Raw genomic sequence first — 250,727 nt, forward strand, 5'->3', positions numbered from 1 at the left:
ATTGGGTAGGCCAAAGCCCCACGTTGGGTTTGTGAGGTGTTTCAGGTCCCGACGGCAGGTGCTCGTGTGAGGGGTGATGGAAGAAAGTCCCCGTGGGGGGAAACGAACGCAAGGCTGTTGGCTCGAGTGACCCTTAGCGCCAGTACGCGCGCCGACAGTGCTTGCGTCATTGCTTTAAAAAGTCTGTCAGGTTTAGAAACTGTGGCGGAGGAGAGGAGATGGCGGCTTCTTTCCGCGGCCAGTCGCGCGCGGGGAAAGGCGACGCTGAGAAAGGATTTCTGAAAGCAGTGGTGATGGTGGAAACCGCGATGGAGCCCGTCAGGTGAAATACTGCTGAGAGAAAAGAGAGGCACGCGAAGGTCCGTTAAGTCACGTGACAAGAGTGAGGTACAGAGCGGGCATCTGGGCAGTTAGCACTGCAAAAAGGCAAAATTAGTCCAATGAATTTTTAACAACAAATATCGCTTCAATAAAAACTATGAAAACATTTATCTCGTGAAATACATAAATCCACACTTGGGGACTTAAAACAGCTGTAAATACACAAATCAGAAAGCCATTTAAAATGAAGTGTATTTTTTTTTCTTATAGCAATCCTTTCAACTGTTTGTTAGCATTAGTCTTTACAAATGAATTCATTATGTGTCTGTGCCTGATTTTCCACCGTTTTCAGCGCTTTTGGAAGGGTAAGGCCCCTGTGGGTTCAGTGGGGCTCCTCAAAACGGTGATGTGCAACAGCAAAGGGAGCCTTCAGAGTGTTGGCCCTTATGCTGTGGTGCTTTGGCCGTTTTAATTCACAATGTTCAGTTTGCTACACGAGCATTTGGTGTTCCTATATGAAAATCCACTTAAAAACTGTCACTACGTTACAACAGTAAATTACTGCAGAACAGAGACAAAAGGGAAGGCACTCCAGTGTGCATTGGCAACTGGAATAACAGCAACTGAGGGGATGAGGAGTGAGCAAACCTGTTTTACGGGGAGGTTCCTGGGCCCGCGGGTGGGCCCAGTTCAGCAGGGCCATGGCCAGGCCGGGCAGGGCCGTGGGGAGCTGGAGACCGGCCTTGCTGTGGGGTCGCTGGGGCAGGGGCCAACGGCCCCGGGGGCTGACGTGGGGTCCTGGGCTGTGGGGAGCACCAGGGGAGGCCAGGCAGCAACAGTCAGGCTGGTGGTGCCCTGAGGACGCTGATGGTGGTTCTGCAAGCACAGCGTTACTGCTGGCAGGTTCTCTGGCAACTGTCTGAAGAAATTGTTCTGGAGGTGGCAAAAGAGCTAGTTTTGCTCAAAGGAGAAGGAAAGTCGTATTAGTTCAAAAAGCTTAAGGCCAGACCTGGATCACCTTGGGGGCAGCTCCCCACACGTCCCCACTCTAATGGTCTCTGGCTGGGAGGACAGCACCCTGCCCCCCAGCGTCAGTGCCTCTGGGTCTGCTGCCTCCGGGCACCCCGGGTCCCTGCGTTACAGCACGCACTGCCAAGCTGGTGGCTTGGAGTTGCCTTGGGAGGCTTTCTGTCTCCTCCTAATGAAAAGATCTTGTTAGACGATCCTCCTTCTTTTTTTTTTTTTTTTTTTTTTTCTCTAATGGAGGTCTTTTATTTCTGGATATGTCTTTTGGGATTTAGCTTGGTAAGATAGTGAGCAGTTCAAGTTACGTGCTTCTCTAGGAATTTATGAAGCTACCACTTTTCACTCCCACCTCCTGGCATGCAGCCATATGCTTGGGTAGACAGCTCCCTTTAAAGGGATGACACCCAGGTTCATGTTGTAAGATGTGAACATCAGATTTTCCCATCCTGAACTGGGTCTCTTGATGATCGGAGTCAGGGCAGCCAGAGGACAACAACTCCCATCATGGGTACTGAGGTGAAGGGGTCGTAAAAGTGGTATGCTGGCAGTCTGGGGCAACGTGGGTTCCCCCTACGCAGGACCCCAAATGTGGGATTCTTCATACAAGTATCCTGCACCTGCTGTTGATGACCTGATGCTGCGAGAAAGACGGAGTCCCACCAGTGACTGCTGCGCAATCATCTCCTTTGCTTGATGGAGTCTGGGCTCTATCAGCAATGAGAAATGGGAAAGAACAGGGAAGCCTGCCAGGTGGAATGATCCCCCTTGCCTGCAGTCTGTAACCAAAGGTACTTGGGAATATAGACTTCACCTAGGCCATTGGGGATCACTGCCTTTTTATTTCAGGTTTGGATGACTCTGCAGACAGGCCTCTGGTGGTAAGCTTCCCCGGAATACTAGCACCGGTGGCAATGCATTGCATGACTGTCCACTTATTGAGACTAGAGACTGAAGAGGTATGTCAGGCCTGTGCCCATACAAAGGGTATGAAGGGCTTGCCACAGACATGAGTGAGACAGAGAGAAATACAAAAGGTTACCGGATTCTTCTCATGCTGAAGGTGAGCCCTGTTTAAATGCAGAGTGGGCACAGCTCCTTCCAAAAGGCCTTAAATACAACACAGGTGGTGCCGCTGGCCCAGGAACTAGCCTGTATCCACTGACACACCTGATACACACAGGTGTAGCCTAAAGGGCTGCCTATAAGGATCCATAATTGCTGTCAAATCTGATCCTAAGATTAGTATTAGAAAACAACTTTATTAATGTCCTGAGATCTACAACTAGCAATAAAGCTAGCAAGCAACATTGTGGTATCCTACTTCATTAGAAATCTGTAAAGCCTGCTTAAACGTGATGGATCTACCCAGACAACAACTTGCAGTTTCCCAGTTCAGAATTGTGAGCCTCCCAAAAGCTCCTTGTGAGTGTCGTGGTTTAACCCCAGCCAGCAACTAAGGATCACACAGCTGCTCACTCACTCCTCCCCGGTGGGATGGGGGAGAGAATCAGAAGAGTAAAAGTGAGAAAACTCCTGGGTTGAAATAAAGACATTATAATAGGTAAAGCAAAAGCCATGCACACAAACAAAGCAAAAAAAGAAATTCATTCCCTACTTCCCATCGGCAGGCAGGTGCTCAGCCATCTCCAGGAAAGCAGGGCTCCATCACGCGTAACGGTTACTTGGGAAGACAAACGCCATCACTCCGAATGTCCCCCTCTTCCTTCTTCTTCCCCCAGCTTTATATGCTGAGCGTGATGTCCTATGGGATGGAATATCCCTTTGGTCAGTTGGGGTCAGCTGTCCCAGCTGTGTCCCCTCCCAGCTTCTTGTGCACCCCCAGCCTCCTCGCTGGTGGGGTGGGGTGCGAAGCAGAAGAGGCCTTGACTCTGTGTCAACACTGCTCAGCAATAACAAGAACATCTCTGTATTATCAACACTGTTTTCAGCACAAATCCAAAACATAGCCCCATACTAGCTCCTGTGAAGAAAATTAACTCTATCCCAGCCAAAACCAGCACAGTGAGAGTGAATATTCTGAATTTCTGAAGGAGCGCTAAACTTTTGGCACAGGCTCCCTCCACTTCTGAATCCAGCAGCTGATGAATCATCCAGAGAAATTTTCCTCATCTCCTTCAAACTGAAAAACACATTGCAGATGTAACGTTCTAGCAGTGACTATCTTACCTAGCCCTTACCCTAGCCTCCCCAGGAACTGGTGACCCTCAGAGCTTTACCCCATTCCCACTAAAAGCCCAAAGAGCACTTCTTTGACTCAGACTTCTCCAACAGCAATGTACGACAGCACAAAAAAGGACAAAAGTGACTGAACCAAAACATTACATCGCATATTGTCCTGCGGGAAAAGAATGAAAGAAAGAACACATGACAGATGGTAGTCAAATCACTCACCCATTATTAGAAACCGCTCCAACAGCATACACTTCAAGAATCCATATAGAAATAGCAGGCAACAATCCATGCTTCAGCAAGCTCTGTTCACAGGCTAAGGGCTGTGAATCTCTTAATAAGTCCTTGTCTTTTAGTTAACTTTTGTATTTCTATATTGTGCATGTCTTCTATTTAATGATTTCCTCTCCAGGGTTGGGATTTGTGCTGTCTTTGGTAGTGATGGTAGTGATTACTTTTAATGTAATGCACTTGTGAAAGTGAACTTTATTTTCTCATCTGGATGTCATAAAAATTAGTAAGCAAGAAAGGAACCTTTCTGCTTTCAGAAGAGGGGAAAATACAGTGGCACCGAGAGGGTGCCTGCTCTGCATAATGATTTCTGTCTGAGCCTCTCTTTTTCTCTCACCCCCATTCTGTAGGAAATATCTTCCTTAGTTCTCAGGATAAATGAGCTGTATTTTGAAATAAGGGTCAAGAGCAGGTGGAAGAATGCCCGTTTCTATTCAGCAGCTAATGACTAAGGATCCTAGTGATTAGTACCTAGTAATTTCCCTCCTGTTCTAAAGAACTTGAATGCATGAAAAAAGAGAATTGCCATTTAATTTAACAAAATAGAAAGGAACAGTATAATAAGAAGAGAATATGACATAAAATGAGACCATGTGGGTTTTTTGACCACACTTGAGAACATAGCCTCCCTTGCCTATGGATACAAATCCCCCTTTGCTCTCAGTAGCAACTCTTAAATCGCAGAAAGAGTAAGCAAATAAAAGCAGGAGGCATGCTACTTTGCAAAGGGTTTATTTTTTGAGAGAGGATGGAGAAGAGAAAACAGCGTGTTAGTCGACGTGATATTTTAGAGTCCTTTCCACCAGTATTTTAGTTGCAAAGGCAAGCAGAAGTTTTCTAAAGAAAATCAAATTTGTATTTGTCTCGAGATTGGTTCTGGTGGCAGGAAATGTGAATGGTTGCAGCAAAATAATAAAACTAAGGGCAGATAGACTATATTTTCTGCCCTACGATGATTGTACGTTATGCTGAAGAGCTGAGTATCTGTGTGCCTCAGCAAACTAGGTAGAAAACCACTCACTGTGTTAATTGATTAGTTAACTAGTAAGAAAAATCTTTTGAGTTCTATAGATAAAAATCACCATATGATACAAATGAAAAGATGGACCCCGATGGAGGTATAATATGGTTTCAGTCTATTCCAGATTAATTAACTCATAGTCAGTATTCTGTGCCCTGGTAGAAAATTATGTTTGTAGGTTCAGCTCTATCCAACTTCCTTACTGTTTTTGTGTTTTAAAGTAATTTAGCTATCATAGTGGGACTTTTGAAGTTTTATCATATAATTGCTACCATCCACGGTGCATAATGCTGCTTCAGGCAAAAGAGTAGAAGATTTAAGGATTTTTCAGAGAGCTGCAAAGAGCAGAGTATTCTTGTGTGCCAAAAGCAATCATGTAAGCCAGTAGGCTAACTCCCCAGCATGCGGGGAACAACACCACAGAGCCACGGGATGGCAAGCCTCTCTTTTTTCACTTCTTCTTCAGGGCTTCACTTCTGTTTCTTCAAAATAGCGAAGTTCAGTATATCAGTCATGCCCTTCTACCTCTTAACACAGCATCTCCTGGAGGAATCTATCTGCACCCCACGGAATAACACTCTTCAGGCCATCTGTCTCGGCTCACGTGTATGCACAATTCTTATACACCCTTGTCCATCTGCCGCTCAGCTGAGCTACGTGCTGGTTTTGTGAAAACCAGGTGATACACCTGACCTCAGGACTGACGGTAGCAGCTGATCAGTCACTGGTGGGAGTTAAGCCCATCTCCCTTTTTCCAAGACAAAAGGACAGCTAAAAAGACTATCTAAATATAGAGCAGAAAAAAAAAATAACCATGTCATTGCATCTAGGACATCGTCTAGAATTACTATGTAGGATTTGGAATCCAGTTCTTGGAGTTATTTAAATATATACCTAAATAAGGTGTTTTCATTGCTTTAATATTGTTTTTATGAGGCTTTTTTTAACATAACAAAAATGCGTAACAGAAAAGTTTGCAGCTCCTGAGAAAAAGCAAACCCTCTAATAAAACTGAAATTAAGTAAATAAAATGTTTATTATAAAATCAGTAAAAACATTTGGAAATTTAGGCTCAAAATATAGGTGTTTATAATATAATATGTAGCACAGTGGTTTGGAGGAGAGCTGAAGGACACGACAGAGATATTTTGGACATTATCTATTAGAGATGCCTTTCTTGGTGGTGAAAAATCTTTATTTTCACACTCTGGCAAGAGAAGACTTGAATTCATAGCTGACTCTCTAATATAAAAATTAAGCCAATCAAAACTTCTTCGTGCAAAATTCTTATCTGTGGTCTGCACTATGGATAAAAAGGCAATTCGAAGTGAAATTGAAACAAAAATGTGCAGTCTTCTGGGATAATTTTCTTTTGGCCATTTTCCTCATAAAGAAGTGAGAAGCAGTCTTTGTATTTTCTGTCAAGGAAAATATGAACTTCATCAGGGGATATTATTTCTTTGATCTAAAAAATTAGAAGTACAGAAAGATCTGCAGTACTCAAGCCACAAACCAATGTATTTATTTAACACAGATGAAAATCTGCCTCCAAAGATGTTTTCTTCAAGTTTAACAAGGTTTGATGTTAAAATTAGTTCATAAAAATTGATGTAGCTTCATGGCAGAAGATTGATAATCATTCTCTTTAGAGGAGTGCTATATGTAATTATCTGCCCAGAATTCACCTTCGAGCCCACCTGGATTATTACACTGACTCAGAAGAAGCGCCTGGTTTTACATGGGGGTAGGATGTGCGCTCCGCCTCGCCCAGCATCTGTTCTGATTCTGAGCTGAGGGAGCAGGCAGCGCTGAATCGCGGACTGCACAGGGCACGGAACAGCCGAGGAGATATCGCAAAGCTGTCAGCTAACTACCCGGTGCTTCGGGGTAGTTACACCATATCTGGATGTTGTTAGTGCCAAACAGCATTTCTGGTAGAAGACGTAGGGACATTTCTATCTGCAGTGTATGAAGTAGCCTATGCGGCAGTACACCACGAGGGAATTACAGCGCGGCAGTTCTCGGCTGGGCAGCAGAACTGGCTGCTGTGTGCTGCTAATGCAATGGGATCTGGTCCCTTATAACATTTCTCTGAAAGGCACAGTAATTCTGGAACAGGAGAGTCCGAGTGTGGCAGCACAAGGCTGAAGCTGCTGTTAAGAGACGAGAAGCCTCTAGACCCCCAGCTGTCTTGGGCACTGTGGATCCCTGGAGCACAACTGTAGTGGAGAGGAGCCTGAAGCATCCCTGAGCTGACCTTTCACTTTGGCCTGGGGCGTTAACTCACTAAGGCAGCAACCTTAATTAATGAGAAAGTATATTTTCTCTGGATATAAATGTCATTGTACTTCCAATAATACATACACCTACATTTCTATTATTCAAACTATGTTTTTGCATGTCTCTGGCCTAAAACTTAGAAATGCAATGAGCAATGAGCAATGAGAAGTTGGTTTGGGGCTCCAAATGCGTGTTTTCTTTTGTTTTTCTACATGGTACCACAGGGAGCCCAACCGAGTGGGGACTGATGGAACGGCCCAAGTAAATGAGTAGCTCTAGTTCGTGGTTTATAAACAACACAAGTGGTGCAAGCAATTTAAGTACTTTATTTTGGTACTTCTATACATAGCCATCTTTTCCAATTACAGACATTTGTAATTGAATTTTAATATTTTTCTTTAATTTCCAATATCTATGAATATTCTCTTTTCATTAGTCTCTACTTTGCCTTTCCCCATCCAACCGAACCCAGCTGTGTGGATTGTGTTCTAGCTGTAAAACAATAACAAAAAATAATTCCATGGCTACTGTGCTTTCACCAGGGTAGATGCATGATCTGTTATGTAGCACTACAGTTACAAAGTTTGTACACAAATTTCAATAATAAGCCATGCGTCAACCCAATCTCCTTCCTGCTTTCAGTGCTCTGAGGGATTTTCTTTTTGACTTGTTTTGTTCTAAGGCATTTTCCTACATGGTGTCCCGTCTGTGTACCACAGGACTGTTCATGCTTCTTAGCTGGGGTTGTTAGCATCCACCTTCTCTGGCTGGGGAAACGAGTCAGCAGAAATGACTGTGCATCTCAGGGAAAAAAAACACCTTGTCACGCAATAAAACAATGAAATATTACATCTCACAACCCTGCTTGGGCAAAAATAAACCTTTTTAATTGAGGAGGCAGTTGGGAGGTGCAAAGACGTGGGAGAACAGGCTTTTATTTGAAGAATGATTGTGAGAGAAAGTAACAGGGTCAGAGCAAAATAAATCTTTTCCTTTTTTTCCAACAAATTATTACTTTTCATTAACTTGTTTGTTTCTGTAGGCAATAGGAACAGAATACAAAAACATTGCAAAAAATATTCTCCTAGGATGCTTATGGACCTGCAGATGTTCCTAATAGATGAAGTCCTGGGTCTGCAGCACAGATGGAAAGTGATAAATGATTAAGATGTTATAGGATATAAATAACAATACTACGATGTTGTGTATAGAGATATCAGCAAAACAAGGAATGTTTATCTTCTGGCTTGATAAGCATCTTGTTTATGGCTTATCACAAATTGCAAGAGTTCTGGCTCCTGCCCAAAGCATAAGTCGGTGTATTTCTGTCGGGGCCCCAGGGGCACCACCAGCCCTGACTGTCCCTGCCTGGCCACCCGCTCGGGGCTCTGCCCGCAGCTGCCCCGCTCCCAGCTGGGGCAGTGGAATGGGCCCTGGCTGCCAGGCCCTGCCCCGTCGGACTCCCGTGGGGAGCCCTGTGACGTCTGCTCCCCAGGGAGCGCAGCAAGTGTGCTTCTACCACAGGCCAAGGATGGTTTTTCCATTTTCCTGCAGCTGGAAACAGCATTTGTCAGGAAGTCTTCCAGAAAAGGTTAACCCAGTGGGAAATACCCACGATATCCAGTTTTAGTCCAAATGCTTAGACATGTGGCACTGCTGTGCACAGCTGCTGGTGGGGTCCTATAAGGAGAGAAGCGTCGGGCGAGCTTCCTGCTCTTGCTGCTGCCCCAGGGCCGGTCCAGCTCCCGGCACAGGTCAGCGCGTTGCTAGTGTGCGTGGTGTCAGAAGACCTGATGACAGGCATCGCTGGTAACACGAGAAAGGCAAGGTTATTTTCAGAGAACCAGCTGCTTACTTGTAAGTTATCCACCAAAAGTGACATAACCCGGGATGCTCAGTTTTGTTTTGCTTTGCTACCCTCGTAACTCCAGAAGAATTATCTGCAGCGGCTGGTGTTGTTTCAAAATTTTGCTCCTTGTTTAAGCTAGTTAAACACCATCGTTTGAGAAGGTAAAAAAGGGGTAGCGTCCGCACCAAGCAAACCCTCACAGACTTCTTGTCCCAGCTTCTTGCAACTTGAGAGCTTTCCTGGGAGGGTCCTGCCCAGGTAGCTGCATTTTCCAATGCTGCCTGATTGGGCCCAGCTGAAATTGTTCAGGCTCGGTTTTGGTTTGCCCGATGAGAGTTTGGTGTGGTTTGACTTTTTGGTGCCACCTTTCCCAGGCAATGCGCGCCTTCCACATCTGCTTCTGCACAAGCAAGGTGGTTCCCTGAGGAGCTGAGCTGATTCTTCCCCGTTCATGCCTTGCATTTCTGAGAGATTCTGGTGAAGTTAATGTTGTTTGGAGCAAGATAACTTCAATCTGAGTGATCATTAACATATGTGTAATGTAAAGTAACATAAAAGATAATCTGCTCTAAAGCGGTCTTTAGTGTTTATTCTTCAAATGCAGGCACTTCCCTATCTCATAGCCCTAAAGTATTATATGCTAAACAAATAGCTTTCTCCTGAATAGCCAACTTCTGATATACAATTACCATAATTATTGTTGGTATTATACGCTTCTGTCCACAGAATAAGAACTGCATCTAATCAAAATTATCCCGTAAACTATATAAAGTTGTGATACTCTTTAACAGCATCGAATGCAGATTGCCTTCAAAGAAAAGGTTTCTGAATACATTATCTACACTATAAAATCAAAAATAGCATCAAACTGAATAACAGCTTCCTCTCACTCACGTTTCATCTCTCCAACCAAGGCAGTTAAAATGGGCAAAAAGATAAGACAGTTTAATCTCAGCATCCTAAAAAGTACAATTTACAACCGTAAAATGTTAAGAGACTCTTTTCTAACACCCCTTAGAGCTCTTCCACACTCTCGTATGTACCCTGCAACCTCAAGGAGACAATGTTAATTCTGGCCTTGCAGCATCAGGTCTTCCTTGCAGCAACAAATAGGCCAGGATGTCTCTCTCTTCAGCTGTGGGGGTCTTGAACTAGAAAGTACACAAATGGGTGGAAAGCAGAGCTGTGATGCATGGAAAACATGCGTGGTGCTCCCTTCATAGAACAGTAGTTCCTCTGAATGTTTACTGGGCAGACCTTTTTTTTTATTTATTTATTCATGAGGCTTTTACTGCATTAGAAATGAATAAACAAAATTAAAAATGAACTGGACAACTGAAGCTGAAGGCGGTCTTCTCACTACATATCCCTGAATTCCTCTCCTTACCCTCCTCCTCAATTTCTAACAAGAAAACTGAGGGCACAAACTTAAAAGCTGTGTTAAATGAGAGTGGAGTTAAGCATATGTCCAAATACTCTTTGGGATTCAGTTCTATACGTGTGTCATCAGTCTATTTACATGTAGCCACAAAATGAAGGCAAACAGGGAAGACTTTTCATGCAGATTTAGGCAGGACATTCAAATTTCAGGATGATTTAGAAAATAGGTTGAAAATGTTTTGAATGGCGCATACTACATCGTCTGGTAGAGGAGAGTAAGAAGAAAGAACGATGTGTAGATTTGCTTCCTCTGTTGACAGTGGTTGGAATTTAGAGAAAAATAAAAGCCAGCTAGGACATAAGATGTTCAGTTAGGCTGAGAGATCTAATACTAGATTTGAAAAAGACAGTTTCCTGATATTTGAACACAAGGCAAAGAAGACAAACTAACCGCAGGTACCATTTAGAAATCAGAAACACAACAGGAATTAAGATGTTTATATGCAGCACTAGCAAGTGTCTGTTGAATTTAAATAAAGACATGGAAATCAATAGCTGCCTATTACTGTAGTGACAGTTAGCAGCTGTCAAATCAATTGAGCTGGTTTGGGGTAATTTATTGGGGACTTATGGTTTGCAGCTAAAGAAAAAGTGCAATGATGAGAAAAAAGAGTCTTTTTAGAAGCTGTTGCCAAGAAAAAGGAAAGCAAAAACAAGCATATGCTATAAAAACAAGAACATGCTATAGTTATCAAGAAAACGTCCTCTAGAATAAAAATAAAAGGCTATGCCATGAAATGAATATGTGCTTACACAACAGGCTTGTACAGATAATTTGAAAACCATGAGGACACTTTGTTTTAAACTCATCATCATGAATATGCAGATATTCTCTAAACAATACAACTAACTGCTACTTAGAAATTTTCTCTTAAGTGAGTTATCTTAATTTAGTGAAGAAAGCGTTGATTGCCTGTGATGTGCTTTATTTACAGTATGACATCACAGCACCTCAGTCATGTATTCTTCCTGTCCCTTCATCCATTCATTGCTAATCAGGTTTCAAGAATCACCTTGTGAGTTGCAATTAATAATCTATACCCGCGATTTGCACACATGAGGGGATTAGTGGTTCCATGAGGACCCCACTTTCCTACCCAACCCTAGTAATCAATCGGGCACGTATGATCAGGCTGCCTAATGATCGCTCCATCCTCCACCTCTGAAAATCACCTCTCTTGAGCACCCGGTTGTCCCTCCCCAGGGCAGAGACACCCTGTTCTGCAGCTGGCCCAGAGCTGTGCTGACTGGACACCTGGTTGCTGCTGCTGGTTATTTCACCTGCCTCTCTCCCAGTGTGGGTATTTATGTAGGTCTACTTCTTCTAGTCAACCACTGACCTTCAAAAACTTGAACAAATGTATTTATTTTTGAGACTTTTTCAAATTTCAGTATTTTTTTCCCCAGTTGCAGACTGAATAGTTTTTGGTATTTTGTCAGGGGGGGCTGTGGAGGCAGCAGGCACAGTAAACACACTGGCTTTATTTCCTTAGACAACCAAGATAAAAACGTTCTTTAATTAAGACTGTGTGAGGTTCTTCTCTTTGGGTTTTGTTCACTGCTTCTGGCCTTCCTTTTTGATCATTTTCAGTTCAGCACCATGGCTACAGATAGTAAGTAAGATTTTTTTAAAGAAACCAATGGTTTTAGGCACATCCTTTTTCTTAATATCCAGTTCGAAGCATATGAGAGGGTCTGGTATTTCAGAACATTGTTACTCCAATGTTCATAGAAAATCAGGATCTGTTAGTGTCTTATAACTATGTTTTGCTCAACAAGAGCCAAAAAATTTATAACAGCATATAAGGAAGATATGCAGGAGAACAAATATCCAAGTATGATGTTTGAAGCTCTGTGACCTAATGCATGAAGCAAACATGAGCCATTAATCACAAGTGGACTGGAGATATAAATGAAGCATTGCCTAGTTAGAGAATTGGTGGCAAAAGGCAAATAGCTGATGGAAATGCAAGATAGAGAGCATTTGAATATACTTAGTGAGGACCAGCATTCACAGTCAATGAATTCAAGCTGCTGGATCAGCTGGACCTCAGCCATTTCATCACCAATGGTGGTATTATGCTTGATGTTTGTTCTCCTGCCTTAATAAAGGCAATTCTTGTGATAAATACAGTGTTAAGTCAAGTAGAGTTGCATAGCTGGACGAGAGTAAGAAAGTCTGATCCTGGAGGAGCTGGGATTTGAAACACCCTGAGGACCAGCCAGTTCCAGCTAGTGGCTGAGGAGCCAGGCGCCCCAGGTGAGGATCAAGGTCTTGGCATCCCTGAAATGGCAGTGGGCCAGTGAGAGAGTGCAGCCATTTCATCAAAAGGAAATCACAGAGAAAAGGCGATTAATGTGTTACCAAAACTACAGCAGCATACTGTCAGGGAAGTGAGGGGAAAGAGAGTCATAACAATGATTCTAATAGATCTTGAAGTAATGAAATGCTTCCAGAAATGCTTTGCCTGGAGAGAAAGTCAAAATGATAAAGCCTGTGTGCAAACTCTGTTATCAAGGCAATTCCTCATGAGGACTATAAATAAAAGAAGTACTTAAAAGAAATGTGTGTACTCTGATATTGTTCTTCGTTTTATTACAGAAAAGAAGATATCGGAACATGTGTAAACAGTGAGAACTATTTTTTTAAATGCTCTGAACTAGCCTCTCATTTTGTAGGTGTGGTAGTTTTGTGTATCAAGTTTTTGAACAAATTCATCAAGCCATTTGCAAATAGTTGGAGGAGCGAAGTTTGTACGCTATACCCTCACGCCACTTCTGAGTATCGGATTCTTACTCTGCGTGTCTTGCTTTAAGTAACAGCTGTGTATTAAAAATAAATGAAGTATTACCTAGTATTTTATGTCGTATTTCCTTGACTGAACCATTGGGTTCAGACCAAGGCATGAGAAGTGTGTGAACTGCACAGATATAAATATGTAGGCAGTATTATAAAAATAAATATATGCTCCCTTTTCCTTTTTCAGTGTGGAGTATTTTTCTACGGCTGTTTACAGGATGCAAAGCATTGCCGATACCTCTTTATGTCTCATTCAGCATAATATGAATCCAGACGAGGTTTCCTTCAGTTTATGCACTCGTTCGCTCACTTTGCTCAGTCCATAGTGTTTGTTTATACACTGTATAATCCAGGCAAGACCAATACAATCTGAAAGAGGGCAAAGCCATGGCACCTCAGTCCCTTTGAATTCACTCATGCCCATCTCTGCAGCTCACTGTATTTCAAATCACAGATCCACTTTGAGATGTATCTTTTCTTCTGAACCCCTTTAAAACATGCATCTTCTGTTATTTTATTAACTGCAGTGATGTGCTATTCTGTCACATAACCTACATTTAGAAAAACAATCAAAATAACAATTGTGAAACTAGAACAATAGTCCTTCCTTAAGTTCCCCTAGCTGACACCTCTGTGTTCATTTACACCCATGCATAGTGAGAGCAAAGTGAATAAAAGCCAACCAGACTGGTGGCAGCGATTTTAAGGCATCCTTTCCATCCATCCTGAGCAAATGTAAATGCATAAAAAAGGTGCAGGGTAGAAAATGAGATCATTTCAGTTAAAGGTCACTGCAAAATCCTACTAATCTTTAAGGTATTCCATTCTCCCATTCTTTATTTGCAATTGCAGACTTCAAAAATAGGTATTTATGGAAGCTGATAAAGTATCTTGTATACAGTGTTACATAAACAGGAATAGACTGCAAATGGGAAAAGTAATGTTCTGGGGTATTCAGCATAAATTACACTTTTGATCCATTAATTTGGGCTTTTTTTTGAGCACTGGAAAGGTTCTTTAAAATGTGTCAGGTATTTGTTACATGTGGTTTGATTACTAAACTGATCTTTGTAAAACCTCTACTGATTCTTTTGTCACGTGTAAAATATTCCCATTTTGGAAAGACTGCTAGCATTTTCTGTCTCTGACATTTGTGATTTTTAATATGCCTTTTTTTTTTCTTCTTTTTGTTTTACAAAACATCTAGAAGGGGAATATGTGGAGAAATTAAGGATACAAATAACAGCCAGTTAATACAGAGCTGTTTTTTTCCATGCTAACTGTAGTCATTGGGGAAATTTCAGAAATGACACAGAGATGTGTTGTTCATAGTACAGTCTGAGAGTAAACTTGCAGCCTTCCTGAGGTACTTGTTCCTTTTGTAACTGAAATTTGTAGCGTAAGGGCTTACTGACCCACAGCTCCAGCCTGAAAGCCGAGATGGCAGGAGGGAGCAGGAACACCTTTCCCTCAGCTACACGGCAAGGGCTTCCTTCCCGTATGTAGCTGTTACCAATTTTCTGTGGTACCAGACTGGATTCCTGCAGATGACTTTACACAGAGCTATCCTTGAAAATCACTAGAAAATTCTGGCTAGCGGATGCTTTAGCTGCCATATTTCCCACAAACTGAGTACCAAATCTTTCTCCATAGGGTACAGTGACTTCCAGTTAAATTCCTTGTCCTGTTTGTTAGTTACAATCTAATTAAGTAGACCTATCTAGTTAATCTGTATTAAATCCCATCTATCCAAGATACCACCTCTCTCTTCACACTTCCATAAGTCCCTGTCTGGTGAGTTCAGCCGGAGTGATTCAGACTGACATTTCCGAATTAAATTAGAAGTCTGTGGATTTTAAATGGAGAGTCTGAAGCGCAGAAATTGCAGACCTTTGACTTTGAAATGCACTTTTCTCTTTGGCCTGATGTAGCGTAAGCTTGTTGGTATGCAAGTCCCAGCACAGATTTATCTGTTTACTCAGGTTGTTTCTTAGGGGATGATTTCAGAGAAATCAGGGGATTTCGGGGCAAGAGAGTTTTATCAAGTTAATTGAGCTGGATAGAATCAGTGTGCATAAGAGCGTGTTGTAAATATTGTGTAGCATTTTGGCCTAGAGGGCACCCTAAGTACATTTTTGCAGTTAAGAAATAAATAAATACAGGAATGCTTTGAAACATTATCCAGGACGGAATAGTCATGTTGTTTAGCAAAGGAGACATTCAGCTGACTCCTCGTTCACTCTTTGGGAGCGTCTCCATAGCCATCAGAGCACCAAAATTCATCCTTGGATTTCACAAGAGCGAGTGCCCGGGAAATCTCAATGCTTTGAGACATGTGCCCTTTCTGTAATGAAGGGAAACCTTGTGCTTTTGGCTATTGCATGCCACTGCTTGGACGGCACATGTTTGTGGCAAAGAAACCATTTGTGAGATGAGTTTCCTTTGAGGAGAGGCCAGGCCCTTTCTCTTCTGGAGCACGCTCTTCCAGTCTCTCTCCTTAACAGTCGGCACGAAGCACCTCTGCTGAGTTTTTTAATATGGTGTTATAAAAGCAATCAGTTACTTATTTTAAACTGTAGAAAGCATTAATCTTAGCTTATTAACAGCTCTGCTAGCCAGAGATGGAAACTGCTGAACGTCTGAATAAATCTAGTCTCGTCATCACTTCATGGAGTCTATGATCCTTAGAGAGTGTCAAAAATTTACAAGACATCCCCGAATGCTGAATTTTGCATTGATTTGTATCTCATACTTATTTGAAAGGCATTTGAAATCATAACCAGGCAGACGGTTCCCTCCTGAGTAAATCACTGAGGAGGCATTTTGGATATTTTAAAAGGATGTGAAATCTCCTAAGCCTGTAAAAAATGCTGAAGATACTGTGACTTGAAGCAGGGGACAAGAGGGTGTTTGATGACTAGCAATGGAAGCTTTGAAATTTCTGGGGATCCTTGGAGTCAAGGGATGTATATGCCTGTCAAAAAAAGAGCAGAATAGCCCCATGTAAAGTTTGTGTAGAAGCTAGTGCTACTTCCTAAGTATCACAGAACTGAGGCCTAAATTTCATGGGTTAATCCTATTTCATTTTAATGGATCTACTACTACAAGGAACAGCTGAGCAATCAGACCTTTACGAAGCACCATATGTACTGACATCGATCCATTAATGTCCATTTCCTAGCAGCTGCAGCAAGTGTAAGTAATCAAAACTGTTAAAAATGCTGTTGCTTTCTTTCTTAACAGATAGGATGACTTAAGAGCTTAAATATAAGAAGGAGAGTGGAAACGATGTTGTAGCTCGCACGTGTTTTAAATGAAAACCTATGAGAAATGTTTACTTTGCTAAGAGAAAAGGAGAAAATATATTGAATATATTAGGAAGACCAAAATCCCTCTGTCGACTGAACGAGCCTGCTAGATGATGAGATGACTCTAAATCCTTGTTCACGAGCAAACAATTCAGTATCTACTACAGAGGGATACCTATGCGTGTTTTGCATGCATACTGTTTATATGCAGTAGGTGGCTTTTGTGAATCATGAAAGGAAAGCATCTGAGTGAGCGAAATCAAAAGGACTATAGATGATTTATCAGATAGCTGGTATATATTTTAACTGGCTTCAGACAGGAACACATGAGCTTTCTACTTGTTTCCAAGGCAGAATATAATTGTATAATTTTAGCAGCATTGATCCTTGCAGAATAGCTTTAAATCTCCCCAGTAATTTAGCTGGAGAGTCTGCACAACTAGACAGTCAATCTGACTTTTCTTTCTTGGTGGGAAATAGAGGAGGGAGGAGCTGTGTTTGGGAAACCAAAAGTGGGGTCTCAGCAAACCAGGTTTCCAAGCTTTGGTCTTTGCTACTCCAAACCACCTCCCTTTCAAACCGTTTCCTACAATACACTTTCTCATTACAGCTGACCGGAAGTTTTCTAGTAGAAAATTTTCTGTTGAAAGAGGTCATTTCAATGAAATAGAAACATTTAATAGTAGTATGCGTGTTGTAGGAAAAAAAATAATCTTTTGAAGACATATTGGTACAGAACTTCCATTTTAAGGTGATGATTGATTTCATCTGAAGTAAAAATAATGATACACTGTGCTATACTGTATAAAATGTTTAAAAGGAAAACAGAACAAAACACTTTTTTTTGCCATCAAAATAGAATATTTCAATCAACCTCCAAGTGATTTTTCAATTGTGTTTCATGGCAGGATGAAAATTCTTCACTTTTCCTCCATTTCAGGAAGGAAAAATATTTAACATCAGGTAATTTCCCATGGAAAGCAAACGTTGCTTACAAGGCAGCTCCAGCCCCTGCTCTGTTCTTGCCTCTGCCCCTCTGCTTGTCTGATATCTGAGCTCATATCTCTGCCAAAAACGCAGTCCCGTGCAGTGCCCCGAGGATGGTTACCAGATGGTAAAGGTACCATGTGTTAAGAAATTTGGGAAGGCAGTAGGACTGGGGGCATGGGCTGTTTCTGAGGGGAGAAGCGTTAGATCTGTGGGCTGGGGCAGGATCAGGGTATGCAGGAGACAAGGGCAGAAGGCAGTGGGATGGCTCTGGCCTCTTTGGGGGGACAAGGACAGCAGGGCCATGTGTCGCTACTTCACCGAGGGGGAACCTTTGTTCCTCCTGTCACCAACGGGGAAGATGGAAGCCCCTGCAGTCCCAGTGCCCTCTTTCCCTAGACCTTCCAAAAGCCTCCTGACATCCCAGGGGTCTTCTCATGAGTCCCAGTCCTCTGCCAGCTCTCACCTGCTCCCACCTGCTACTGCAGGGATTGGAGAGGCAGCAGTTGAGGCCGTGGCTGGGCATCAGGGCCTGATGGACCTGCTCTCCAGTCTCAGCAAAACTCAGACCATCACAGGAGGGAGAGCAGTTCTCTCTGTGTGACAGCCATGCATGAGCCTCAGCAGAAAGACCTGCCATCTTTGTGAGTGCCAGGTTGGAGGGGATGAAGGCTACAGGGTGTTAAATGTTGGGAGGAACCAATGGGAGCATTTGCAAATGCTTCCCCTGCCAGAGCCAACGGAGCAAACCTTTCTCTTAAGCAACCATTGGAATCATTTGCTGGCATGTGGCAGGTTCATTGTGTCAAGGACAGAGACTAAAGTTTAATTATTAAAGTGTGGACAAAGGGGAATGTGTTTCCCCTTTATGTGCACATGTGGATGCCCCTCCAGGCCTGGTCCTGGCAGAGCTGCCCTGAGCTGGGTCTGTAGGGCTCTGGGGGAGCTTCATGCCCAGAGGCAGAGGACAGGCAGCCCCTCTGCCCGGGCTCCCTCTTTGGGAAACATGACCTGCAGGGAACGTGGGCACCGGCAAACCCCCTCGGCTGGGTCTCCCGTAATGAACGTGCCTCATGGATAAACACATGGATAAACAGCAAATAACTAGCCGCGTGACAGTAAGAAAAGCGCAAATCTTGACAGAGGGAGAAGGCACCCCTGAGGCAGCATTCGCTGCAAACCCTTCTCTGAATGAGCAATAGTTAAATGTTTGTCCTTGCCTCTTTCTTTCAAAAGTAGGGCAAATATCTATAGAGTTCCCAGCGGGGAGGTAATCTAACTTTAACTTTCATACAGTCAAGTAAAACACCCGAGACCTGTGTTAGGGATGCAAGCAGGTCGTCTGAATTATGATTATTCAATCTGGTATTATTTTAATCTGACATGCCTCTCACGTGCTTCATTTAGATTCATCTTGACCTGAAAACTGTAATCTCAATGCCTTTATCCTTACAGGTGATTTATCTTGTTCAAGTACCTTTTAAAAAAAAAATATATATTTATTTTAAAAGCGAAACCCTGCCCGTGAGGCAGACCGGCACATTTCACTGTCTCGGGTCTCCGGAGCGTGGTCTGAGCCCCCTTCGAGCAGCAGTCTCTTGCTCTTGCTCTGGCTCTTGCTAATTGTGGCAAGAAGATAAGGAATGAAGAGCCGCGGGAGGTGAGAGCAAACACCTTCCCTGCAGCCGCAGCGTGCTCCGGGTGATGCTTCCTTGCTCGCTTACAAGACAATAGCCGAAGAAATTAAGGAGGGGGAGAAAATGACTGATCCTTCCGTGTGAAATAATGGATGAGCCCGGGATGACCTGTTTTTTTCCTTGCGGTGGAGCGGTGCTGAAGACAGAGGGCACCAGCGCCCAGCCCACAGCCGTCGCCCCGCCGCCAGCGCGCCAGCTCGGGGCGGCCGGAGAGCCGCCAATGCCTGCTCCGAGCAGGCTGGGAGCCGCTGCCTCGCCCGGCCAGGTACGTCTCGGGGGTAACCCCCAAACAGACGGCGGGGCTCAGCCCTGGGGGTGCCCGTGGGGCGGGCGGCGCAGCCAAAAGGCACTCCGGAGAGGGGCTCCGGGGCCGCCCGGGGAGCCTGCTCCCGGCGGCTGTGCCCGCCTGCATGTGGGGACGCGCGGCCAGGACGGCGGCTCTGCTCCGAGCGCCGCCTCTCCCGTGGCCGCCTCCAGCCCTCGGCGCCGCCGGGCGGGCAGCCCCGCGGCGGCCCCGGCCCCGGCCCCCCTGCCCGCCGCCGGGGAGGGACGGGGGAGCGGCGGCCGGTCCGGGGCGGCCGGTCTCCCTGCCTCGGGCGGTGCGTGGGCGAGCGTGCCTGCGTGCCTGCGGGCGTGCGGGCGGACCGCGGCAGCAGCGCCGGGCGGAGGGCAGAAGTTTGGGGGAAGCGCCCCGCGGTGCTGGCGGGCGGCCGAGCCGGCGGTGGCGGAGCCGGAGCAGCGGGACACGGGGGCACCGGGACAGCCCCGGGACAGACAGACAGACGGACAGCGGGACAGACAGACAGACGGACAGCGGGACAGGGGCCGGCGGGGCAGGGCAGCGGGCGGGCGCTGTCCCGGGTGCTGACGGCGGCGCCGTGCAACAGGGAGCCGGCCCGGCCCGGCCGCGCTCCCGCCTCCCCGGGAGGCGGCGGCGGCGGCGGCGGCGGCGGTGGCAGCCGCGCCGCCCGCCCCCTTTCCACCAGGGCGTTTCACGGCTCCAAGCCCAGCCGCCGGGCTGGCCGCCTCTCCCCGCCCGAAGGCTGTATGCGAGCAGGCGTGCCGGCACGGCACATCGGGGCTTTGCCCGCGGTTGCCTTAGTAACCAACATGTATTTTTCCCCCGCTCGCGTATGTGTGTCCCTGGCTGAATTACAGTTTTGCCCCCCACACAGGGAAAAGTTAATCTGCACGGTAAAGCGGTTCCTTTCTTCCTCCCTTGGCTGACCTTTAAATGACATTTCCCGTCGCTGGCGGGGCAGACCGCTCGCTCTCTCTTTGCACCCCTTTCTGTACTGGGAAGGGCAATTCCCGAGCTGGGAAAGATGCCTCCAGGTAGCCAGAACGCGAGAAGAGAAGCACTCGCCACCCCTCTTTCAGGGCCGGGCCGCTGGGGCCAGGCTAGGAGGCTGCTCCGAGGAGCTGCCTGCCTCCCGAAACTTTCCAAACTGGCCGGGGGCGGAGGGGAGGGTGCGTGCCGGCTGGAGCTGCGGGGAACGGCCGCCTCGGTTTGAAAAGCGGACACGAAGAGGATCACGCAAACGTAACACATGTGAGTATGCACGAGCGTACGTCAAGGCAAATAAATACACATTTATAAATCCCTCGTGAAACTTCCTTTCGAAGCAAATTGACCCGGGCGTTTGCGAAAGCAGCCATCTCCGACTGTGCAGGGTCGCTTTATCGAGCTCTGGTTTGCCACCGATTTCCCGATGAGCGTGTTTTATCCCCTATTTCTATGCCACCAGGTGAAAAGGCGCTAGGATGACGGCTGCCTTGGCACCTTCGAGAGCGATGCTGTAAGACTTCGCTGTGATGGTATTTGGAGCAACTCGGGCGCTGGCGGGGGGAAGCGGCTGCCATTTCCTACATGTCCTTAAGCCATGTGCAGGCAAGAGGAGCCCGTGAAACTGGTAACCTGGGTCTGGATGACATCGTGCAACAAAATGATTGGCGTGCTGCTGGTCTTTTTCCCCGCTCTGCTCCTGGAGATGGACGTGCTGCCCAGGAGCGGCGGGCGCAAGGTGCTTCTCTCCGCAGCCTCCTCGCAGCGGTCGGTGGCTCGGATGGACGGGGATGTCATCATCGGGGCCCTCTTCTCCGTCCATCACCAGCCGCCGGCCGAGAAAGTGCCCGAGAGGAAGTGCGGGGAAATCCGGGAGCAGTACGGCATCCAGAGAGTCGAAGCCATGTTTCACACTTTGGATAAAATCAACGCCGACCCGGTCCTGCTGCCGAACATCACCCTGGGCAGCGAGATCCGAGACTCCTGCTGGCACTCCTCGGTGGCCCTGGAGCAGAGCATCGAGTTCATACGGGACTCCCTCATCTCCATCAGGGACGACAGGGACGGAGGCACCCGCTGCCTTTCCGACTCGCAGCCCCAGCCCCAGACCCGAGTGAAAAAGCCCATCGCGGGGGTCATCGGCCCCGGCTCCAGCTCGGTTGCTATCCAAGTCCAAAATCTGCTCCAGCTCTTCGACATCCCCCAGATCGCTTACTCCGCCACCAGCATCGACCTGAGCGACAAAACGCTGTACAAATACTTCCTCAGGGTGGTCCCCTCCGACACGCTGCAAGCCAGGGCCATGCTCGACATCGTCAAGCGCTACAACTGGACCTACGTCTCCGCCGTCCACACGGAAGGTAGGTACGGGGCAGCCCGCAGCCGCCCCCGGCCGCCCCCGGGCCCCGCAAGGACGCGCCGGTGCTGGCTGACCCGCCCCGGGACCCCGGGGGGGCCGGCTTCTCCCCGAGACAGCACCGGCCGCTGCCACCGGGGAGACCGTCAGGTGAAGGGGGAAGGGGGAAGGGCGAAGGGGAAGGGTGCTGGGGGGGGATACAGTTTCCCCCGGCGCGGAGGAGCCCCCCGGCCCCGGGCGCCGCGGCTGCGGGGGACGGGCGGGGGCTCAGCAGCGCAGGGAAGCCCGCAAGAACTCCGGCGCCGGCCGGCGGTCCCGTCCCCTCCGTCCTCATCCGCACACGGAGTGGTTCGTGGGCTTCTGCACAAAAGGTGAAGGCGGCTGGAGCTGGCAGCGGCTCTGGCCGCGCCGTGGCGGGGCGGGGAGTTTTTCCGTGGGGCTGGCGAGCGGGTCTGGCTCGCACGGTAGCTCGGTCGCTACCGTCTCGGGCGGTATTTCTGCCGGAGCAAAAGGGAGTCACGGCTCGGCAGGGACTCCGGGATTAGCTGCTGGCTTTGCCGCCTGTGAACTCGTTTTCGGGGACTGCGAACACCGAGGAACGAAACCTGAAAACCCCTCTGCCGTCCGGGGAGCCCCTGCGAAGCCGTGTCCCGTGGGAAGGAAAGGGCAGGGGGTGGTTTGTCAGCAGGTCCGGGCACGTCTTCATGCAGCTTGAGCAACAGTAAAAAATACTGCTCTGCACAGTCTGTTCGTAGTCAACAGGTTTTACCGATTTTAAATATCAAAAGAAAAATATCAAAAGTAAGGGTATTTTAAAAAGGAGACGTTGGTTTATAGCCAGCCTAGGTGGACCGACATAAATTACAGAAGTAATTGCGTTCAATAGAAAGCAAACTCTTCTGATAGATTATTGTGACATTCCTGTAGTTCGGTTACGGTCCTCAAAAGGGGATTTTTTAAGTCCGAAATTGCAAACCTGACCACATTATTGCTATAGTTTTGCAGCTATTCTGTTTTATCTGACTGTCTCTCTCATACGGATTTGATTTATGATTCCCTCTGGTTACTGAGCTGACTCCACACCTTTTATTCTCACAGAGATGACTAAGTAAAAAGAGTTAAGAAGATACATTATGAGGAGTAAATAAAAGAATCTCCAGGAGGAGTTGCATATGCAACATTCAAAGGTGAATTGGATTAAACTGGACACCTCAACCATGGGAGCGCTGCGAGTTGGGGGCGGGGAGTAAGAGTGGGAAGCAAGGACCTGACATTTGCAGTTCGTTTTCTGCCCTGTTCAGATGAGAAAACGAACTGCTAGCAAGAGCTGGGCATGAGCTATTAAGATTCTCTATTGCTGACAGATAAGATCAGATCTTGTGGCAGGCCAAGGTGAAACATAAACGTGAAAGGGGTAAACTCTTTGTTGGTGTAAGTGGCCATCTCTCCCTTCAGTGCACTTCGGGGGGCTGTGCAGAGCAGGCTGCCCAGAGCCTGGGGAGCTGCCTCCGGGGAGCTGCCTCCAGGGAACTGCTCCCTTGCTCTCTCTGTAGGTGTAGCTCTCTTAACGTTAGTGGGACTTAGCTCTTTTGGAAAAGACAACAGGTTATGAGTGTTATTTGTTCATTCGATTTATTTGAAAGATCAGTATAAGTAGTAATTTCAGTCATTGCTTGTGAGAAATTTTAATTAAATATCTATTTTTATGAATGTTACTAACTGATGAAAAATGCTTGTTGCAAGATATTTTTATAGACTTTAAAGGGATACTTTTGAAAATGGTGCATCAGTTCTACCTCCACAAGGCAACAGTCTCCTCTTAGGAAATGTCACAAGGATTTTGCAGATTATGCAGCTCGAGATACATATTTGCTTTTTAAAATTATTATTCATCTGTATCTGCCATACCTTTATTGTTAGATTCAAGTTACAAATTCCACTGGAAATATGTAACAAGCTTCTGTGTTCCCTTCCAGAAAGACAAGTTATTAACCCCATCCCAATTGCTGTTGGGTGGATTCCAAAGACCTTTTTTTTTTTTTATTTAAAGTGAAATTAGTACTCATGAAAATTGGTGTAAAGTGTTATATTTCTGTTGTGTCGAATCCCATGCGTTCACTGTAAGAGATCTGCTTGCTGGTGTGTTAAAGGTAGGATCACTCTTCGCAGACAACACAAAGCCGCCCTGAATTATAGTCTGTGTGAACAGGAGCTGCTCCATCCGTGCTATGTTTGGAAATATGGGCATAAAGTGTAGTAAGAAACATTCCTCCTCCACACTTACTCATAGGCCTCTACGCTGTCTTCATGGTGGGCTGCAAAATGTGCTGGGAGGAATTCTAGGGTATCATGGGTTGGAGAATCACTTCAGCAGGGACTGTGAGAAATGGGCATGTTTCTAGGAAATGCGGAGGTTGACACTGTGAAGAAGTTAATTGTTTCACCTTCCGAGTACTCCAGATCCAGTCTGGTCACCTCCTGAGAGCAGAAAAGCTTCCTACTTTTTACCCGACCCCCCCGTTCTCATGGGGATGGACAATCCTCAGCTCTTGTAGCCACAAGGGGATGCAACGAGACCACTGAGCTGACTGGCTACCTGTGTCAGCTAGCCGTGCTCCTCAGTCTACCCGCCCAGGGTCACAGAAGGAGCCCAGAGGCGATGTGCCCTTCCTCGGGCAGTCCGAAACATCCAACTCCTCTGTTTACCCTTCCTCTACTCCTGTACTCTAGCTGGAGTGATTTGACTGCCCAACCGAACACCAGTCTACACAATTATACCTTTAATGAAAATCAGGAATAAATACCACACAATTCGGTACCCATGTTTCTTAACATGAAGCCTGCACATGCCATGAGAATGAAGATAATAAAGTCACGCAATATGTAGCATGATGTCTGTAAGTAGTCCCTAATATCCTACTTTGCTTTTGACGTGAAAGTCTATTCTTCATGTGTTAATAGGATAATTAGTGTTAACTAGTTGTGATGACACTTAACTATATACAATCTCTACACACTAGTACGTGAAGTTGCATGGAGGTATGCCATACTTGTTTTGGGGTGTGGGTTTTTTGCACAGTTGTTTATTAAGATATATAAACACTGGACTTGGGCAGAAACTTCTCAGTGAATAAAATCTGTTTTCAAAGTCCCACAGAGCACACAGCTCCTTTTAGAGTAAAATTGACACATAAAGATCCACATTCAAGAGCAAAGAAAGGCAAGTTACTATGTTTGGTTTTTTTATTATGTATCTCAGTTGAGCGTAGTTCCACATCATGAGAGTGCATTTTTTCCAGAGTGGGCAGCAGTCATTAAATGATGTGAGAAATCTGTGCATCTGCTGGTGGAAGGCTGTGTGACTGTATAGTAGCTGCAAGGCATTTTCAAGGCTATTATTTTTTTAAGGATTCTTCAAAGGTAATTCAGTGTTGGAGTTCTTGGCGTGTGTGTATCTCGGCTCTTAGGCTTCGAAGTCATTCTTATCTGGAAATGCACATAAGGGGATGTCTAACTCCGAGCCAAGGCTTCCTATGGAAATCAAAGGCATCAAAAGCACATGTGTTAAGATGGGCACAACCCCAAGTGTGATAAGGGCAGAAGGAACTACGCTTGCTAAGGGTTACTTTCCAAGTGAGATATTCTGGTCTTCGGTGAGATAACCTCAGAGTCTTATATTATTCTCAACTTCCCAGGCAGCCACTGGTCATTTGGTAAAACTGGGAGGAATTACAGGGGATGCTTTCTTCCTTCCCTGGAGAAGAGCACCTGGGCTGCCGCCAGGATGAGGCAAGAAATCCTGAGCGGAGATGGCGGGCACCAGCTCTGCGCTGTTTTGATGCTGAAGGCACAGAAGTTAATATGGCTGTCTCCAGAAAATGCAGAGCGGTTGTGAGATTGCTGTAGGTTACACCAACTTCCAAACCCCACAAGACGCCTGCACCCTAGCTAGTCATCAGCACGGCGTCTCCACCAGATCCCTCACCTTCAGCTCTTCCTCTTGTACATGAAGCAAGAGCAATGATGGTGTAAGAAGCCTTTTTATCACCTCATCTTCCAAATATGTCACTTCTGAATAAGCAAATAGAAATACTTAATGCCTGTGCCTGGCTTTTCATTTAAATTGTTGCAAACGTGTTAGCCTTATAAAATGTATGTCAGATTTTTGATTCTGTGAAAACAAAATCCGAATGTGCAGAATAGATCCATTTGAGTGTCATTTGCGATTTATGGACCATTCTTACACTTCAGTGTACAAATACCCCTTTATAAACAAAATTTCCATTCCAACAGATGAACATGCAGACTTTGCAGAAACAACTTTGGAAATGGAATGATTAAGTTCATTGCACCAAATTTTGACTGTTTATAGATTAATTTTACTGAGAGCACTGAGAGGTTTCCGGTTTTGATCAATTTTGTCAGATTTGTATTGCCAGGCTGTTCCTTTTGCTTGAGTATAAGGCTTAAAATGAACTATGATGAAGCAGATGGCACAACTGTAAAGACTTTCAGATCAAAGTAGATGGTGGAGGGATTATCTTCACAATGATTTTTGATAACCTGACTGCCGCACACTCTCTGTTGTAGTAACGTACAGGACACTTATAGGCATGGTTATATATGTTGAAAGAGGATGGAAGGGAGTGACTCTTGTACAAATTTCACAGGAAGTAAGTTCTTTCAGTAGAACTCACTAAAGTAGCTTTAGAGGTGCTAGTAAATAATACTTCTGTTTAAAGATAAGTGGAGCAATATCCATCAAATAGCTCAAAGGAATAATTTCCATACAGTTGTGTTTAATTTCTCACAAGGTGTTCCTACAGCTGTTTCTAACAATGTTATATTATTAATTCCATGGTGTCACTCAATGATTGATACTTTCTGATAAAATTATGACCAGGCAATAGAGAAAAGCAACTCCAATTCAAATGTGTGAAATTTCAGAGTTTACAAATATTTCTATAGGTACCAACAGTTACAAAAATGCTCTTAAGGGTTAACCTCATGAAGTGCTGTGAATTGTGCCCGAGATGTGTGTTCATAAATGCATATTCCAATCTATTTTTTTTCCTCCATTTAACTAACTTCACTAGCCATCTTCAGAGGCTTTGTGATAAGGAAAAAAGGAGAGACATATGTCCCAAGGAGGACAGAAATGAATTTGAAAACAAGTAGGGACTAGAATATTCCCTGCATTGGACGCATTAATTGTATTTATTAGAAGGTGCTGGGAGAATCGTTTACATTGACTGAAGCTGACAAAATTATTGTGGGTGACAAACACGGTAGAGATTGAGCGAAATTCCTTCTTGAAAATATATTGCTTTGCTGTGCTCCTAAATTCACAAATAATCTAGGTTTTCAACTACACGACTGTCAGCTGCATGAGTTAAATCAACTCAAAAGACTCATCTAACTTCTGTGCCTGCCTTCTCAGCAATATTGCTAGAGTTCATATTTATCAGTCAGCACCATGGGTTCATTTGTGCTTTACTTCTATTTTTCCTGCATTATGCCCTTGCTTTCAGATTTGTATGCCCCACATTTGTATGTCCTTGTAAACTCCTCCAGGATTTTTTTCCCATTGAAGACTGTTTTAGAAAAGGTAAATGATCTTGGCTTTCTCAAAAAGCTCTGTGAAAATGCCTCTAAAATATTCCTTTGAACATATGGTTCATAGGAGCTTGTGCTTAGGTTTCTCAGACAGAAACCCAAAAGCTATGTGAAGTGAAACCATATAACTAGAAGTACTGTCACCCATTGAGAAAGGTTCTTCAGGGGTCTAATGCGTCAGTGAGCTGGTAACTCTAGCGGGAGACCAGAAGCATTGCACCTGCCACACACAACCCAGAAAAATACTGATCAAAGTCATTACTAACTGGTGCTCACTGACCCATGTGAAACAAAGCAGGGATTTCAGTACATTTTCTGGGTGGCAGGTGTTCGCAGCATAAGCCACCGTCACAGATGGCAGTCATTAACACCTGTGCTGGCAGTCTGGACAGGAGGGCCAGAAAATGACTGGACATGAACTACAATAGCGTTTCACCTAAAGAAACCATCCCTTCATCTACGGGTATCCAAGGGCGGCTAAGGTGTATCACCAGAGATGGGTGGAGAGAGGTGTGTAACCAGCTTGGTTTTGCTGGCTAATTTTTCAGACTGGATCTTTTCCCAGACACTAATATTGTTATTATTATTACTGTTAATGTACGGCTTAAAGAACAATTTCTAGACCTGGTTTGCCTATCAATGCAGCACAAAGTTGGCTATTGAGAGAGGTGGCAGGAGTCTTGTGACCTTTGAAGCCATTGTAGCCATTGCTGCCTGCTGGACTGCGGCCCCTGTTCGTGTCTAGTCCAAAGGAGTGCCCACAGGCGGCTGTTCGTGGACCCTAGAGCAGCACAAAGTCACTGAAGCCCACTGAGTTTACGGCAATCTTAGTTCTTTACCAGTGAAGAAGCACTTGGATGAGGGCCATTTTTTAAAACCCTGTCCCAAGTAGAATGCCTCACACGGTAGACAAACGGTGTGTAAGAAGTACGCCTAAGGATGGAGTATATATAAAGGCTCTTCACAGTAATTGTTTTATGGGAAAAATAAACTGTCTTTGGCTGAGGAAAGGAAATCAAAATTAAAAACATATTAAACCTGCTGTACTGGTCCTTCAACAGTGGGCTGAATATTAAAAGAAGCAAGAGCAGGGCATGTACAGAGCATACCTTCACAACTCCAGTATGTAGCAACTTCCCAAATACTAGGGCTGCCGTCCGCAATGGACCTTTCCTTTACGAATTTGTCTAATCCCTTTTTGTATCTGTTTATACTTCAGTCTCCATAGTATCATAACAATGAATTCTGTACCTTAATTGTATGTTGTGTGAACAAGTGTTTCCTGTTATTTACTCAAAACTATTCCTTGAAGACTGCATTACCTTTGTACATTCATACAAAACTTCTCATCATTTGTTAATCCTGATCATTATTCTGTACTTCTAATTCCAATATGAAATGTGGGGAAACAGAGCTATATTCAGTATTCAGGGTGGGGGTACACCACGGTTAAACTCGCTCATGAAGTAACAACTCTGCTCTCAGACCTTTCCTAATAAACTTCTAATAGTCCATTACCTTTTTAACTACCACCATGCACTGAATGGATGTTGTCAGAAAATACTTTAAAATCACCACAAAACCTTTTTCTTAAATGGTAAAGCCTACTTCAGAGGCCATTATACACTGGGTTTTCCTCAGGTGCATTACACTTCATTTATTAACACAAAATTTATTTCCTACACTTTGGTTCCTATCTGTTAGCCAATTATTAATCCAGGACCTTCTGTCTTATCCCATATTACCTCTACTTCTGTCACAGCCTTTAATAAGGGACCTCATCAAAAGCTTTCTTAAATTCCAACTACTCTATAGTGATTGTAGCATTCATATGATTACCTGCTCCAACAAAGTTTATTAAACTTCTGAGGTATGTATTTTCTCTGCAAAAGTTATGTTGGTTCTTCCCTAATATGGCGTATTTATTTACTTGTGCATTAATACCGTTTTTGTTATGGTTCCTACCAATTAGCTTTGTGCAGAAGTATCTTAAGTCTGCAGAAATATCATGTCTGTTGTTCATTGGATTACCCTCTATGCCTCTATACTCTCTATAAATTCTGTTTAAAAATGAAAACTGATATCTGAAAATATAAAATTACTTTTTCTACTTTGCCACTTCCATCTGTTTTGGCACTAAGGCCAGTTTAACTGGTGGTAACATACCACAACAGAAAATTAGCTGGTATCAGCAATTTGTTAAAGTCCATCTTATGGGTTTGTTCTAAAATACATTCTATTGACACTCGGAGATAACGGTTCAGTCTTATCCTACATAAGGAATGACCTTTGTATGAGAACCATCCTAACCGCCTTCACAGGCAGTGCAGACTCAGAGAATTAATTTAACTTTTCTGTTATGGTTTTATCTTCCCTGAGTGCTCTTTTTATATAACGGGTTATCACCGAGTATCAGGCAAGTTTCCCATTTCTGGAATATTTGAAGAATGGTGGGTTATTAGATTCTATGCCTTTATGTCTCAAAATTGTTTCATCTTGTTTTATTGTGGTTTTGTATTTCATTTGGCAAGGTATACTCTCTTCTCTCTCCCTCATTAGGACACAACTTAGACTTTTTTAATTCTTTGTTTTATTTGTATTATTTTATTTATTTTGTTTTGTTTTGTTGTATTTTTATAGCTTTAGGAAATTTACTTTTCTGCTTTATCATGCTGGCTTTTTTGATCCTTTTGGACTTCAGCTTTCAGCCTCTCATATATTTCTGCATAGTCTCCGTGTAATTTGTTAGTATTTCACTCTTTTAGCTGCTCCTTTTAATTTCCTTGAAATTAGCTTTCTCATTTTTATATAATTTATTTTGTTTTAAATTAAATATTACTATTATTGATTTTTTATTTCACATGCAACTTCTTCTGTCTAAATATGACTAAAGTACAGCCCAATTACAGACTATTTTTGGACAGTTTGGTCTTAATAAGGCCTTGTATACTGCTCAAGACTAAATCAAGAGTTGCGTCTTCTTTTGAGAATTCAATGAGCAGATGAGTAACACACATGAAAAAGAAACCGATACACAGTATGTAAGATTTGCCTTCATTTTCCATTATCTAACCTACAGTCTGGCAGTACTACGTACAGAGCCAGGGTGTGTTAATAGCGTTTTGTGACACGTGGGGTGCTTTTTAATGAAAAGTACTGTGCATCACAAGCTGTCCTTTCCTCTTGTGACATGCTGCTACCTAGATGGCTTGTGTCTATCAAAAACCAGTGTGACACATATTTTATTTTACTGAAAAGTCATATTGTTTGTTATACAATGCCATGGTCCTCCATTTGAACAATTTCCATTTGTATTCTCTCTTGAATGTTTTTAAACAAATGAATTTCTTAAAGTATATTTGAATTATATTAATAACTAGCAATGATTTATAAGTCCCTTTGAAATTTGATAGAAATGTTGTAAGAATAGGCATTTGGCAGTTCTGGTAGACAAAGCAAAGAAGATCATGTCCCATGCTGGTGCAGAGAGGAAGTGTAGCTGTAAGGCTCTTGATCCAATGCTCATTGAAGTTAGTTGGTGGTCCTCTGTTGAATCCAATGGATCCTGAATGGGACTCAGCATGGCTATTAGATGTTATTTTTTCAGGTTATGGAGCTGACATTCCTCAGAAAGCACTAAAAATCCACAGGGCTTGTGAATCCCACAGCTAGAAGGATCTCATGGTTAATTGGAAGTAGTGTAAAACTGTGTTTGTTGGATTTGCATAGATATTAGAGGATATTCATATACATAATTTTTTCCTTCCAACTAGAAGAAGGCTGAATCTAGTTCACTTCTCCCCATACAAATTCCCCAGTGAATTTCACTCTTCTTTCTCTTCACAAATTGTTTGAGGGGCAAACTTTCATTTTCTTAAATGCAGTCACAATTTGGAGTTGTTTGACCAGCAACTTTCATCCTTATTCATCTGTGGATACAGATGGATTTGTACAAGCTACTAATTCCCGAAACATTTATTCAAACAAAACTCATCCTGGCAAACAGTAATAAGAACCAGGCATGAATATTGCTGAAGTGACAGCTATTTGAAATCTGAATAAGTGTTCATAAATACTTTCTTAAAATGTCTGGCCAGGCTCCATTGAACATTGAATGTCTCCTCCTCTGTGGAGGAGAATATAAAAGATAAATTTGTAATTAATTGTCAGGAAGTGAGAAAACCTTTCATGCTTATTTATATAAGCCTTTCTTGCCTGCATGGTGCTATGGAGAGGCTTTAGCAAATGGAAATCTGTCATGTAGAGCCTCGTGCTGGGTATGGAAAAATGGTGATCCTCCTAGCGAGAATGTATTTTTCTGACTGTAAGCTCCACATGCATAAATCTCAGTCTCTTGCCTGAGCAGAAAATACGTGAAACTGAATATTGACAGTGCTGTAAAGGAATGCTATATTATCAGCATTGCAAAAAACTGTTAGGATGATTTGAGAGACTGGAAAGTTAAAATCCACTCCTACTGAACTGGTCGGAATGGGTTACAGCAGTGACCTGATGGCATTCTCTCGGACGATGCCCTTATTTGCCAGGCCATAATACCCTAGAGGGATAAACTCACATTCAGGATCAGATTAAAAACTCTACAGCCACATGAAGCAAAGTGCTGAGCTGGGACAGTCGCTCTGCTGAAACAAAGGTGTTCAAGATTTTGAGAAGGGGGAATGAGCCAGGCAGCAGCCCTGGCAGCCTGAGTATCGCTTAGCCACAGCACACCGTGCTGTAACTTCTTCAGCTGAGCCACCTGCCTTTTCATTAGTCCTTTCTTGTTCCCTTCCCCCTCAAGGCACTGCAGTTGTGGTCCTCAGGTGTCACTGCCTTCCCTTTAAATAGGCTTAGCCTTCCTCTTTCATGTGGATACCTGCCCGACTCAAACCAGTCTTTGTTCACTGTCAAGTTTGACCGGGACTCCAACATCTGACAGCTCAGTCTGGGCATACTAAGTGACACGGTGCCAGTGCCAGTCACCCAGAGCCAGAACTCCTCCTCCTTCCCACGCAGTGCCAACCTGCAGGTGAAACTACAAGAATGACGAGAAGGTTTGCCAGGAGCTCCTTCTGGATTTGTCACTGACCTCAGAAAGAGATGGCTGGTATTCTGTTAAACACATGCCCCTAAGCATCCCTGCAATGGTGTCCTCCAATGTTGGTATCCCGCAAAAGGGTAGGATAAGGATGTAGTAAAAATATGAGTCTGCAGCATGAGGACAGTAATGTGCAAAACTGATGTTATGTAGTTGAGTGAGGCAATGAATATTCATTTCAATATATTATGGAACAGCCAAAAATGGACAGTGTTGAGTTGTGCCAAAAATCCAAACACAAAAAGACAAATAGCTATGCCAGACAGCTCTGCCTACCAAGACAGCAATCCCCAGAAAAACAGTAAGATGGTGATTCAGGATTCAGCTGACAAAAAATTGTAATTAAATTAAAACCAATCAGTGTGACTCTATGGAAAATAGGTCTCAAACAAACCTGATTTTATTCCCTGATGAAAGTGCAGACTTGGTAGCTACAGATAACAATGCGGATGAAATATCTTGGATTTCTTAAGGCACTGAATTAGTATTACAGGATATTTTTATTAAAAAAGCACTATGCAATGACAGGAAAACAGATGTCACATAAATTAAAACTCAGCACACTGACCTCAGCAAGTAAAGAGTGACCATCAAATGAGATTATGTCTACTGTGTTGCACAGAGCTTGACAAGGGGTCTAATGCCTCACTGTCTTCATCAATGATATACAAAGCATAATGGCTGACAAGATATGCAGATTTGTGAAATGGCAATTATGAGGAGAAAAGGGAAGATTCAGATCTCTTGGTAAGCTAGGCCCAGTCTAAGAAAATGCATGCTAATACAGTCAAATGTCAACCCTAAATACAAGAATAAAGCACATGTGCAACTTACACAGGAGAACAGTGTCCCTGAAAGAAGTCCTAAAAATACTATATGGTTATAGAGGAGCTGCATCAAAAAAAACCCAACCCAAAATACAAAAAGCGATTGTCATCCTTGAGAGAGTGGGAACTTCACCTCAATCTAAGGATTACTAGTATGAATTTTGCTATTCTTTGTTCAGTTCTGTTGTCAACATTTTAAAAAGTTAAAATATTGAAAAAAGATAGGGATAAGAGTCTAAATGATTTAAGGGCTGAAAAAAATGCCCTATAGCAGGATCTAAACCAACTTAGTCCCTCTGGTTTCTCAAAAGAGATACAGCTTGATTTATCAAAAAAACATGTTTAATTTCCTCCAAGTAAACAAAACTGGTAGGAACCACAGGGCTCTGTATCCTAATGGTTAAATGCATAACAAGCACCAATTACCAGTAAGCCAACAAATTCCAGTTAGAAAAAAAGACAAACATTTTTACTTGTGACGGTGATTAACCACTGGGACAAATGACTGAGGAAAGTGTTACGTTTTCAGACTTTTGATGTTGTCTAATCAAAATTTGGTGCAGATGTTCCCGAACAGTTTTATTCGAAATGCAAGTCACTGGACATAGCACAGTGGGATCTGGAGCGAATGTATGGGCTGGCATTGTACAGGTGGTCAGGTATGAACAGCTGATGGTTCTTTCTGGCATTAAATCCTATTCATTTATGGATAGTTTTGATTATGTAAGCAGACAGGAAAACCCTTTAATTTAAAGAGTAGCTTAACATTCACGTGTTTGCTCATCTGCTCAGCTGTCTCAGAAAATTCAAAGTATCTTGTGCTGTTGATACTATTGTAGAGGAAGAGAAACTCAGGATGAAATAATCCCCTCAGTCAAATTAAGTCCACTGTTGCAATTTACGTGCATTATTTTAAGTCAGTATTTGTTCCCTTACCAGCAGTTGGTGCTTGTTATGCATTTTACTGTTAGATTACAGAGCCCTTTCGTTCCTACTGTTTTTGTTTGCTTGGGGGAAATTTTTGGTTTCACATGGATTTTATAGTGCACTTCCCTTACTTGTGACATAAATGTTGGCCCCAGTGACTGAAGAAAACAGCAAGTTTTTTAAAAGGATGCAGTGACATTTTTCTATGGTCTCGTTAATTAGAATACTCCTTTGCACCTAAAATGATGTAATTCATCTGACAGCTCATGCAAAATAAATTTAAAAAACCCACTATGGAAGAAAACAAGAGGTTGGTAGCTAGGGTAATTAACGTTTTTACCCAGCAGTTTTTCTAGACAGGAATTCAGTGGTGAATTTTGTGAATATTTGTTTTAATTTTGACAGAGAAAATATGGGCATTGATATTTTCTGGTTGTTTCAGAACACAACCAGCATGATATAAATGCTATCCCTTCATGCAATGAACATTTTAATGTGCTCTTACAAGGCAATTTAGAGTATAGTCATGTCTGAAAACTCGTTGTCCTTGTCACACCTACTTGTGCCTTTTCTACTGAGTCCAAATATATGTGAAATAATGTATTCCACTTTTGTCATAGCTGTGCTGTTGCCTGTGAAGTGTGAAGCAGAAATGTGCTGGTACCACAAATACCCAAAGTCACATCACTGCTTTTTATAGTTCATATCCTGAGGACACATGAATAATAAAATGCTCTTTGAAATTCTGGCAATACATCTGTATTTACATTCAGAACTATGATTTGGCTTTAATGAAGTCAATGGGAGATTAGCTATTGACTGGAATTTAGCCATACATCTGACTGTATGGAAAGACCCTTTAAGGTGCAGAATACTCTTGCTTGATCCCAAAAGGCATATGAACACTAGCTTAACTTTAAGCACTTGAATTACGGAGGACAAGAATTAACCATATACTTACAGGGCACAGTTTCCAGAGATTGCTCACATCACAGCAGTGTCCAGTGCCTTACAAGATGAGGCATGATGTGTTTATTTCACATTAAAGACAGGCTTTCTACTGATAAAGCTAACATTTAAAAGCCTTGTAAAGGTCTGTGTAGTAGGTAAGGCTAGGGGGAAACCAAGCAGCCTCAGAACTCTGCATATCAGAGGATTATGAAAACTGATGGGTGGGTTGACTAAAGGCTGAAGCCCACTGAAGAAAAAGGGCAAGATTTTGGATGTGCTGCTTTGAAGAGACAGGTAAAAGTTAGTTGCCGCTGTCTTTCTTAATTTCAAGTGGAGTGCTGAAATAACTGATTAGCTTGGCTATCTTTTCTAATTCTGCAAATAGAAGATCAAGGTAAGTAGGCAGCAAACGGAATGCTGAAACTTCATTGTATTTGCCCATGGAAGAACTAGGATTTATTTTTAAGTATTTTATTTGTTTTGCTTTTATTACTCATTTGCTAGAAACTGAATTACACTAGGGCAAATGTCACCTGGATTTTTTCCTCTCTTTTTTAATCAGTACTTTTAGAGTGCTGATTTGTATGTGCTTAAATTCACAAGCTCAGACGGCTCTTTTATCATAAGACATGCAGGAAAATAACATGCAAAGCAGAAAAAGAAAGGAACTACTCTGTCTCCATCACACAAAGACTTCTCTTGTAAAAGGCTACTGGCTTTTTGGTGTTGACAGCCTCCTTATACTACTACAAACTTTAACTTCCAAGGAAGCTATCTTAAATTGTCTAGCCTCTAACAAATACTAACTTAAATTTCAGAATACACAATATTTTGTGAAACAGAAATTAAAAAAAAAAATTACAAATTACAGCTCATATTCAGAATAAGCACTATGTATGTTTCATTGCTTAGTAGGCAGGTTTCCTTGTGTAGCCAGCAGAACACAGAAGGTGACTGGGAGCTGCCACAAAACAGCACTGGGTTGCCTTGTTTTGGGGAGAAATTTGTTGAAATAAAAAGATTCTTGTAGAATCGCTTGATTTCACTGAATCAGCACCTTCTAAAGGGGGAAACATCCTATAGGAATCTTCTAACCGGTTCTCCCTCTAACTCTGGGTCTCATTGTCCCATCCCCTAATAATCACAGCCTGTACCTTTCTGTACCAAGTTCTCCTAGTCTTTCCTACAGCTTCCTGCTCCAGGCCTGTATCTCAGAATCTATACTAATACCTAGAACAGTTTCTAAAAAGCTCAGTTGACTATTTATTGTTTTCAGAAGGTATTGCCTTCTGGAAAAGCACACACTTATTGCCAAATCACTCTTCTTCAGTATTGTTCTTTTCATGTTTTTACCATAAGCCATCATGTTTTGGTAATTTGAACGAGGTGTAAGCATCTCTGGACCATACAGAGCTGATGATCATGCCCTCAGTCACTGGGAAGTATATTTTCTTCAGACTGAAAAAAGAATTCTGTTTGAGCTGACCTGCAAGCTTGGTTTTCAGACAGGCGAAGAATTTGAAGAAGGCTTTGTAGTCATTACAGTTAGATCATAATTAGCCTTTTATTATTGTCAGTTTTAATCTAAAAATAAAATTCACTTTCAACTTGATTCCATTGATGTCCATGGAAGATTTACCACTGATTTCTGTAGGAAGAGGTTTTGGGTATAATTATTACACAATTTCAATGCAAATGTACAGCCATACGAGGAAAATGTACATGTATATGAGGGAAGAGGCTTATAAAACAGGGGAGCTGAGGGAAAGCCTGCACATCTTACTAATAGAAACAATATTTCTTCAGTTTGCCTTATTTTTGTGTAGGAAGATTTCAGGGATACATTCTAAAAAGGTAAATCTGTATAAAGAATTTCTTCATGGTTAATGTACATTTGAATTTCAGTCTCAGGGGAAGCTGGCTTTATGCTACTACTAATTATCTTTGTGGTGACAAAGGCCATTGTTATTTAGAATAAAGGGAAAAGGATGTTCTCCGTACTGTGATCAGGAGCACCAATAGGCAAGACATACATTTTAAAGAACAAGAGGGTGGGGATGATGCACACCTGCAAGCACAGATGTTTTACCCTTAATTTCTGCAACTTTGATTTCTTTCAGAGCATTTAAGTTCAGCCTGCATCAAGGAGTTCTGCTTCACTGCTAATTAGGGAATAGATCCAGTAAACAAAAGGGATCCTAATATGTTTCACAGTGACATGAAGAAAACAAAAAAAAAATGGGGATGTTTTACCTTAATCCTAACTCACCTTGCAATGGTGCTTGGCTACAGCTCAGCTGTAGAGATAGGTGATTAGGTAATTTATTTCAACATTAAAAAAATGTTTTATCCTGGGGCACTCTAAGTAAGAGCCAGGGAGGGAAACATGATGGTGGTTCTTATTTTACATGTTCACACTAACTGGAAGAGATTCTGAATCAACTTTTCCTCTGAAAAGGTGGGAATACCATTTTGTGAAACCTTCCTGTCAAATGTTACACTGCTGTATTTTGCAAGAACTCTTTTTGTGTTCGTTGTTCTGTGGTGGGTTGACTGACCAGCAGCCATGTACCCACACAGCAACTCACTCACTCCTCCCCACCCCATACCAGTGGGACGAGGAGAGAAAATAGGAAGAACAAGAGTGAGAAAGCTTGTGTGTTGAGATAAAGACAGCTTAATAGATGCAGGAAGGGAGCAAAAAACCCAAGTGAAACAAAAGGAAATTGCTCACCACATCTGACCGGCAGACTTACGCCCAGTCAGTCTCCAAGCAACAACCCCCTTGGAAGCCCAAACCCTGCTTCTACCTCAGTTTTTACTGCTGAGCGCATTGTCATATAGTATGGAGTAACCCCCCGGCCAGTTTGGGTCAGCTGTCCTGGTTGTGTCCCCAACCAGTTTCTTGCCCATCCCCAGCCTACTCACTGTGGGGGAAGGAGAGGGCAGAGTGGGAAAAACAGAAAGCCTTGGTGCTGTGCGAGCGTTGTTCAGCAATAGCCAAAACATTGGTGTGTTATCAACACTGTTTTAGCCACAAATCCAAAGCACAGCCCTATACAGGCTGCTATGAAGAAAGTTATCTCCATCCCAGCCAGATCCAGTAGAGTCCAGCTTAAGAAATACCATATTTCAGTGTAAGTCACTCTCCTGTGTGAAAGATGTATTTTCTTGTCCTCTCATGTCAAAATTGAAGCCATATTGCCTGCTTCTCTGATGAGCGCTCTAAATACTGAACTGCTTGACTTGAACTTTTATGTCTGCAGAGGCCTTGTTGAGTTTGTAATGTCAGCATATTGAAGCTTTCACAACTAACATGTTAGAGCTAATGGCATTAACATTTCAAACGGTAGCTGGTCAAGTACTTAGAAGTGTAATATTATTTAATCTAGATTTACAGCCTAGAGCACTCTAATGCACAGTTTCCAGGTTGGATGCTTCATGCTTAAGTAGCCTGGATATCTGTGTGACTGACTGTGGTAACAAGTTATAGGACACATTACAGATAAATTACTTTTACTACACTTAAGTTTGAAAGTTTATTCTTTTTTAAGATATTCTCAAGTGTTCTAGAAACCATGATTGAGAACTTCATGTTTTGAACTCCATGTTTTGAATACGAGAACTTCAAAATAGGAAACATATTTTAGGAATGCAGAGTAGAGGCAGAGGTCCAACTTTGGTGCCACTTGAGCAGAAGTTTCCCAAGATACAGTCCAACTCAAAATAATGTGATTCTTCAAACATCTTCTTCATGGACACCCCACATCGTATAATTGTGTGTGTACACTTAACCCATTTTAAAATCCAGCCTCGTAAGTTCCATAATACCAATAGTTCTCTTGGAATGTCATTCAGTCTTACTTCAATCCCCGGGAAAGTCATGGAATGGATCCTCCTGGGGGACATCACGAGTCAAATGAAGCACGTGATTGGGAAAAGCCAACACGGCTTCACAAAGGGCAGTTCGTGCCTGACAAATCTGGTGGTCTTCTATGATAAAGTGACCTGCTCGGTTGACATGGGGTGAGTGGTCAACGTTGTCTACTTGGACTTCTCCAAGGCCTTCGATACGGTCCCCCACGGCCTCCTCCTGGAGAAACTGATGCGTTATGGCCTCGACAAGTGGTCTGTGCAGTGGGTGAGGAATTGGCTGACAGGCTGCACCCAAAGGGTGGTAAATAGCTCTTTTTCAAACTTGCAACCCTTCACAAGTGGGGTCCCCCAGGGATCGATATTGGGCCCAACGCTATTCAATATCTTCATAAGTGATCTGGATGATGGGATCAAGTGTAGCCTGATGAAGTTTGCTGATGACACCAAACTGAGTGGGGAAGTAGACACTCTGGAAGGGAGAGCCACCCTGCAGGAAGATCTGGATAGGCTGGAAGAGTGGGCTAACAGGAACCTTATGAAGTTTATCAAGGACAAGGGTAAGGTCTTGCACCTGGGAAAACATAATCCAGGAGTGCAGCTCAGACTGGGATCCACCCGGCTAGAGAGCAGCTCTGTGGAAAGGGACCTGGGGGTCCTGGTGGACAGGAAGCTCAACATGAGTGAACAGCGTGCTGCTGCGGCCAAGAAGGCCAACAGGATGCTGGGTTACATCAAAAAGGGCATCACCAGCAGAGATAAAGAAGTCATTATCCCTCTCTGCTCAGCGCTTGTCAGGCCACACCTGGAATACGGGGTACAGTTCTGGTCCCCGTTATATAAAAAAGATGTGGACAGGCTGGAGGGGGTCCAGAGAAGGGCCACCAAGATGATCAAGGATCTGGGAAGCCTGCCGTATGAGGACAGGCTGAGAGAGCTGGGTTTGTTCAGCCTTGAGAAAAGGAGGCTTAGAGGTGATCTCATCACCATGTGCCAGTACTTAAAGGGGAGCTACAAAGAAGGTAGAGACTCCCTTTTTACAAGGAGTCACATGGTGAGGACAAGGGGTAATGGGTACAAGTTACTCCTAGGGAGATTCCAATTGGACATGAGAGGTAAATTTTTCACAATGAGAACAGTCAATCGTTGGAATAATCTCCCCAGGGAAGTGGTTGACTCTGCTATGCTGAACACGTTTAAGACTCAGCTGGACATGGTGCTGGGCCATCTCGTCTAGATTGTGCTAGAAAGGTTGGACCAGATGATCCTCGAGGTCCTCCCAACCTGGTATTCTATGATTCTAGAATTTAATTCTTTCTACAGTTAAAAGCTACCACTTAATGTTTTGCTTTTGGTTCTTGCTTTGGAATTTTTTGGGTTGTTTTGTTTTGTTTTGTTTTGTTTTGTTTTCTATCTGGGTAGGAGATTGAGCCCTTGGATAGCTCACTTTTAGTAACATCTTCCTCTATTCTATGATCTTAATGGCTACTCTTTGAAACTTCACCAGTTTTTCAATATCTTGTAGTACCAGGCTTTATTGCAGAAGCAGTCATACTGCTGTCAAATAGAATAAAGGTAGTATGATCTCTCTGTTACTACAGTATTTCACTTATTTACATAACTAAAAAACAATTATATTCTTTTCTTAGCCACAGTATTACCTTCAGTGCTTATCTATTATAATCCCGAAGCCAGTAATTGTATCCCATCATGGAGTCCAAGATCCTGTATGTGCGGCATTTTTAGTTCCCAAGAGTTTAAATTTGTGTGTGTATCTACCTGCATATTTCTTTTTCTATGCCCAGTTTACTGAATTACCTAGATCATGTTGCATTAGTAACTTGTCTCCCAATCTTTCTGTCATTTGCAAATGTTATTGGTAATGCTTTTGTATTTTTGTTTTTTCAGGTCACTGATTAATGTTAACTAGTAAAATCTAAGAACAGATCCTTATGGGACACAATAAAAAGACACCTGTTCAATGAATGTTCCTTCACTGCAAGTATATGTTGAAACATACCAGTCAGATTTTAATCTATTTTATGTATGCAATACTCATTCTTATCATTCCAGGTTCATAGCCAAAATGTCATGCAAAATGAAGGTAGATGTCCTGTAGAAATCTAACTGTATTGCATTATTACTTTTAATAACCAAACTTGTAAATCCATTGATAAAAGATATTTTAGATAACTGAACTTGAAAGATCTAGTTTCCACATACACATAACAACTGGCACCTGTTATACTGCCCCATCCCCTTAATTTTTTTCCTACTCAAGTTCCATGTCAGCTCCTGAGTTATTTTGTCCAGAATGTATGCCAGGCTGACAGACCTGTAATTACTCAGGTTAACTCACTTATTCTTTTAAAGTATTGCACAACACTGCCTTTGTCGCAGTCCTCTGGCACTTTGCAACAGCTATTGAAAACCATTTCTAGTAGTGCAGAGAGCTCGTCAGCAACTTCTGTCAGAAGTTATCTGAACACATCCATTTTAAAATGCCTGCCTTTTGGAGCTGCCGCTTGATTTCCTTCTGAATTGGGAAGGGAAGTTACCATTCATCATCACCATCAACATCGTCATCATCTTCTGGTATGTATACATTATCTGTCTCTTTCCCAAAATACAGAACATAAAAACTTATTGAATGTTTCTTCCTGTTCTGCAGAATCCCTTCTATCACTGACCCGTCATCATTATCCTTTAAGAGTAGCCTTTTCTTTTTTTCTTTTCTGCAATTCCCAGCTTCCAATGTTTCTCTGTTACCTTTTGGACTCCCATACCACCGACTGTAGCCAAATGGCATAATTTCCTTTTTTCAAAGACAGGAAGGCCAGTTCAGATCTAAGCAAAGAACGTGGCTGGGTGGGCTTACTGGGAGAGGCAGAAGAAAGCACAGCTCTGCTGCCCAGTTTGTCCGTGCCGAGTCTGGAAGGCAGGGCTGGTTCGTGTCATTAAGGGCAAGAGATGATATACCAGACAGTGGCTGCTGCTGCTGCTGCTGCTGCTGTGGGAGTGACAGCTCCCGGGAGTAGTGGTCAGGGCTCCTGGCCTCCATGTCTTGGCAACTACCAGAAATGATCAACCTACTGCTCCAGAGCTTTCACCCAGCCCTGCATCTCAGGGCCTCTCCTCCCTCTGCTCATGCTTTTGACAGACTTTGAGTCAGCTCCAGTGACAGACCTCCCTGCGTAGCAGATGGCTGTTGCTGTGTGTGTTCAGAAGATGGCAAATCTCTGATGGTGATGCTGAGAAAGGTTGCCCAGTCAACATTTGGGCCACTTGAGTTGTTGTTGTGTCTTTAGCTGTGCCTACAGTTGGGTTTTGCATTGAAGAAAACCACATTTTGTTTCTCAATGATAGTAAGTACAGCAGATATCTCATGGGACGTGTCTGTTCCCAGTGTAGCATTATGATGGATCTCAACTCTATGAGACAAGAAAGAAAACCAGTAATTTGTGATTAAATAAAAATTTTTCACAGCATCCCATAGGTAAGAGAAAAAACAGTTCATCCCCTGTTGTTGTATAAACATACATGAACATACAGAAGTGCTTTGAATGTTTTTCATTCACATATTGTTTTGTGTTCATTAAACTCTGATAATATGGATATCCACTCAAAATAAAACATTATTTAGGAGGGGAGAGAAAAACCACCTAATCCACTCAAATTAAATTGTCAAGATGAAAATAGCTTGCAGAGATCTCAAGAAATGTTAAGAAAACCAGAAAGCTTTCTACCTTTGCCTTTCTTTAGATTTGCTAGATCAGAGTGTAGGCATCATGTCAGAAGAGCAGCAGTGCTTGTGAGGAGTATTTATCAAGTGCTAACAAGAGGATGAAGGAAAATTTAAATGCCATTACAATCTTATTCTTCATTAAAAGTGAAGTACTAAATTTTCCACTAATTCGTTTTGACAGATGATATTCTGACAGAGTTGACACCTATAACAAAATGTGACTAAAGTGGATGCAATTCAGGAAGTGATGTTTTCAATTTTTTTTCCTAGCACTATGATGTCAGTAAAATAGATAATTCCGATTTGGATTTTTTTTTTTTCTTAAATCCATTTATCTTTGACCATCAATACTTTTTGTTATAGGTAGATATCTACCTACAAAAATAGCAAAACCATTAGCTTCTTACATTGTAAGCAAAATGAAGTAATTAATCTGATTAACATTGCCAAGGAAAACTGTAGTGTCTAACCTCTTTTCCCAGGCAATGTGTGGGGTGACATTTTAAAGCATGAGTTTGTTAACAGTCTTTTCTGTCTCAAGTTGGATTTTTTTTTGTTGGAAGTGCAAACATTATTTTATTATAACTGTTGATGAGATTTAACAGAAGGTGGAGTGCTATGGGGGGAACTCTTGCAAGTTACTTTCTTGTAAAAACTTCAATTACAGCTGTCTTTGGGATGTAGGGTTGAAAGCAAGCCTGGCAGTTGTGTTCCAATGAGATATTTCAGCAACATATTTCAGATACAATCATTAGTCATGATGTTTATTTGCTGGTGATTGAGATAGACTCTAATCTGCGGCTGAGAAGTGCCAAGTGAAACTCATCACTACAACAGGATTTAAGTCCCGATAAAGGTTCTGCTGTTCCTGAGCTTTCCTTCAGATGTTATGATGAGGCTTCTCTACCACTTACTGAATGAAAGTGATTCCAAGGAAAGCATCAACCACAACTGTTTTTAGCAAGCAGTACAGGGCAAAAAGCCGCAAAGCCGCTGCACTAGTTCAGAGGCCAATGAATGCCTCCCTGAAGAGAGGCGGTTCTCCCTGGGGAGGTGAACTAGCAGTATGCTGCCAAACATGGTCCCAGTGCCACTGAGAACCTGGCTGCTCAGTTGTCTTTCTGAGTGTGTTTTTTTGCCCACACCTGAATGAATGAATAATCTTAGGGGGCAGGGAACAGAGAGGACAAAAAGAATCATCAGGTACAGTTCCTTTGGCTACAGACTACTATGCAGTCAGTTATTTCAGAAGGTTCCTGTATATTAATTCAGCAAATAACCAGTTTGCCTGTTTTTCCTGTTTTAATAATTGCAGTAAGCTTTTAGACCATGTCTTAAAAATACCATCTTTAAAGATTATCTTTAAATAAGAAGTTAAATTTACCTCTAGCAGAGTCTAGTGATTTACATTTTTTATTGCACCCTGTTTTGTTTGCTTTCTAATCCCTTCATTTTGTTTTTAGCCTGTCTTATTGGTTTGATATGCCCTCTTCGTAAGCTAAAGAAGATGCAATAAGACAGTTTGGAAATATTGCCATTCTATATTGTAAGAATTCTCAGAGGCATTGTATAAGCCTGCAACCCTCATTTTTTTTCAGCAATCATTTGCTTCAGCCTGTTTTTTAAAAATAAAATCAATAGAAATTCAGTCCAGATAATTTCATACTTTTTTTTAAAGGGGCTCCATTTAAAAGTTTGGGTTTAAGTTAATAAGAGCTTGGAATTTCTCAGAAGGCTCTGATCTCAGATTAGGGCAGGCAAACTACTTAGCTAAAAATGGAAATCCTGATGCAAAAATACTATACCAATAGTCATCAGCCAAAATAAAGCCTTTTCAGAAGTCTGAAAAAAGAATACAATGATATGCCTTTCACTTCAACTGACCTTCAGCAGACTTCAAAAGCTTCTTGCAGGGCCATTTGTCTTTTCTGATTCCTTGGTAATCTTGCCTCAGCTGTTTCACTCATTAATAAGATGTACTTGATGGTCATCCAGAGTTCAGTAATGATTTCCGTGTTTTTTATACCACACAGGCTTTCCCATTCCGTACATTGAGGTTTTTTAAAATTAATTTATCTCAGAAGAGATAATCAGTTTATCTCCTAGGCTCCCAAAAGCCTATGAGCATGCCTTGTCAACTATGCATTTTTGCTTTTAAACATGGCCCCTCTGTGCTTCTGTAACTATTCAGGCAGCACAATTTCTTTGTCTCTGTGTAGACAGCGTGCACCCAAAGAATATATAGAGGAATGTTGGAACCAAGAAAGGCAAAAGTTTGAAGACAAGTGTTGCTGATATTTATTAAAATCTCCAGACTTACACAACTTTCATCCCTTGGCCTTTCTCTGCACCAAGTTGCAATAGCATTTTTTAAAATGTCAAAAATATAAGCCCTAAGTGCCTGTTTTTGCACTTGTGTATGCACGTAACTCCTGATTCAGTGAAATCCACATCCTAAAAACAGAGTAGATTTTGGGCCTCACCATGTCATTTAGCGTGCTTTCCAACAGTGTATAAATAGTCGAGTTATTAAAGCTGAAAATTGAGGTCTGCCTAAAGCATCTCCGTCTCATAATATGTTAATATGCATAAACATATGCTTTTCTGATTATATTAAAACCTGGACAGATGTATATGATAAGATTGTCATTCCTCTGAAAATACCATAGCAATGTGGGAGATGTTTTTAAGGATAAAACTAATCTTGGACACAAAATCTCATACACATAACATACAAAACATAACTGTTGTTATGAAGGAAGGAGGACCATAGAAAAGTCTAACAAATGTCCAAAAGATCTATATGTTCATACAAATTCTGTCCATAATTTCGAAGTTCGTTGTTGCCAAGGATTTTGCAGGAATGAGCTTGCTCACAGTTGTGCCAGTAATCCCTGTCATCAGGCTGACATTTCAAGAGCAGGCTTCTGCATTTGTACTGACCCTCCCAGATGCATCAAAACCACAACCACCCCTGCCCTGTGTGGGGCTGCAGTAACAGCGGGAGGGAGGCCATCACATTAACAGAATAGGGTCAGGACCAGACAGTCCTTGGCAGGCACCTTTCGCTCTCTGTCCATATGGGAGAGTAACAGCTTAGAATGAGTTGCTTTGCATTGGTCATGGAAATTGTACATACTGCATACATACAGGAGCTTCTTATCTCCTTATTCCTCTGGGTAAGCATCCTAGAGGGGTTTAAGCTGAATCCATAAAGGAAATATGCTGAAATCTGTGACAACAGTTTGTGTATGATTTTATCACTGGCAGTCTTCTCTCCCTCCCTTCCCCATTGATATTTTGTCTGTGCAACCAGGAAGTCTCAAGCTGGATCCTGATGGCACCAAAGGAAATGAGCAGTGGCTAATCTCAATATTACCTTCTGGTAATTTCAAAGGAGACAGAGAAAAATTTGCATTCAGACCATATTTTAAATAAAAACACTGCTCACTATTGAACACATGGATGGTGAAAAATATAGCAGCATTTTAGAAACAGAGAAATCCTGCTGATAATGAAACAGCTAAACACTTTCTGCGTAGTCTAATTCCCCTAGTGTGTAAGTGGGATTTCCCCAGTGCCTGAGCATCTCTGCTCTCAGGTAGTGCAGACTCACAGATGTCCTGAACTTCCCCATTCCAAGCAGCTGTGGGTTTGTTTCTGTATACAGTCACATACTTACAGAAACATCACTTGTTTAATCCAATCTAATCATAGCGTCTAATAGGAGAGAGCTCTTCAAACTAGCCTCTCTAAGGCAAATCTCATTTACTTAAAGGTGCCCTATAGAATCGCTACATCACGATCAACTTCTCAATTAGGCAAGTGCATGCAAACCATGCAAACTACTCAGTTGCATGAAAAATAGTGCTAAGAAAGAAAACATTTAAAATTAATAAAAGGATCATATCAGTGCCACCCAAAGTGGTATGTGACTAGTATATCTCTTCATTATGCCTTAAGAAGAATCGTTAGCTTCTTTCTACAAAAGTATGGGAAGTGTCAAGGTTTTCTATGTTCTCTTGCTGAAATCCTGGTTCTGTACTAACAATCATCAAATCTAACTTAAATATCTTGCTTACTGTGGAGGAGAGGGAGATACAAAGGGACTCATACAAAGGACTACCAGGTCTTCACTTAAGTAAAGCCAGAAATGCTTTGTTGGAGAGAGAAAGAGTTTATGTGAGACCTCAATGGTATATAGAACTTGCAGCGACCTCTGCACTGCTGTTTTTTTTCTCTAAGAAGACCTGTTCCTCTTCTCCAGCTATTTAACACTTTTATGAACCTTTCATGAGCTTGCTGTCATAAATAGCCTCACTGTTTTATTTTGTTCTTTTAACACTTGGCCAACCTAACACCTATGCTTAATACCAATTTGTGCTTCTGAAGCATAATGGCAATGCAGAAAAGAGAAACTGAACCTACCAGCCCATCTGCAAAAAAAAAAAAAGAAAAAGAAAGAAATTAAATTGTCTAGTATAATTAGAAACTGAAAATTTGTTTATTTTTGGATCTCATGTGTTTTACCATCAGCACCAATTCAGTTGATTGTATTTGGATTATATACAAGAAGCAGATGATATCTGGCCTGAAAACATTCTACGCGTCTGAAGGATTCAGTATCTTTTCACTGTATGTTGCTTACATCTTGTCACAGAACATTATGTTACTTCGTACCAGAGGCATGTTAGTGATGCTGGGTTATACAACACCAAAATGTAATTTGTCATGTCTTGTGCTTTTGGATCATATTCCCATGGTGCCTGGTCAGGACTTCAGGGTCTGATTTTCTAATACTCCCAGCTGTAGAAGTATATCTGCTGAACTGCTGTACTCCCCTTTGTCAAAAGTAGATCTTCTTGTTACTGGAGAGAAATATATGGCGTATTTTAGTGCACAGATCAGATCTACCGTGCTTGCTGTCACAAGATCAAGAGGCACTCATGTAGTCATTTATTGATTCAGTCAAGGCAGAAATGTAGAACACCCTGAAAAGCCCCATCGGTCCTCAACACCCTTGATGGAGACCCTCATCAAAAACCCTGGCACGCATGGGGCTGCCTGGTCTCACAGCGCTGGAACAACTGCACAGACTGGCTGAGGAGTCCCCTATAACATTCTCGCCAAGAAGATCACATCTGCACTGCTGCAGATGGATTTTTCCTCGCTCCCACAGCCATGAGATCAGAGCTAGCTGCATCGATGCTGCCCTTCAGCTGCTGTCGAGGCCAAAAGCCTTGCTTCTGTGCTGCCAGCAAAGCGTCAAAGTAGGCCACCCAAATCTGCCTCGCGGTCTGCCATCTCACAGCCTCCTTTGACAGTGGTTAATTACAATGTTCCTGGAGAGCTTGTATGCACCAAAGTATATAAGCATAGCTGTCTTACCCTCAGTAGCGGCTGTATTTGGATGCACTCGATATATGCACGGCCTTGGCCTCTCTCCTCCCATTTCCCGCCTGCCACCCTGCCATCTGGGGTCACCCACCTCCCCATGCCCTCTCTCTCCCCTCCTTTCCCTCTCAACCTGAGTTCCCATGTCAGTAAACCGGACGTGGCCTGGCAGAGATGCCTGCCCCGCCATCAGCTGCCCCTGGGAGCCAGGGCAGCCAGGCCGCAGGGGCGCCAGCTCCTGCCTTGCGGGGCCTGCACCCCTGCTCTGCCAGCTCTGCCTGGCCTCCAGGGCCTGCCACCGGTGCCCTCTCCACCTGCCCGCTTCACTGGTGCCTGCTTTCTCTGAGTGCTTTGGCCCTCACAAGTGAAATTTGGGAAAAAACAAGGTGATGGGAGCAAGCAGGTCTGTCCCTGTCTTCCCTGGTGCTTGCAGGGGGCTGTGGCTAGCTCATGGGCCTTCGACAGAGGGCTGTTCCCTTCCTCCAGCATGTCTTCCCAGGAGCGTTTATTTGAGGGCCGAGCAGCTGAGGCCATGCTGGGATGACATGCTTGGGTTCGGATTGTTTTGAGCTGGGGACAAGAGGCTGCTGGGACCTTCGGGATGACCGTACAACTTGTGAGCACCCAGATGTTGTTCCTCAGGAGCTGTCTGTAAGCCACAGGGCTGTGGGTGTGGAGAAAACAAAATTGCAGTGTCTGGGAAAAAAACCCCAATCTTTTTGTATTTCTCCATGAATTGTCTTTTCTTCTGTTTCTTAACCCAGCAAAGGGTCCTTCTTTTCTCCTGCCAACGAGCCATTTTACAGGTCTGCATAGCAGCATTTCATGGATCTCCCCAAGGATGCACGATGTGTGAAGAACCACATCAGGAGCGCTGCAAGGGCCTCTCACCCCTACGGCCTCCCCTGTTCGGCCCCGAGAGCGCGGGGGGCGGTCTGGGAGCGCTCCTGGGCGTGGGTGTGGGTGCAGGAGGACTCAGGAGGTCTGAGGCATCGTCGCTGGGCGCAGCCTGGCAAAGCTATATGGGCGCAGAACCACTGTGCTTCTCAGTCAGCGTGCAATGCGCTGGCAGACGGAGTCAGTCGCTCCCAGCTGCCGAAGTCAGATAACGGCTGTTACCTGTTTTGTGAAGTAGTTTTGTGACAGTTGTGACAGTTTTGTTCTTTTCAGGCTTGGCTCACTCAATTTCTATGCTCAGTCCCAGTTTGTGCTTCTGTAGCTTAATGGCAATTCAGAGGAGAGAAGATGAACTGTTCATTTTGCTGTTATTTCACAAGCAGTGTTCTTAAGTGCTCTACAATATCTCATGTTTTCAGGCTAATCACTTTGTCCTGCTTGCATTTAGACAGTTTTTTCTATCATCTCACAGGTCTGCCCTTCTAAAGTTCACTCTTTTATATTACCTCTGTGGGAGCTACGCAAAGTAAACTAATAATTTGTTCTTTGCTTGTAGTAATCCAGCTTTTACATTCATTTCCTGTACTAGCTCTGCCTGGATTCTCAGCATTAAGTCACCTTTTCATCTGCAGATACTACAGTAGCCTGTGGGGAAAGGTATTTCAAATGTTTCACCAATCAGCATCAGATATGCCTTTTAACATTGTGTAATTCAAACATTTATATTGGGTTAATCCTTGAGGTTATGTACTCAATTGGAAATGCTGGCATGAATATCTCACCTCAATTTTATCATTGGGAGAACCGTTCAAACTTAGGACTTGATTTAATTTTTTTTTAATTTATTTCCGTCAATCTCAAATCCTACAAACACTTCTGCTATGTATTTAACTTCTCTGCTGTAAGTCTTTTAAAGCATCACTGTGAGTATTCAAGTCACCATCTGTGACGGTGTTAGCAGAACTGGGGCTTCAGCTTAGGGGTGATTGGAAATATTTTGACTAAATGCTTTTTTTGGGGGGGGATGTTACTGAAAAAAGCATTTATAAAGTTAAATTAAATCTTTTTGACAATGTTGATTCTGTAAAAATGAAACACTTCTGTTTAGATACATTTTATTTTCGCTTATGCATTTCAGTTCTCTTTTCCTAGGCCTTGTTCTTAAATTGTTAAAAATATCTTTTTGCTTCTTATCTCTAGTTTTCAGATTCATCACCTAAACCTTTCCAGCTTGCTTTCTTCTTGTATCAATCCAAGAGGCAGAACTGTTTAATATGTTATTCCAGGTTTCTTCCAGCTGTGCTGATATAATTGATTACAGATGATTGGTCATAGTAGTCAAAATCAAAAGTAGGCTGTGAGTGAGGGTAGACAGTTCAGATAATATTAGGAAATTATATTTCTTTTCATCAAATTCTTTAATGGACATGTAAGGCAAAACAGCCACTGTCTTTCTTAAACACGTTTAAATTAAAACATTCTTTCTAAAATCACATAATTTTCTTCTGAATAATAAGATTACAGTATCCAGGGATTTGATAAAGCATACATCAAAAAGTCTATCTATCTTCTCATTTGCAACAAAACCCAGAAATTTATTCCATTTAGATGGACAGTTTCTCTGGTGACAGATAAGCTATGATTAGGTATGGTTTTTTAGACAGAAGACTATGATTTATTACTTAGATGCTATTCCAAACCTGATGTAATTCACATCTAGAGCTGTGGCTCACTTCAACAGAAAGTATTGGTGTCTAAAAATCATATATAAGCCAAAATTGCCCTAAAGGCCATGAACATTTAGCTCTGAGGTTATAGTTCAGGTCAGTAGCTTTTTGGATATTTGTTTCAATGATGTGTGTTAGCAGACAGTAAGGAATAAAATTTAATAGTTCATTTGGCCCTCCTAAAAATTAATAAACATCTGCTAGTGTAGCCACTGAAATCAAGGACTTCAGTGGGAATAGTTCCCAGCACTAACTTCTCTCTAATGAGAAAATGAGTAGAAAATACACTTCAAAAAGTAATCTCATTTCTAACATACTTTCCAGATACCTCTTAAAGCCATTGATAATGTAGGTTATCGGGAAGGGTTTACAGTCCTGGTGACTCTTTATGGAGTATCTCATGGTATTTGGCCCTCTAAGTCCCAGCCCATGAAAACATATGATTTGTGAGTATCAGATAGGATACCTTCACAGAAATAAAAATAACTATGTTTAACTCTCAAAACTGTGGGGAAAAGCCAGAAACTATGACCTCTCTGTGCCCTCAGGTTCAAAAACCAGATAACCAGTAGAAATATGTTTTTAAATTTCCATTCATTCCTTTATGTTCAAACCTTCATCCATAGTAGGGTACAGCTGTGTGTGATTTTTGCTTGCTCAAAGTTGGCATCAAAGTTTTAAATTTTGTGCTTGAAATGTGAGCTAAACTAAATGCATAATTGCCAAAACATGAGCAGAACTGAGCATATACTTTATTCTTTCTTTTTGAAATGTCTGCTCATATTAAAAAAAAAAAAAAGAAGAGAGAATATTGTTCTCCTGCTTTGATGTCCCTTTTGGGTATTCTTTCTATAACTATAACATATAGAATGATTTTGCTAACTATAATGTTCACAGCAAGCTTCGAAAAAACAGTGGAGTTTATTCATAAGAGAGTGTTGAAACTTTATTCTTATGTTTACTTTCTCCAGTGTCATCACGAAACAGAACACATCTGTGACCCGTTGTTCAACCAATGCTAATCAGCAGAACTAACCAACAGTTAATGTTAGGCATCACTAGGTTATTTTTAATACATTTTGAAGAAAACTGGAAGCTACTTACTGATAAGTCATGAACAGAAAGATGAAGTTCAGCAAGTAAATTTGCTACAAATACTGTATACCAGCCAGGGTTGGAGCTGAAATAGTTCCATTAGAATATAAATAAATCTCTAAAACTCCTTGTTAGACACATAATAAATAAGCACTAGGTCTAGTCTTTGAATATGTTTAGGAAAAAAATATTGGCATAAGACCACATTTTGGCATTTCTCTTATTAGGGAAGTGCAATTTAGCATTAATACCCTCATTACTTCAGAACTGACTTCACCTGTGCTTCTCTTTCTGACAAGAATATCAATTAGTTTTTCAAGATGATGCATCTGCCTCATTCAGGATGAAGGCTTAAATGTAACCACTGTATCTAGTAGCAGAGTTTTACTTACATTTGGGTCATCTTTGCGGAGATAACACATCACTATGGTGAGCTGTAACTTAGCATTTACTAAAATCATGCAGATTTTCTTATCTGAAATATAGTTTTGTCTCTCTGAAAACTTGGACTATGACAGGAATACTGTGTTGTTTTATGGCTATAACAATCATCTAACTCCACCCTTTCATCTTCTGTTCTTATTTTCTCTGTTGTTGTGGATGCCAGGTGCCCATCAAAGCTGCTCTATCACTCCCCTCCTCAGCTGGACAGGGGAGAGAAAACATAACGAAAGGCTCGTGGGTCAAAATAAGGACAGGGAGAGATCATTCACCAATTCCCATCATGGGCAAAACAGACTCGACTTGGGGAAATTAGTTTAATTTATTACCAATCAAATCAGAGCAGGATAATGAGAAATCAAAACTAAATCTTAAGACACCTTCCCCCCACCCCTCCCTTCTTCCTGGGCTCAACTTCACCCCTGATTTCTCTACCTCCTCCCTCCCAGTGACGCAGGGGGCCAGGGAATGGGGGTTGCAGTCAGTTCATCACACGTTGTTTCTACTGCTCCTTCCTCCTCAGGGGGAGGACTCCTCACGCTCTCCCCCTGCTCCAGCGTGGGGTCCTTCCCACGGGAGACAGTCCTCCATGAACTTCTCCAGCGTGGGTCCCTTCCACGAGGTGCAGTCCTTCAGGAACAGACTGCTCCAGCGTGGGTCCCCTGTGGGTTCACAAGTCCTGCCAGCAAACCTGCTCCAGCCTGGGCTCTCCACAGGGTCACAGCCTCCTTTGGGCATCCACCTGCTCTGGTGTGGGGTCCTCCAAGGGCTGCAGGTGGATATCTGCTCCACCGTGGACCTCCGCTCCACCGTGGACCTCCATGAGCTGCAGGGGGACAGCCTGCCTCACCACAATCTTCACCGTGGGCTGCAGAAGAGTCTCTGTTCTGGAGCCTGGAGCACCTCCTCCCCCTCCTTCTTCACTGTCCTTGGTATCTTCAGGGCTGTTTCTCTCACATGTTCTCACTCCTCTCTCTGGTTGCAGTTGCTGTTGTGCAGTAATTTTTTCCCCTTCTTAAACATATTATGCCAGAGGCACTACCACTGTCGCTGATTGGCGTGGCCTTGGCCAGTGGTGGGTCTGTCTTGGAGCCGGCTGGCATTGGCTCTGTTGGACATGGGGGAAGCTTCTAGCAGCTTCTCACGGAAGCTACCTCTGTAGCCCCCCTGCTCCCAAAAACCTTGCCACGCAAACCCAATACACTTGTACTCAGTTTTACTTGACTTTAGAAAACAAAAAGACTAGTCTGGTCTCAACAGCTCACTTTTTGCATTTCTAGAAGGGCCTTAAGTTCTGAAGAAAATAGGCCGTAAGCACAGATGGCAGAGGTCTGTAGTGTACCAAAGATGACTCAATTCATTAATTCAACACATCCTTCTGGCTTTTGTCAAGCTAAAGTGCAGTTGCTTTGAAATCTGTGGTAAACCCAGAAAATTTTCTAAGATAGTTTAAAAGAATACAGAATGTACACACTGCTATTCCAGTTTCTAATTATGAGTTACTCTCTCCGTAACTGAAGGACAGTGAGGCCTGCACCCAACACAAAATCCCTGTAGCACTGTAAAAGAAAAATAACCAGGTAAAAGTAAGGGAAACACTGACTTCCACAGAACCATGAGCTGGCCTGGGAGGCAAGCTGGTGGTGATAAGGGGGTCTGCGACACATATGGGTGGTAGCAGGTTAACAGCAACTTTAGAACCGAGGAGCTGGGTGGCTGGACCTGATCCAAGTGACAGGGAGCAGTGGGCAATCCAGCTGGTCTCCAGGAGAGGAATAACTGTAGTGAGTATCTGTGATGTTCAACCTGCATTAAACTGTCCTTAGGGGTCAATGTTGAAAAGACTTGTTTCGGTCTTCTTTAGAATCATTGTACTTGGAGAAATTAAAATAGCTACTTCAGTGTTCTTTGTAAAGCTTTTTTTTTTTTTTTCCTCATTTATCTGCAAACTACTTAGAACAAAATAAGAGGCAGAGTTTTCCTTTTAAGCTTTGCAGTTAGACTGGGATTTTAGGTCTAGTGAAGCTTTTTCTTTTGGTATTTTCTCCACTATTTTGTCCCAACTGATATCAGAACTGGAGTCCACGTCCATGCAGAATTCTTCTTATTGTAAAGTGGTGAGTCCTTTAGGGTTTGTGAAGTGCTCTCATAGCCTAACTTACCTTCTTTGAAGTTGGCCCTTAAAAACATCTGAGGTGAGATATACTCAGAGAGGAAAGAAAATTATGTTGAGAAAGCTATCTGAACTCTGAAAAGAAACTGTGTGGTAAAGGGCTTTAGGTGGCAAAGTCAATATTAAGTGAAGAGGGTTCATTGAAAAAGGAAACACAAATCTGCTTTGGAGTAACCGATAACTGGTAAAAAGCAGCCCCTCCTGACATCACCGTGGCTTTAGCCTTGAAAAAGTTATTCTTGAGAAACATAGGAGTGTTTGATGTTCGCCCTTTCCACAGTGACAGAAGCCCTCCCAGAGGAGGGATGGTGTCAGTTCAATGGTCCTGGAAGCCATGTGCCAACAGAGCTGCTTTCTATGAGTGTAGTATCTATGTTTGGGATATACCAAAACAACACACATGGGCAGATCCATTTCTACAACTTTTCATTTTTTTGTCAGTCTGCTACATTCAGGGAATAAATGTAGACTCTGGCTTTTATTTTTAACTCTCCTAATCAAAGGTGTGGACAAATGGATGTAAGTCATTGAATTATTACAGTTTAGAAAGTGACTGCTTGTCATCTGAGACACATTAGTTGATTATGTATGTGTTCCCAACCTTTTACTAACATACGGGTTTAAATCTGATGATTGAACTTTTAAATTTTAGATTGCAATGGACTAAGAGTATGCACATGATTATTTAATATGGTTCAACTGATAAGAAATACATTAAAGTGAGATAAATCCATCATTTTCTTATTAACTGACCATATTCAAAGATGCCCTTGTGGCATAGGGAAACACAGGAGAGAAAACTGGCACTCTTTTTTGCCTCTTTTTTTCTTTTTTTTCTGTTCACTGGTCCAAAACCTCCCAGTCTCCCCAGACTTGTATTTGACAACTGTACCATTACTGTCATATTTAATATTACCACTAGCTTTTACAAATTAGTTATTGCGACATATCAGGAAGTAACTTAATAATCAGGTCATGTCCTTTGCTCTACTCTTCCCAAATAATCTGCCTTTGCAGTAGAGAAGCTTTTGAGTAGTTATCCCTTGCAGTTAGGTCATGCAGTCCTCCTGTTCTCCTCTTCTTTTCTCTCTGCCAAAAAGCAGTTAATTAGCTGAGGAAAAGAGATGTTTTATAGTGAATCAATACTGAACCCTGAAACAGACTTCATACCTCCAGCAATGTATCTACAAGCTTGGGAGAGGTGAACAAACAAGTCATAATGTTGAGAGAGGAAAGGAGAGGACAGGGAATAGTTTCTCTCTTGTTATTTGTGAAAAGGGGGACCTTCCTGCGATATGACTCGCCTCTCTAGTACCCTGCGGTGAAGCTAGATTTTGTGGTTGTCTTATTAGTGCACTCCCTTCGTTACGTGTTTGCAGGGTATATGGTTTTTTGTTTTCACCTTTCATCTAGATTGTGGTTACTGCTGCTGTTTAGAGGAATAAATGCAGCAAATAAGCAAATAATGGCAAGGAATAGGTGACCTCACCTGAAGGTATTGCTCATGGCCCAGGTAGGTGAAGTATCTCTCGCTTCCTGCCTTTTGTTATTTAAGTGCATTGGAGCATTCTTCCAGGCTCAGTCCTCTGCTGTGGGTTTATGTTGTTGTTTTTGCAGGTGTGTCTCTAAAGGGGTCTCTAAAAAGTAGTTGATATTTCCTATTGACACTGAAAGCAGAGTGAGAGAGAACAGTCAGTCTTCCTCTTCAGCATTATGATTTTCTTTAAGATTTTTTTTTAAACAGGTGCTAACCTATATTTCAAGGGGATGTTCGCTGCAGCACAAATATGAACAGTTCATATTTCCGTATGCTGCCCCACAAATAATCCCTATCCTTGAATGAAATCAGACACTGATTTATGTGGGACACACTGTTTTGATTATGAGCCCCCTGAAAACACAGCACTTTGTCACGTGGCTTGGGAAGACCCACACAGCCACTCTGTGCATCCCTTAAGAAGATGATCTCCAGGATTCTCATAAGCATCTGATTGCTGAGGCTACATTCCTGCTCCATTTCATAAATGAAAAATAAATGGTCCTCTTGACAAAGAGAATGGGGGTAAATTTGTCAAACAGCTATAATAAAGAGTATAAACCTTTTAGATGGAGCTCATGGGTTCTGCTCCCCACACTGCTCAAGTGTTAATACAAGCAAATAGCATTACTTCCAGTGTAGCTGTGATATGAATGTAATACTTACTGTCTCATAGGAGCAATTTATGAGGCTAAATTTTTGGTACTTTCTTCTTTTGTTTGTCTTCTGTTGATCAAGATAACATCTTTGATTTTTACTACAGCATCTTGATGTTTTTGTTAAGATATTTAATGTACGGAACGCAAGGAGTGAAAATAATTCCCACTACATGTAGCTCTCACCAGCATCTTCAGATATGTGGGTCCCTCTCAGGAATGGCCTTATCCAGGATTTTTACAGTGGTGAAGCAAAGCTGTCTTTGCCACTGAGAGAAGGGTCATGAAAATCCTCTTAGTAAAATTGCAGCCATGATAGGGTTAGAATTTACCTTTGCACTGCTGTACAGAGTCTGCTTGAAGCATACAAGGAAAATATCTGGTTCTCTGAATAGGGTTCAAGTCGAACAGAGCTTAAAAAAAAAAAGAAAAAAATTGTTAAAAATTAGCAAGGTATTGTGGGGCTCAAAGTATGATACTGGCTCACCTGGTTTTGGGTGCAGGTTGGAACAAAAATCAGTTGTTTGTAGCTTCACAATAATAAATACTTCGGCTTTTCAGAGATGATTCTGGTAACAAAAGGCAGTAGCAGATAAGATTGGATCTTTTCTTCAATGGCTCTTTCAAAGCAAAAATAGTCCTCAGCCCATGGCCCTGTTGCAACTCTTCCCTGACTACCATCTCACACAGATTTCTTTCGTTTCCCCTCTCAGCTGTTGCATGCATGTGGATTGAAATGCATGTACCCAGCAAGCTGGTACAGATGGATATGTTCTTGGCTGTTGCACAGAATTAATTAGTGTTTTCTATTCTATATATGCTCTTACATTGTGCATACCCGGCTAGCTGAGTGCATTGAACAAACTATCCAACATCTGTCACATGTTCATTTTCTCCCTGATCCTTTCCCCTGGAGGGGGAAGGTGTGCAGCATGCTGTCTTGCTTTGGGAGCAGAGCACACAGACTTTGCTAGGACCTCCCAGGTCACCAAGTCTCGTCTCTTGCTGTTGCAGACATCTACATTATATAATGCTCTTGTGAGCTGAGCAAGCGCCAGTCTAACATCAGATTTCTTTCTTTCTACTGCTATTGGAAAGCTGTTCCACTACTTTCATATAAGGGTTAGAAAGCTTTCATTTTCAGTTTCAGATTGTTTCTGCCTTTTTTTTTTTTTTTTTTTTTTGCTTATTTCATCTTGTGCCAATGTTGCTCTTGATCTTAATTTGCTTTTTTCCTTTTAAGGTCTTTACCACACTTATTGAATTTATAGGCAACAATCTTACTTCCTCTCAGCCTATATTTTCATAGGCTGTTGTACTGTTAGTACAGGTATGACTATGTTTGAGGTAAATCCCATCAAAGTTAAAGCTGGGAAAAATCATTCCGAGTGGATTTAATTTTTCATTTGTTGAAATCATTAACTTGAATTACACAGCAGAGTTAGTGGTGTACCGAGGTATGAGAAAATCCCATCCTACCTTAATATTTAGGTAGGAATCCTACTACATTTATTTTCTAATATGCATTGCCTAAACATCTAAGAAGATTCAGTTTAGTGCCCTGGCTCACCTTAGGTAAGACTTTAAGAATAATCCTACTGGTTTCAAATGAGTCTGTGTTGCATGAAGTTCCACATGAAACTGGGAAATATGTCCTAATTTCCTTCTAAAGACTGGGTGCTTGCTAATGGCAAGTCAGCAATGAGGCTGTTCTGCTTTAGTCTGGGACCTGAGGCAAGTCATGAAAGCAGCATGGCTCAACCTGCCCAGGCTCAGGTCCTGGGGTAAATCCCTTGGTGACTGCAAGTTATGGCCTATAAATATATGGAAATGTCTCCGCCTGTGTCCTTCTCAGCATATGACAAGCCCTATATGAGGCCGCGTCACTTACCAAAGTGCAGGGTCATGGGACGGGGCTGCAGTGCTGAGCCCACAGTGCCTTGGTGGTGTGTTCGCACTAGGCACCGCCCTTCCTCCCTTCTCCCCTCCCCGCAGCCATGCAGGGCCATGGGTCACTCCTGCTCTGGAGTGTGTCTGGCTCACAGACAAAAAAGCAGACTGACCTGCTTGCTGTATCTGGCATTGAGTCACAGATTGGGAAAGAGGCCATTCTGCTGTGCTGCAAATTTGTGAGAAACTAGGGCACTTCGGTGCAAAAAGCTGTGGGACTTGAGTTTAACACTAGACCTGTTTAACGCTAGACCTGGCAGGTTTGGCTGCATTCTAGTACGACTATGACTGTCATAGTGTGTCTGATCTGCTGTGAACAATCCACGTTTCGGAAAAATGCACTTATTTTTGTTGGATTTATAAAGAATGCCTGAACCGTCTCTTGCTGAATTTTCTCTCTGGTAGCCTTTTGTTATGATTTTTTTTTTTGTGGAGGAAGTTAGGCTGATTCAGTAATCTTTGGTATTTTAAACTATCATTGCAAAGGGAGAAGATGGACCTCTTCAGTCATCCCTGGCTTGAAAAGGTCTGGGTGTAGAAGTGATCAGCATATCTGATGTTACTTCCTCAATAAATTAAGCAAACATTATGAATGTGGATAGCATAAAATTCATGCTTCTCTTTTTGAACCATTTCTTGTTACTGTTAATAGATATTTTTTTGTAATCCATCTGCTCATCTTGCCTGATTGATGTTCATCATAAAACCTGTGCTCATGACAGGCATAAAATATTAAAAGAAAACTTGAGATTTCACCTGTCTCCATAGCTGAAAGCAGTCTGAGTTTTGTAAAGCTGTTGATTTGGCTTCCAAAATGTATAAATAGAAAAATGCAGGGAACTTGAGAATCAGCTTGGATACTGCCTGGACCACAAAGTTCCAATATTTCTGTATTAGGAAGAGTTCTTTCTGAAGTTCTTACAGACAAAAAGTCTCCTATTCCAAGAGAAACATCGAGCCTAAATTTTAACTGTCAGTTAAGATTAGTGTAAAGGGCTTTCAAAAGTGGTAAGTGGTCAGTCAGATTTGTGTAAGTGGCTTTCAAAATGCTACCAGATCAGTATGTTTTAAGTTCACATCCATCTTTCATTCACTTTTATGAGCGTGGACTACCTGTGGTACAGAACAGTTTGGAATGAAATCCTTTTTTCTCTTTACTGTGACTATTTTCCTGGACTAACACAACTGTGATCTTTGCCATAGAAATGTTAATAAAACTTTATCCTTACTGTCTGAGCTGTCTTTGTCCCCTTTTCTACCTATCCATCCCTTGTTTGCCTTTAATATCCACTGGTAAATCAATGTAAGAAAAGAAACTTGCAGTCTCCAGGTCAGTAACTGAGTACTACTCAGTACTTCTGATACATGGATATCTTGTTGCTCCACTGAACTCTGAGTATGTTCATTTTGGTGGACCTCCTTTGCTCTTCCTTTGGCTAGTTGATTTTTTTTGAGAAAAACTATCCCTTTCCCATCACAGCTCCCCTTAACTGGTTAAAAGCATGATATAATATCAACTTTTTTTTTTTTTAAAAAACAGGAAATTATGGGGAAAGTGGAATGGAAGCCTTCAAAGAGCTGGCTGCCCAAGAGGGTCTCTGCATTGCTCACTCTGACAAGATCTACAGCAACGCTGGGGAAAAGAGCTTTGATCGCCTGCTCCGCAAGCTGCGAGAAAGGTTACCCAAGGCTAGAGTGGTGGTTTGCTTCTGTGAGGGAATGACAGTGAGGGGGATCCTCATTGCCATGAGGCGCCTGGGAGTGCTTGGGGAGTTCCTGCTAATTGGAAGGTAAGGGTCTGAGTGTGATTTCTCTGCCCATCCTCTCCCTCTCATCCTGCAGGCAGTTCTTTCATTTCAGAACGGTGCAAATCAGTCTACCCATAATTTCCATATTTACTTGTCTAATGAATGAAAAGATGTGGCAAGACAGTAGAGCAGATCTCAGGAAGGGGATAAGAAGATGTATGCCAGCTTAATTGGTGGTGTTAACTTTGGCTGAAGTAAATGTTAGTTGCTAACTGTTTTATATGGATATATGATGTTACTGTTTTTGTGCTTTTGTGCACTCTAGAGGAATGTTTCATACAGATTTTATAACCAAAGTAGGGAGTGAAGAATTGTGGTTTCAGAATGTGATCTGGAAGTGTGACATGTGACAAAATTTCATGTGATTTCACTAAGGATGTCTACTGAGAATTTGAAACCCCAAATTATTGAATGGTTTTGATTACTTGAACTTTTTCACAGTCTTATGATTACAACCTGTCATTCTCATTTGTATACTTTGTTCTAATCTTTGCTGTTGAAAGTTAGGGCACTGATATTACACAGACTTGTTTGTTTTTAAAACATCGAACTTGCTGATGGTCAAGTCAGTATGTATGTGTGGTTTTATATTACCAGAGTAACAGTGCAGTAATGTGTATTGGACAAAGACCGTCTTTATCAAAATGAGAATGGTTGCTTTTTTCTTCTAGATTTTATCATTTCTTCTAGATTGTATCAGTTCTTCAACTACAGTTGTATCACATATGGTGTATCCATATTTCCATTTTTGTGGTAGTTCTTACTTTGAGGCTTCTTTGAGTTTCACCTTGATTTTTGCAATGTCTTTATGTCTGGTTTTCCGTTTCAATGAATCCTGTTCAAATGATGAGGGCTGACCTTTCTGTCTTGTCTGTTAGATTGATACTGTCTTTTTAAATCCTTCTATTTACTCTTTGTTTCTTTCTTACCTATTGTTTAAACACCATTCCTTCAAGGCCTTTGACAGTTGTCTCCTTACCTACTTAGCTTCTCTTGCCTTTTTAGTCTGTTGTCATTTGGATCTATCAGACTTCTTTGTGTCCCTTTCTCTCCCTAAAGTTTTTCTGTCTGTCACTGTTGTGACTGGGATGCTATCCTTTAGCCCTGTGCTATAATATTGGTCTTTCCCTGACCTCATCGCTCCTCAAACTCCACAATTGTGATTTTTATAAGTCAGATAGCTAATCTGGCCCAAGTAATAATTTTGAAAGCAATCAATGGCTCTCCTTTCATCATTTATTTTTGTTGCAGTCTTTGAATGCAATCTATTTGGAGCAGAGACTGTATCTTTAGAAGGATGTGTAGATAAGATATAGCACATTTGGAAAGCCATCAGCATTAAAATGAAACAAATAGTAAGGCGGTATTGAAAATGGTATTATGTTTTAGATTTGTGCATGTGCTTTTCGTCTGCATCATTCAATATGCATCATTTGAAGTTAATAATGGAATGCTTCAGGACTGATATGTTTTAAGTATGTTTTTTCAGTGAACTAAAGAAACTAACTATTATAAAATTAGTTTGGGTGACAGCATCCCTGGTCATTTTGTAAATGCCCTGCAGCTTTAGGCAATGCTGTGCTTTCTTCATGTATTATTGTCCTTCGTGGTATCTTATTGTTCACCTGATTTTGGTGCGCTCTCTTGACGCTATCCATACAGAGAGCCAAAGGAAATGAGTCTCCCACATTAAGCACCAAAACTAGGTACTTTGGTGATACAAACCTTAGTTCTCCTATTAGGCCATTTACTTGATCCCCTGCTCCTTGGATATGTGGAACATTTTAACTTGAAATTTTGACTAAAAGCTTTTACCAAGCATTACGCTACTCTATTTAGTTCAATTGTTTGTCTCAGAATCTGCGCAACAGCATTACTCTGAACTTTTTGTCAGAACTTCTCACCTATTAAATGCTAATAATGGAATTTCTTTGGAAATCACAATGAGTTTTTCAGGTACCCTTCTTTTATGCTGGTAATTGAGTATGGGAGACTCCTTTTTAGGGCTGGGTGAGCTATTCTGATTGTAAAACAGGCTGGCTATTGCTTTGCATAGTCTAGATTGTGCCCAACAGCTGGCTGAAATAAAAAGTATTATAGGGCTTGCACATGTTTTATATGTGCTTGCGGAACTAAAAGAAAAGACATTTTCTTTGAATTGTCCTAATTAAGTGATTTTAAAAAATGGCAAATCTAGCAAACTTATTCACAAGTAAGTTGCAGCGAAACTGCAGTGCTATGAATTTGGTCATCTATACACAAACAGGAACCAAGGCATGCATTAACATTACTCTGACATGCTGTTTAGTCTTTTTTATTCAAGTACCCAGCTAAGCAAAAACCAAAAGCCTTTTAAGAACGTTCTTTTAATTGAGGGAAGTGGGAGTGAATGTGAAATCAAGATTTTTTGCAATAAGGAGCTAAACAAAGCCTTTAATTTACCCACAGGTTTATTATCAGCCACACTGTATCAACCCCGTAATCTGCTCTGACTCACTGTAAAGAGGAAGCCTTGACAAAGGGACACCTGGCTAAATGGCTTTCTTCCTGCTCTATCTTCAGTATTGCTATTGATCAAACCAGACAGGAACAGCTTAGCTTAACTAAATTCAAGGTATCAGAAAGAGAGCTGGGAACTAAATTTGACTTCAGTTTAATCTGGGAATGATACATTGGAAATTATGGGGGGTTACATTGAGCCAGGACTGGGTTGTCAAATACTAGGGACTTTTCCAGGATGGGCTGACTCTTCTCAGGCATGGAGTTAGGATCTTATTTGTGCTGTATCTAAGCAAGTGTTCCCAAATTCAGATTAGAGATGTAACTAGAAGTTCAGTCTCCTTTGCTACTGGAAGTGGGAGTCTGTTGCATTAGTGAGGAAAAAAAAGGCAATTCCTATTTATGAATCTGGAGGGAAGATGGGATTAAGACAAGACAGGAGAAGAGGTTACAATCCTGCCTGAGGGAGAAAGGAGGATGTTCTGAAATTGATACAGTGTCCAAATGTAGTGGAGAGTTCAGTGAGAAAATTTATTAAGAAATGAAATTAAGGATGATAAAGCTTTAAAAAGTGGCTAATAATCAAAGGGAAAGGAGAAGGCAAAAATTGATCACGGCTTTGTATAAAAAAAATGATTGGGATAGTATTGGAGTAACCAAAGGCAAAAGTTATGCTAAGAAAATAAACTGTACTCTTAAGGGAATTTAGGTGATAGCTCTTTTAGCAGAAATAAGTTTTGATGTGAAGAGACTATGTAGAAAGATACTCAACATTATGTGTCTAATCATGTTTACGCAGGCCACTGGGTTTTATATTACTCAATAAGCATCAATTAGGTTTTGTGAGAATCTTGCAAAACTGATTAATCTCCTCTATATCCTCTGGGATGATGCATCAAGACAAGGCATGTAACTGACTTTCCAGCATCTGTGTGGGTAATGCAAAGCAAATGAAAGACGCAAACGAAATCCCCAATTTCAAGAGTTACTCGGAGATCACTGGAGAAGAGACATGTTAGATAAACGGTTGGAAATGAAAATGCTCTTTTGCAATATGATGATCTCTCAAACTCCTACCCACAATGGCTAGTGTTAACGTATGAGGAACTTTGGGAAGGAAGGGATATATTAGTGCACATGCTGTTTTTCAGTATAACACTTGGTAATGGACTATGTACTGCTTTACTTCCGTAGGCTTTCCAGTGTTTTATGGTCTTCATTAATATCGCTCTATGGGCTATTGTAGAACTATGAATTTTAAGCGTTGGTAGGGTGACCTCTCCTGAAAGTTTGGACACTTCACAATGAAGATATGGTTGGATTCTGTGCTGTGAACCTGGTGCATGACAGAGGGCAAGTCAGATCTTTTTCTATATCTAATAAAACCCTTTTAGCATAGGGTGCCAGAGCTTTCAGGATGCATAGTGTGATGAAATTTTTCCTGTCTGCCCTCTGTTCACAAGCCTATATTAATAATGGTGGTTTTGGCATTTAACTTCACACTTTCTAAAATACTGACAAGGCATTGTCAATGTAAGCTCTTTGGTCCCATTATTGTTGGATGTGTGGAACCTGATTTCATTCAGGTGTAAGAGTAAACAACTTGTTGGTGAGTTGACAGAGAAACGTGCCCTGACACAGTCAGTCCCTGGGTGGCAGGGTGTGTGGGAGGATTGGGCAGGTGCCTAGGGCAGTTATCACCTTCCAAAGCCTGGGATTTTATGCCTGAACAGGCATGTAATCCCATTGAATTGGTGCACTACTTGACAGAAGAGTGCCTTGCCTACCTGAATGAGACCCATCAGTTCCTAGCACTGTGACTGTGACTACTGAGACTCTGTTCAACTCCATCAGAGCAGAGGAAGGAGGGTCTCTACATCTGACAACACCATGGTTAAGACAGAGACTCAAACCCTATCTACAGTAATCACCCCCATAGTCGAAAAACTGGAATCAGAAATTGACAAGTCCATAGCATCAATTAGTAAGGGAGGAGGAAGAGTCTGATCAGGAAGCTGGTCCTTCAGCAAGGAAACAGGAGAAGGAGGTGACAGAAGTCACTCTGTAGGCAGAAATTATCTGGTACCTGAGTGAACTTTGAGATACGCGGAAAGATTGTATCTGCCAACCAGCCGAATGGATTGCTGCCTCGTTGCTCAGATGCTGGGATACTGGGGCTGACGTCAGGAATTAGAAGGTAAGGAAGCCCAGAAGCTGGGATACCTCACTAGGGACCAGGGAAGAAACAAAGAAATTGGAACAGAGGCAATAATCCACAACCTCTGGAGGTAGCTCCTGTTGAGCGTGAAGGCAAGGTATCTCCTCAGGGGTGATCTTGTAAATTTCTGAGGGAAGCAGACTGCCATGGAAAAAGGTGTTTTAATTTGTGTCTTTGTTTCTCACTATATGAATATATTTTAATTGGCAATAAATTGAATTAATTTGCCCCAAGATGAGTCTCTTTTGCCTGTGATGGTAACTGTTAAGCAATCTCCGTGTATTTATTTTAACCCATAGGATTTTTCATCCTAGTTTCTACCCCTGTCCTGTTGGGTGGGGGTAGCTGGCAAGCAGCTGGGTGGGCATTTGGCTGCTGACCAAGGCTAACCCACCACAGATGACACAGGTTGCACTGCCAACAGCATGATGACAAGTATTTCTCTTTCATTCAGTTCTGACATCACAAATGTCATAAATAACAGAGTATCACAAATACCACCTTCCATATCTGGCTAGAAAGATACCTTCCATATCTTCCTGCCTCTTCCTCCCAGATGAGTCCCTGGTGCCAGTGGCTCATGCATTACCTACAAATAGACTGAGAATATTCTGCTGCTAGATTGGGATGTTTTTCATAAAGAAGATGACCGTCAAAGGATGTTACTGTTCTTTAAAGTTAGACTAGCTTAAAGAAAGATGCTGTACTCTGTCTCCACTGCACAGTGTCTTCATTTACCACAGGAGCTGCTCCACGTTAATGAAAAAATCAATAAGAAATGCCCACATTCTCCCAAAGGAGCTGAAGTGCTTTGCAGGGCCAATGTGTTTAACTGCATTTCCAAAAAAATATGATTAACTATTTAAGTACATAAGAGATTACCAAGAAATCAATAAAAGCCAACAGTATGTTGTCAATGGGGAAAAAAAGCCCTGCTTTGTGCTAGCCTAGATTATCTAGGATAGGTTTGGGCCTTGTAAATCCGGCAAAAATAATAGATATATCACAGTGTTGCTCATGATAGTGTTTTATGCCAACTTGCTATGAATGGAAATGTGGTGTTAAGAAAACTGGTAGTAATCCAGCATTGCCAAATGGATATGATAGAACCCAAACCACTAGCATACCATGTGCTGGTTTTTTGGGAGGGTAGTCTGAGTGATAAAACTCATAGTGGTTCAAAAGCCTAAAGTAAAGATAACAATACAAGTGGCGTGCTGACAAATAGGAAGATAGTCATTTAAGCAGCAAAAGGTTTACTTTTCATGCTGTTTACAGCGGGAAGAGGACTGTTTTGTCTGCCTGGTGCCTCCAGGGCCAAAGATGCTCAGAATGACTGTTACTAATGAGTCTGTTGCTGCTCCAAGTTAGTGGAAGGCTGTATTTAAATAGATGTTTATATGTAATCAGAGGTTTAGCTGGGTTTGGATTCAAATTGCTGGATTAAAATTCAGGTAGATTCCATGAAATGCTGAAATCATTCATGATCAATGTTCAAATACTTTCAAAATCTAACTCAAGTTGTCAGTTAAGCAAAATATTGTCAATGAAGGTAGTCCCACCTGGCAACATCAGCCCATTTCCTGAACATTACCAAGGTTGGTAATAGGATCCATTGCTAATTTCAAAGTCTGGAACCTCAGCACATGTCAGTCTCTACAAATTCGTATTCCTTATTCATTCATGGTTCAATTTGTAGTTGCAATCTAGCACCTGTTAACTATGATGAGAATTTGTAATCGGTGTGGATGAAAACAGCATTACATGATACAAGAACACTATGAACAAGCATGTTTTGTTTACCCTCTAATCTAAAATAACATCAATCCATGTTAAAATGGGATTACATGTCAAGCACCAATCAAATAGGCATATATTAGAGCAGAACTGCATTTGATTTGAGTTTCTCTGTAGTTTGCTTTTAGAGCTCACCGATAGCCATTCCATGGCTATTCCTTATTGATAGTGATGACGAATTATATGTAAGATAAAGGTTTACTTAGCTGTGATTTTAGAGAGCACTTCCGTGCTGATGTTAACAGGAAGAATGTTCACTTATTCACAGAGAGAGACAAGAAAATACAAGAAATATACCTATGGTTTTTGATGGTAAAATGGGATTTAAGTATTATAGTGGGGAATTTAATTTTTTTTTTAGTCTTTTCACTTCCTTCCCCCTTCTATGTGACATGAGCTAAACTAGGTTTTTGGATATAATCAAACCTCTCTCTTTCATACGGGCATCCAGAATTGGTTTCAAAAGCAAGTATTAACCCTTAGATATTTCTGTGGATACACTCAGTGTTTTTAAAGAGGATGACATTTTCAAAAGTTGTAGGTGAGATACTGGTGCTTTTGAAATGTTACTCAATTTTATTAAACCTCCCCTTGTTTTTGTAACTGAAAATGAGATAGTTTCTGATTTATGCAATGAAAATACGTACAAAATAATAAATTTCAGCCATGGTTTCTCTGTGTTATTCCTAGTTCTTCACAGAAGACTTTAACACATAATTTCCAAGATGGTGCTTGCTAAAGTGAATCCACTTTAGAGAAAACAGATCACATCACTAACAAGTATGAGACTGTATTCCAGCAGTCTGTGTAAATTCCTGCCCCAGATTGTCCAAGAGAGGTCGCATACTGACAGATGTGAAATACTAGGTCTCCAATAGCTTGAAGACCCAGGAAAAAGCTCAAATCCTTCATCCCAATCTTCCTTCCAGGTTGATTTTCCCATATGATCTATAGAATTGCCTGTCCTCACATGCCTGTGTATCCAATGACTTCCCGAAAGGATCAAGTAGATGTGAAATAGTATGTTTAAACTGTACTTGAGTGCTTGCAGACTACCTATGATAAGAAATAATTCACAGAAGATAATATGTAGATTAGATGCAGCTTTGAATATCTTTTGTTCTTGGACAATGGTCATAGATCACTTCTTTGGTTTCCATGCAGGAGTTTGAAAGAAAAACAATATCCAGGCTATTACTCAGAAGAAGAATAGATATCTTTGTGTGGATTGTTAATATAAACATTACAAAAAATAAAAGAACACTTTACCAGAACCTGAATACACATGTAAGACTAATTAAAGTGGAAGCAGTATTGATTACTAAAATACAAATGTATAAGATATTTTAATAAAGTAAATACTTACACAGCTTTTTAAAGTGATGTGAAAGGTTGCTGATTTAACAAACAGGACATGTGAAAACCTGTTTGAAGGCAATGTACACTTTTTAATGGTAGTCATTAATGTACCTTTTTTATAAATGTTGATTGTATTGAGAGGAGAAAAGGGACTGGGATTTTCCTGGTTCTGAACGTATAGTGCAATAGATTATCAAGGCAAAGTAATGCTATCTTTCACTTGCTTAAGTCACTGGAATAGCAAGAGGAGACAGAAGCATACAACTAAGCATCTTGAAGCACAATACAAAATGTGACGCTTAAACTTCATGATGGTAAACTTGTGGGGTCAAACCCCTCTTGTTTCTGGATTTCTGGTAAAAACTTCCATGATTCTAAGGCAGTTTATGCTTCTTAGGAAAGGAAAGCTAAGACCTGGTTCAGTATTTTCAAATTATCTTGGCGTGGATTCTGCGGGGAGAGTTGTCTAAGCTAGTGATGTCCAACAGAACGCAACGAAGGAACAACCTTGGCAAAAATAATTTACCTTTAAATTGTCTGCAGAGTCTTCCAACACTGAAAAAGTGCAACAGTTCAATGTCTGCTTCTTGTCTATGAACTAATACAGATGTTAGAATCATTGAGTTATTACATAGTGCTATGTGTTGTTGACAGATTATTTATTAGGCAGCATGTGGTTTATCATGCCTCTGTAGAAACCAGTAGCTGGACGGCTGCTGCTCACCTGGAAGAATATGCTGCATTTTTGTGTGATTGAATCATATTGAATGATGCTACTTCAAGGGTCTTTGCATAATTTACTTAGTGCTAGACTTTTTCACGCATGTCTGTGTGAGGCTGGGATTCTTTATAAATGGTTAGGAAATTAAGCTCTTTATATTTCTACTGACAACAGTTAAAATTCGGAATTTCTGCAGTTTACTTCAGGTGCTTTTCAGTGCTCAAATAGAAATGTAGCCTAATGCAGTTCTAGTAAAAACATGAGAAAACCCCTGCCTCAAAATATAAAGCTCCATATTTTTTTTCAGATTTGATTTCTTAATTCTAAACAGCAAATTAATCACCTATTTTTTCAAGGAAAACAGAAATTAAAGATGAACCTTTCCTGGAATACTTTAGTAATTTTATTATTATTTAAGAATAATTGTTTTTATGTTTCCTGCCAAGCCTTGGTATAAAAGTAGTTTTTTCTGCTCCAGTATAGAAATATATAACAACACTGTTAATAACAGTTCCAGTCCTTGGATCACTAGAAAATGTTGCCATTAGGGGTAAAGTATTGACTGAAGGTAATCAGAATTGCCTGAGCTGTGTTCATACAAGCAACACATGTTTTGACAGGGACAAGCACATCAAGGAAAAAATAATTTAGGCTGCAATTTAAACACCTTTCTACTGAATCCTAGAAAGCAGTCACTGAAAAGCTTTAGAGCTCCTGTGAATAATTAGCTGGCTGCATTTTCAGAGCAGCAATTTACTGCTTGTTAAAGCCTTTGGCTCATTGACCAGAGAAGGTAAAATAAAAAGCAGGGTACAATGTCGTGGGGAAACACCATATATTTCCATATACTTCCTGATTTTCATTCATTTTTCCCTTTCCTTTCATAAATGCCCTCAACCTAATGGCCTTGCTGGAGAACCCCTGGTACCTTTCCAAGGCTGGAAAATACACCCAGCATTCAGCAGTCCGAGGAGATGAATTTATCTGAAGGGAGGCTAGCCCTGACACATCTGTATGAACATACAATGTGGAAGTTGTAGGTCGTGCAAAGGTTCTAATCTGACAGCCAAATACATAGTGTTTCTAAAGCTGAAATTAAACTGGAATCAAGGCAACTGGCCCATGGTGACAGATCCTTAGTCTGCCGCTTTTCTGCTGAAATTTTCAGCCAAGACAAATTCTTTCCGTTTCTGAGGCACAGCAGTGCTTTAGGACCTGACATGATGTCAAGAACTCTTTTCAAAAAGCCAAAGCTGGCCCTTTCATGTTACTATTGCCTCTTCAGCACCACCAGTCTGTTTTGATGTAGGACTCAAAGACTGCAGAACTGGCCAGCTCTTGCCCACACTTCAATTCAGTCATTACTATCTGCATCTTAGTTCAGTTATTTGTACTTCAGAGAGGGAGAATAAAAAAAAGAATTTTGTTTCAGTCTTGCAAATTCACTGCTGCCTGATAACTGACCTGGCACTTATTTCAACTGACTTTAAACTGTATGCATTATTCACTATGAGCTATTTGTGGGTAAGCTTTGGTACCTAGGGCTCATAGTTATTTTCCATGCTGGTGATTTGGCTGTATTTATTCGTTCTCTGGGGAGCGAGTTTAAGTTGCCTGGCCCTCTTTTCCTCAAAGATTGAAGGGATGCAATACAAGTCAGAGTTAGGAAGAAAAATATACTACTGTTGTTTAGTTCAATAGAAATGGAATGTGTTATGTTTCTGCTTTACAGAATAAAACTGAATTCTTTGGTTTCTTGGCATTGCTAAGAAGAGGCTGAATATCAGCTCTTGCATGTTAACATGAGGATTAGGAAAGCTGCATAATAGGTCAGATTTAAGCACTTCTGTATGCAGAAATGACAACCTGAATGTGACTCCACTTATGGTTTCTGCTGATTTCTCACAGCAGGTTGAATCATTGTAAGTTGCTATTTCTAATGGGAGATCTCTAAATTTTCTCTACTCTTCCTCTAATACATCTCTGAATATTCAGTTTTATCTGCTTCCTTGTTGTTATATATTATTTGCATTCTTTAGTTGTTCCTTGCATGCTGCATCTTGTTCCTTGCATCTTCATCCATCCTTTCTTGGTCTTCTTATCCCCATTTGCCTGAGTCTCAAGACTTTCCTGTCAATTAACATACTGAACTCTTCAGCACCTGCCACCACTATGGGCCTTTTATTTTTTTGTAGTAAAAAGTCCTCACTGCTGGCATAATTTCCTTTCTGTGAAGTCAGGAGGAGGTTTAGCATTTTCTTAATCAGAAATGGAGGTAAGCAAAATGTGCTCTTGAAAATGCTACTCATATTACAGAGATACTTGAGGAACAGGTTAATTTCACAACTCTTCTGCCTTCTCTGTTTGCTCCTATTGGCTCTCTACCCACTTTTTTGGAAGTGTCACCCAAAGCCATAATTAAATAAACCTAACAATTTAGGAATGATGTATCTTGGTTTTGTTTGTGGAGTGCGACAGCAGTTGAAAAAAAGAGGACCCCCCAACCTCAAAAGTAGCTATGCAGGTATGTAAGACTGGCCCCTTTATTGTTTTCAATTGTTCTGGATGGGATCTTGCATCACTATCACCATTAAAAAATACAGCATGAAGCATCTGTTATCATTAACCACTATTGCCTTTACAGACCTGAAGTACTGTAAAGGTAACTGACTTGAATCTGGTCTCACATATTATCATCAAAATTTCAAAACTAAATTGTGACGATAGGCAGTGGTATAAAGGGAAAAACTAGGCAGGTGTTCCAACTTTGCAGGCTGGCAGTTGATCATTTTCAGAGTTGCAAACTAAGTAAATGTGAGGACTCATTAAGAGGTAACACAATGTAACCAAATGAACCAGACGCTGAAGTCGAGTGAAAGACCTGCTGCTAAGGCCAGTGCCCAGTCTGATTTACAGTGGAACACCTAGAGTACAAAATTAGATGCGTTAATCTGCATGCATTTCAAATTAATTTGTCTCAGCAGTGTGATTACAATGTATGTTAAATGAACCCAGAATGGGAATGGAGAGTTTAAAGTCTTCACAAGAAACTTGCCATCGTCTCTCTGGTAAGCATGAGAATACAAATAGAGGATGACGGAGCACAATAATGTCTCTCAAGAGCTCTGCTGTCCAAGTATGACTGATTTCTTTTTTCTGTTTGCCATTATGTTTGTGGGAAAACTTCTTAGATGGGAAGACTTAACTCAAGTAATTGCACAACCTGCTACTCCAGCAAGGTAAGAGTTGCAGTTGTGGAGAGATGCAGAGATAAGAGTCTGTGTGTAAGAAAGAGATGGTGAGTGATAGGGTTTTGGTTTCAGGCAATGGCTATTTATTCTGATACAGACTGAGATGTGTTAAGATACATGAAACAAGCTGAGTCTCTATAAATTGCACAAATGGAATGGAAGCAGAATCATGACTCCAAACTGGATAAAGTCATGCACTGCTAGCCCATCAGGATTCAATACAGGAATGCTTCTGTTGGTACTGAATCTCTCCAGTGAAACACCAAGGGCTGACTTCTGTTTTCATGGTGCTGTGAATCATGAATAACCCTCTGGACAACAGTGCTGTTAAAGTGAGTGTGAAATGAGAATAACTTTCTAATACAAAGTGCTTACCTGTTAAAACAGAAAAATGTCCATGTGTTCTAGGATTGTGTTTCTGTCACTGGTGAACATCCAGTGCTTGTGATTCAAATTAAAATCTTTTACTTCCATTTTTTTTCTCCTCTGTAAAAAACATCTCCTGGGAGTATCTGCTGACTGGCTGATTTGTTTCAAGCCAGATGATTGACATTCCTTGTAATTTTAATCCTTGGTATGGAAATTACAGATGTTGTGCTTGTTTGTTAATGTCTGATTCTTGTTTAAAGCTTCCTAAGCTATTTACTTCCATAAAAACTCAGCGGCGTCTGTGAGTTCCACATATTAGTCTGAATATAAGAGGATGTCTTCTGTGTACTTTACATTTGCTGGCTTTTAATTGAATCAAGTCTTCCTAATGGAAAAGGGAACAGGAGTCTACCTGGATTAATTTTCATCATTTATGTTAGACATAACATCATGTTTGTCCTCATGTCTCTTTCTAACTAAATGCACTGTTTTTAAGGTTCTGCAGACTACAAATGCTTTGGAGAAGGGACAATTTTTTAGGTCTGTGCAGTGCCATACATGGTGGGGGGGATGGGGCCTTGGCTCATAACTGGATTTGCTGGTCACTACTGCAACTCATGCAAATAGTAATAATATTTTAAAACTGAACAAAAATTACTTAGGAAAGAATGTACAGGAAAGCCCAAACACAAGAGGGGGATTTTTTTTTTCTGTTTTTAAAAAGAGACATGCTGCAGCATTAGGATAAATTATTCGTACTTAATAAAGCCCCATTTTGACATTGCATGGGGGCCATGGCCTCCACTTACATGGAGGTGTTCAAGATCAGCATGAGCAGCTGTGCCACTTGTCCTGATGACCGTGGAAAGAGGTTGGCTAGGAGTCTGGAGGGGAAAGTGTCTGTATCAAAGTGCTGGGGTTCTTTCAGGTGGTATGGGCACATTACGTAAAGCTTCAGTTTCTCTGACAGAGCTCCAAAAACAGAGACTGCAAAGTGATGGAGACCTAACTCAAGTTGTGCTCCTCCTTTTCGTGGCTTGAGCCAATGAAAGTTGTAGTACAGAATCTAGCCCTTCATCTTTTAAAAACTTAAGTTTTCCTTAAGCCAGAGTCCTTGGATTAGAGAAAACTATTTTTGTGAGTGACTTGTAATATTCAGGGCTCTATGTAATCTATGACTATGAGATTGCAGTTCCCACTGCAGAACTAGGCTTTACAGTCTAAGAGTTGCTGTTTCATTGCCAGGTATTTTACCAGATGGAAATTTACTTTTCCTGTTAACCCCAAATCACTTTTTGTGTCCCCAGGCAAGCAGAGCTTCATGTACCTGCCCCTTACCTGTCCAGATTCTCCAGCTCTCTGCTTCTGGCAGCCTCTAAAATAAACTTCATACATTGTCAATGCCTAAGTCTGCAGCATAGTGAAAGCTGAAATGATGGGGACATTATAAGAATAAATTGAATTTAACATAAAAATAAGACTTCAACTGTTGTATTGACTACATTATTCCATGTTGTATGTAACTTAATATAAAGGTCTGTGATTCATTTAAATGAAACTGCCACAAATTTTCAGACTGAGAAGGAGCCTTGCTGTGTAACTGAAATCCCCCCACGAGGTAGGTAGTAATTTGCATCCCTCTTGAAGGATCCAGGCTCTGTTGACCACTATGGAGTATATGGGTAGCTAAATGATAGGGGCAACTGCACAGAGGGAGGAACAGCTATACAGTGCTCTAGGTGATATGAATCTGCTTATCTTGGGTTTACAACATAGCAACTCAATTTATGCTGCAGTGGGTAGTAGTCAAGGAAAAACAAACCTCAGAACGGGGTCTTTGAAAGGTATGCATCTCCAGTTGCTTTTTTTTCCCTCTTTTTTCAAAGAGCTGTAGGAATGATGCATTTCATCATCTTTTTTGAAAGTTTAGTGGCTGAACTAAACATTTTGGAGGCAATGCTTCTAACAAGCCAAAACAACTTCTAATGACTTTAATAGTTTGTTTTCTTTTCTCAGCAGGAAGAAAAATTTTATTCTTTGCCAACCTGAAACATTTTTGTTAAATCCAGAACAATGTTGTGTCAGTTTCAAAACAAATATGCTATTTCAAAACAGAAAGTCAGAATGTTCTTATTTTGAAAATATTGAAACTATTTCTTCTAGAGAATGTCAAAATAAATTGTCATAATATTTAACCCTCCGTGCTTTCCAAATTGGTGAATAATTTTGATCTCCCCACAAGTGTAATTTCCAGCAGATGTATTATTCATCCATTTCTTTGTAGTTGTAGTAATGCTTTTGAAATCCCTGCTGATAGTGACTCCACTAATCAAAATCTCCCAGCATTTTCAGTAGTCTGAGACTCCGTCCTGTTCTCATGGATAATGACAGTAATACAAACCTCCAATATTTTTTTTTTTGTGAACTACACCAACACAATATAATAATTTTATATAGACTCAAGTCCTTAGGAGCATGGGACACTGCAAGATGCTTTCTCAGCAGCATGGGATACCCTGAGCACATCAAATCCATCATCTGTTTGCATTGGCTCCCCATAGAATAGTGACTCGGCTTCAAAATCTTTACTTAAGGTTGGCTTTTCCTTTATTGTTAAGGAACTTGGTGATCTTTGACAAAGCTATCTACAAGACATCTGAGGTCTTTGGGGTCAAAACTGTGGCCAATGCCTTGACCGAAATGGCAAAAGGGAGTCTTCTGTAATAGCGTCAAGCAGTCCTGTGCAAAATACAAAGTTTCTCTCTGAGACTGGCCTTAGGATGTAGAGTATAAGGTATATGACTTAAGTGCTGGCTTCTCTCATCAATGATCATAAAAGTATATGCATGAGGAGAACACAGAACTCCCTAAACAAACAACTCCCTAGCAAGCAGCTGCAAACATGCATTGCAACAGAAAAACTCTGTGATATATAAAATGCTCTATCAGCAAGAGGAGGAGAGAACCAGAGAGGAGGTTGTTCAGCCTCACAGTCCTCCTGTTAGAGGCTAGACTCTTCCCGCTGTACCTGAGCAAGGAGGGCAGTCACCCTGAGCTCCCTACAGATGGCTGAGTTGCCCTCTGAAGGCATCTGTCTGTCTGTCCATCCCTCTGTCTCCCTGCTTCCCTGCTCCACTGGCTACAGGGGCAACATGTATCTAACGTCATGCCAGAGAAATCCGGACCTCTAATTCCAGCATCAGACATGGAGGTTTGAAAAGGTTTATATAGAGACAAAGAAACAGGTTTTCCATGAAACGCTTCTGCCTTTCAGGGCAGAAAAGGATCCTGTGGTGACAGCATCAGTTCTGTTGCTGAGGAAGGAGGGAATTTTGTCACTAAAGAGGCAACAACCTTATTTCTCTTACCCCCTGGTAACAGAGGGGTCCTTGGTAAAGTAGATGAGAGCTGGAGGTTGCCTTTTGGTGTAGTTTTGTTTATCCTGGATCACTTCAGTCTTCTGGGAAATGCAGGTGTTCCTCCCACATAGGGTTCCCACTTCTGCCCTCGCATTTCTTATTGGGGTTGTATGGGCCAGGACAGGGACAATGTCCTTGTTCTGCATAGATTTGTTTAAAAAAGGCAGCAAAGAGTGAGATGTCAGGTTAGGAGTTCTGTAAATGGTCATGCACACCTTCCCACTTAAACATCGTGTCTGGTCTTTCATTTTCCTGAATCTCCTCACGGTCCCTTTTTCTTACTGTTGTTGGTCATGAGCGTGGGTGTGCGTGTGTGTGTGTGCACGCATCTCCTTTGTTGACTTGGTCATTTTCATGTTATGCTTACTGACTCAATTCCCCTTCACTAACTTATTTTTTCCCTATATTCTTGTATTTTGCTTCCTCTGTGTTACAGCTGCATTTTTTCCTCCCTAGCTTCACTCCACATCACAAAATCCAGCTTACTGAACCTGTACCCTGCACGCTTAAACCATCCCATTAATTGACAGTTCAGTTCTGAGGTTATTACAGCCACTGCAGTACAAACACCTGTGGAGATTGTCGATAGGCAAAGTTAGGGTCCCTGTTGGTATAATGCTTGCTGTCTTATCCTAGTGATGTTTAAATGAACTCAGACTGTATCTGGCATGAAGTAGGGTACAGAGCGCTTCTTTCCTGGAGGTTCTGGTACTATGAAACCAGTCACACATAGTCTTTGGCCCTTTGAAGGCATTAACTGAATTTTCAATCATAGTTCCTTTAATGAAAACTGATTCCATTTCTAGTAATTTAAAACCAGCTTGTACATCATATAAATTATATTCTATGTTGTTGTTAATTTTAATTTTTCTTTTAAATTAGAATAAAATGCTGAGGGGTACTGTTCTGTGCAGTGGAGAGGTGAGTGACATTGGAAATACTTATTTCAAAAATATTGAATCTGGAAAAATAAAAAGAATCCTTAAATCTGAACTTGAATTATGTTCTAGTTTTTAATGATTATTCCAATACTTGACATTTATGTCCTGACAGCCATTATACTTGAGGTTTGATAGGAAAATGTAAAGATTTTCCAGTCACTGGATATTCATAATAATAATGGATTTAAGTTGATACTGTCCCTCAGCTTTGACAACATGCTAACCTGGCTAATTGGTTATTTTGGTTACTGTTATCCCCCCATCTAATGGTGAATTTACACTCAGATCTACATGCATAACACAGAAAAGTAGTGACCGTCCATAGAAATGGAGCTCCTTTGGGAACAGGCAAGATCACTCAGCTGCTCACCACAGCTGCCACAAAATAACTGTTTGGAAAGGAAAAGCAGCAGATTGGGCCCAGGTTTTAAAAAAAAATCTGTCTATTTTGGCACCAACCATTTTCAGAGAAGCCACTTATTGCTAACTCTTTCATATAAAATCTGTTAAAACTGGATCCTAAACACAGTTAAGAGTGAAGAAAGAGAACTATTCCTCAGTAACTTATTTAAGACTTGACTTTGCAAGGTCAAGGAGATTCTGTTGCTCCTGTCCAGCAAAACTCCTAAGCATAGGCTTAAAGTTCCACAAAATAACATTTTGGTAAATATCTGCCTGGTTACTGTCACAGAAAAATGTGAGACTTTTATAGTGATCTAACTTAAACATTATAGAGAACACATATGATCTTGCATTTAATGCTGATTTCTTGAAAGGACTTATGTTGTGTGGTCATTATGAAACATTTACATTTATAATTTAACCTTACATTCTGGACTACTAAATAAGTTATTACTAGTACAAAATGTAAGCAATAAGAATATACTATAGTTTAAGAAGAAGCACAGGATAACATTTAGTAGGTTAGCAAAGAATGAGTAAAAGTTATAGCCAATATATCTCTAGCTTGGCTTTAATCGTGCTGATTAAAGATGACTGGGAAACACAGAAGGGAAGAAGATTCAGAAACAAGAAATGAGCTGAGACTTGCCAGTCACAAAGGTCAGAAAATCAGCTTGATTGAAAAGCCAGTAGATGCATTTGTAAGCATTGTATAGAATAAAATTACATGTCAGAGATAGATATGTTTGTTAATCTATGTATTCAAGGATAACTAAGTATTCATCCTATGCAGTAGTCATGGAGGAGAGTGACACAATTTTATGTCAGTGATAAAATCTTAAGAGGTCTCTGAAAACAGTATTCCTCAGGGTTTGAACCTGCATTTGTGCCTTGGTCCCTGTCTGTCACTGCAGCAAGATTTTGTTATTTTGTTTCGGAATTCAGGTAAATGAGGTAACATTTCTTTGTAATAAGTAGGTCATCTATTTGTGATTTTTAAGACAGAATTCAGTTTTGGTCTAATCTTTTTCTTTCCCTCATATTATCCGTATAATCACATATTTCATACTGCTGACATATGTAATCTCCTTGTCATGTCAAGATGCTGTTTTATCTCATTGTTCTTTATTTACTCACTCTATGCTATGTTTAAGGTTTTATTTAAATTCTTTTTTGTCTCATGCTTTAAGAACTAATCTTTTTGAAGGGTAAATTCATTGAACTTTCACAGTTTCTCTCATCATTTCCTGAGTATATCTTGTGGCCAAAAAAGCTGATGATGGTTTGAGAGGAGAAGGGCATGTCTGTACACCAAAATATTTGTTAGCCAGCAGATAAGTTTGTGTGAATAGAATACCCAGCCAAACCTTCAGAAGTGAGAAGGTGGCCATTTAGCCTGTGCTTCCTTGTCATTTCTCCAGTCTTATACTTCATATTATCTACATTTTCATGCCCCTTCACAAAATAAGTTTAATGTTGGAAAAGATGCATGTGTATACTTTACATACTTTCTTTGTTATAAGTAGCACACAAGCTCTTTACTGGTACATAAACGGAAGGTAGATTTGTGATGTTGAGACATTTTTGTTCTGGATAACTTTAAATTTGTTTGTAAGATGGGAATATTTTGTTTCCAAAGACACAAGATTCTCTAGGAGATGAAGTTGTACTTGACAATCCCTGGAAAAGTTGAAGATGGGATTCATAGGGAAAGCAAAGCCTGAAGTTGTCTCCACTGAGCTTCTTTCTCGGCACCGTTGGAGTGGGGACTACTGGCCCAAGGGTGGTGATTCAGGCAGCTATAGCTAGGGCCAACAGCATTGGAAGCTTTTCTGTCTTCACAGAAGCTCAAGGGGGGGAATCTCTTGAGAGCTTGGTGTATCTCCGGGTCCTTGGGCAACTGCTTCGGTACCTCCAGACTCCTTTTTGGTTTGTGGTTTCTGTTGAGTGGCACAGAACAACTGACTTCTCTTATGTTAAAAGCTAGAGTGCTCCTGAAGCTTGCAAGCTTGCAGAGCTAGACCTTGTCACTGATGTGGTGTATTAAACTTTCCTCCAATTCAATTTTTTTACTTGAAAAGTGTTGGACATTTTATACTGGCTTCTAAAATTTAGTATTTGAAGTTTCTCAAAGGGAATGAATGCCAGAAGTAATCTTGGGGCTATTTTAAAGTGACAACAGGACCTAGATTTATGATTAAGTTTCTATCTATATCAAAGTTAAGGACTGGTTTCATATTTGTGGTAATAGAAAAGTAATTTGGCTTCACGTTGACAATCAGCTGTGGTATGAATACACATCACAAATTATTAAGCAGAACAGTGTCCTAACTTTTCAATTTAAAATATGACTAATTTCCTGAATCTATTGTTTGTATTAGAAAATTAGATGATGTAATTTTCATTTACACCAGCATACAGACTATGCACTCTTGATACAATTAAGATAGTTAGATGAAAGGCGGATATATTTTGATACAAAGGCAGATGTGAATCAGTGATTTTCTGTCATAAAAGTATGTAATTAAGTAATCTTTTGCTCTGACCTACAGGAGAAACTGAACGTTGGCTGCAACAAACATGTAAATAGCAGCCCTGTATTTTGAAGAATAAAGGGTGATACTTACAGCAAAGACAGCATATTATCAGTGTCATCATCTCTCTGTAGTTAGCAGCAACTATTTCCGAAGGGTCCCCCAATGTTACAATTTCACCAATCAAAATCTGAAAAACGCTGAACATTTGCTTTTTTTTTTTTTTTTTTTTTTTTTTAGGGGGTATAGAAAGACTCTCTCAGTGTACAATCACATATTTCAGGCTGCCACTTGCACAAAAACTGCTGATGCCATTTTAAATATCAGTGGCTCAGGTGTTGCTGGTCAGGTAGAACTTGCCCAGGTCTCACATCCCCCAGGTAAGGTCTCCTTGCCCCTGGGTTGGGATTCTCCACAGGGCACAATGCACAGTCCCCTTTGATGCACTGCTAGAGCCAAAAGATAGGCAGATGTGTCAGGCACATACAGCTGGCTCACAAATACTTCTGAGTAATTCTCTTCTACCTTGAGAAGGAAAGCCATCACTTCTCCTTCCCTTTCTATTTAACCAGTGTCACACTGGTCGGGATTTTAGCCGTGCCCGAGAGATTTCAGAACTGCTTGGCATCCTTAGGGCTAGTTTTTTCTTTGTGTCCTTAGCTCAGGGCTTCTGATCTACTGATCAGCAAGAATTTCCTTTCTCCCATCTTCTTCCTTCTTGGTTTGTCTCTTGTCAGACACCTTCTGTCTCCATTGGAATTCAGTGCAAGTAAGAAAATCTTGTTAAGCACTTTCTTGATTACTAGCTCACACTCTCCATAGTTGCATCAAAATGAAAAACTCTGTTCATCAACACATTATGACTGTGATATTTGATACAAGTTTCTTACTGGCTGACGATTTCACGTATCTATGAGGCTAGGATTTGGTTTTAAGTGTTATGAAGTTAGTCAAACTGAAAATAGTCAAATGCTTCCACATTGTGCATGTGTTAATTTATAAGGTGAATTAACACTCATTTTCCATTTTTTTTATTACATGCCAAGACGAGTAGCAGAGAGAAAACCAGAGTGCATATACTAATTACCATTTTCTAATAATGGAGTGAGCTTGTCAGAGTGTCAAGCACAGAGGTTTAGATAACTATCAGTTTCTTCTGCAGTTGTGATTATTTCACATCAGTTGTTCCCTAATTTTTCCTTTTCACCAGACCATCATATAGAAGCAGGACCTGATGCAAGGTTTGCTGAGCACAGAGCATGTATTTGGCGTGTCAGTGTGTGTGGTGAGGGAGGGACTGCAGTGCTGTGCAGGGGGTACAGATGCAGAGTTGTTTTGATAACATACCTACTTACCTTGTCAAGGTAAGGACAAGGTAAGAACTATTTACCATGCTTTACTGACCACAATTCAGGGAACAACTGCTGGCGATGATCAGGCCTGGCTAAATGAGTTTTTGCTTCATAAAGAAGAATCTTTACACCTTGCAGCCTGGCAAATGTTTCATTTATGGCAGCGTAGAGCACTTATATATGTAATGGAGAACACATGCAGTCAAATGGCTTTTTTTAAAACCTTTTAATACATCAGAATACACATACCTTAGAGACTGTTTTTTGGAGTATGTTCACACTCCATGGCTTCTACTTGCTTAAAAGGTTAAAAGACTGTGGCAAACATGGTTTCTATTATTTCAGATAAGACTGAGTCCTGAGACAAACTCTCTGAAACCTGAATTTTGTGTTTGTGGTCAGCTGCTGCTGCATTAATAGTGAATGTTTTTTGAATTACTGCTTGACATTTCTAGCACAGCTGACTTTCAGAAGATTTAGGGTCATTAAGACTGGACATCAAAAATGATGGAGTAAGGGTTACCAAGAGAACAGAAACAAGTGTTGGATTTCATCCTTATTCCCATCAGCACAAACACTTGTTCTTTGTTTTTTTCCAGCACCTTTTGAAGCAATAACCTTCAATGACTCTAGCTGTATCAGGCCATGGGCTACATTATTGGCCTATTTTTCTGCAGAGGTTTTAGGATTGTATTGCTACTTCTCTTTGACTATTTTTTCTGAGAACAGGCTCGAGACTATATGTTGTTTTCAGCTTAGAGAAGGGAGATGATAATCTTTAGCTAAAGCTTGATAGGAAGGAAATGCTGATTTATCATTATTATTTCTGCTTTGTGTCCCTGAGCAAACCACTACTGCAAATGCCTGGTCTTTTTGCAGTCTGTGAAATGGACATAGTAATTCTTCCTTGTCTTTGTGTCTCTGCAGGAGTGTTATAAGAATTAATGTGTTAATGCTTTGGTGTTGTTTTATAGATTAGATGACCTCTATTTATTCAGGTGTTATCTAAGAATACTGATTGTGTCTGTATATTTCCCTCAGTTGTCCTGAAGTAAAAACGTGCTGAAAGTCAAATGATACTTTGGTTATATAAGGAAGATCACAGGGGATAAATGTGTTCTATCTAACTGGAATATATTAATCATTTTTTAAATTTCTTTTGGAAAAAAAATGAAGTTAGATTTCACATAGCATACTAGAGGGAAAACAGCAGAAATCTATGTCCTTTATGGACCAAACAGATATAGTGTAGCACCCAACAATATACTGCTCCCAATGAAAGAGGACAACCGTCTTTGGCCTCCTGAATAGTGATACGAAATTATGTATCAACTACATTTTTGTTCCAATGGCACTGCTTTTGTTTCATGAGGAACTGGATTCACACCAATAAACATTCAATAAGGCACTCATTGGTATGGTGATCTACTCAATAAGTTTTTACTTTCAGTAGTAAGGCTGGACCTGAATACTGATAGAAGTCTTCACATCCCATCACCAGTTCTGTAAACTATCCAGTTCTTATGGATGTTGATTTTTTAAAAAGCAATTATTTGAAAGCCCTAAGATTACTTTGTTTCTTACATCAATGTTTAAGGGTTTCCCAGTCATTATATGTTTGTTTTTGATTTAAAAACCTCTTTGTCATCAAAGGAAAAAAATGGTGAGAGAGGCCAAAATATAGATATGCAAGTTGGTTCTGAGTTGAAGTAAGTATCTGATTTTGGCAAGAAATGTACCATCAGTCAGTAATAAGAAATATTATGTAAAATAATTCTGTAAAAGTCTATAATTCTGGATAATGGTGAGAGAGATGCAAACAGAAAAATAGACATCTGGCATCCATTTCTCCTTAAAAATAAAAAAGAATAATAATAATAAAAAAAGGAGTTGGTTGTGTCCTGGGGAAGCTTAAGAATCTGGGACATTTCATTAGCAAGAATGATTACTTTTATAAGCTTGCTGAAGTTCTTATTTCACAGTCTTGCTAGAATGCCCTTAAACTTAACACACAGTTCCCCTTCACAAGAAAAAAAAAAAAAAAAAGAAAAAGAAAAAGTTCTGAGTACATTCTTTAATAATGTAGCGTAACTTTTACTTTTTGGACAATCACACTTTCTACTGGTAAAGCTAGATCCGGAAGAGATAAGCATCTGAATACTTAGTTATTAAAATTTTAGTTCTAAAAATGAATGTGAAAGGGAATGAATTCAGCTGAAATTCCCTCTTTTTCTTACCCTAGCCTTGACAGGAAAAAACACCCTATATGATCAGGCCATCTGCCTGCCTACCAGGCAGCCTAGAATAAGTATTGAGCCTCTTGGTCAGTTTCAAAGAGATTTGGCAGACAAGTAAAATTCTTCAGGATTAAAGTTCCTACCAGTCTTACCACAACCAGCATCTGTGCAAAGGGGAAACACCAAAGCAGTGTCCTTTATCTCAGTAAGAGCTAAAGTTACCTCTTCTGCCTCCTGGCTCACCAAGCAGCACCTCTTCCCTGGCCAGGCAGTCAGCATGGATGGGGCCAGAGGTACTTCTGTTGAGTCTGAGGTCAAAGAAAAGAAGGGACTAGAAGAGGATCTGTGGTTATTCATTGCAGGGCTATGTAGAAATGCAGAAACCAACTAGATAGGGAATCTGTGCTCTGTTAGTTGTGATGCTTCTGAAATTAATTTGTTATGGAAATAAATTGGTGTAAATGACTGAGTACTGAATACCCATTAGGAAAAGTGTTCATTACTGCATGATCTGAAAAATGCAGTGAATTCCACTGTAATGAGGATATAAGAAAAGATAAAAGTGATATTGTTCTTTAAGATAACAGAATTAGCATTGCAAATGGAGTTTACTATTCTTTCAGCTTTCCAGCATTGTATTTGCACTCAAAAAAGTGGATACTGATCTTGGTTGGACACACTTTTAACTCTTAAAAAAAGTTGGAGATTTCTTTCTTTTTACAGTTATTATTTAAAGACCTTTGTAAGGCCTGTTAAATCTGAAGGAGATCATTGCTGTACATACAGACTAACACAAAGTGACGTCAAATACAGTAACAGCCTTGGCCAAAGTGAGGTGACAGATGGATGATTTGGTTCAAAATAGAAAATATGACCTTGGCCACAATAAATGAGATTTGCTGACTGCTCAGAAACCGTATCTACCCACTATGGCATAATAAAGTTAAAACATGATTTAATACAGCACGAGGTCTTGTGTCAGAGAATTCTAGTTAAGGATTTGGCTAAATTGCAGAGTGTAGCGTCAACTGATGCTTAAAGCAGAATCTACCAGAAAACTTGCCAGAACACGTACACACATACATCCCCTGCTATACGGAGCCTATACAGGAATTGGAATTAAATTCCTTTGAGCTAATGAATTCTGAAAGTGATTAAATGCCTGTTGTTGATTTGTTTGTTTTCTCTGAAGATGCATTGCCTTCACATATTGTGTTATCTTGCCAAGTAGCACAAACTACATCTTTGCCAGTTTTCTTGGAGTGTTGCCATTACTAGAGTAGGCTACGAAGCAAATCCACATTGGCTGCTTGATCTAATGTGCTTCGGTAATGTATCAGTGAAGTAAGACATCTTTACATTGAACGAAAATGAGCTAGGCAGTGAATGGTGATGTGTGATGAACATGAAGTTACCATTCATGGCATTGATAATGCTTTCAGTAAGAGCTGCTTGATTAGCCTATGTTAAGAGCAACACTGGGGTGTTTAATTGCCTCTATATTAGAGGATAGATGACAATTTTGGGATTCCTTTAACCAGCATACAAGGACACGATAGTTGCAGCTCACAAATTTAATCGTCTGGCCATGCTCTCTCTCAGTAGAACTCAGATGCTGGATTTTGTATTTTATGCTTACTGCTGCTCTCATGCATCAAGAAGAAAAGATAGTGTCCCAGATGGCACTGGCCTTTCAGACCATCCTTAAAAATGGCACAGTATTGTTTCAGTCAAGCAGTGTGCTGGGTGCCTTCTGCTCAGGACTGATGGGTGTTGTTGGCTAAGATCATCAAGTGGAGTGCATCAGAGAGATGTGCCTTTTAATTTTGTATGGCAGAAACAAGTACAACTTCCTAAGCATTTGTCAGTATGTGCTCTTGGTACAGCTATAAACAGTAAAATACTCATCATTCTTCAATGTGAGAGGGCTAAATGATACATTGATGACATTTTTGACATCTTGTAGTTCAGCACATTCAGGACATGAATGAGTAAGCTAAATAGATGAATGGAATATGAAGGAGATGACTCCCTCACGTGTGTCATGTATCTCAGAGAACATCTAGATGAGCCTTTTGCTTTACCACATCAAAAGGATTTTGTATGTCGGGTTATAACTGATGCTAATTTGAGGTCAGGGCTGGTTTTCTTAAATACCATTCTTGTTTGATACTTAAAATTATATATTTGCACCTACAAGGTATCTGTGTTTGTGTTGCATCTGATGATTTGTTACTTTAAAGTCAGATTCCCCTGCAGTGAAATTTCAGAAACTGTGCCAAATAGAGAAGCAAAAACAATACACAAATTCTGTTCACAAACATAACAACTTAAATTATGTGGGACTGGTCAGAAAACTATGTTTTTCTTACTGCTTTTGGGGGAGTGGTAATCATTTACAATCATTTCTTGGAAGAATTTAATTGGATCTACTGGGTTTGGAAAATATATACCAAGGAGCATCTGCCTTTAAAACTAATCAAATAACAGAGGCTTCAAAATGTATTTTTGAATGTGAATATGCACAATTGTGTGAATAGACAATATATCCCACACTATCAATTCTAACTTTGAACGATAAATGTTTTTTGTTGCCATACCAACAGTTTGAAAGTTCAAATATGCTAGACATGACTGTCTTGGATGTGAAGGACTTTTCCTTTCAATATTTTTTGGCTTCCTATTCACTTTTCATAAGATCACCTTCTGTGAAATCCTGTATTATAAGGGACAACACCACAATGTGAAAATTAACCGATTCTTTCATACAGTATGAATAGAATAAGGAACAATTTGATATCATAAATTGGAGCCTTTGGCAGTGGACACACACTCTCTTTTTTTTTTTAACCAGGCTTCCCCTGCATTTAAACAGAAAGCTTTCATGTAACTTAGAGTAAGTTATTCTTACTTCATGACCTATGGGTTTCTTTTCTATAGGGATTGCATCTTCCCTAAAGCTTTCCTGCAGTCATGCAGTAATGGAAAAGATGCTTCTTTGCTTAGCAACCTGGTGGATATACAAATCACAGCTTCCCTTTTTGGTTCCCATGGCATCTATGCAACATTCATAAATATTTTAATCACAGACGTAGCCTAGCACGGGCTTGTTTTAAAATTTTATGTATAAACAATGAGAATAGAGATGGACATAGATGGAAGGTGATGCAAACAGCAGGAAGGAAGTACTCATCTATGGAAGAAGTCACATGATGGTGTCAACAACATATAGTGATCAAGATAAGAAAAGCCTTGCATGAAAAATTGTAGATCTTACCTTTCACACTGTAGAATGAAAAATTTTATATCATTCACATAGCATCATGCAATGAAATGAATTGTTCTGGGTTTGTGGTGACTATAGGACCAAATAGAAGATTAGAAGAGCAAGTCTTCTTTGAGCTTTCTTAAGCCGGGGTTCAAAATCCTTTTTTAGACATTTCCTTTGGGATTTGGTCTGTTGGATTGTTCAGCTGAGCAGATGGGCCAGGAAGGGTTAGGGAAAGACTGGTGTGTGTTTGTAGGTATTATACCCGTGCAGCTTGTTACTCTGAAGTATAATATAGACAATTAGGCATACAAATAGATCCTCGTGTGTATAGCAGTAAGCAGGCATGACTCCTACCTCATTTCCTTGATCTTACATGGATGCATAACTCAACCTCAGTAAACTTAACTTCAAGCATGTTATTCTGTCATCTTTATCTCACATATAGTGTTCAGAGGTAGATTCCAAATCTACTTTTGCTATAGAAATCTGTTGCTGAACTTTTTCTATCCTAGAAACTACCAGCTAAGTTTATCTTTATCCTTTCAGATGACATATGTAGCCCTGTAGCCCAGTAAAAATTTGATGATGTTATTGCTTGTAATAAGCCACAGGCTTTCTGCTAGGCTTTGTCTTGGCCTTCCTAGAGATTTGTTTTAGCTTGCAGCACCAATTATCTAATGACCAGGTGACTATTACCTATTTTGTTTAGCTTTTGTTTAGCTTTCTATGATTGTGTGCTTGTGATGCTTAGTGTTATTTCTGTAACTAGTAGATAATAATAAGTTCTTACCGTGTGTGGAATGGACTACCTGTAAGTCTAGAATAAACTGCAGCACAGAGCAGTAAAGGCATGGGGTGACAGCAGAGGTTTTAAAAGCACAAGCGTAGATTGATACTGGAGGCTCCAGGGCTATAAGCAACTCACCAGTGGCCAGCAAAGGAATGTAACCTTGGGAGCTTGGTAAAACCTGTTTCAGGCATAACAAAGAGAACAAAGAACAGTAAAAAAATAGATAATATACAGTGAATTTACTTATAATGTGGACTTGATGACCAATGAAGAAAAAGCAAGGTGTAGAGCATGTTAGCATACATAAAAATTACTCTGAGTGAGGAGGAAGACACCATCAGCATGACTCTCCTCCTGGAAAAGTTCTCTGGATACTGAAGACTGCCCTTCTTCTCTCCCCTCCCCTCTGCCCCCTCATCCTCCCCAAACTTTTGACCCTAAGAAAGTGGGCAAAACATCAAAAGCAGGCATCAAAGTTTGGATATATAGAATTTAAACTGTATAATCATACATATGTAATACATTATACTACATTTCACACTATATTATGTCTGTAATAAAATTTTAGTATCATTGTGACTAAATTAAAAATAACGGATCAGGCTGTTGTTAAGACTAATTAAACTGACAATAAATTATTGTGTTTGCATATAGGTTGTGTTCCTTTTGTCCATAACAAAATTTTTAGTGTGATGGGAATTAACAAATCTGTAACTTGGAAACAACAAATGGGCAACACACATCTATGGTGAACATGGTAGAACTGGTGGCACCCTTTGCATCTGAACCCTCTTTTAACCCTCTTTTTAAAAGGAAAAGCTAAATGCCATGATTAAGGTCACAGCTCAAAGATTCATTGCATTCGGGTGGGACCTGGGTGACTTCAGTTGAGCTCTCTATGGACACAGGTGACCTCATGCACAACTCACTTCAACACAACTCAGTTCAGTTAAATAACCTCTGTTATAAATAAATTACCTGCACCCTGTATAAATAAAAGATTTCAGCATTAAATGAATCATGTGAACAAATCAAAAAAAGGAAATAGTGGGATTTGGATGGTTTTAGACTAGAGAGGAAGAATGTTTTCCAAAAGGATTTTGAAGGGAGAATGACTTATTTTTCACTGTGTTCTGCTAAGCCATTCTGTGCTATTCATTTTGGGAGGTTGCATTGCTTAAATGCCATAGTAAATGCATGGATACCCAGGGATGGCATCACTGCAATCACATATGAGCTGGCGTTTTCTCTAAATCCTTCCTTGGTAGGCACTTAGAATTTCCAAAAATGTTTTCCATTTGACAAAATTTCTCACCTTTGGTATCTAACCAAAACTGCTTATATCATTAACTTTCATCATAGGCAAGTCTGATAGCATATTAACCAACACGCTTTGCCTGTATTAATGTAAAAAAAGAAAACAAAATTGCGCAGTCTCTCTCTTACTGATCTAGCTGAACACTTAATTACTGAAGTTGGCATGATGACTTCAGTAGAAACATTCATGTAATTGTTCACCAGTGCAAGAATAACACATTCTAACCAATTGAATATAGGATATTTTTCTTTGCATTTATTTGAATAAAAATTCCTATATAAGCTCCTTAAGCAAGGGAAATAATTACCTGATTCATTTTGCAGAATGGCTTAAAGCTTGATAGGTCTTAATAAACCATTAAGGACTACTATACATGCATGCAAATCATACTAGAATATGTTTTTTTCCCATTTGAAAATACTGATAAGCTGCTTTCTAGTAACTCAGTGATTAAAGAAATGCAATGCTGCTTGTTCAGTCTCAAACTCGAGTGTTTAAACCTGGTAATACGAAAGGAAATGTAGCCTTTCCTTTCAATGTTTCTGAGTTAAATAAAGATAATGCAGATGTGCTAGGTTGGTTGTTGCTTTTAATTACTGAATGTTTCCTGCGGCTTTAGGACCTATGTCTGGAACAGACAAAATCGAATGTCTGCATTGGAACTGTATTCCTTCCTCAGAAAAGAAATATGCACTTGGCAAATCTGATTAACATTTGTTTTAGGAAAATAGTGAGTTTGAATATTATTACAGCATAAAAGTTTGAAACGCATAGTGCTTGATTTTCTGCTGTTGTTCCTTTTTAAATGGAAATGAGCCGTGGAGGTAAATTAATATACTTGAGGCTGAACTAAGCTGGTCAGAGCTGTTAGAGGAGGATGTAAGGACGGGAAGAGTCTCCAGCAGCTCATTCATTGCATGACAAAAATTTCTTTAAGAGCATGGTCGAGTTAGGCACTTTGCCCAGTAAAACCACCCCTGACATTAAGTTCACTCCTTTGTAGGAGGCCACGCCAAGGCCCTTCTTTTACAGACTTTTGTGTATGAGTGCTCACCTGGAGTTTCATATACTCAAACACAAGTTTTGCTTTTCCAGATGGAAACTTAATGCATTACCGTGGAAGGGAGGAGTAATACCCAAGCTTAGCAGCTGTGTTTGCTCCTACTGCTTTTACAACTGCCTCCTTTATTACGTTATTTTAATATGGAATGATTAAACCCTGTTTTTCAGATCTATGGTTGAGATGTATCTACAGATCAAAACATCTAAACTGAAGTGTCTCATTGTAGGTGTCTGTGTATGTCATATGACCAAGATCCCACTACAGTTACTGGAGAGCAAGTCAACACAACCTAAAAACCAGTCCAGTCTCCCTAAAGCAGACACATGCTGCCTGGCCATCTAGTCTCTGCTGCCTGCATTTGATTAAATTTTCTTTGACTGTGATGGCAACTTTGACACCTAGCTCACATATAGGCATATAAGTAAACATGCCTCCATGTACATACGTAAATTAAGGTTTCATACTGTGAGACTGAATCACAACCAGTATATCTATTTTGAGATTGTGTAGCATCCAGTACAATGTGTGGAATTTAAGTTGCATTAGTTTTAATGAAAGTGTTTCTGAAAGATTTTTGGAGAGACTGACAGTGGTGAAATGACACTTTTAGATCTTCTGTGAAATCATGGAGTCTTAGATTCTCTTTTCAAAACAACTTTAAAAATTTAAATAACTCTTTACTACAAAATACTAAACCAAAATGAAACAATTAATTGTGTGTAACATCGTTTTCCTCAAAAGAGAAATTTTCAGAATGTTTTCCACAGAGAACATTTGTGTTTCTAAGCTTCAAACCTACATAGCTCAAAACTATAAATTCTGAAATCTTCTGTATAATTGCCTTCTCTCCCAACTGTGATGACAGTTTCTATACCAAACTATGCAAGCATGGTGTGCTTTCATTCATGAACATATCTTAAAAAGGGGCCAACCGAGGTCTTGCAGTTTCTTTATTGTATCTTCTCTCCTGAACTTCAAATATCACATATTGCATACTCAAAAAATGTGGCATGCTCAGGGAGTATATCCCCAGAGAATATGCCATGTGAGATTTACGGAAATTCAGGGTGTAGTGGCAGAGTCAAATCCACAAGCGTCTCTTAGGTATTTTCACTTTCATGTGAGATTTAAACAGGAGTATGTCCATCTGAATGCTCACTTGTTGGCTTGGGGTTTTGTTGGCTTTTTTTTGTTTTGTAAGCAATGGGAAAGTATGTATAGAGTTGATAACACCTAAATGTAAATGTAATGGCGAGGTATAAAACCCATGACTTGGACTTTCTCCTTTAAGCCAGTGTGAGGACGCCCGCATTTAAGACTACTCTGCTCACTTCAGGTACAAGAGTAAGTATCTCCCTAGCAGGCATCATGGTCTGTTTATATGGGTTGAACTGCAGGAAAAAACTATCATTTAGTAGTGCTCTTATCAAATCCACTCTTCTTAGGATATAGATAACTGACTCTTCGATACTTCTGTTCTCCAGAAGGTAAAAGGCATTAGGAGTTTACACTTTGGCTGACAAGCCATTTATCAAAACTAGAAACAAGCAGGTCTCTACAGCTTTTCAGTTGCCTGGCCTGTGAAAAATCCAGTTGTGTTTCTATAGCAACTGCAATGGGCCAGTAATGATGTCATCACTCAACAGCCAGCTAAAATGCAGATCACCTTATTGCAAATACTAGATACAAATAAACATTGAATCATCTAATTGCTAGTATGAATAGTGTTCCCACCTTCTTTAACAATTTACTGCAAAGAAGAAAAGGACTCATACCTGACTGGTCAAAATAGTAACCACACACAATAATTTGAAAGAGAGGGAAATGTCTTTGTTGCCAAACTCCATTCTTTTCAAGCACATACGATGTAGATAATTTCTGAAAATATTTTTAATGTTTGTAGTCAACTTGAAAAACTTTCTGTGGTGCTAGATGTAAATTCTGGGAGATATTTGTACTTCTTTTGCTGAAAATAATTACTCAAACTGAGTCATTGGCACACCTGGCTGGCTCTGTAGAGTGGAGCTCTCTGAATGATGTGCAAGTCCAACACTGGGTACAACAGTTGCTGCTTGATATTCTTCTCTGCCGGCTACCCTTGAAAGAAAGGACTTGGTTTATGTCCAAATTTTGGAAGGAGCTGTTTTCTTATGGGAGGTGGAACTATAATTTTCCTTTAATTATTCTCCATAAATCAATGGACAAGTGCAAAGAGTCAGTCAAAATTTAGAACAATGTTTATCATGCTTTATTAATTTTTTATCAAGATGATTGAATATTTTTCTGCTGAGTTTGTATAGAAGAGCTGCATAACCCTTCTGGTAGGAATACTTCCTTCTCCCCCCAAATTATGGGTTTCATCGTTAATTGTATCTTGCTGTCTGATATGATTTTCAGTGCGCTGGATATCTGCAGGCCTCCATTTTCAAGCAGACACTAAGACAAAGTTTCAGTCTTTCTGGTAGGAGTTGTTCACTGCCGTATACCTATATTTCTCCTGCATCTGAAAAATTATTGTCTTTTCTCAGCTCTTTCCATAAGTCTATTAAGAAAAATCTTGGTGTTTATGATCAAAGTCTGCTTGACTCTTCCAGGTCTGTCCTTCTTTTGTGTATTCATTTCTAGAAAATTAATTTGCTGATGAATCAGTAACAGTCTTAGCATGCTTGGTGACTGTTAAGTATTTGAAGTTATGTGACTCCTATTTGGACAGACTTTCTGTCTCTATCATTCAAAGAACTCTGGTTTCTTTCATGGTGGGGAAGGAGAAATGTGAGCTCCTCAGTTGTCTTTTTGTATTTCTGCTGACTCTCCCAGAGAAGGAGCTTTGGACACGCTGTGATGCAAGGTGCTTTTCTCTGACCACTGCAAGGTGTCTGCCCAGTCTTCCTTCTTCCTTGCTTCCATTTTTGGCCTTAACTTCCTGATCTTGCTTTTTCTTTATTCCTGCTTTCAGCCTCTGCTTTGCACTTGCCTCATCTCCACAGCTCTTGTTTCTGTTCTAGGCCTAGGTGTAAGTCAGCAGTTTTCTCCAGCTTGGCTTTTCACTGTCTTTCTCTAGCCCTGCCTTGGCTCCCTAGCTGCCTGATCTAGTCCTGCCTTGGTTTCTTTCTCTTAATATTCAATGCAACAACTACTGCCCTGTACACCCTAACGGTGTGATTCAGAACTTTTTCTTTATGGCTACCTCAGCATTCTCATTATTGCATTAGTCTGGCGAAGAGAATCCAAGCAGGAATGGCAAAGTGCAAATACAATGACATGATCTTTGATGTAAACGACCTATTAAAAAGAAAAATATGCCATAATATAGAAGGTGACCAGAAGAATGGAGACACAGAGAAGGTATCTAAAATTACAGTTTGCTTGTCAAAGTCATAGCATAGTGAGGGAGCTGTCTTTTTTCCTGTATCCTGAGAATGCTGTGATTTTTTCTGTGCACTTCTCAAGCTGTAGATGGGCTTTTGTGAACACACATGAGTGGAAAAGATAGCAGACTTGCAGAGGGATAGGTAGCGTGAGCCTTGGGGAGCACAGCAGAGAATAGGCTGCGGGAAAGCAGGGTACTGAATCTGTTGGGGGAGAAAGAGCTAACTAATATGACAAGGGACAGTCGGGAAAAAATGGCTGCAGTGTAGAGGAACCAGCAGAGGAACTGGGTCTAACATGATTAAATCAACGTACTAGTAAGGTTATGTTGTACAGATTTGATCGAGCATGGCAAAGGAAAAGTTAAGCAGCAGACAGATCAGGACTTGAGCTCTGTTGAGCAGATGTGAACTGAATCCTTAGGAATGTTGTGTGAGCAGCAAAATAAAGGGGAGAGTTGAAAATGAACATAGATCAGGGGACTGGGGCAGCAAAGAAGCGTTGAAGTATTAGACACCTTGTGTCTTCAAAATCTAAACGGTAACCGTGTTTTAGTCTTTCAAAGTCACAAGAACTGCTGCTTACAGCACGTCCCTGACCAAACCTCTGAAAAGAATGCCATTAGTGTTCTATCCATTACAGTACATCCGATGTCTTCTACCTCCTCTCGCATAGTTTTTATTTGAAACCGGGTGTTTTCCCTAGATGAAATTCATTATACTTGCTCTTACCTTAAGCTGAAAATAGGTAAGAGGCATATTATTCCTAGTACTGACATTTTAATTTGATCCTCATAATTGCTTCAGCAAGTTGAACAAACATTTCTCTGGCTAAGCATCAGAGCCAGCTGTTAGGACAACAGTGAGCTTCAGGATGAAGCTCATCATGTCTTCAGTATTAAATAGCCAAAGCATAAATTTTCTGTATTGGTTTTAAAGTTTCAGCTAAAGCTATTGTCTCTCTTTTAGCAGATGCTTTATGCATTTGTCTCCATGGAGTATCAGGGGAGGTACTGATACATGTTCTCCCTCACTGCTGATATCTATGCTCAGGGTGAGTCTTTGTCTCTCTTTGAGAGGCATGTTATACGAGAAATCCCAGTTTAAAGGTTTTATGAGTCAGAGCACAAATTCAAATGAGAAAAGTTTTCTGTGCTTATTTGGAAATTTTCATTGACACACTGAACAGCTGTCAAACCTGCCCCACTCTGAAGACAAAGAGATCATCTACATATTGGACTTGTTGACCTGTGCTAGAATTTTCTCTGTGTCCAGTCGGATACATTGCTGTTCTTCTAACTTGGAGCAGAGTTAGTTGGTAAATTGGGAATGATTCTGCCTATGTTAATTGCTTCAGCTGATGAGTATTTCAGTATTTTGGATTACAACACTTGCAGCAATATTGCTATGCTGTTCTATTCTTGTGGACTGTATTGCTTGAAGATTTATTTTTCAGGTAACTTTCTTATTCTGGTCTCTGGTAAAAATCTAAAGTAATGAAAAGCCACAGACATCAAATGTCCATAGCATGTGACATTTCCCATATGTTCCTAAATCAAAAAAAAGCTAATAATTATGCCTCTGGTAACTCATAACCACCAGTGAGATCCTTTAATTCCTACTTATTCCAGAAATTCTCTTGATTTAGAATGATTAATTATATAAAGTGAAAGCTCACAGCTTACAATGTTGCAGAACAGTTTATAGTAGAAATGAGGACAAATGCTATTTTGATCAAAAACTACAGAGAAAGGTGTGAAGAGGCAATATGCATCTACGATGGTTACAACTGGACAAGAGAAGTAAGGATCAAAGATGTCTGGATATTTTTCCCTTTTTGCTTATTCACATGCTAAACTTCAGAATTTCTCAAAGCAGCCAGAATCTGCTGGGAAGTTCTGTGGAGCTCCTGAAGATGCTGAGACAATTTCTACCTCCAGTCATTCACTTCAAGGAGAATTAAGGTGCTTACCAGGCCTAGGAAATGTCAAATACCAATCAATACTGTTTTCATACGTTCCAATAGTCTGGGTTCTATGGGTCTTCTTTATATTTGATTGCTACCAACACAGACTAGGCAATAATAATACTCTAATGAGCTGTTCCACAGCCAAATGAACGGAACTGTCAGATGCTCATGGTACACATCTCAAGCTTTCTTTTTGCCAGTTCCTTTCCACTGCTTGATATCACCACATTTTTTAACTACTATTTCTTTTTAGTCTATTTTTTGTTTATATATTTGGTTTGTTCTTGAGCCTTTCCACATGACTATAGCTATCTCTCAGTCTAACTGTTTATTTGCAATTATTTATTCTTTTCTCATAAATAATCCAGTATAGGTTTTTTGGTTTCCCTCCACTCCTCCAGTTCTCCTCATTTTCCTCCAGTTCTTCGGTCTTTCTGGTGATAAGGTTAAATGCCAGAGATCCGGGGATGGATCTAATTAGAACTGAAGTAGGAGACTCTTCAATTTCTGCCTGCTCTGAAAATGTGACATCCTCCCATATAAAGTCTATTAATCCACTGATTTTTTGTTGTCACAAGTTTGTTATAGTCAATGGTGAAATTCCCACTGGTAATGGTGGAGTTTACTTGTACTGCATTTCCAGTTTCACCTCTATTTCTTCTTTCCAGTTCTCTCTAGTTTTGAAACTGTTGTTAGGTTTTGGAATGCTGTATCTTTTTAAAATCCTTCTTTTCTTCTCTAAATAGATTACCAACTTCATTTTGCACTGCTATTTTCTATTCATGTTTTAATAACTCTAGTTCAGTTTGTATTATTCTTCTGTCTTCACTAGTATGCATGGCTTCTCCCAGTTTGTGACCATTTTCAATTTTCATTAGCAAGTTCTTGACCTTATTTCCAGGGTTGTTAGTGGATATGTTGATTAACACTATTTTTTGACTTATGCAGAACTCTGTCCTTATATTGGGCTCAGCAAACTGTTTATCATTATTCTTTGGGCAATCCCTCAGATTTTAATCAAAGGGACAGCAAATAATGAGCCATGGAGCACCTTGATTAAAAAAAGAAAAACCACACACACACACACACACACAAAACTAAACAGAAAAAAGAGGGAAAAAAATCTTGCTGACTTCAAGTGAGAGGATCACAATAACAAAGTTGGTCTGTATGTCTGTGCTCTGAGGTCTCTTATATTTGAAACTACAACGCTTTTATAAGTTCTGTTACTCTCAGAACTCTAACCTCTAAAATAATTTCACTGGATTTTAACTCATAACAGTATTTCTAGCATTGAAGCTCTCTTTAACTGAAGAAAAAAGGTTTTGAAAGGTGAAGTATGTTATAATTTCCAGTGGTTCTGTAAACATTTCCTGAATGTTTGCGTACTATGCAGTAAGACTGATTTCTGTTATATCAAGTATTCTGAATATAAGCACTCCAAAATAAAAGTTAACTGCAACCATATGTCATTCTAAAAATGTGTCAAAATGTTAAAATGCAATGACCTCTGCATATATATATATATATATATACTTATTGAAGTTCATTGATTGGATCATTCTAAAAATCATCCCTAATCTTCCATAAGGTTGCTTAATATTTAAGAACTTACATACCATTGGTATATCTCTGGCAGAGCAATTTTAGGAAATGCTGAATAACCTAGGTGGTGAGTCTTCACTCTTTTCAAACTGAAATAAACCCAAATTTAAATTATTTTTCTCTTTTGCTATTACCAGCTGAACCTGTTGCACAATTATGTTCTTTTACCTTACAGTCTCGTTAGTCATAAGGGAAGAGATTAAAAGGCCACAACAATTTATTGACTTATTACTTTTAAGAGCCTCTGAATTATAAGGAGATAGATGTCTCCATAAAAGCTGTCATTTTTGTTGCCTTTTCACAATGAAAATGTTGGACACTCCTTGGTTTCATGGATGCATCAATCATCATAACTGAGCCCAGAATGAATCCTTGTCTGAGAAAAAAGTGAATATAACAATTATAGGATTATTTATTTGTATTTATTCATGCTTTTCCTCACACTTATTATTTAAAAGGATTTTCCTAGTACCTGATCTATATCACAGAAATAAAGCGGACTACTTCTCCTTACCCCTCTGGATATGGAACAAAATTCTGCACTATGCTTTTACTAGCAGATTTTATATACTGGACATTGTTAAAGTGTCTCCCTAACCCTTAGTTTTCAAGAGATTAAGTAAACCATTACCTTTAACCTTTGCTCATACGTCATACTTTATATTTTTCCTCTTGCTCTGCCCTGGAATGCTAGAATTTTTGTCACTTCTTAACATTATGGTCATGACTGGATGAATACTTCGGTTAGAGCTTCAGAAGTAGCAAGTAGACTGCAGTAATTATTTGTGGTATTCTCACATGTCAATTAGTATGTCCCAGAAAGTTTTACCCTATCAGTTGATATTGTTGTCTCATTTTCAGTTTGTTATTCATTTAATATTCACCAGGTCCCTTTGCAATACATTTTTCCTGCAGTCTATTACTTTGACTTTTGATTTCTCCCTGGGGACACTACTTTCAGTTTGTTGTTAGTAAGCTGATTCTTATTTTTTCAAGATTATTTTGGATTCTGATTCTGCTTTCCAGTGTGTGTGCAATCCTTCTCAATTTGGGATAGCCATAAATTACAGACCTATTTTCTCTTTTCCAGTCTAAATTAAAATTAAAAGTAATAATAAAAAAGGAATATCACAGAATTCTCAACAAACATCTTTGGATCCCTGCACAGCAGACACACTAAATACTGTTTGAATTAATTTTATATAGTCTGTATGATAATGTTAACTGGACCATATTTTGTAATTTTCATACATGAGTCTCACATAGCAGACTGCCAAAAGCCTAATTAAAGTGAATATATCTTACATGTAGTATTTCATTCTAATCCACTAATATATCTAACCTGACAAAGTAGGAAATTGAATTGGTTGAAGAACTTTTGTTCTTAACAAATATGCAGTCTGTTCTGATCACTTTGTTATCTCTTTGTGCTTATAAATGGGCCATTTAATTAATTGTTCAAGTGTCTTTTGGGGTTACAAGTCAGTTTGACAGTTCTGTAATTCCCTAAATTCTCCTTTTTTCCCCTCCTTTTCAAAATAGGCACTGTGTTTGTCCTTCTTCAGTCCCCTGAGACTTCCCATATTCTTTCATGGGGTCTTCAAGACAACTGTTAACAGTGCAGGGATGGCCTCCGTCCATTCCTTAGTACTCAAGAGTAAATTTCATCACACCTTGTAACAGGGATACGCATAGTTTATCTTACAGTTCCAGAAGTTACTCCTTACTTGGCATGAACGTTTCTTGTTTCCTTTTGCTAAATTGTGGTCAGCACTGATTAATCCTTTACTGAAGGCAAAGGTCAGAAAAGTATTAGGTGCTGCATCATTTATTTGTTCTCCTTTGCTGTTTAAATAATGGTCTTAATCTTCATTCAAGTGGACCTGTATAATCTTTTTGTTCCTTTATGTTCTTTTTCATTTGAGTTGCATCCCTTCATACCTGCACTTCTCTTTGTATTTCCGTATTTGACACACGCCATTTATCTACAACTTCTGCTGAATTTTTCTTGTTATTGAAGAGTTGTGGGGTTTTTACCATTTTCCACAGCACCAGAAGGTTGTGCCATTCTGCATTTAACACTGTGTCTCTCAGTAAATGGCACTTTTCACACTCTTTTATACATCACATTATCTTACCAAGGTATGTATCTGTTCCCTGAGTTGACTGAGGCTCATTCAATGATAGCGGCAGCTCTCATTCCATCCTTTGTGTTATGATATTGTGCTGTATCAATTCATGAATGCTTGGACCCAAATTTATATCTTTGCAAACTCAAACCATTCTTCATTACTAGCTGGAAACAACCTTAAAATGTTGTTTGCTGAGTGACTTCATCCACCTTCCCAAGCAAAGAATACTATCAGTATCTGTGCCTCCACCCTCTGTAAGTGTCTCAGCCACCACCTTTGGATCCAATGGTTTCTAGCAGGCTGTATGTGTATTGTTCCAGTTCCTTTTACATCCACCCAAAATATTGGACAAGTCTTCCTCTCACTGCTTCCTGAATTTTACATACCATTCTCAGCCTGGCCAGAAATAGGAATTGTCTGTTGCTGTGAGATTTGCAGATCATTCCTGTATATCTTACAGGTTTGAGATTCAGCCATACATCTTGACTATAAATAGTAAAAAAAAAAAAACCAAAATCGAGATTTTTTTTTAGTAGTTGATCTATTTTTTTTAAGTCTCACTTACGTCATACTGTCCATATGCATAGGTGTATTTGTTTACAGAATATAATAACACAGAGTGAGAAATATCTCCCTCATCTCTGGAATACATTTTTCAGCCTATTCTCAAACCTGTCTCCATTAGAAATGTGAGATAGGATAAAACTGATCAGATGTCACGTGTCACCCTAGTTTAAATAAATGATAGTTTCCCTTTCTCTACAATACACAAACAAAACAAAACAAAAATCCCTAATTTTGAACAGACTGTTATACTACCTGTAAATAGTTTTCAGTAAATAGTCAAACTTGTTAGTGTAGAAGCTTTAGTGAGCGTGTTATCTTCCTGTATGTCAATGACATTTATTCTAATCTAACATAATTTGATAGTTATATGAGCCTCAACACAGTGTCAGTCAGTGCCTGTTCTGTATTCTCATGTAAATGTTCCTGTCAACAGGAGAAATTGTTGAAAAGAGAAGGAGAAGCAGGATGCTCTTGAATGGCTCATCCTGAAAAGGCAACAGGCACAGTTAAGAAAAGCTAGTCTGGTCCTTTTGCTGGATCACCTAACAGCATTTCCAGCAATTAGCTTTACAATGGGGATCTGAAAGAGGAGAAACTCTGTTTCTCTAAGCACTTCAGCAACGCCTTATTCCAAGGGAGGAACAGAAAATGAGCAGCAACTCTTTTCTGTGAAAGATGCTTCAGGTTGATCAAAGGCCCGTGCTTTGCCAAGTATTTAATTTTTATTCAAATTCCTTTAAAGATACTTTCCTAATCTAGGTACTTTCACTCAATCATACTGTTGTCCACTTTACTATGGGAGGGCTGGAGAGGGTCCATATAGCTTGTTTCATGCTAGAAAACTGGTGCAAGTTTCTGATCTGGAAAGGAGGACTGCAGGAGAGAACAGGCAATCCACAAAAGAGACAGCAAGGAGGGAAACTTCCTTTCAGGGATGTTACCCAGTCTGGTCCAGCAGTTAGAAGTCCTCTCCCTTGCAGAGGCAGTGCTGATGTGCCAGCATCCTTCTGTGGTCTGATGAAACTCTGGCCTGGGAGGCTGGAAACAGCTTCCTTCAGTTTATATTTTGAAGACAAACACAAGGGGGCTGGCTGCATTTCAAAGGGTCTGATCAGCTCAGGCTTCAGTCAGCCTTCTTCCCCCCCTCTTATCCCTCAAATTAAAGGATTTTGATATCAGCAGAAAATGATTGTCAGTATTTTGAAACCATACCTACTTTAGATCATAACTTATGCATTGTGTTGACTCAAGCATCTTTTTTCAGTACATATATTTTTCCATTATCAACAGATAATGCTTGTTACTACCTTTTACTTAAACTGAAGTACAAATCTATGTTCAGTATAGGCTGTTACTGGAAAGATAACAAATTCAACTGCCAGCTTACAGTCAGGGATGGTACTTCACTAAAAATTCTCTAATTTAAAGTCTGAATGTTATCCAAAAGTCAAAACACTATCAAAACACAAGTTCTTTATTTAAGCATCAGATGGAATTGCTGAAGTAGTGCAGAATGTGTTTGCTAATACATGTGCCTCCGATTGTAAGAAGGCTAAGTTAGCTGCAGGTAACTAATAATCTTATTTAAATGTTAATGTTTGGGAGCTGACATGTAGTGCACATTGAGGTCACATTTTAATGTCAAAGATGGTATTTTATAATTTTACTGCTACAGTTTAGCTGCAATCCTTAGAACTATGGAAGCCCCAAATGTTGATTGGTGATGTCACTTAAGAGGTGATTGTAGTTTTTAAGCAGACATAAAACACTGCCCAATGAGAATGCCAAAAAAAAAAAAAAGTTTACACCTATATTATGGAAGCTGAAGTGACTACCATGTTGTAATTTTTTTGTTGAATTAGTTCTGACACTAAAAAAGATCTTATACCCAGACACATTTTCCACCTCCTAAAAACGTACCCAAAATCTCATGGTATAGAGAGTTCCATAATTTTTCTGAATTTCTTGCTCTGCTTTAGCGAATATGCAATTGGAAAATTCAGTGCTGAATAGTTTTAATTAGGAATTTCCTGGTTTGTTTCATTCTTCATTAAAAAAAAAAAAAAAAAGGTCATGTAAAATGTATGAGCAATCCAGGAAACAGTGAGTGAAAGCTAGAAGTCTTTCCCCTCACCTTGTAGCCTAATTCCAGGCTACAAAAATGGCCTCTACTGCATGCTCTCCTTTTTAGCTTCTTTTCCACACTTCAGTCTAGCTGAGGCTACTGAAAATGAGAGTGCCCATTGGCTTCACTCATGTGTTGAGACACACCTGAGAAGGAATATGGGCCTTTCAAATCTCTTAGACTGAGAAAGAACATGAACCCAGGTTTCTGTCACTGCCTGCGTGAACAGCTTTAGCAGTAGGTTACTGTGCAAAGGTGGATGATGCCCCTGCTTAATCAGATTCTGCCATCCAAGTGCCTCCTGCCTGTCTGGAGAGGCCTGAAGCAGGTGCCCTCTGAGGTTGTCCATTCCTGGTCTACTGGCTCAGGATGCACCAAGGAGCCTTCAACTGCCCAACAGAGATGTTTACACCTCTCTTGACTACATACAGAGACTAACTTTAGAACTCAAAATCACTCCGATTATGTTTTCTTTCCTTTTTACTTTTCCTCTGCAGTACAGAATTTGAATGACTGCTGTCAGTGCTTTGAATCTGGCCCTTATTATAATGCACGTGTGCTATAAAGGGCTGAGCAGCCTAAAAAGATGCATATTTACTCAAATTCCAAATCTGGGAAAAAACTCTGACTTGTTCAAGACGATTCTGGCAATAATTGCAGTCTGAAATATAAATAGTTCTCTCAAAAAGTAACTACTGCACATATTACATTTTTGCTAATGTTATTGACAGTTTCATGGGGAAAAACATGTCTGGGGACTAAAGGTACCTGATACCTGTCTGACTGACACTAGGACCACACTGATGAAACATTCGTGGCTTTACTGGAGTCAGTTATGACTTGCACAGAAGGAAAAGCAGTTCATTACTTCTCACCACAGTCCCTCGTGCACCTCCCCTGCATACTGCTTTAGATGAAGACAAAACTGAACTGAGACGTCCTTGCAACTTTACCACTGCTGTGTTTAGAGGCCTGGCAGCCGGCCAGCTGCTCAGTTGCCCATCTGATGCATATGCGCCGCTACATTTTCCTAATGTCTGCTACAATCATTAAGTTCTTGCAAAACACCCCAACAAATTAAAAGTTGGTTGCGATGATTACAGATTCTGCACTATTAACAGTGGCTATAAAAAGCTTTTCTAGTGATACTACTGCTGGCTCTCACTGGCGGGGCGATGATAAAATTGTATGGAATCACAGCTATATAACTCCATGCGTCTACCTTTGCTATTATCTCATGTAGTCACATGAAATATTTTTCTGTAGAAAGAGTTAAAGAAAATAATTTCTGAATGACAAGCCAAAAAAAAAGAAAAATACCACCCTTCTGGAATAAAATTACATGATTTATGTGAGTTTCTCTGGTAGTGCTGTTGGGCATTCTTTCTCTTTATCATACAAAATGTGAAGACAAATCTCTAGGGCAAAATTCATTTAAGAACTGCTTTTAATGTATATCAGAAAACATGTTTCTTCTTTTACTGTTGGAACCAGATCAGGAAAGACATTTCACATAATCTATTTTCTGAGGTGAGTGCACCTTAACTCCCCTCTGCAGAAGCAAATTTTATCCTAAAATGTTATCTCAAAATGTGGTTTGAGAATATAATATATGGGAATCAGGCTCTGTTGTGGAGACCATCAAAGAAACTGCAAAATGTTTAAGGCATTATAGTTAGAATTGCATTCTTACATAGGAAAATTAATTTAAAAAAAAATATATAAATCCACATGCAGTCAAAGTAACCTGTGCTGCAGTGGCTCAGCTTTGGACCTGAAAGAGATATAGGTCCGTCACTTGAATACAGATTTTCTCTGGTGCAACACAATTGGTGTACTTGATGATGCAAAGTACTCAGGCCTAATTGATGAGTCTTGGCCTCTGTATTGACTTATACCTATGTCTCCATTATTGCTTTTTTTTTTTTTTTTTCCTAGATAGCAGATACTAAAATTCACTATGCACAAAGCTTTCCAGGTAGATTAAATGAAACCTGCTAACTCTAGTCATACAGTGATTTCAAGTGACTTAATCTTTCAGAAGACTAGCTGAGCTAGTCATTGTGTTTTGACTTGGGAACTTTCACCATTTGCAGGGTATTCTTGACAGAAAGCTGATTACTATTAACCTCTAGTCATCTGTCAGTATTAGAAGAATATTAAACAACTGCTGCATATTCCATCTTCTTGCTAGTATATTTCAGAGCTGTAGCCTGCAGTTTTAAACCTTTCTACTGTATTTACTCAGACATACAAATTAGTTTTTACCAGCAATTCTCCTCCTTTCTATTTGTTCTGCAGAGACATTCAGATAGCTGACTCTTACTGGCTCAGAGTAATATCCTTGAGTTGAAGGCGAGTTGAGGACATATGTGTACCTCAAGTGCTTTCTTTTGAAGTGTTAGCCTCTGTAGTCTGAATTGGACCTCTGCCTGGCATAGATTTTCCTCCAAGAGAAATAAGTGTGTTTGTTTTATAAAGTGCACATTGTGTCATGCCAAGTTGCAACCCCCAAACTGCGCATATCAAACAAATCTTCGAACATGTTATTTGAATCACTTTACGGTCCCTTCAGCTTGCCTGTATTCTGCAAGCTAGCTGTCTTTTTGCACAGCGAAGTAATAGCCGCTATTAGTGCTGCTATCATGCAACATAATGCCCATTGCCTGAGAAAACCAAACCATGCAGAATTCAGCTAAGGCAGTTTTAATATGTCATTTACTTGTGAAGGAGGAAAAAGGAGGCAGATGGAACTGGTGGAACCTACTGACATGTGACATCTTTGTCTTGAGCAGTTATTGCTAGTTTGTTTTTCTGGGCTTCAGTTTCAGGTGACGTTTTGTTGGGCATAATCTGAGCACAGGGGGTAGGACAAAGATTCAGGTTTCACAAATTCTCCAGCAGCAATGCAGCAATGATGAAAGTGTGATAGAATAGCAGGGTCTTTTCAAACCCAGTAGTGTGCCACAATGTTTTTTGCCATCCGGAAAGAACTTCAATCTCCACAAACCAAACAGTCATTGGGGTTCCTACTGAAAGTGTTGAGAAGGTGCAGTTACAACAGTAGTACTAAGAACACTGACACCAGTGACTTACAATTCATTTTTCAGCTGTCCAGACAATGATGATGTTAGGCCTGGTGCAAACCATAAACGCTACAGATGTACCACTACCAGACTCCCCCAGCATTCAGCAACTTATAAGCAGTAAATAATGCACAGGAAGGAGTAGTTTCAGTCAACCCAGAATTAATTTAGGTTTGATTTAAGTTTCGTGAGCTAAATTTGATTGATAATTTCAGGTTGAATAACATGTTTGGGGAGTTAGATACCATTCTCAAAGCTAGGTAGGATGAACTGATAAGACTGCTTATAATCCAGTCATCAGATCAGTCATCTAGGGTTAACCAGATTGCTTCTACTCATGTTAAGAGTTAGAGGAAGGATGTGAACCAAAGTTCTCCACTGTTCTTGTACTGGGGCATTTTGCTCCTGTTGGGGATGAAATCTGGCAATGTAAAAACCTGGATGTTGTGTCCTACAGGCAATGGAATGGCCCGGCCTCTCACCTCTCCTGCTGAGATTGTTTCACTTTGTATAAACACCTAAAAAAATAATAATTAGAATGAAGCCCGATGTCCAGCCGTGATTACCAGGCTTTACAGCAAATCTCATTTACTTGGTGAGCATTTACTTGTAATGTTCAGCTGAACATTACAAACAGTGTGAGTTAAAAAAAGAAAAAGAAAAAAAAAAACAACTAGCACAGTAATGAAATTTCTTTCTGTACATGGGAGCATCCTAAACACCACGTGAGATTCCTGCTCTGAATTGGGAGGGGTGACATTACAAATACAAGTCTTCCTTGGCAAGTAAACATCCTGATCATATACAGGCATCTTTGTGATGTTACTTAAGTCCTCTTCTGCATCCAACATTTTGCTTTTAGTAAGCAGATCCAGAAACAAGTAATGTTTTACTCAAAAAAATCATCTTAAGTTTTATGATATTCCTGAAAAAATGTCTTTTTTTTTGCTTTAAAAGTCATCTTCTTCATGTTGAGTACAACTAGGACACATCTTTGTTAGTTATTGCTCACTAAAGTAAGAGGCTATGTGACCTCCAACGAATTAATATTTATAGAAAAGGCCAAAGATGACTAAAAATGAATAGAGATGAAAGCTCATTTTAATAGAAGTATTTTAAAGTATGCTTGCATTTTAGTATCTTTCCTCTATTTCTAGAATACCACATATGCCAAACCCCATTTACAGTCTTTTGGTTATTTTAACAAGAAGCCAGAAAACATAGTTATCCATCTACTACACTTTAGATCAAGCCAGAGACTGCTACTGCTGTTGTCAGACTATGGCTTGTGGCAAACATAGGTGGATACTGGGACTTGATGTACAACTGGTAGCTGCTGCTCCTTTAAATGCATTACTTGCACACCGCTTGTGTCTGCTGTGGCAGGGTTAGGGCCATCTCCACAGCAATGCTTGGAGGAGGGAAGGAGAAAAAATGCTTTATACTCTGCTTACACTTGGGATATTTTAATCGTGTAGAAACAGATGTGTAAATAAGGAGTGGATACAAAGGATGTGTGAGAAGGTGTGAAAGCTTTCCAGATGGGGGTTGTCCTCCTCGGGGAGCCTGTCTCTTGTAATGCTGCTGTAGGGAGCCCTGTGCTGGGCCTGCATATGCCACATGGGGGGTCCGGGGGGCACTTGGGATCAGGATGGCCTAATTCTGCTCTGCGGCTGCACTGTGAGCTCTGTCGGCTGAGCATTTGAGCAGGGCTGAGCACGACGCCCCTTCACAGTCTCTGCTAAGCTGGGGATGAAACAGCTGGGTGGGGGTACGCAGGGGGGGACACTTACAGCTTTTCCTGAAGCAGCTGCTAGCAAGCACTTTTAAAAAAGAAAATTTTGAGCTGGTTTGACCTTGGTCTCTAACAGCTCTGTTTTTTTCCTGTGAGATACATTGTCTTGCATATAATTTATTTTTTGGAGTTGGTATGAGATGTCAGTTCCACATGACTGCACTTGTAGAAAACAACTTCTTTGCTGAACATTCTCTGTTGGAAATCGTATGGTGGTAACAAGGAAGACCTCGCACATCACCACTGTGTGCATATAATGGAGCCATTTACACTATTAGCTGGTGAAGTAATTACCTTTTTCCTTTTTTTTTCTTGGTCCCATTTTTTTCTTCTTTTATGTTTTTGTTTTAAAAGACAAGAAATAACAGCTTGTCTCTTTCAGAGCAAATAACACTCTTTAAAAGCAGTTGCCAAGCAACCTACATTTACAGTTTTGGTGGGCTGCTGCATTTGCACTAAGCTCTGAACAGCAATGACCGCCCCCTCCCCCCCCTTCCAACCCCCCAAATAAAATAAAGTTGAAATAACAGACATAGAGAAGACCAGACATTCTAGTGTTGCATTCTAGTGCATTTTTGCACTAGACAGGCACCATTCTATTGCATTTTTGGTACTACAGAGTGTCTCTTTTACAGTGATATTCGGAGTTGACCAACCTGTTAATGTTGTGGAAGAACACACTCAGGTCAATGAAGAAGGATTATTTTTTCTTCCTAAATTCACTTGTTTACCATAAGTTTGAGAGCGGAATCAGCAAAACTGTTGATGTTTTTCCAGTCAAACACACAGAAGATAAAAATTGCATACCATTCCCCAAGAAATGCTGTGAATCACGACTCCTCCTGGGAGGTGTAAGTGTTTGTAGACTCCAAGCAGCTTTCAGCATTTGAGCTTGTATCTCTGGGTCACACGTTTTTCCCCAACAGCCAATCTAAGCATCTTGCATGCTCCAAGGCGCTACGAGGGATCTGGCTGGGAGCCACTTGTGGTAGGGAACTGCTTCTCCTACTGTTTCGCATGTTTTCTCGCATATGAAATTTTTTAGTGGAGTTCTAGATGGAAATACGAATAGAAGAGATGTGAATAGTGTGAGAAAAGTGTCTGACTATGGGATTGCCAACAAACCCATGTACTCCAACACAGAAATTGTCGAGGTAGATGTGCATGTACACACAAAAATTCCTGTATCCAGTCTTGTAATTGTGGTGATTCAACTCTGTGCATTGCGGAAACATCAGAATATGAGCAGCAAATGTTAGTAGGTGTGGTTTTGCTTTTCCAAAGGGCAGAGCAGAAGGACTAAGGACTAAGGATAGCTGTTATGGTCCATTCTAGGCCTTGAATCCACTACAGAACTGGACACAAGAAGGACATTCACCTGAGCCCTGGACCTTGAAAACGCTCCAGGATCTTGGAGTTCAGGTGGAGCTTCAAGTCTCCCAGATTTGTGCTCTGATCTACTATTTGTCTGCTATTCCATGCAGAGTGGAATAAGCCTGTACAGAGCCCATAGAGTCTTCTTTGAACCCTCTACGTGAATCGTGACATTTTGCGTAACTATATCATATGCCTTTGGAATTTTGTCATTGAGTGTAATTTTCCTTCTTTGTTTTCTCTTTTAAACTGCTGTATAGTGCTTCTGTGTATGACTAAAACTGTCTGTTGCATCCTTGAAGTACATTTCAGTTGGGAGGGAGGTTATTACAGTTCCTGGCAAGTTCTTAGCCATTTTGGACTGACTTAGCAGTGAGCTATTCAAAGATGATGGTTTTCAAGGCCTTGAGTCTTCACACTACCAGGAAAAAGATAATGAAATATCAAGATTGTAGAGGACTGAAAGGGTCTTGTTTCCTTCAGCTGCCGAGTGCTCTCTATTGATGTCAGCAGTATTCTTTGTTGAACATATCCTTTCTTAATTTCATTTTATTATCAATCCCCTCTGCTCTCTTTTTCACAAGAGGAAGGCACACAGAACTGCACAGATTTTAGTTCTTCATTGGATTGCTTTTGCCACGTGGGTCAGCATTGAAGCTGAGGGGCTCGCGGCCTCCATTTGGCATATTTTAAGACTAACAATACTGTAGGCTAGAGGGACCAGATGGACATAGCTCATTGCCCTTCTTTCTTTTGAGACAGGTTTTTGTCTGTAAAATGCAAGAAGCAAAAGCACATTGCTGTCTTGGTGCCTCCTTGTGTTTCTGTCAAGGGGCATGAAGATTGTTGTTTTTGCAGTCACTTCAAGGTGTGAACTGCATTTTGCATAAGGCCCTCAAGCCTGTCATTGATGCCTTCTCCAAATGACTTCTCCCACACTTGACAAATAACAATGGGGATGGATCCAGATGTGAGCCTGATAAAACATTTGAGCTCACATGGCAATCTGTTGGCAAGCTCCCTTGGAGCACCCAGAAAGCACTGTGCTAGCATGCCTCCTGATGTCAGCAGTACAAAAGCAATTTAGGAGACCGAAAGTCCCACATTCTCCATAGTATCTGTGGGCTTAGGCTGCTTTCTGCTCAGTGGAAAAAGGAGGACATGAAAAAGTAACCAAAGACTGAATTTGTATTGCATGACTAGGTTTTTGTCCAAGAACTTTTCAGAAAAGTTCAGTGGAATATTCATAGTTACAGAGGAGAATAGGAAAGACAATAAATTCAGAGTTAGCACAGAATCACAGAGTGGATGAGGCTGGAAGGGACCTCTGGACATCATCTGGTCCAACCCCTCTGCTCAGGCAAGGCCACCTAGAGCTGGTTGCCCAGGACTGGGTCCAGACAGCTTTTGAGTATCTCCAAGGATGGAGACTCCAGAATCTCCCTGGGCAAGCTGTGCCAGTGCTTGGTCAACCTTATATAGCACAACTCAGTGGTGAAGAGGACAACTCAGTGCTTAGTTTGTTGAAAACTGTTGAACGGCACCTTTAACAACTATACAGGCTTGCTAATGCAAAGGTTTGGAAGTATGGACAGCCTGTCAGAATTTCTTTTATCAATTGTTTAGTTTCTTCCTATGTGTTATAACAAAACTTACAAAATTTTTTTTTTAAAAAAAGGTCTTCTGGGAAGTTATGTCTTATATGATAAGACAAATAAATTAGTATTATATTTTTAAAAACATATTTCTTCTGTGTCCATAGCACTAAGTGTTCTATAATGATGCATTCACAGAAAGCTCAAAATAAATTAAGTAGTGTTTGGGGTTTTTTTTAAAGACTTTCAGTGTTGCCAGTTCTATGTTAAAAATAATCTGTGGATATGGAGCTTTGTGTGTCTTTTTGAGGGTTAAATCAAATGTTATTATTTGATTTTTCAGCACTGAGACTGATTTTATCCCGGTTAGGTTTTCTACAATTCTGGTAAGGCTGCCATAAGCACTGGAGTATTCCTGTTGCCCTCAGTGGTGCTTGTAAACACCGAGATACTGCTTTGGAGAACAAAGCCTGAACTTTGAACTGCTTCACTTTTGCTGTTAACGTTATTTAAGGTAAACTAAGGTTTTCCCCTCTGCGGTGAGTATAATATTGGCTAGAAAATCTGGTCTCTTAATGACTTTTCAGCTGTACCTGCGGACTGCAAAGCTGATAATTAACTCTGTTCAAGCTTGCAGGGGTAAGAGGGTAATCATAGGGACTGTGTCCTTTGCGGTCTGCATACTGTTCCTTGTTTTGCAAACATTGAAATGTACTGTCCTAATGTACACATCCAATCTACTAACCTAAAAAAAATAGTTTTATCAACATTACAACAGTATTTTGTACACATTTCACGCAAAGTTACCCCTCTGTTCTGTGGGAGGGGAAACAGCAATTGCAGATACCCACATAGCAACGTAAGATGAGATGCTCGTGGGGTTTCCTTCTGGCTGCTGGTAAATGCTTATTATACAGACCCCTCACGTCTCCCTCAGAGGTGACTATCACGCCAGTTTGTTACACCATGAGCAGGAGACATGAGAAGATGAGAACCTTCAATTGGCTTTAAATAGTTATGGGCCTTAGCTGTTTTAAAATTATTTTTTTCCAGCTATTTTGACTGTTCCAAATACTATGTTAGCATGTTGTAGCAGTATCGGGCAACTTGTAGTTCTGTGTATTATTTACTACTGCAACTACTACTGCAACTGACTACCATCAAAACCCAATCAAAACGCTAACAATTCTAAATGAAGTGTTACAGAACGAAAAAGAGACATTGAAATGCTGAAACAGATTTTAGGAGTCTGTCAACTGTTTCACCAGAAAGTTTTTAGCATGAAAAGAAATGAAACTGACCTTTGGTTTGTGCTGTGACTGATGCAACTGATTTTTGTAGAGACTTCAGCTATCTGATTACATAAAGGAGTGTAACTGCTTTTGACATTTATTCTGAACAAAGGACAGTTGTTTTACGTTGCACTGCAGTTTTATTCAATTTATAACAGAATTATATTAAACTCAAAGACTCCTTCATTTTTAGTGGTTTGTGGATTATTTGTTTTGAAAAGTTCTTGTATTTTTTGATCTCTCTTTCCAAAGTTTTTCTATTTCGCAAGCTGATGCAGCATCCTTATCCTCTGGCTGCAAACCAATTGCATTAAAAATATATAAACCACAAAATAAATTTTGTGGTATTTTATGTATCTTCCACTTCCCTTACCAATAGAAATAATGATGTCTTCTTTCAACCTCTAGATTTGGAGCCACATATCTTATTTTAAAGACATTCTGTGGGTAAATTTTTTCTAGCAACCTTTTCAAAAGTGTTCATATGAAAAATTAAAATGAGAGATTTCACCTTTGTTTAATTCACTATTTAGCTAGTCATAGGAAATGCTTTCAGATTAACAGTCCTAACTGTACTCTATTTCCAGCCCCAGGTATTCTGTTGTTCTCAGAACAGTTAGTCTAGTTTAAAACCAGAGTAAGTCACTATCGAATCAGCTTTATAATCCTGGTTTAAATACATTCGTTTTTTTAATTATTTCCACGTACATTTGTCTGAATGAATTTTGAGAGCTGGTGTTTCTTTTAGTGGACAGAGAAAATAGATGGGTCATCTTTACATTTGTTTCTAGCAAATTTGTCCAACACAGCAATGCAATAGCAAACTTTTTCATACTGAAGTCCTGTGAAAAAGGTTACAGAAATGCTGTATTAGACTTATGTTCCCAATAAACTTTTGGAAGGTAAAAATATAAATGTATTAGGTCAAATATAATCTGACAATTTTTTAACTAAATCAAAAAATTTAATAGTAGAATGATTCACAATAAATATTCCATATTCCTAGCTACAGAAGAGAAATGAGATGTGCTGGCATATACAGCCAGCGTCCCAACTGAAGTATCTACCCATAGTCAGTAAAGAATTTAAGTCATATTGATTCTGGAGGGTCTTGAGTACATGCCTAAAGTTGAGTGCTCTGATGAGTAAGTATGGATTTAAGTGTGCTGTTAAATATTCTGCTGAGCACAGACCTGAACTTGTAATGTAATAGTGATCTATTGAATAGGTCTGTAGAGAAACCACTGAAATCAGCGAGTCTCTGCAGGGCCATAAAGGTCTGTCTATGTGGAGGTTTTTTGCAGGATTAGACCAATATCAGAAGTAACAAGTATTCATCTTCAAAACTCCTCAATTAAATGCAAAGATGTCTTAATATTCATAGTTGGAAATGTGTTTAAAATTTCCTGAATTCCAGAATTCCTTAGAAATATACACATATGATAATATTTTCCAACTCTTAAATTTGTTGGTGTAGGGTAGGATACCAGTTGCAACTGTGGCATACCATGATTCAGCAGAGGTCTCTTTTTTTGTTTTAGTATTTAACTTTTATTTTTGCATTCAACAGTTGTTAAAAGAGGGAACATGTGATACAAATACATCTACTTTTTAAACTATAGTTATTGGTAGATTATGATTTTTTTACCTTCCTTTCCAACTTTCCTTGGTGTTGATTTCTTTTGCTTCATTCCATGCACTTTACCAGCAGCTGTGTAATCTGAATGTCACTTTCTATTCATTAGTCCTAGGTTGCTTCTGGTTTCTCAGGCTGAGCCAGACCTCTCTAAAATCAATAGAAAACCTCAGGCAGACTTTGAATCCAGTCCCATATCTTCATACTCTTTAGCATTTGCTCCTGATTAGATGTTACTGTCCAGTTAAGATTTTCGCAAATATGGGTTTTTGCTAGTCAATTTTAAAAATTCATGACTTGTATATATTAGGGAAGAACATCTGTCCAAGAGAGATATCTAATTTTCTCTCTGTGAGAAAAATCTAGAAAATGGCTATTTAAGCCACATATTTCATAGATTCCAGCATTTCTGTGATTAATGTGTAAAAACAGCTAATAGAAAGACTAAGTTCTTTGTGGGGCAGGCCGACCAGGCATAATTCTTCTCCTTATATTGCAGAACTTCACCCAGATGCATTATTTATTTTTTGGTGTACAGCACTTTCAAACCTTGCGCAAGGTGTATTTTGTAGGTACTCTAGAGCTTCATTATTGCTTGCTGTTGTATGTTCCTCATGCATTATAGTGTTTGCCAGCATATATAATGAGAGTATACCAAGGGAGAAGCAATCTCCTTACAACTGTAGGACCGTCTCAGTTTTCAACATGTCCAAATGCAAACAGAAGCAGATGCTGTAGGCTTCTCTCTCATGCACAAAAAGTAATTTCCAGTTTTTCATGTAACAAAAGTTCACAAGGGTAAGTCCTCCTTGGAAATCACTCTGTAATGGTTCCTGGGACTTCATTTTCAATTTATTCTTTCCCGGATAAAGAAAGGAATAACTAGCAATAAATATCTCTCTGTACTGGTATTATCCAGAAATCATTTTCATCAGCTAGAGAATTCTGTACACTTATCCCATTTGATAAATTGATTCTGGCTCACAAAGACCACTGCAGAGACTATAACAGTGCTACATGTTTTAGCCATTTGATTGCTTAGTGGCGAGGACAGTTCACAGAGGAAAGAGTTCATATACCAGGGATCGTCCTGAAAGCTCATTTTGTGTGATGGCTATTGCACTGAATGATCTCTGATTTTGCCCATTGTAATTTAGTGTTGCGAGAACTCATGCTGTCTCAATAACCTTGAAATCCAGATCCTTTGCCAGATACCAGTACTGCCTAGTCAATTGATTCTCACCCCGATGTTTTCAAAGCAGCGTCCAAGGTATTAGCTCTTTGACTCCTGCTGATTTTAATGGAAGTGCAATAGCTTAATTTCTCTTTACTTTCCATGTGTTATTTTGAAAATCCATCCCTACAGACTGAATGATAAACGTAGAAGGAACCCTATTTTCTAGATAATAGGTTATTCAAATTACTGAATTTTGTTACTTTTGTTAGCAAGAGCGGGTTTGTGGCCATTACCATAAGAAAAAGAAAAGGTCAGTGTGAGAAAAAAAATCATAAGCTCTGTTCTGAGTGGTACGTAAGCATTTCAGCCTGATAATCATATCCTTCCCTGACTTTTATCCGCTTCAAATGTTTCCTAAAATTTTTAAAAAAATATGCATGTTGTCACTGTGAGGTATTAAATGTACTGTCAGATAGTGTCAATATTTTTGCTTAGGAAAAAGTTAAAGAAATTCTGAAGCTGATTACCATGCCTGGAAGCTGACATAGTCACTATTTAGCATGCAGAAAGTGCTTGGATTTTTTTAACTTTGGTTGATAATGAACAGAAAAAACCCAATAAATTTTGGGTTTTTTTTTAATGATTTCACTTAAACATCTCACCTGAGAATCAGTTTCTTTATCGTAGACATAAGCAGTGTGTCAAAGGTGTTTATTTATCATCAGCTGTAATTTCCTGTTGGCCTTAAATATCCTTGTATTGATGAAAACAGCTGGAATTTTATTTTCTTCTCACCATATTACTATGAGTCAAGACCAGCAGCTTTAAACTTGTGCTGAGGAGGTGGAAGTACGTAGCAACAAAGTCATGCAAACAGCCTGTAGCAGTCAATACAGAGAAATGGAAAAATATTTCTGGACTTTGCTACTTATTAATTATTTGGTATGTTTGCAAAATTATCATGCAAATTTATCAGCCTAAGTATAATATTTATTTTTCAGTCACTTACTAAGGCAAACATTTTACTCATTCATAAAAAAAAAATTACTCATTAAGGACAAAGCAGCAGAAAATGATGGTAAGGCATCAGCAGACACTGTATAGAAAAATCTGAAAGCAATCTTCCTAATCTTATGGACTGTTCCAATGCATACGTCCTATTAAAAAGAAGAATCTGCTCATTACCATCTGGTAGTCAGATTTGATCTGAATGAGATAGGCCCCTATCTCATTATCAGCTCTAAATTGATAAAAAAGACTGTAACCTACATAAAGGATTGAAATAGTGTTTCTTTTCTCTCCCTTACTGCACTTTGAAGGAAATGGTTGTTTAATTTTTTAATGAGAATCAAAATTCAACAATGAAAAGGAAGTCAAAAAAAGAAAACAAATAAAACGCAACACTACTAATTTCCTAATTGCTACACCCTAAGCAATACTTTCTTTCCTCTGTATTTCTCATATGGATAATTAGAACCAACATTTTCCTGAACAAAGTAGATTTTCAGGAAAAAAAAATATTATGCTTCCTTGAGAATTTTGATGTCTAACTCAGAACATGAAACTAAATCTCCTGAGCTTAAGACCTGCATTTTATTTTTGCATAGCACTGTTTTCCCATTTAATTTCATTTATATTTTCCAAGCTTACTCTTTCTTGTCATCCACAGCAGTCAGCACTGAACTTTTCTTCCACACTGTAGTGTTGAGAGTTTTGAGGCTGTCTCATGGTATGAGCAAAGAAATAAAAAAGATGATTAGAGCTGAGAATAGTAGATGCCCTTAGATAACAAGGAGCAATAAACATTTGCTTCATAATGGCAGATAAGGGATTTTAGTTCAGTGATGGGAAGCATAAAGGGCACTACTAGACACCAAGAGAGCATGCATTTAGGTAGGACCTGTCTTCCTGTAGGGAACATATGACTGTAGGCAGGCAGTGTATTCAAGGCTGGAAAGAATCCTTAGGAGGCAACATATGACAACATGTTACATAAGACCAAATTAATGCATTTATACATAAGAATACTTAGTTAATAACACTAGCATAGAGCAATCTGTCCGCCCAGTGAATAATAAAAACAAAGCAAAACCAAACCCAACACCTGCTCCTTGCTGGCCAGTGGGCAGATGCTATCTGTCAAGGTAGCGATTAACTACCACTTACACCTTCCCCCAAGCTTATCGGTACCTGTCAGCACCTCTGGACGCATTTCATTCATGCAAAAACTTGAGCAAAGGAAAGAGATTATTATTTTATCCTGATAGACATTTTCATAGTACATGGGCTTTCCATTTTAATTTTCTGAACTGTCAAAACTCATGTTGTTCACCAAATGATTATATTTACAGATCAAATGGATTCCCCATAGAATATGGGACAAAATCTACATATTCAATGTCATATACTTATTTATGCTGGCCCGCATATACTTGGCCTGATTTCTTGTTATGAGGATCCTTACTTATCACTGTGAAAATAATGAAAGCACAAAAAGGATCTGGAACGTAATTGGGCAGGAATAGAAAGATGCATGAATCATCAAAGCTGTGTGCAAATTCTTAATTTATTTTTTGCCTGATATGGTTTCACAAGAGGAGATAACATACAGCTTATTATATTCTATTACAAGAGGTTGCTGGGAAATACTTGCTTAAAAAGGATGGAAATAACTGGAAGAAGAGAACATCCATGATGCGCACGTGCACACACACACAGATGCACACAGAGAGATCTACTTCAAAAGTTTATTCCTAAAGTTATACAGCAAATCACTTGGAAGAACGCAATGAAGTGCTATATAATTACTTAACCACAAGGTTCTTTCTCCATAAGACGCTGCCTTATGCAGTACATGCTCCAGACCTCCTCTGGGTACAGGCAAGGCTGTGTCAGAAGGCAACTGCTGTTTGGAGAAACTCTGCCTTGGGGAATACTGAAATACCATGGATGTAGTAAACAAACCAGAGGACAATAGGACAAGAAGGGAGAGTCTGTTGCTTAAGGCAGTTCAATGACATCATTTATGATAAAGTTTTTTAAAAAATCCCTATCTCTGCCACAACATCACACTTCTATCACATTTCTGTGTGATGCTGACCAAGTCATTTAGAATAAGATTTTAGCAGGTGACCAGGCTTTGGAGCCTTGGATTGTGATTTGCAAAAGTGCTGAATGGATTCAACTGTAATAAAAATCAGTGGAAAACACATACAGAACAGATTTAAAAAAATAAAATTCTAGGTATTCTGAAAGATTGGGTCCTAGGTGTCCCTATTGGACACCCAGATTAGTCTGTATTTATTGTCTTACTCTCTCTTAGGCTCAGTTCCGCCTGGTCTGACCTCAGAGCTGACCCTGTTTTGAGCAGGGGGTTGGACAAGAGCCCTCCCCTGGCCTCTGCCCACCTGAGAGGCTTCATAAGCATCAACTGCAGGCAGATTTTCAGACAATTGTCTAACAAAAATGTTGTACCCTCTCACAAATTTCAAGGTGGAGTTTGCAAGAGCTTTTCAGAAGAAGGTCATCAGAGAATTTTTGCAAAGGCAGAACTATTTTTCTGCAGCCATTATAACAGAAATTACAAAATTGTTCTGGATGATATTTTAAAAAATATAAATAAAAAAGAGAGCCTGAGGTAAACAGCAGGCAAAGAGAGTTTCCATCCACACAGGTATTTTTCCAAGTTACAAATTACTGTAAACAAAATCTTACCCTAGGAAGTAACAGGCAATTTTAGTAATAAGCAGAGAGATCAGCCCAAGTTTTAGTAAATGTTTGGGTTGTGCTAGCTGGGCGAAAGGAGTTGGTGGAAGCTGTTACCAGTGGGATTAAAAAGTGTGAGATAATTCAAGCAATCTGTATTCTTCAATGGTGGCCAGTTTAGCAGAGTCTTGTCATGTTAAGTCTGGATGGGTTGGTTGGTTTATTTACTAATTTTTATTCAACTTCCTTATCTAGAGAGTTTGCCAGATTTTTCATTTAAGGCTGCTCAGAATGAGGCCTTCTTGACTGGGGAAGATTACCAGTGACTGATTCAGAGAGAAAATGAAACTTGGCCTTTCAGAGAGAAATGTCAGAAATGAGAGCCTGAATAAAAAGCAGAGAGTTAAGTAAAGCTTGGTTCTTAATCCTAATGCTGATGCACATGTGATCTGGTGAAACTGTTAGGAAGGTGCAGACAGGAAGCCCTTTCAAGTGTGTAATCACAAGAACTTTTCTGTGATTACAGCTTGATAAATTCAGCGAACATTGTTATACTTTTATATTCCACTTGTTAGCTATCTTCATACATACAGGCTACTGCATATCTATACACACACCACATATTGCATGAAATCCCCAGTCACACATACCCAGGCAAGCATACTGAACAGGGAAGACTTTTTTCATAAACCCTTATTGAAATGACCATCAAAGAAAAAAAGAGCACCAAATGACTTGAAGCATAAAAGATGTGGGATTTTTTTTTTTTCTGTAAATTGAAAAAACATGGTTATGGTATGAAAAGGACAAGATTGTTTTTCTTTGTATTCTTCTTTCCCTCAGCACTTAATGTGATGGAAAATTACTTGTTTTCCACTGCTTGTAGGTGACATTATTTTTATATGACTGTAGACCATTATTTTTATAATCCAGTGTTATTATGGTTTATTTGCATCCTTTGTGTTTCATGGGCTTGAAATAGGTTGGATGCATCTCAAGTTCTGAGATCCCTGCTCTACTTTGCAGCTTGCCAAGAAAGTTGTATTTTGGTACGTCCTTCTCCTTTGCTTCTGTATAATACTGTCAGATTCAGTTATGCAGCATTAAAAATAACATTAATGTCACAATTTCTCTAGCTCTGTCACTATGATGGATTGCGATGGCGAGCTTTCATTGTGTTAAGCTATGGGTGTCCCATGGTTTTATAACATTAAAATGGAAATAACATTACTCATCTCTAAATATATGTGAAGCTTTTCCTCTAGCATTTCCCTCTATGCATGATTTCTTCTTCACGTTACTAGACTAATCATATTGCTAACCTTGGATCTACCAGTTCTGTTTTACTATTCTCTATGATACGAGGAGTTGCAAAGCAAGATCCCTGGTAGTTAAAAATGGCACTGTGAGTCAGTTAACACCTCCGTTTTTTTAAAGGTTAGACCCAGGCAATTTTGCCTTTACAGGGTCTTTGTGATCATGTTGTTTACAAAACCCCGCTTATACAAAGTGACAGTATCTGAAAATCTTACTGCCACTTGACTGTCTTAACACATTAGCACCATTTAAAAATCTTTACCTTGGCTTCATATGAAAACTCGTGTTGACCTTAAAAGCTTACTAATACTAGAAACAGGCCTCTAGTAGTTGTGCTCTAAACAACTGACTGGATTTCATCACTTTAGACCTGGGATGCTTGTTCTATGTTGTTTTTTGCAGAAGTAACTGTTTCTCAGCTGTGCTGTGTTAGATCTTAGATCTGGAGAGATATTTTTTCTAAAAAAGCAATTTAGAAAACATATTTGCTATTGATTTTTGAGTAGGGCTTGGTAAAATAGTTCAGCTTAAATATCTATTACACATCTTTGTCCTTAAATTGAAAATGGTTAGTAAGTTTAACTGATGCATTATTTGCATGTCTCTGCAATTCTGCTTATAATCTGAACATGTCAGAAAAGATCACTCATTTTGCTATATTTGCAATCAAACTTATATGAATAGGTTCTGGAAAATTCAGTTTCCTCTAAGAAGATTTTGAGACCCGGATTACAAGGTTTGCATTATTTCAGTAGATTTAATCCAAGGAAATACTTGTATAACTGAACCTCCAAACTCTGCTGTTATTATCTTTCGCAGTGGTTGTTTTTTATCATGTAGGTACCAGAGATTTTAGTGAACTGCTATGTATATCAGCTATGTTCTGCTTGGTCCTTGGGGCTGTCAGACAGGGCTTTATCCTTGACTATAAATTAGTGCGGTCTTAAAACTCATAGTGATTCCCTTCATCGCACAGCAAAGTGGTTACTACAGCTTTTCAGAAAAAAGTCCAGTGTGAGAGTGTGTCCTGGAATAAATGAAGGGAGGGAGTAGAAGCAACACTAAAGCTGTCTCTAGCAAGATCTCACACATTTGCTTTCTGGGCATTTAGTTCCATTTAAAGATGAATAAATGAATAATCATATGGTGCCCCAGCATCTTGGAAAAAATTGTGTGGGTGCTCTATGTGTTTTAAATTCATTTAGCTAAACATATATAACCAGTAACATGCACACATTCAGTACTTACTCCAGACTGTTTTAATGTTTCTATCAGGAAGCTCTTCTTCTCAAGCATGCTTTCTATTCAATTTCACATTTCAGCGGCGAGATTAAGTACATATGCAGTACTTCATAACCTAATGTAATGCTTCCTAGGACTGGGCAGGGCACAGTAGATCATTACACATTGTAATTTTCTCTCCTCTCAGAGGATGTGTTTTATCTTCCTTTCCCTAGAATTCCTGCTGAGAAGACATAATGTAACTGTGGCTTGAATTCCAGATTTAGTCATCAGTTGGTTATAATCTGTGGTCTTCTTCAGGTTAAAAGTGCAAGGCTCTGCTTCCTTAACACAATAATTAGGAATTTGGTGAGTCTTTTCAAACTCTTGCCAGCCTCTAGGAAACAACTTTGGTCGGCCAAACTATCTTTGAATTCTATTTCATAACGGAACAAAAATGCTGGAAGAGAGTTACTTTCTCTTAATTTACTCTATATGTCATCTATCTTTAAATATAGCATCACATTATAGATATTCTACCTGTTGCTGCTGTCCTTTCACATCTAAACCTTATTAAATGGATTATGACTTATTCTGTGACTTTCCTCAGGCATGTATTTTAAGATCCTTAGTCCAGTACATACTCACTTATAGTTACATGCTGTCTTTCTAATCTTCAGCTTCCTATGCTAAGATTTTAGTAATTCATCCTACAGGTCACATTCAGAAAAGTGGGATACTTATTCCTGTAAGGTTATTCTGCTATTTTCAACCTTCATGAGATGGTATTTTTATCACTGATCTTTTATGAAGACTGTGTGGTTTTTTGACATTTACTCAACCTGACACTGCCTGATAAAGCTTTTTCTCCCTCTTTCCCTTTTTGTATGGCTGGCTGCTATTTTTCATGATGCCACAAGTAACACTGGCGTGGATTATTCTCTTGGCTTTTTAAGATTACACACACTTCCATATCGTGAGGTCTTGCTGGTTTTATCATCTCAGTTTTTCTCTTTTCTGTTTCAAGAACTGATGTAGTTCTTCAGGCTGGGGATAGACATTTTCTCAAGAGAGTATGATTGTGTCTCTGGTCTTCTACACATATTTGCATTAACACAGTATCCCCTATATAACCTAAGCATCTATTCTCCACAAAGGAAATGTCATGCTTATGGGAAAGAAAGGAGATTTAAATGCCTGATCAGGCCCCAAGAGCACACTAGCAGTAGCCATCATAATCCAGCCCTGTGTCTGTTCAGTGTCTTTGAATATCAACTTGGTGCACTGTGCTACCCCTTGGCTCTGGGCTGTCCTGAGCAGAGGCAGACTAGACAGCAGATTAATGCCGAGTGCAGCTGAATGCTAGGGACTAATACCATCCTGGTATATTGTTTCACCTTCGTCTCAAGGAGCTTTGGAAAGCCTGATTTAAAAAAAAAATAAAAAATTGTAGGTAGATATAAGTCCTGATACAACTTCTTTTACTACATTGTTCTGAAACTCCATTAGTTTCAGCTGCTCCTGAGTGAGTCTACTCTCAGTGAGGTTAGGTTTCAGCTTACATGTTAGATACAGAGTTAAAATGGTTGCACTATCAATCATGGGAATTTTTCATCTCCCAGCATTTTTGAATGAGAACCAACTGTATAATTATTCCAGAATTGTTTGAATCCGACCAGTTTCACATTTCCACAGCTGCCTGATCCCTGCCAATAATGTCATATCAGTGTAGCTTGGTTGAGGTACCCAATGAAGCTTTGCTGTACACTGGTGCTGGTGAGATTACTGATGTGGCTGAAGTTGTTCTAGCTGATGCGGAGCAAGGCATCTACTTGCAACCAAGGTCCAAGTGGCTCTGCAGCTATAGCTGTATGCAAAATTATATGTTTATATATAATGATGCTGGCAAGCATCTTCACTGTTGGTGTTTGGATGTGCTATATTCATAAGACAGAAGCCAAGCACACTACTTAGCAGGCACGGAGTGACTAATCAGTGGGAAGCAGCAAGAAATGGGTTCTTAAACCATCTCTCCCATTTTCAATGTTGTGTGAACACAGCTCATCTGCTTCATTGCAAAGAAAAGCCATATGGGAATGTTTAAACTTTCTCTTTGTACTGGACCAGAGAAGTTATTTTACTCTTAAAGGGCCAGTACATAAATTCCTCATGTTTCCTTTTTTTTTTTTTTCAGAAACAGAAACTGATCTCACCCTAAATTTTCTTTTACAGGGGTCATAAGAAAAACTATTTTAGTAGTGCTCTACATATTCTTGTTGGTCTTCTAAGAGCACTTCAGACTTTGACCCATTTTCCACCACTCTGCAATCCTCTAGCAGCTCTGTGTACAGTCCTGCTTCCGGTTTGCTTTCAGGGAAAAGCAGTTTCTGTCTCCTCTCCCCCCGCTTTTTTTTCGTTTTTGCAGAAAAACATTGTAATGGCTTCAAATTTCCAATAAAAGTATGTTCCCAAGTTTGCATAAGATGAACAAAGCACAGTTTCCCGAGTCACTGCCCCTTTGCATCCACCAAATGCCATTATGCATACAGTCTGCACCTCCAGGCTTCCAAAACTTTAATACTCTAGAACTCTGGTCTAGAGATGTGACTGTATCATTTTACATTCAGAATCAGTTTTGTCTTCCATTGTCTTTTCGACTAACCTAGGAAGTCTGATCTTGATTTTTGTGTTTAACAAAATTTCAGCTAGTAATAGACTGTTCTAGAGATGATGCTCATGCATTCGTCAGCAGTAAGCATACGTCTCTTCTAGAGCTCCGTGTGAATAACCTTTTATCTGTCTTAATGCCATTTTCCACCATACCATTCAGTTTAGGGTGTCTGGAACTTCATATGTTACATGTTGAAATCCATAATGCTCTGCAACAGTTCTGCCTATCACATGGTAGACCACGATCAGACATAACAATTTCTAGGACATGTCTGGCAACTACAGATTTAATTCGTCCCATGAAAACATTTTTATACAAATTTCTCCATGTAGCCTTATAGTTACACAAATAATCCAACAGTGTAGTTGCTGAGATGGACTTTTTGTTACTATTCTCATGTGCAATAATACTCCATTATTTTTGAGAATTCATCTTGAGAGTGGCTCTATCAGTACGTTTCCTGGTTTATGCTATATTTTCAAATATTGTAATTGCAACTGAAAAAAAACCACCTTATTTTGCAGTTATATTTAACCAGTACCACCTTTGCTGTGGGCACAAATGTTAAGTGACTAGTTCCTGCTATTGCCAATTTTCCGTAAGTGAACATGTAAAACTTCTTTCACCTACCCTCTTCCTCTCCACTAATGCACAGGGACATTCTGATTTGGTAAGTGCCTGGTATTCAGCCTATTCTGTAAGCATCCCATCCTTCAGCTATTTTCCAAAGCATCTGAAAATGCCTAGGTCTGTGTACTGGTATCAAAATACTTGAAGAACTTTATTAACCCTGTAAGCTTTGAAAGTCTCTGTCCAAGCTTGAGTACCATTGTGTGCTCTTCTTTATCAGTGCTTGACAGCTACTAATAAAGACTGTCAAGTTTGGTATGCATTTTCCCACAGATTTTACCATTCCTCCCACTTTGCACACTCCTTTGTCTTTTGATCTTTGAAGTCTGGAATAGCTTGGAGTTGACTGCCTTCTTTGTACCATGTTCTTTAGCCCTTCTTTCAAACATTTTCTGGAGCCTGAAGCTTCACATTTGTTTTATAATTTGGGTCCTACTTCATAGTCCTGTCAAATGCACTTTTTAGTCTTTTGTGATGTTCTACTGCTGTTTTCTCACAGGTCAGAACATCATCAATATACATTTCAATAGATTCAGTTCCCTCAAGTAATATGTAGCACTTCTTAGTGAAAATTCTCAGGAGTATATTTTAAGCCAAAGGAAGCTTGTGAAAGTACTACAACCTGCATAGGGCACTGAAAGTGGCTTGCCTTGAATTCCTCTTATCTGGGAGATAGGTAAGAGCAAGGCATCTGCCTTGGTACCTGCCAAGGTGCCTACATTTAAATTAGTTACAAGATTAACATGTCACTTCATGGATTTTTTTTTTTTTTAACAATCTATTTAATTCTCTTAGAACTAAACACAAAGAGTAATGGAGATTTTTTTTTTATGTTAGTAGTGGCCCTTTCTAATCTTTCTCATCACTTATTAAGTGAATGGTCGAGTTTCTCTTGGAGTTTCTGTCTCTATTTCTGGCTTAGAGATTTCTAAATGAACAGGACCTATGGCCAGTGTACGTATACTGTTAAGGACAGCTGGTCATCTACATTACCCATTCTGGGCTCTTTCACGACATACAGCCTCTGCATCTCATGCTGGCTGCAGCATGTTTTAAATTAAAAACTGAGTTTGGGCCAAAATATTTGTTCCCACTGATTTTAATAATTGAGTCAGTTTCATTTTTACTTTCAATTCAAGACCACACATTCCCTTACTTTAGCTTCCCAATATAAGCTCTCAATTCCAATATGTATTTTAGTTTCTGATTCAGTTTTTTTGAGTCCCCCTCATATTCTGCTGTTACAAACTGACCCACAGATGCTGTCCCATTACAAAGTCCCTACAAGCACCTTCAAGGTTACTTACCCAGACCTTGGGAGCAAGTGCAAATTTGAGAGGGAGCTGGACTGGGAATATCACAGGGAAGCCTTGGGACCACACACTTAAGAATAACCCAGACAAAAGCCATACCAGATAACCAGCATGCGTGCCAGAAGACACACTGACAGGTCACTGCAGACTAAGCCTATAATAAATTGGAGTTCCACTGGTTTAGCCTCCTGCTACGCACACGCCTGCCTAGCAGCCAACCTCATCAGAGCTGGAGATGCCGCTGGTCAGCCATGGGATGCCGATGTAACCAGTGCCCTGGCTTGCATATCCTAATAACATTTCAGTAGCTACCACACATAGCTGCTGCTTACTTGGGTCTGACATGTCTTGCCAGCCTCCCAACAGAGGCCAGAACAGCCAGATGTACTCTTTTTTTGTTGTCATTTATAAAGGAACTGTGCTGTCCACAGCCAGGCATGCACAAGGGCACAAACTCTTAGCTAGAGATAAGGTAAACAGGAATAGACTTTATTTGGGTAATCCCTTTGCCCAAAACTATCTCCCCTGCCACTACCCACTGACCTTCTCGCCCTTTCTCTTCATCTCTGAGTTTCACTGCCTAAATGCTACAGAGAGGCCAGGTAGTCTACAATCCCACAAAATGCCACAGCTTGCTTTCTATCATCTCTCTCAGGAAAGAGAAATGGGCTGTGAATGAGAGGGTCTGGGCTTCCTCCTGAGCACAGCACTATCCTAATGGATTTTTTCAGCCCTGTGACATATTCTAAGTCAGTCACTTCATTTTCTGAGGCCATTTAACACTAGCAAAGAGCTGGATTCACAAAACCCAAGCTTTGAAGGCAGTGATATCCCAGTTCTCATGTGCAGTACTTCTTCAACCAGGGATGCCAAAGTGCCCAGATAGGAAAGTTCAGTCCAGATCTTTTTCATCTTCCCCTACCCCTTTCCCTGTGAACCCAGACCTCTCTGCATGTATGGTAAGGGTTTAATGTACATTTTGAGTTGACAGGGATGAGAACTGAGCAGGGTTAGAGTCTGCAGCTTTGGCTGGGGCATGGTGTTTGTTGGAGATACAATGCCAGAAGTAATGTCCTGTAGTTCCTCTTTCCATCTCCCATGCAAGAGCAAATCCATTTAAACATAGGGGATGCATGGCAGCACGTGTCCTGGCACTCATTGAGGCTTGGTGACTTTTCCTGCCAAGTCCAAGGCAGGTACTGGGTGACCTAACAGGAGCAAAGCCGAGCTGAGTGGTGAGATCTTTGTGTAGCTAGGGAACATAGGGGCTGTTCTGAAAGAAACAAGGAGGTATTTACAAAATTATTTACTTAAAGAATGCAATGCTCCTACAACTGTTGTATGCTCAGGATTCTCATCCCCTCAGGTACTAAGTAATATACATATGCCTGAAGATTAAATCAAATATGTATTAGAAGTACTGCTTCTAATTTGCATTATTTCAAATTAAATACTGAAATTCCAAAGAGAGTTTTTTTCCTCCTACGAACTTGCAGTATAAATTACAAGAGCAATTATTTCAAAATGTACATAAGAAATGCATATCAATAAGGTGCTGTGCATAATGAAGAAGATGATTTGTTCAGCCTGGCTATTTGAGCATTCTTGTTTTCTGCCAAGTGGAAGGATATGACAGTAAGCCAAACAAGAACAATGTGCAAAGAAAGGAAATTACAACACATATAGAAGGAGATAGCTGGTGTGTTAAGAGAAATCGGAGAGGCTTATACAGTTACAAATAAAATAAATAGCAGGAAGGAAGTAAATTAATGAATAAAGATAGAAAATAATGAGTTTAAAATTACTAAACTAGCTGTGGTTTAAATCTCTCTCAAGAGGACTGAAGATGAGGCACACAAGCATCTAGAAAATATTGAAGGACATTGCAAATATAGCTGCTCATATAAAAGAAAGAAATCAAATGTAGAAATGAAGCAATAGACAAATAATGTCAAGGATGTAAACTGTTAGGCAGCAAAAAGAAAGATTCAAATTTATGTTTTGCATGTAAATAAATCACAATATAAAAATATACTGAGGGAGATCATTAAGGAGAGTATAAGATTCTGACAAGTCCATGTAAAGAGGAGGGGGATGAGAAGAGTTCTGGGTGCATTTCTACGTAAATGTGAGGTTCAAAATTAACAACAGTTTTTCAGCATAAACTTTCCATCATGCAGCAGCAAGTCCCAATGTTTTGAAGAGTAAAAACAACCAATAATAGTATTTCCATCTCCTTTTATTTTCCTCCATAATTTTTAGATGTCAGATCTCAGATGTGCTCTTGGTTCCTCTTTTTTTTGAACGAAGGAAAAGAAAATCTTTTTTTTCTTTTCAGCTCAGGAAAATGAATAAGATTACTTTTTTTCCCAGGCATTCTTGGGATTTTGGAAGCTGTTGTCTTTCTGTAATGCCAGGACACCAGTGGCTGTTTCAGATGCATGCCCCAAAGGACTTTCCATTAAAAAGTTCAATAATTAGGGCTTTACTAACACATTAAGGAGAAGCTGGTGTCCCGTCTTTCTGGTCTGCAAAACTGTGATGAGTCTGTAGGACCAGTTGAAGAACTTAAGGCACTTTGTACTATGAAGATGCAAAGCTAAGATGGATTTCAAATTACTTTATATTGTCAGTGCAGTACAGAGCAGCAGTATATCTTGCATTAATATTTCTGCTATTTGTGAATAGGTTTTCTGGGAAATTTACTTGAGCAAATTATGGAACGAAACCCTATGGTTTCTCCTAGCCCTAATTTTGTCTGCACTTAGCTTATTAAATGTGCATCTCTGTCCTTGGTGGGAGTAGCAGAGCGGCCTTTTTTTGGTAATTTATAGATTATTTTGTATTTCTGTTCAGTTCTTGTTCCTGAAGGCATGCAACCGTATAAGAATCTTCATTTCCATTTAACGTAAAATAATTGTTTGGTTCTTATGATTTCAAAGAGAGCTTCAAAAACTGAAATATGTAGGCCATGAAGACTCTAAAAAGTCTCTGAAAATATTGTATGTTGTAATATGTCTTAACTTGTAAACATGTCTTGCAATTTTATAGTCTGTGGTCATCAAATATTTAGGTTATTGGTAATGTAAAAATCACAGGGACAATCTGCTTGAATAAGATGTGAAGAGACAACAATAAACACTTCAACACTTGTAATGGTGAAGCATCCTGTCTTGTGGTACCATGCATTAGCATAGACACAGAAGTTACTGTTGTATGATAGGTAGCTTTCCTCACCTCAGTGAGGAAAGGAGTAATTTTTCCTGATTTTGTTTTTACTTTTAATAAATGATCAAATAGTAAGGTCTTTGCAAAGCAGCTAATGACCAATGTGGACTAACACTGGTTGGTTTATATTGATGAAATGGTGGGTGGTAAAGGTGATGTCGGAAAGGAGAAAGGAGCAGCAGTATCTCTTTCCATTATTGCTGAATGGGCTCATTGGCTTTAAATGAGCTTACGCTTCAATACGACAAAAAAACTCAGGCCTGGTTAATTAATCTCTGGGATTTCATAAAAAAAAAGAAAGAGAAAACCAAATCTGTCCTTACTGAGCTTCATTACTTTTATTTTTATTTTCTTTTAAGAAAAAAATATTTCTACAGAGAAGGCTGTCAAGTTAACACTGGTATGTGCTTCTCAAAGGATTTCCCGAATATACCATTTTAAAAGGTTATCTTATTAAACCAAATCCTATCAGACACTTCCCTGTCAAACCATCCCTGCAAAATAAACCTTGCTATTTCTGGCCATTGATTAGACAGGCACATAACAAAGGCATGCCTCTCATCTCTTTGGGTATTAGAAAATAAGTCCTAAGCTGCAATTAATTGATGCCTGTGGATTTTGAGTACTGAGGTAGAGACTTCCTCACCAGGGTAATAAAAACTGAGCTAGCAAATATTACTTTCATTGTCAGCTAATTGCGGTACTCTTTTTTTTTTTTTTCCCCAAAAGCCTTTCTTACCTTCCTGTTTTCTTGGCTGGCAGACTTACATGGCACACATATATAATATCTATACATGATTATAATATGACAGAAGGCTGTCTTTTTTGGGAGTGATATTTTAGTTCCATCATGATGACATACTTCCAGTTTCCCTTCTATCCTCTGTGAAAAAATATAGTTTCAAAGTCAACTGAGTTCCTGGTGAAAGTGTTATGATGTTCTAGGATTTACATTTTAGACAGTTCAAGCATCTCCTTGAACAGTACTGGATCAAGTTCTAATTTTGTTAAAAACAGATGTTTGGGTTTTTTTTAATTATTATTCAGAATGCAAACATGCATTTATTATAAAACCAAGAGTAGCAATAAGGAAATGTAAAATTAATAGGTTTTCTGGAGTTCATATTTCTTGTAGCACAGTTAAACGATGTTAATGCAGCAAAGGAAATAAATAACATTGTTGTAGTGATCTCATTCTTTGTACTGGATCAGTCTTCCAGGGACAGTTCTGTTCTTCCTCTGCCAAAACTGTGTAGTTCCCATTAATACAATGCCAGTCTTTCACAGCTAATTCTTTTTAACTGATGTGGCATCCTTCTATTTTATTGTATTTCAGTAGGGATTAAAATGTAGTTTCCAGTGTGCAACTGCTGGCTGTGCACATGGAGATACTGTCTGTCACACAAAAATAGTAGCTAATAAAAAATGTCATTTTCTTCATGTAGTTGGTGAGGACTTTTATGTTTCTCTATCATTTAAATCATGGCAATATCTACAGACTTTCATCAAATGAAGTCCCATTAGCTAGACAGTGTGAAAGGGCAGAGGTCATGCAGCGCAGAAAGGAAGAATAATTACGGAGATAACAGACAAACAGATGGGAAAAAGAAAAGCATGGAGTGACAAGGGATTGCTTGGCCATATCAGGAGTCAGTATACAGGAGACAGTAAGTGGCCCTATAGCACAGCATGGGAGACTTAGTGGGCAAGTGTCACAGGATGAAAACTGATTGGCAAATAGAGTTCATCCCCGTTCACGTGAATTCCTCTTTGGCTTGTATCTGTGGTTAATACACAGGTGATACATAGGTTTTACGTCTGCACAGCTCTCCCGTCTCCTCCCTCTTCCCCCGATAACAACTGCAGAGTGAAGTTCACTGCACAAATTTTAAAAATATACGACTCTTTCTAATTGATTAGTAAACAAAGTCTGATTTTAAATAAGGGCTAATTTGCTAAAGAGCTATATTTTTACTCCATTTAAGTAAAAACATAATGCTTCTGGTTTTTTTCCTGTTCTTTCCATCAGCATTCTTTCCTAAATGTTGTCAAATGGGACATTGGTTAAATATTTTTCCTTTCTTACAACTGGAAATAGGATTAATACCTATTGGATAGATTATGAACTATTTATATTTCCATCAGCATTGACTGTCCTGTCCTAGTTTCCCTCCCTTCTCCCCCTTCTCCATTAGTTATAAAGTCACTTTTATAAAATTATGGTATCGCCAATGTACTTATATATCTGTATTTATATATCTGTATTTATATATTTATACACCCTTCTTACTTAAAAACTCTCAAAATATCTTCGCATCCACATTCTTTCTCAACAGTTGTGTGCTCTGTCTGCCATGGACTTTCCGAAAAGGTGATGACACATGATGAACGTGACCTTGATATTATCCACATATTCCTTCCTTTCTCTAACTGACCAATATTTACTAATGCTGAGCAATCATCTCATTTATTTTCTGTTGTATCCCTCAGATAAGTAAGTGTTACCAGACCACAGTTAGAGGGTTCAGAATCAATCTCATGGTATTCACTAAGCATAAGTCATTTGCTCCATGCAGAATAGCTGGTCCCTCAAGGCTCAGGCTACTATAAGTCTGTCCTCCGTGTCCACTCCTTTTGCCTGGGTATGTTAAGCCTACCCATGCTTTAGTTCTCAGTGGGGTGGGAAATAAAGAGTTTTAATGCATCAGGAATCAAGAAGAGAGGAAGGTAGAGGACTAAGCACAGGTGGCCATCAGTAGAAGGTAAAAGGCACCCTGGAAAACACAAACAATTTTCCTTTCTAAGACAGCAGGAAGCAGCTGAAAGTGTTGGTTTTTAATCACATTCCAGGTTTCTCCTGAGGTAGTACCAACTGTGCAATCTTCCTTTATTTACAGCTTGCAGGTCATAATACACAAAATCTATAGAGCTCTTTTTCTGGCTCTGTCCTCTCCATCAATTTTTCTTCCTTCATCTCTTCTATCTTTTTGTGAGCAACAGTCCTTGTATCCAAACTATTCAAAGATTCAGATGCTGTTCTTACATTTTTATTGAAAAAGCTATTTTCCTTTATTTTTTCCACTGTTCTGTTTTGTTTGTTTGCTTTTAAATGTGCATGTGACTCTACCTTGGGGTCTATCAGTTTTGTTGGTTTTTCAATGGATGAATACAAGAAAGTATTTTTTATTTTCAGTGCTTCTCCAGAAATAACTATTTTATCTGGTTCTCATGTATAAACATGTATTTAAAAATTTGCTTTCAGATTTTGTTGATAGAGGTAGACTAGGTTTAGTTTCTTTGAGATGGATTCTTAACCTTTCATGCAGCATTCAGCCATAAAGTAAAAGGAAATAACAACACTGGGGACTTGTCATCTTCTCCATGGCTTTGAATTTCCTTTTCTTTCTTGCCATCAGGAAATGGCAATTGGTCCAGTTTGTTGTCATAAGGGTACTTCTCTCTTTTGTCTGCACGTGTTGCATGCCTGTGGTGACTATAGCAATTTTATTTGCAGAACAGAAACATTAAGAAAGCAATGTTTCCTGCTTCAATTTAAGAGATTGTAAAAATCACTGAAAAAAGCCAAAAACCCAAGGGACACTTCTGCTGTGGCATCAGTCAGCTCTTCGATTAATGCCGTCAGATGCTCTCCCCAGTGACCTCAACTTTTGGAGAACCTGGCCATGACCCCTGGGTCTCCCCAGCTCGCCTGGCTCAGGCACAGTCAGACTGAGCCCTGGCTGGCCAGGCTCTGTCCTGCCCTGTCCTGGGCTCTCCCTCAGCTCCCGGCTCCCCAGCCCTCAGGGAGCAGCTGGCCCATGCAGCACCCTGACAGCGGGCTTTAGTTGATGCTATTTGGCTTTTACTCTTCTGCTTTTCCTTGTCCATAAACACAGCAATTTTACTCAAGTGAAATTTCTGCACAGTGCCTTTCAGTTTTTCTTTGCGTATCTCCTGCTACTGCATGAAGCAAAGTGACAATTATCTATTTTATGTGAGTCCATACACATTCCTCTTCTCTGGCTGGATTCATGAATGGAAAAGGAAAAATATTTCTCTCTCACTGCGCCATGTAAGAGGAAAGGCTGCTTACACACTCTTTCCTGATTGTGCCCTTGTGCAAAAGCCAGACAAAATCAGGTTCTATTTTAAAAAAGCTTACTTCAGTTTTCCATTAGTAAGTTGTGACATCATCACTAATTAATAAAATTTGATCCTAGGAACACTTTGATTGTTCTGGGGTCAATAGATTAATAAAATATAAAAGAAGTTTTGGCTTCCTAAATAAAAGCATAAAGCTTAAGTTATAGTAGCAGATTTGTTGTCTCCCTAGTTACATGACTGGTACTTTCTCTAATGACCCAAAGACAATGACAGGAATGAGCCAAATTACTTGAAGGGAGATTGCATGGACCATATAGCTTGCTGAGTTATAAGATCTCCAGGAGGCCCTTCCAACCTAAATTATTCCATGACGGCATAAATAAAGGGCAAAAGCATAGCCTGTACATCAGAAGCAAAGCCCTCATCCTTTCTTGGGAAAGATGAGAATTAAGAGGAGTTTCCATCAGGAAAACATCTGATATCAGAAAAGATATCCATACCTATTGCCTGGAAGAAGTCTTCCAATTCAAGTACAACTTGGGATCTAGAAGGAAAATAGATGCCCCCTCAATTTCCAGTACAGAATTAACAAAGAATAATTCTTTGGTTAATTCATTTTGAAATTAATCTGATTATATTGTGCATTAATTTGGTGATTTGGTAATTTAGACATTTTGAAGAATGGAGGCCGCCTCAGTTGTGACTTTGCTGAATTTTTGTATTCTTATTTAGTCTAATGAAATGTCAGTATTTTACTCAATGGTACATTTACTTAGTTATCAGTTGGCTTGACCATATAAAAAGTATATGGAAGTATTTTACTCCTGTGATTTTAAGCATGTTTCAAGTACTTATAATACATGTAGTCTGAGCAAGATTTTGGCAAATCACTCTAGTCTTTTTCTAAAGGTACATCTGTGCACTTCACTATTTTTAGTAATGTTTATAACAGATTAGTGGGTTTTACCCTTTTTTCATAGTATCTTCAACATACCTTTCTGATTAGCATCACTTACAATGAAACCCATCACTTTTAGAAAAATCTTCATTTATGTTGTTCTCTCAAACACTTGGCTAAGTCTGCATATTAATCATTTTTTTAATAGGAAAAAAAGATTCAATAGGTGCTATTTCTAATTCCTAGATAGTCAGGCCGGCGGGCTGGTATTGCTGTATGCAAACTCTGTATTTAAGTATGCATCTCGCTACGGCTATTCCATGCCCTGAATGCCACAAAATGAGGTTACTGTGAGGTGCAGTGTAATACCATTCAGCTCCTGCACACTAGCAGGAGCCTGTGTGGACCTTTTCCTTACATCAGTGAGTATCTTCTGCCATCCTAGCTCTCTCAGTGATGCCAGCATGATACCTAGAAGGAGTAACACTTGAACAATCTGAATAATAAACTTACAATCTAGTCTTTAATAAGTAGCATTTAAAGAAGATGGAGCATTTCAGTGGTTCCTCTGAGCAAGATACCTCCTCATTTCCAGTTATGTTCTGGGCACATTTTGATTTAATATGGATTGGATACCAGACACCTAAAAGCCTAAAAGGCTGCTACTGTCCTACTGTAGCTCTGCTTGATAAGGTAGATGCTTTTAAAGCTTAGAGGTTAGCTGGGCGATGTTGAACTAAGTTTGGTTTAGACAGGCAGATGATTGTACTTAGATTTCTTATTTCATATCTGTGTAGCTACATGCATAAACATTTATGACTTTAAGACAGCAATAAGTGTAGAAGAGTAAATCAATAATACTTTTATATATTTTTAAAGTGCTCTGTAACAGTTGCTTTGGGTCAAGTATAATAGTATTGCCTGAACAAAGTGGATTATTAAAAAAATATTCAAAGCATTACACCTATTTTAATGTTGAGTAACTGTGAAAAGATTGCTTAATTTTCAGGTGAATTCATTATTCAAATTATTCATTGGTTTCTTGGTTTGCAAGTGGTTCATGAGCTGTTCATTTCAGACACAATGCAATGCTGTGTTAGTATGTTACTGAAGTCTAATGATTTTACTTTATTTATTCTATGAAAACCTTAAAGTATTACTTGATTCTCTCACTGGAAAGGTTTAGGTGCCTAGGCAGCTCACTAGCCCAGTATGAACTGGGTATTTTCCATATCAATATATAATTCCAAATGAACAATTTATGAATATTTGAGTGGAAAATACCTTATTCATAAACATTCACAGTAATCTGAATTTTCAAATATCCACAGAAAGTGAAAAAGAAAGAATGGCAGATATCACCAAATTTAAAATAGCTTTGGTAGAAATAGAAACAGCTGTTTATGGAAATATTCTTCTAATACATGTTAACTTTGACTAATAGCTTCACAAGTTTTGTGATTTTATCATGGGTTTCATCATATTTCACCTTTTGTCTTCTATTTTATTCAATCTGATATTTTGAAGCCCATGTTAGTATGCTTTGGTATAGAATGGATAGCATCCTCTTATCTATGGCTACCAGTTCCTCTGCAGACATGGTTTCATTGAAGGGCTATCAAAGCAATGAGAATTCGTGCATAAATATGTGTGTAAAGGTTCAGTTTTCAAGCATGAGTGTGGAAATAGCATTCCAGAAACCTTGTACAGGTATGGAAATAGGATATATGCAAACCAGTAATAGCAACCTGATGCAAGATGTAGGATGTCCTCTTTAGATCTGCATATTTGAAATTTGATTTCCTTTGAAAAAAGGCCTGTAAACTCTGTGTATATTTCTCTTAAGCATTATCATATGAGATGGTTACAGTAAGGGATGGCTTGAGGGAATCGCATAAGAATATAAACTAGTGAAAGAAAATTCTGGACTATCCTATGAAAGTCAACATCTTGGAGAAATCTAAAGGCTGAAATTCAAGGTATTTTTGAGCTCAGCAGAGTTTGTGTGAAAACGGAGATGGAACTGTGTTTCTAAGATGTTTCTCTATTTCCCTGTTTCTCAGCACCTCAACAAACAAAGCAAGGAGAGAAGAAAGGAAAAGTGCTTCTCCTTTTTCTACTTGTGGTTAAGGGAGACATCTATAAATTAATCTTTTAGGAATCGCAACAAATTCACATCCAAGCATCCAGCAAGCTCTGCTGGAGTGGCATAGCGCGGAGAGGGCTGTGTCTTTAGCTGTTCTCTTTCCTGTATGTATACCTGTACCTTGCTGTGTATTTCTAGCCTGTTTCCCCTCCATATGGTGTCTCTCTTTCCAGTTCTTCAGATCTGGCCCTGAGACTTGAGTAGTTTGTAGTTGGCTGAAGCAGAGATAGGAAGCACTCTATTCCCCTTTATGCCTTTGCAGGTTTGCACAGAAAAGACCTCAGTCTCTAAGACTTTCAGACAGGATGGAAGTCTTAACAAGACTATTTCTTTCTAACTATCCTCCCTGAAAAGGGACTACAGTTGAGCTCTCCATGGCAGGAACTACCTCTTACTATCCATATTCATTGTTCAGTGGAGTCTTCTTGCACATAATTTGCAGCACAGCAGCAGCAAGGGGGTAAACAAAAATCCCCAGGATCTGGTACAGCGAAGCAAAGATAAACTCTCTATTTTCAGATTTGGGTGTATTAATAAGATATTAAAAATCTTGGATTTGGCTGCACATATTAGAGCCCAGGAGCACCTTATATGAGGCACAATGTTAAGATTAAGGCTTCCTATTTGTGTGTGTTTGTTTAAAATTGTATACTCTCCTCCTCCCTACAAACGTGCTTTCATTTGGAAAAGATATTGCACTTTCATGATGCCTCATGTTGTGAATTTCAAATATGCAGAGCAAGGATTCAAGCCTCTTGACAGTCTGGGGTGAAAGCATGTGTACACTTTTTGAAAAATCAGCTATTGCCTTAGAGAGTATATGTATGGTTGCTGATTTTCCAAGATATGCACCATTGTGCACCCTTGAGAATGGTAAAACCTTTCCTGCGTGAAAGCAGCAACTACGTTTACAAAAAGCTGCACATGCCAACCATGTCAAGAATCTTCACAGTAAAGACTCCTCAAGATAACGCCTGCATGATAGGCAGTTAAATTACATTATGTAAATTGCATGCAAATATATGCACCGCATATGATAATTAAAACCTTCCTAAACACATATTTGCAAAATACAATCCGTCATGGTCCACAAGGTTATAATCTACATTTTTTAAATGAACGGTGCAAAAACTCTGAAAATTCACGCAAAAGTGAATGATAATCATTTGAAACATAATGGCCTATCATTTATCAGCTTAGATTCTTAACAGAGTGTCACTCATTCAAAAAAATCCACTGATTCAGTAAATAAAAATTGGAAACCCTTACGAACAATTTTTGCTTGCATAAAATTTAAGAACTAATGTGCTACTGTGACTGTGCGCCTTCAGTAATCATGGATGAGAAGTGAAAAATTGTGTACACAATGTTATGAAACAGAACCTGGCAAGAACAGAAAATTTACTAAGAAATATGACAAAGCGCTTGCAGAAAGTGGCCTTGGGAATTATTTTTAAACTTCATCTTCCAATTTCTCTCAGAAAATAGCACCTCCTGTAGGACATTAGAGTTCAAACCATGGTGGGTACATGTATCTGTCTCAAAGGGAGCGGGGTTGACTGATAAATCATACCAGTCTCTTTGTGAGTCATGCTGGTGGTCTCTAGAGATGTCCAGCCCAAGTCCTGACCAGGTTTGACATGCTCTTCAATCTATAGTCCATGGCAGGATTACAACCCACAGTGGCATAGTAGCACTGTGTGAGTTATGAGTCTAAAATCAGTAACTGCACAGTCTGGCACCACATGCTCCTCTTGTATCTTCTCTTGTGTGTGTGGGAGATTGTCAAGGCAGCAATCTTCTCTCTCCTTATTTTTCATTGCCCTCCCTTCAGTGGTTTTCTCCTCCTGCTTCCAGTTTGCAGAGCTGATATTCCCATGCTGCTTTCAGCTGATTTGAGTCAGGACTGACCTATGAAGGTCAACAACTAGAAGAAATCTAAAGGCTGGAATTCAAGGTACATTTGAGCCAAGCACAGTTTGTGGGGAAAGGGAATGGGTACAAATCTCACGGTACCTTGTGATGCCTGCTGCAAAAGACAGGCGGCTTGGAAAGGTGATGACTCCTGCCTACCTCCATCTATGCCTACAGGAGCAAAACTACTGGCCTAGAAACCCTCTTTTTTTTTCTTTCAGCTGACAAGATTTGGTGAATTTGATTCTTCTGGTTTTAAGGAGGTCGGTCAGTCAGTGCTCAGCAAGCCTCAGGTTATAGCATGACAGTATACGGCCTTTCAGCCTAGTCTTGCCAGCAGTGAGATACAGGCTTATCTGTAGCCATGGGACTAATCTCCTAATATTGCCAGGGCTTGTCACACATGTAAAAGTAAAACTATGCTTTTTAAGGGTTCATGGTTTGGCAACTGAGGAAAGCTCTCCCACCTTTCAATGCAGGTATGTAGTACTGATGAATTAGCAGTATGAATGAGTGCAAAAATGGTCTTTTTTTCTCACGTTTGAAATAATGCTCATTAACAATAACGATCAGCACCTTTCGGCTGACATTGGTGACCACTGGGATTGACTGATAAGCCTAAGGAGGAAAGTCACTTTGCCAGTTGCTGACTTGTGAATATTGGACAGTTTCAATTTTCCTTACATGGCATCTTCTGTTGGAGGCATGTGTTACACAGACACTGAATATCTTTGGTAGAGTTCCTTATTGCCAGAGAATAGGTCCATCCTCCTTCACAATAAGGTAATTGTATATTTTCTTTCCAGTACATCAGGCTGGTGAAATAAAGAATTTTTTTAAAAGTCTACTCCCAGAAGAGGGCAGCTAAGCAGCCAGCTAGAGTACTGTTTGCAAATTACTCCGGGCCTGATTCTGCCACCTGTGCTCGTATCAAGTAGCAACACCGATCTTTTTGGTGGAGCTGCCCATGAAATTATTCCGCCTGCCACACTGGTACTTTCTGGGTTGGCCTTATGCTGAGCTCTGAGTTTCCATCCGTTCTGCCAGAAGAGCAGGCAGGAGGCCGTCACAGTCGAACAACTCCTGCATGCAGGCAGGAGAATCCATGCTGGATTTTCCAGTGGGGTGCTGTCAGAAAAGACTTTTACAAAAAGAGAAAATTGAATTTGCAGGCTTCCAGGTCTGACTGGCTCTGGAAATCCAGAGCACTGGCATTTATCAAAACCAAATAACAAATTATTTAACTCCAGTTATCACTATTTAGGGGTTTGTAGTGTTTTGAAATGCCTCTAAATAAGCAGTGTCTGACCACCACACAGAAAGACGGTTTTGCAAAAAGCACTTTCCAAGCCAAATGTCCAGTCTTTTATTTATATAATCCAGCATATAATCATCGTCCTTAAAAATAAAGATATTGACATATGTAACAAAATGGCATGGCACATTATTGAATGCCGAATTCTTTGAGTGGTGCTGTCCTCATATTTAAATCTATTAGAAGTTTAACATAACAGCAGGCCAGCTGGCAGCCTTGAGAGCAATGGTAAGAAGGCATTCAGAAACATGCTCTGTGGGAATGTATATCAACGTGACAAGGAAAGTATATTGACATGGGCTTTAGTTTTGCGGAAAGAGAAAGGCAAGAATACAGACTCTGATGCTTTTGTGTGGCATTTATGGTCACCTGGGGCCCTGCTGCCCTACCTGAGTGGGATATCTGCAGGGAACCTCTGTGAAGGTTGAAAGTTTGAAACTAATGTTTCCAATTTACATAGGTATAGCTACATGTAACATTGTTTTCAAAGTGAATGAAAATATCCACTAGCACACGAACAGAACCTGTCCAATAAAGAGATGGAAATTATTTTAATATGATTGATTTATTTGGTTTTATAATGACAAGAATATCTGCCGTAGGCAGAAGGATTATTGCAAAAAGAATTCATTTAGCATTTATAAAGGGCTTTTTGCTCTTAATTTCTTTTATATATTTTATGACTTGGCCAATAGAGCATAAAAAAAAAACCTTATCATGAATGCACAGTTCTTAATAAAACATTACCTTAGCTAATGCAAAGGGAGTTGACAAAGCTGCCAGTGATGCAGCCCTCCAGACAGAGGAGTCTAAATCAGTTGCCTTCTACAGCTTTGGTCCATCAGATCAAGCCTTATAAGGGTGCAGGGATCAAATTGCCCGTCAGTGTCCACAACTGACAAATGTTTGTCATTTTGTTTACCTGTGAAAGGATGCTACCTCCTACAATAATCACAGGGCAAGTAGTCTTCATAAACAACAGCATGTTTTCTTTTTGTGTGTTTGCTTATTTGGAAAAAGCATCTGGAATAGGAATGCTCTGAGTGCTGTGTGGGGAAGCAAAGCAGAGCTGCTGCTGCATAGTTTAAGAGTTAAGTCCTGAGGAGATGAAAATAGAAAGCCTGATTGCTGGTTGTCTCATCAGCCCTTGTGAAAAGCAGCTGACAGTGTTCATGTTTGGAAGAGGAGAGGAAATTGGAAATCCATTACATTTCTCCTGGTATTTCAGTCACAGGAATATATGTGTCTGCAGTTTGGAAAATACAGACAGGCTAAGATGCTGAAGCCACAATTCAGAAATGTCCATTGTCACACATTAGCAGAATAGTAAACTGGTTAAGAAAAAAATAGCTTTGTTTCTTCAAACTCAGTCTGTGATAATGGGAAATGGGACTTCTGAAGCTAGGTGGGGTAGCTCTGGGCTTTTTCCCTTTCTGCTTGATTTTTGTTTGTGACTGAATGCTGAAATTTGGATTTGGCATTATGAATGTCAGCCACCAGACTGGGACCTGGACAGAGAGTAGCTTGCAGAATATCAGTGACGGTTTTGATTGTGATAAACACCACAAAACTGTAACAAAAGCAGTTGGTTCTTTCTCTTCTATGAACGAACAGAGTGGTTGCTGGTTTGACACCCACACATTTGTCCCTCCCTCACTGTTTCTGTCTTCACACTTTCAACCCCCTCACAGAGCTTCAGATCAACTGTTGCACAAGATACCTGGCACATTTCAAGGCCAGAAAGTCACACAAAACCTACAATGGACACTCATCAGGGAAGGCAGTTTGGGTGATGGATATTGGGCCACCTTCTGAAACTGGCAGTAAAGGCACACATAAAGATGGTTTTGCAAAAAGTGTTACCTCTGGTGCTGCTTGCTACTTAGCAGGATAAAAGAAGAAAAGTAGGTGGAAAGGACTTGATTCTGACAATCAAAGAATAGTATGCACTGCCTTTTTTTAATGAGATTTTTTTTCTCCGTTGAATCAGCTATTGGTCTTGTGATTCTGTCACTGACATGCACACTGTCATCTGGACATCAGTATCGTGCTGTTGCCCAGCATTAGAAATGTCAGTTTTTTTATCATTGTCTTCTGGAACACTAGCCATTTATTTATACAGCACTAAAGATGCACAGTTCCCAGACAATCCTCTTTCTTTCTTTCTTTCTTTCTTTCTTTCTTTCTTTCTTTCTTTCTTTCTTTCTTTCTTTCTTTCTTTCTTTCTTTCTTTCTTTCTTTCTTTCTTTCTTTCTTTCTTTCTTTCTTTCTTTCTTTCTCTCTTTCTCTCTTTCTCTCTTTCTCTCTTTCTCTCTTTCTCTCTTTCTCTCTTTCTCTCTTTCTTTCTTCACAGTGAAAAGAGATACAAGCAGAGATTATAACAGGATCTTAGGTCTCTGAGAATCCTCCCACGGCTGCTGGTAGGGCTGCATGGCCCCCTTAGGGCACCTTTCGGCACAGCCAGCCTGCAGCCACCAGCATGGCAGGGGTCCCCTAAGAGACCAGAGGACTCCTTTTTGCTTCCTTGACTTTACCGAAAGTAGAGGAAAGCTCCCAACTGCAACACATATGAACTTTTTTCTCTGATTCCGGTGCCTTTTCTTCACATTTCACTGCACACAAAACTTATCAGACAGATTTAACAATTTGAGGAAATTGAAGAGAGAACAAAAATCATTTGGGGCCAGAAAGAGACAAGGAAATATTAGGTGACAATCTGTGTTTCAATCTAGGGGAACTTTTCCATCAGCTGCCCTCAGAGAACTTGAAATACACTTTCTCTTGCCTTTGCAGAATTGCTCTGCTTTGCCTTCAGAGTGAATGTGGCAATTTTCCAAGCCAAACTTACAGGGGAGAGGAAATAAATCACTCTAATGTTTGGCTGGTAGGAATCCAAGGAGTAGAGAAACTACCTCCTTTCTAGAAAGTCTTATAAAAAATGGCCCAATTTACTTGATCTTTTTGGCTCACTAATGTTTCTGCTTGAGTCTACAGTTTGCAAGCCATAAACATTGTGACAAATAATGAAGTAATCATGCAATTAGGACTCAATTACTTATGCTGTAAGAGTGACCTCTTGCTTGTTTTTCCCCCACATAAGAAGAAATAAATATTGTGTCTTTTTCTCTGGCTTGAATTATGTGAAATCCAGAAAGTTCATTCTCCTGGTTTTACCTTTGTAGGGTTATCTAGACTGTGGTCCATCATGAAGCAGTCAGGGTGCACGGTACATTTTACTCGTTGCCCTCATCACATGGACAAGTGAGGAGTGGGGGGATTCAGAGAGGATGAGCTGTGGCTTCTTTCCGTCTCCAAAACACAAGGCAGTCTACTGGGGCAGGGAGCAGGGATGGACAAATTGTGACTTTTGAACCCTGTGCACTCCTGTAGCAATTCAAGAGCAGCTGTCAGGCCAAGGCTGTGCCACGTGCTTATCATTCAGGCTATATTGGTACAAGGGCAGGACCCGAGTAACCCGCATCCCTGACTGTGGGAAGAAGTGACCCAGCTGATGATGCTGGGTTCAGCCTGGCAGAGAGAGTCACTTTGGGATACCGCATCATGCCCACCTCTATTCCCCAGCAGGACTCTTCAGCCATGGCTGTCTCCCTCCTGTGACCTACTCCTTGCGCCTCCCCCTGCTCTCCACCTATACCACACGTGAGATGCAACATGCATATAGGTGTATCTCATGCTGCTTGGCTATATGAAGATATTGGTCAGTGGTTTGTAAGCTCAGAAATTTTGGGCAGTTCTACTGCAAGGCTTTGGCAAAGGGGGAAACAAAGAAGAAATCCTGGCTCAAAGGTGCCATGTAGTGCCGTCTTAAAGTATAGCTTTGTGGGTCCCCGGGCCCAGGTTGAAAGGAGTCTGTTGATCACTCAGTCAGTGAGCTGCCAGGTGTCCCATGACTTAAATAACTTCCTGTAATAGAGGCTGGGGTCATGTGTCCCATATGGAAAGCATTCAGTACATGGACTTTCCTGTTTTTCCATGGAGACCTGCCATTTTTTTCCAGGTGCCTACGGCACAGATGCAGCAGTTAACGTGAATGTCAGCTAAACCATGCAGCTGTTCAGTCTGATGTCTGGGGACCAAAGACTCACACGTGCCCAATGCATAGTCACTTTACACCTGTTTGCCTAGGACTGTGACAGAGCTTGCTACTTCAAACCTTGTCTGTTTTCCTTTGCGGAGTCCCAGGCACATCTATGCTGAGTGTCTCATAAATGCCCTCAGCTGGTATGGTCTGCACCCTGCCGCTCTTCTCAAGGCTGTGTGTAAGAGGCTCCTAACAAGGACCTTCTTTTAGTCCGTCTGGAGTTCAGGATGCAAGCCTCTTTTGGGTGAAACAGAGACTTCTCTCTTAGTGGTCAATTGCATTTTTCCTCTTGATCTCTTTGCCGCTGGAAGTGCTTCATCTGTCTGCTTTTCATGGCAGCAGTGCCACTGATTTGATTCTGAGTGGATAGAGCTAGGTCTGAGGTGCCAGAACAATCTATTTCTCTCATGACACGCCCAGCATATTAAAATTAAGCAATGGCCGACTTATATTTGCACTTAAATTAGACCATAATAGCACTGTTCTTAGGGGACCCTAATAAGAACTGGAGAATGACACTAAATCAATGGACTTCTTGTTAAAAGAACTAAACTAAAATTCAGATGCTAAGCCCAACGGACTTTGTTCAAACCTGTTAAAATAGGCTTTCCATGAAATAATGTTGTCAGGAAAGAGTTTTATCTTCAGGTGTTTAAAAGTATCTCTTACATGAATAAACAGAGAAGTAAAAGAGAAAGACATTGTTTGTTTAAAAAAAAAAAGAAAAAAAACCAAACATGTTATTACAAATCCCATGCAGTGCAAGAATAGCATGTGGTTTTCTTTTTAGTTTGGTTAACTTTATCAAGTATTCTTATTCCATTCTCTTCCAACACAATGCATTTCTCACTTTATGTTTGATTTGAATTACTCTTCTAGCTGTAAGATCCATGCATGCTGAGATCTCTTCTGCAAAACACCCAGGATCCTGGCTCAGTTTCCTTTCCATTGATATTAATTCTTTCAGTTTCCACCCCTTACAGGACAGCCTAAATAAGGCAGAATCTCTTCAGTCATAAAGACATCACACCAGAAACTATGCCCAAAAATCCTTTCCAGAGGGACAAGGATAAATCCTCATCATTCCAGATGAGTTAATGAGGACTCTGCATGAAATCAGTCAGACTGCTCATTACAAGTCTCCATCACTGTGCTTTCTGCTTTCCCTCTCTGCCTGAATTTTAGATGTACCTTTAGATTCCCCCTTAATCACTTGCTCCCAAGGGTGCTGGCCTGCCTTTGGCTGGTTGCTTTTTCAAAACAAGCTTCCTGTCTTTGTGTAATAAGTGTTTTCTTGCCTCTTTTCAGTGATGGTTGGGCAGACAGAGATGAAGTCATTGAAGGTTACGAACCTGAGGCAAACGGAGGCATCACTATCAAACTGCAGTCTCCAGAGGTCTTGTCATTTGATGACTACTATCTGAAGCTGCGTCTGGACACGAACACCCGCAACCCCTGGTTTCCTGAGTTCTGGCAGCACAGATTTCAGTGCCGCATCCCAGGGCACCCGCTAGAGAATCCCAACTTCCAGAAGAACTGCACTGGTAAACTGTCAACTATTTTCCTGTTTGAATCTGTGCTCTGACAAAAATTTGTCTTTAGGGTTTATTTTGTGTGGTGGGGTTTTTTTTGTTTGTTTGTTTGTTTTGTTTTTTTTGGTTTTTTTTGTTTTGGTTTGTTTTGGTTTGTTTTTTTAAATGTATAAAGCACCAGTGAAAAGTCCCAACCCCAAATTGTACAGATATAAATCCCAGCTCTTGCAAGAGTATGTCTGGCACTGGTTGCACAGCCTCCTCTCAGTTTAGTTCTGCTCTGTTATAGAGTGACTTTTTCCCTTTTTGTGTTTTAGGACTATGCTGAGCCTGACAATAGTGTCCAAGTTTGTAATATGACTTGTAAAAAATAAGTAACCATTAAATTTTAACAAAAATAGGAACAAATTTAAACTTTTTTTCTCAAAGCCAGCTTTTCTGATCAGCTGAATAATCAGGAAATTCATAGAAAATATGATGGCAGAAAACAAATTTTAAGGAAAAATTGATTATTCTTAAAATTGGCCAGTTATCTGCTTCACCCTTTCTTTTCTTCACCCATTAAAGCATTTATAGTTTGTTTCCACTATGTAGCACTCATATAAAAAACACGTTGTCCTACAGATAGAAGTAACTCTCACCTCATAGCAAGAGAATTGTTTCTGTGCATAGACAGGTTTTCTCTTCCATGGCAGAATCTGATAAAATAAACTAAAATGTTTCAGTAAGATTAAATTTATTAGTAAATTGAGTGAGAGGTGATCCATTTTCTGTAAAATACTTGCCAAATAATTTTTGCAAGTATTTTGTTTGTCGTTTGTAAATATTTCATTTCTAGTCAAAAAGGTATATTCTGATAGTAAGGGAGTTATTCCATTAGAAACAAAACTAATGAAGACTGGCTTCCCATGGATTTGTGTCCTGTTCTTTATGTCTCCACCCCTTTTATCCCATAGCAGTAATCTCAGTTGGTCTTCATGTGCTCCCTGAGCTGAATGCCCATAGTGTTTCTAGTTCTTTCCTTCTCCATCAGTAACGCTTCTTAACAACACCTTCCACATTACCTTTTGTTTCCCCCCAGTTCTCCTATTAACATCTAAGACATATCACCAAATACTGTCACTGACTCAACACTGGCCTGATGTGCTGACTGGCAGACAGGCTTGCCCATCTGGGTGCTGAGGGGCTAATGGCAAGCCAGACGGGCTAAATAAATGTTGAGGTTATACTGATAGTTTTTCCTCAAAGGAGTCATTAACTTTGGACTCTACCAAAATGTTGATTTATGGTGTATATATTTAAGTGGTTTTGAGACTGCTTCAACTCAGACAAAGGAGTTAATATAGGCCAGCAAGGGCAGAAATTACTAAGGGAAGGCTGAATGATGGATTACCAGTGCAAATGCATAGCCTTCTTTCTTAAGAAAAGAAGCTTAAAATTGCATTGTTTTGGTCATTCCATTCATGTAAATAAATTTCATGCTGATACTCTATAAAAAAGTCTCACTTCTGAGAAAATCTCAGCAGCTGTTCTGAACATGGGTAGCTTGTTATCCAGCCTCTGTTTGGTTATGAAACTAAAAACTTTAGTCTGAACGAGCAAAGTCATTCTTCATCTGCTGCATCAAAGGCAAATACCAGGTGGCGAGTTCAAAACAGCCAAGATGGGGTACTTCTGCACAGACTGTGTAGATGAGTTTTCAGACAGTGGTTGCTGTAGACTCAAACTGTACTTGAGCCAAAAAGCAGTTAAACAAATTCATGGAACAAAACCAATCAGGGCTGTTTTATGGAAATAAAAAACAAAACACCACCCAAAACTGGCTCAGGACATCCCAGGATTGCAGCCACTGGACATTGGAGAGGGTGCTGCAGAGGGACCTTTACTTGCATGCCCTGGTGTTCTGTGCTTCTCAAGGTGTCAGGTATCAGAGACAGGAACCACTACATTCCAATAATACTAGTGAAACACAAAAACATTTGTCTACATTGGTAGACTCTGGCAGGTAATAGTCACAATTCAGGCACTCAAATATCTTTCCCTCTAAAAAGCTGTAACTTTTTGCATGAAGCCTCAAAGTGTGCGATACCTTTTAGGCTTTGCTGACAAGCAATCAGCTCTTAAATTCGTTGGTGAACCCCTGATAACCCTCAGGCTTATCACACACAACTAAGAAGTTCATAAATGTCCCAAATCACCAAAGGGAAGTACCACAAGGTATCTATTCCCAGTAATGGCATACCTACAGAATCAAGAGACCTACATGTCCCCAGCAAGTCTGGGTGCAATAAAATATTGCATTTATTTTTCTTTAACTGTACAGAGCTGACTGGTGACTGGCACTACCAGAGCTTTCTGCACACATATCTTTTTGACTTTTCTGCAGGGTTAAGAATGTCACTTCGAATACTAGCAGCTTCGAAGCTTGCTGGTGGAGCCTTTCTCTCCAAGGAGGTCTAGTATGACAGTGCCAAGAAACTGCCTTCTTTACCTCTCACAGGCTTGGAGACAGGCCTTTTCACAAACTCTCTGTAAAAAAAGGAGTCTGAATTACCTCTTCGCTCCTTCACAAAGTATCTCCATGCACAAATTTGTAGGAGAGAATCCAGGCTGCTCAATAAATAATAAGCACTAATATTTGAAATCCATTAAAAGTGCCAATAGATGAAGTTCTGACTTCTTTGTGGTACTACAGATTTAAGTACTGCTGCTACTACTGCATCACCCCAGGAAAATTATCAGTATTCAATACTGGTATTAAGCGCCTTAACTCCATTATATCTAAAAGCTTTCACTCTTACTTGACAGTATACCATCCATATTCTTGTAACAAGGCCCTGCATTATGGAAAAAGCTGAGTCGCCCGTAGTCCCAGGAGTCCATGCACATTATTAGCATGCATTGTGACTATCTTTGGGTCCTGATCTGTTCTGTATTCCAGAAGTGCACTGGTAGCCCTTATTGAAAACAAAGCACACCCATACTTTTTCATAGACAGAAATTGATTCAAAGGCAGTAGACTGCTCAAGCTCATCTTCCATGTCTGGAGAGTTAACATCTCAGGAAACTATCTAATGAAAAAGAAAACCAAGGACAAAAATACTTGTGATATTTAGGGGAGCATAGTGTATTTGTATTTACCCAGCAGTGGGTTGCCTAGGAGCAGCCAGAAACAAAAAAAGAAAAGGCAGTGTTGTTCGCTGACTACCTTATTAAAAAAGATTCAGAATACTTGGACCTATCCATTTTGAAAAGGAGATTAATTACAAAGTTTGTATTTGAGAATCTTCAATTACTGCCTGCCCAGTATAATTTGCTCATATACAACCTAATCACTTTACTGAGTGATTTATTCAGAATTGCCACTGGAATGTGAAGTTCAATTTTTAGCATTCATGGATATGCAAGGACTTCTCTTCAAGCAATTACAGCTGCTGCATTTGCAATTTCTCACACCCTGTTACTGTTGAGTCAGCACTAGCTTGGGATTGCAGGCTCTCTACGAAGCAAGGGAAAGCCAGTTCCTAGAAATCCCCCTTCTCTGATGACAGGAATTACTGCTTGAATTCCCACATTCAGTCCCTGAGAAGACTGATGTTGTGCTTCAGGAATTCTCATCTTACACTGAGCTCTGAATGTACACGCCTAATTTTGGGGAAGAAAAGTCTACCTGGTCTAAGCACTACTGGAAAGAAGCAACTCCAAGCGTGTTCTACTCTGTGAAGTCTGTGGGATGCCTAACAATTGGCCACATTTTCAGAATAGCTCATCTGGATGTACTACGACTACATGGCAGTAGCGCAAATTTTTGGGAAGAGAAGACAATCATCGAGAGTTTTGCAATGACTGGTCTTTTGGATCATCCCTTCTTGCAAAAATTAAACAACTTGCTTTTCCCACTTGGGTGGCAGCCAAATGAGTGGGAACTGGTTTTGACTCATTCTTTGCTAATGTTGTACCCAAATGGCTCTCATAAGGGAATGCCTCTCTCCTTCTCCCTCTCCCTCTCTCCCTCTTTCTCTCTATGCTATAGGAGATATTCTTCCTCAACACAATAGGATTCAAGTCTAGACATTTTTTTATATGTAGATGTATTGGATCTGGCTGGGATGGCATTAATTTTTCCCTCGCAGCCCTCATAGTGCTGTGCTTTGCATTTGTAGCTAGAAAGGTGTTGATAACACACCAGTGTTTTGGCCACTGCTGAGCAGTGCTCACACAGCACTGAGGCTGTCTCTCCACCCCCCCACCCTCCCCTCAAAGGCCAGTAGGCTGGGAGTGGGCAAGAGGCTGGGAGGGGACGTAGCCAGGACAGCTGACCCAAACTGACCAAAGTTTCCCTACCATATGATGTCGTGCTCAGCAATAAAAGCTAAGAGAAAGGAGGAGGAGTTGGGGCATTCATTATTAAGGCATTCGTCTTCTGAAGCAATCACTACATACTGAGGCCCTGCTTCCCAGGAAGTGGCTGGCCATCACCTGCTGATGGAGGTAGAGAATAAATCTTTTTGTTCTCCTTTGCTTCCATGCATGGCCTTTGCTTTTCTTTATTAAACTGCCTTTATTTTGACCCATGAGTTTTTAATTTTATTTTCTTTCCCCTGTCCTGCTGAGGAGGGGGAGTAAGAGAGTGGCCTGGTGGGCACCTGCCAGCCAGCCAAGATAAACTCACCACAGTAGAAAAGAGGTATTTCTATATGACCATGGTCCTGTAGTTTCCTTGATATCTAGCAGGCAAAAAACACTTGCAGTACCGAGTTCTTCTTCTTAAACTGTCCATGCCACTAAGGTAGTTTCAATGTTTTCCATGTAGTAGCTACATTCTTTAGGAAACAAAGCGTGTCCCGCAACTCTGCATGGAGCCCTGACTCATCGTGAGGTTCAGAACTTCACACCATTCTTCATGCCTTTCAGATGAAAAGTCAGAACAGAGCAGACCATTTTAACACTAACAGAAAAAAAGCTGTTCCTGAATTTGAAACACTAAGAAGCTACCTAACTCAGGATGGACCTGACACTAAGTTCCCTTAGCCCACAACCTTAGGCACTGCCCCAAGCAACAGTCACAACTTGTCTCAGTTCACCAGACAACTCAGCTTTTTCCTCATTTTGGAGATTGTATGGAGATTGTATGCTGACAGCAAGATTAGGTGATAGACCTTGTATGTCAGGCAACAGAGTTCAGACACCCTTCCAACAGCTCTGTAAGATGTTTTCTCTTCCCTAATCTGACAGAATAGTCCTAACGGTAGTGGTTTTCTCCCCATGAAACTACAGTGATAAATATTTCTCTGTTGGACTTGGTGAGCCCACATAGGCCAGAATTAAATGCAAGTCACACTCACACAGAAGTGGTGTAGAACTCAGTGCAGTGCAAACGCTTGTACGGAGGTCTAACTGCTCTTTTACAGAATGCCTTATTCACCTCCTGGCAGATAATACAATGGCTGTAGTTTATGTAAACCAGGTGGGATGAGTACTCCTCTGCACCACAAGAGACAGTTATGAAATTGGTTATGGAACTGATGCAAACATCAGATTATATTCACAGCAGTTCATCTGCTGGGACAACAAAATACATTGGCAGGCAATCAGCACAGACATTTTTCAACAGAGCAAAGGGGAACAAAGTGGGCAATTCATGATTCATTCATTGATTCAATTGATCTTTGAGGATAAGGATTATTTGTTAGTGAACATATTTGTGGTGGACAAGAACAAGAAATGCAGATTTTTTTTGTTCCAAAGGAGGTCACAGTCCAAGTTCCCTGTAGGATGCTTACTCATACCTTGGTCATGCTGTAAGGATTGCTTTATCTGCTAATTCCTGTCTCAGCCCAAGAGATCTCCAAACAATCAGTCTGAGTGCAGCCAGAGTCACAGAATCACAGAATCACTCAGTCTGGAAGGTAGCTCAGGAAGACTGTGGTCCAACCTCCTGCTCAAAGCAGGGTAAGCTATGAGTTTTATTCACTGGGGCCTTGAAAACCTCCAAGGATGAAGGTGGCACAGCATCTCTGGGCAACCCGTTTCACTACTTAAATGTGAAAAAGTTTTGCCTCATATCCAGGCTGAACCTCCCTTGTTTTGAGTTATGCCCATCGTCTCTTATCCTCCCACCATGCTTCACCATGAAGAACCTGTCTCTTTCTTCTCGATAACCAATGTGTAGGTAATGAGGGGCTGTTGTAAGGTTCCCCCACAGCCATCTCTTCTCCAGGCTGAACAAGCACAAGTCCTTCAGCCTGTCCTCAAAGGGCAAGGACTGGAGCTCCATATCATCTTGATGGCCCTCTGCTGAATGTGCTCCAGGTTATCAGTGTCTTTCTGTACTGGGGGTTGACAAGCTGTATGCAGTATTCTAGATGCACCCTGATGAGTGCAAAGTAAAGGGTGGTGGTAGTGAGGAGGTAATCACATGCCACAGTCACTGGCTGTGCTATCAGTACAACCCAGGATGATGCATCTTTCAGACTACATCCAGTCCACCAGTGTTGTAGTTCAGAGCTTCTCTTAATCAAGGATTTTTTTCTCAAGACCCATCTTAGTTTTGATGAATTTATATGAGATAACATGGGACCCTCATTTTCTCATATCAGTGGACAAAGCACCCCTGGATGTGTACTTGTTTTTTTCTACACTTTGCTGAAAGGGTGAATTCATTTCCAGTGACAGTTGGTCTGAGTGGTTTTCAGACTGTTTCAGGTCATGTTGTGAGTTGGACAAATTAGATCCAGCAGACATTATCAGGGCTCATTCTGCTGTGTCAGAGGTGCTCGTAGGTGCTTCTCTGAGAACATCCCTTTAATCTCAACGTCTGCAAGGCTCCCCCATGGAGCACCTGTCCCATGAGACTTTGCATCAGCAGAAGCACATAGAGTAGGAGCTACTTTCACTACAATACGTCAGAAAAGTTAATTATAAGACAATAGCCTAAGCACACACTCTGCCAGGTCAGTCACTGCTTGTAACTCACCTGTGCAGTATATAGGAGACACATTCACAAGCTTTTGAAGAAGGAATCAAGCTATTGACATGCCATGACTTCTTCAAGATGTGTCTTACCTTATGTATCCTGTGACTTGCCCTCCCTAACCCCTGCTCTGGATTCCCATTATATACTTAGGTCCCTGTGGCAGAGAAGGAGCTGAGTCCTGTGTCACTCTCTTTGTCCTCAGTATGAGGCAGGAGATCCTAGGATTCATCCCACAGCAGTGATCAAAACTGATATCAATTTCATGGGCACCTGGAATGAAGCCTATTAGGGACAACTTGTCTGAAAGAACTCTAGTTGCTACACTTTTTAGTGAAGGCTTTTTTACAGCAGATAAGACAGGAGAGCAGTATTCTCATTTTATTTCCCAGACAAGGTTGCAGACAGTTTTTAAGGCTTAAAGAAGAGGAATATTAATAATATGCTTATCTGTGATAAATCATATGAATTATTTGGAGAAGACATTATCTATGGTCAGGTTTTTGTTCATTTGCTTCTAGCTTTTTATTTCTGTGTTTGGAAGAAAGCAACTACATTTATCTAATATTTTATATTTCAAAAAATACTGTTAAATGAGGCTGTCAATCAAAATACAATAACAATAAATATTTTTCTTCTTTTGGGATCCATGAAAAAATGAGATCATCATCAAATAAAGGAAAGAAGCAGTCTACATATAGCTTTGTAAACAGCATAGAAGACAGTTTGCAGAACATATACATATTAAAGCAGGATATGACAAAAGTTTTCAGAATCTAGTATTTACACCTCCATTTTCCACTGTGGGTTTTAACAGTCAAAGTTTCCACCTCTAGGATTAAAACAATCCTTGGGTATGCTTGTGACATTCAGGCTTCTCCATTACAAGAGGAAACCTGCTGCAAAGGAACAGGACACATAACGTTGCTCCCTTGTGCCTCCTTGGGGCTCCTGTCTCCTGTGCCTGGAGAGTGACGGGGACACTCCTGACTGTTCAGACTATCACAGGTGCTTTGAACTTCTATCAGGAGTGTGGTGAGGACAAAAGCACACAATTAAAATTAATTGTCTTGTTCCTAGAAATCAATTGTTTGTGCAGGTCAGGCATCAGAACAATTAGCCTAGATACAAGCATTTAATGAAATCAGTAAGTAAACCAGATGAAATAACACAAGTAACTGATCTGGAAACAAGGGCAACTGCCTTCTGTCAGTCCTCTTGGTCTTTCATTAGATCATATCTTCCCTTTCCTCCTTTACCTGTAGGTGGAAAGTCTTTAAACTCAGCTTGCAATTTTACGGGTTGTCATTACTGGCAGTATTACCCCATAAATACAGGTGCAAAGGAGATACAGTAGAGGCTATCATGTGTAGGCACAAACCCACACACTCACACATGTCTAGCTGCAGCCCAGAGATACCCTTAGTGCACAAGGATATTTTTTGAAAAATAGCCAATAGAGTTCTTAAAATAAATGGGTTCCTCTTAATAGATCTTGGGCAAGCAGTGGCATAAAGAACAATAAATTATGAGCCTGAGTAGTAAAACTTGAACCATACAAACCACAAACTTTCCTACTCAGAATAAGCTGCATTGGTATCCACAGGGAGAATAACCTGATGGAAGGTGCGTGCTCCAAAGAGTAGCATTGGCAGAATAAATTTCTGTTTTCCCACTCATACTGGGAGGTCTGGGGAAGTGCAGAAGTCTGCTAGCGTGGAGGGAACTAGTGAAAAATAATGAAAGCAGCTACTGCAGCTAGGCTGGGCTGCTGGCTAAGCCAGAGAGCCACTGCAGCACAGCAAGGTGCAAGACAAGATGATTTCCAAAGGTTTCCTTCAGCTCAGATTTTTGAGATTCATATAATAGAAAGCAGCTTTGGAGGAACCTGCAAGTTCGAATCTTTAATTTAGTGCTAGATTCAGGCTTAGCTCTATAGGGATGGAAAACCAGGGCTGTTCTCTTCGAAGCAATAGCACTCTACACATCATGATATGCAGTAAGCTGTCTACTTTCTACAAAGGCCAGTTTACTCTGCCTGCTTTTCCAGGTTTATTTTGTTTAAAAATTCACATCACAAGGGCCCATTTTCTTGTGAGATCTCAAGTACTTCAGTAATTTGGGTTTGGCTGGGCTGGATAGCCCTTTTTTTCTGCATTGTCACATTTGGCTACACCCAGGAAAAAAGGAGGTGTGCTAAAATGAATGCTTTTTAAATTCTTTCAGATCTGAACGAATCCTGCTTCTGCTTTTCTGTTGAATTTAATATGTGAATAAAGATTAGGGCCACTTATTTTATCTTCTGATTTGCAGACGTCATTCAGAAGCTTCTAATCTTAGCTTAGCTTTAAAATGAATCTTTTCTGTGATACTGTACTTAAACACAGCTCTGGGCATATGTCCAGTTAAGGGGAAAATAAAGTGGATCTTTGTGATCTGTGTATTTGCAATTAATGCATTGCATATTGCAAGGGTTACAAGGGAATATTTGGATCCTCCTAACAATCATTTGAAAACTACACTCAATTTAGATCAAAAAGTGTGGGTGTGATCTGTTAAATTATAACATGGTCCAACCAGGCACTAGTTAGAGTGGCAGAGGCCATTTTGTTCCTCAGCTCCAGAGCAGCTGCAGCAGCTGCTGTTGATCCTGGGAAGCAAGCGGAGTCTCTGAGAGCAACTGTGTGGCTGCAGGGCTGCTGCGTAGTCTGGACGCGCAGCAATTACTCACGTTGCACATGTGAAATCCACCCCATCAGCACGCAATCATGTGGTTTCAGGAAGCTAGCCCTTCAGACAGGAGGTTTCTTGTATGAGGATATGGTCTATTTAAAAACAAAAACAAACAAACAAAAAACCAACATAAAGCCAACAGTAAACTTGGCAAAGGAGAAATTTGGAGGGAGCTATATTTCTGCAGAAGTGAGACATATTGGTGTTCATATTGATTTATACTGGGTAGCTAATGCTGGTGTTCTTAATACCACCTTAACATTAAGAACAGAAGTGAACAGAAGTGAGGAAGAAGTGGTTTGTTCTTTTAGAATAATAACAAAACAAGAAAACCAATAGTACTGGCTGATGGGTGGTACGCTGTCATGCAAGAATTCTGAAACCCATCTTAAATCAATAGTGTTTTAAAGCCTGATAAATATTAGATATCTTTCCTGACTATTCTTCAGAGTCATACAGAACCACTGGAATTTAAAATAGGAAAAGACCAGTTAGGCCAGCTAGTCTGTGCCTGCCAGCCACGGGCTGGTATCCTACCATGAGGGGTGTGCTTGGTCTGATGTTAACATGAGATATTGACTCATACCTTTGAAGTCCTCAGGATCTCATGCCCATACACTGACGACCATGAGCTAGTACTTAGATGTCTGTAGGTCTAAATCAATGGACAGAGAAGAGTCTATGTAATTTGTCCCATTTGCTGTCTCCATGCCAGACAGGAGCACAGATCTCCAGAGAAGATAGGTTAATGAATGTGTATTTTATTATTTTCATCATATTTTTCCACTCTGATCTAAAGACCCTGACTAATAGTTTTGTTTGTTGTACTGTTGACAAATATTTAACATATACTGAGACTAGATTTCTGTTAACTTCTTTGCCCCATTCAGTGGTAATACCTTCTATGGTTAATATGAAGGTTGCTTATTTTCAATTCTGAACCAGCATTTTCTGATGAAGATGCCCAAAATTAGGCTCCTGAAGTGCATGCTTTGAGACCTAGATAAATTGGCCTGATTTTTAAGGGTACTGATCTCCCATAATTCCCATGGAAGTCAACAGTAACTAGAGAAGTTCAGGTATTAATCAAGTCAATTAATTAGCTGCCTGAATATGTATTCGGGTTCCTAATTTAAGTATCTAAGAGGGTTAATGTTCTGAAAGCTGCAGCACAATTACTGAGTTCTGTCTCTTTCTTTCAGATAAAGTCTCAGGCTTCATATCAAAAGCATGACACTTGAAATTTAATCAGTCCTATTTCCCGTGCTTTTCATTTTTCCATCATTGTGTGTTATAATAGGATAGCTGTAAGGGTATCTGACACAACTTTTTTTTTTTTTATTAAGAGTAAAAAGCATGATTAGAGCTGGCCAAATAACATTAAAATCTGCAAATATTTCTTTACATTCATAAAGGAATTAGATTTTAAGTGTGTTCACTCCTGTCTCATGTAAGAGTAGCAGCAACTCATTATCTGCTAGACTTGTTCCAAATAATAAATCTGTTAAGAATAGTAGTTCTAAATATGTCTTTAATAGAGTGTGTGAATAAGGCAGCAAGGTTACATAGCTACCTGAGGGAAAGACTGAAGGTTGGGTTTTCTTTCTTTTTAATAGTTTCTCCACAGGAGTTCAGGTCATATAGAAAATGGGCTCTGTGGAATCCTGTCCTTAGAGAGACTGGGTCAGGATCCAGAATGGCACTGGAGGAAGGCTGTAAAGCAAGCAAGAGAAACAGGCACATCCAAGGTCCCTGCGATAATAACCAATCACATTAAAACAGTGCCTGAGGCTTTGGGAGCATGGGCACTTGTGGGACCCTGCAGAGTCTGAGTGAGAGGCTCAGAGATAGTTTATTGTTGGACTGGGACTGACAGGAGAAGCTATAGGACACACAGTAAGAGCAACAAATTGAATTCCCTGTTGTCATATTCCCAAGAAAGGGAACAGAAGAAAAGAAGAGAAAATAATTTAAAGAAAGAAAGAATCAAAGTCAAAGAATAAATTGGGACTGGGGGATCATGCTGCCAGATCAGAGTATGGCCTCTGACCAGGATCAGATAGGGCAAAAGCCCTCCTTTCCATTCAACCTGTTTGTGAATCTTCCATTAAAATAACTCTGCTATTGCCTATGTCCTTTAAATGCAAAGGCTGAGCATGATCGCCCAAATGCCTTCGTCAGCATTAAATTTTAGTCAGCTAACGAAATAATAAGATGGATTTCAAATGCTATATTGTGATTTGAAATCAGTGTCTTTGCTGATTACGTGTACAAACCATTCAATCAAGGAACAAAAAAAAAATCAGCTGGCATATTTTATTCCTGTTCATAAGATGAAATATTCATTTCTAATTAAAATAGGAGCTGAGAAGTAATGTCTTGCTGCAGAAGTTAAATAATAATTTCAAATAAATAATAGAACATGTTGTGGTCATTTAGCAGGCAGTTTGTACACAGTCCAGCTTTTAAAAAAAACAAATTAATCATAATAATTATGTGTCAATCTCTCATAATAATTACTCTCTGTCTCTAAGAAAGGCGCTGGAATCACTTCAGATTATCTTCTATGTTGCCTGTTTCTAGAATGAACATGTTATTTAATGTTATGTCCTAAGTACCTGAATTAGAGTAGATTTTTTTTTAAGCCTAAACTGCTTCCAACTTGATGGATTCCCCAAGTTCAGAATCACAAGCAGAGTTTTCTCGACTTCTAGTTTTAAGCCTTGAATATTACATTTGGGTATTTGACCGTAGATACTAATAAGCCACTGTTATTCCATTCCAGATTCCCAGTCAGTTCCATGAGTCTTCCAATAGGTGATCACAGTATTTTATTCAGGGATTAATTTCCATAAGCTAGAAGGGCCAAATATTGGGGGGGGTTTATGATCATCAAGTATCTTTACAGCTTACTTGCTTCATGATGGAGTTAATTCCAAGCATCTTCATTAGAATGTACATAATAATGAATGTTCATAATTTTGCATTATGTTCATAATGTGCATTATGGCAGTTGTAAGTATAGTCCCAGTTCGGTGCATGAATGCAGCCATGAAAAGGATGGCACATAAATACAAAGTCATGTTTCTTTTCAAACCATTTGAACTGATACTGAACTGTGTTTGCCTGGGAGGCCAAGACACAGAAATTGATTTATCTCAAATAGGGACAGTTATTTTCCTCTGTTGTTTTCCAGTCTATTAATTCCAAAGGACAGGAATTAAGATAATAGCCAAAATGAGGTAATCAATAACCTTACAACTTAAGCTTCTTGTCAATTTTTGGTTATGTTGCTTCACTGTTGGACATTCTGTGAATTTTATTTCTCAAGCTGATTTCATTGCAATAACACATACAAATATCACGGGTGTGCATCTTTCTTTTTGTTTTGAAGGGCCCTGGTTTTTTACCCTGCACTGAGCTATACTCTGTGTATCCTTCAGTTTCTGTTTCATTAAAAAACTGTCTTCACTGCAGAGCTATTTCATCATGATCATTCCACTAAAAGGTAGGAACAAAGAGAAGCAATGCTAAAATTTCCTGCCAAGGCTTTAACAGCTTATAGCAGTGGATATGTACAGAAGAGGTTTCAAATACCAGCTTGCAGGCTTGTTTAGAGGAGAAAGAATCTCAGCAAATCATCCTCACAGGGCCATAAACCCTAGTTTTTTTCTTAAGTAAAATTCCTTATGAAGAATTTTAGCCCAGTGGGAAGAAACACAGAGGCTTCAGGCCATACTGTCATCCCCTACAGAAGCTTTATTAGGCTGGTGAGGTTCTGTCAAGCCATCTGCTATAAGTGGATCTCTCCAGACCTGTATTTAACAGCATATGCCATATACATTAACTTGCAAGGAAAGTTCTCTTCTTCTTATCCAGTTTCCTGCTCTTTTTCCTATTGCTAAAAATACTTTCTGTGGATACATATTCTTGCAAATTTTCAACTCTGTGATGAGTTTCTTTCAGCTCTGACTGATAGGATACGGGGACAATCTGTGTAGATTGCAAACCTGTGATGGTACAGAGCTACACCTTGCAGTAGGGGCAGCCTAGTGAAGGAAGAGGCAGCCGTCTCCTGGGGTGGCTGGCACGCAGACAGCTGTACTGTTAGCATGGCCCTTAGGTGGTATATTGTATTTCCCTTCGAGTCCTTTCTTTTACTGCTAGCCAACACAAAAGACAGAGCAGGCAATGCAGATTTATGGAGAAGGGGAAAAGGAACTTCTTCTCCACCACAGGCCTGTTTTGCTCTCACCTGCTTCCCACTCCAGTGACGCAGTGCTGGCAAAGCCACGTTGCCAGCTGCTGCAAAGGCCTCCAGCTTCCTTCCTTCCTTCCTTCTTTCCTCTTCCAAAGGCAGAGAGGGGCTGCAGCATTGCACATCAGCTGGGAGTGTTTGTGAATATATAATATCTCCCCCAGACATGCTCTGCCCGCTCACCCCAGCACTGTCAGGTACAGCCATCAGGCATGCCTACTCTTCCCATTTGCTTGAAGCTGCATCCAGCCTTTGGGAAATGACAGTCTTGTCATCCCCTGCTTAGCTTCTTTGGGTCACTAGAAAAGAGACGTAAGAGGAAAGTGCTCTCTGCTCTCTTGGGCACAGGCACATTTGAACACAACTTTGTCATCTCCCACAGTGCGAGCATGAGTTATGTGCATTGTCACTTGATGTTTACATCTCAGATCTGCTTTTCCTGGAGTCATATAGCTGTGTGAGAATCTGAATGTCCATGGGGAGAGGCAGAAAGGGCAGGGAGGGGGAGTGAGCTTCAGGCTCTTGTGTCTGCTAAGCAAAGGTTGTAGGCTGGGAAAGACAGAAGCAGTTAGGAAGAGATCACTTTCCTTTTGTTTTGCTCCCAAGTTGCACAGCGTATGGGCTGGACCTGCGAGGTCAGACTTGGCGTAGGGCTGGCAGCATTTGCTCAGTCCCCTTTCTCCTGTCCAGTGCCTAGCGACTCGGAGACTCTCCCTGCATCTGATTAATGAGTGAGTCAGCAGCTTGTGCAGTCATTTCTCCTCATAATATTTCAGCTTCGCTGTGGCACTGTTGTATTTGTGTATGCCAGCCTCATTCTGGAGTCTTTGACACTAAGCTCTTAAAGCCTTAATGTGCTTACATAACATGATATGGAGAACGAAGAAAGTAAATTTAATTAAAATCTTTCCCCACTGCTTCTGACACAGAGGCAGAGACAAAAGGAAGACACTTCTTTTCGAACGCTGAAGAATAATGTGGCATCCTCACAAAAACAGACAAGGAAACTGAGGGCACTGGTGGTGTATAGTATATCTAAAAAGGGGACTAATCTTCTAAAGTTTAGGTGTTAGACATCTGAAATGAAGGAGAACCTGTGCCTTGATGGCTGAATTCATGTTTTGGTTTCCTTTAGCCATTGAGTTGACATCTGTGAAAGATATGTTGGTAAAAGTAAGTAAAAAAACCCCAAAGCCTTTTAAATTCAGTACCAACTTTATTCCAGGAGTAGAAGGTTCATTAGTTATTTGACCAGCTTTGCTAGTGAAAATAAATAACCCATCGCACACAAATATTACTGCAATCAGCATCCTGTTAATACCTTAGACAGAGAATTCTAGCGCAAATTTTTGAGGAGCTTCTGCTGAATGCCCAGCTTTTGAATGGCTTTCACTTCTTTCTGTAGTTTTATATAAGAACAGAAGTACACTAATCCCAATTAAAAAGCAACATTCGCCAGATGTAACAAAGCAGCAGTATCTGGGAAACCCATAGATTTCCCCATGCTCAGGAAGAAAATAGCAAGGTATCTCAACTGGTAACTGTAATTGTAGCCTAGCTTTTCAGGGGACAATACATCAAATATAATTGCGTGAATTGAATCTCTTTGCTTGGGGAAATAAAAACCATTTGAAGAATGGAAGCGAAACCTTTTTGATTTAATGACATCCTGAAAATGAAGTCTGCAACCCTGTGAACTCCATTTATTGCTTCATGAGTACTGTAAGATGTCAAATGTTTATCAGCGTGTTTTGAAATCTGGTGTAGAACCCGCATATTGTAAGATATTCCCTCCTTTTAGCTGCCTCAGTGAAAGCTCTGCTTCCTCTCTTCTTGCCAAAGGGCAGAGCAACTTGCAATTCTATAGAGTGCTGCATTATTTTCTATAGACTGGTGACATAATGCTCAGGAGGCAGTTAAGGAAAGATCCCTTTTCTTAAATAATACATCCTTCCTCACCCTTGCCTGAGAAGTAGTGGAGCTTCATCCGGTCAAACAAATAGTTCACATACAATGGGAATTGAGTTACCTGTTTTATCTTGCGTCTTTTTGATAGCTCTTCTACTATCCTCCCTATATGTGCTGTCTCTCCTCTCTTTCACTGTGTTTAGCTGCCTCTTGAACGTGCCTCCCTGCTGCAAAGACACAGACATCAAAGTAGGAAGTGAAGGGGTAACCATTACACACATGATCAGCTTTTATTTGAAAATAGTATAATAACTGATTTCCTGGGAGCAGAAGCCATACAAGAAACAATAATTTACCATGATGGGATTATTTGTTGTAGGTTGAATGAAGCATTTATTATGGTCTGTGATTTTTCAGCCTATCATTCTGTCTCATGAAAAATGCAAATAATTTTTTAATTGAGATTGAAACAAAGCCTCTTTATTCTGACCCTCTTTTGGCTTGGTAAAACACAAAAAAAATAAATTATTTTTCCACAAATCGTTTGCGGTCACATTAGCTTGCACATAGAGACAGCAAGGTCATTGAGACAGCCCACAACAAGTGAAGCCTGCAGCCCTGATCCACAATTGCTTGTTCTGGTCACCAGGTAGCATTTCCTGGCCTCTCCCTCATAGGCAGTCAGCTACAGCTGGAATTGCCCGGAAAAGAGGCAGTTATTTCTGAAAACACAACTCCAGAAATTCTTGTAGCTGTATATTTGATTGTGGGCTGACAGCAATGAGCGTTTAGATGTTTTCACATAGAATAACTGACTTTTACTAATTGACTTGTTGTCTGTGACTTACATTTGGACTTAACAAGTGCAATGGCATGAATAAAAGCCCTCTTTATACCATCAAGAGGTGAGGATTTCATTCAGCCATACAATATTAATGAACAGAATGCACTTGTTATTAAGAAGGTGATATGAAGAGAAAAAGCCAGTTAGTGCACAGGTTTTGAACACGCCATGGTTATACTAATTACATTTAGAGACATTATAATCTGTGTTATTAATTTTGCAGTGCCTTAAAGTGAAATTTGTTAAATAATTTTGTTGTTATCTTTGTTGTTAGATAAAGTGAGAGATGTTATAAATAGAATGTAAGAGGGAGTGAACTGACAATATTTGTAAAATATCTGAACCAATAACAGCAAATAAGTTTAAACAAATGAAACCCTTTGCAAAATTTATTTCATAGAATCTTAGTTTGGCATGGTTATTCAGAGGATTAGCCATTACTAAACAAAGTGAAAAAAAAATATTGAAAGGAATCGGTAACAAAACAGAAATGTAGAATTGATTGCGTTTTCTCTCCTATGTGTCCAAAGATAAAACCATAATTAGATAGTTAAGCATCCAAATAAAAGTGCTCTAATTTTTCTAAGACACCAAATATCTTAAACTTCCACTAAAATCACAGTAAGCTAAGTCTGTTCATCACCTTTCATGTCTCATTTAGTTGTCACAATAATCTTTAGCTCTTACCTTTAGGGACCCAGATTTGAAATGACTGATCAGTTCAGCATGTTGGCCTTCTGCCCTGCTCCTTGCAAGATCCTATGGCACAAATTTCTTGTGGTCAAAGTTTGTCTGGTCTTCTCTAACATGAGACACTGCAAGATATGTGACTTCCATTGCTTTCCAAGGCTATGCTATGTCACTAGCACATCTCTAGATAAACTCGTACAGAGCCAGACGGGCATGTTTGCTCAGAGTCATTGGGGGTTCTTTTGTTTTGTTGTGGGTTTTTTTTTTTTTTAATTCAGTTCAGTTGGAAGGGACCTACAATGACCATCCAGTCCAACTGCTTGACAACTTCAGGGCTGACCAAAAGTTAAAGCATGTTATTAAGGGCATTGTCCAAATGCCTCTTACACACTGACAGGCTTGGGGCATTGACCACCTCTCTAGGAAGCCTGTTGCAAAGTTTGAGCACCCTGTGGTTAAGGTGGAGTATGCTGAGACTGAAGGAGAGCATAAGAAATCTGCCTCCACAATTTCTCCGATGCATAGGGACATTTGCTGCAAGCCTGGGTACTGCTCTACCAGTGCATGGTGTAACCCCTGCTCTGCCACCTGGCGTTTTGTGGGGGAGCCCTCTTTACTCTTTGGCATGACTTTGTGCAAAGTTGTTACACACGCTGCCCAAGTATGTATTTCATCTTCCCAGTGAAATTTAGCTCCGATTGTGCTTCCAAAATATTTTTTTTTTTTGCTTAAATGAGCACTCATATTGAATGTAACCCATCACCATGTTGTAACTCACAACAAAGCTATCTCATATGGCCTACCCACAAAGCATATCAATCCCAGGAAGGACCCCTACAAATAAAGAAGGCAGTATATACAATTTCTAAGACCTTCAGACCTCTGTCAGGATCACCAGAAAAGATGATAGCTCTCATAATAGTTGCTAACTGGACCAAGACAACAAAATCTCTTTTTATGTGACCTGGAATATTCAGCAGATGACAGTTAGTAACAAACGGTAAAACTATGTGTCTATTCCAGATGAAACATTATCATTTATAACAATTTTGTTCAACAGATTTTGGCTTTTTATTCTAATCAAGAGTCATCTGTGAACAGAATGTGTTCTTTATCAAATGTGTGTGTTTGTTCAAAATTTACCAACTGGCTAGGTATTGATCAGATTCCCTAACCAAAATGTTTTTACATTTCTTTCCATCCCAAATTCCTTCCTGCTCCAGCCTTTCTGGGGACTGCAAATGAGTAATCCTTTGTGCTTAATTTCTTATTGAATATTAACATAGACTTTTCCTATCTTTACTTCATACATGAAAGTTAACTCATTTCTAGCCATAATTCTGATAGTATAGTTTTACTTAATTTCAGTTTGTCAAATGGGATTTGCACGAGTACCCACTCTGCTCTCAAGAACACCGTTAGCCCCACACCGACTTCACAGCAAAGGCACTAGACTAAGTTGATGGTTGCTTTACATTCAGGTCCTTCTAAGTACCTAGCTGAAGCTAATCTTAGTTAGACTTGAGGCACATTATGGTAAAAGGAAAGACTCAGTGAGTTTAATGAAATGTTGGTCTGTCCTGTCTTCCTTCCCCCTCTACTTAGGTATTACTTTTGGCAGTGTTGGGAGCATTTTTCAGTTGTGTGCAGTCAGAGTGTGGGGTTTGGGTTTTTTTTTGTTTGTTTGTTTTTTGTTTTAGTAGTATATGTGTGTATATACCCTCCTCCTTTTTCAGCTTTAAGGTTGACTGACAGAAACAAAGACTAAAACCAAAACTGTAATAAGAAAAAATGACCCAAACTATTGAGGAACTGTTAAAATGAAATTATTAAAGGAAGAGTTGCATTGCATCCAATACAAAAATAAGTAAGTATGAAATTTAGGACACCTGAATTCTTCAAGGTCATTCAAAAAAGTAATGGCCTAATTTGAGTGACTTCAATTAATCCAGTGCTCACATGGCTGATAATTTTTCTTTGCTTAGTGAAAGCTAAGGTCCCTAAAATAAAAAAAAAAGAAAGCTAACAAAATACTTTTCTATTTTTAATGTTATAAACCCTAGTGTTCAAATTAGTCTTTGTAGATCAATGGCATTTTTTCCAAAGGATGAGAGAGGAAGGGAAAATAAAAGTTTCACAGTCCAGTGTTCTGCTTTGCCCTTTGTCACATTTCAAAGACCTACTGAGGAAAAATACAACTTTACAGAGAAGCCCCATAAGAAACATAATATAGTTCTTGCATTTATTGAAAAGCTGTCCTATGAAAACTTAATTGAACATTGATTGCCTCTGTTTTGTCTCTGGCTGAACATAATTACATTATTTCATTTGTTTTTAAAAAAACACACATTTCTTATTGATTGTCATAAGTGAATTTTTACAAGCTCAAATGCATAAGTATATTGATAACTTATAGCAATGAAAATGAAATAAAATGGATTTTGACTGCAGGAAGTTAACTTTAAGTAAAGCATGACTTCTCATGCTGGATTTACTGGAAAATCTCTTATTTACACATAGGGATGTTTATATTACTGATCTGTAGACAATTCATTACCATATGATGCTTCACATGTTGCTTTCCACTGCAGTACAATTATTTCTCTAGGTGACGTTAAGGCAGTCACCTCTGCGGTGTGGGACTATATGCTTGGAACCTCAACACAAGCTAGATGTTCACTCCTAATTAGTCAAAAGCAAATCCTCCCACCATCAAATATTTATTCTCTTTGGAGGTATGCATATTATATTGAAATATGAGAAACCAAATGCATGCTTTGCTGAGTTAATACATACTTGAGGTAAATGGCCTCTTTTTAAAACATTGGCACGTTCTGTTACATTGAGTTTTCCACCTCTGGCAGCCACATGAATGCTTGCCTCAGGAAACGCATATGGATGCTATCATTATCTCCTGCAAGTGTCACTGATGTTTACGTTCCCTTTTTTGGTTTTTTTTTTTTGACTAATTGAGAAATTAAGGAGGTATCTGAGATCAGCTCTCAGGTAGAAGACAGTTGATAGTGAGTGCTGTGCCCTATCAGTCATTTTGTGATCTCTTCCACGACTTGCTGTCCAGAAGCTTCACAAGAAAGAGAGGACTGCGGTGATGAGCTCAGGCGCTTTCTGCCTCTCACATAGCGATGGAGAACACATTCATTTTCTATCTACAAGAAAGCAGAATCAGTGATAAATTCACAGTCTGTTAATCCTAAGGGACAAATCAGCAGACAAAACACACCTAGAGATAGCATATACAGACCACATATTAACATTTTCAGGCAACAGATGTCTCCACCATGCCGTACATACTATATGCAGTACATAAACGAGGGTACATGTAGTGGCATACTCTTTGCTTCCCCAGGTAAATATTCTGTCAGCTTGCATATAAGGTTTCTATTCTTTCTGTGTTTCTGAACATGGATCTGAATGGCATTGGTTTCATGCAATTTGAATGGGAGCTATGAACCTTCTCCTGCAAAGAAAGTGGCAGATATATTGCCTCTGGGAAATATTTCTCCAGCTGCTCCTTGCTTGGTGGTGCTGGTGGTGAATGTATGGCAGTGAAAGGAGCACATGAACTCATTCAGTCTATGCTATTTTCACAAGGCTTTTTTAATTCACCACCACAACTGTTTGCTATGTTCAGCTCATCTGGAAAACAGTTACTGAAGCAAGACTTTCTTGCCCAGTTGCAATGAATGCCCTGTGCAAGGAAGACCCAGAGAAAGAAACCTAGACATACCTGCCTTTGGGATCTCTGCTATCCTAATGAATCCCTAGTTGACATTCTGAGTTGTAGGGCAAATGAGCTGAGAACACCTACCAAATCAGAGCCTTTTCCAAGGATAAATTTAAGGATGGTCTTCATGGTTTGATTTGAAAGCCATATCATATCCACATTAGGGGAAGGAACTATTTTTTAACTTGAAAGTTTCAGTGAACTTGTAGATTTTCCTTTTTTCTTCATATTAAAATGACAACTATCTTCTCCAACCTGGATTTGAGAAGTGTCAGTTAACACCTAGTCTCTCACACATCCTACTTCCCTAGCGTAGACAAGGTGTTACTTAGACAAAGTAACAGAAACTGGATTGCAAATGCCTGTTAAACACCGAGTAATGTGGGAGGTCTACAGATAAAAGCATCTTGCAGTTTGGAGCATATTGTGGTAAAATGACTCAAGGGAAAGGAAACACAACAGGGAAGTTTCTTACTTCCAGCTCCCTCAGGACCCCTGCAGCACAGGTCCGCTGTGACTCGGGGTCGGCCCTGACAGCATTCAGCAGCTCGTGACGGGTAGCAGGGGAACGGCCCAGGACCCAGCAGGGTCTGATGTGAAATGCAACCACAAATGGTACCCTCTGGCAGTGCCTGTGCATCAGCAGATCAGAGCTAAAACCTACATGTGGGGAAAACCTTCACTGCCACATTGTTTCTGCTCAACGGACAGAGACTTCAATGTCTGCTCATACAGGATCTTCTAAGCTGCAGTTACATAAAAAGTCCTTTAGTGTTTTGAACTTCGTTTGACTTTCTGTAGCAATCCCAAATTAGCATACCTACTACTACTTTTAGCTAAAATGATTAGTTCCGATAACTTGAGAAGTTATGCTGATTTAGGTTATTTGCTTATTAACACTGAAAGGGACATTGATATCTTGGCCCTCAAAACCATGAAACTTAAAAAAAAAATCTTCAAGTGTGACAAAAAGTCAAATTTGCAAGCAAATTGTTTTAAAAAATTGTTCTAGCTGAAATGCATCATTCTGATGGTGGGCTGTTTAACCCTTCTTAGCATAAATAACATTGGGGAATGACAAACAAAAATTCCAAAACCAACAAATTAAAGCTGACAATTGGATTAAACCGGTGCTTTCTCATGAGGCATTTCACTTTCAATGAATTAAAGATTTCTGAAAAAAAAGTGGTTTGGCCTTTTTTTTTTATTTAATTAAAAGCCCTGGCTGGGACGTCATTTATGCTTCTAAAGCTTTATAACAGAAATAAGAAAACTTTTATATCTCACTGCTTTTTCATATGTTCATATTATTTCATCTTTGTAAATAACAACACTTTTTTCTTACTATTTTAGGCAATGAAAGCCTAGAAGAAAACTATGTGCAGGACAGTAAAATGGGATTTGTCATCAATGCTATATATGCTATGGCTCATGGGCTCCAAAATATGCATCATTCCCTTTGCCCTGGACATGTTGGGCTGTGTGATGCTATGAAGCCAATTGATGGCAGCAAGCTCTTGGAGTTCCTCCTCAAATCCTCATTCATCGGTATTTCTGGAGAAGAAGTTTGGTTTGATGAAAAGGGAGATGCTCCTGGAAGGTAAAGAGATGTTTCATTTCAGATAATTAAACCAGGTGTTGGGAAGGGGGAAACGCTGCTGGGTTTGGTGATGGAGATTTCTTTGGCTGTTTTGCTGAACCATAGAGCATGCATTCTGTGAGACATAAATGGAGTTATCTGGATTAGTCTTACCACCAGGAATAACACCAGTAACACATGATATATTGATAGCTACAGCTCAAATTGAGACAGGAACTACAGTACAGCCTGTAACATTTCTAGTGTTTCAGGAGAGGACAAACCTTGCATCTCACAGACTTTTGGTGTCTGAGCTGCCACTGAGGCCCAGCACCAGGGTTTTAATAGGTATAAAGCCTACTACTACTGCTTGGAAATTAATGAAACATTTGCTTCCTAAGGTTTTGAAGGTAGGCCTGTAGAGCACATCCTTTTCCAACTGGATCTCTGCTGCTCCAAGGGCCCCCAGGATGTAGCACTGTGTCCTTGCCAGAGACTATTTAGTTCTGCTTGGTGAACTCCTGTGTGCTCTCCTTAACTTGTTTCACTCCAAATAAGCTTGGCTGTCCCAGAGTTTAAAGACTGGTCCAAGTAAAGCAGGACAAATAATTTTTTTTTTTTTTGCCAGAAGGTACTGTGTTTCACTCATTTGGGGTCTGGTAAATTCCAGCTGTGGTAGCTGCTACCATCTGCCCCTCCCTCGCAGACACAGTATGTACCCGAGCAATGGGTGAGAGAGCAACTTTGTGGACTTACGGGAGCCAGCTGACAGAAATCTTTTCCTCTTCATTAAGTTCTGTGGGCTCTGTCCAACTATTTTAAGTGAGACACCTCTCAGATGAGTTTATTTTTGAGTTTGTTTTTTATAAATAATTTTAATTCAGCTGCTGAAGCACAAAATCCATTATTAACTGAAACCTACTCAGGGGTTACTTCACTGAAGTTAGTTCTCCTACTGAGTGATTAAAGTATTATAAAAGACTCTCTTACTCCATCTTTGGGCTTATTGCATAAATGCATCTGAGTGCCAACACTGCACAAAGAGAGTGCTCTGGAATAAACAAGAGTTTGCAGTCTGGCATATGTTTTCAAAGAGTATTTGTAAGACACAGTGGCCTTAAAGCAACTCTTATTTCTATTACTAGCCTTTATTAGCAAAACTGACCAACTTTTTTACCGTTTGCTATTTGCATTGCTTGTTATATTTAAACAGTACATACATTTAACAGCTCGTTACATTTAAATAGTAAGAAAAAGCTGGTCAGTTTGGTCTTTTTGTTGAGCTCTGTATACTTTAGATTTTTTTAGTCAAAGATATAAACGAGCTAGGTCAGACTTTGAAAGTAGAGGCAAGCAATTCCCTTACAGTCAAACACATGCTTATTGACACAAATGCATAAATCAAATCTTTGTACTTATCATTTAGATAATACAGAGAAATTACTGCTTAGTGTAGCTTTAAGTTTATTACACGCTATTTATCTCCATAAAAGCATTACTCCAGCTTTGCATATGCTGCATTGTCTGCCTGTTAGTTATTTGGTTTGATGTTTAGGTGTAATTTTCCAATTTTAGCCCAAATCTCATTTATTGTCTTGTCACCTGAGAGCATTTCCACAACTCTCATCAGTACCAAGCATAGAATTAGAATGAACAGTTCCTGAATTCAAAATATAGGAGGGTTATATCAGGATATTTCTCTGAGTAGGTCAGGATGATAGAATTTATTCCATCCATCATTTTGGTCTATAGCAAGGTTCATTTCTCTTGATTCCCTGGCCTATTTAGAATTTGATGGGTTATTTTCGGTAGGGTTTTTTTTTTACTGTTTCTCGTTTACATTTTCACAGCTGGAATTAGCAAGTTTGGACAAGGAAGTTCAATTAACCTTTTTGTTATTCATGCTGTAATCCTTGTATCACTCTGTGGCATTTATGACATTGCAATATCATATCAGAGAATGGTGATGTGTATTTGAAATGCGAGATCTTTGTATGCCAGCAGTAGTTTATGCCCATGCAGAATTGTATTTAGCTCCAGATTAGCCCTAGTGTTACCACAGCTCCACGTGGAAAAGCTCTTTGTGGATGAGTGAACATACCATACCATGGTATCAATACCCAAAAGAGCTTTTGTACCTCAGCAAAATGAAGAGATAAACACCATGTACAACACCCAAATACAGCAAAGAGAGCCAGATCTGAAATTTCCTAATTGTTTAGCTTTTCTGTGCCAGTGCAAGAATGTCACACAAATATGTAAAAAGATTTTTTTATATTATGTTAACATACCATGTGAACAAATTAACTTCACAAGATGGAATAAATCAATATTCCTTCTTAGAAGGCAGCAACCTTCCTCATACTTTGTTTTCAAAATCTGTGAGGTTCTTTGAGCAATTGACTCTCACAAGCTCCTAGTTACAATCATCATGGGCAGAGCAGGTAGAGATGCCTGTAGTTATGTTTGCCTGACACTCACATAATTTCCTGTGTTGAACCCCTTAAAGCTTCATCAAACCTTAACCATTTGTTTAGATATAACTCTTTTTCTATCTCAGGCTCAATTCATGGTTTCAAGCTTTTATCAAAATGAGATTAGAAAACAAGAGGCACTTTTTCAAAGGTTTATTTCTTCTGTGCAGAATCTTTTCTTTGAAGAGCTTTTATGCAGAAATGTGAAGCAGAGCTTTATCAGAAGGGCACAAATGCAGTCACTTAACTGAATGCACTGCCTCCAGGAAAAAATGACGTGGATGTAGCTCTGAAAAATCAACAGCTTTATGTGCTCGCTATACTGTCATTAAGAACATGCTGGTAAAATTGCTGAACTTTTTACTTTCATTGAGTACCTCCCATTTCCTTTCTCAATAGTAATCGTATCACACAAATTCCGAGAAATGGCTGGAGAAGATGTGAGGGATGCAGTAGTCAACACCACATCCTTCTCTGGGCCTATGCAAGGAGCAGGGGACAGATCCATTTCGAGCTCTTGTCTATTCTAGGGTAACTAACTGCCTACTTTTAGCTTATGGCAGGTATAAAAAAATTACCTCTCTAGGACAAACAATTTGCATAGGCCTCTGACCATAAAATCCTATGTGACAACTGTCAGAACTTTCAGCTCCTACACTGGACCTCTGATGTGTGCAGAAATGCTAAGGTTCACAAGCTAACAGAAATGTTGTTGTTCATTTTACCCCAACTAGACTCGGATGTAGACCTATATAACTCTATCTATCTAGTTCAAAATTTCCAGTGGCTGTTCTGGCTTCAGATATGGCAACTCTATCAACTCCAATGCTTTGAGTAAATTATCAAATGCATAATGCAAACACTTCAAACTTATATAGTATATAGGAACATAGAATGTCCTGAGTTGGAAGGGACCCACAAGGATCATCGAGTCCAACTCCTGTCCCTGCACAGGACAACCCCAAAATTCATATCATATGTCTGAGGGTGTTGTCCAAATGCTTCTTAAATATTGTCGGGCTTGGCACTGTGACTGCCTCCCGGGGAAGCCTGTTCCAGTGCTCCACCACCGTCTGGGTGAAGAACCTTTTCCTAATATCCAACCTAAACCTCCCCTGGCATATCTTCCTGCCATTCCCTCGGGTCCTATCATTGGTCATCAGGGAGAAGAGATCAGCGCCTGCCCCTCCTCCTTCCCTTGTGAGGAAGCTGTAGACCGTGATGAGGTCTCCCCTCAGTCTCCTCTTCTCCAGGGTGAACAGACCAGGCGACTTCAGCTGCTCCTCATGCGGCTTCCCCTCTAAACCCTTCACCATCTTCGTGGCTTCCATATAAAGGAATGTGTCTCAAAACAGACCATGTCATTTTGGAGTTTGGCTCCATGGGTGGTTTTTTTGGCCAGTTTCATCCCAGCATTGCTCACCATTGTTGTTTTCCATTCTGCCTTCCAGGATAGCATACCTTACTGCCAGTCTGATATTATGAGGAAAGGTAGCTTCAGCCATCTCAGACTAACCAGAGTAAGAGCGTGCTTGTGACCAGCTGGCTCACGGTCTGGCTCACCTCACAAGTAACTTGTTCATATGACACCACCTATTTGGTCACATCATTTCCCAATATACTGGAGAGCTTGCCCTTATATTAAAAGAAAGATTAATTTTCTTATGTGTAGAATGTTTCCATGGCTTCTGTAAATGCTGCCATATGTGTGTGAAATCCAGCTGCCTCCGTGGTCCTCGCTCTCTTAGAGCTTCATGACTCTTGTCAAACCCACTTCTTTTGGAATAATCATTTTTAGCTTGGACACAGCCCAAAAGTGTTAAAGCTGTCCATGTGTGAGTGAGGGGATGGGGGAGGTATTCCAGCACTGAACTCGTCCTTACACAAAGCAGAAATTTTTCATTAAGGAAAAGAAGAAAAGGATAAAGAACTTATGCATGTCTCCATATACCAAGTGTGTATGTTAGACCACATTTCTGCACTTAAAATTCAAGCTGCATATCAAAGCTGCAAACACTGTACTACAACTTGTCATATGCAAGACTGCATAAGAGCTTTTAGTCTGCATACTTTATTCTTTGACAGATAACTGATAGAAAAGGGAACAGTATTATAAGAAAACATAAGAATGGCTTTCAACCTAAAATCATATCCCTGAAATTGCCAACTCTTGATTGATATTTCATTAATGCCACTCTGCACCTTGTAATATGTTTTTCCAAAAATGAAAAAAATCTGTGCAGGTTCAAAAATTCCATTAAGGGAATGTGAGGTTTTAGTAATCTTTTATTCCCCTTCCTGAACTTATTTTCCAGCCCGGAGTAACTGATTTTGTATCAGTCTAATACCAGGTCACACTAAAATCCAAGTAGGTTCTTCTTGCTAGGAAGAGACATGTACATTCCTGCTCAATTTTACTTCTGTCTGTTGAGTCTACATTATAAAGTGCCGGGCTCTCACTGCTTCTTGCTATCCTGATTCTTCACAATCCTGAAAAAAGCATTCCTTTTTTTATGTTATTCCTTTGCAAGAACTGGGATATGAGAAGGAATTGTTTCCTAGTGAATTTGAAATTTACCCCTTTTCTAAGCAACTCCTCGATTAGTAGCTGATTGCCAAGCAGTGGAGCTGTCTCCTGCTTGGAGCTCCATTGAACTCAGAGGCAAGAATCCCTTTTCCCATGTGATTCAGTGGAGCTCTGCAGTGGCACTCATATTATCTGAGCATGCGTATTTGCAAGACCAAGGTCTAAATACAGCTGTAAACATGCACTTCTTTAAATCATCGTTAACTAGAGAGATTCCAAAGACTCAATTAAGAAAAACAAACATCTAGAGAGTAATTCTAACACCTCTTTCTTCTGTGAAGTGCAGAGAGAGTTGAAATTTGCATGTTTGAACCTCAGAAGGGAAAAGAAAGAAATGGATATGTCTCTCTCTTTGCCCACAACCAAGCATCCCAGTTTTATTTATGGCTCATACTTTGCTTACCTTTCATTCCTAAAGCACATACAGATCAGCAACACTCATTATAAACAAAAGATTTTTTTCCCCCCAGAGACCAAAACAATACAGTAGAGAAAAACAAGGCAGCGACTCGCAGGCTTGGAAAACAGAAGATGCTTTGTGATTTTCAGCTCCAGTCCTGATTTCTCATTCTCATCCCTCTTTCTCTTGTCCTTTTTTAAACAAAGCCCTCCTCCTTCTTATCTTACGAGGCCAGGCTGTGGGTCCAGCCTCTTTTGTGGTTCTTCCTCTCTGTGCACTCTCCAACATTCATTCTCCCATTCTTGCTTAACTCCTACTAAGAAATCACCACAGTTAATCACTGCTTTGCACAAGCCACATTCTAAGGGTTAAAGAAGGAACAGAATAATTAGCAGTAAGGGATGTGCACACATCAGATCCAACACATGGGAGGCAATGATGGAGACAGGGCAGTTGAATGTTTATTGTACCAGTGTTTTATGCTTCCTTTACATCAGCCTTGGGAAGATCTCTCCTACTTCCCTAGGGTGAGGAAGTAAATTTTGTGCCTGAGCTGCTAACTTTTCCTGGCAGTCTCACTGGGCTGGGTAACATAAACAGTTGAACTACTGCTTACAGTGAACTTATGGCATACCAGTTCAGCTAGTTTGAATATTTCTACTGGTTACTTTAGAGCTCCCAGCAGGGGCTATACTGCAACCAACCTGTATGTAGGCACCTAGCAAATGCTAAAGACATCTTGAAAAATGGTTGAAAAACACACCATCCAGACAATGCCTACAGGTGCATCTTTAGCAGAGCTTGTTGTCTTTGATGTGCAGTTCTCCCTGGACACAAAACTTTTTACCTACATTTTTATGTAAGCAGGGCAAGCAATCAGTAATTGTGTGGCAATCAGAGCTGTCATTTCCCACGATTCTGCTGCAAATCCTACAGTATATGGTGCTTCTGTGAAACTCTAGTCCCTGGTGTTAAGCGATGACATGAATATTTATGGAGGCAGAAGGAGAAAGGCAAGGTAAATTTTTATCCTTCGTGTTTCAGGATAGTGACTTCCTTTCTCTTTTTTTCGCTTGCAGGTATGACATCATGAACCTGCAGTACATAGAGCCCAACCGCTATGACTATGTCCTCATTGGGACCTGGCACGAGGGCGTGCTCAACATTGATGACTACAGGATTCAGATGAATAAGAGTGGAATGGTTCGATCAGTGTGCAGTGAGCCTTGCTTGAAGGGCCAGATTAAGGTGTGCCTCAGACACTTGCTTTCTGCTATAGAAATGTGAATAACCAGTCAGTGTTTTTTCCCTAAACCAAAGCAAGCTTCTTTCATGCCAAGGGATAGGACTTCCTCTTCTTCAGGAAAGCCAAAAGTATAGAAAGAGTCCTAGATTAACATCTTCCTCTTACAATCCCATATACAGGCCCAAGCTTTCTAAAATTGCTCTTTGTAGTGATGCAGAATCTCCTAGTGTGACAGGATTTGAATTTCACTTTATGCAAGAAAGAACAAGATTTTCACTTAGTCATTGCCTACAACATTCAGTGGCTGTGATTCACTTGGGGGCTGATCCTGAAAAGAACGTGACCCATGGAAATCCAGTATTTTGTTCCAGCAATAACACCTGCAAGAAAAAGGCAAAAAAAAAGCCTATTTGTATCTCATATTCACAACAGGAGGCATGGAAACACAAATGAAATCCCTCCGTGTTTACCAAACAGTAGCACTTGTATCAAGCTACAAATAATTTGCCACCTGCCATGTCTGGATGACATAAAGACATGTTCCATCACTATCAAAATGGTATGGATGCAGTAAGTTTAAAATGGCAAGAAGCCCATTCAGGAGAATCACCTTAGAGCAGACCTTCCTTTCTAATTTCATTTAATAAGCACATTTGCAGCTTTTTAATTCTATATTGCTACTCTAAGCAATAAGTGATTGATGATTTGGCAAAGGCGTAGTGACATACTCCAGCAATCTTGGAGGGGAAACATTATCAGTATTTACTACCCTCCAAAACATCTTTTCCCTGTTTTTGAGATTGTGCAGTTTGTGTATGTTTGTATATGTAAACACCATGCATACAAAATGCCAGCTTCGGCTCCCATTGAAGTCTATTGGACTCTCTCCACAGACTGCAGGAGGAAATGTTAACAAAAAAAGCCCACAAAGCCAGCATTCAATAAAACAAACATTTTGTTTTTCACTACTGCACTTAGCTCTGCATATAGATGGATAGGAAGATCCTGGAGAGAAGACTGGATTCCTCATTTCTGGCAAACAGAGCCAGAGTCTTTGTTGGAGCCCCATGAGGTGGAGATACCCTTAATCTTTCTTTCAGCCTCAGCGTAATGAAACTAGGAGTCAAGATGAGGAAACCATCTTTTCAACATTGGTTCATTACACTTAGCAGCCTTCAGAGCAGAGAAAGATACAGCTTTCAGGCCCATTTGTCTCCAAAAGGGCTGTTCCAAAGCATGCTCTTGGTCACTACATACTGGTTTTATTTTGTACTAGGACCCATGATATCCTTTTAGCAGTATATTTTTTAATTTACTCTTATTTGAATTTCTATTTACGCTGGTGTAATAAGCCCCAAAGAGACTTGCACATAAAGTGGAATTAATGTGTGTGTGCATGTGCTTGTGTATATATATATGTATATGCATGAATCACTCTTTGTTCTAACCTTTGACTTTGTTTACTGCTTTTTACTATGCAATAGATATTAAGCGTGGGCTGAGCTACTTGTCCTGACCTGAACCATCTCTCAGATTAAGCCTGTTCTCAAGTTTGAAAATATAACGCTCCCCATGCCTCTGTACCAAAGGGAAAATGATTTTGTACTTTTAACTCAGAACTGCTCCCCCTAAAACAAAATAGAATTGTCCCCAGAGATTATTCTTGAACTCTTAAGCACAAATTTTAATATGCAGGGGTAGATACAGAATCAGGATTCATGTTTTCTAGTTGTTTGAAATGTGCCATACACAGGAATCCTGTCATATTTTAAACAGTGCAGTGGTATCTGTTTGCTGGGAGGGCTTCTGTCTTGTCTTATAAAGGATCATAGCTGAGGATGTATTTTGCATTACAGGTGATCAGGAAAGGAGAAGTGAGTTGCTGCTGGATTTGCACTGCTTGCAAGGAGAATGAATTTGTTCAGGATGAATTCACATGTAAAGCCTGTGAGCTTGGCTGGTGGCCTAATGCTGACCTGACAGGTAGGGACATGTCCCTCCAAACGCATTCCCATTTTACAGGGCACAAGGAGAATGGTGTGTGGTGGAGAGTAAGGTGGCAGCATGCAGAGATATTAAAGGTACATACTTAAACACCCATCCCAATGCAGTTTAGGGTGAGTGAAAGTGCTATATCTTTTGGCTCAGTTCAACAGCAGTGACAATAAAGATGGCAAAATTTATACCAAGAAGAAATGACATAGTCTATCTGTTCCTCCCCTTCAGTTAGCATAAGCATTGATAAAGCTGTTAAGACTACTAATGAACTTAGCAGCATTTGCTGCAATTTTAGCAATGATTATCACAAGAGCTCAGTGCATCCTTGTCAGATTGACGATACTCTTTCTGATCGTTCTACCATGCAATTAGTAATAATTTGTCTGGGATTTCAGGCCATTCAGTAACTGACTACCAGACTTTCATTTGGTATAAAGATCATTCTCACTGCACCTGCCAGCAAGAGGAACATCAACAAAATCCTGAGAAAGGCTGGCAGAAGAAAAGGAAACAGAATTACTCTGCTCTTTGTATATGCTGTGGTTGACTTGTATGCTATGGCATCTTTCTATTATTTTGTACCTATCAAGGTCAACCTCCACACCTGCTCTAAGCTTTTCAGTAACCCCCAAGAAAATAGATTTAATGCACTGAGAAGCACCACCTTGACCTTGGGTTTGCTTTGTATCACTGTAAATGACTACTGGCACCTCTGCGCCATGTCACATCTGCAAATCTTGGCTGCCAGTATTCAGCAGGGCATCATTCCTAGTCAGAGAAACAATCTGACTACCTAGCTGAAGATCAAATGTGCAACTTATCACATCTTTATCCTTTAATATGACTGGCTGCCAATGAGATGTTGCTGCAGCATTTAACATATAGACAAAGTACTCAAACCTTGATTAAATATTTCCTAGAGATGCTGTCAAGCTAGTCACTGAAGCCAAGTGAGCTTTCAGAGGATTTGTTTTGAGAGGGAGAGCTCGCCACTTCTCCAGCTAAAATATACTATTAATCACAATAAACTGGGAAACTTGACCCATTGGCTATCTTGGTCTTCTATGGAAAATAAGCTATGGTCATGTCCCAGATGTGTGTGTGTCTGCTTATATCCATACCTCTCACCCCCTCTATCTCCCCCAACCCCCTCCCCCCTTTCTCTGGTGTGCAACTGAACATAATTCAAACAGGTTTGTCAGGATACAGAAATCTCAGTGATCATTCAGTTCCTTCAAGTTTCATGTAAGTGGGTTGTAGGAAGAGGAGTTCTTGAAAAATACCTTCTGTAAGGGCCTCAATTGTGGAAAAACATCTTGTATTACTAGGCACCAGAAAATCCAGAGCACCCTTCATAAATGTCCTGACCATTGGAAAAGCTCATATTCAACTGCCACATCCTAGGACACCAGTGTCTGCTAATTTTAAAGCAGATATCCATAGACAACTGGGCTCTGTTAGTCCTGGAGGTTCGCAGAATTTTTTGTATCTACTATTCAGGGAAGAAAACTGGGACTTCTTTTTAATCAATAAGGCAGAACAAGAACATAGTGAGAGATCAATGTGCACTTGAGTGAATATGGTTCAGTGCTACCAGCTGCCCAAAATAGCTCAAAAGGGGGCATGTCAAAATGACAGGCAATGCTGAAAGGAGTTGAGGAAAGCATCAGTGCTGGAAAAAATCTCAGGGGCATGTTGCAATCTATTAACTTTTAATGAAATCAGTAGATGACCTGCTGATTTGTGTTTCTTCTCAGCAAGGAGACTGGACTGCTGCTGTTCTGAAATCACAGCAGCATCGGCCAAATGACAGCATAGCCATTGACTGATTTCCTAGAGAACATCAAAATGGCAGTCTGCTCCCGCACAGCTTCTTCAGTCTGTCTTCTTGAGGAAAAAACTTCTTTTTTTAACCCCTGCAATTCATTTACTTGAATTGCAGTACAAAGTACAAAGTTGTGAAGAGAAGCTGATGCCATCCTAACCTTTAGAAAAGGGAGACTGAGCTAGATAAACTCTGGCTCTTGAACTTTGTGGGAGTCACCATTGATACCATTTAATTTGGAATTCTCTTTTCTTGCCAGGATTTCTCCCATCAAATATGTTTCTATAGTTTGCTTTTGTGTGTTGTATTCATACCCTGCCAGTCACCATAGCATCTAGACACAAACGTTAACATCTCACATTTGAGATTGTTTTTCCCTTTGCCTTAAACCTTAAATGCTAAACATGGATGCAGTTTTGGTCCCATTTTCCACCACAGATGGAGGCTCTAAAATCCTTAGTCCCTTTAAGAAACGTGAAGCACATACTAACCCATTTCCTAAGACATGCTTTTCAAGGTGCCCATACTCTCCATTTGAAATGTCTGTGTTGCTCAGCAATCCTTTCCTGACATTTTAATTTTATTTTTAAATGTACAATTTTTTTTTTAGATTGCTTCCCCTAAATATGTGTTCAGTGAAGTGGAGTCAGTAGGCACAAATGATTTCTCACCACAGATGATAAAAACTTGACCTGACAAATAGTCACTCAAACCAGTACCTTAAGGCCTTGTGCCAAGAAGAGATATCTTTTGTAGTATCAGAATCTAATATAAGAAGAATGAATGTCAAGCTAGTAAATCCAGTTTACATAAATCATCTTAAATAAGCAATAAAACAAGATAGGACAGGAAATTTCATAGAGTTATTATGAAATGAATTGTAAAGGTTTGGGGCCATCAGTTACCTGGGATGTGTTAATGACCTCAGAAAACATCCTGGATTGTCTTATTGGCCTTGCAGTATGAATATAATTTAAAAAAAAAAAAAAATTGATTAGCCTCTGCTCTAGGAAATGATTCATGGTTAAAGTGCACAGAAAATAGTAGATGAAAGCTACCAAACAGCTTTTTACTAGAAACTTTTAACTGTGAAGCTTTTGCCACTAATTCTCTGATTTTTTGAGGCTTGGGTTAGGTGTTGTGGGTTTTTTGGGGGATTTTTGTGTGTGTGGTTTTTTTTTTTTAACCTGTAAGTACACCATTTCCTGGGTATCCTCCCCCAGTCTCAGCAAGGTTCCCTAGTCCACTTTCTCCTAACTGGGAAATGATTCACCTTCACAGGTGCTGACAACCAACAACTGTTTGCTGATGGAAGGAGTGCAGGCAGCTTTTTGCAGTGTTTGTAGCACACGTGGCTCTTGGGGTTTGCTGGTGCACAGGAATTACACTGATTTAACGAAACAGATTTCTAAGACCTTACACAGGATAAGCTTAAAGCAATCGATAGGCTTAACCACCATGCTGACTCAGGGCTCTGAAAATATTGTTTAAGATGGAATGAGTATGGCTTGATGTTGCTAACCGTAAAGCCCACACTGAAACTTTCCAGCAACCACAGACTGGCTTCTTGTTTAAGAAGAGTTTTGCATGTATTAATCAACGAGCAGGAGCTTCTGATTCTTAGTCTTTTATTAAATCAAAGAAGGAGCCAATTTCCAGCCAGGGCTGCTGCGGCAAATGGCCAGAGGCTCGCACTTCTAATAAAAATGTTTTCCTTCATATTTCACCATAAAAATACTGGTTGGAAGAACAGGTTTCCTCACCTACCTGAGTCTTGAACAGACCACTCTGAGCAAAACAGAATACCTTTTCTTTATAAAACAAGACCTCCAGTTGCACATACTGTAATTTCTATTGGTTTTGATGTTACAGGTACCTGTAACATCATTACCGGTAGTTAAGTAGACAACAATATGTGTAGTTAAGTCAGCCTGGTACTCTTAGAGACAAAAAGTACAGAATTATACATTCTTTCAGTTCATATGACATTGGCAGACATTAAAAGTTCAAGCAGAAATTTTCCATGTCAGGACTTTGCCTCAGGCTGATTTTTTTTTTAATTTCAACAAGAAAAATTTTTTCTTCTTCTGTTCCTCAAAATGAGGTTACAGTAAAACTGTTCAAGCCTGTTCCATATCTCTGTTTATTCCTCCCATACTTGGAAGGACTTTACATTTTGGTAGAGGTATCAGTAGGTAATTTTGTGTCACCCTGTGGAAGATGCGTATAAATTGAGCAAAACTGTGGGCCTCAGAAGCTTCTAGTTCATAGAGGTTGGTCTCTGCAGATATACTGCAGACTGAGGAGGAAGGGGCTGAGCATGGCTTTTGCTCATCACAATATCAGGGCCCTTGCTAAGATTTAGCAGCAAAACTGAAAGGAAAAAAATGACACTCTTACAAGCTCGCTGACACTACTGCCTTTTCCTTGCTCTTCTCAGCTGTGTCCAACAACTCAGACAGGCAGAGGTGATGAGCAGCTGGTCCAGGATGTGAAAAGCTGGACCAGCAGTGTTCGTAATGGAGGCATCTGGGTGGAGAGGTGACCGGCTAGGAAAAAAATGAACTGGAAGGGGAACTGAGACTGGGACAGTGAGGGACTGGGAGGAAAGATAATTGAGAGATGGGGGAAAGCCACGAAAGGTGAGCTGGGTCCAAGGTAAACTGGAGGAGGACAGAAACAATAAGTAGAAGAGGCCATGGATACTTACCGTGGGATACAGAAACATGTTAAACACATTTTGGCACTATTAAGTCAAGAACAGAAATTAGGAAATGTCAGAATGAAGGTTTTCAGTAACTCACCTTCACAACCATAACATCCTATTAACATAGGAGATTTTATTTTCTCTGTAATGATTATTGCTGGTATTGTATCTTTAGCACAGTGAAGAAGGTAGCCAGAGACTCCTTTAACTTGAGTGTGGGAGAGAGCAGTTAAGTACCATCTTAACTGATACCTATGTTTGCACATCTGTACTAGTCACAAAGGAGAGCCTTTCCGGTTATTTTTTGAAGGCATGCATATTTTATGGGTATGGCTTTTCCATAATAACTAAATTACATTATTTAGTGGAAAAACAATGAACAGAGGGTTTGACAAAATGAGAATAAGGTAACATTAAAAGAAAAAAATCAGAAATATACTAAGAAGGTACAGTATCTATGGTGTAGTTCCATTACAACTTTGGATTTATTACCATTTTTCTGCCCACAGATCTCTAATTAATTTCTATTAATTATAAAATCACACCTTCACAAAAATGTAGTGGGTCAAGTTATAGTGATTTTGATAAAGACTAAAATAAGTTAGTCTGAGGAGGTCAAAAAGCTATCCATTCTGATTTGTAACAATGCTTTCCCTGCTGAAATGAAGGGACAGTGCTGAGTTTGTCTTGGTTCTGTTCCCAGCTCTGCCTTTGATATTCTGGGCTTGTCAGCAGGTATCTCAAGAAAAATTACGAAAAAATTTCCAAATCTCATTTCCCTTTGTAGCATCATGAGCAAATGTTTGGGACACGCAAAATTGATGGCTGTTTTTTGAACATATTTCATCCAAACTTTTCCATGCTGCAGTTCACTGTTTTGTAAAATGGTTTTAATAATCCATGGCACATAGGCATAAACTAATGTTTGGATTATATTGGGAGCCAGAAAAAAAAAAGTTCTTTCTTCAAGCAGCTACTTTTCTAACACTTTGTTTCTTTTCTGTATACTGCAGGCTGTGAACCCATCCCTGTAAAGTACCTCCAGTGGAGCAATATAGAGTCTATTGTGGCTGTGGTCTTTTCCTGCCTGGGGATCCTGGTCACCATGTTTGTCACCCTTATCTTTGTGCTCTACAGGGACACCCCTGTTGTCAAATCCTCCAGCCGGGAGCTCTGCTACATTATCCTTGCTGGCATCTTTCTGGGTTACGTCTGCCCTTTCACCCTTATAGCTAAACCCACCACGACATCCTGCTACCTCCAGCGCCTTCTGGTGGGTCTCTCCTCTGCCATGTGCTATTCTGCCCTTGTGACCAAAACCAACCGCATTGCACGCATCCTGGCAGGCAGCAAAAAGAAGATCTGTACCCGCAAGCCACGTTTCATGAGCGCCTGGGCCCAAGTGGTCATTGCCTCCATTTTGATCAGCGTGCAGCTGACACTGGTGATCACGTTGATCATCCTGGAGCCCCCGATGCCCATCCTCTCCTACCCCAGCATTAAGGAAGTTTACCTTATCTGCAACACCAGCAACCTAGGTGTTGTGGCTCCTGTGGGCTACAATGGACTCCTCATCATGAGCTGCACGTACTATGCCTTCAAGACTCGCAATGTGCCTGCCAATTTCAATGAGGCCAAGTACATTGCATTCACCATGTACACCACTTGTATCATCTGGCTGGCCTTTGTGCCTATCTATTTCGGGAGCAACTACAAGATCATCACCACCTGTTTTGCAGTAAGCCTGAGCGTGACAGTGGCGCTGGGGTGCATGTTCACTCCTAAGATGTACATCATCATAGCCAAGCCTGAGAGGAACGTCCGCAGTGCCTTCACCACCTCAGATGTGGTGCGTATGCATGTCGGGGATGGCAAGGCACCTTGCAAGTCCAACACTTTCCTCAACATATTCCGGAGAAAGAAGCCAGGGGCCGGAAATCCAAAGTAAGTGATTGACTGCAGGTACACATCTATTTGTATCTGTCCCTCTCTTTGCCATCCTCTCTTGGTTGACCGTAGTCTGCTGAATAATAAGGTATGTAACAGTTTCTCGTCTCATGTGTAGCACAAAAGGTGGAAATGTTCCTTTAGATCTAAGCCTCAGATGGATATTGGCATGTTGCTTCTTATTTTCTCTTCTGCTCTGAAGGCAGCCCTGTACACAATTCCCTCTACCTCTGGGGCAGGTCAGGCAGTGGCAAAGTAACCAAGGTCCATTTGCAGCTTCTCCCATCTCTCCGTGCATGTAATGGGGATCTAACGCCCCTGCGTGCAGTTGCTCTGCATTATGTTCAAACTGTGGTGCTATTGTAGCCTTTTGGGAAAGGGGACCAGAAATGTATGTCTAAGTGGTTGTAAATCACATGTACTTGTCCAGTGCCACTGGGATGTGCGTGTGAAAGCTGGGGATTGAACATTAGTTTGTAAGGTAGTGTTTTGTGACAGTCCTCATGATTGTGGTCCAAAAGCACCCTTCATGCTATCCCTATGCTCTATTTAATATTCAGAATTATGAGCAATACTCTTAATCATCATTAGTGTAAACTTGTCCATGTTCTCAAACCCAGTGTTGGTGTGAAAGCTGCAGAAGTCAACTGATGGTGAAAATGAACTTGCATCCACATCTATTGAACCTGCTATTTTTCTTGCTAATAATTAAAAGCAACCCAGCTGCAGCAGAGGGGGAGAGAGAACTGTTACTTCAAACAGCATCTCCCTGTGAGCAGCTGTCTGAACATTTGCATTGTTATCTTATTGCTTTTTAATGTTTAAAGAAGCACCATAGGGCTAGACATGAGCTTAGATTATTTTTGTCCCAGTTAAAAAAAAATTATCAAAATAATAAAGAACCAGTGAAGTCTACATTTCTGAGCTTCCTGACAGAATTAAAATTCAGTTAATTTCCAGCTCTTTGGGATCTGTAGGTTTTTCTGAGTCACTCGAGTTTGTTTTGATTCAGTTTGCATAAGAACCGTTTTCGTATGTCCTGGAGATGCAAGGGGTAAGGATGGAGGTAATACCATAGAAAACCCATGCTGTGATCAATTTTGCCTTTTGCTACTTCAATACTTTTTATTTTGTTGCCAGACAGGGGGTCGGAAGAGAAGGTAATGGAGATGTAAGTAACCCAAATATACAGCTCACTGTGCCATGGAGGCCATGATAAGACTGCCAGCTCCTGAGCTAGACACAGAGGGAGCTGGGAGTGGCAGGCAGCACTGGGAGATGGCCAAAAATCTCTGTAGCTCAAGAGCTTGAATTCCATGCAGATAGAAAGATGGAGCCTGATCCACCTTCCTCTGACCCTATGGAAGTTGGATGGGGTCTGACATGTCTGCAAGAAACTAGTGTGGTGTCTTTGCAGTGTAGTCTCTGGCTAACACTGTTGGTATCTTTAAGATGATGTATGACAAAAAAAAGGACTATTCAGTATTTTAGATCATGAGAAACTTAGTAACTAATTCTTTGTTGTGCTTACTGTTGCTCTACTTTCACCAAAAAATTGTACTTTAAAAGTCCCAAATGCAATATATTTAGAACACAGTTCATAATATGAGAAAATATTGCATCCTGTTCAAAAACCAAGCTTCCTCCTCAGAATTGTCACCTTAAAAAAGCAACGGGGCTTACCTAAGCTTTTTAGCAATTTGTTTGTTGCATAATTTTAGTAAGATTTTCTTGACCTCTCTGTTGAGCCTGTGTGAGTGGTATGAAGCAAAAAAGACCTACAGAGTTTTAAGGTGCTCTTCTAAACTAAAAGCTCAGCACCTAGTTAATACGATTTTTTGTCTCAGGTCAAACGTCCAGATCTTTTACACAGCAAAATCCCAACCTCTGACCTAAACCTCTGGTACAGTTACTGCTACGTTCTTTGCCTAAACCAGCACAGATGCAGAGGCATGCTAGGTTTGCTGATGGAGAAGGACAGCATACCGCTCTGTATCTGGGCATGAAGAACTGAAAGCAGTGTAATATACAAACATGCAGCTTTGGAAATAAAGTCACAAGACAGCACAAAAAGTCATTTCAGGGCTTTGGAGGGTATTTTAGCTCCTACCAGAGTCCATTGCAAAGCTTGTGAGGACATTGTGCGGACACAAAGAACTGTGAGTCAATGAGGAAACCAAGAAGGAAAAACTAGAATTTGCTGAAGCCTTTGAAGCATCTAGATAACTCAAATGTGCAGTCAGGTCCATCCTGAAACAGGACTTGAAACTACTGGAACATGCTTAATGCCCACAGGAATAGCCTCCAGGCTGATTTTCAACATTTTTCTCATTTCTTATCAAAATCTGGGATTTATTTGCCAGTTTTTCAGTAATTCAGATCCCTGAGTATGTTGGTCTGCTTCTTGATTCTGTAATTGTCCCTCCCTATGGCTGCATTTTTCTGTCTGTAAGTGTCCAGCAGTGCTTCACTCAAAAGATTTCTTTTCCAGCTGTCTTACAACAACTCTCCATCCATTTTCTTGTTATCTCTTCTCTCTCTTCCTAGCTTGCTTTTCTTTTTCTTCTTTTCAATTTTCATCTCTCTTTTCCTGTCTGTATCAAACCCCTCTTCTGCTAATCCAGTGAATTCCAATTTATAAACAGAAAAGTGGCATCCACCTAAATTAAATTGATGTGCAGATATAAACTGAGTTAGTTTTAAAAATGGAAACCAGTTTACATTTACAAGGGCAAGTCAAACTTATATAAACCTTGATAAAGCACTCACATGCAATGTTGTGCTGCTAGTTTAACTAGTATAGCTTGGGGACTAGAGCAAGCCAACCCACTCTTCCTTCCTAAAGCAGAGCAAAAGAATTAACCGGGGAAGTCTATTAACACATGATCTATTAGTCAGTTTAAACCCTTCAGCTATATCTGGTGCTGATACAGAGGTCAGAAAATCCTCATGAAAAATGTCTGTCCCAGCTGCATTACCAACAGAGTTTCAATGAAAATAAATTGTTTAATAACACTGGTCTTCACTTAAATAACAAAGCACGCTGCCTTTACTGACCTGTTGCACTCCAAAGATGCTATGTGCAATCATGTGGTTTGAAGTCTATCTTAATTGGTTGAATTAAACTATGAGCAATTACAGCCAGCACTGTTTTAAATAGAGCTGGTTGGGAACTTTCCAGTGGAATATGTTTTCCATCAGAAAATTCTGGCCTTTCAAAATGTTTCATAGAATTGGGCTTTTATGGAAGGGATCCTCTCTGGGCCAGGGGGACTTTCTTTTTTTCCCATGGAGGGATGAAGGCTTTGAGAAAGTGTGAGGGAACTTTACCCCAATAGCCATTAGTTAAGGCACTCACTTAGGTTAAGAGCATCTCCTTCACTTCCCAGGTGAATGCCCTACAACTGGACTAGGCACTGTCCCAGGGCAAGTCTCCTCCTTTCTCTCTGTTCTTGACCAGCAATGTGTCCTGGAACAGAGAAAAAAGTCCTGATGCAAGCCCTAGAGAAATATGTTGTATTGTTTTGTGAGAGAACTTGAATCTGGGTCTGAGAGATCCCTTGTGAGTGTCTTCAGTACTGAGCTACTCTCAGTCTCTCCCTCTTGTCAAATGAATATTTAAATATTTATAAAAAATGGAACAGCTCCATCAGGAGACATTGAGAGAGAGTGAGATCTGCTGCTTTTATTGAAGCTTTGTGGGGACATTTATTGTTAGAGTTTGCTGCTTGATGACATTACGAGATCCTGGCTGTTACAGGATGATGACATAGCAGCATTTTTTAATCTTCTTGGTTTCTTTTCCAGCTATAAGATTGTAACTTTTGGATACGGATCTTGCTGCAATCATTAGCCTTGTTCTTGACCACAAATGTTACTTTGGTCTACAAGAGTCAATCAGCTTGAAGAGCAGCACTCCTGTACAGTGCCTGTATGACTGCTTCCCTGAGGAAGCAATGCTCCTTTCTGTACTACATGCAGAAAAAATAACCAGTGACATTGAAGATGCTGATCTTGAGGAGGGTTCAGGAAACACCTTCTCCAGCCACTGCTTCAAATGGACCCTACTCAATGTGCAGGAGGCTGGAGCCAGGCCTGCAACCTGCAGGTCTGTTGTGTTGCTTTTCTATAGTCCACACGCACACTTCAAACAGAGCTTGAGCCATGCAGCAAGGCTCACCTCTTCTCCCACGCTTCTTGCAGGCTGCAGTGGCACGAGAAGAATCAATGTTGCAGCTGGGACCACAGGGGATAAGTTTGTTGTTCATCTTTGGGTAATTAGCTCCAGGTTTGGCAGTGATGCTTAGGTACTGCCTCAGTCTTCACATATAAATTATTTTAAATTTATGGTTGAGACTTCAGGTCTGGGCACCATTTTAGTGCATTCTGAATCAGAGTAAATAAGGATTTATTTGTCAACATAAGTTGTGTAGCAAAATTTGAGCTGATGGAAAGGCCAACTAGCAAGACTCACTGAGTGGCCAGGACTCCACATTAATGCGTAAGCCACCTGCTTCCTTCCTTGTAATTTTAATATATTTGCATTCAACTATTTTTCTTCCAGCTGTCTGCCCTCAGAAATGAATGACTGTTTTTAAATATTTCCAAACATGTACTTTATCTTTTTAACACACTTTTGCAGTCCATGCCTCTAGGCTGCTCTCACAGGCATCCGCTCTAAGCAGTGTCCAGGCAGTCACCTGGGCCAAGGATCTCTCAAAATGGCTTTATTCTACTCCAATAGAAAGGGTTGGGCAACCCAACATCCCTTAGTACATTCTCCCTGCTTCCTTTACAGGAGCCTGTTCCTGTTCTTCATCCTCTCTCCCTCTGTACTGGGTCCCTATATACAGCTTTTTAGCTGGGAACGAGGTTTCTCAGTTACCTCTAGTAACATGTGTCTGTTCCCTTACCAAGGCTTAAGGAACCATCTGCTTTTTTGCCTTGCCAGTTATAAAATTATCTCCAGGTATTCTTAAGTTACTCTTTCTCTTTAAACTGACTTGCTGAGTTGCCATTTCATCTTGAGCAAGCTGTGCTGACATGCCGTATTTTTCTGGGACTCATTTCACTTGGCGACTCACAGTCTACAAAGGCTTTTGGGCTCCTCAGCCCCTTCATTTTCAAAGCCTCCCTCCCACACAGTGAAGGGAATCTTACCATAAGTACATCCAGAAGGCAGGACATTGTGTTTCACTGTTTTTCATGGTGGTGGGAGGAGGCAAATGCACAGCTCAGCATGGCAAGAGTTGGAGCTTCCAGAAACAGAGAGTAAATGTTCAGCATGTTCAGTTGCAGTCATACAAATGCCGATCTCTTACAGGCTCTCACTTGATCCAACTTGAGTGCCTCATCATAGGAAGAGATGGTCAGGAGTATTCTCTCTTCTCGCTCTCACGTTACTACTCCATGCAGTCAATATGCGGTCTTTAAGAAGGGGGTTATGGAGGCAAGGGGGGAGGGGAGAGACATGTGAACAGAAGACATGGAAACATTTTTAATGTAAGTAGGAACAATGGATTTTGTCCTGACTTCTGCAGGCTAAAGTGTGTGAAATTGAACAAAACCAGTCTCAACCTGGCATAGCTGCACAGGGAATATTTCACTCTGTCTGGCTGAAATGCATCAAAAGGTATTAAACAAGAAGATTTAGTGGAAAGTGCAAGGAGGATTAATAATAACTGGTCACCATTGTACCTTCTCCTATTGTTGTGGTTTAACGCAGCCGGCAACCAAGCACCACACAGCCTCTCAGTCACCCTCGCCCCCTGGTGGGGTGGGGGAGAGAATGGGAAGGGCAAAAGTAAGAAAACTAGTGAGTTAAGAACAGTTTAATAATTGAAATAAAATATAATTAACAACAACAGCAACAACAACAACAACAACAACAACAACAACAACAACAACAACAATAATAATAATAATAATAATAACAATAATAATAATGAAAAGGGGGAGAGGGAGAGGAACAAAACCTAGGAAAAACAAGTGATGCAACCACTCACCACCTGCTGACCAAAGGCCAGCCAGTTTCCGAGCAGCAATCGCTGCTCCCCAGCCAGTGCCCCCCAGTTTATATACTGAGCATGACGCCATACGGTATGGCATACCCCTGTGGCCAGTCTGGGTCAGCTGCCCTGGCTGTGCCCCCTCCCAGCTTCTTTTGCACCTGGCAGAGCATGGGAAGCTGAAAAGTCCTTGACTTAGTATAAGCACTACTTTGCAACAACTAACAATATTTTCATACTAAATCCAAAACACAGCACTATACCAGCTACTAGGAAAAAAATTAACTCTATCCCAGCCAAAACCAGGACACCTATAAAAAAGAATATATTGTTAAACTGCTGCACTTCAGGAGACAAGCCCAACCTGAGAAGTCTACAATATATTTAAGTATTATCTTTGGTCCTAAATTGTGTTGCCTAGCCTGCAGCATGTAAGAATTATCTTTGAATGCTTGTTGTACAGATTACTGCCTGGTGTAGTTTTATCTTCTTATAGCATTGCCAAACCAGCGTAGAGACAATCACTGAATCTAATAGGAAATGGTAGGCTAGCTTGCTTTGCAATTTAGAAAATTGATGCAGTGGGTAAACTTCGCATGTCCTGTAGTAGTATGCATACACAATAAGACAATCCTTTGTTTTTACCATTACAGACCTTGGAAAATACCAAATTCCAAGGCACTTTCAAGAATGCCTTTAAACCTGCTGGGCCTGCACAGCCATCCTGCTGAGGCTTACCCCAGAGGGGAAGGCATATTACAGAAGAGAATTTTGAAACAGCAGTAAGGTTGTAAGCTCCTGCAAGTGGGAATTAACACAAAGATTAAAAAGAAAAAAAAAAAAGATAGTGGGAAAAATTATACAGGACTGGCTCCCGGCTCCCCGTCAGGGCACAGGGTTCCAGAACCACAGGACACTTGGTTCACCCTTGTGTCCCACCCAGGGAATATCCCGGAGGAGTCTGCTTCCTTCGCAGTGCAGATGGAGCTGTGGCAGCTCTGGTGTGGCAACCTGGTGCCACAGCTGTCACGGGGAAGACAGGTGGCAACTCTGGTCTGGCCCAACTCATCTCCCCGTCGCAGCCCTCCCTGGCCTTTGCCTAGCTTCTGTATGCGGTGTAGTCCTTCACCCTTTTCTGAGGTTGCAGTGCATTTTTGGGAAAGCATCTTATATGCTTACAGGGACAGTTGAAGGTTTTAATGCCAAACATCTCTCTCAGCAGTTGGTACATTTGCTGGCTTTGCTCAGCTATTTACTGGGCTTAAACCATTAATGATTTTGTGGACACATAGCACTGTGACAGGTAACAGCTCTTACCCAGCTCTCTCATGTATGTGATGTGAATTTCAAACAAGAAAATTCAACAAACTCAGTCAAGCTGTTCAGTCCTTGTCAGTATATTGATTTAAGTGAATATTTAAAAGTCCCAGAAGACAGTTATATGTTTCCAAAGGGACTCTTACAATTGATGTTGAAGAATTGGGAAGAAACACAAATAAGGGAGTCTGAAACTTAATAATCCAAGAGCAATCTCTTCTAGCCCTGCTGCAGGGTTGCCCATTAAAATTGAGCTATGTAATTATATCTAATACCGTCCTCTTAGCCTTGAATTTGCATTTGCTTTAATAGGTATGATGTGGTTCTGTCCCATGCATCTGAAAAAGCACAGAATAGGTGACAAATAACTCTGAGATGTCATTTCCGCACTTGCATTCTTTCTAGTGATGTAAGTGAATACTAAAAATCATATTTATTTAAAAACCAGGCATGGCAACTGTGTATACCAAATTATATACCAGATTATGTATCTCTGTATATAGGTGCAATATAACCAGTCTGGAGACAGAGAATTTACTTTTTCCATCTAATGAGAAGTAAGGGGCAAGGCTGCATAAGGCGCTGTAAGTTTTCCTTGCAAATTACCCCAGCTAAAGGGAGTCCCAGCACATGCATAACCAATCACATGCCACTCCTAAGGCAAGCTGAGGAGAAGGAGCAGGGACAGATATACAATATGATTGGGATGATTGTCATTAAGTACAAGCCAAGAGATCCGGCAGTTTAGCCTTATTCCTCTGGGTTTCCTTCTGTGGCCAAACAAAGGCTGCCTGAGACTACATTTAAGAGAAATAAATAAGAAAAGCAGTGGCCTCCCACTAAGAGCAATGGGGATAAACCCCCCTCAGACAAAACCCAGCTTATATTGAATTAGTTTACAGAGCACAGTACCTGCACCTGGGCTCCCATCCAGACTTCTGCTTCTTTGTCACCAGTCAGAGCCACATTTTATTTGGATGGCCCCTTTAGGTGAAAGGGCTGTTGTGTAAGGTTTTATGTAATTTCCTCCCTTTCTCAGAAGTTGCCAGTCCAGGGCAGTTTTGCCAATTTCTTTTCATGGATATTAACAACTCTGTTCTCCCAGGAGATTTTGACAGGACATAAACCCAAGGGATGGTCTCTGGGCGCAGCCAAGTTCTTACCAAAGGACTCCAGGAGAACTTCACTTTACAGCTCCTTCTCTTGTTTTGCTGCTCTCAAGATGCTGAATGACAAAATGTTGTTTTACTTACGGGCACTGCTGTAGCACCAGGCAGCTTTGCATAATGAATCTCAATACTTAAACACAATGACGCATAGATACACAATCACATCAGAGGGGAGCTTTACAGTTATGTACCACAATCTCTGCTTCCTCACTGAAGGGAAGCAAAGGCAGTACTACAGAAATCCTGGGGAAGACTAGTACGTTTCTTGGCATAAAACACAGGAATAAGGACATCACTTGTAATTTAATTTCTTGCTTGACTGGATCACTTATTACATTTCCTTGTATTTTTGTATTTGTATGTATTATTTATTGCATTTTTATTCTGAAATGTAGTCATAACAATCCAGTTAGGATGCAACAAAAATACACCAACTCAACAGTGAGTGATACAAACAATTGTGTTTACATGTAGATATAAGCAAATGATGTTTATCTGCTTAGCAGCATAATAGCACATTGTTTTGGTTAGAATTCTCTCTGTGAGAAAAATAAGGAAGAAATCTTCTCCTTTTAAGAGTGACAGGTAAATAAATTGGTGTTGAAGGTTGCATCCAGATGAGCACCTAAAACCCTGGATATTTCCCTATATTACATATAGCAGTCAGACTCCAACTCTCATAAGCACATACTTAGGAAAAAAAAAAAAAACAAACAGCAACCCATGTTTAAGGAGAGGTGGTCTGAAATATCATTTTTAAATGCATAACAGCCATTTATTTATTTATTTCAGCATTTTAAAATGGAAATGGAATAAAGAACTAAAATACAAGTCTCCTAGAGGCTACTTTAAGATTTTTTTTTAAGTCAAGAATGCATTTCACCCCCTTCCTATCCTCACAGGTGTAATCTTTCAGCCCTGTGCTTCAGTTATTCACCTCCCCTCAGCAGAAGCAGAGCTGTGACATTTCATGAACACATGATAATTCATGTACAAATACTTGCTAGAATAAACACACGGGATATTCTGCAAGTGTTTATTGTGCAGGGATCTCTGAGCCACCTTGTGATTTCATACATCCTTGAGCTAATTTAGAGGTGAACAAAAATTTGGGTACTGAAGGATACCATGTGGATCTCTGATATTCTCTATATAAGGATAAGGCTATAAAACAGCACAAGCGCTATACACATCTATATACAATTAATACAGGGGGTTGTTTTTTTTCTTCAAATTAAGATGTAGTCTGAAAAATATTCTTGATTCATCCCAGCAATTCAGTGCAAAGTTACTAATGTGAAATGCAGAACTACTGCTAATTTATTTAATCCTTTTTCATGCTTAGGGACACACAAGCACGTAAGAGCCCAAGAAGAGGACAGCACTCTTGGATGTCACCTCTTTCACTGATGTGAAAGGCATCTCCCATTCTGGCTTGTCCACCGAGCTTATCCCTGCCTGCGATGAGTGCTCCCCTTTGCTCAGGGATGCCTCACAAAACAAAACACTGCAGGCCAAACTGCAGACGCAGCAAACACATGCTGACAGAGCACCTGATTTTTAGCAAGACTCTGTAATTCATAGGCAAATCACACCCCCAGAGAGAGAAGACGGTCCATCTCTGTTAAGGGACTGTAGGTGTGTATGGTTTTCCACCCTGTTAGAAATTAAATTGTCTGAGCAGTGTTTTATCCTAATTACACAGTGGTAGTCTCAGTCCAGTATTGTTCTATGTTTCATTAGAGAAATATTGTCGAAGCCTTTGCTGGACGACACTAGCACATATGTTTTGTTTGCTGTGGGAAGAGGCCTGCACATGGCTCTATCAGTTGATCAGTAATGTGTTTCAAAGCAAATTTGTCAGGATGATGCCTGCTGCCACCAAGGCACAAAGACCTGACTATTCTGACTTATATCATCACTGTAATTTGGGAATGCTCTCCACAGCTCTTCCCTGTCCTAAAGAAGGATTTGAAAAAATTTCTCACCAGCAATAGCTCAGGCTAGCGCCGCCCCCCCCCCCCCCAATTTGTGCTCCCAGAGCTGGGAGTATTTTTGACTACAAGAGTTTTAATAAACTTTGGTAACAAAATGTCAAGCAGTTTCAGCTTACATATGCCTCAACAGCATGAACCACTGCCGATTCCACTAGCCTTTGTGAGACCACAAGCTGCACACCTTTGCGCCTTACCATCGGCAGCAGCTGAGTTCCAGTTATTACAGGGACAGGACACAGCACACTAGCCAGGCACCTGCAGAAGTCCATTTTTCTTAAAATACCCCAAAATTCAGACACATTCATTTACAAACACCTGTACTACCTCCTACAACATTTAATGCTATCCTAATGTTTCCATTCTTCACATTACTTCGTAGAACACAGAAGATGCAGAGGCTGGTGCTGCGTACAATGTGTGGCAAAGCAGAGGCTAACTTCTGGTGCACTACTCAGCCCAAAATCTGGATGTAGTCTTTGCTAAATGCCTGTCCCACAGATGTCTGTAATAGAGCAACTCTCTTCTCTTTATTTTGGTCTATGTTGATTTAAGAGTTTGTAAATGGAAGAGTGAGGAATTTCAAAATCTCCATCTTCGCTTCCTGCTTGACTTTGATATGGTTTTAGCTAGTACGGTTTGATGCTTTTTTTACCTGTCTCCTGATACTGTTTTCCATCTGTCCCAAATGCACTGAGTACCATTCACACCCAGAGCAGAGATCTGACCCCAGTCTCCTGTGTTCTCCCAGTTCTCAGCTCTGTGCCCCAAGGACTCTGAATGGGCAAAATCAGCATTACCAGATGTTTGTTTGGGGTTTCCAGGCCCAGGTCTGGAATTTGGCAGAACAGACTATGACAGATTTAATGTCCAGACAGAAGACATCTACTGTCAAAGAAAGAGTCACTAAAAATCATGGCCAACAACAGAAGTTATGTTCTCTGCTATGCCAAAGGACTCTAAGAAACCACTTTAAGTGTGGGTTGAAAAGGAAAGTATATTTTATCAATAGAACATCTGCCTCCACATTAAAGTTGTTAAAGACTATTTAATTCTGAAATAACAAGTCAGCTAATTCTTCAGAGCATATATGCGCTCTGGCATTCAGCCTCCCACACCTGACAAGCATAGGTTAAAAGGCATTATCACTGTAAACAGCAAAAAATTGTGCAGGCTAGAAGTAATCACACAATTTGTCACTTTAAAACCCACTTGAAAACTAAGAGCTCCAGGTTTCTTACTACTGTATTATAAACAATTTACCATTTCTAGCTTACTGCTTCGTTATCTCTTCTTAAGCTGTTTCCCCTTCTCTGCTCTGTGGTTCTTCTGTTGTGGCATGCAGGATGTGGTTTTCTTCCACCCTGTAAAATTAACCTTACAGAGAGAAAAAAAAAGAAAGTGAATTATTGTCTGCTGGATTGTCCTTGAGCCAGATCTCAAGGTCAGATAAACATTAATGTCAGCACCAGAGAAGCTGTCCCTGCTGCCCCTGGTTTGGGGAACAGGGGTGAGAGTTGTCCCTCTCAGCAGCAAATCATTAGATTAGCTCAGCTGTGTTGCAGCACCACAGCCGGGAGATGTCAAAGCTGATCTTAAACTCTAGCAAAACAAGTGCCCCCTGATCTGATTCTAGCAGCTTCTCACTAGCAGATGGTTTGCTGGTGCTTGCAGTTTCAGTCTGATCCATCCCAGGTATCCCCAGAGAACCACAGGCTCAGTTTAAATGTCCATCTGCAAGCCACCTTCTAGCTCATATACCCTCCTTCTCTTTACCCAGCATGGTGTTTGCAAACTATTACTCTTCTCTCATCCTTAGTGTGTTAAAGCCAGGAACTTCTGCTCTTGTTGATTTCTTACTTCACGCTCTTCTTAGTCTTCCTCTCCACTTCCACGGGAAATGTCTTTTTATGTTTTCTTCTGGCCAATTCTTTTCATGGCACAAGCTGGATCATTTCAGATAGTTCAGTTCAGCCCGTTTTGGCTGGCTTGCAAGCCTTGCCTTCCCAGATCAAGCATTGTCTGGAAATTGGGACTTACTCCACTTTACTCATTTTTTTGCACCCCAAAGCCCCCAAAACCAGCCAACTAACCAGACAGCCAGCAGCAAAATACCCAAAAAACAACTAAACAACAACAAAAAAGCAAATCCCACAGTCTGTGTAAGCCCCCATGGAGGGATTATCTACCTTGAGCAGACTGACAAGGACTGACAAGGGGCTACACTTGAAAGCATAGCTGCAGCAGCACAGATGACTGCAAAAAATGCCCAGCGAGCAGATGAAGCATGTGGATGGCGTTAACGCCGCCGAGCTATGGGCTGCGAGGGCTGGGGCAGCCCGTGCTAACCCGCACTGCCTCCGGCTCTCCTGCATGCCCCAGGTGGCAAGTTAACGCCGTGAGCACACAGGGGCAACCCAGCAGCTCTGCAAGGGTCCTCGGGAGCTCGCATGTGCGCAGCGTGGGCTCACAGGGGTGTAGTGGGAGCTCGCATGGGTGCGTAGCGGGGACTCGCCTGTGTGTGCAGCGGGAGCTCATGTGTGTGGGCAGTACGGGCTCCTGTGGGGTGCAAAGCGTGGCCCCAGGGATCTCCGTACTCGCCACTCAGTGAGCAGTCCTTTCTCCTTTACTTTCTCATGTTCTCTGAAACCTAAATTATACACATTTCTTAATCCCTAGGGTTATCTAAATTATCTCAAAAATCTCTTCTGCCACCGTCCTGGACAGCCAAGAGATTTGCCTGCAGCTACTTTGGGCTATCATAGTGTGTAAATCCACAAATGCTTTAAGCTGCCCTAAGCCAGAAATGACACCCAAAGCCTTCCTTTACCCCATGCTGTCCTTTCACTTACGCAGGGACAAGAGCCTGGATGGCCACACTGTGAACTGGAGCAGGGAACTGATAATTTTTCTTTTTTTCTCTTTCTTTGTCTGGCTTAGCTGTGACCCAGATTAGTTGTCCCTGTCATTCCCTGCCAGTTGATTGAGCAATTGCACCAAGGGTTGTGCTGGGGCGGAGGGGCAGGTGGAGCAGCAGGAGTGAGCAGCCGGGGGGCCAGAGCGCTCCCCTGGGCGCACAGCTGGCTCCTGCTGGCCCGGGGTGTCCTGAAGTGCAGCCACCGTGCAGCTCAGTGCTGGGTCTTTCTGCGCATCCTACTGGGACTATGTTCTCCTTGGTGACTGTGACCTTTCTGTCCTCTTCGGCAGATGCTCACACCTCGACAGACAGGGTGTGCTGTGAAATCCCTCCGGCTCCTCAGTCCTCCATGGGCAATAATTATCTGTATGTCTCACACCGCATGGCAAGGGTGAATGACCCTATAACCTCCCTCCTAACTGCAGTGCTCTTTGCTCCACAGCTCTTAATGATTTCTTTCTCTCCAAAAACTGCCACTGCACCATTGATTAGCATAATTAAGTTAAAACTCAGAGCAATTACGTCCAACTACCACTTAGCTTGGAATTCAGGGCTTGTGTTTTAAAAATTAATTTCTACTGAAAACCTGTCCATCTTCCCAACTTCACCTATTGGCTTAATGAAATATATTGAAGAAATCTTCTATCAGATCCTGGCTCATACAAAAGGTATTGAAAATTCAGCTCCTCTTCCTACAGGAAAAGGACATCGCCTTGCTTCTTTTTATGTAGATATCTTTTGATCCAGCCATGACAACCATACATAAAACCTGACCTTTCAAGGAGACAAACATCAGAAGATGAACATTCTTCTGCCTAGGAAGATGCTACCTATAGAAAGGCAAAAGGATTTGGGATCACTGTTTAGTGGAGCACTTTACTGATCTGGGTCTACATACAAAGTGTGCTTACCTCCCCAGTCACCTTGCAGACTGCTAGAGGGTCGAGGAGGTGAAAAGCAGGCCAGAAAGTTCGTGGTGTTGCTGAGCTGTCCCTTGGGAGTGCGGAGGGCAGTCAGTCTGAATGCTGGAGCAGGACTGCTCTAGGAGTAGTTCTACACAGGGCAGACGGCACAAGGCTTCTCCTTTCCTGTATTAAAGCTATGGGTTACATGTAAGTTCTTAAAAACTAGGGAATGATTCAGGGCTATCACTGTAAGCATCAGCATGATGCTATCATCACTTCTCTTGAATTCCCTCCCCACCTGGCTTTCTTCCTAATGTCATTGATGGTCAATTGTTTCAGACTAGATTGTGTAAAATCTGGGGCTGTGCTTTTCTGGGTGTTTTTGACTGTGGGGAATGTGAAAGGTTTTCTTACGGCTCGGACAACGTCTAGTGTGGAGGACGTCTGACTGCGGCTTCAGATGATAGGTAACACAGTGTCCTGCGCTTTAGTTATCTTGGACGCCAGACAGATTCATTCAATTTGTGTCAGTTTGGGGAGTCTGGATGAGCAGAGAGAGTAATTCCAGAGCAGAAGGTGAATGTTTCTAGTTTCATAGCTGTTCAGATATAAAACATTACAGATAGCAATTTACACTTTCCTACAATCCTGACACAGCTGTTTGCCTCGTGGGATGATTCATTTACACTTAAGAGAAAAAAATAGTGGCAAGAGTGACTCTTCCCTCAGATCCTTTATATTCCTCGCTGCAGTTTCCAACGGGCCTGTTACCTACCCTGTTCTGAATGACTGGCTAGAGGCATTTTTCTGCTTCAGAGAACATAAAGTAAAGCAATTAATCCACTTCTTTCAGGAACCCTCTGCACTGCCACCCTGCTTCCTCTGCCAGACTCCCTGTTACTGCACCCAGGGGTTTGTTAGAAAGCAGTTCAGACACTTTCATGATGGTATGCCAACTCCTTGTTCAAATGCACAGAAGATCCATCCTGCCTCTGGGCTCAGGATACAAATAACCACTCAGCAGGAATTACCCTTGAGAAGACTGCCCAAAAAATGACCCATTAATCCTCATATTGTAAAGATGGGCAGGCTACCTAATTTTCTGGTAACCAGAGAAATGTATGTGAAGTGCCCTCACTGCCTGCAAGGCTGGGAGGAAGAAGAGGGGATACATTGTCATAATTAAAAATAGAAGGAAAAAAGAGATCTGGGCACTAATCCTGAATCAGGGCTCTGCAGTATTAGCACACACTACTAGTAAGACAAAGCAAGCCTACAAGGATACTTCAAATTGAATGCTTCAAAAGCATTTATTATTATTTGTGCAGTTGACAATGATTTGATAATTGCAAAATAATTAATAAAGTTTAATTAACACATGCACTACATTTCCCATAACACTATAAATCCAAATGTCCTTGACCTTGACCAAAAGGCAGACCACTGCTTTCACGGAGCTTGGCAGCATTTTAACAACAGCTTCCCACAGAATGCAAACCTGGCGAGGCATTTGGGGGTTGCATACGCTGTTACATGTAATATCTGATTTTGGCTGAGGAGCACAACTACAGCCACAGTAAGAAAAGAGTTCACTGTATTTTGAACATGTTAGGAAGCATTTTGGACTGCCTGAGGAAGCAGGCTTCTTTCTTCCTTTGACACAGAAGGACTTCATAACACGACCTACAGATGCCCAGAGCTTGGAGAGCAAAATGCTCTGAACTCACTCCAGGGATATACCTGAATAAGAAGAAATACAGGGCGGGAAACAAGGGATGCCACTAAGTAAGCCAGAAGCAGCTGCAAGCTGCAGTAGCTGAGAGATGATAGCTGGTAAAGCCTGTTGACTCAGGAAGACCCAAGTCCCAAGCAGTGCTCTGAAACAAACGTCTTCCACCTTTGCCAGGGTCCCTGAGCAAGGGTCTCAGTGGTTGTGTGCCCTCTATTGTGCATACAGCGATGCATGTGTGTGAAATAAATTTAGAACTGGATTTTTCTCTACGATAATCAACTGCATGTTGCTACTTGTTTTGTAAAATTAGCACCTGTGACTGAATAAACTACTAATTTCTGACTTTTAACAAAGCAAGCACAGAAAGTAGAAAGCTGTTGTTCTGTCAAGAGATGAAGAAAACTGAAAGTCTGTAGAAATGTTGGATATTCTGTTTAATCGGGAGCTTAATAATCTCTATAACTTTAATAGGGTGTAGGAGAGAGCATGGTAGCTAAGTTCCTAATTATGATTGCCTTTAAATGGTCAAATCTCAATTACATCTGGTAAGGAATTTAATTATTCTAGAGACTTCAAAGGCAGTAGGTTTACAAAATTGCTCAGCAGTATGTCTTATTTGTGTTTTATTCATAATAGTTCAGAAGTCATCTCAAGGCATCTACCTCTCCAAAATGGGTATGCATGTATTCTCTGTACATCACGCTGTGCTCCCGTGCTTTAGTATGTGGTGAGAAGAATGGCTTGCTTGGCTCACGAGCAGCTGTACTGATTATGTAGTACATGCACATACCATCCATGAATCTGTTGTGTTGAGGTAACCAGAAGTCTGGCAAGCATGCACAATTTTTTGTCTGATGGGGAGAAATGCTGAATTTTGATTTGCATTTTATTTGCAATACAATGACAACTTTTTTTGCAGAAATTCATTGATACATTCCATGTGCAAAAATAACTGAGATTTTTGTCAAAGCACGTGTGTGTGTGTGTATATTTTTATTGATACTGAGGAAGACAAATGAAAGTTTGCATCTGCTTGATAGGGTAAGAGAAAGGAGAAAAATGAAGTGGAAATTGTCTTATATTAATGGCCAAAACTGCCATCTGCAATCCCTTTTGGAACTACCATTGCAGACAGAGCATCTAGGAGACTCTTAATTTTGTGTCTACCTCAATAAGGCCAACATTTCCATGAGAAAACAGAAGCACATACAGTGAAATCACATATAATGAAAGCTAGCGACTATTCAGCTAAAGCTAAAAAGTAAAAGAAGGGCAACATTTAGAAAAGCAGATTATGGGAATAAGAGGCACAGAGAAAAAGCAGCAGCTGAGTATATATTACAAACTCCACCAACAAAAACTTTTGGTGATGCTTTTGTAAATAAGATGCGAAAGGCAGATGCTCCTTTCTCATCATTTCACCCTGCATTGAGAATACCAGGGGAGAAGTCCCTCTGACAGCTAAATGCACAGCTGCCCTTGCCATCTGGTATGTAAAGTGCATCGGGGCTCAGCAGAGGAAGCAGGGACAAACACCATGAGAACCTATTTTAAACAACACCGTGCTGCAGCCGAGGAGAAAACTGTGTGCAAGTGGAGGTGACCAGCCCAATGAGCAAGAGGAGAAAAAACGGGAAAGCCCGCAGTGGCCACTAGGCGTAGGTCAGGGATAGGCACCCTATTGAGTGGTATAGCCACCATGTGTGCACATGTGTATAACCACTCACTGGGTGTCTTTTTCTTTTCAATCTTCAGGAAGAGGCAGCCAGAGTTCTCGCCCACCAGCCAGTGTCCGTCGGCACATGTGCAGCTTTGAAAAATCCCACACTGCAGTGAATGTGTAAGAGAAGCTGCATGACCAAGAGTGGTTCTACCCCTTGCTTTCTCTTTCTCATTGGTTTATCATGTCTAATGATGGGACAAATGTGGTGCATGACATTAAAGATGGGAAATTTGCTTATGTCCCCTGTTTTGCACAATGCCTTAATCTGATTGTCCAGATGTGATGAAGAGGACACTGAATAATTTTTTTGCAGCTTTTACTTTTTTTTTAAAAGCCTTCAGTTTTATTTGTAAATGACTGCAACATTGCAAATACATCTTTTTTTTGTACTAATTTTATCTTCTTTTTCCATTTAGCCAACACTTTTTTTCTTTTTTACAGTTTTGCATGGAGATGAGATTATCCTGCGTGCTTTAAACAACAACCTAGTGGCTGTCTCACGGCAAGATGCCTTTGCTGTGCACAGCTCCTGCTAACTGTGCTTTTTAGCGAACTGCTGCTGCAGAGCCAGCAGAGGGAACACAACAAACACTGGTTTGGTGGGATTTGCAGAACAGGGAAATCATGAGCAGGTGCACGTAAATAAAACCAGCAGAATCTGGCCTAGGAACCCTAAAGTATCTTTAAAACAGTACAGAGAAAGTTTTCCTGTTACAGCTTCTGAAAGATGTTCAGATTCTGCACATTCTCTACTCAGTGAACAATAGCAAAGTTCAGCTCTTCAGAAACAAGTGCAAATACTGCCCTCTCTGAGCAAACACAAACCTGGTGGAGAAAACACGCTAGCTGTTGCAGAAACAGAAAGGTCTCGCCTCATTTCTTCCAGGACAGATTTATGCTCGTTTCCGTCTGATACACTGCAGATGTGAAACAGTCCTGCTCCCTGCCCCAGGGAAGGTTGTGCAGTGACTAGGTGGAAAGCTGCCTGTGATCCACTGACACAGCATTTTGAGCAGCGCCGTCTCTGTACCGCCAGAGATGCTGTTCAGCTCCTCTAATCAGCGACAAAGCATTCTAGCTCTGTATATGCCTCTGACAGCCTATGCTATTTGTGGACAGGTAGCAATGATGTTAATTCAATCAAATCTGCCCCTCTGATTTGCAGATCAGAAGAAATACAGACGATGTCTCACATATTTGGAGCAGTAGTGATGGTTTTACAGGGCCTGTGCAGCAGCCAGCTTTGCCACCCTTAAAGACAAACTTTACAAAGCCAGTGTAAGGAGCAGTACAAACATTTTGTTATTAGCTTCCAGTCTGACAACAATATGCCCTTCTTTTCTGATCTGAAGCAAGTGCTGCAGATTCCCAGGGGACAGATCGCCAATTGTCTGTCTGGAAAGGCTGATGAAATGGGAGTCCAACACAGGCATACCAGTACAAGGCAAAGAAAGGCGAATGCAACAACAGATTATATTCAAAAAGCATGGGAACAAGCTGTAAAACTCCTGAGCACGGGGAAGGCTGAACCTCCTGCTTTTTGCATGATGATGCTTGGGATTTTTTTTTCAGTTTGGAAAAAAAAATCATCATCCACATGAGCTCCTGAAAAACACCTCTGGTGGGACTCCAACCAGTCAATGGGACTTCAAATGCTTGTGGCAGCTGCAGAGATAAGAAAGGCTTTAAAAAGCAGCGGAGCTTTTCAGACCTGCTGAGCATGAAGCTTGCTGTTTTGGCTTCTCCCCCCGCCCCTGCCCCTCAGGCTTCCCTTTCCCTCCAGCCAGGGCTGATGCTTTCAGAGCCCCGACAGTGCTGCACTGCGGCCCAGGGAAGGGCACGTCCCCCATCCGTGACCGGCTGCCTCATCTCCCTGTGGCCACGCAGCGCAGGCTGAGCAGTAGCCACGTGTCCCTCATATCACCAGATGCCCATCACCACTGCCTGGCCTCATGCCTGAGTCTCAGTCACCAGAACTGCAGCAGTTTGAGAGTCTGGATTTTTCTGAGGAAGCCCTGCTTTGCCACCCCAAGATGCTAGAAATCACCACTGGTGCTATGGTTTCCCTCGCCTTCCAGTTACAAGCAAATAAATGTAGGGACTAGAGACTCTCTTGTGTTTTGATATACACAATACGTAGCGCCAGTTATTGTGCTAATGTTGATCTCCATTCTCCGTGTGATCCTGGAGATGGCCAAAAATGTAGAATCATGAAAACATAGAATAATAAAAATTTATTATCATATTAAAAAAACTCAGAAACATCACCTTTGAGTTTCAGGGCTCTTTTCTTCTGAAGCTGCACATTTGTTACCATGGAAACTTTCAGATACACCCAGAAAACCCGCAGGCTTTAGTAGCTGCTTTATCTCCTACAGCATATTAGGGAGAGCTGTGTATTACAAACAAGGGGCCTCATGACTAAGCTTCCTGTGGCAACTGGGTTAAGTTTGCACTCAGAGTGCTGGCATGTTAAGGCAAGTCTGATGGCTCTTCCAGCGCTGTTTAAACTGTTGGGACTTTGTTTAATTCTCAAGTATACCAGAGAATCTGGCAAGTTATAGGGGGAGAAAGACCTCATTGACTGCTGCCTCTGCAAGGGCTGCACACTTTTTGGCAGCAAGTATGCAGAGCAACAGGCTTTTACCAGTTCATTAGGAATTTATTCCTGCTCTGATACAGCTATTGACTAGGAAATATTCTGGATTTTCAGCATAATTTTTCCCTTTTGTAGTTTCAGCTAGGGCTCTCAGTTGTGCATCTGTACGCTATGTGAAATACCTTCTAGGCTCGGCGCTAATGCCTTTCGGATGTTTGAAATCAAACTGAATATATTCAGCTATCTTAGCTTTCTCTCACACACTCTCTTCTCTGTCCCCAATGTTTTTTTTGTTGCTGTTCTGTATGCAGCTTCCAGTTTGTCAATATCTTTCTAGTAAAAAACGTGGTGCCCCAAATCATTTTCCATCAGAACCACAGAGGATTACAGAAAGCAAGGACAAACCTCCAACTGTCTTAATTACTATCAAGCTACATTCATAGGAAAGACCTTCTAATCTCTGTACCATGGTGTGGTGCTTTTGAGTGGGAAACACAGAATTCATGGGCTATTTTTGTGGCTTTATTATATTCAAAAGTCATTAATTAGTGTTTCTTATTCAACAGGAGCTCGAGATCTTTTTCGATGGTATTTCTTTTGATGCAATGTTTTTTGAAGGTTGTTGATCTTCACAGCTTTCCAGCCCTACACACTATTTTGTCTTAGTTGCACCCACCCACACTTTTCCTAAATTAATTTCATTCTATCATTTTCTTCCCGTGTTCCTAAGCTTTCCAGGTCCCTTTGCTCAGCACATGGTAATTTTCAGTTTTCAGGTTCTATTAGCTGTGCTCCTTTTTGAGCCTGTCTGAATAAATGCTTCAGTTCAGGTATTGTCATTGGCTGCACTGTCATATACATTTATTCGAATGTGCAGCATGAGAGACATCTTCAGACAACACAAATGTGCTTCTCCATTGATATCAGAGGATCTATGATGATTTACACCATGCTTTTTCTGTGCACGATCTTTAAAATACTTAAAAAAAATGACAAAGGTGATCCAGTAGGATGTATTCACTCTGAATTTTTGGTGGGGTTTACTTATTCATGACAACAAAATAAACAGATTCAAAATTTTTTCACTAGTAAGAGCACTTTTTAATTTCACTTTAATTTGCAGGTTTCTGATCTTCATTTCTTGAACACTGGAAGAATTTGCCTGCTATTTGGGACAAACTATTATAATGAACTTTGTATTATCCATTAGAGCGAGTTGTTTTCTCCAAGAAACACGTTATTAGCTATTTGCTATTTTTTTCAAAATACTTAATGAAGAGTTTGTGAGCTGCAACACTGCTTTGCACTTTTGAGGACACTTTCATAATGTCCAAGCCAATGGATCACAAGCAGTTTGCAAACTCTGCAAATATATTTTCCAAATTATTTGTAGTAACTTATTTTTAATCCGTTTGTTATAACAAAACACACTGTTGAACCAAAAGTTTCTTCACTAATAATTAGATGGATGACTGAAATGTGACATAGCTTCCATATTTCAGATGAGACTAAAAATTAATACTAGTAGCTATAATTAGTAGTCAGCCCTTTATAGACATTATCAGTGTAATATTCTCATACCTTTGTTCAGCTAGGTAAGTAAGATCTGTGATACTAAAGTTGTAGGACTTCAACTACGTTGAAGCATTGCAGAGAGCCACTCTCTCGCCCCCTGCGCCCCAGATTTAAAGTTGTATAAAAGTGCCTATGTACATATACGTAATTGTGAAGTCCCAAAGCGAATAAATCTATTTGTTTAGGGATATTTGGCTATATCTCAACTGCTGGATTTGGCAGTGCTTCCCTGCCCTGGAACCAGATATGAGCCTAGCAGCAACTCAGTTCCATGGTAGCGTGAGCGTAAAGTGTCAGTCCCCACTCCTGGCTCCTGCTTTCCCCGTCTGGGTGACCAGAGCATAGAGGCTGGTGGGGCTGGCACCCTCTGATCCTGCCCCAGGGGTCTGACCCCAACCTGGGGACCATGTGGATGGGAACCAGGATCACATCACAACATATTCAGGCTAGACATAGCTACTGCATCCACATTACAGTCTGTATACTATTAACATTTCAATTTTAAAAAAGAAAAAATCAGGAAAAAATCAGTTATCAATAGGGTCGATGTACATTAGAAAGCCTATGTGTAGCTCAGATCAAAGTAATGTTTAACTTTTGCAGCTGAATAACTAATGAAGGAAATAACTAGGTTAGATTTAGTTGACATATGCCAGTGGCAAGACGAAGGGTTGGAAAGGTGGCTCTGGGCTTGTGCTCACACACAACAACCCCAAGTCTGATCAGGTTCTGCCCCTGTGAGACAGCCTGTCAGTGTTATGTTTTCCTGTATTTTGTGTAGCAGTTTCCATCACATATTTAAAGCAGCTCTCTAATTTACATAGAACATCGTGTCCCATGCCCAAGGCAATTTTGTCCTAAAGAAAAGGGAGGGGAGCAACACGGAAAAGTTAGTTCAGTAATTTCAATTTCCAGAAACACCAGTGGGAGGTTAAACTTTACTCTAATTATACAGCACCACAGAAAGCATTGGAGTCCCACTGTGAGAACTGTTGCAAGGTCCTCTTATCACTGAGATAGAGATTACAGTGTAGATGGACGAAGGCTGAAGTTGGTTTGTGATTCTTTTTTTCTTTCAGGTGATAATAACTGATGCTTATCAGGCAAAAAACCCGAGCATACACCAGATAGACACTGTGGTCAATGATGGCTCCCTCACTTTTGGGTGAGCCACAGAGAGGTTAAACCTGGGTTAGTAAAAGACAGGAGTCCCTAGAAGCAATGCGCCAAAAATCAGGCATGCAGGAACACGCTAACCAGCACAGCTTGCTCTGCTAATGAGCGGCAGGGCTGACTGACTGCTGCAGCTCAGAGAGGAGGGTCCTGTTTAGCACGGGGAGGTATCACTACCCTGGATTAAAACCCGTTCACTCCCTTAATCAAATTTCATGCCCCAGTGGCCTTACTGAAATAGAGGCAATAATGGAAGAGGCCTTGGGGATACCGCAAAGCAGCTGCAATGTGCTTCAGTGCAGGTACTAACCTTAAATTTTAAGCTTGTTAGCTTGGGTCCTGGGAACGGTGAGGCCGCAGCAGGACAGAGCTTTGCTCAGGCTTATTACCGCTTCCTACGTGATTGCAGGGTTGGAGAAAGCTTGTGGATGGCTAACTGCCTTTCTGTGGGCAGGGCAGAAATTCCTCTGCTGGCTTCCCTAGGAAGGCGTCCAGCAGCAACTGCTGTTTGGTCTGAGAAAGGTTTTGTCCAACGCACAGCTTTTTGATGGGGCCTTGCTTTTGCTCTGCTTTCCCGCTGTCTCTGAAGGCTGGCCATCTCTGGGTAAGAGACAGCCCTGTGCAGGCTGCTTTCTGGAGCAGAGTTGTCAGGTGGCCAGTAACAGTGCTCCGCTCTGCGAAGGTGGGAGCATCATTTGTTGACTGGGCAGTACCCCGACACTGACCTCGTCTGGTTGCTGATAAGATAGTTCAGGGTTGGGTTTGGACCTAATTTTTGTTGATAACAGAGTTGATAGCCCCTTCTCAGGTTGCATTTAATGTTCATTCATAAAATTTTAGCCTTATAGAAGAGACCACTAGGTTATCCCAATGCTTCCTACTGGCTGTGGCATTTCAGTTAATGTAGTGACTACAAGGAGGTAGGTTTGGCCAAAGCATCAGTCTGACAATGAAAGAAAGGGAACATATATCACTTCTCCTATAACCTCTTCCACTGGTTAACTGTCATTGCTACTTTAAAAAAAAACAACATAAATCTGTGCCCTGAATCTTGTCTAACACCACCAGGCCTGGCCCAAATGACTGTATCCCTCGTCTAAGCAAGCTTAAGATGCTCCCTCAGCTCATGGCCACTTAGAGAAGATAACAGACCACAACTCTGGCATCCTAAAGGGATGAAATAGGGGATGACCTCTAACAGATCAAGGAATGTCCCTTCCTTTTTAACTGGAAGGGCTCTTTATCAAGCACTTTGCCTGACTGCATCTCCAGCTGTTTCACTCTGGCAGTGACAAGCCCTACATCAGATGAGGAACCATTTCCCGATATGTCTGTTCCTAAAGTTAACCTCATCAGAGCACCCTGGGAATATCACTCTGTTTAACCATTTTATGTGGTATCAGTTAGGGATTGTTATGCATAAAATGTTCAAGGCAAAAAAGACAAAGGTTCAGGCACACACGACTGAAAGTTTATCTGATTCTCTATGCTCTGGGTCTCAGGCTATAGCTTCACTGGGGAGAAGATCAGGGAGTTGCACAGACTAGATTACTTTAGACCACTGGCTCTCAGAAATGGGGCAATCATCTTCCACCTCAGGACCATTCAGTCTCTAAGATGTAAAGAAACCTTTGCTATCCAATGTCTAAAGTAAGACATCTTCAGGACCCTGCTGTGTGGGGAGGAACCACCTGTTGTGAGGTGCTCAGACTCAACATTGCTCCAAGGAAGCCAACAAGGTCAGATCCCCCAGGCACTGGCAGGAGCAGGACTCTGTTCTTGGCCTGTGACTGGACTTGAGTCTGGGGCAGTCCTAGTCACAAGACAGAGGGGGATTTTGGGCAGATGGAGATTGAACAGTGAACAGTGAGCCATCTAACAAGACGTAGGCATGCCCTCAGGTAAGAAATGGCTGGGCAGGGGTATTTTGGACCACAGTCTCAGATTTGGGTACATCAGTTCTTTTGTTTAGTGTCTAGAATCATTAGCTGAAAGCATCTGAAAATGACTGCCCCAGAGTCATGCAGAGAGTACATTGTAAAGATCGATGCCTGTATTAAAAATAACACTCTGAATTACCAAAAATAGTGACAGATCTGCTCATGGAACTAATAAAAATTCACACAGGAAATATACTTATGTCTGTTCCCTCAAAATACAAAAAACCTAGACAAAGCTGTGGTGAAAACTGAGAAACAGCAGCTAAATTCAATGTATGTCCTTGCCTATAAAGCAAAAGCAAGCCCATCTTACGTGTTGATAGAATATCCAAGAACCTGTCTGAACATTTAGGCTAGATGCAAGAACTTGAATAAGTAGTACTTAGAGTGTTACACTGGGTATACACAACTGCAAACCTTAAGATCCCTTGAGACTCCAAGGAGTTCACTTCTAGGCAGTAAGTGTGAAATCTGAATCCTATGGGAAATTGTATAAAGGAAAGAGAAAGTTAGGAAAGGCAAATAAATGCATGATGGACAAGAAATGGGTAATAGTCCTATTGATAAAAGCAAGAAAACAACAGTTAGTCCCACCTCATCACTGCGCAATTGAACACCACGTTTTCAATACCCCAGCTGTGATCTGGCTTGCTGCCCTCTCCTGCCTTCATATGGAAAAATCATCCCTTCTCCCATTATACCAGGCAGATTATTTTGATCTTCACTTTCTCCCACGGATGCTTCCTTCAGAAAAGAAGGTGACAATCACTTAGCGAATGGTGACCGTGCATCCCACATACAGTCAGGATTGTCATCATTGCTTTGCACAAGTGAGTTGACTCCTAGTTCAGGTCTGAGCTTTTCCAGCCCCATCTTCACTTTTTGTCTAAATGTTGATTAATGCCATTCAAGGTGGCTGGTCTTTGTTCCAGGATAACAAGCATTTTTCTTGCATTTTAATTGTTAATTCTGCCTGAATGTGTCAATCTCGGTGTGACTCCCTACCAGCTGTCCAGCAAGACAAAGCCCAGGTATTTCTATGACAGCCTGTGACTCCGTCTCAAACATGACTCATTGACAGGCTAACGGTGCACGGACACAGCGAGGAAAGAGCTGGAACGAGAGACTGAGGAGAACAGTAAGAGAAAAGAGAGATTTCCCAGTGGAAATCAGCAGATTGACCCCACGGAGGGCCAGCACGGCTCTCTAAAGCTGTTTGTCACAAGGCCATTGGAGTCATGAGCAGTAAGGCCTGGCAAGCGGAGGCAAGGTGCTCGGGCAGCACCAGCTTTCCCCGTAGAGCAAGTTGGTAACAGACAAATCCTGATTAAGCAGTTTGTTCACATTTGGGTATTGCAGCCCCAGTGCAGTTCGATTTAAGTACGGCCGTTGACTTGGGCTCGATTAAGTACGTTATGGAGAGTGCTACAGAAGAAAGAAGTCAGAAGAACAAAATTTGAGAGTGAGGGGGAGGAAAATGAACTGAATAGGAGGATCTGAAGACAGAGGTAGTGAGTTCCTTAAAATAGCAGTGCTTGCCTTTGATGTAAAATACAAAATCTTGGGAACAAAATGAGACAGAGACTAAACAGATGGTATGAGGAGGGATTCAAAAAGTGAGATGACGCACCAGAGCTAGATATGAAGAAGTAAATGATGCAGAAGTGGACTTAACATAAGAGACAGCAGATGATCATCATGTTTTTTTCAGAAAAGCCCTTTGCAGTATTTGTAAGCTATAGAATCAGCAAAATACAATATGAGAGCACTTGACTTGTTTTCCTCTCTACAAGAAGAGACTTGTTTTGAAGTCAAAGCAGACAAAGTGTGTTTCTGTGTGAAGAGTTTGTAGATCTTGGTATGTTAAAACATTACTTTAAAAATCTTTGACGCCCAACAGTTACATTCATTTGCTTATCTCTATAGCACTTCAAAAAAAAATGACATCCCACAGCTCATTTTGATCAAAACAGGAATGCTTCTAAACCTTCATTCTTATCTTTTCATTGATCACTATAATATAGAGGTTTCATTCTTCAGCTGGGAACTTGGCTTTTTTTTCCTCTAGGTTAAAGCTCTAAATCTAACCAGCTCCAGGTCCTACCAACTACATGCTTTGGAGAGTTACGAATTTTTTAGATTGGCCTGTTCTTGTGAGCCCGTTCCCACAGAGGTGGTGAGTCGCAGGTCCAGTGTTTGGAGTCTGGAGTTGGAGATGAACTTCCCAGCTTGGATCCATCTCAAATTCTTTTTTTCTCCAGGAATATTTACTGCTCAGCAGAAAAGTGCCACATTGTCATGTACAGTTCTTTTCCGTTTTGCCAGATTTAAAACATTATCTGTAGTGTACCAGTTTCTTCCAGCTATCACAAAGTCAGTCAATATTATTTTTTTGCAAAATTGAAGTGGTAATTATTTACTCCCTGGAAAAGAGAAGCGCAGGAGTCCGAGCAAGGAAAAGCAAAATACTCAGAACAATATTGCAGGCTGTATGTAGGGGAAGCGATCTCCACTGGTGTGTGCCGTAGCAGGAGGCAACGCTGCTGTGCCAGCCTCCCACCTAGATTGCCTCCCACCTGCACTGCAGTCACAGGGGCAGAAATTTAATCCTTTGTTCACTTCTGCCCCCTGAGGGATGAAACCCTGAGATAAGGCTGCTTCGCATAAATCATCTCAGAATTTCTCGCCAGTCTCTGGTTTCCACCCAGGTGATGTATATTATAATTTGTAAATTACCTCTAGTGCCTGACCTGCAATTAAACAATTGCTTGGTCCTCTTATGTACTGCTCAGCTCCCTCTCCCACCAGCTGCTAATGAGAGATCTCTCTGCTTTGAGTGCTGCTCCCTGCAAAGGTACACAGAAATGCAAAAAACCTCACTGCAGTTCCTCAGGGACAGACCTGACCCTCAGGTTCTCACTCAGCCAAACACCCCAGGGTTTTTATGGGATCCAGCCCGCATACTGGAGGGTTCAACTCGCCATGTTCGTGTCGCTGCTTGTTCCTCCACCCACACAAACCAACTGCTTTCAATCCCAGCATTTTATCCTGGTTTGTAAATAATAGTCGCTTGGGAAGAAGTGTGTTTGCCTCCCGCCTGCTGGAGGCCCTGTGAGTCCTTCATTTCTGTAATAGCTAATCTGTTCCGAAATGCAAAGGGGGGGCAGGGAATTAAAACGGAAAGGAGGGGTTAGTAACAATTCCTCTCTCTACCCAGGATGCTAAAGGCTAAGGCTGTGGGTTGTTTTTCTTCCAACACTTTGGAAATGTTTCCTATAAGCTATAAATTAGGCTTAATTAAAGCTCTTCCTGGGAGTTTTTTCCCCTTTTTTTTCTTCCCTGTGCAAGGTGGGGTGAGCAAACCTAGATACAAAATGATACAGCTAGAGTCCTCAAAACACCCCCGGCCCTCCCAGCACCCTTCCCGTGGGCTCTGCTTTCCAGGGTGGCCGTGGGGTGGGTAACTAGCAAGGAGTAATTGCCTTTGGATGAAAATCGCAGTAATTGCTGCTGTTGAAAGACACTGTTGTTTCCTTCTGTAGTACTTCTGGGAGGACACGAAGAACTGGAGGGGGGAGGCTTATTAATGAGGCAAAGCAGTCAGTATTTTTGTAGGATTGTTTGTTATACTGCCCGTGTCTGCATAATGTAAATGCAAATAAACCCATCTTTATTTTATTCATAGTTCTAATGGAAAGTCTGTGTCATGGTCTGAACCAGGTGGAAGACAAGCTCCCAAGGGGGAACACATGTGGCACAGACTCTCAGTGCATGTGAAGAGCCAGGAGACAGGGTGCAATCAGACAGCGGTGATCAAACCCCTCACTAAAAGCTACCACGGCCAAAGCAAGAGCCTGACCTTTACCGACATCAGCAGTAAGACTCTGTACAATGTGGTGGAGGAAGAAGATAGAGAGCCCGTTCGCCTCAACCAGCCCGGCAGCCCCTCCATGGTGGTGCACAGGCGGGTGGCGACGACCCCCCCACTGCAGGCCACGGCAGAGGACACCCAACTCTTCTTGCCCGAGCAACCCCCCAAGACACTGCCCCTGCAGCCACGGTCTCTCATGGACCAGCTGCAAGGAGTGGTCAACAAGTTTGCCACCGGCATCCCCGACTTCAACGCCGTCCTCCCCACGCCCGGCTCGGGGAACGGCGTGCGGCCCCCCTACCAGCTCCCCCCGCCGCAGCAGCTGCCCCTGCCGCCCCTCCAGGTGGCCGCCTTCAGCGAGGAGCCCCTGTCTCCCCCAGCTGAGGAAGCGGAGAGTGAGAAGCTGAAGCTCATTCAGGGATACGTCTACGAGAAGAACCCAGAGGAGGAGGACGAGGAGCCAGCGACCAGCAAACTGACTCTGGAAGACTCTCCGGCGCTGACGCCCCCGTCCCCTTTCCGGGATTCGGTGGCTTCGGGCAGCTCCATGCCCAGCTCCCCTGTCTCGGAGTCGGTGCTCTGCACCCCCCCAGATGTGACCTATGCCTCTGTGATCCTGAGGGATTATAAGCAAAGCTCATCCACCCTGTAGACGCTGCAAGAGACAAGATGAGAAGGACTTTGGCAGCTGCCCGCTGGGAGGTCTTGGGGAGACAAGTCTCCCAGGGCTGGGGGGAGAGAGAGCGGAGAACAAAGTCACATATGACAGGGCAAAAACTTCATCCTGCACTTGAATAAATAAAAGGAAAGAAAAAGAAAAAAAAATCCATTCTGAGGGCTCAAAATTCTCTAGCTGTTAAAAATAAAAATATTGTACTTTGAGAAAATGGTAGGAAACCACAACAAAGCACAAACCCAAGAGACAACTTCTATAGCAAAAAAAAAGAATAAACACACAGGAAAACAAAAATATTCACACTTAAGTCACACCTTCTCTTGGCAATGCTTGAAAAGGACTCTGGGAAGTGTGACCTGGAGAAGTCATTAGCACATCTTGTGACTGCTGTCTGTCTGCTACGGAAGCAACACACCCAGGTGCTGGAAGGGTGGAGTGTGGTGAGGAGGAACGAAGCTACTTGTATATGAGACTTATATGCATAAATATTTTTTTCCTGGTTTCTATAGGTGGTATAACTGCGTAATGTGTTTGGGGGAGAGGAGCTGAGCTAATGTGAACGCACGTGGCTCTTACTGACTTTTGTCTGAACAGTTTGTTCTTCATACTAGGCTGCTTTTTGGGGGATCTGGGATTTTTTTAACATTGATTGTGAACAGAGCGAGAAATATGATGAAGTTAAGACTCAAGAGGTTTCTGAAGAAAGCCCTTGCTGTAGTACTTGTAATATGATAAAGACTTAGAAAAACTGCCCTTTTGTATAAGATTGCAAACCATGTGGCTAAACTGTTACACAACATTTCCTGTAGCAGAACAATATTTATTGACTAACTTTTCATAATACAACATATTTGCCATGTGATTACACCATTCCTTTGTGTTTCTTTGGAATCAAATACATTGGAAAATAGCTGTATACTTAGAGCAACAACTATTACTCTGAAAGAAAGGCAATGCCATACTGGGGGTTATAGAGTCAGTCTCGAAGCAAAAGAGTGAGCGTACGTTTGTGTTTCTGTATGCGTGTGTATGGTATGTGTGAAGCGTAATGTCCAATAACAACCACTGGAAGACTGTCGTATATACTATGAATATTTTTATGTTTAAATCATGTTTTATATCTCATTGTTACAAATATTCGATAGATCTTTGGAGGTTTGTATGCTGTGCTAACACTTTTTTTTTCATGTACAAGCAGAGACAGTTGTTACCCTTATAATAGGGTGCTTTATTTTGCAGATACTTTATGAAGTAGGCATATGGTATTAATAACCGGTGCATTGAGAACTTGTTATTTTACATTTGCAGCAAGTGTGGTTAACAAAAAAAAGAAAACACAAAAAGAAAAAAAGTCTGTTTTAGAAATCTTGCACATGCCAGTATAAAGGCGAGACAGGAAAAGTAATTAAATTATTTTGTTTCTTCACACAATTTAAAATAAAATCATGTCCAGACAGGAAATTTCATCAGTGCTTAATGTGTGCGTAAATTCCCAGGGTTTGTTATAAACAATTCTTTTAATCTCTTTGTGATGTTTAGTTGCGTGTTCTTTCCATATGCTTTCACTTCTTCTATTTAATATACAATCTTGTATCTTAAAGGTCACTCCTAGGCAGCTGTAGTTCTGTCATTCATTCCTCCTCCTCTATCCTTCATGTGTTTCCTAGAGGTGGGCCTAATCCAAAGCTCCCTAATGGCTGGCATGTTCAAAGTCCAGGTCCAATTGCTGTGGCTTGAACTTAATTATACTTATTATTACCCTATTTATAAATGTGCGTGTTATACGTATACAGGACAGGATTTTAGCGGCTATGAACTTTGATTGTGCTGTTGAATTTAGCTGAGGATCTGTCCCACAGTTCTGCACTTTATTTCCAAAGATATTTTTAAGGAATCTCTTCATGCTAATAGAGTTGCAAAACCTGGTTTTAACCTTGCTTCCTGTGAATATTCTATCAGGGTTTTTCTGAATTCAGCATATTTCTACACTTTTTCTCTCTTTTCACTTGAATTTTAAGAAGTCCTGCTGCTAGTCATCAGTTCTCTGAAGATCCAAATCTCATAGTTTTGATCTTACTATATAGTAGTGGTATTGGAAGGTTTGGCTGGTGCTCAAAAGCAGGTAGAGCCTTTTTTCCTCATCCTCTTTTCACGATGTTTGCTCCTTTCAGCATGACTAGTGGCCAATTGCTATCATCGTCCTGATGTGGAAAGCATGAAATGACTTTGCCCAAAGACATGGGTATGTCTTTGTCAGTAGATTGATCTCCCTATAATCAGCTGAAGACATCTGAGGGTCAGTTGGTTGATTTTTGTCTGCTTGGGGCTTTTAGGGGGATATTTTTTGTTGTATCTTTTTTTTAGTGCTAGTTACTCATTAAAGCAATGAGAAAAATGCCATATTTTCTTTGCTGATCACCACACTGGCAATGAATTCTATGTTCTTATAATCTTAGTATAAGATTTGTTGTGCTGTTTCCACAAACATATGTTGCTCTGTTGCACAGAGCTAGTACTAGGAAGCCGGTTTTTGAAGAAATGCGATAGATAAGAAAAAGAAACGTAACAGATTCGTATGGATGGGGAGGCGGCAATGTGGCAAGGTACTATATTGTTTTCATATCTGTCTGTTTTGAACATATTAAGCACTGATTTTATTACTGCAATGTAATTATATCATGAGTAGGAGTTTTCTTGAAATTCAATATATTAGCTTTTAGTTTGTAATTGTTAAAACTGGAAACATACACATACGTAAATATATCTAAAAAGCAAGAACTCACCTTGTGTATGTAGTTGTATAAGCTATGAAACTTCCTGTAAAAGTTCTTTCTTTTGGTCTGTCAAATGCTTGATGAAAACTGCCTTTTTGTCAAAATGATCTTGAAAATGCTGTAAAATAAATATTTTCTATTTATTATTTAAAAATAGAATGCCAAGATTGATAATTTTTGCTTCCTCAGTAGAAAATAGCCATGTCTAGTAATTAATTGTTCCAGGGCTATTCAGCATCGTGTGTGAGAGATGGTGGGATGCTCAAATGGAGGTAGGTATTGATTAGATTGTGGCATGTAGGTGAGATGGTGCAGAGCTGGAGGATTTTTATTTAGAAAACAAACCCCAGCTTTTTGGCTTCCTAGTAAAAATCAGGAGCACCGTAGGTATGCATTTGAGCTGACATGTTGTAGGAGAGAATTCAATGGGAGATGACAGGAAATTTTGCTTCCCAAGGACAGAGGGAAACACCAGTCCTTCGCTGGAAAAACTCCATATGTTTGACTCTGAGATGTCAGTTTCTCCCATCAGGGAAACTCAAATATGCTTTCTTGACAGCTATAAGTGATAGGCATTGATCCATCCCAGGCATCTTGTGCCTCCTTCCTTTACTGCCTCTGTATAGAGCAAAGTACTGGGACTCTTGACTCCTGCTCTGCAACTCACACACACTCTGGCTTTTTGGTAACTGCTGAACTGCTGCGTGCCTCAGCTAGGGGCGCAGTAAGATGGGAATATAAATGTTTTTTCTGGAGCTCTGCTGAGATTTTCAGACCCAAGTGGTGCTAAACATAGAAAATCTAGCTCTTTTTCTCTTTACGCTTGTGAATAGGCTTGTTTCTAGTGGCTTCTTGGTTTGGATCTGGCCTTGCAAGAGCCCACATCTGAGGAGTCAGTCCACCTACAGCTACTGCGCTGCTGGCATACAGAGAATGATATTACATTCAGAGGTAAGTGCCAGAAGTTTGGTCTCTTTGCTTGTAGCGGTTTTTCTTTCTTTTTTTTTCCCCCCCCTTCTTTTTTCTTTTTCAGTTAAAGTCTAGGTAACCTATGTCTTAGTAAAGGTTCTGCTGATCAGGTGGACTCAATTACAGAAATATCCGCAGGGCAGCACAGCAGTTACTCCCCTCCAGAGCACGCAGTGCAGCCTTGCTGCCAGCACCATTCCTGCAACCAGTTACTGTTTGTGGGACCGAGCCCACAGCATCTGCTCCTGAGCCCACTGCATGTCTCAGCAGTCGCATGTGGCATTTGGGGATACGTTGTACAATGAACATGGGAATAAGTATGATGGTAACATCTGAGAATCATCTAAGAAATATTATAACAATTGTTATCTGGTGCCTAACTAGCTACACATATGCTGTGCAAATGAATTCATTTCAAATTGCAGTATTCACATAGGAGGTTAGTATTAATTGCTTTATGCATGACTTTCCAAACAGCCTGACTAGCATAACAAGCCCAGCAAGTCTTACTTTCTTTTTGATGCAGTTTCAGTTTTTGAATTGCTGTGCTTTGAGCTTCCAGCATGGATAAGGATCATTTCAGTTTAAGTCATTCTAGACCACATAAATATTTCAGTTCATATTCTTTTTCTTTTTTTTTTTTTTTAATTTCTCCACATAAACATACAACAATATGAACAATACCAGAAAGAGCAGATTGGGCAAAATCTATATAAACAGACTCCAGCAGATATGAGCAAACAACAGTTGGTGGAAGTGCTAAAGGAAAATATGTAGAAAGCCAGATGCTCCAGCCTGTTAAAGCTGCTTTATTAGTCTCTAGATTTCCAGAGCAGTTTGTAATGTGCTTTAGTCTGACAAAGAAAAACACTGCTCTGGTGCTATAGAGTCTTTTTAGAGTCCTTTGGCCCCAGCCCTAAGGGCAGATAACGTGACAGGTGGAAAGGCAATAGAGTTACAGGCCTTCAGCTGCATTTCTCTTAATCTAACCTAAGAAAAGGCATAACAAAATCCAGGGCTGGGGAGACACAAGTATGAAAGCTCTAAATTAGAAATAAGCAAATCTTGAATTGTCAAGATAACTGAGTACTGCAGCAGATGGTTGGGAGATTTAAGCAAATTTTCTTTAAGTCTTCAAACCAGTGAAGAATTCACAGGGTAGAATTGTTAGGCTTCTGCTATGCAGGGGGTCAGATTAAATGACCATAATGTTCACAAGCTGCCAAAAAAGCCCATCTAAAATAGCTTTACACTGAGTAAATGGATGACTAGTCCAGGACCACAGGGCCGCAAAGCAGCTTAACATACTTCAGCTTTAGTCTCCACCCTCTGGCCAAGGGCAGAGTGTTGGCATCTCCACCAGCCCGGGCCATGCCTACCTGCTCAAGCTCTGCTCAGTAAGCTGGGTCTGTGGGCCCAGGCTAGTTGTCACATCCACTTTGCGTGGAGTAGGTGGCTACCAGAAGCAAAAGGCAATGGAAATTGGGCCCCTGGAGTTGTATTCATCACTCTTTAGGGAAGAACAGAGAAGCAGGTTGCTAATAGCTATTCTATGCAAGGTCTGAGCGGCTGTTAAAAATGTTTCTTACATGGGAGTGGGAAAAGCGTGGTTTTGCAGATTGTATTGTTGTGGTGGGTTTTTTTCCCAAATAAATGAGTCACTAGACACTTGGCAAGTACCTGCCTGCAAATCACTGGGAAGGAGAAGCAAACTCTGTAGCAAATATCAAGGCCTATTTCTATCTGCATAAGATTTCCAGCAATATTAGCAAAAAGGGAGATATGGAATGTCATGCAGCCAAGTGTGTGGTACTACCACAGGCCCCATGTCTGGACCTGGGCCCCCATTTTGGCAAACACTGCAAGCTCCCAGAGATGGTAGATGAGAGCAGGAGTGACTGGTTGCCATTTCCAGTGCTACGGGTAAATCTTATCCAGCTCAAAAAACAAGCAGGGTATTCTTTGCCTTTGCTAATTCAACTTCCAGTTCTCAGTAAATCACACAGAAGAGGACTGCTCCCCACCTGAGAGAGCAGGTCACTATTTGGTACCAAGAAAGAGCATCTGTTATCTGCTCAAAGGTGGGCGTAAGCTGTGTATCTCTACAGAAGTAAAATATCATTGTGAGTTGTGGGTTTCCATAACCGAAAGGCCTCTAGGTAGGTGGAGAAGCAGCTGGCACAGATACCAGTGCAGACAGATAAGAGTTTAGGAGTGGTATGTATCTATGACATTCAATCCACCCACTTATTTATTGCACACCATGCAATATGTAGGTGGCATGAGATCCATCCCCCCAACCCACGCCATGGTATGGTGTGTGGGACTCCTACCTCCCGGTGCTGCTCTGAGTCTGTATCAGGAACAGGGATCTGTGAGACCGCCTTCCTGGAAAGGTGGTGTGCCTGGGGGACTGGCTCAGAGTAGACGTCTCTGGTCGGCTCCCTCTGGCTCCCTGGCTTCCTTACACAGGCTGTCTTTGCAGTGCACCAAGAGCATATTTTCCTTACAGGCACCACCTAGAGATGTGGGATTTTGGTGCTGTGGAGGGCCTCGAAAGAAGTCAATATTTTAACAAGAGCTGTTTCCCCAGATCCCCTCCAACAGACTGCATGAAGGCTGAGGTGAGACCAGTCTCCCCCACTACGGCTAAGCAGACCTGTCAATCCTACGGCCCTAATCCGGAGGGTGATGAACCATTGCTTTCCTGAATGCCCAGCAGCACATGCTGCCAAATGTCTGTGGTGTGCCTACAGCCCCTGCACATGTGCTTGGTGGAAACATCACGCCTGCTGCTCCCTGAGCTTCTGGCGCTGGGAGAGCTGAGCAGCACAGAGGGCTTGGTGTAGCCTTCGCTGTCCTTAATGACACAGGGAAAGAGAAAGAGCAAAAGAGAGACGACAACTTGCTTTTATCTCTCTTACAAGAAGGGTGGGCAGGACTGTGCTCCGTAGCCAGCAGTGTATCCCTAAAGATTTCAGCTAAAGCCTCTCTTCTAGCAAAGTCCTGTCAGCTCCTGCGATCTCCATTTGGCCGGACCTGAAGAGTTGGCCCTTCGCTCTTTAGCCACACTAAAATAGACAGACTGCAAAATGATCAAAGCAAAATGCTTAAATACCACCATTGGGAGTGATGGCTCTCATCGAAGCTGAATCTGAGCAATGTTTTCAGAAACTTACAGTATAGGAGTTTTTTAATGTGCCTTTTAGACTTAAAAATGCACTCACAAATACATGTCTTTTTCTTTGGGGAAGGAGGCAAGAACTAATGTGTTTTCCTGGGACGTATTATACACGTGTTGCTTTAACACTTAAGCAAAACAATTCAACTGTATTTTACTTCTTCAGGTACCTTGGCAATTTTTTTTTTTTTGGGGGGGGGGGTGTTTGGGGTTTTTTTTGTTTTTTTTTTTTCATCTTAGAAATAATGCCTGGAATACCTAGCAATCTTATTAACTGTGCCAGGTTTTTCATGTGCATCTGTGCAATGCTAATTTAGAAACTGAAGCCTTTAAGTTCTGAGATCCTCAATGTGTATGAATCAGTGTAAGTCCTGAATTATGTAATTTTCCATGAGAAGCTGGCCCAGTACCTGTGTTATTAACTTTTGAGTTTCCTAAAGATGCATTTCTGACCCCAAGCTCCATTTTGCAGTTGTGAGGATCTTTGGCTTATCTCTGGTTTTGCTGCTGCTGCTCGTTATTCTTATCATTTTGTGTGGTGCCTTTACCAGCCTTGGCACAATTGCAGGGTGAAAGTGCCTGTCAGGCTGTAATTCCCCAGCAGTGCGGAGAGATTTTCCTTCTGAGCTCTGTTTCCCTTTTCGAGAGGTGGCTACGCTGCCTGTCCTCCCCTCCATCCTGCTCTTTGCCCTTAGGCAATATGGTTGTTCACTTTAAAAAACACAGAATAAGAGAGTTTGGCCCTCCGGTTGTCCCTGGCAGCAGGGTTTGCACAGACCCATGGGCCTGGTGCTCATATAGGGCAGTCTGGCAAGAGTCAACGCTGCTGGGAACGAACTCGGTGCATTGCAGCCTGGCCCCGAGCTCTACCCCCAGTTCAGCTGTTGACTCATGTAGAGATTTCGAGACATTCATCTACCCAGGGGTATTTCAAAGCTGCATAAGGGAGCTGGGTGCCAGTTTACAATTAATGCAAGTAAAAACTGGGCACAGCAATCCTTTAGACACCTTTGAAAACTCAGCCTGTCTTTCCCTCCGTTTCAGGTCTGGTCACAAGAGAGGGGTGTATAACGACACGAAGATTTCCATAGCCCTTTTATTCTGCTTCCCAGCTCCATCTCAATGCCACTTCGCTCCTGCTCATTCTTTTCCAGACTTTTTCTACAGCGTATATGGCATAGCTGTGGAGGTGGCACTATCTAGTTTGATAGTTTTGGCTGGGACCTCTCATTTTCCTTCGTGTTTCCAGTTACCTCACGATCAGTGCTAAAGGAAGATTTTGGAGGTCTGTGAAAGCTTGTGGAATAAAAAGACCACACACAGAGGAGGCACAACAGACACATCAGCTGGGGCTAGCTCAGGTGCTGCAGCCATATAAATCATCATATAAGGCCACAATCCACAGCACAGTTAACCCCAGGAGGACAGAAATGCCAGTAGGTCTAAGGAGAAATAATTTTCCCAGCAAGATCCAGGCTTTGAGTCCCAGCTCCAGCATAATGCTGTGTTGTCAGCTGCAATACCACCACTTGCAAAACACTCAGAGCCTTTTTCTCCTTATTGCTGTTTTTTTTGAGATAGGTATCATCATCTTCAATGGCTGCTGTGCACAGACCTTTCCTCACTTTGTTACCACTACTTACAAAACATTCAAAACCTTTTTCTTCTTACTGCTCTTTTTCAAGATAGGTGTCATCATCTTCAATGCGAAGCACACGTGGTCCATGAGAGACTGGGCACTGTGCAGTGCTGGAGCAAGATCAGGACCCAGGGAGTGAACGAGCTTCCTCGCACAGCACACTGCTTTGAGGCAGTGTTGTATGTGCTTTCCTTCTGCATTTATTGCTCTCTGAGCTCTGCTGGCTGCTGGGAGCCTCAGCACCTCTGTTCACAGCAGCATGAACAACACGCAGCTGGCAGAAAACACTGCAGTAAGCAATATTTACCTTTTGACCTCAATTCCCCAGCTCAATTCCTAGAACTTTCCCTTACCTACGTGCCTCATCTTCCTGTCACAAATAACTTTTCACCTGTGACACAAAGAAGCAAGCCTGAATGAAGAAACGGGGAAGAAAGATGCTTTTCTGTGTAAAGGCTTCTCAATGTTAAGACAGGTGCCCCTGGGAACACTGTTTTAGAGAAGCCAGGCACGGCCCTCAGGAGGGTCCCCCATGTGCTGGCACACAGCCTGGGGATGGCAGACAGGGCGGACGGAGCCCTCTCGGCCCCTTCGAGACCACAGGCAATTCACCAGTGCTGTTCACCAATGCAACCAAGACACATGTAGGACCAGTTTGGGACAAAGAACTTTGAAAACGGCAAGAACGGGCAGTTCCTCCTCACTGTGCTCATCCAAGAGACTCAGGTCAGGGTGTCCACGTGAGTGTAGGACTTGCTGCCATGTCGGGGACAGCCTGCAGCTTGCCCAGCCTCAGCCTCTCTTCACCTCGGGGCCTTCCTGAGCTCCAGCCCTGGCTCTTCCTAGTGGTTTCTCTCCTTCCCCAGGGGAAGATGCCTGCAGGGGTTTGCGGGACTCTGGTTATTTTGTTTGCTTGCTGCAGGGGGTTCCCCGCTGATGCATTTTCATCTGGACTCTAAGCGAAATGCAAACTGAAATCAGAACCGATGCTTGCCCCTGAGGGCATGGGAGCCAGTGGGTGGTCTCCTGTCACTGTCCCAGTTGGGAAGGGAGAGCAACGGTGCCAATACCCAACAGTGTGGGTATTGCACTTACAGCACATAGTGATAGAAACAAAGGGAAAGAGGCTGCACGAATGGCCCCCGTGAGTTGTGTCACTCTGACATACATGAAATACTGGCTAAATCATGAAAATCCGGAGTTCTGACTGGGCTGGATGGGAGAAGTGGTGCACTCTGTCCGTTAGACCTTTGTGTCTTGTCCCTGATGGGCCAAGCTCAGACATCCCTGTCAGCTGAGGATTTTCTTTGAGTTTGTACCCACTGTCACAGTGGATCACACTGGAAAAGACAACAGAAGCAAAACACAAACGAGAAGAAGCCCCATCAGGTCAACAAGTGCATCTCTCAGCAAGAAGAGCTAATTCTTAAGAGATATATCGGCTACCGAACTTAACAGCCAAGATGTTACAAGTTATTTCAAGATTCTCCTCCTAATGCTTTAGGCTCAGTCCAGCCAAAGGCTATGAGTAATGCTTAGCAGGGTATCAAGAAACGAGAAGCCTCATAGTGTTGTTGTAATAACACTATGCCAAGGATTTCTCCATCTTCTGCTCTTTTGAGGAAATCTGAACTCTTTTTTTTAAATTTTTAAGTGGTGCCCAAACACCCAAATTTCACAAGGATGATTAATGTGAAGTGACCAGGACAGAGGGTCCAGCTTCTAATACAAAGGTTATAGGATATAGCGGCAAAAAATATTTTTCTTCTTTAACCCAGATTTGAAAGTATCACTGCATCTGTAGAATACATCAAAGGAAACTTGTATCACTCCCTACCAAGAAAGGTCCACTCAAGCACTGAAGTATTTATTTTATTGTTTAGTTTACCATATTGCAAAAAATAAGCCTCCTGCAGACCGTCAGGTATATATAGAAATTGTATTGCAGCTCTCACATCAGCTGTTGGGCCGGCGTTACGTACTGCTTGACCTAAAGAAGAAAAGCGAGAGGATCCTCCAACTATGAGCATTTTTCCTAAGGTCCTTAGTCATGTTTTCTTCTCTACTAAAGGAACTACATTTAAAGATGCAGCATGCAGGCTTTCTGTGTTGCCTGACTAAGGCTGAACACCTGATGTATTGAGTTAATGCCTGATGCTAACAAGCCAGCCAGGCCAGTTTTGCTAACTTTTCTAAAAGGTAGCTCCCTTACGGGCAACTCATAACTGCCACGAATGGCTAATATGCATTTAAGCAGGTTCAGACAAAGAAAAATAGTCTTTAACAGAAGACTAGATTTGAATTATTTATTTCCTTTATTTTGAGAGGAAAGCCCTGCATAAATCCATAAAGAAGTCACACTTTGTACTGTATCTTTTCCTAGGAATGTGTAATGCAGTGTTTCTCAACAAAAGATTGAAACATGTTTGCCCTACAGAAAGAAATAGTGTAAAGCTTGTTCCTTGGGGAAAAAGAGAGATTTTGCACTTAGACAGAAAGCCTGATATTTATAAGACAATATCCAGTCATTAATGACTGTGGTCAGTCTTCATCACTGACAGTCACCTCAAGCCATGCAGAAAAAGTAGTTACCGGTCTTAATCCAGTAACTAAGAGACACAAGTCCACCTTTTAATTGTCAGTAGGCAGCACTTTTATTGGAAAATATAAGAGGGAGTAAACAAACTTACCTTCTCATGCCTACTGAAACACTGAAGTTACTCAACAGATTTAAGCCTCATGAATATCTGCATTCTCTTTCACAAGTACCTCCAAGATTTTTAAACTGATGACATGGCATCTTACAAAATACTGTGTTCACACTTAAACAGCTTAGTCCCAAGTCCTTTCTGCCTCTGACATTTATGTCATTATTCAGCCTGGTACAAGACACTTGGGCTCTTCAAAGGCTGGCTTCTGGAAGGCTATGAGCACTCCTCTCCTAGAGCTTTACAGAGCATAAAATAGTTGTGGATTCAGTCTGTCTGTAATGTAGCGTGTTTGTGTGGGATGTAGCACTGTCCTCCCCATTTGGCAGGTGAGGAGGCTGACACATCATATACTAACACCAACATTTGCAAATATTTTCCTAAAGCTAAGCACTAAGTTCTTACTTTGACATTTAAAGAAAAAAAGAAAATAGCCTGTTTCAGTTCTCATCTTCTCCTGAAGTTAATGGCAGCTACAGATATTAAGCATATATATAAAACTTGGGTTGTTGATCTAACTTCTAATGGATTTAGGTGCCTTTCTGAACAAATGTTGCAAACTATTGCTCCAAGGGAAGGATCCTGTAGCACAAGTGGGGACCTGTGGCACTGAGCAGAAAGAGAAGTGATTCTCCTCTTTCTACCCTACGATTATTTATCAATACTCATCTTGAACATTAAAAGCTACACTAATGTAATTTGGTACCATCTAGCCCCAAGTCTAGCATTCTGAAACAAGACATGCCCAAAGTAAGACTGCTTATTCATCTGTAGTTCTGATTTCTTTTTTAGACGTTCCTTAGGACAAAGCCTTTAATTATGTCACCACAAAACCATCAGCCTTTTACAGGAGCTCTCCCTCTCTTTCAATGCAGGGGATGGACTGTGCTCAGATAGCGAGTAGCTTCTCAATATTTTGTTATTCTTCACTGATGAGAAGGTGAGCGAGCTTTCTTTACTAAGCATCATTCAAATTCATCAAATTAATTTTATTGTATACCTCTCCTATGAGACATGAGGACACTATTAGTCCCACAAAGCTGTACATAAGACTGAGATAGAGAAAGAGAGAACAGTCAAACCATTAACTGTGAGGCCTCTCAGTTTGGTCAAGCTACTTCAGTTTACATAACATTATATTATTATATAGAAGTCATACATAAAATCACAGCTTTGTTACTTTGGTACCACATATGACTGCCCAAAGCTGGAAATCAAGCCTAATATTTTAAGTTGATGAAAGACAGTCTTCTGCCTTCTCTCAAACCTCCTCTTCATTTACGACATGATTTTCATTTACCACATGAACCTGATTCATTCCTAAAACAAGTTCATCCTGTCAGTGAATAGAAAAGTAGCCTGTGGGAAAATGGTGTTTGCTCCCGTCTTTAAAAGCTGTCTTCACATGTCTACACAAAGGGAACAAAGCAAGGTTATGTTTTTTTAAGAGTTTAAGTTTGCAGACAGTGCATATTAATACTGTTCCTGTGGGCAGAATTTATCATCTTTTTCAAGCTGAAACACAGCCTGGGGTTTGCAGCCAGCAGCAGAGCAGTGCCAGCCTTGTGGCGACTGCTCATGGCTTGGGCTGCATTGAGTCATTGCACAGTCCTTGCAGTAAGCAAGTGGCAATAAGGGGTTCTCACCCCCTCAATAGCCCAATGCTACAGGGTGGTGGGATGCTTTGCTGGTGAGTTTAGAGGGTGCGTTAGGGCCACTGGCTCACTCTGGAAGGAGTGATCTGTGTCAGATGTGTCTGCTTCCCCACTGACCTCCTACAGCTTCCCTGCTCAGGGGAGAGGGTCCCGGTCTCCATACCCAGTACCTTGTACCCCCTTGGCAGACACATTGCAGGCCTGATCCCCATAGTAAATTTGGACTGAATTTCAGTGCCTGTTAAAGAAGCTGTTCAATTTTTTTTTTTTAACTGACAAAAGGAAGTCTTTTATTTTACCTTTTAAGATTTGAGATTGGTTGAACTGTTGGAAAGTCACAGCCCAAACCATTTAACAAAATTTCAAGCAGCTGCAAGCAAAGTCTTACAGCAGGAGATGCTGTGAAGGTTTAAGGCAATGCCAGGGTAGCAGCCCTCAGCGACACATGTTGGGGTAGACCGTCAGCCAAATTCAGAAGTACAGGAAAGCACTTTGCTGTTCATATTCCTGTTCAGTAGGGTATTTCTTGCAGTTCTAAATCACTATCAAGCAGTCTGTCTTGATTGTTGAAAATCTACATGCGTCCATTATTCCCTGACATTTATTGTGACTGTGTGCTATTTAGATGAAAGAAAAGTTATTCATCTGGGAATCACTTGGCAATATAAATGGTATTTTGGGCTTTTGTTGCCACTACAATTAATCAAATGAGAGGCAATCACATTTTTTTGCTCATGCTATAGTTCATCTAAGAAATCTGGCAACTTCCTTTGCTAGGCAGTGCTAATTTTGATATTCTGTCTCATTATAAGGCCAGTTTTCATCAATTTAGCAAAGAGGATTCTGCAATAGCTTTCAATAGTGTCACGTGCTTAGACATAATATGCAAGACACAAAACGAAGGACATAAAGTAGGCAGCAAAGACTGAGAAAGCTCCTTCTTTCCCATAGCTCCTTACATATAGATACACTGGCAGCCACGCACATCCAGCCCTATTCCACCTGACGCCATGTCCATTTCTCTTTGGTTTAACTACGTGCACGTGCAGCGGGGCCCTGGTGTTTCATGAGCCACTTTCTGTGGAAGGGAGCATAAGCTGCTGTGGGTGGTGGGGGTGAGAAGCCACAGAGGGGCTGTCAGGTCTCTGGTGTCTCTGTGTGAAATAAAAGCCAGATTTATGAGGACACCAAAAAGCTCTAATATTTTAACTCATAATTCACATTATTTGTGAGGATGAGCTACTTACCTAATGCAGATACATGTAACATGATATAATAGTCCCTAATGAATCATTTACAAATGACAAATAATTGGTATTGCCAACTTGTTCTTTTCTCACATCCAAAATAAAATTCAGTGAGCTTCTCCATGGCAAGCAAAAACTCTTCCCATCTGCAATCAGAAAAGAAAGAAAATTTGAATATTCTTATGGTTCAAAAATGGGATAAAAGATATCCTGTGTTTGTTAAGACAACCAAGAATCTCACTGAAGAAAAACAGGGAGAAAAAAGAGAAGATGCTGTAAAATCTGGTTATGTTAGGCCATTTACTTATAGCTTTAGCAACCTATCTGAAATAAGGGACAAAAAGATGAGGATTTTTAAATATTTTAACTAAACCTTTCATCAGCTTAGAAATATTCCAACTCTCCCCTCTTTTACACATCTGAACTTAAAAAAATGTATATATCAACCAATAGGAAAGAATTAAATAGCAAAAAAAAAAAAAAGAGAAAAAAGAAAAAAGGGCATTTTATGTAATTAGCAAGAGCACAGCAAGTGGTACTGGGGGTAATCAGAAAGAAACAGAATGTGTGCTTGTATCTTTTGCTTAGATGCTGCTTCCTTTCTTTTCTTCTCCCTGAAATACAAACTTTTGTCCTACAGACAGGGCACCTGGAACTTTTTTGGATTCCATTAATACAGAACTCATTATTCCTGCACAAATAAGTGAGCTTTCTGTTACCGGAAGACAGAAAGAAAACAGAGTCTCTTGTACAAATCCATTCTGACTGGTGCATCTAATCACTGTTGGGTCTACAGGGTCAGTGAGAAATACAGGTAAATCACTCACAGTCAGTAGTCTTTGTAAAAAGGTCATTTATTAGATGCTGTGGTCTCATAACATCACTAAGCAGCTAGTCTTTTATTATCCCACAGTGATGCACAGAGACCTCAGTCATCCACAAGGAGTCCTTGAGCATGTCCTCTCCATAGGATGCCAACGCACACATGCAGTGGAACTCCAGACCTCTTTTCATCTGGGGTTGTTCACAAAGCATGCTTGGTGATATATAATGCAAGGCTGACAAAGCTGGCAGTATCCTTTTTGAAAAAAAAAAAAAAAAAAAAGAAAAGATAGTCTGAGGAGAAAAAAATGAAGTATTTTCACAGTTCAAAAAAAAAACCAACTTCAAAAAGATTTCAGAAAGTAGTATCTTGGCTGCACTCCAAAGCATTTCAGAGTTGACTGCCAAAGGATTAAGTCTCCAGTAAGATAAAAATATCTGTGTACACACACACTCTCTCTCTCTCTCTCACACACACACACGCACACACAAACACATTCAATATATGTCTAAAAACTCATTCAAATAATACTAAATGATTCAAACTGGCGCAACCCTGAAGACCACAGAGAAGATGGCAATCCCTCAATAACTGTTGCTTTGCCCTTGTGTCTGAGGTGCACAGAAACTTTGCCAGAGTGAGACTCTGTAAAAATCCAAGCTCCAAGCACATCTCCTGCCTTACTGACACAGCACAGGAGACATCTCTTCCAGCAAGACTTATAGCTGCTTTTCAGAATTAGGGCACCATGTACCCTGCAACACCTTATCTCCCACACTAATAGGGAGACGGCAAACACAGGTAAGATTATTTTTCAGCTGTTAGTTTTTAATAATTCTGGAAACTTGCTCTGAATTTATTTATTAATTAATATTTATTTGATAAGTTTGTTCTGAAGTCGGCTGTTGCTTTTACCACTACCCAGTTTCCAGTGCTGTTTTACTATGACACCTCTGAAAAATCCTGTTTTCCCAAAAAGGGTATGAATACCATAAATATCTGGCAATGGGTTACTGTCTAAAGGCATGGGTGGTTCTTCTCTTGGTAAATATGAAGCTAAATAGCAAGTGTAATTGTGGTAACTAATCAAAATCAGCCTTTGGCAGGAACACGTAACTGCCCAGCAGCTTGGCAGGTGGCCAGGTGGTCATGCCCATTAACCTCACACCACCTTATTGTTTATTAAATGGCTGTCTTCTGCACCTAGGAGAGAGAACATGGATTTAATGAAGGAGGGAGGGACCTGGAACTGACAAAGCTATATCTTTTCCTCCTGATTAAATATTTCATTAAAAGCTCCGTGCCATTCAGTCAAGTCGTGATGAGGCAGGGAGGAAATCCATGCTAACTAGCAAAATGCCTTGCATAGAATGACCAAGAAGAAATAAGAAAAAGAAGGGTTCAATTTCAGCGCGTGATATTTAAGATAAGAATAATTCTTCCTGCAGGTGAACGTTATTAGTAGACAACAATATTCTGAATATTCAGTGACTATTCAATTCAGCATTCTGAATTGAGCCTTGGGGTTTGAGCTCTTCTCTGCTGCTAAGCAGTCACTAATGCGAAAGAGGTTGCTGGTAAAACTAGCCCAGCTAGGTCAATGCATTGGCAGGCACGTTTTGTCAGAAGACAACGGGCACTTCAACAGCTGCATATGAAATGACAGCTGAAGGAAAGAGATGATTTTCTAGGGATTTTAAGCTTTTTTTTCCCCCAAGTACTCAAAATTATTCCAAATACTTAAGTGGTGTAGATTTTCTATGCAAAGCATCACAGGAAGATTACTGGAGAAATTCTGTCAGCGTTGGACAAGGGACTGAAGACAAAAAATTAAATATGAGCTTAGCAGAGCTCACAGGGTTTCTTTTGGTGAAGGTTGGATCAAGGTCTGTGATTAAAATATACACAAACAGAAGATGGGGCTTCTTGTTTTGATGATTTTGTAACCTTGAGTGGTGAAAGAAAGCATTCAAGGGAAGCTTGAGAGCAGTTTGTGGAATTATAACACTGATTGATTATCACCGTGATACTTCACCACTTTGTTATATCGTAGGACACATCATAACTTAAAAAAATAAATGAAAGAATAAGTAAGCAAGAGAATGTTCCATGCCTCCAGGCCAAGTAGACCACTGGCTGCTCCATTAAAATGTTTAATCAGCAAACTTCATACATTTATCCAGAATTTGAATGTGCATAGGCGAGTATCTCTGGGTAAAGCTGCTCAGAACTGTGCATCTTGATTTGAGGAAAATGAATTTTCAGCACAATTAAAATTGTCCACATGGAATATTCCTCAGTACTGAGGAGCTATCATCACTTTCCATGAAGAAACTATAGGAGTGTTTCGGTTTAGAGTGGTTTGGCTGTTAATCTGCCTCTGTCTCTGCCCGATGGAAGCTGTAGTTTGAATGCTTTGAGGTTACTGTATCCTCTGCAGGCCAAGCCTCATAGCTAGACCTGTATCTTCCCGCTATGCCATGGTTTCCTTTCTCCACATTTTCTGTAAAGGAGGCATCTGATGTGTCTCCCTCACCATTTGCAGCAGCAGTATGTTGTTTTACAGCAGCCTAGGCTGGAATACACATTATTGCACTGCTGGTGCTCAGGTCAGGGAGACTGTATGGATTTAGCAGAAGCTAAAATTCAGATAAAATCTGTGAGACATAAGAAACTGTAAGATGTTTATGATCTTTGTGTAAACATTTGGAAATTGGGATTTATAATGACACTATTGACAGTGTATTAGCTAGAACACCTGTTGAGAACAAGATAAATGGCCAGTCTAGACTGCACATGAGGCTATTACAAAAATGATGGATGATCTTATTGCTTTTGGAGATTAGCTTAGAACTGCTGGAACCTCCAGCTACTGTTCGTTGTATTTCCAAATTGCGACGTGATCCTGATGATGAGATACTGAGGCATATATTACATGACCTGTCTACAGACTGCATAATGAGTACAGAGAAATACATTTTACATCCTCTTTTTAGTCTAAAACATGAACTTTCAAAATATTGATGTCATTTAGATTAAATAATTCAAAAACTCGTTCAGTAAAAGAAAAAATTATTACCATTCTATGGTTTAATGCTAGACTCACTGAAGGTGAGTGTGCTTTAATTATGCGCTGTAATTTGGACCACAATTCAAGCATTCAACTGTTAATTCAGCCACTCCACTATTTTGGTGTTTAGATTAAAAAAAAAAATAAAAAGGAGGAAGTCAGAAATCAGCTTCTGCTAGCTAAAAGACAATTAATTTCACAGGAGGATTGAAAAAGGCACAGATCTCACTGGATTGTTAAAACACAGTATCATTTGAATCTAAGCTGAACAAAATCAGCTGTCAAAAGCTTTTGTCCTTCTGAGGTCAGTTCCACAGATGATTGCAATATTAATATGCAAATGTCACAGATCAAAGTACACAATTAACAGTGACATTTGAACTACCATTTTTATTAATGGTGTCAGTATTCTTTGAAAGCTGATTCCCATCATAGGCACAGAAATAATTTAAAACAATTTAAAGAGCATGGGATGGTAAATCACAAAAAAATCTTTTTTTTATAGAAAAAAGGCCATTAACTTTTGTACAGAAATTGCTTTCATAAGCCAATTAGAGGAATGCACAGTCTGAGTTTGCCCATGCTAATGTTCTTAATAATGTTTCTTCCATCTATGTTACCCTAAAGTACAATTTATTCTTGAGTTTGGAAGCTGAGTTTTCAGATTCTCACCAAAGTTTGGGTGAGGATAAAGCCTATCGCAGGTGAGAATGCGGCTCAGTGTTACAGAGCTCTCCTCACCGATAAGCCTCTCCAATGGGAAGGTTGAGGAGATAATGTGGGTTAGATCTTGCTTCTTCCCAAGTGAACAAGGTTGACCAATTCCAGGGAATTTGCTTTCGGGGTACGTGGTACTGTACGACCTTTCAAATTCACTTCATATTCACCACAACCATCATGTGGAGCAGGTCAGCAGTGTCCAGAGCATGGTGGCTGCAGTCAGACTGTCTGCAACATGCAGCGTACGTGACAAGCACAGTTGTTACGTCCAAATGTCAGGCAGCAGCATGCAGCACACGAGCGCTATCTGCACAGCAGGAAGGGGCGCAGGCTTCTGTGCTTGCCAGCTCAACGTTTGCTACTGTACACTGCAGCCCCAGTGGCTACAGGGATGCTAAACAAAATAAATCAGACCTAATCTCTTGCCCTGAAGCATACTTGCACAGTACAGCTTGAATCCCTATGGCTAAAGTCCCTTACTCTCCAACACAGAGTAGTCATACTTGGACTGCCTTTGGGGATGGCTCCCAGCCCATGCTGGCCCTTGACCAACACCCAGGAATTGCTTGGGAGACTCCTTGTAGGCATGCACCAAAAAACATGCCAAGAAAGGACTGTGCAAACAATTTAATAGTACAGACTGTATTAGCTCTGCTTAGTTTTCTTGGGCAGATAACGGGTGGATCATCCATGCTCGGGCAGTGACCGAGGGCAGCATGATCTCTGCCGTCCCAGACGGCATTCTCCAGTCTCATTCATCTGCCATGACCTGGTGCTCCCTCACCTGCTCTGACCTGGGGAGCTCCCAACTTTTCCCTTTCTAGGCCCCCTCCTCCCTTTCCCCTTATGCAGGAGGGTGTCACCAGTTTTTCTCCTTAAGGCCTCTCAGCACAGGCAGCACCAAAGGAATCTTAACAAGGTGCGCAAACTCAGCCCCAGTCAGATCCTATTGAAATCAATGTTCTGCTAAAAAAAAAGTTACTGAAGGATCAGCTGCTGCTTAGTAATGTCAAGAAGTAATTCCAGACATACGATGTTGTCTGTTTTAAAAATGCCAAGCAAGCCACAGCAGCTAGTATTTAAGGGTGTGCAGAGTAAAATACATTGCAGATTACTTTCAAAAACTCTCACAGTAGATTGAACAAATTGTAGCCTTGCCAGATCCTGCAAGACAGAAAATTTGAGCGAGTTCAAAACTGCTTTGCAGAGGAAAAGACAAAAAGCAATGTGAAAATATTTCATTTACAGTATCCAGTGTTTGAAAAAGATTATTTTCTTAAAATCCCCAGAAGTTCTTACATTGAACATTGTTAAAATGGCATCTTCCTTAGATAGAAGGAAGAAGTTCTTTACTACGAGGGTGGAGAGGCACTGGAACAGGTTGCCCAGAAAAGTTGTGGATGCCCCGTCCCTGGCAGTGTTCAAGGCCAGGTTGGATGGGGCTTTGAGCAATCTGGTCTAGCAAAAGGTATCTCTGCCCATGGCAGGGGGGTTGGAACTAGATGATCTTTAAGGTCCCTTCCAAGCTGTTCCATGATTCTATGATTCCTTAATTTCTTTTTCATAAGAAAAGATCTGACCAGACCAGCTGATGGAGTTCCTTATTCCTTGAAATTGTTTGGTTTGGGATTGGCAAACCAAAGAAATGCAAAAATTTCTGTGTTAGACTGAGCACAGGACTGTACTTGAATGGTGGTGGGAATGTGATTCTCTCGAGTTTGCTGTGTATTTTAGTGCCATGCACAAAACTGAAATTTAATTCTGCTGAGTCATTGGCCTTTTTTAGAGGATACATGACAATAGGTATCAGCTGCAGTGAAAAATTCAATGAAAGCTTGCTGGAAACCACAGCAGATAGCAACACCAATCCATAGATTAGCATTTCAGTGTTATTATTCTTCAGGCTGTGCAGATGGTGGTTTGCTTAGTGCCTGCTCTTTTCAGGCACTGGCCCTAGTTTCAGGCACTATCTATGTCTTATCTCATTTGCATCATTTTCATTCAGAATAATAGTTTTTAAATTTCACAACATTTCAAGCTCAAGGGTGCCAGAATGACCTAGATAGTGGCAGACATCTGGAGAAAAAAAGATAGACAGCTGCAAGTGCTATAGATTATGTTTATTCAAGCTCTGAGTTTTCCAGTCCTCTCTGGTTTAAAACTTTCTTCTCTCCCTAGTGGAGGTATATGCTTCAGCGTTCTTCCACACTTTTGAATCAATTGATATAGATTACTTTCTGAATCAGCCAAAATTGGCTACTGGGCTCAGTACTGAATGGGTGCTATGAGCTGTGCTACATAGGGACCAGATTAGTTGATCAGATACTCTCTACTGTCCTAAAAGTCTGTAAATCTTTTAATTTATGGAGACTGCCACTTTGATTTATTTTTGTTGACACTACAGGATTCCAAAGTTTGCCAAGAGGTTGAAGTCCTGGAAAAAAATTGTGGCCAGCTCGATACAAAGCTCCTGGACTCAGGAGATATTGTAGATAAAAGAGGGAGGCAGGTGCAGGAAACAAAGCCTGGCATAAGTGACAGATTATCCATCACATGTGGCACAGATAGGAGATGGCACAGCCAAGAGAGCAGCAACATCCAGCAGCAGTGGATGGGCTATGCACGGGCCTGGCATGACTGCAGTTGCCAGTCTGCATCAACCTGCTGTTGAGGAAAAAGAGCTTTCAGATCCTCCTGCTTTCCCTTGTGCTTGGATGAAACGCTCACCACAGTCCTCATTGGAGATTTTGCATAATCAACTATTCCTCTCTATCTGTTTCTACCCTGCCGTTTAACCCAGCACGGTTCTTTTCAGCATGATGTAGTTTTCAACCCAAACACTAAATCATGGTCAGCTTCTGTGCCAGGCATGATGGTGTGAATTTAAGCCTGTAAATGTGATTGCACTTGGAGGCAGGTACATAGCAGCATTATTTACAAGTGCCCAGACTGGGCCATGCTTTGTCCTCCTGGGGAACACAGCCATCCGCACCCTGTCCTGTTTACAAGAGCACCCGAGTAGGCAAGGCCAGAGGGAAGATGTGGAGACTTTTATGCCCTTCTGAATAAGTAGGTGGGGATTTTAAGCTAGAAGGAACAGTGCCAGTCGTTTTTTTAGTTTCTATAGCATAACTCTAGCTTCTCCTGCTTTTCCAAGAGGTAAAGGCCAAAGACACATGGATGCTGCAGTGCGTTCAAGGCTCTCACCTTGAGTGGGTGTTAGGAGCTGCTCATAGAAAGCATCTCCAGAGATGTTGCTCATGTTAAATGATATTTGGATGAGAAACTCAGCATACAGGAGTATCATGCTGAAATTCATTGCATAATGTATGCATCTCCTTCCTTCTGAGCCATATCATGCAACGGGCTACATGACTTGGTACAGGACAACTTCAAGACATAAAAGACCAATACCAATGGGTAGAGAAACCTCTGTCTTTCCTATCTCTAGTCACTTAGCAACTGAATATTTGGGGTTTTTATAGGAAAATGTATCTATTTCCAGATGAGTCCTTGGCTATGACTCACCTTGCGATCAGAAGCAATGCAAGAAACCTTCATTTAAGGCCCTGTTCTGAATCAAGAGGTTCTCCATTCTGTTATACTGCCTATACTTACTCCCTGGCAATTATATATCAGTGATATTATCCTGATTTTGAACAGAAAAACTACTGTAGGCTTAACTATTTTCTCATGAAAATTTCATCAAAACTGATGTATTTAATTGATTTCTTACAGTTTCAACTAATTAGTTTCCTAACAAAACTCTTTTCTTAAATACCTTCTCAGTCAGTGCTATCTAAAAATTTTTATTATCAAATACCAGGTAATACATATATAAGCCTTAGAATTTGCTGAAAGACCAGGGTTGTAAGACAGACTAGGATTTCGGGATCAGTATGGCACCGATGCCACATTCAGCTCCTAGCTCTGAAGTTTACCTCCTGTTCACAAACAAACACGCCTTTTCTTCAAAAATATTTGATTTGGGTACATATCCATGTTATAAACACATATAGGTTTAACTATTTTGCTATTTGTTCCAAGAAAAAAAGGCTAGTACAAATAGAAAAAAAAAACCCAAACCCAAACCCAAAGCATTTTATATAATCTTTTTCAAGAAGCTCTTAATTCTGTAAGTGTTAGTACTTTTCTTAACATTCTGATAGCTAAATGGTTTGACTTTTTACCTAAATTTCCTTTGTACTTAATTTTCTAAATGTTCAGAATACTCAAAATGTTTTTTTTTAATCATCTCCTTTATATTGTTATTTTTCTGGAAAACATTTTTCAATTCGTCCAGCCTGCAAGTGAATTGAAAATCCAGTCTACCACTGTTTGTTCTGTTGACAGCTGACTTTCTGCAAGTAACATCATCTGGTGTTCAGTTTATCTTCTGTCAAACAAGAACAACAATCCTTCATAAGCCTTTTTCTGTCGTTGTCTCTATGGTGGAGAGATTCCCCCTCACTGTGCTCAGGGATCACACTTGGCATGGTGGAATGCCCATCCTCCAAGTGCTGTTGGACTTAATATAACAATAAACTTAGTATCACTGAAGGGGAACTAAACAGCCTTTCTCTTGTATAATAATTACATGAATGATGAGAACGTAAAACTTGATCTCCAGATGAAGTATTTTCAGAGAGGTTCTCAGTATGTTTAAAACTGAGTAAAGCTTTCATTTTACTCTTGTGAGGCAGCCATTCCAGATTAGAACTACTTTATAATGACCTTATTTTCATGATGCAGTTAAGATTTTGTCATATTGGTTTTCATTAAACTGCATGGAGTCTTCACTTTAATAAACTGTGATTGCCTTAGGTTAAGAGATAGAAGAATCACAATGGCATGTGAATATTTCTATGTTAAACTGACTTCTTTGTGCTCAGAGCAATATTTTGTTATTTAATAATTTTAAGATTCTTTCTAGTGATAAGAAATCCTGTTTCTTAGTGTCATTCATGCCTACAAACTTTAGGAGTAAACATCTTACTCTTACTTTTATAAGAGCAACAACATTAAAAAGCACGAGAAGACATATACACATGATACTCACCTAAAGATACATGAGTGCTGCCTGGTCTTGAATACTCTTGTAACCATCCAGTGGTTACAACCCAGGGCTGTGTCCTGCTCCTAAATTTTCTTTGGACCTGCTCTGCAACCTTTGCTACGTCACCATAGCTTTTTGAACACTCATCTATTGATATGTGAAAGGATAAGACTGATAACATTTCAGTTGTGAAGTGCTGTATTTGTTGACTGTATCTGAGATCCAGTTCTTCAAGGTGTCCATTGCAATTTCCTGAACATCTGTAGACTAAAATGGATTTTGTGAATCCTCAGTAAGATACGCGCAGTATGTTGCAAAATAAACTCCAGAAATGGAAAGGACGTGGCTGGGTGACCTTATTCACTAAGTGGATCAAAATGCCTGTGAAAAACTTTTGATGAGGGTGACTTGGTACACAATTTGTCTTTTTGGCCATGATCCAAAGCTTATTTAGCTCAGTGCTTAGTGCAAAGACTGACTACATAGGTTTTAGATTATATTCTGCATCTCCATTGAATCCTTTCAACCACTCCCCTCTTTCAGACAATCTCAGCTTCATTTATCTGGTACTTGCTTCTTGTGGTGTCTTAGCTCCCCATTTTGCTTTGAAGTGCCTGTGGCACTTTGTCTACTTATTCTCTTCACAAAATACTTTGTTGTATTCTCTAAGTCCAGGAAAATTTAAACATAAAAAAGTTCAAATATTTATTCTCACAGTAAGTGGTATGCAATTTTATTCACAAAATTTAAGTAATAATTAGGCTATTTAAGTAACTATTAGGCTACCTAGGGGCTGCTGCCTTGGCTTCTCAAAGCTCCCCTCCGGATGTGCAGGGTAGAGGCAGCTGACCTGGCCTTGCACACCCCTTATCACTTGGGATATGTGTGGCAAGGATCTTGTGCTTGCACTACAGAGATTCTACTGCTGTAACTAATTTACATTGTGGAAAATCATATCACAACAAGTGGATGTCAGCATGCTACAGAGAACTGGCATATATATATATATAAAAATAACGATAATTATAACCTTGTCTTGCTCTGAATTGACATATAGGCGGAAAAAGCTTATCAGAACAGATGGCTTGATGTATACAAACAATACTTTGTGAATATGTGATTAGACATGACAGTCCTTATTGTTTCACGCACCCAGATTTTGATGGGAGAAGCAATATCAAAAATTTTGAATTGTGAAAAAGGCTTTTTCTGCAAAGCCCCTGAGTGGAAACTTAGCATATATGAATAGCTTCCCTGCTGGTCTGGTTACATCAGCTACACAGACAACATAAGTGGAGCTGACAAAAGTTGTCTTCCTTCTGCACAGTTACATCTGCCAAGGGGGCCTGGTTGCATAGTGTCATCCCAAAAGGTGACATAACTCTTTGCAGCTCCAGCTGACACTGCTACCCTGCGCAGCTCATACTAGACCTACCCTCCAAAGCAGCAGCATTCAGTCTGGACACATCCACAGGATTCAGATCCGTCTTTAACCTTGGTAGTTCACAGTAAAAGAGTTAAGTCAGCCTGTAAAAATAGCAACCATAATTGATTAGTCATTCTCAGAATAATTGTCAAGTATTTAACCTGACTGCTATGAAACTAGAACTTATCCTATTAAGAAGTCAAATGCTTTGTTCAAATGCTAAGTTCAAATGCTTCTACATCGAGAGCTGTTTAGCACAGCAATGGCTGACCTTGCATCAGCAGAAGATCCTTGTCCCATTTTAGACAATAGCAAGGAATGTAGGGAGGTCAGGCAGGCAGAATAATAGTTCAGAAAAGATCTTCATTAATCAAACAGAAATGCAGGCATCCTCTCTTTCTCCAAAACCAATACTGCTGTGCAAATTAAATCATAAAAGTGATGGTGGAAAAACAAAGGACAAGGAACACTTTTTGTCTGACATGTGCAGCAGGAAATTATAAAAGTGTTGTTTTTGCTCACGTGTTGGTTTTACTACAGTTGATCATAAAAGCAGAACCTTCCTCCTGTCTGGAGATTGTGTGCGTTTTTTTATGTGGGCGGCGATGCTCCTCTGTGTACATTGTCAATAAGTAGGAAAAAGAATCTGAACTCTGGACTCAAAGTATCTCAACATAGTCTAAAAAAGATAAAAGCTGTTGTAATATTTTCAGGAGAAAACATGGGAAAGATGGGAGAAAACTGGTGTGTGGTTACTGTTACAATTGCTTTTTGCATGAACATCCTTTTGCTCTTGGGGGAAAAAAAGATCACAGAAATGGGAGGTATATAAGTGTTGTTAGAATTAAAATACATTCTAATTTCCTACATTTCATAATGCTTAGGCACAAATTTGCTTTCACCTGTTTTAGATATTTGAAAAATTATCACTGCCTCACAGTTCTAATATGGAATATAACTAACAATATTATGGCTCTCCTCATCTGGCTCTTGACTACAACTCAACAGTTGGACATGTGCACATAAACTTTGAACACAGGTAAAGAAATGACAATGTGCTATAATAACATGATAATTAGATATGTCATTGGCACTTCAGTCTTCTGTAAGTCAGGTCATAGCGAGAAGATGTCAGATTACTGGAAAAAACTGATATACTGTGACTGAAAAATTATCATAACCTGGTCTTGCAGTGAACTTCAAAAAGGGTGAAAAAAAACTTGTGAGAACAGGGGCCTTGAGCCATATAACTAATGATTTGTGCCTCTGCAATTAGACATGATATCCTTACTGTTCCATGCAGTTTGGTGGAAATTGTAAGCAGTGTAAGCAGATTTGTAAGCAGTGTAAGCAGTTTTAAAATCAGAACAAGGTTTATCACTCTTTAGGACCAAGGGAGTAATCGATTAATTCCAATGACTACATCTTCTAACGAGTAAAACAAGGAAATGTGATTAGTTTACAGATAAGAACCGGAATGTGAAAAAGATTTACACTCTCTATAGACTTCTTATACCTTATGAGACTCATCTTATTGAGGTTATTATTAAATAGAAATAGGTCCCTGCAGGCTTGTTTTTAATTTAAGGGTGACAAAGCTGAGAAACATGGTGTACGAGCAAAAGCTTGCAGAGTAGAAATGAATGATTATATAAAGAAATTAGATCCTCTGGCGTGAAGTTTCATACGTGCAGTCTGCTCATTACATTTCACAGCAACCCTACAATTCAAGAAACTCATTGTCAAGCAAGTAAGAATACATCAAGCACGGTTCGTTATTCAACAAGAGAAGTCATTCCTAGTCCTGCTAGTCCTTCCTAGAAGAAAGGAGAGGTGAAAAGAAAGGGCAACCACATCTTGTTCATTAGCTGTAGAATGGATTTGTTTCACTGCAAATGGGGAGAGCTGTCACGGAATAACAACCTAGCAGCATGTCATGCTGTGTGGAAATGTTTTGAAATGCTTCCATGCCTATTGTACGATTTCTTTCCAAATAATATGCTCCTTAAATCTTTGGGAACATTTCCTCTTTAGAAGTCCCTTTTTAATATTATATCCATGAGCCCAGTTCACTTAAGGGAGTGAGTTTTTATTCATTTGTGAAATACGAAACAAAGCAAAATAGATTAATAGACAACATGCTTTATGTTAGAATCATTGTATAATTCTGCTCAATTTGTCCATTGGCCTTGTTTAGATTGTGAACTTGATAGCGTAGGAGAAGTGCCTTCCTTGGTGTCTTCTCTATGTGCAAGTAGGCTGCAAGTTCTCAGCAGTTACAATGGCAGTAATTTCCCCTTGTAACTACAAATATTTCCACCGCTGTGAGGTTCTTCTCCACTGAGAGCTCTGTGGGTGTCATTAAAGAGGTTTAATTATGTGCCACACATATGCTACTGTCTCTAGTTCCAGTCTTTATACACAGGCTACATGAAATTAAAAAACCAACAGTTTAAGTATTTCATTTTGGGGCTGTTTGGAATACTGTAGTAGATACCAGAAGCCCCAAAATTATCATTCTCACAGCTGTTCAGAGTTCTCATGGAGTGAGGATACAAAATGGAAAACACAGGTGTAATATGGTGATAGCTTAAGGCAGGCAGAGATGGTGAGTTTTCATCCAAACTTTGAGCAAAATTTAATGGCACAAGAAGCACTTAAATTCAGAACCCAATTCTATGATAATTCAGTGGCATGTTTTAATCATAGTGAACTATTTGGAAGAACAGTGAGCATGGCATGAGATAGACAGCAAATGGACCTGCTAGTCAATGATGAACTTGGAGTTCCAGAGGTCCAGATGACTTCACTTCTTGTTATGTTTTAAACACAGAATTGTTCTAGTGTGTTGCCAATCTCTGCTGAAGGCCAGAGTTTCCTTGTATGCATTAGGGTTACTCAAAATGCCTGCAAATCAAAGCACATATGATCTAGTTTTAAGTTTTAAAGTCTCATCTGAAAAATCTCAGAGGCGTATTACCACATTAAACCCAATTATCTGCTTCCAAACAGACGAAGGGTTCACTAATTATCTGTTATGCCATGAACATGTACATTCTAGACAAGCCCAGGAAATGGGTCCTTTTTCTGAAATTCCTTTGAAAAATATGCACTCCAGACATACTGAGGAAGATCTTTTAGCAAAAAATGAAGGATCACCATACAGAGATTATCATAGGTGATTTTACCTTTATTCTTTAACAAGTTTAACTGAACTAAATTATAATAACCAAGAGGCATATTTTTTCAGAACATCTAAAGAAGCTACACGACACCAGGCACTGGTATTAAAGTGTAGAGCTTTTAGTCTCTAGATTGTTTTTTTTAAAACTGATTTATGTATTTTTTTTTTTTTTGTGTCTGAAAACCATTATCGCTCTATTGTCTAATTTAATAACATGAGAGTTGAAAGAAAACTCTATATTTACTTACTTTCCCAAAGATTTTATACTGCCATTATCTCTGCAAATATCTGAACAGCACTCATGTAAAGGTGGCTGAAAGAGCAAAATCTCTTTATGTAACTGCAGGTATTTTTGCCTTCTCAGAGCTAGAAACCCTTCTCTTGTTGAGGATTTTTTGTAGGAAATGGATATTGCTTCTGGTTTGCCAAGGAAAGATGGCCTATGTGTTTATATGGTCTGCACGTTCATTTGCCCATCAGTCCCTCCCATACTAGGTGTTGAACAAGCTGGTTCATTTCAGTCATACATAGATGGAGAAAGGGGAAGTAACATTACAGCCTTAAGTCCTGATAAGTTTCAAAAAAGTCAGGAACTAGATTTACGATACATGCCCAAATCTCACCACAGGAAAGCAGGTGAAACTTGTCCATCCTACATTCAGCTGGGCAGCAGTATGCCAGTCCATCAGTGGCCACACCAGTTCTGGCCTGACAGTCGGCACAAGCGTAGCTCTGTGCCATCCCTAGCATGAGTGGTATCTTCCTCAGCGTGTACTGAGTTTTTTTGAAGTGAGAATGGAGAAGCATTAGGACAATGAAAAGTTGCAACTTCATTCAGTTTCATCAGTTCATTGAAAAGCTTGTTTAATCTAGGTATTTGTTTTTGTTGCTTCAGGGACAGAACCTTTTTTGCCTGTTTGGGCTTTTATTTTCTGGTTGAGCTTTTTTAGTGAGTGTGAACAGGCATTATGAATGCTCAAAGCTACAAAGTCAATGAGAGCCGAGGCTGCTCGGCAGTTCCCAGAGGAAAGTGGTTTGATCCAGGAGAACAAGCACTGGATTGGGCCCTGAATTCCAGCTCCAGTTCTGCCATCAGTTTCCCACATGGCCTCCAGAGAGGGATTTTGTTCTGCTTCCATGAACAGTAAATGGAGATAACGATGCATTTCATCTAATAGCAGAGATACAATCATTAAAGTTTATGATTCATTTCGGTGCTGTTGTGAGGAATGCTCTAGAAAGGATCACAAGGAAAGGAATAGTTCTGCTAGTGGTGTAACCACTAGTTAAGTAATAAAAATAGTGAACAGATGTTGGATTCTCTAAGCATACCCCACCATACTGGATGAAGCTGGGAACACGGGAAGAATACGGTTGTGTTATTAAGGACTGGCACATACATGGTGCCAGATTAAAGTTGCATGGTCAGCCTCATTTCTGGCATTTCATAACTTTGAATGCTTGGCTTTTCAAACAGAACATTATTTCTTAATTAAGTAAAAATGTAGTTTCAGTCAGCTGTACTGTGCGAAAAAAGTCTACTGAAAAATATCCACCAACTTGACACTACGTGGTTATAATTTGCATTACGTAGAATGGGTAGCAGTTGGTGGCATATTAAACAAAGAGGTTAAGAGATCACTGGATGACGGGTTCTTCAGTCCAGAAGATGAGTGGCATGGGAGAAACTCCCATTGGTGCATGTGGCCAACCTGTGTAGGTAACCTGTAGACTTTGCTCTCCCAGCAGTCATTTAATAAAGCACTTAAACATGTTAGCTTTGAGGCATGAGTCTCAAGTATCACCTCAGCTTTCCTACCCTAACTCATATGCTTGAAACTAAGCATATCCTAAGTACTGTGTTGGACTGAGACTGGGTTTTTTTTGTTAGTCTTGTAGTTTTCAAAAACTACTAAATTTGCCTCAGGCCTCACCCCTTTATAAACAGATCTTCACTGTAGTTGAGATATATAAACTAAAGAATCATTGAAACATGTATCAGAATCATAAAATCAGAAGTCTTGAAGTACATTTTTATTTTCAAAAATCAAAATTGCTATTAGGTAAAACTCTTCAAATTTCAAACATCTTGGGTAATTTTCTGGAGGGAAGAAGCAGAATAGTAGGTCAACTGAAAAAAAAAAAAAAAGGACTTGAGAAGACTTCTTTGAAGTAGTTTATAAGAGGCTGCCAGAAGAAACATTTGCATTTAGAAAAAGAAAAAAAAACCTTGGTTGGTATCTATGACATGTCATGTGACAAGCTGCTATTTGAAAAGACTGTTTATGGTTGTTAAAACTTCATACGCATCTGAGAAACAATTTTGGAAGAAAAGCTCTCTGATCTGCAGCACACATACAAGAACATGTAAGGAAGTAATGTCGACTCTAGCTTTGGGACATTTAAATAAACACCTTCAGTTCTAAATGGAACTTCTATATACGCAATCTGTAACTCTCTCTGTTCTTTAAGTGAGTTTCCTTCTGCCAAGAACTGGATTCTTTGGTGGTTTGTATCTATTACAGCAAGAAACTGCAAAAGTAGCTCAGAAGAGCTGACACCTGAGCTCTACGACCAGCCAACCTGTTGTCAGGAAGAAAATGTCCATCATCTGGAAGTTATGTGTGAAGAACTTTTAGTAACTCCATCACAGACAAATCACAGACACAGAGCTGCAACAGCATGGAAAGGAATGGGTTTGCGCTTTGTGGTCCGCAATACTTTATCCCCACTGAATTTGCTGTGAGGATGTTTGAGATCGGGTTAACATTTAAGAACTATCTCTATGACAAAAGTGGTTAGACACCTTTAAAATTGTTGAGATCGATACCAGTAGTTAGATGATTAGATTAAACAAACAAGGGAACAAACCACAGACTGCAGTGTTTCTAAAGTTGTCAGGAACTTTTTGTTCCTATAAATTAAATGACAGACTAATAGTGCCTGATTTGTAAACTTAACAGAGTATCTTAAAAAGATATTTAGAGAAGTTACATTTCTTTAGTAGAATATCTTACCAGGAGAAAATAGAAGAAAAGAATAAAAAGAGGAATTGAAGAAAGATAAATATGTACTGATAGAAAATCAATAGAAATACTTCATTTTAGGCTACAATATTTTTCTTGTATTTTATCAAAATTAGATATGAACTCAAGGACACTAGGTCATCAGTTACGCATCAGACTAATAATTACAAAAGTATTTTTAATTGATAGGTTTTCATCTCAAGTTTTCCAAAGTTAATATAATTATTTGTATTTTGTAGATGGGGAACCCCACTGAGGAAGAACGAATGACTTTTCTAGCATTATGCGGCATGTTAGTAGTGGCTGGAAATAAAACACAAACTGTGATTCTGGCATGTTGGTTTGACATTTCACACCATGGTGCCTTCCTAGAAATGAGAGATGACTTAGGACTGAAGGCTAGGCAAACATTGTGATAAGTTGTTTTGAGGAATCTGTGATGAAGTCCACTAAGTGACAGAAAGTTCTTGTTGCCTTCCTACTTTCATTGTGAACCTGCTACAATTGTGTGTGTCTCTTTTGTGGTTTTGCCTAGTTTGATTTGTGTGTTTTGGGGCTCTCTTCATGATGTGATGACTTCCTGAAACTGAAGGTTCTGAAATTAGGCACAAATGTGCACATTGTCTTCTCTTTCTTTCTCTCTCTTTTGTCTGTCTTTCTTCTCCTTAATTTCTTGAAAGTTGACAGTAATTGAGTATTTCCCATTTCTTCCAGATTTCCTTGCAGCACTGCTTGGTCCAATTTTAGGAATTCACCATACTTGCCATGTTTTTAAATTTCACTGACATCTCTAAGCTGCCCTAGGAAAATCAATTATGCTGAGCTGAAGTACTCTGGGATGAAAGCTTCTTCCCTCATCCAAAGCACCCTAGGAAAACACTTGCCGTCTTCCAGATTCCTAGACTAGAAGGCAATTGCTGTCCCCTAATCAAGAGTGATTAGTCACCTCTAGTAAGCTTAGAGACAAATGTCTGTTGGAAATCTTAGAGCAAATCGAAAGCTTGTTCATAGGCTGCTAGGGAACCATCGTGACTGGACTGTGAGATCTCTGTGCTGAATTAATTGCTTGTGAATTATGTAAAGTGTAAAGCCTGAGAATATTATCTCTGACATAAACAGACTGCTCACAAAACAAAGTATTTGGAAGTAGAGAGATTTGCTACGTAATTCATGTTACTGTGGTGAGATGGAAAGCGAGATAAAGATTATAATTGCACTCCAAGTTGTCCAGTTGGAATAATAATGCTAAGACCTAAATATGTAACCCAGTGGCAGTTTTAAGTACTCTCTTGGCAGTAGTTTGAAAACTAGCAAATAATAATTAGTCATTAATAATCTCTAGTATAACTTGATAGCAGACAATAAGCCAGATGCCCTTTTCCTTGCTCATTGCTGCTCATGGAATTAGCAACATCTACATCCTAATGTTCAGCTTGATTGTTATTCAGCTTGCAAAAAAATTGCCAAAGATCCTGATCTGATATGGGTTGGGGCTCATTAATTTGTTTAATTAGTTCACCTTTCTCACTAGCTATGGAGCTTAATGAATTAAAAAAAAACAAACAAGCAAAAAACAATGAACCTGGGCTTTTGAAACATTAGGCATGGATAAGTGTGCAATTATTTTTTGAAAAAAATCCTGCAGCTACCTTTTAGAAGAATATATCATTAGCATTAAACACAGATATTCAGTTGCCAGGACTTCTGCCTAGAGCGAGCTCTTTATTTTCTTTTATGTTCAGACAGATTAGAGATGTGTAGGCAACGAGGTCTCTATAGAATAAATAGAGGTTGAGGGAATAATGCTACAGCTTAGGTAGACCGAACTGACAGTAGCTTATGTTTAACTGTCTGTTGCTAACAATGCACAAAATATGCAGCAGTGTTTTAGGTGACCCCACAAATAAAAGTAAAATTATGGAAAAATGGTAAGTATCTATAGCGAAAAGGAGCAAAATGTACATAGATCAGCAGGACAGTGATGAAAATTGGCACTGACCCAGGAGTCATGTCAGTCTGAAGGACAAGAATGTCTTGGGAGCCGACCAGAGCAAGGACAGATAAGCTATTGTCTTTGTCCCTCAGCTGATCAGCCAGCTGGCAAAAGTGCTTAGCCCCTGTTCCTCAGCTGCCAGCTCTCCATGGACTGAGTGGTGCTGCTCCTCAGGAAGGATCTGGCAAACAAGGCACATACAGCCGGGGGCAGGTCAAGAACTGGAGCACCGTGATGGAGTACACACTCAAGAAAGAAAAGGCTTCAAGGACACTCTAATCCTGCACACACACCAAAAAAAAAAAAAAAAAAGGGAAAAGAAGTGCTTTTCTCAGCGAATGATGAACCTGAAGACTGTTTTGCCTGCAAACACAGGTAAAGCGATTGGGGAATTAAACCCAGCTTCATTCTCACCCAGTCACAGTAGTCACACATTATATTTGTATTGCAAATATGTTATTTCCACACTTTCCCTTAAAGAATGCTGACTGAAAAAAAAAAACAAAACGAAACGCTAATATGATTAGGAAAATACATTTTCTTATGTAGATACAGCAAGTCTGAAGGTCTTTAAAGAAAGAATACCAGACAGAACATTTAGATGGAGAGAATACGCCAATATGGAAACAGATAGGACATTACTTTCTTCTTTTTTTTTTTTTTTATGGTTCAGAGCAGTGCCACACCTATAAAGCCATTATCCAAATACCTACAGAACTGAAGAGCAGTGGGGATAAGATGATACAGTATTGCAGCAGGACCTACAAGCTTTCCCATTAATGAAGGCTGGGAATCTCCATTATTGTTCTTTAGCCTGCTTGAAACTTCAGCAAACCTTATCCATGCCAGGTGTCTGCCTCAGGCTGAAAACCTCTAAAACTTGTCAGCAAGACCTCTTCAGCCATTTCTCAGTAACAAATTAGAGGGAAAAAAAATACTGTCCCCAGTCAATGAAAAAAGCCTTTCTTTCGACTGGAAAGGTTTGAACTCCCACGCTCGGCAGCAGGATCTTGAAAACTGACACAGGGGTAGCAGGGGGGTAGCATAAATCAAACTTTACATATCCATAAAAAACTCTTAAAATTGGTCAGGGCCCTCTTAGACACCTCAGTTCAAACATTAATTTTAGCAACTGGCAGTTAAAATCAGCTGTAGTTACAGCTGATAGTTACAACCTAAATTCCATCATAATCTCCACATAAATTAGACCGAAACTATTATTTACTTTGGTCATAATATGACCTACTCCACTGCATGAGCTCATGGTCTGTTTAAGGCACAGAACAGCACTGAGGCCAACACAAAATACAGTAAGTGTGGTTAGTTTCCTTAAAAATCTTTGTCAGAGAAGCTTGCCTTTTTGAATGGGAACAGAGAAAGGAAAGGGCATCTTCATCTCTCCTGTCATAGCTGTGAAACTGTGCAGCAAAGAATGCAGCGGAAAGCATCTACGTTTTCAGCTGAACCTGTGGTGAGTGAATAAGTATGATGTATATTTATGTTTACATGCATATGAGCTGTATTTTCAGGTCTGGTGTAATACTGATCTTTTTCATTCTGTGTCCCACCACAAAAACTAAGAAGCTGGCTGCATGTGACAAAGCTCATGCACATGAATAACCTTTAGAAAGTGAGGCGGACGGGATGACTCCCAGTGTCTGAAGTTCTGCACTTGCTTAGATGTGTCAGCAGAATGGGCACTTAGTATTACATAGTTTAAAGAAGGCCACAAAACGCTTTTTGTTTCAAGTTTTCTACTTTGCTCCATGTGTAAGATACAACAAATGCTGCTGCTTTAAAGGGTTGTTACAAATGAAATAAATTTTAGATAATTAAAATAAAAGATGTGGATCAACATGGATTTCTTTACAGTAGTGTCCCATTTTCACTCTTGTCACTCTAAGTATCTATGTAATTTGGTATCTGTGTTTCCAAGTCACATCTTACTTTAGTCATACTTGTGTAGCAGCAGATATTGTTCAGCGTAGTACAGGAAAAGTATGCTTGTCAACCAAGATAAGCTAAGAACGATAAGAATTTTAGATGAGAATGACATAAAACATTATGTTGTCTCATCAACATAAACATAATTGGGAGTTTCTAGTGCTTTCCAGGACTTCAGTTTCAGAACTGGTTTAAAACACATGAAAAGTGTTTGCCTAGGGCAGCTCGTATCTGGTTGGTGCCTACTGCAGAGTCTGCCCTTGCCCAGCTGAAGGTGCTACCAGTTGCTGCTAGAGTACATCCTCTCACCTCACCCCTACCTTCAGCTGCTCACAGCCTTGATATCTGCCTGTAGGTGCCATTAGTTAATCACCACCAGGTAGGCCATTGCCTAGTCTTCTATGTTGGTGAGATATCAAAATGACCCTCACTTTGTGGAAGAGATCACATGAAGGCACTGTGGATGGAAAGTAAGGGCCTTGTGTGGAAGAACTTCTGTTCCCTTCCTAGCACGTGGCTCGGGAGTACTGAGGAAAATGGGGGGACGACTAGTGAATGTTGGAAAAGGTGTTGGGGGAATTTGGGGAAATAAGGTCCTCTAACAAACTGGAGTGAACAGCTAGTGAGGGAAGAAAGAGTTTACGATAATACTTCCCTCAGTATTTCACAAACTATTCTGTCTTGCTTCCCTGCTTCCCAGTCAACCGCTGTCCTCCCTCCTGGCCCTCAGTCTTCAGACCTGCAATGATGCTCTACAAGTACCGCTATGTTGCCACAAATCTGCCTGCCAACGACACTCCTCGGGAGCATTGCTCTGGTTCAATACTAGAGTATTGAACTATTATCTTCTTCAGAGTGCTGATAATAAAGGCAAAGGATTTACCATTCTCACATGCAAAGAGGAAAAAAATAAATATTTGCAGTGGAGAGGATTCAAAAGCTGTTTCTCTCAGTCTGTTGTCTGCCTAGATGTAGATTTACCAAACGAAGGCAAGGAAGAGTTCAGCAGATCTTTAGCACTTTCACTACTGCCTGCTCCCACATCGTGTGTTGCAGTCACAGCCAGAGGACAAGACAGTCTCTCAGTCCCTCTTCTTGCCCCAGCAGTATCCATTCACCTCCTGATTACCACAAAGGCACAAAAGACTTTTCAAAAGAACAGAATGAACGATAAAACAAACATAGCCCAGAATCTGGTGAACAGCAAGCCTGTAAATGGGGAACAAGTAAGCTCAATTGCCATGTAAGATGGCAGTCCAAGCTCAGCACCATTTATTTGCATAGATTACAGATGAGTTAGTTTGAGGAAGAATATCTTATCCTCTGTGCAAGACCATCAGGCCTCGTGAGAGAGGCCTCTGTGATCATCAGGGCTCTCTCCAGACATTTGCCGAAGACTAGCAAACATCACTGTTCGCCGTGACTTCCTCATGGCTGGTTTCTCTTCCTCTTCCAGACAAAAGCATTCATCTATTACTCCATTGTCTACACCATTATTTTATGGGTTTTCATAAAACCTTGATATTTATTTTTCTAGATTTTCCAATATATATTTAGGGGTTGTTTAATAATAGTTTTGCCTGCAGGCGTCCAAGATGCATTTTACAACTGACACAGAGGCAGTACCTGTATTTCTGCAACCACATCTTTCAAGTAGATTTGTCCTATATGTAGGCTGTGTGTATATTACAAGTTCAAGTCCACATAATACAGTTATATTTGTGGTCAGGAGACAACAGTATATCATATTGCCTTGTAGGAAGTAAAGCCCCAGACAGGCTAATACCAACATATAATCTTAGCTTTCCGTTCATGGGTGGTCTCACACAACTGAAAGAGAATATTTTCAGTGGGTAAAAACTAAGCATGCGTTTGCAGACCATAAACTCATATTTGAGTTTCATGTAACTTTAATTCAATCCTCTTGTATATGTGCTCTGTTGCCCAGTGTTTTACTTGGCCACCGCAGTATTTTTCCAACAGACCCCCAGCCTTGCGTGCTTACCTTGATCTCTACTGTTTCTATGTTACTGTCACTAAAAGCAGTACTTTGGGACGTTTCCCTAGAAAACCACTGTTAAAAGAAAGCATTCAGTCACCTATGCTGCTCCAGGCAGTACAATCTCTCTACTACAACAATACTGTTTCACAACACAGGGTTTTTTTTCCCCTTGACTATTGGGAAATGCTACACAGAGCAGAGGAAGTGTTCTGTCAATCCTCCACCTGATCAGAGAAATGCATGGAGATCGGTAACATGGTGCGCAAATCCGCTCAGTCGTAGTGTCCAAGCAGCTGTGCTTCCTCACCTGGATACAGAGAAATCTTCCATGTGCTGTGCTTCTTCCACTTTTCCAGCTACTCATACCACCCCTTCAGCTATGAATTTCGCTTCTAATGCAACTACAGGGGTGAGTAAATGAAATGCCTCCCGGTGCTTCAGCTTTCCTGGCCCGACTAACTGGCTGAACCTGCTGCTGTCCCTTCCTCACCGCAGGCCGACAAGAAGAAACATGAAGAATTCCTCATTCGCTTCAGAGCAGAAAAAGCTCAGAAGAACAGGAAAGTGAGTATGAAAGGGAGAAATCATGAAAAAAAACCTGAAAAATGAAAGGCCTAAACCAAAGTCAGGTGAAGAAGAACATTCAAGGAAAAAGGAAATAAAAACAGAAAACAAAAAAAAAAGACAAAAAGGGAAGATATTGAAGAATTACAGTTGGTATGGTGAAAATAGAAGGGAGATAAGGCAAAATGGTGATGTAGAGGAAGTGGAGGAGAGACTAACATGGGAAAGATTATAAGAAGCAGTCTTGAAGGAAAAGAGATACAAAAAGACACTAAGGATCTGAAAAAAAGGAAGCTACAATGTCATCTTACAAGCAAAGCTCTTTCACCAGTCCTTTGGTATTCAGCGTGTAATGATCATCAGGCTGTTAAAAGTTCTGAAACATTTCCAGTGAGCAGCCAGTTCCTCGAACCCAGCTGCTGTCAGAAGCCAATGTTCTGACATGTGGATAAACTGATAATGTAGCAAAGGACCCCAGTGGATGTGCAGGCTAATACCAGCAAACAGCAACTGTAAAAAAAATGGCTATTTTTTATTAAGACCAGCCTCCAGCCTTCAGGTTGAGAGGATACCAAAAGCCTGTTTTGTAAGATTTACATTTTCTCTTCCTCATTCTTGATATCTCCAGTGCAGGGAAAGAAAAAAACAAATAGCTTTTACAATTGTTATGTGAAATATGAAGCAGGCATCTTATTTAAAGGCAACCAACCAGATAAGCTAATTAAAATGGCACAATAATAACCCTTTCCCGGTCTCCCAGTGTAGGCAACTGAAGGTAAAATATAATAATGTAATCCCAATTACTGTACCATGATGCCAACAACCCTTGTTCAATAGAGGATTTTTGCTGACATTCAACTGGTAAAGGGGAGTCAGTTAAAAAGTAGAATTACATGCAAAAGACCAAAATTTAGCTCACAGTATAGAGACTATCTGCCCTGCACTAGGTGGATGGTGATTATACTTTATTCTATAACCTCGTGCATGGTTGATTATACTGCACCACAGAGAGACATAACAGTAATAACAGGACTGCAAATGACTGAATTTTGCCAAGCTGTTCCATACAGATATCAGCCAACTTGAACGAAATGAATAATAATGAAATTAAGGCAAATTATTAGTTCAAGCAAGATCTACTGCTATATGTTTGGCATGCTGTAATGTAATTAGAACTGATCAAACTATTAATCGTGGAAAATTATCAGTCACATTTTGCCCTTGTTTCTGTTAGTGACTCTTCTGTGAGCAGATCGTGTCTTTTATAGACTTCTGTTTTCAATGTTAGTTCTAATTGCTCAAAATCAG

At 40.5% G+C, this 250,727-nt stretch overlaps 1 protein-coding gene across 3 annotated transcripts; it reads left to right on the forward strand.

The window, feature by feature from the left end:
• The first annotated feature begins 19,298 nt into the window (after window positions 1-19,298).
• GRM1 (glutamate metabotropic receptor 1) lies at window positions 19,299-214,322 on the forward strand. Of its 3 annotated transcripts, none has more exons than XM_087776113.1 (10): window positions 19,299-19,475; window positions 20,959-21,856; window positions 60,300-60,549; window positions 143,702-143,937; window positions 166,430-166,676; window positions 173,196-173,364; window positions 175,219-175,345; window positions 180,906-181,836; window positions 199,637-199,721; window positions 210,612-210,743. In XM_087776113.1, exons 2-9 carry the CDS (start codon window positions 21,094-21,096, stop codon window positions 199,695-199,697), a joined length of 2,784 nt encoding a protein of 927 aa, XP_087632239.1. In that variant the 5' UTR covers window positions 19,299-19,475; window positions 20,959-21,093; the 3' UTR covers window positions 199,698-199,721; window positions 210,612-210,743. The 3 variants fall into 3 exon arrangements, with proteins under 3 accessions (XP_087632239.1, XP_087632236.1, XP_087632235.1); XM_087776110.1 differs by having other exon boundaries at window positions 210,577-210,710; XM_087776109.1 differs by lacking the exon at window positions 199,637-199,721 and having other exon boundaries at window positions 210,577-214,322.
• The last annotated feature ends 36,405 nt before the right edge of the window (window positions 214,323-250,727 follow it).

This window comes from Nipponia nippon, unplaced genomic scaffold (genome assembly GCF_047370975.1).
Source record: "Nipponia nippon isolate SJK-2023a ecotype South Korea unplaced genomic scaffold, ASM4737097v1 scaffold_4, whole genome shotgun sequence".
In the NCBI taxonomy this organism is placed as follows: domain Eukaryota; kingdom Metazoa; phylum Chordata; class Aves; order Pelecaniformes; family Threskiornithidae; genus Nipponia; species Nipponia nippon.

Excerpts from the sequence above, each read along its gene's own strand:
- GRM1 (XM_087776109.1), top strand. The coding sequence starts at position 21,094 with ATGTGCAGGCAAGAGGAGCCCGTGAAACTGGTAACCTGGGTCTGGATG. Across the intron at positions 175,346-180,905 it reads GCCTAATGCTGACCTGACAG|GCTGTGAACCCATCCCTGTA; the intron begins GTAGGGACATGT and ends TGTATACTGCAG. Across the intron at positions 181,837-210,576 it reads CCAGGGGCCGGAAATCCAAA|TTCTAATGGAAAGTCTGTGT; the intron begins GTAAGTGATTGA and ends TTTTATTCATAG.